We start from the raw sequence: 260,569 nt of genomic DNA on the forward strand, positions 1-260,569 counted from the left end.
ATCATAACTTTATAAAGATAAGCTTTACAAAGTCAACTCTTTTTTACGAGAAACTCTCTATCTTATAGGGCCTAAACATATGATATTTAATCATGTACATATAATATATATATATATATATATATATATATGTATATATATACATATATTATATATATATACATAATATAAACTCTGATGTCACAGAAATAATGCATAAATGTACTTTCTATATTTAGAGAGGAAGAGAGAGACAGCACAGAGTAGATGTAAGCTGTAGCTAAAGGCGTCATAACATAAGACTTGTAACCAGTCGTAAGTTTTCTCGAAGCGGTTTTGGACTAGTGGGTACAGAATTATAAAACTTGTGTGTATGTATGTGTGTATGTGTGTGTGTGTGTGTGTGTGTGTGCGTTTTATTTTTTGAAAAAGAGATGTCACCGCAACTTAGGAACACCCTGTGGTCAGCCATAGAATTTTTCGATATCTTTGTGAAATGGAGAGGAAAAGCAAAATAAAAAATATTGTTTCCGAAGTAGAAATTAATATCATAGAAACTTCGATGTAAACTCACCGTCATCCAAGCTTGTGACAAATCCTTCACAATCTGCATTTCAGAAACAGGAAGTGGACATGTTATGGTTAACGACAAGAAATGAAATTGCCCTTTTTCTCTTTCATCACATATATTCAAGAAGTCATGTAAATGCAAAGAAAAGCTTGGAAATTAATCACATTTGAAAAAAAAATGAGTCACTGATAAGGTTAGATCTGGTGGAACCGGAAGCTTCTAAATTTTCTCATTATCTTATACCCATTCTAATGTTCTTAAATGGAGGGACCGAGTGAAGCATAACAATCTATGTCTCCAACTTTCCAATAATATAACGAAACATTTCCGTCCAATGCAAAGATCGATCGGTAGAATATATTGTAATAGAATTCCATGTTTTTACACTTCATTTCCAACTCCAAATTACTATTCCAACAAACCAGTGCTTATGTCAAATATACACACGCCGAAAGAATCCTTCGTGCCAAGGCTTAAAATGGGCAGCGATTTGTGATAGGATTTACCCGCACCATAATGTTTACTCCTTGTTATGAGACAGGTGCAGCATTTATACGTTTCTACATTTCTGATTAAAAGAAGAGTGCTGCTGACCACGCTCACGAAGACTTACGAGTGGATATCCTGAGCAGGACGTCCCCGTCGCTGTCGAAGCGGTAGGAAACTCGCTCCCCCTCGAAGTACTCCCCGTACTCGAGCCACTCGCAGTACCGGTCGGTGAATGAGACGTAAATCTGGCGGCACGTGAAGCTGGACCGCTCGACGCAAATGCGGGCGCATTCCTCTTCAATATTCTCGATGTAGTCCCTGAAGCGAGTATACTCCCAGTCCAGTCCACCCGGTACGTTGGTGTTGTATTGGTTTGGGATGCGCATGAAATCGTCCAGAACAGAAGTCTCACCTGTACCAGTGCCGGAAATATTTCAGCGAAATTAACTCAGGTAGCCTACATCACATTAGATTTATCATAGTGTTCCCAAAACTCCGCAATAACCGTAAAAACAAACAAGCAAACAAACAAAAACGAATACACATAAGCAAAAAAAAAAAAGACATACACGTGAAAACAAAGAAATAAACAAAACAAAAACTCACGGATAACTAGACAAACAGACATTAAAATCATTACCCTAACAGTATACAGTTGTACGTGCGTGATATGGGCTGGTATATGTATTTATGAGTAAACGTGATGCTTTACTTTCTGAATCTTGTGTGAGACAATGATTATGATGAATTATTTGGTCTTTGTTTTTTTGGTTTTTTTTTTGGGGGGGGGGTTGTTTTATAGCAGCTCCTGTTTGTTTGTTTTCGTGGTTGGTAAGTTCTTGTTTTGTTTTTTTCTGAGGATTTTTTTTTCTTGTGTGTGTGTTTGTGTGTGTGTGTGTGTGTGTGTGTGTGTGTACTTACCCATGGTGTAAAACGAGGACACACAGAGAACCGAGGACGTCCTCGGTACGCAGACCATTCCAAACGGTCTGCTTTTGCATGCTTTTGCATACTTGTAGGGATACATGTTTGTAGGCTCTCGATATTTAAAGCATTATTATAGTAAGTCCTCGGTTGGATGGTAATGTACGAATGAGTCCTCGGTTGACAAGACTCCTGCTGACACACAGGTCCTCGGTTACGTGGTAAAATTCTTATGGGTAAAACAGGTCCTCGGTTTCCAAGATAGACACGTAAGTGCGTGTTTGTGTGTGCGTATGTGTGTGTGTGTGTGTGCGTGTGTGTGTTTTGCTTCCATACTAGGTTTCGAATACAAAATGTTAGATTTTAAAAGCACATCTTTCTTTCCATTTGTCATGGATCAGCCATCCTTTAAAATCAGAAAAGAATTTCTTATAATCTATTATTTCAAGAGCACTATTTTCAGTTTGTTATGGATAAGGCATCCCTTACAATCAGAAAAGAATTTGTTATAATCTATCATTCTCGGGGTGCCTCTGAAAAGATTAGACTTTGCTCATTTGCTGTTCATTTCAGTTTTCGCTGTTGTTGTTGTTTTATCATTTGTTTCTGTTTTGAGGGGTTGCGTTGTTGCTTGTTTGTTCAAGGGAAGGCTTACATGCTGGGATGAAGCAGAAGTTCCACTGAATGTTCCCCTCCAGGTCCGCATAAAAACACCAGGGTCTCTCTCTGTTCATCGGATTACGACAGTAGTTCTCCGTCAGGTCTGTTCGAAGAGTTAAAGGGTGTGTACAGTTCTTGTCGAGGTGAGGATTTATTTTTTAACGTTTTGCGAAATATTCAGAAACCCCTCTATGAGATGTCAAAGAGCATGCAGTTCTAAGGGGTATCAAATGTTTATTCGATGAAAATCGGTTTTAAAATGGCTGAGATATCCCAAAACAAGGTGAAACAAAGAGATCCTAATAAAGTTGTGGCATGTCGCCTTTTATTATTAGCACTTTTTTGGATATCTCAGCCATTTGAAAACCAATTTTCATCAAATAAACGTTGAATCCTTCTTAAAATTACATGCTCCTTCATATTTCATAAGAGGCTTTTCATTATCTCACTTAGGAATGTTCAAAACATGAATCCCCACCTCAACCAGTACTGTACAGTCCCTTTAAAGGAATGGTAAAAAAAAAAATTGTCGAGATGACTGGAATTCAGATTTTAAGATTTTTTGAGATAATAAGGAACTACGTTTCGTTCCAAAAGTAATTCAATGTTTACTTGCTAAAAATCGGTTTGAAATGGCTGAAATATCTAAAAACAAAGTCAAACAAAGTGGTCCTATCAAAAGGTGGTCTCACCTTTTCATACGACCTTTTTGCTTTTGGATATCTGACTCATTTCAAAACCAATTTTCATCAAATAAACTTTTTGATTCCCCTTAGAATTGTTTTAACATTATCGTGAAAAAGGTTAAAATTTGAATCCCCACTCACCCAAAACTATGTCATTCCTTCAAGAAGCAATCAATGACTAAAAAGCGGACAAGATAAATATAGACAATCAATTGATGAAAGCAAGTCAACACACGGAAGATCGATTAACATTAATTAAGGCAGCAGAAGGAAGAAAACCTTCTTTCAAGAGTAAATACGAATGTCTTTCATTTGGAAAGCGGAAAAGATAACTACTTATTTTTCTTCACAATACATCGGAATTACGTATATAGAGTGAGCGACAGCCATTAAAGGGAAAAATGAAAAAGTTTTTGAGCCTCCTAATGAACATAAAAAAAAAATGTGAGGTTTGTAAAACTTCTGCATTAGGCCTAAATGTGTTAGACCTGCGCAAATAATTACACGAACAGAGCAAATGCTTCAAGTAGACATATCTCCATCTTGCTCAATCGATCATTTATTGTGACTATTTGTTCATCATTACTTGTGAATGTGTTCTACCCGATCGAAAATCCCCAATGTATAAGAGGTAGTGTGAGAAATGCTATACATTTCCGGCGTGTTTAAACAGCTTCTGCTATATGGAGTTAGTGATTTCGATCCACGATTAATGGGTCGCTCCATTAGCTCCACTTGACATGCTAACGCGTCACCAGGACAACCGGGCTTCCTTACCGCTTTCCTCGACCCAAAATGTGTCCAGCCTGCCATCGACCGCCTGGTCCCAATTAACACATCGGAATCCATTTTGTGTGTACTGTGCGAGGCCGCGGTAGTCCGTGCCGTTTGCCCTGGGATTATAGCATCCCGCGCGTTCTGTAAGCAGACAAGTGAATCAATACTGAACAATGAAATGCTATCTCTCCACACATACGCACCTTTTAATCCACTGTCCATTATATTAATAGAATATAATTATACAATATACATAAAGTTTGATTGCAAAAATAGAACAAGCGCCATTTTCAACGTTTTTTCGTAATTAAACAAAAGTCAGAAAAGGACAAATCTTTTTACAATTTATTTGAAATCATCACGTAAATTGTAACCCTCCCCCCCCCCCCATCCCGAAAACGGATCAATCAAAACGTCCCCGTTATCATAAAGTCGCCCCCCCCCCCCACCTTGAAAGAAACATGTAGCGCCGACCCTTTTTTTTTTTTTTTTTTTGCACAATACATAGGAATTCATAGGGTGTGACCACTTTTGGCACCTCCATTTTTTGTATCCCGCAAATAACTACCGAAAAAAAAATGGAATGTGATTACCTTTTTGGTGATTGCAAGTTGTGCCATAGCACCGAAAGTCGCGCTGAGGGCTTTTCTTTTTTTCTTCTTCTTCTTTTTTTTTTTTTTTTTTTTTTTTTGCTTGTTGGCTGATGAAATCCGAGGTGGCACCAGAAATGGAAAACTGATACACACAAACACACACGCACGCACACACACACACACACACACACAACCGCTCTCACTCTCAATCTCTCTCTCTCTCTCTCTCTCTCTCTGAAAATGTGGCGCCGGCTATAGCCTTTAGAAGACTATTGTGGCTCAGCTATGCAAGAAAATTCCTATCATCCGCCATATTTAGTATGATTCATTGCGCAGACAGGATACTATAAATCGAAGATAAGTCGTAGTAATGTCATACCGTTGCAGAGCGGAACATCACAATAGCTCATGTGGCCATATTCGTTGAAGCATTGTGGTACTAGTTCGTCTCCGTATATCTCACACTGCTCCGAGACTGAGGGCGCTTCATCTGAAAAAGCAAATACGAAAACAAAACAGACATGGACACCATAAAAGGCGTTAGAGTGCACTGCATGTATGCATGTATCCAATACTGAGGACGTGAATATTGCACAATACAATGTCAGATATGAAAAAGAGTTTTCCATCTTCTGTACAACAACGCCGGAGCCTTTTAATCGTAAGTTTTATCAAAAGTGTCTCTCTGGAATGGTTAAAAAAAAAGACTGAGGAGGTCTACACAAAACGCAGACATGGCGACACGCTTGTGGGTGAGACAACCCTAACGCGACAAAAAAAAAATACCCTTGAATTCCTATCATTTTTTAAAGGAATGGATAATTTTTAGGACCGTCTCTTCGACTACCTCTACCAACAAATCTAATTCTTATTTATGTCAAATGTTATCTTCTATCGACTGAGTGTACACGTAATAAAACTTTTCTCTCACAGACGTAACATGCAAAGAGAGCTAATTACTTTCACGAGGCCAATACAGAGGAGGGAGGTAGTTGGATGGTTTGCTTGCATAAAGCAATGTTAAAGACCAGCAAAACTTAATCCGTACCAGGGGGATGCATGCAAAGTTTTGTGGCGTTTTAGTTGTGGCTCTTTTGACCGTAATTTGGCTGAGGTTTACGGTCTGCGAGTACGCCAAGTTCAAGATCAGCCAAACATGGCAGGAGTTCAGATATACAGATTAGATATGCAGCGTCGTCGAAGTCCAACGTGTGTCAGAACGTGTGACTATTTCACGGTCATGAGCAATGCACTAGCCATGAAGGTGGTATACCATTGTTGCACAATAGTTCATTTCAAAGTAACTGTTAATGTGCGCGCGCCCGAACATGAATAGAAATCTGTTAGGCTTTAACTGTGAGTCACCTTTATGGGGCGCCAAGTGTCGCATGGCCTATTTCGTCGATGAAATGTTCATTTAGTAACGAAAGTAGGAACATTTCGTCGACGAAATGACTGGTTTCGTAACGAAATAGGCCATGCAACACTTGGCGCCCCATACAACTTTGCTGTTTGGTATAATATATATAGGAACCCCCTGTCTTGTTTCTTCTTCTTCTTCTTCTTCTTCTTCTTCTTCTTCTCTCTGTCTCTCTGTCTCTCTGTCTGTCTCTCTCTCTCTCTCTCTCTCTCTCTCTCTTCTTAAGCCCTCCAAACGTCCATAATGTGATAAAACATATAAACAGATGAATAAATTCAATACAAAGTCAGGATCATGCACGATTAGAATGAATCTAAGGAGAGCAAAATCTTACCGGTCTCAGACGACGAGTCGGAAGAGGAGTAAGGATAAGACAAAAATGAATAGGACGACGAGAACGATGATTGGCATGGATAGCCACAGGTTGATCCTTCGCAGTATGTGGTCACATTGCCCAAGAATGTGGTGTTTCGGAAGTTGATGCAGTCATATTGTGCAAATGCTGAAAGAAAATCGAGAAAGTTTCAAAATCCATCTCGATATAACGACATTCATAGATTTAGCACATGCCTCTAAACAAAGCAAAACGTTAAGATTTAGTCAACGTTTAGATGATATTGTAGGGATAAGACAAGATTACCTTTACAAAACATAAAATTGATCTAAACAACACAGTAATCACAGGATCGGAATGTTTCTGGTATGGTTGTAATGTTTTTCGTAGCCTCTAAAGTGTATCCAGGCATTGCATACCATACCTGGTTTTTGTTATGCTTGTGTGTGTGTGTGTGTGTGTGTGTGTGTGTGTTCCTGGTGGAAATCAGCTCACTGATAGTATTACAGAACGAGGGTTATATCTCAAGGCATGAAATTGTCATATGCTGATAAAGTACACATACAGATGAATGTACATGTAAGGATTAAACAAAACTTCAGCACTACAAAACTTTTCAATGGCATGTTCATTCAATGAAAGAAACATTCATGTTTTATTATGTTGGGAATTTGTCTTATCTTAACGCTTTTGAATACCTTTCGTTATTTTCAAGCAGTCTAAAATTGTGTAGTCGGCGTATTAATAGACATGGACAATACATTTTAACAAATTCATATGAGTTCAAAAATGTCAAAAGATGGGTCGAAAAAGGAATTCTTTGATTGACGTTACATTGCGTACGAAAAATAACAGGTAAGCTTATTTTTGCAAACATCGAGGGAAATCACAACATATATCAGATCAGCTCAGAAAGTAAGAGGGAAAAATGATAGGACAATAAAGTCGTTCCTTGGAGCTCGAACGAAGTCAAAGTCGATTCCTGCCATGATTATATCCATTTAGATGTGTCTGTCTGTCTGTCTGTCTGTCTGTCTGTCTGTGAGTCTCTCTGCCATTCTGTCATATCTGTGTATGTATGTGTTTGCCGGTGTGATGTCGAGCGTTTGCATAAAACATTGTTAAAAGTGCTTATTAGGTCACGGCTCACTGCAATCCCGATACAGAGGGACAATAGATACTGTGAAATCGCACTCAGTCTGAAGTATTAAAAAGAGAAATATGTGTGTAATATACATATACCATGTAATGCCAGTGTCATTATCAACCCTGTTATTGAATGGTCGCGTACATGTACCGTTTGTTGCTTGCCTGACTGCACCTGAGCTATGTACCTATCTGAAATAGGACGTTACGATTTTTCTGCTTGGCAAATTTGGAAATTATGTGAAAAGAGACGAATGCGGACGAGAATATTGCTGACCAACGTTTAAAGTACGAGACAGATCACGTCTGATAATAACAATGTATCGTAATGGGCCTGTTATGGTGTATAGTGATAGTTATAATGTATAGGGGCCGCAATGGGGTGGCCGAGTCATCATCATCTTCATCATCTTTTTATTACAGAAAATTGAAATCGGCTAAGAAGTTCGATCGATGACGCTAGGTAGAGTTTGATTTGACTCTCGCCCCTCCCCATTTTTGTTTTGTTATTGTTTGTTTTTTGTGTGTTTTTTTTTTCAATTTTTACACCTTGTCCAGCCACTCTACATAAATCAAACGAATCGTTACCAATCCCGCCATTTCTGCTACCCGCGCAAAGTTCGTCCAAAATGTTCACTGATCTGTTAATTCCTTTATTTTTATCTCGTTAACAGCATAATAGGCTATTTTTTAGTAATACTTCGTGTGAAAACCTCTCTACGAAAATAGCACGTTAAAACAAAATCTCGAACTAAAAGAACAGCTATTTACGCACGGCTGAAGAAATCACGGCAAGAGAAAATGAAACTACACAAAGACGGAACAAGACAGTGTGCCTTTACGTACATCTTTTTTCAAAGAATTTAAAGGACTGAATAGTTCAAATAATTTCATAAGCCCTCACATGTTCGTGTGTTTCCTGGGTCTGAAGTTTTTCTTTACAAAACAAGACAGTGTGCCTTTACGTACATCTTTTTTTAAAGAATTTAAAGGACTGAATAGTTCAAATAATTTCATAAGCCCTTACATGTTCGTGTGTTTCCGGGGTCTGAAGTTTTACTATACAATCACGGAACATATACGAGAGGCGTGTTCGCATGCACAAGCCAGGGTAGTGATGGCATTCTGCAGTATGTCCCAAAAAAAATTACAACGGGATCCTCCGCAATGATATCTTTAAAAATAGTGAATCAATCTAAATACAAATTAAGGGTATGAAACTAAAACTCATTGCCCACATCTCACAGAAAACCCCATTCGATTTGCTTCAGTAGTCAAAGAGAAATTAGGAATTTTGTAGAGGAGTTCTGTCTATTATTCACACACAAGACATGCAAGAGCATTGAATTGCTAAAATTGGAAGAATCAGACTCATGACATGCTTTACAACAATCTACATTTCTCTGTGACCGCTTAACCAAATTGAATGTTGTTTTTTTTTTGGAAAAAAGATGTTATGTTATGATGTTATGTTTCAAGACCCTGAAGTAGCGCTTAGACAGGTCGATAATATTGGGTGTTATCATTTCGAAAATCTGATCGTAATTTTTGGGGGACATACTGCAGTATGTCCCTCCCCCCCCCCCCAAAAAAAAAAAGAAAAGAAAAATACAATCAGATTTTCGCATTGATAACACCCAATATGGTTAAATTGTGTAAATGCTACTTCAAGGTCTTAAAATATAACATTTTAGCTCTATCTTGCAACAATTCCCATTCTATTTGGTTAAGCGGTCACAGAGAAATGTGGATTGTTGTAAAGCATGTCATGAGTCTGATTCTTCCAAGTTTAGCACTTCGATGATCTTGTGTGTGAATGATAGAACTTCGAGGGAAGAGATTCCCGACATGCTCTACAAAATTCCATATTTCTCTTTGACCACTGCTGCAAATCGAATTGAGTTTTCTGTAAGATGTGGGCAATGAGTTATAGTTTCATACCCTGAATTTGTATCTAGATTGATGCAATATTTTCAAAAATATCATTGCGGAGGGCCCGTTGTATTTTTTTTTAATTGGGGGGGGGGGGGGACATACGGTATATGTACATAGGAAATGCAATATAGCAATATATTGGATAATATTGTATCTGTCCTTATACCAGAAACAAATTAAGAGAAATTTCACCATCTTGAATATAATTTGTCAAATTATCATCTTTATTTAATGCTTCATAATGCAGCAATGACGAACTTTCTTAGTGTGACAGACTGTGATATCATTATTCTCTCTTTATCTTTCACCTCGAATATATATGATCTTAATGGGCTCGTATAGTTTTGGTTGAGACCTAACTTCAGGCTTTTAACATTTTGGGGTGAGATACTGAGAAACCTCTTATGAAACATGAAAGAGCACGTAATTCCAAGAGGAATTCAAAGTTTATTTGATGAAAATTGGTTATGAAATGGCCGAGATATCCAAAACAGAGCAATACTAATAAAATGTGGGACCCACATTTTATTACGATATAGCTATGTTTTACTTTGTTTTTGGATTTCTCAGCCATTCCAAAACCGATTTCCATCAAATAAACTTTGAATTACTCTTAGAATGGCGTGCTCTGTAACATTTCATAAGTGGTTTCTTGGTATCTCGCAAAAAGTAAAAAGCCAACTCCTCAGCTCCACCAATACTGTACCATCCCTTTAAAGCCTAAGGTGACGTGTTTTTAGCCGGAAAGTCCCGAAAAAAAGAATGTTTTACTTTCATTTAAAGAATGACACAAGACATGCGGAATGCACTCTACTTTTCATAACCTGTTGCCCCTACGCCAAAGCTTTTACAATAAGAATCCGTCTTTGCAACAGGGTGGGCAGTGGACTACCTGCTTCTCGGAACGTATTAAAAGCTAATCGCTCGATGGTACTAAACAGAATAGATGGAAGATCCGGGATCACTCCGTGTTTTACAATGGACGAACCGGTGAAAGTGGAAAATTGTCTTGCAGTTACCAATCTGGGCATTCTTTCATTCTTCTTCTTCTTCTTCTTGTTCCTATCTTTCTTCTTTTTCCTTTTCTTGTTGGTTGTAGGAAACGGTCCTGCAGTTAAAGATCTGGGCATTCTTTTCTTCTTCTTCTTCTACTCATTTTCCTATTTTTCTTCTTTTCACCTTGGTTTGTAATCGGGAAGTTCTTCAGTTCGCAATTACTGAGGCAGAAGAGCGAGGGAAGACAGAGCATTCCATGATTGTATTATTGTAAGGATTTACCGTGCGTACTTCTAGGGAAAAAAAAAAACACTTTGAAGGAGGCTAAAAGGAGGGGATTTTTTTTTTTCTTGAAAACTTCTATTCGATCCTGTGATGTAGTGGTTTGGTTCGTTTTGCTCATCGTGGAAATTGGACAACATTAACTATAGGTGGTGACATCATGCATGGGGATATATCGTTTTTATTGCCGCCTGCTTTACTCGCTGTTCATTAATTCAACAATCGGCGATTGTTGTCCAAGTAAAATCTGGGTTCATTATCAGAACTGGTGCTTTGATTCTTAATATCTCACCCCTAACCAGGCTTTTAAAGTATTATTATTTCATTTCCATCTTTGCGAAGTATTTGAAGCAAGTAAACTATGTATACAAACAGAATTGAAATGGTATGATTATGATGAATTCATTGTCCTGACCTGCATCGCAAAAAAAAAATGTACAAAGGGTTCTCCTTTTAATCTGTAATGACACATAAAAAGTGTTCATCTAAGCTTCCAAGCAGTTGTCATTAACCCCGTTTTGCAGCAAATTTAATTCCATCAACGCAGCCCTTAAAGGGGTAGTACAGTATTGGTGGAGATGAGAATGGGGCTTTTAACTTTTTGCGAGATACCAAGAAAACACTTATGATATAGTACAGAGCATACCATTTTAAGGGGAATTCAAAGTTTATTTGATGAACATCGGGTTTGGAATGACTGAAACTTCCAAAAACAAAGTAAAACAAAACGATCGTAATAAAGTGTGGGTCCCACACTTTATTAGAATTGCTCTTTTTTGGATATCTCAGCCATTTCAAAACCAAATTTTATCAAATAAATGTTGAATTCCTCAAAGAATTACATGTACATGCTCTTTCATATTTCATAAGAGGTTTCTCGTTATCTCACCCAAAAATGTTAGAAACCTGAAATTAGGTCTCAACCAAAACTGTTCGATCCCTTTAACTTGTGCATAATATGAGAAAATTCCCAAAATAGTGGTTCAAAAAGTGCACTGACAAATGCCGTCTCTTGCACAGCAGCTTTCTCATTGTGCTCAGCAACAATTCCTGACCATCACCCCATAGTAGAATTAAGGGAACAGTTCTGACAACTAAAACTTATCTAAACATGCAACTGGTCAAAACTCTGAAAGTTTTTTTAAAACTTGGAATCGAATTAGGAAATCGCTGAAATCATTTTGCATTTCTAGAGATATCCGCCCTGTCATTCATTCTTTAACTCGCGCTTGATTTTCTGTAATGTCTCTTTTTTTTTTACATAATATCTCCTGCTCAACCCCCTTTCCCCCTCTGTATTCTGCAGCCTTTCCTTTTTCTCATTTAAAAATTAGTTTACACTCTTCTGAATCACAATATATCAAGAGGAGAAGCATACACATTTCTTTGCCCAATTCGAGATCGAAGTAAATATGAATTTATAAGTTTAGTGAAAGTTCAGTGAGTTTTTATTAATAGATGATGGCAAGAGTGTAATTACTTGACTATAAAATGATCCTTATTTTTCCCCTATATCATTTCTGGTCGTGTTTCGATCACCTCTAAGTTCACATCTAGCTTCAATTTCAGTGGACTCTACCATTTTTGTAGAATAGTATCTGAGCCGTAATAAGTCAGCAGTTACATTTCAAATCTATTTGGCGCCTCCCCTTACATACGCCCCAGAAAACCTAAAAATACTTTGGTGTCAGCTTGACAGAATTCCTAAACAGCACAAAACCCGGGGAGAAAATGAAACCGGATGCGAAAGGATAGTAGAAGTTGAGAAGGAGGATAAACGAAATAATTGCCATGGTTGCGTAATTACGACAGGAATGGTTAGGAAGTGAATTGTTTAAAATACAATGACGGGAATTCCATCGTTCCATCTATTGCGCATGTCACACGTCGTGCCCATTTCAAAAGCGCGGGAAAAGGAAAGATCATTACTATGCTTAATTTTAAACACATGAATCTCTTTTCATTTTGTCTCTTATTTGCAAAGTATATGATTATCTAGGCGAGAGTCTGACTATACCAACATGATTCTCGGGTTACATAAGAAAATATCAAGTAGTGTCAAGTGATGTCATCTCCTCAAAATGGCACTTGTAGTAAAAAAAAAAAAAAAAAAACACCACAACAACAAACAATCTTTTCAAAAATATATTTTGATCGATGGTACTTTACACTTCACAGGGGGCATAGCGTCTACTGGTACGATACTTTTACATTATAAATCAGTTCGAAATAGCTAAATGGACAATGAAAAAATATGCAATGTTAAGGACAAACAGCATCATTTTCAGCATTATTATTACTATTATTATTATCATTATCATTATAAAAAAAATTATTGTTATTATTATTATTATTATCATCATCATTTTATCTTTATTTTGAATATTATTATTATCATTTCGTTTTATTCATACAGTTTGGCCCCGTCAGTAATCAAGTATACTGTTTTTCAGGGGGCCCTTGCATTCATGCAAGATAACAATCACAACAAATGAAAATGAGAAAACGAGGAATGAAACTAAAAGTAACCGTTTGCAACCAGGATGAACAAAAAAAACCAACTTACTGACTTTATAACATATGGAACCCCCCCCCCCCCCCAATAATAAGTGTGAACATATCATATATATCAAAATATACGTGCCTGAAAAAAAATAACACAACCATTACAATTTTTCTATCAATATATCACTCATGCATTTAATGAATAGGGCTCTTTCTAAATTCACACACTATGGGGGCCATGCCATTACAGGATGTCGCAAAAAAACAACAACAACAAATCAAAACACAAATTGTGGGGTTGTTTTCTATGGCTTAACTGCTACTCTTTAAGCAGCCATTGGAATGATATTACCTTAAAAGTTCTGAATCAATTGGCGCATCACATCACTTTAGACAAGGTTATAAGAAATAGATTATCAAGACACTACAAATTCTCATTTGCAGAGCTCCGTGGTCATTTGGAAATAGAATCACTCTACATTTCCAGTGTAACTCATGAATACAAAAGAATGAAAATTCGACTGACCTGCAGCCACAATTTATATCGCAATAATGATGAATCTCTTCCATTCTCTATCTCTCTCCCTCTCCCTCTCTATCTCTTGTATCCCTTGTATACATACACAACAGTTGTACTCATCACCCATATACAAACACACACATACACACACACACACACACACACACACACATATATATATATATATATATATATATATATATATATATACATACATATGAAGAGTTTGTTCGCAAGTCCATTTTTGAAGATTTTCAAGTATGGTCTCTGTCATAAAATACAAAATAATAACTTTTAAATGATATATTGGTCACTACATATAAAGGTACATTTTTGAAGTTATGGTCAAAAGAGGCAAAAAAAATCTTATTATTCTCTGTATTTTTCTTGACCTTTAATCGCAAATATCTCCATTTGGCAAATATGGACTTATCGGTTTTTGCAAACAAACTCTTCATATATATATATATATATATATATATATATATACATATATAAACAAAGAAAGGGAAAAGTGACCAGAAAATAAATGAATAGTGAAAACTTTGAGCGATGAAATTTTCTTTGCTCAAGGTTTTCACTATCAAACAGTGTATATGTAATATCAGAGAGGTATTTATGTATAGATATAAGTGCGATGGTGTGTGTGTCGGTGTGAGTGTGCGAGTGTGGTGCTTCTATGTTTTCGTTATCTTTCTGTCCTTGTATATTTACAACTGGGAAAAAAATATGCGGTCGTCCCATGAGTCATGCAGCCCATGAGTTAATAACCAAGAATAAAACAGTCCCACGAGTTAGGCACTCAGTAAAACAGGGCCCCGTTTTCTCAAAAGATATAATCGATTATATTATAAATTTCCTCACCAAACAGGCTGCCGTAGACTCACCGTAGAAATCAACTATATGATCAATTATAACTCCTCATAAATCAGGGCCCAGGTCCTCTAGGCCTACACTAAGCAAATAAACCCTAGTTCTTGCTCGTGCAACGTATAGCTCGTGGGCCCATAGTGGTAGGCTACTTGGTGTCGATCTCGCAAGCCTTTAGTCTCAACTTCCTGGGCTATAACGAGTAAGATTTATGTACTGTAAAACATGATATATTCGCGGCATGAATTTTCGCGAATTGGAGCCGACGGCTTTTTTTGCGGCATGAAATTTGCCACTGGCATTCAATGCATATAGTGCAGACAAGAATTTTCGCGTGCATTTTAATTTCGCGAATCTTGGCGCTCGCGAAATTCGCGGAATTAAAATGCACGCAAACATTCCTCGTTTTACAGTAGATCGTGGGTTGTATTACTCGTGGGCAGTACATGACTCGTGGGCTGTATAACTCGTGGATGTCTAACTCGTGACATGCACACCAAAAATTCAAATGATTTCGAACTATCTTCAAATGAGGAGCAAATCGGTATGTGTTTAGGCAGACGTACGGTACATTATGATTTTGAAATGCAACAAAACACTTTGCATATCACCACAGTGAAAAAGGTTCTATATCATATCAAATGTTATCCTTACGACAAATTACATCTCTTCCGTTACGTCGTATAGCCTCTACATGACCGACGATCTGACATTTCGCGAGTTTTTCTTTTTTTCGGAAGTCTCTCACTCTGCCTCTCTCTCTCTCTCTCCCTCTCTCTCTAGCTCTTTCTCCTTTTCTCTCTCTCTCTCTCTCTCTCTCTCTCTCTCTCCTATTGCGTTAAAGCAATATTCTTCATTTCGGGAGAGGGAAATGTGTTAATGCTCTTCTGAATATTTCATTAGAAAATGTCCATTTTGCTCTCGACAACAAAGGCAAGCGAATTCCGCCGACAAACTCTACATTTAATGTACACGAGTAATTAACAACGCACACACACACACACACACACACACACACACGTACGTGCATTTTCGCATTAAGCAGCACCACCTCCCTGTTAAACCACCTCTGCTACATTTAAATCGCAATATGGATTATTACGTCCCCACTCCTCATAATGCTAAAATTTACAGATATGTGTGGATCCCATAATGTACTGTATATAATCAGGATTTTTTTCCAATGCTTTGATAATTGTTTCTTCCTATATTTCTGTAATCTGGATAGATACATGCAATCGAAATTAATACTTCCTTTTTATTTCCTAACATTATTTATAACTTACAAGTAAATACATTATATTTGTGATGTATTGTACCTGATGATTTTGTAAATTAATTAATGATAACAACATATCTATATCCGATAAATGTTTTATTTAGAAATGCAATGAGTATAATAGTCTATAAATTTTCAATAATTTCTTCTTTCTCTTTTTTTTTTTTTGATTGAGATCAATTGAGGCTAGTTATTCGGAAAAATAAAACACAAAAGCACATTACATTGACGTTTACAATGAGAGCGAGCGAGCCAGGGAAGCATCTTGTGCTTGTATTAAGATGCCTCTTCATGAAAACATTGTACTTCACAATCGCAACAAAGATATTGAGTGATTCTAGGAGAATCCAAGCAGTATGTTTCAGTTGAATTTGTATATATCTAACTTTTGTTCGGTTTTGTTTAATTTCTTCAGTTCTGCTCTGTACGATTTCTGATTTAAAGAATGAACAAATAAAACAAACATGGAAAGTTTAGTAAAAGTAAGACCAAGTCGCATCTCACAACACAAAGCGATATAAAAGAAAAATTTTCAGCTAAGTACTTCCTTAACTCTTCATCAGCCACAAAGTGCTGTCGTCGAAAAAAAAAATGAAGCAAGCTTGCAATTGAAGAAAAAAATGGCCGTCAACTCATCGAGACTGTTTCAAAAAATCCTGCTCTCAGCGGCTAGATGAAATTTTCCCTTTTGGACTTCTGAAATTACGTTAAAAATTAGCTCAAATCACAGTGCACACGTGTAAGTTACTGGCTATCGAATTAAAAACCAAAAAGAAATAATAGGTCGTTGACAATGACAATGATAACAGTAACTAATCAATATTGTTAACGGAAAATATGGTAATGTCCACATAATGCCTACGGAGCACAACTGGCACCCCTTGGTTGTAACATTGATTCTACGGTCAGTACTGGTGTCGGTGCCACCTAAGGTCACTTCTTCACATGTACTTTAGATGATAACTGTTCAATCTTTATAGCATTGATTTTGATGTCAAAGCGCCCTGGCACATAGATTATATGCAGCGTCGCTTTAATGCTATGTACGATATTTGTTTTTACCATTTCCAGTTATCATTTCAATCATTTATTTATTTTGTTCCCATGACTATGTTTATCTAAAATAAACATATTCATGAAAACAAAATGAATGAATGATTTTTATCAAATTTGTTCCAAAGGGTATGAAATCCGCAGATTTAACACTTTTGAACTTCCTCAAAATGAAAATACATTTTCCATGACATTTTGGCAGCTGTTTTTTTTTTCTCCTGACATACATAGGCCTACTATTATTTTTATAATTATATAACTTCCATATCACCCCTTACGTCTTTACCCAGTAATATTTTTACCCTCTTGCATTTTCACCTGTGCCAACTTTATTTATACTTGAAATAACCCCTTACATTTTTCACCTTGATATTTTGGTCGCTGACAATTTACACTATAGCTATTTTACCCTCTTACATGTTCACCTGTGACATTATTTAAACTTGAAATTATTACCCCTTATATTTTTCGCCTTGACATTTTTGTCGCTGACAATTTACACTAAACTCCTTTTACCCTCTTACATTTTCACCAGTGACATCATTATGAAAACTTACATATTTCACCTTGAGTTTTTGTCGCTGACAATCTACACTAAACTCTTTTGACCCTCTTACATTTTCACCTGTGACACCATTATTTACACTTTAAATTATCTCCTCTTACATTTTTCACCTTGACATTTTTGTCGCTGACAATTTACACCAAACTGGAGTCCATAATGTTGTTCATATCAAACCAAGAATTACCGGAGGGTAATGAACTATTGGAGGTAATGAGTTATTAGATGTCCAGTTATTATATTGAAGGGTAATGAGTATAACGAGAGAGAGAAAAAATGACGCACACCAGACAGATTCACATGCAATTATCTCAACATGCTGGTTGTCCAGTTAGTTGGTTGAAAATCAAAACATTCAGAAGTATTGATCTAAATATTGATTTAAATATTGATTGATTAACATGCTAACAGATTTGAAATATCAAACTTGAAAAAAAGAACAGAGGACCAGATATACAATTGATCATTAAATTTGTCTCTAAATGTTCTAAACCGGAATATTTGAAAGAAAAAAAAAATATGTATATCTCTTGAACTTAATCATATTGTTTTGTTTTGTTGGGATTAATTTGATTGCCTGTCAGTCAGAGGCATTTTCATTCATCTTAATAACGTTTCAACAAATAACCGAGCTTCACAGGCTAAGCAGCTAATGTGTGTTAAAGTGTGAAATTCAGATTAAGTCAATATCACGGATGTTTTACTGAGTTGGTGGTTCATTTGTATGCCCCCAGTACTTGTTCATATGCATATCCATACTACCACTCCTAAAAATGTAAGACATGACACACAAAAAAGCACGTATTTGTGTCAAGTGATATAATTCCAAGACCTTAAAGAGTTAAGGCAAAATCGTGGTACAATATGTATCTGATTCCGTTCTCGGTATTTACTGGGTCATTTCAAGTATCACTCAAACAGAAATAAATGTATAAAATATCGTTTTTTATTACCTGTAATGATACAGCTGATGAATATTATGATGGACGTACTGGCAGCCATGGCAGTTCCTCCTCTTCCCTTGTCCGATTTAGCTGATGAAAGTCCAAGTATGTCTTCTCCCACTATCTTATATCTTCGGGTTTTTTAAGGACATGCGGGAATGTCATTGGAGTCACCACTGTGAAGACAGAGCGAATCTCAAGAATCTCAACTTCCGCTATTAAAGGGTCGTTCAATCACCCACAGCAAATCGGCGGGGCCATGTGGTCATTGTTGCACCATACTATCGCGGGTAGCACGATCCGCCCGTCTGCTCCCGGTGGCGTCGTGGTAGCAAATGCGCCTTTTCCCCCGTCACCGAAAGGGTCTCAGTAGCGTCTCATTTAATAAACAGCTCTTCGCTATTTCGTTAACAAACTACCCGACCCAGATTCCGCATGGGCATATACAATAATAACGAATCATACAAGGTGTGATAATAACCGACCTTATCTAATGTGTTGAGCATTTAACCTTGCTCGCCTAAACTGGATATCCGTATTTTGTCGCGTGTCAGAGTGCGAAAACACAAAGATCATACGGGGTGTTAGCCTTTTCTTTCGATGACCTGCCTCTATGACGGTACACCCACTGTGACGCTCTTTGATATTGAAATGAAATGAATTGCCTTCTGTACAGGTACGGGGTGCCACTGGCTGGGCGCTGATCGCTCAAGCGTACAACTCCGGCAATGATTTGTCGTCGCCCACACAAAACAAAAGTCGAACAGGAATAATGAATAGATTAAAAAATGTCGTCACGCTTTGCTGTTCTTCCAATGTCGATCTTTACATAGAAGAGAAACAGAACGTCAGACCTGCCGAGGGAAAAATAGACAGGGCAAAAGCCATTCAATTCTTGCAAGGTATATTTTCTTTAAAAAAAATCCTGAACACAGAGAAACATAACAATCATCAGCAGCAAATATTCAGACTGTGAGGACGGATCAGGTATAACTCTACGAAAATATTTTAAATACGCGTGTTCGCGCACAGACACAGACACACAAACACACACACACACACACACACAATATTTACTAAATAGATCAATTAATACATTTATGCATCTATATATATTCATCTCGACAACTCTGAATGATTCCGTTAACGCAATTGTCATGCAGTTCTTTCTCTCTTTTTTATATGAAAATGTCAATCTAAAACTTTTTTTTTCCAAAAATGTAGCACTAGCAGAGGTCTACCCCTGCACTCAGCTTCAAAAAGAAAGAAAGTAAACACTTTTTCAAATTTATATTTTTCATTAAGTATCTGGCTAAAAATTAACGTATCATTATATACCATATGGAAGGTAATTTAATTGGCTATCAACCTTGTAGGTTGATAAAAAGGGAAACTTTACGCATGAGAGAACACTTTTGTTTTTGTTTTTTCCTCCAAGGCACAAAAGTAGAAATTGCAAAAATGAACAAGTTGTCATTCATGCGTAAATGCTCTTCCATAACAATAAGAACATAAGACAAAACCAACACAATTAGGTACATGAATTAAGTTGCAAAATAAAACAACTTTGATCTCTATATCTTTGAGGCCTAGAATATCAATAAAGGCCAACAATAAGGGAAAATGAAGAATCTTTGGTCAAATTCCAATTCAAATGAAATAAGAGAAGAAGCAATATTTTAAAAAATTGGTAGAAATTTCAATTTGTTTTCAAATTAGGAAAATTGTAAATAATATTTAGTTCTTAAATCTATCTCATGAATCCTTAAATTACTAATTAAAAAGAGTGTAATAAAGAAATTCTGTATGCAGTCATCTTTATGCCATTGCTCCCTATGTCGTTTGAAGTTTAAGCTGACATAAAATTCTTATTTCCCCCTTTAGTTTCCCACTTTGTTTTTGTTTGAGGTTATAAAGAGATAAAGAGAACGCAAACTTGCTTTTGCTATTTCATTCATGTGTCTCATTGTGTTAAACTGGTCTCTTGTTGTCATTGTTATCTTGAAGGGTAATGCCAAATGAAAGACAACATGTCAAATTTTGCAATTTTTACTTTTGTGCCTTGGAGGGCAAAAATGAATGTGTTCACTCGTGCGTAAAGTTTCCCTTTGTATTAACCTACTAGCTTGATAGCCAATTGAGTCACCTTTAATATGGTATATAATGCATTGACTTTCATCAAAATCTTCTATGAAAAATATTTGGTGTAAGGGAAGAAAAGAAGGGGAGACGACGAACAACGAACGACAGAAGCCAGATAACGCACGAACAAGTGCTCGTAGTTGCCTATTGAGTCCTTGGGTCAGATAAGCCAAAAAAAAGCATCTTAATTTCGTCTGAAATCAACCAAATTTATTCTTCAGCGTGCATTGATATAAGCAAGCTTAATACACTGTGAATAGATGAACAGAAATATTTAAGGCCTAAGGCAATGTGCCCACTCGTCATACGAGTCTTTTGTTGTGTTGTGTTGATCACGCCATAATCTACACTGTATAACAACGAACTGAACAGACAAAATATAATCTATTGAAGTTATCCTCGTCTCCCAAAACAGACTTTGATCTCAAAAATAATAGCATCTCAAAGCCTAAAACTGTGGATTCCTTACGTTTTAGTCAGGCGGAAAGTAAAACATTAAGAGACAGTAGTGTATGCAATGGACTAGGCGACAATAATTTTTAACAGCCATAGACACCATCTTTTTCTTATCTGATGAGGGTGATTTTTGCTCACCAATGCGTCAAACTTATAGTAATATTAGTTACCTCCCCCCCCCCCCCCCCCCGCCTCCCTTCCTGGATATAACAGGTATGTGAACATTGGCATCATAGCAGGTTAATATACGTGAGTATTTTGCTCTAAAGAGAAATAGCACAGAATATAATACAACTACTGACATGACAGATGTGTCTGAAAGGGGGGGCGTAAACAATCGCTCAAGGAACTTACGGGACAGAATAGACTGCCTTAGGTTTAAGCGCCCCCTGACAACCGGATATGTTCCTTAACCTCCACTCGTTTGTGACATTCTTGAGTGTTCTTAACAATACGTAATTGCAACAAATGGCTCACAAAATGTTTTTGTTTGGATGATGGAAATCCCCACCAAACATTTTGAATGTTTGAATTTCAAACGGAACAGGAAGCAATGGTGCGATTGAGGCAATTATATGTTTTACCTTCCCTCCCAGTCTATTATGTGGATATCCATCGGTCTAAAGCAACATTTACATCTTCATGTCCTTCCATTTGTAATTTCCTTTTATCTACAACCTCTCATGGGTTGTTTGAAATCAGCACAATTATCATTTCTTTAGGTTTTGTGTCTGTGTTTGCTTGTGTGCATTATAAGCACCTTCCTTTTGTTGAACAATTTTTCTGCTTCGATTGACACTCGGGAGAAAGATAGTCGTTCATCGATATAGAAATACATCAAACATATCCAGGTAAAACGTCTTCCGCCGTCAACTCCCTCACTTGTGTGTATATAGATTATATATAATCATAATTATAAATTCTGGATCCATCTTTAGGGAGACATATGTAGATAAGCAACGTCAGCAGAAAACAAATGCGATTGAATGGAATTTAATATACATGTAGCTGAAAACGTTAAGGAGGCAGAGATTGTTTCCGAAATGTGGTTTGTCTCCGTTGATGTTAATACTAAAATAATAATGAACATATCTCTCTAAAGGAGGATCCATTCATATATATGGAGAGTTTTGTCGCAAAACCAGCTAACTCCATTCTTGTTAATTTGAGGTATTTATGATTAAAGCTGCTAAAAACAAAGAAAATAATAAGAAAATTTGATAACAGTTTGCCTTGTTATGATTCATTTTATAGATGTATTGATAATGTAGCTGAATGACACCATCAAATAACATTTCACTGTCTTTCTTTTCATCTTTGTCACATTGCAAATCTAAGCGTGGCTGCTGCCTGCAAGTTCACTTTTCGGTTTTACGCATTATTGCCTATGAATATTCAGCATTTTCATCCATTTCGGATGCAGCTGCCATTCTTATGAAAACGGGATAGACTAATACAAACTCTGAAGCAAGAAAGACCAGTGCCCTGTTTTATGAAGAGTTAACATTCATTATATAGTTGATTCCAACTGTAAGTCTATGGCAGCCTATGTGGTAAAGAAATTTTAAAGCGATTTTGTCTTTTGATAAAACGGGGCTCAGGGCCCTGTTTTGTGAAGAGTTAAAATTGATTATATAGTTGATTTCAACTGTAAGTCTATGGCAGCCTGTGTGGAAACGAAATTTAAAATCGATTTCATCTTTTGATAAAACGGGGCCCAGGTCCCATAACTTGTAATCGTACACTATTCTCAGAACCTTTATGCAGTTTTCAGCAATGCGGTCATAAACCCGTCCCGTCTATACAGCAAAGCTAGGCTCTCGATACATTGTTTGTTTCACTTTGTCTTCTTTTGTTGTTGTTGTTGTTGTGGTGGTGGTGGGGTTTTTTTTTTGCCATTTTCACCCTGCCGTCGGCAATATAGTCGGATGCGGTGAGTACTCCAAAGAATAGAACCATACAACCCAAAGTCTTTAAAGCAAGCTGGAATTCCCCACGATAGCGACAAAGAGCTTTGGATTCTTTACCTGCACGTCAATTGGTAGTAAATGGGCGATAAACGGCTTATAACGTTCAGACAGTATATCTCAAACATTCTACATCCACCGGTAATCTACCTATATACCTATCACTATCTATCTATCTAGCTAGCTAGCTAGCTATATACCTATCTATACAGTATGTCAAAAAAATTACAACGGGGCCCTCCGCAATGATATCTTTAAAAAGAGTGAATCAATCTAATTACAAATTCAGGGTATGAAACTATAACTCATTGCCCGCATCTTACAGAAATCCCCATTCGATTTGCTTCTGTGGTCAAAGAGAAATACGGAATTTTGTACGGGATGTCGGGAATCTCTTCTGTCCAAATTCTGTCTATTATTCACACACAAGAGCATTGAATTGCTAAAATTGGAAGAATCAGACTCATGACATGCTTTACAACAATCCACATTTCTCTTTGACCGCTTAACCAAATTGAATGGGGTTTTCTGCAAAATAGAGCTAAGATGTTATATTTTAAGACCCTGAAGTAGCACTTAGACAGGTTGATCATATTAGGTGTTATTAATTCGAAAATCTGGTTGTAATTTTTGGGGCGACTTACTGCAGTATGTCCCCCCCCCAAAAAAAAAAAAATAATAATAATAATAATACAATTAGATTTTCGCATTGATAATGCCCAATATGATTAAATTTTTTAAATGCTACTTCAGGGTCTTAGAATATAACATTTTTGCTCTATTTTGCAGAAATCTCCATTAGATTTGGTTAAGCTGTCACAGAGAAATGTGGATTGTTGTAAAGCATGTCATGAATCGGATTCTTCCGAGTTTAGCATTTCGATGATCTTGCGTGTGAATAAAACACAGAACTTAGACAGAAGAGATTCCCGACATCCTCTACAAAATTCCATATTTCTCTTTGACCACAGAAGCAAATCGAAGGGGGTTTTCTGTAAGATGTGGGCAATGAGTTATAGTTTCATACTCTGAATTTGTATTTAGATTGATTTACCATTTTTAAAAATATCATTGCGGAGGGCCCCGTTGTAATTTTTTTTTGGGGGGACATACTGTATACCATTTATCTAGTTATCTATCTGCTTGTCCATCTTTCTATTTATTCATCTATCAACCTATTTATCTTTCTATCTAAATTATCATATCTTTCTATTTCGATCGATTTATGAGTCCACGATATTCAAACGCACGGAACATTAAAAGAAATAATAATTTCACGTATGTAAACGAAATAAAAAAATGGAAGACAGAAAAGAATGTAAATGGAATAGCCAATAACAAGGGGAACTCCTACAATCCACTTTATTAAGAAAAAAAAAAAACATGGTGGATATCATGATAACCTACACGGGAAAGTCCGGAGCCAAACATCCTAGGAGGGTGGAAGGGGGATGGCCAGTGGGTGGGGGGGGGGGGGGGGTGATGATGAGGGAAGACGTTCATGGAGTAGATAGGAAACAGAGAAGGGGTTATAACCATTTGGTGGTTAGAATGCCGTCCGTGAAAAGACTTTATTCTTCCAGAGTAGTCTATTTTTAATGGCATTTCAGACACTTGGAAGTATAATTGCTTTGACTTTATAACGTGATTTGAATGTGTCCATAATTTGTGTTGTTGTGCACTATGTGTGTTAGTCTTGTTATGCTTTGATTGTTTTCAATTTATGGAATCAAGAAAAGATTACCGGCAACAAAAACGGAAGAAAAAAATCCCTCTGTATGAATATTATCTGTCAATGAACAGCACGTTCCTTTCCAGTTTCACTTTAGTGTTTATGTTAGTGTATGGCTGTGTGCACTTCGAGCATTTTCCTTGCGTTGTGCACCATATCGTCCTCTGATTGAGAAGCCGTGTAGTTTTTTTTTTTTTTTTTTTGGTGTTTTTTTTTTTGGTGTTTTTTTTTTTTTTTTTTGGTTTGCGAAAAGAAATCATGAAACATCCCATATATCATCTCTATCAAACCTTTCTCCATCACGCTGAACACAACCCAAAAACATGATCACGTAGGAATCATTAGGCCTTTAAGACTAATCATAATTATAATTTTATACTTTCCCTTCCATTTTGATAGCACTCTGCAATTGTGATCGCCAGCATTCTAGTCAATGACCGTGGAATCATTAATTTTATATTATCATTTACGCCAATGACAGTACATTTTCAGATGGGCTGCGTATAAATTTTCAATTATTTCTGCACTTTCCCCCAATATTAATCCCCGACGGTTTCTGCTCACAAGCTGCACCACCCACGCGTTTTGTGTGAAAGGAGCTATGATATGGCTCATGTTGCTAGACTCTGGGAATCAAACCGTATCTCGTGATAGGACGTCAGGCCAGAGGAATTGATTGGGAAGTATATTGACAGAGTGCAAATACGGGACGATGTTCGAGTCAACTACTTTCGCGACAAAACAGGGTAAGGGTAAAGAGACAGGTAGTGCGACATAGAGAGGAGAAAGATTGGTGAACTAAGAGAGAGAAACATATGGGTTGAGAGAGGGAGAGATGGAGAGGGAGAGAGGGAAGGAGAGACGGGGTGAGAGAGAGGAAAGGAGAGACGGAGAGAGAGAGAGGAAAGGATAGATGGAGAATACATGAGTTAAGAAAGGAGAGAGAGAGAAACATATTTTATGGATTATTTTTGAGAGAGAAACAGGATACGAGTGAGATATAATTTCAGTAAGAGATAAACATACAGACACATTGACAGATGTAAAACGGTGAGAGAAAGATACAGAAATAGAGATAGATAAAAAGAGAGTAGCGCGGGGAGAGAAGAGAATGATAATGAGAGATCTAGGGGATAGAAGGCTAGGGAGGGAGGGGGAGATATCCCGCTTAAATGAAGCACAAAAACAAATATAACATGACATGGGACAAATAATAATATAGATGTTCAAGTATCGGACATGACATCATTCGATTAAACTGCACACCACTATGTTTCTGGTACAAGAGGGAATGGCTAGGGCTAGAGATATAAAAGAGAGTGGCGCGGGGAGAGAAGGGAATGATATTGAAGAGAGTAAGGGGGTAGAAGGCTAGGGAGAAATAGCCCGCAGAAATAAAGCACAAAAACAAATATAACATGACATGGGACAAATAATATAGATTCTCAATTATCAGACATGACATCATTCGATTAAATTGCATGCCACTATGTTTCTAGTACAAGAGGGAAGGGCAAAGAGAAGAGTAACTGAATACAAGTCATAAACATACCATCTTCTTTAAAAAAGCCCAGCAAGCACCACAGAGTGACGTTATATGATTTGCGTCACAATGACATCCAAGAAAGAATTAAAGACACATTAAAAAAATCATACGTATTGATATGCGCTGATGCAACCTGTTAGCATTAAAGAGACAACATAGTCTTGGATAAAGCCGCTTGCATGAAGCTGCACTCATGACAGACGAAATTTATCAATTCAATGTACATTAAACTTTTAATGGATCTGTTCCGGACACATCTGGAATAAAGAAAAATAGTCATACAGATAGTCAAATAGAATATTCAATGAACATTCAATGAAGATTGCATTCTGTTTGTCACCAGTCTCGAGTATCAAAGAAGAACAATCTTTTGGAATGATTCCCCAAAAATCATGACACACGAAAACTATCAATTCAATGAAAAGCTTTTTATATACTATATCATATTATAACGATGTATTGATAAACTTTCAACAATCTAAAGGGATGTTAATATAGTATTGGTTTGGGTGAGGATTCAGCTTTTAACTTTTTGCAAGATACTTAGAAACCACTTTATGATATGTAAAACAAAAAGCATACAATTCTAAGAGGAATTCAAGGTTTATTTGATGAAAATCGGTTGTGAAATGGCTGAGATATCAAAAACAAATTAAACCAAGAGAATCCCAATAAAAGGTGGGTCCCACCTTTTATTAAGATTGCTTTGATTTAGATATCTCCGCCATTCAAAACCCAGATTTCATTCAATAAACTTTGAATTCGTCTTAGAATCATATGTTCTTTCATATTTATACGAGGTTTGGAATTATCTATCAAAAAAAAAAATCATCAAAAATGGTGAAAACCTGAAGCCACATTTCAAGCAAAACTGTACCATCTCTTTAATAAATCAGTGTTTCGAATCAAATATAAAATTCACACTACCAATGTACACATAATAAATAAAACAAAAGTCATTCGCATTATGATATGCCCTATCTTAACAATTTCACTTTGGTTATACAGTGCTTAAAGACACCAGAAATCCGAACGGGAAGAGACAATACCCGTATAAGAAACAATTTGGATTCTTTCTCTCTTTTAAAAAAAAATAATAAAATAGCCTATCTGGAACGCTAAAAGTTGTCATGTTTCATCTTCGGGATTTATGCATTTGAATTAAGAGGGATTTAAATTACGATACGGTCAACTGCATGGATTCCTTGGGCTATCGTCCGTTTTCAGAATTTAATCACTGTCAAAATAAGAACATAGATGGGACATAAAGGACTGGGTAGGTCCTTTTCAGGGCCAAACACATACCCTAGAAAGAATACGTGGTGCACCGTTAAGCCTTCTACCACCCAAAGTATACAGGCTGTAGATACAGTATTTTGCCTCAGCAGAATAATCATTGTTGGCAGCCTTAAAGGTATAAATTGGTGGGTATGTAAACACTTGCTTTCAGATCAAACAATTTGCACAAAACTGACGAAGATCGAATGAATCTGGCATTTGCACAAAACTACCTAGCTTTTCTAACATAATCTAGTGCATTATAAGATAAGCATGAAAAAAGGCCAAAAAAGTGGTGATCATTATGAAGGCACCATTGCGATGCTCATGCCTTTAAATGTCACATTTTGACGAGACAGAAAAAAAAAGGAAGAACAGAAATTAATCTTGGTTGGCTCAACTTTAATTGACAAGATAAGAGACCCAACCTATGAGACACTGAACATTGGATCTTCCCTATTACTAAACCCAGTACCTTTCCCATCCCCTCGTTAGAGCAGTGCGGCATTACACCGCCCAAGCCATGATTGAATGATCACCATTGCCCCCGCTCGAATACAGGCAAGATCATGTTGACATTTAAATCGCAGCCAATGTTTGCACATGAATTTCATCTCGCCTTTCGCGCGCACTCAACGCTCGATTTGATATGATGCCCTGATAATCGATGTTTAAAATCGTGCTCACTCTGCGATAGTTGATTACTTGATTTCCATGCGAATAACATAGATACCCCCTCCTTTTCAATCTCCAACAATTACTCCCAGTAGTTGCTTTGGTTACTGATAATCACCCGTGAGAAATATTCATCATTTGCTGTTAGAGCGTACAGTACCTTCGACTCAAATCATAGCTGACAGGGGGGAAAATGGAAAATTAAAATAATAGACGCCAGAAAGGATATTCTTTTAAATTTGCACGCAAGTTCCGTGTGTGAATTATCAATAAAAAATATTTAAACGTCAATTTATTACTGCTTTAATAAAGTAACGTTACACGGAAATTCTACATTGATACGAATCACTGTGAGCTGAATAGATCTCCACGATCGATACTAAACCTGGTTTAATGTTGTGGCTCTACCTTAATACTTTCTTTTTTTAGTCGAAGTTTTAATCAGGGTTCCAATCAGACGTATAGGCGTATCTACGTTATGACATGTTATATGGACGATCTTTTTTTGTATATATGGTGGAAGCACTTGTCCTTGGAAAAAAAAAAAGAGTGATTAATTTTCGGTCGAACGGTAGAATCGTTGATATTTCGAAGGGAGCGCGGAGGCTGACTAAAGACATGGCTGAAGAGGTACACGATGAGGAAACAGCGGATGTCAGATTTTTCAATCAATTTCAGTTGATCTAATCAAAAGTTACACTCGCTTTTCAGCAAACAAAATTTGTTTCACTAAAACGTTTTCAAACTTCCATAATTTTAGACGCGCACTGGTGGTCATCGCGAACTATTATTAGCCAAGCGAAATTCATTTCAGCATGCATGCGTGAGCAAAGATTGTATCTGCACACAAACTTTACAGTTGTATTTATTCTGTAAGTGCATTGCCACTAACTGGTGTTTTCATACTGTTCGATTGCTTGGATTGTTTGGATTTTTTTTTCCAATAAAAGGACGAATCCTTCGGAACTGTAACTTTCGTTAGGTGGATAAGATACCCTCAGACCAGCCTATAACAATGAACGATTTGATTTAAATCCTATATATCATAGTTTGGAGAGTTAAAGTCTTTTAGTATATTTTTTCTCTTGTAAAAAAAAAATGAAGTTAATTGGTCAAATTCAAAGATTTCAATCAATGAGGTGATGAAATCATGTCTTCACTTCTCAATATTGATCAATTTTATGAATTACTTAATATACATTCAGCAATTTTCATTCAAAATATCACATCTGCTAGTTACAAAAACAGGTTTGGAAAATCTGTTGCGAGAAAAAGAATAGTTTCTTTGTATTCTTCTGAAAACTGGCATCTTATAAAGACGTGTTTGAAAAGCTGTGGGGATTTGTTAGCCGGTGAATTCATCATTTCCGTGTTATTTTCCATATCATGTGTTTGTCAGCAAAAGACTCTTCATCGAGGCATGTTAACTCTTTTATATACCTGTTACATGTTGGTCGCACATCTGTGCAAAAAGATGTCCACTATGCTTAGTTGATCATTATTTCGATTAACTTCCACATGAATAGACAATCGCTTGAATGATGTTTGTGTTCATATCTTACTACCATGCTGGAAAAAAAAACAACAACACAGTGTCACACAGTGTGTTCATGATGTGTTCATATAGTCAGCTATGTGAAAACACTCGAATAAACAGTGCGAAGATGGTTTCACACTGTGGTGTGGTTTTCCACAGAGTGTTCATATAGTTATGTTCTGTTTCAAACTGTGAATGATGATTGGCAATGTGTTCACAATGATAAAACGCTCGGATGTGACAACGTCATCAGATTTCACACTGTGTTCACAATAGATTATGTTCACTCTATATTTCACATCACATTGTGGGACACTGTGTTCTTTCCAGCAGGATATATCTACCATTACTCTCTCTCTTTTTTTTTACTCTCTATCTATCAACCTATCTATCTATCATAGAGTAGTTTTTGTTTGTTTGTTTATGTTTTGGTTTTTATTATTTTTGTTAAATTTCACTGACCGGATGCCAGGGCTGAACCAATCATCATTAAGCGTAAATGCAAAATAAAAACGAAAAAAGATATTGACGTAGATCGAGTATAACCCATGGCGGCCTCTTAAAGTGCATCGTTTGGATTTGTAGCATCATCATTATCTTCATCCTACCAGTGCTGTCAGGTCCAAATATGGTCAAATAGGGGTCAAGGGGGACGTCAGGGGTGCAGCAGCATCCGGTCCAAGGACAAGGTCAATGGGCAGGATTCGATCTCAAGGTCTGTTATAGTTAATCAGTGTCCATGTAACGCAATTTTCTTCTAAAACTGAAAGCCCATAAGCTGGCCATCTCCCATAATCAGCATGATCAGATGATGAATTTGCTGCTGGTTCCTGGATACGCTCTATATACCGAGAAACAGTGTGCACCATCTTTATCTGCTCCACTCCATTCCCTGCCATATCCCTGATTTACCACTTTTCATAATGATGATAATAAATTGTATTTGTACGGCGCATATGTTAAAAAAAAATAGATAGATTAAAGGGGTTGTGTAGAAATGGTTGAGATGGGGATTCAGGTTTAAACTTTTTACAAGATAACTAGAAACGTCTTATATGAAATACTACGGAGCATACAATTCTAAAAGGAATTCAAACTTTATTTTAATGAAAATCGGTAGTGAAGTGGCTGAGATATCCGAAAACAAAGTAAAGCAAACCGATCCTAATGAATGGGTACCACGTATTATAACAATCGCTTTGTTTTTGGATATCTCAGCCTTTTAAAAACTGATTTTCCTCCAATAATATTTGAATTCCTCTTCCAATTGTATGCTCCTTGATATTTCATAAAGTAATAAGTATCTCGCAAAAAAAAAAAAAAAGTAAAAAGCTGAATCCTCACCTCAACCAAAACTAGACCACCCCTTTAAAGCCTCTTTGGCAAAGGATGGAAGGAAAATAAGAAAATAGAGGAAAATAGACATGAGAGGCAAACATACCTAATCCAATGCTATAGCACACGTGGGATACTATACAACTCCAGCGGCCCCAGTCACATAATGCTCTGCGTCCGGCGTTACGTCCAAAAAAGTCATTTTTTTTCCGCGGACCCCCACGGATCCTTTGCCGTTACCAGAAATTTGTACAAAACATGCGGGCAAAAAATGCGGGCGATACGGACAGATATGACCAGATGCGAATACTTGCGTCCACTTGCGGATATTCTTACGAATTGGCACATAATAGTTCTGAACACTTGCGGAGAGTTGCGGATATTTTCGGATAGTTAGGGATAGTTACAGATTGTTATTAATGATTATTGACTATTTGGTTTTCTCTTACGATTCCTGCTAAGTCAGTGCATTATGACAGCAAGGTTATCACATTTTGGACTGTCTTACATTGTACACTGGGGAAAACTGAAATTGAATTACGTACAAGTTGTGAAAAATCGTAATCCTTTAATTTGCTTTACAATAATAAAAGATATATGAAATTTTTAACTTGAAGTTTGAATTTTGTTTGTGCAACTCAAATATGAATAAACGTCATAAATGTAAAGAATATATGTGACCGTGCATCACAAAACGAACAAAAAGTAGCACACACTGATTTTGTGTGAGGACTGAAAATAGGTGAAATGGGTCAACCGAGCCGATCTTGACTTGGCTACCCTGGGTAAATAAGGCCTTATCATTATTGTTATTATTGTTATTATTATTATTATTATTATTATTATTATTATTATTATTATTGTTATTATTATCATTATTATTATCATTATTATTATTATTATTAATTTCAGTTTAATCTGATAATCCCCTCATTGTTGTTACTCCGATGGTTTCCATCCTGTTTTTTTTTTTTTTTTTTGTCCCATTCATTGCACAACCAGCACGGCTTGATAAAGATTAAGCGCTTGAATAGACACTGTACTTCAGAGCCTCTTTTCTCAGTTTACACTTTTTCTGAGTGTGTGCATTCTTTCCACTATTTAGATAAGTTAGGAGAGTCCATTTGATTTGAGTAATACATCATTTTAAAGCTTAAAGTCTGCTCTTTCAGAATAATGCTCTCAACTAAAATTTCATGTGTGGCGACTTTTTGTGTGTTTTGTGGTACAGGGTCACATATCACTATACCACAAATAAAATACAATATAGATCGAAAAGTTAAACATTAGAGTAAGAAAATGTTACTTGCAGTCATGGAATAGACAAACTGTGGTTACGCTGTTGTTGTTCAGCGATATTCATGACTTACTGGGTTATGTTACGGAGGTATTTATGATAAAGTAATGCTTATTAAATTTACAGAGAAAAAAGACATCAAAACTTTCAAACATCGCTCCCACACCCAAATACAATATCAAGTCATCTCTTGAAGTAACGTATTTTCTGTTTGAATTTCTTGTATGCATGACATTTTGTAATGCGCAGTAGAGTATATTATTACAGTAGCTGCGCAATATAAATGTCCTTTATTATCAATATTATCATAATTATTATTATTATTATCATTATTATTATTATTATTATTACTATTACTATTATTATTATTATCATTATCACACACACAAAAAAATGTAATACACATTCGATGGAGCGTAAAGTGCATGGGTAAGACTATAGGGAAATACTAAATTCGTTCTCATTTTATATAGTTGCCCCTGTCCCACACCTTCCCCGGCCAGAAAAATGAATAAAATACTATCACCCCATCCCCTACCCAAAATATTGCTTTTTTCGAAAAATATACGTTCGAAGAGTACAAGAAAAAAGTTCAGCACCAAGAGTCAACCGATGTCATGAGTATACATGGTATATGGGTGCCACTTAAAATGACCAGTACGTGGGAGAAATCTCATAATTTGACCATGCAGTTCTGCCTCTCCACCGCTCCGACTGTGCTGTAGCATTCCTTCAGGTAAAGGCGCTGCAGCTTGGCAACAGGAGTGGTGTGCCTTCCCACGAGTCTCTGTGTTCCCATGCGAGTGGAAAACGTCAAAGGACGCAATTATCCGCAACATCCGTAGCTGTCCGTAAATATCCGTAAGCGGACGAAACTGTTGTGATACGTTAACTTGCGGTTAATTTCGGATACTTACGGTGGACGTAAGCGAACGCAAACGGACGGAAGGTAATTTTTTTTTTTGCGGATGGTCTGCGTCCAAGCCACGGGTAGTTACGTTCAATTACGGATAGTTACGTTTGGTTTCGGTTACTTGCGTAAGTTTGCGTCTGTGGCGTCCCTCTGCGAAATTTTGAACATTTCAAAATTTCGCAGGTTCAGCGACGTCATTTTGCGTTTCTTTACGGATGAGTTACGGACAGTTACGTCTACATACGTCCCTGCGGATGCCTGCGTCCACGCTGCGTCCCCCTGCGTCCCCTCATTCGTATCTATCCGCGGCGGACGTAATCCATCGTAAAGCACTGTGTGACTGGGGCATTACAGATATTTGCCTTGCCTTACAAAATAATTGCCATTTTGTGTGAAAGCGTGCTCCCCGCTCAACTTCAATTATTGGAAATTTAGTTATATGACGACATTTTTGAAATAGTATACACTATACCTAAAATGATGTCACAAAGCAATTGTGACCATGGCGCCCTGCTTTGTATGGTCACTGCCACTCAACTGATTCACAACAACTTATTCACCACTCCACTTCCCCACCTAATATTTTTACTTTTTTTTTTATTTTGAGCCAAAATTCAAAACAAATATACTCTACCTAATATTGAGTTTCTAGTTTTGACTATGGGCATCGTTGTCTCCAAAAGTGTTATTCACACGCTGCTGAATACTATACTATCTTGGCGTCACCACATGTTCATAGTTTTTAACCAGAAACTCTTAAAACAAGGAACACGTGTATGCATGTAACATAAAAGTCACTTTTTATCACGTTGTTATCAAATATATCCCCTCCCCTTCCTAAATAAAAAAATCAACAAATCAACAAATATAATGAATGAATTAAAAAGAGGCGGCGACTGGACATTTCATCTGTCTTTGTTACGGTTCCCTGCCAGTTAGTATCTTTTCGTTGTCAATGCTTTGTTTTAGCAGAACAGGTGAATCAGTGGAAATTAGATGGATGAAGGTTTGACCTTCTTTGCCTGCATGGGTGGTTCTCATTGCCGAAATGCTGCCACGGTCCACTTCAATGTGTTATAGTTTGGTGTTTTTGTTGTTATTTGGTTTGTTTTTGTTTTTGTTTTTATCAAGAGCAGAGCTTGGGACCATAAACACGATTGGAGGAATTAACTTCTTTCAGCCGTCTCATTTCGTTAGTTAGGGTTAGCTTTTGGCTGGCGCAATCACTTAGTGAAATTACCGTTAATGATGGATTCCGAGTTTCAGCCTCGATTACTGCGTACGAAACTTTCAATGCCCGGCTCTATTCACATTATATTAAGAGGTTTTAGACTTTCTACTGAACTCGTCTGTTATCATATTTGTAATAATAATGCACTGCAAAAAGTCCGGTGTTAAATAGTGAACACCGAGCTGGTATTAAATTTCGGTGCTCATTTATGGTGTTAAATTAACACCTACGGGTGTCATTTCCAAATCTTAAACTGTTTTTTTTTTTGAAGAGTTTCTTAGTAACTGCACTTCTTGTTGATTTTTAATTTAAACAAGACGATCAAGAATTTTACATTAAGATACTAGATTTTTGAAAAAATGTGAAAATAAATGTACACCAAAGTAACACCAGCTGGTGTGGTCTCTTATTGAAGCTGGACGGGTGTTAAACCATTGATATTAACACCAACAAATATCAAATCAACACCATGTGGTGTCATTTTTGAATTAACACCAGTACAGTGTCAAAATAACACCAGGTACAGTGTCAAATTAACACCACGAAGTGTCAGGTGAACACTTTTCAACACCATCCAGTGTATTTTTAACACCTGTGGGTGTGGTCCTTTATTGAAGTTTGATCGGTGTTAGATTTAACACCCGTGGTGTTAAATCTAGCACCGATGTTTTTACAGTGTGATGATAATGAAAATGATGATGATGATGATGATGATGATGATGATAGATAAATAAATGAATAAATAAATGCATTTTTTTCATGAAATTTATAAATTCATTCATTGAATTCCCCTTGTTGGACAAATTCTGTCTGAAGGATAGAGAAAAATGAAAAAGCTTTTTTTTTTCAACCTCACCCACATTTGACTTATAATCAAAAATCTGTAGGACTTCACGGGATCACATATTCTTTTGAAGCAGGGACATTTGAATGTGAACACTGTGTAAAAACCAAACCGCAATGTGAATTTCAACTTCACACTATCAAATTCGAGCGTTTTCACATACCACTATATGTAACCACACTGTGAACAGGCTCTGGGACGCTGTGTTCTTTCCAGTAGGGTACACAGGTTGATTCTGGGTAGGCGTATCGAAAGTCTGTAGGTTGGTTTTTTTTTAGATGTTTTTTTGGTTTATTTGTGTTTGGCATCTTTGAGTCTCAAGCCCAAAAGTAAAAAAAAAAAAGAAAAGAAAAAAATGTATCTGCTATTCTTTTGTTGTCATTCTGTAAATATAAAAATACGATTACAAAATATGATAAAAATACAATAAGAATAAGAAGTGCGTTAAAACGCTTCTGCAATATATAAACGTATATATAACTGATACTTATAAACTTCTCTTTCGTTTATCACGCGTAAAATCTACACTGGCAAATTCGCTGTAACGATATTCAGAATTGTTACATAAAAGAAACAACATGGCATTTAATCGTAGGGGATTTCATATAATAGCAACTGTCTCGTGTTAGGTTTGTGTTTTGTTTGTTTGTCTGCTTGCTTGTTTGTTTTTTAAATAGACCTATTCCATCATTTTTTTTTTCTTCACAGTCCAAGTAGACGTTATGGTACATGACGTTAAAGTGAAAATTGTAAAAATATGTCTCATATAGAAAATCATTTGCTTTATGCAGGCCTTCAAAACATACATTTCGTTTTTGTCTTATTTCTTTTTTCTGGCGTACTTAATGCATTAACATTTGACATTCGGCTCCAGTGACGCATAATAATGAAGACCGACCACTAGCCATGCTACAACTTCTGAACCCGCCGGTAAAGAGGTTTTTTTTTTCTGAAGTCGGCAAATTGCCATCAATCGGACAGAACGGCGACAGGTTTTGGTGACATTTGTTATTCTTTTTTTTTTTCGTCTTTCATTGATCGTAAAAGGAAGGCAACCAGTTGCTGAATTGTCGCCAAGTGACCGCCGTGTGACTATCTTAACTCTTTGCATTCAGTATTTTCCTGTTCATATATTATGTGTGTGAAAAATCTGTGCACATTATTGCCTAAATAGGACAGAAAGAGTTAACATGTGTCTCCAGTGTTTGTCGGCCTTTAAAACAAAACGACTCTGGCCAGCAACCAGTCTCCGACCAGTCTCCGCTGTTAGGACTTATGATAATCACTCATCTGGCCTGTTCACGGAAGAGAACCTCTTCTATAAACCTCAACACATGATCGCTTCACGCACAGTTTCATTCGTGCGGTTTTACCCCTTGTGTACCCAGGACAAGAATATATGTGCAGAGGTACGAAATTAAAATCTAGGTATTCTTGCAGCTATTCATCCTTAGCTTCTTAGAACCTCGTGATTCTTGTGGAAAGGAATTTATGTGAATTTCAGAATTTCGTATAGTATGCAAATAGGTCAAGATCTAATAGAAGAGAGATTCCTTCTCAAAAAACATCTCTTGTATAAACTGGAGATTCTTCCGCATGCATCCCCTAGCACACTAGAGACTGATCGCAAGAGCATGCAAAAAAAAGGAGGAGAAGAAGAAGAAGAAGAAGACAAAGAAGAAGAAGAAGAAGAAGAAGAAGAAGAAGGAAGAAGAAGAAGAAAAAGAAGAAGAAAAAGAAGAAGAAAGCACCGCGGTTGCGAAACACGACGTTTCTTGTGGTCAGGGTTTATCTCTGAGGTTAAAATGGTGCTATCTTCACACAGCATATGACAAAGCTAAAACTGGTAGGAGAAAGATAGAATTTGATTTGAAGAAAATGCATCTTAAACCGGAGACACACAGCAAAAGTGGGACAAATCCGAACTCAAGTGGGAGATTTTGCGAAAAAAATGCCGTCAAAGCAGGAAAGTCGAAGTATCTTTCGAAGAGAGGTCTAAACAAAATGGCGCCAGTCCTGGAGGGACATTATCTCTCATTTCAAAGAAAGTTTGGAACATCAGTCTTTCAGGAGGGTCTATAATCATAGTGTTCAACAATACCATTATCTTCAAGATACTATCCTTTGTGAAGTTTTCACAAAAGAAACGTAAAATGCTGAGAGTTCATCCACGCATGTTAAATCACTATACCAGCTAAATGCGAAGATGGCAACGTGCGAATATGTCGCAATGTCTAATTGTGACGAATCCTCCTACACATTCAACACCCTTACCAAAACTAAAAGCGGAATGCCATTCCATTTCCAAGCTGCCGTTAAACAGGAGACTTCAACCACATTATGGATAAAGAGTATAATGATATCCTATATAGCTATCTCTACTGAAGACGGGGATTATGGAATAGGAATATAGGGCAATTTAGAATGTCAAATGATTTTGTAAAATAATGATGCCAACAGCCACTGATGTAACTATAATGGTAGTCAGTGGTAATCATCGTCTTAAATTCTGTACTGGAAAGAATGCAGTGTCCCACAGTGTGAAACACAATATGGAGCACAGAGTGAACTCTCTTCACACTGTTAAATTCGAGCGATTTATAAACAATGTGAACACATTGTGAATCATCATTTCACAGCGTGAAACAGAACAAATGAAGAGTTTGTTTGCAAAAACCGATAAATCCATATTTGCCAAATGGAGATATTTGCAATTAAAGGTCAAGAAAAATAAAGAGAATAATATTTTTTTTTACTTCTTTTGACCATGACTTCAAAAATGTACCTTTATATGTAGTGACCGATATATCATTTAAAAGGAATTATTTTATACTTTATGACAGAGACCGTACTTCAAAATCTTCAAAAATGGACTTATCGGTTTTTGCGAACAAACTCTTCAAATACATATGATAGGCCTATATGTACATATTATACTTTGGCATATATTATGCATATTTATACATAATACATTTACATAATAATATATAATGATAATAATGTCTTATTTACCCAGGGTAGCCTCTTCAGTGTTGCCACTGCTCTACCAGAGGGCCCTGCTATTATCATTACCCTAGCGTTGCCAGGTACCCATTTATACACCTGGGTCGAGAGGGACACAGTGGGTAGAAACATCTTGTCCAAGGAAGTAAGCACTGGGCCGGATTCGAACTCGGGTCCTCCGAGCGGGAGTCGGGAGTCTTATCCACTATGCCACAGTGCCCCCACATATACATAAACATATATAAAGGCATACACATATACATATACATATACATATATATATACATATACATATATATATATACATATACATATGCATACATATGCATACATATACATATACATATACATACACATATACATACATAAATATACATATACATATAAATACATATATATACATATATACATACTGGATACTCTACTGGAAAGAAAGAAAGAAGTGTCCCATTGCATGTTAACAGTTTGTCCACATACAAGTTGTAGCTCTGTGAAAGCGTCAAATTTAACAAAGTGAAGAGATTTCACACTGTGTTTCTTAATGCGTTTCACACAGTGAGACACTGTGTTCTTTCTAGCAAGAGTATCTTTACAAAGTTATGCCAGTATAGAATTACTGCAGCTATGAGAAAAAAAAAACATTTATATATAAATATGCAAAGCAAATAAGGCTGAGGCAGGCAAGTGTCGAAATAAGTTCTGAACATCAGACATCATCCGACTGTGAAATGTGTGTGTTGGGTATTGGTTGTTTTAGGAGAGGGTTACACAAATGCCCACTTTACGTCACCTGTAAGCCTACTTCCCCAATCCCAAGCCAGATACGGATTACGGATTTACGGACAAATGGAGACAAGATGATTAAAAGAAGGAATTTGGCAAAGACGGAGGAGAGCGAAGAACTATAAAGACGAATTAGGAGAACAAAAGCAAGATAATAAAAAACAAGTGTTGAGACTATTAACCCTTGAAAACTAATCCCAAATAATATACTCGAGCAGGCGGGGAAACGCGTGTTATAACAAAATCAGCTAGTCCTCAGTGGGTTAAGGAAATGCAGATAAAAGAGAGAAAAATACACAACAAAGTAGGCAATAAATCTTGAAGAAGTTGAAAGCTACTTAAGACTGAGAAACATGCTGTAAACTTTTAATACCGATGGCAAGGCTGTGGCATGTAATAAGACCCCGGTGCACAGTACAACGTTTTGTAACACGCATTTAATAACAGTCATCATCATCAACATCATGAGGATGATAATAGATGCTATTCAACATGCTTAAGTAGCTAGGTCCACCTTTCGGTGCTAATGGAGCTTCAAGCATCACATTACATCACATCACATCACATCTGATACGGAAGTAGAGGACTGGTCCTGTAGTATTCCGGTCTCAACATAATAAAATTAAATTTACCTTCGTTGCTTTATGTGCGTTGAGGAGCTGCGCAGAGGTTTTGAATTTCTCCCCGCTCCAATGTTTATCCAACAGATTTTTTTTTTAATTATTAATTGGGGAAGCTTCAACAACACTATAGGAAGCAATCTGTTCCACTCGGCAACTACTTCTCTTGCTGAAAGACGTACTTCGCAGTTCTAACCGTGAGCGTTTGGTGAAGAGTTTGAATTTATGACCTCATGTTGATGATTGAATGGCTGGTTCGAAGAACATGTCACCAGAAATCCCAAATTTTCCATTAAGCAACTTATAAACAATAATCATATCACCTCTTCGTCTCATGTAGTAAAATGAGTGCAAATTGGGTTTTTCGAGGCGTTGTTCATATGACAAACATTTGAGTTTTGGGATCATACGCGTAGCTCTTCTCTGCACTCTTTCAACTTTGTCAGAGTCCATTTTACATCTCAAATGTCATGAAATGTTGCCATACTCCAAATAAGATCGAACCTTCTTTTGTTGACTTCCTCCAGTCCTGGAGAACTGCGTTAGATACGCAGAAGTTTAGCAATATACACTGATTGTCATGTACCAACGTGGTCAGGGGTCAAGCCAGAGACAACGGACAAGAATCAACACAATAAACAACAGCAAAGAGCAGGAGAGATGAAGAAGACAAGAACCGGTGATACAAACAAGATGAGAAGTATTTCTGTTGTCATTTGTGAGAAAGTCCTGTGTATAAAGCAAATGCGATGCGAGAACTTAATCCCTTTCCTAAACAAAGAACAAACAGACAGTCAAACAAACTAGCCCCCCCCCCCCCTCCATGTTGTTGTTGTTGTTTTGGTTTTAATGGCGTATATCACTCAAGAATGAGTATTTACTTCAAAATGTTGTTGTTGCTTTAATTTTAAGGCGTGTATCATTCAGTTATGAATATCTAAAAAAAAAAAAGAAGAATGCACTGGCCTTGATTCAACACCAAAACAAAATAATGTGGAGAGTGCACCACCAGATCGGAAAGAGATCCTTTCTTCGAGAAAAGTTAAGTGGCGCCCTTCCCAAAACCTTAAACGCAGTGGTCTAGAAGGGTGGATAGAGGGGACTGGAACTAAAGAAAGTGAAGCAGAAGAGCGAAGCGGAAATGGTGGCTGAAGACGAACAGGTAGAAAAAAAGTAGAATAGATCAGATCAAGTATATGTAAGTAGATGACAAAGATCTTGATTTAAAAAAAAATGATGAAAGACTTCCGTATAGGTCAGCAACCCATCTAATCATTTCTTTTTTTTTTATTTTCTTTTTTTGTAGTAATACCACTCTACACCACCCTATTGGCCCTTGTTAGCTTATGCATGGATGCGCGCATGCACCCACAGATTTTTGCATACATACCCAGAAGGAAGTCTTCCGGAAATTGACAGTGAAAGGGAACGGTTAGAGCTATAGCCAACTTTCCTTCGCATATGAAAGTAAACCTTAATTGCCTAAGTCGAAAGTTAGTTGAGTCGAATATTATTCCAACTCAGATAGATAAGAACGTGTGTGATTCTACATTTTTTTTTTTAAGTTCACAGTCACATGCACCTGTATGTCGAAGGGTTTTCATCGATTCTTTTTGATTCGATATTAACCCTCTCTGTTCGAGAGAGTCGTAGTGAACAGATTTCACACAAAACATATGGACAGATAATAACTGTTGCATACAGAGGGTTAATAGGTGAGATTGACTGTATAACAGGTAGATGATCCTGACGGAAAAAGAACATGATGGTGTCAGACGAAAGAAATCCAAGTGGAAAATTGCAAGAATAATTCAAATTCATAGCAACAGCAAACAAAGAAGCAAGCAAGGTCAGAGTATCCGGCCTTCCAATCACACATATTGCCTTGCCTGCCTGTAAATGGAAAGTTTGGTTGATGGAACATTGAAACGTAATCGGCAATGGAAATTACTTTGCGTCTCAGCAAAGCAAAGCAGCCTTGATCAAACCAGGCTTTGAGAACAACTGAGGTCACGGACCATGGAATTCATCTCTCGCGTGACCGAGCCCGTGGAGGCCGCACCATTATCATGTCCCAGTTCGTTTCCACCCACCATGACTATAAAAAGTGTGCTAATCATGAATAATAGTATGTTGTAAGAACTATATATAGCGACGTCATCGTATGTACAGCTTATTGGTAGAATTATGCTGTATAACTTAATTTTACCTACAAACGAAAAAAGGCAAAGGAATACTCACAACTTGACATCGATTGGCGTAATGGCTCAACAATTTAGTGTCCTTCTCACTGTACACATGCCCATAAGGAGCAGACGGGAACATGACTATATCCCCCGTGCGGTTGCAGAAGGAGGTACAATGTAGGTTTGTTTGTCCTCGCGAAAGCTGCTTGTAACAGAACCAGCTACCGCGAAAGGGTCAGTGTTGTATGGATCCAGTCAGATAGTTCCTGTCCAAACAGGCATGCACAACGAAAGAGAGAATTGAGGGAGCGCCAAAATGGGTACAGACAAAAGAACGGGGCGCCACTCGTGGCGGGTCGGTGAATAGGGAGAGGGGTGCTTTACTGGGGAGTTACACCAGTTTGAAGGGCCACCTTTACCAACAGCCGCTCCGATGCCGACACGCCAGAACAAACCTGAAAGACGCTTAAAGCACTCGAAAGTCAAGGCCCCAAATAGTTTCTGGTGTACCTTTCTGGAAGTGCTGTTATATCTTTGATTGAACAGATTTTTTTACCTTCTGTTTCCTATGGCTTACTACGTAGATGGACCCGTCAAGTACCAGATATACATGGTAGACAACATGATTTAGTTTTCATAGTATTTACAGGGGGAAGTTGCCATTTTGCTTCGGATAGTAAAGTGGAAGAAGTTACTCTGAATTGGTTAAATTCATCCGATCAAAATCAGATCAACTGATTTTTTTTGATTTTTTTTTTTTTGGGGGGGGGGGATAGTACTTACTCTTCTCAAATGTCTGGTCAAGTTACATTAATTATCAGCTATAACGTTTACAATTGAGAACCTTTTGCAATTCCTCACTAATTATGTATGACAAACACATGATTTTAAGTCTCTTGCAAACATTTCCAGATGAAAAGAAAGTTTAGAGATAAAAATAATCAATATGTAAATGTTAAGTATTGGTAAATACACAAATTGTGAATCGTAGTTTTGTTACAAATAGTTTTTAGAATAAACCGTCACCATGACGGTTTATTGAGAAATACAGTAATATCTTTTTACGAAATTGTTTTATTGTGATTTGTGTGTGTGTGTGTGTGTGTGTGTGTGTACCATGTGTGTATTTTCAAACGATGGTAGGGTGTTTTGTGATGGAACCGAACTGTATAGACATGCATCAAATGTGATAATTCAAACTTTTTTAATCACTGCCCCCAATGTTAAAAAGTGAGAATAATTGTCTATTTGTTTTGTCACGAAGAAAAGAAAAGGCTATCACCCTATCAAGCATTCAAATATGTTTATTCTGACGGCCCCGCGATGTATCATTGAAGAGAAAATGCAGCAATTCATACTTGTATCTGAGTGATTGTATTTCCGTTCTTTGTTTCATTGTGTGTTGTTTTTCCAAAGTTGAAATAAATATAAATAAAACTCATGATATTGGAGGCTACTTATTTTTGGTGGTTGTGATTACTGTGTTTTGTTCCGATATTGTGCTTCTATAAATAATTACTAGTTTAATAAGTAGTAGACCAAATGATATCAATACAACAATCCTTTCCGTTCTGACGGAGATTATAAATATCAATTCGATATTCATGCTACCATTGCAATATTCAAAATCAGCATTAACTCTGGCGTCGTAGCAGGAGGCACAAGATCAATCCACAAGCCTGCGTCCCTTTTTACCTGTCAATACAACCATGGCAACGGTTAATAATATGAAAAATAAACAGAAAGGTGTGAACATAATCTACAGGATGTCACTTAGGCGGAAAGTAATACTTTAATGGGCATTTACCATCGGATAAAAGAAAAAGTGAGAGGGTTTCAATAGAGGTGTGAAATGTCGGTCGTTTTTACCGATAAAGGAGACAATAAGATCGCAATTATTAAACACGTAATTTGTAGATTAGATATGATTCATTTTAATGGATATCATAGTACTTGTGAACCTTCTTTTCTCTTCACCTCCCCCCCCCCTCTCTCTCCTCTCTCTCTCTCTCTGTCTTTCTCTTTCCATCTATCTATCCTTCTATCTATCTATCTATCACGTTTATGTATTGTGTAAAAACAAAAATGAAAGTGTAGGAAATACATATGGTGTGTAGTAATAAAATATGAGTGTAATTATCACAATGTTTGATGATATTGCTGGAAATAAGAAATTGTAAAGTGATGCCATACAGAGAATTAATAAATCAAATTAAATCAAGTGAAATTATACCGTCCATAGACTTTACTGTAGAGCTATGTCTTTCTCAATCTAAATACCTATCTTTTTAAATTTGTGAATATTTTGTTTCATCTGTTACTTCATGCAACAGTTGTCATGGTTTGCATGATGACAAAAAAAAATATATGTATATAGACATTCGGTTGCAAAGAAACATACACACATACATACATAAATTGCTAGGAAAGTTCATGGGAAGGTCCGTATTATAGATTTGTATAATTCTTTATTCTCTCATTATTCAATCGATCAACCTCTCTCTATGATAGCTCTATAAATCTAGTCTATCTCTCTTTCTGATATATAATTATATATATATATATATATATATATATATATGTGTGTATATATATATAAAATATATATATATATTATATTATATAATAGATCGTCGCCCCACCCTATCCTCTCTCTCTCTCTCTCTCTCTCTCTCTCTTTGTCGATCTTTCTTTTTATTTCTGAGTGATATTAATCTTTGAATACTATGAATCCACCCTATTTGCCCCTAAGCACTTCAAAGTCTGTATCTCCGAGCCTTTTATTCTCACCCGAAGCTATGTGAGCCGCCGGGATGTATAACGACATAACGACGTTTCACGTGTCAGCTCTACGCGATCCACCGCGCTCTCCAAATCATTCACTTCTTAATATGTGATTGATTTTTCTTTCATCCGTTTGAATAATAATTTCTCTTCCGTTTGTGTATGTGAGAGAGAGAGAGAGAGAGAGAAAGAAAGAGAGATAGAGAAAGAAGTAAAAAGAAAAAGAAAAAGGGGATGTCATGTAAGTTCGTTCAGTTTCCCCTCGTTTGCATTCTTGTTCTAGCACTCACGCTTGACGAGCCAAAATTATCCGTACATCCAAATTGGACGTGGTCAACAATAGTCACGTTTCGAATGTCCGGTATGCCCGTTATAATCAATCTGTGTTACGATAATTGTCATCACCATAGCAACGGCTGAAAATCTTCAAAGTCCATTGGCCGTTGAATGACTGCTGTCATGGTAACGTCGATTGTGATGTGAGAGCCTAAATTTTCAAAGCACTATCAATCTTCCCGAGCAGACAGCAGACAACATAAGTCAGAGTGAGATGGGGAATCCTGGGGGGGGGGGGGGGGGGTAGTATTTGAAGGACAAGTCCACCTTCATATACATAGGGATTGAGAGAATGCAGCGATATTAATAGAACACATCAGTGAAAGTTTGAGGAAAATTGGACAATCCATTCAAAAGTTACGAATATTTTAAGTATCTGCGCAGTCACTGCTGGAAGAGAAGACTACTACAGTGTATGATGTCACATGCGTACAACTATATAAGGAAAATAAAAAGAGAATTTCACAAATTTTACTCTTTGAATAAAGTGCACATTTCTTCGACTTGCTACTGACGTATGTTAAGGGTAATATCATTCCCCCTGCCTTCTGAAAGAGAGAAGTCGAGTGTTCTTTTGTTATGCGAGAAAAATGGAAATATGTGACGGTGCACCTCAAAACGAACATAAAGTCGCACACACTGATTTCGCGTGAGGACTGAAAATAAGTGAAATGGGTCAACCTAGCCGATATTGACCTTTTCATATTTTCTGAAAGAGCAGGTCTTCTTTAACATTATGCTAAAATTTGGTATCATAAAACGGGCGGGAAAGTGTGTTTTTTTAGCAGTTTATGTCGAATGTTTTTTGGTAGAGTAGTGTGATCAGGTGTGTTTTTAGTGTCCCTTTCTTATTTCTGAAAAACCTTGTACACACTCTTCACTTTCAACTCTAATTACTTTTGAAAGGATATAGCTACTGCTTTGAAAGTTGACATTGATTATGGACAGCATGTGCTAATGAGGCATGCTTAATTTCAATTTAATCCAATAATCCCTTCATTGTTGTCACTCTGGTGGTTTACTTCCTGTTTTTTGTCCCATTCATCGCACAGCAAGCAAGGTTTGGTAAAGATTAAGAGCTTGAATAGACACTGTACTTCAGAGCCTCTTTTCTCAGTACACACTTTTCCTGAGTTTGTGCTTTCTTTCCAATATTTAGATAGGTTAGGAGAGTCCATTTGACTTGAGTTATACATCATTTTAAAGCTTAATGTCTGCTCTTTCAGAATATGGTCTTAACTAAAAATTCATGTCTGGCGACTTTTTGTTTGTTTTGAGGTGCAGGGTCACATATGTTGAATTTTCTTAATTCTGTCTTTATATCGTTGTACTCATGTGACATCACAAGCTTTAGTAGTCTTTTCGTCCAGCCGTGACTGAGCAGAAACTTCAAAAATTCATAACTTTTTAACGGATTGTCCGATTTTGCTCAAACTCTCACTGATGTGTTCTACAAATATTGCTGCATTCACCCAACCCACATGTCTATGAAGGTGAATTTGTCCTTTAAAAAGTTCATCAATAGGGTGGGAGAAAGATAGAAAAAAGGCAGATGCAGGAAAACTGGGTTACATTGCCATATGTTTGCAAGTACACATATAATTCAAATGATATAATACAAATGGAAAATGGCTTATGATTAAAAAAGAAATGAATACAGCGTTTACAAAATTAGTTGGATTGATTTGGCGTGACTTTATGTAATACACGTATTATATTTATATATATAGACATAATATGGATGTATATATGTGTATATATATATATATATATATATATATTTATTTATTTATTTGTTTATTTATTTATTTATATATATCCTGTGTGTATGAGTATACATACAAGATAGGTAGATGGAGAGAGAGAGAGAGAGAGAGAGAGAGATGTGGATATAACAAGCAACTACAAGGACTATCTACAAGTAAACATATAATTAAAATGATATAATACAAAATGAAAATAACCAATGATAAAAAAAAAATATGAAAAAACGTCTTCAAAGTTAGTTGAATTAATTGGTTTATCTTCATGTAATATATACATATATTTGTATATATCATATACATACAAACATAAGCATTATGTAAATATAATATAGATATACATTATATGTATATATACATATTTATGTATTATACATATGTGTGTTGATAGATAGATAGATAGATAGATAGATAGATAGATAGATAGATAGATAGATGGATAGGTGGTATACAGATAAAGAGAGGGGTAGATTGATATAATGAGCAACTATAAGAGGAGCACCTGACTGTGAATGATGAGGTAAGGACCTAATTTAGACGAGAGAGATGGTGACTCCTGGGGAACCAAACGATTTTCACTAAGCACCATCATCCGTTGCAGATTAAAGAATAGTTGTTTCGCTTGTAGTCTTCCAAGTTGTCAAATTGTAATTAGATTGGCTGTCCTGGTTCACCTTTTATCTTAACAAAAGGAATGATACTATCTGATTGCAATCATTACAAAAATGAAAAAGAAATAATCCAATAACGGCTAAGTGGTAACCGGATGAAGAGATTAAATGTTGACAATGTGACATTAAAAACGTAAAATCACGTTTGAGGATTTGAGCAACAGTTAGATATGCAATCGGTTATATGCATGATAGGAAGCCACTAGCTGTGTCCTTATCTACTTACGCATTTTCTGCACTCTAAGGTGAAAAAACTAATAAAAGCTTGACAGTCTACGTTTTACAGGAGTGGTACCTCAAATGGATTCATAGTCAATATTGGTTTAAAAAAAGAAAAACCGCTGTAAAGATATTAAAGACATTAACAAACACGGTTGTACACTCAAGACACAAACAAGACATACACGCTGGCATATAGGCCTATATGCCTAACATAGAATGAGAGAAAAAAAGGTAATACGTTATGCTTTTACTTATCTGGAGAGAGAATTGAGTTCCTTTCCTTTAGTCAATCTGTAAAAGTTATGATATACATATTATGTGTAAAGAAAATGGGTTTCATCGGGCTTCTCTTTGCTCAAAGTTTAATCTATCATTTGTTTCCTTTCAGTTTTTCCTCGCCTAGTTTCAATATATATCATGTACATATTATGTATATATGTATATATAATCACATGTATGTATATATATATATATATATATATATATATATATATGTATATATATATATGTATATCTATATATATTTATATATATATATATGTGTGTATATGTATATATATATTTATATATATATATATATATAATTTTGTATATATACATACACACATATAATATATATATTGTATATGAACATGTTTTTATCTATCTGAAAAAAAAAATATCAAGAAAAACAAATGGAGCATCGATTCTGTTTATCATTGGTTCAAAACGTTTCATCTATCCGTCAAGATAGGGAGATATTTGAATACATCTTTCTTTGATAAATCTCCCAAAAAAAAAATCGAAAGAGGTCCGCTATCAACACGGATGAAGAGAAAGGGAGATAGAACATATCCTTATCTGTCTGTTTTAAAGTGAGATTAATGCAATTATGATATACAACATAAATAAAGTCGTGTCTATCTAACAAATACAAAAGCATCATTCTATTGAAAGAGTTAAAAGTGACTCGTACAGCTATTTCCTCCGCTGCTTCAAGTCTGCTCTAAAGCTTCTTTCGACAAGCTGAGTGGTATCCTCCTTTGCCGCCGATCCGATTCGCAAAGATAACTCCCAACGTTGTATCACAGCTATTCATAATCCTTCTAAACTTCGAGACTGTAATACCTCTGATCGGACATGGAACACGAACACACACACACACACACACACACACACACACACACACATTCAGAATTAGAGAAATGTTCGCATACACATGATTATTAATCTTCATTTGCTCTCATAATAAATCTTCAACCCAACGCAAAAACCTGTAGAGATTGATTGTGCTGAACATTAATTATCATCTGTCCATTTGAGTTGAGCAAGTGATTTGTAATACTAACACATGAATAGAATCCGAAATTAGTGACATATCACATTTCCTGATTACACGTGTGCCGGAACAAAAGACACCCCACCGAAGTGCAGCATACGTCCTTGTAGTCAGTGATGCATTGACAATTAACACCGTTACCGATATTCGTGTCATAATCTACGTCATGTCACGTGATATATTCTTCTCCATTGCTTATTTTCTGCGCGATCTGCGAATGTGATGCCCTCACACAATGAACCTGGAAAACTGAAAAGAAATATATCAGTCCTTTGAATGTTTTATTACCTCCAAACAGATGTCTTCTTCGTGTCATGGTTCCAATTTCATTAATTTTCCCATTTTGGGAAGTCATCTAATATATTGCAAGGTAGAATCCTGCTCGAGTATGTACGCCCATGATTTTTTTTATCATGGCTACTACTAAACACTGATCAATTCAGTGCTTATTTACGTCGATGTAGGGCAATTTGTCAATCAGTTGCAAAGTAGAACCTTTTATGGTACAGGGTCGAAGGCAACGCATGTACTATAGGGTGGGACTAAACGTATCTAATAATGGAAATGAACGAGCAGTAATATTAATTAAAAAGTAAGAGATCCTGAATCTAGATGAGTTATGATAGTATAAATTTAATTGTAAATATTCAAGAGCAGAAGATATTTTAGAATGCGCTACGTTCAAGCAAAATTTAATGTTTAATGTATAAGCTGTATACCCTGTTTGGTTTAGGTTATGCTAATTCTCTGTTCATGCAACCGTAACGTCAAACAGGCCACACCGGTGGGCAGTTTCCTCTTTTCTTTTATCACACTCGTACATAATCATCGAGTAGAATATTGCAATTACTGTTGGCAATAAATTATCATAGTATTATCACACCGACTGATCAAATCCTACGCCCTATTTCCTGTTCTTATATTCCTCTTTTAATTTTGGAGAGGGGAAAGAAGGGAGCAGAAATGCGACCAACCACGGAGAGTTTGCCATTCGTAGTTCTTCGAGCTAATACTGATTTCATTTTTTTGTGGCTTGACGCATTAATTTTCCCTCTCAGCTATCGTTGATAACTGACAGCCACCACAATCTATTATTCATTGGAAATTGAGTAATTGCCTTTTTGCGTTATCGATTAACTTAAAAGATCACAGAAAAATTAGAACAGGCAGGAGAGAAAGGAGGGGTTAGTGGTTGTAGATTCTTGGTTCCGAGAGTGACTTTTCATGCAGAACACATGGTTCTCCTTATCCCTAATATCTTTACACGAACCTGGGCTAACTTGATAATCTAGTCCTGGTCTTCATCCGTGCCTTCACTTAGCAACGAATCTCTGTCTAATTCGATATCATATTCGCGAGCAGATATTCCATGCAATCATAACTCATCAGCCCACGAATTTTAAGTATAAGCGGCTGAATGTAAGGCCAAAATGATAAGATGAATAGCTGCTGCAACGGATATAGTAGTCGTCAATTTTATTATTGAAAATAATTTTTGACATTGATGTTGAGCATCACCAGCTTTTATCTTAATTACAAGTACATTATGTATTATGTATCAACATCTCTTCTCTGGTTTTATTCGTAAGTGATGATGTTGCTGATTGTTGTTCGTTTGTTGTTTTATTTTTCCATCTGACAATATGGAAAGCCCATTCCTATTATTAATTTGTAATCCTATTTTCATTATTACATGAAAGAGAGAGGGGTGTGATGTGTGTGAGAGAGAGTTAGTTCACTGGCCGTTTCAAAATTTTAATCTATTTTGGCACTCTAATCCATTACGTCTTTCGTACCTTTATTGCAGAATATCATCCATTTATACTGGCATATTGTGCTAATTATATTGACTCCGCCATCCAGGCGACTTCTCCGACCCAATGTCCGTGACTATCGTTTTGACTATCTGGCACCAGTCGCTGTAAGAAAGAAATTCACAGCGAAAAAAAAAAGCAAAAATGAATAAAAAGCGATAAATAAAAAGAGTGTTCATTAAAGTGACGAACGGCTGCTGAAATTACCCAAGAAGCACCGCTGGATGGCGCATTTCTGTAATTTGTTAAACCTAAATGACGACAGTACTTTGCTGCTATACAAGCTCATAATAGCACGTGGATCGTTAAGAGCAAGGTTTAATGAAAGCATGCAAACATCGGCAAGCATCCAACTATAACGATTAAAAGGATTGTATATTAGTCGTCATTGTAGTTGGACGTAAACAATTGTAAGCCTGTGTAATGATAGTTGTTCACTATGTGATATATTAACTAATTAACTAGGTTTTTGCAGGAGAATTGCATTGCTTGGTGATTTATCCGCACATGCGCACACATGATTTTTGGATAAGTAACAAAATAATTGATATATAATTCATCCCGGCTGACACTGATTGTGATGTTTAGACGATGACAATTTGTTGCATCGTTTACTTTTTCTTTTGTGGTTTAGAAACAAATAGCAGGCTAGACAACCAAGACAATTATAGCGTCAAACAAAACCAAACTCTTCTTATCAAGCCACCTCTTAATGTATAGTTTTATTGGGTCTATGTAGTGGAAAGTTTAATACAATCAGGTACAGACGAATGTGTTCACAATAAGCGATAATTGAAGGACAATGTCAAATGTGTGTATTTGTTTGCTTGTTTGCTTGTTCTTAATAATATGAAATGTATAAAAAAGCAAACATGGAAGTTGCTCCCCTCTGTCTGTCTGTCTGTCTGTCTGTCTGTCTCTCTTTGCATTTCTAGACTGAAATTCTCTTTTATGAAAACGAGCACCCAAAGAAAAAAATGTTACATGATTTAGAACTATAAGAAAATATGCCATCAGAATGTAAGAGAAGGTCAAAGTTAACACATTTGGAGACTGTTGTACTGACGTCAAAACTATCGCCCCCTGCTTGTATTGATAGCTATCGCTTTTTCTTTTTTGTCATGTATATGTATCTATGATTATGTCTAATCAAATTTATGTACCATTCACTCATTGGTTGATTTATTCAAGTAATTATTTGTGTAGAAGAAAAATAAAAGCATATCCATATCTTCTGAAATTCTCATAAAGTTTTTTTTTTGTCTTTCTACACAATCTGGCAAAATCTAACTTCCAAGAGTTTTATTGCAGAGAGGAGGTACATTCTGAGCATGGAGATACATTGCAGCACCGATAGTTATGGTTGCTGTCTTTAGTTCTATCAGAAAACGGGATAGATCTGATGTGAATGGAGCCTGTCGCCTTTTAGACCTTAGAGTATAGAGCGCTAATTGGGTGTCGTCTTGCGTCGTTTTCATTTTGTCTTAGTTTTCTCCTGTATTTTATTGAGTGGTCAACATCATACCGCAGCATAAGCTACAGCTGCTGATTGAGTTTACGATCAGAGACATGACGGCTTCGTCGAGAGAGGGCGCCAACATGGTTCTTGATTATGGTTCACGTGAAAAATTCCTTGTCGTGATTTGTCATCCTCTCAAGTCACTCCTCAAAAATCGTCATTATGAGCAACTAAAGCATGTAACGAGAGATGGAGAGAGAGACTGAATAAAAAAAGAGAACTACAGAAAAGGAGGAAATTGGAGAAACAGTGGGAAAGGAAAGGAGAGAAACAAAATAAAGCTACGCAAATAATTCTGAAATCAGAGGATGGGAATGTGCTCTGTTCGTGTTTTTTCCCCTTAATATCATTATCACGATCAACACTGTATCATTTTCCAGCAAAGCATCAATTCAGAATACAATATTCCAGAAGAAATATTTATTTTCTATTACAATATAGAAGAGCATAAAATCATATTCCATACAATTCTTATGCCAGTTCGAAATGCCAAAAAAAAAATGAAGAACAACGGACATGAAGGATATTTTGTATAACTTATTCTCTTTTGCAATTTACAAAGTTAAATGTTTTTAGTCTCATGTCCTGGACTTCACAACAATAACATAAGACAAGTAGAGCATTTTTTTTTTGGCACATGTCATAGCAAAGAAGTCGATATCCATTTGCATTATTTTTATCACAATGTGACCTCAGTTATATTTTAAAAAAATCTATATTTCACATATAAAGTTACACTCCGTTCTTTTAGGTCAAACTGAACCTTTTATAGACAAAGCAAAATCAACAAAAACGAACATCAGACATTCCTTGGATCATCAACCAAAATAAAGAAATTCCACATATTATGCTCACGTCGAAGGTTGACGCCGATAAATTGCGTTGAGGCAAATCAGACACACAGAATGTTAGATGTTCCCTGAGATATACTGGGACATAGAATCAGAAAGTTGAAGCAGTTTATGTGCTTACAGTTTGGTATTTTCAAGGAAGATCACGCGCAACACAGCGGAGTATAGTATCCCGTTGGTTTTCAGAATAAATGATATGCAACGAATGTTATGTTGAGGGTCGCTTATTTATATCCGCCCCAGAAGTGTCGTCACTGTTAGGGTATTGAAACAACGAAGTGATGTAATGCATGTTTATGTGTTTGCTGAAGGGAGACCTGTGACTTATTTATCATGATTATGTTATCGAAAGAAATGACGTATATTTGTACCGGTCAAATATTCTAGATGTCTCCCTGCCTCTCAGCAATGAAGAATACAGTTTGACGTGAACACACTATACTTGAATGATGTAAAATTACCCAAAACCAGGGCACAGCTTGATTAAAGTTGTCAGCCCTGACAAGTTTACAGTCTGTGACAGTCTCGTCTCTGATAATTGCAGTAAAATCCTTGGTTTTGATTGGCTGAGAAGCTCTGGTCACTGACTGTTACTACGGTGATTGTCAGAGACTGACATAGTTTGTCAGGACTGACAGTATAGGTTTTCATGAAACCAGGTCCCTGATGAAACGGTGGCCAGGTCCGCTGGAGCAGGGAGGGGGGAATAACCACCTTCCTGGCTGGAGAGTGCAACCGAGGGAAGAATAAATTTAGGAGTGCGCCAACTATCGGTGGTATCGTAACAATAGTAATTGATCCAATAAAGTGATTCCAATGCGCTTTTGAACAGTAAATCTTATGTACGATCTGTACATGAATTTCAGTTTCTGTAGTCACACTTCGAATAGTCAAATAAATTCGAACGCAAACACATAACATGAGATGAAAAGAAATGAGTATATGAATATAAGAACGACCCAAGTCCAATTTTTGGCCAAATCTAGTTTGACATGGGAATTTGTAGCTTATGCATGGACTCATCTTGTGTATAAATGATAAATCCTAATTACCCCCGGAAGTGCCTGGAATAAATAGTTAAATCTTATATGAATGTAAACATGAAGGACTTGGGTCGTTCTTACATTCATATTATAGCGCCCTCTCTCGTCCTTCTCTCATCTCTATAGCAGAATATCATGTATATGAATCAAAGAACGACCCAAGTCCATATGAATCAAAGAACGACCCAAGTCCATCACAAAAAATGGCCTCTCCACAATTAATGTAAATGTTAATTGTCATAATAATATATGTTCTAAATTGTATATACAATGTTGTCTTCCCATCACAGTTAAATAGAATATTATTGGACAAATAAAAAAAAATATGAAGTTTTTTAAGTTTACTTGAAATGGTCATCCATGGACTTGGGTCGTTCTTATATTCATACCCCCAAATGACAGATCGCACGAAAAGAAATCAAACAAGCTGAAATCGAATTTTTAAATGTATTTTTCTTAATATTATACGCTTATTGCCCAAAACCAAACATTGTGCAAAGCATCATTTTTTTCATTTACCTGCCGACGCCATAAATGTTAATCAAGTTGAACTCAAATAAAATTGTAGAGACTTCTGACTTGGGTTGTTTGACGGCGACTATGCTTCCAAATTAATAAAGGACGTGAGGAAAGGCAAATTTTAAATGATTGTAACAAACCAAACATTTTATGTTATATATATTACTATAATTTCGAAGTGACATGAAACATGAATAATATAATTCTACCCCTAAAAAGAGGGAAGAGAACCAAACTAATTCTAATAACAGGTAGATGCCGAGTAAATGACAGAATTTCATTTAATCTGCCTAAAGACAAGTTTCGTGAGGTATATTTTGGATTATTGCCGGATTTTCGGTAACAAAAAGAAAAAGAAATATTTCGTATCTACACAACACCATTATTATACCCAACACCCCGCCTCTTTGCTCAGAATCCAGCTACACAAAGCTTTTGACCATGTTATCATTAATATTATAGTACTTCCATTTTGTGGAGTTAACGATTGGACATACGAAGCTCACTTTTTTTCAGTTCCTTCTCAAAAAAGAAATAGTAATGTGCTTCATATTGTGGAGACACTTATTTGTATTGAATGCATTCAATCATTGATTCTTAGACACTCTTGATCACGATGTTCTTAGAGGTTTTTGGTGAAAAAACATCGTTATCCCAAGGAACTCATGTAACAACAAAAAAAAACTGTATATCAAGTTACAGGTTATTGATAAAATTTTGCTATGCTTTATTTAAATGGTTCAAGAGATCATCTTCATCAATGTAGCAACGACGGATGAGGCTATAACTCTAACAAATGCCATAAACTTTGAAGATATGAAAACCATCCCTAAATTGTTTGTATATATTTTTTTTCCCTCAAGAAGCTTTTAGAAAGATTTCGGGCTGATATTTCAGCAAGTAGAGGTGTTCACAAATTTGTAGGACACGTCAGTTTGTGATCTGCATTTAGCACTTATGGCTACAGCTACTTGGACGACGGGGTGGGCGTGGCTACCTGTTTTTTAGAGGGAGTAAGGCCAGCGCTCGGAAGAGCGCCGTGATTGCAAACTAATCTGTCCAATGGTGCACTGGTTCCGCTACCACGTGACTAAAGTTCTTGGTAGAGTTTGTGTTACTTGCGTTAGACAGATGCCTGCAACTCGACCCATGCGGAAAGTGTGTAGCGCATCAACGCAACTTCAGTCCCTCCTAAGCTAGCTCTGTACGCTTGCCAACCCGGATCGAAGTACGAAGTGTTTTTCTGGGCCCGACGATCGGAGCGTATCTTCTCTGCTTTATTTTTTTAGGTGAGTGAATTATACCGTGTGATATTCGCGTTTCCTTACGTCGTTAGCTTAGCATGGAATACGATTGTTATACCCGAGTGCTTTGAATCTTGTAACTTTTGGAGACCCTCAATCAGAGAATGACTGTGTATCATTTTACTCCCGGGTACGTCCGCGATGCGATGCCTGGTCGGAAAGGCGACCCCGCACGGATGCGACGGTGCGGCGGTTGCCTCGCCGCTGTTGTGGAATGTGTGGGTAAATGTTATTGGTATGCTACGTATGTCGGCAGGTCCATATGCGGGCTATTTAGATGCGAATAACGTGTTTTGGCAGCTCGCCTCGATGGTCAGCGAGCGAATAACAATAGCCTAACGGTACCGTCGCCGCCCAAGCGAAAAATCGTCCACAATAGATAGTAGACAACGAAGAAAGGTGCCACTTTGCTTCTAGTTGCAAGTAGATGAAGTATTCCCTTTGATTTTCAAGGTCTATTTGCATCTAGTGGTCGTATGTTGGAGATTGGAACGTACTCGACGATCGACTACTGTGCTGTGATGGGCATGGGGTGCATTGGGGGAGGGTCTATTACATAATTCGACACCGTTGTGGTTGTGATTGTGCCTATGTAAATTGTGTAGCACAAATACCTCAAGCCTTTTTTCTTCATGTGTTCCTCTTCCAAAGGAACGCTGTTATTATCAACCAGTACAGATTTTATTTTATTTTTAAAATCTTTGTAGATTTTTAATGACTATAAAGAAGGGTCTACCAACATTTTAGATGTTGATGAGATGTGATGCACCCCACCCAATCAAGCTACGAGGGATACCATCCATGTGCTTTATTATCTCCTACAGTTTACTGGAAATATGTTGTGCAATTTGATTTTTTTTTTTTATTCATGAAGACTCTACACACTTTTTTTTTGTATTGTAATAATGTATGACACTTGACAGTACTAGGTGATGGGCACATTCTGTCACATTATCTAGTTCTAGATTAGTGTTTCAAGTTGACTTTCACTGTTTCATTTGCCACTAAAAATAGCTGGCTATGGAAAACCAGAAACGATATCATATGACATTGAAATTAAATAACAAAGAAATTAAATCACAAAATATATTCAGAGGTAAACTATTCAATATTGTGTAGATCCATAGGTGTAGATATTTATGACCTTTGTATAGTCAACATACACAAAATGCGCACACACACATACACACACACACACACACACACACACACATGAAAAATCCTTCATATACAGATAGTGTTCTTCAAAATGTCTATATGTATAACATGTATCTGTTTGTATCTCCCCTGTCTCTCAAAACACTTAGGCATAGGCCTATAGTTATAGGCCTACATACAAGTTATAGGCCTACATACATAATACATAATATGATATAATATACATAGAATAAGAACAATAAAACAATGAATGAAATAATTACTGTAATATGACTTCTATTAAATCTGATGTATTTGGTTTCCTTTTAAATTGATTTTTTTTCTCTTCTATAGCAGAAAGTTACAGTATCCATTTCTTGCATTTAAAGGGATGGTATAGTTTTAGGTTAGATTGGGGATTCAGATTTTAGCCTTTTGCAAGATGATTATAAAAACTAACTTAGATACAGCATGCAGTTCTATGAGGAATTTAAAGTTTATTTGATAAAAATCAAATTTCTCTTAAATTGTATGCTCTTTTGAATTGGGCCCTCCACTTTTTGTGCACCATACAAAAGAATAGGATAAGGTGTTATCACTTTGCCCCCCCCCCCACTTTTTTTAACATGGAAGTAAAAAGAAATAGAGATCTTGAAGTGTGAGCATGGTAAGGTTATGTTTTTGCACTGAAGACCCCTTTTTTTTTTTGCTTGTTAGCTCATGAAACCCGGAAGTGCCCCCTCCCCCCACCACTTTTGAAAATGCTCCGCCGGCCCTGATCATAAGTCCCCTTCTACTATGTTAATAACAAGTCAATTGAATGTGTACTTCTCATTTTTAAAAAAGATAACAATTTTGTGGAATTCTCTGCATATTTCCTTGATGTCATTGTTCATCGGTGACATTTTAGAAAGAATGTTGCAGTCCTCTCATCCAGCGATGGCAGCACTAAGAATTTTCAAATTCATAACTTTTGAATCTAATGTTTGACTTTACTCAGACTTTACTGATGTGTTCTATTATTACTACATTCACTCATCTACATATTTGGTATCATTTCCCTTTTCCATCCATATATTTTGGTATGCATTTCCCTTTAAAGGGACTGTACAGTACTGGTTGAGGTAAGGATTCATGTTTTGAACATTCCTTAGTGAGATAATGAAAAGCCTCTTATGAAATTTGAAAGAGCATAATTTTAAGAAGGATTCAACGTTTATTTGATGAAAATTGGTTTTCAAATGGCTGAGATATCCAAAAAAGTGCTAATAATGAAAGGCGACATGCCCCAACTTTATTAGTATCTCTTTGTTTCACCTTGTTTTTGGATATCTCAGGCATTTCAAAACCGATTTTCATCGAATAAACTTTTGATACCCCTTTGAACTGCATGCTCTTTGACATCTCATAGAGTGGTTTCTGAATATCTCACAAAACGTTAAATCTTCACCTCGACCAGAACTGTACACACCCTTTAAGTATGAACATTTCATGGACAAGAAGGCATTGCAAAAATATATATATGTTTATCCTACTCTCCATTTGAAGAATTTGAGAGGAAAATGAGCTAACTCCATTCTTGCCAATTAGAGATATTTGTAATTCTGCCAAAAAAAAAATCCCCAGAAATAATAAGGGAACATGGGATATTTGTCATCATAACTTCTAAGACTACAGTTACTAAGAGTATTCATTGTCATGCAACCATTAAGATACCATTAAAAAGGTTTTATTTCATGCTATGTGATGTAAAATGTTTATAAATGGCATTTACCCATTTTGCCATCATACTCATTTATTCTTCTTGCCCAACACTGACATTTAGTTGCCTTAGGCAAGCAGCCAAGCAAGTATAACCCCCCCCCCCCCACCCTCTAAATTGGCAAATCCAGATACAATTTATTGTGGAATCCCTTTGCAGTTTGACTTTTCTGACTTCGTAGTTCATGCCATCCATTGGGGACATTCTGATTTTCTTTGGCTTTCATATATATTGACTAAACATCCCAAATGCACCATTAGCCTCAGAAAGATTGCCAATATGCCATTTGCCTGTGGAGCTTTTCTGTCATTGGTGCACAAAAAAAAGAAGCTAACAAGGAGATTTCATCTCTCCCTCTCTCTCTGTAACTATTTTTATCTCTCTCCTTTTGCATGAAAATCTTGCAGCAGTTATGTTTGTGGTTTACGATCAATACTGCTTTATTCTTTTTTTTTATGAGGAATATGCAATTGTTGCGCATAAATGGATTTTGACGTTGACTCCATAAAGGCCGTCTCCCAATATGGTCTGTCTGTCAGAATTGAGCTGGCTCGTAAATATGTGCGGCTTGAAGCAGTCATCATGCAAAGTCCATGCAGGGCTGCAGTGCTTGTACTGGTCAGGTCTTGATGTGCATTTTTGGAAAAAATAACCATTATGGGATAAGGTACAAAATGGCAAATCACAGCCTCAGTCAGTCATACATGTGAGCAAATGCGTGTTAATAACCGCAAACTGGAAGCATGCAAGATGACTTCTCTATTATTACAGTTGCAAGTTTTTGCGATGAGCTCTGTGTGACAGAATTGATGATTTGATTGTATATTGACTGACATGACTGACATCACATTTCCATTGGATTTTCTTCAAATTAGAAATTACATCTTCATTTATGGATTTGATAATCGTTGCTCAGATATTGCTGGACCATGTTTTTTTCAGCATGCAGACACCGATGGAGACGGACGTGGATCGCTAACTCTCTCCGATAGTGGCCACCGCCCCATTTCTTCTTACCCAAATCCCTGACGAAGCTGTACCGCTTAACCCTATGTTTTTCTCATTTTGATAGTCTATCAAAAACTGTTGACTCTCGTTGAAACGAAGTTTCCAAGGAAAGCTGAAAATTCCCAAATTTGAACAGTTTCATCGTTCTCAAGGTGCTGTATTGCAAAAATGGCGAGCCGCACTACGCGACAAACCAGCAAGGATAGAGTGCCCACTACCCAACATGCCCGGGGAGAGGTGAGCCAGCGACCCCAAGATAGCGGTAATGCCGAACCTACCGAGCCAACGCTAGCAGACATTCAGCGAAGCATAACTAGCTCATCATCAACTGTGTGTGCTAAGCTTGATGCACTCTCACAGGAGATTGGCACTATCAATAAAAAACTTTCTGAACTGGAAGACTCTACATCGATGAACTCCGCCAGGCTCGACGAACTTGAGAAAAAAAGGCTTCCAGAGGTAGAGAAAAAAACGGCGGAAGAAATCTCTAGGCTTCAGGACAGTTTGACATTGATGGAAATCTACTGTCGTCGCATGAACCTACTGTTCTACGGAATAAAGGAAACCCCCGACGAAAACGTGGAGAATCTGCTTAGAGATACCTTTGTCTACCTAGGGTTGAGCCACGACGAAGCCGCCACCATCGCCCTGGTCAATGCGCATCGACTTCCCCGACGCAATGCACCCACCCAACCCAACGAGGGCTCTCCCCAAGCCCCAGCCCCTCGCGCCATCATCGCAAAATTTGTCTACATGAAGGACAGAAATAAAGTCCTCGCTGCGTTTGATGAGCGCCAACGCCAGCGCCAGCCACGGTCAGCCAACGCCTCAGCTGCCACTGACCCACAGGAAACCCGCAGAATAACCGTTCGCACGGATCTCCCACCCGCCCTTAAAGCTACGAGAAGTTCCCTCGCGAAAATCGCGTACAACATGAGGAAGGAAAGAAATGTTTCCACCAAAATATCAGTGGCTGGTACCAGAGTGCTGCTCTACTGGAAGGAAAGAGGCACAGCAGTGTGGAACCAATACAAAGATTAAATCTTCATTCCAATCTTCGGCTAAGTCATTTACTGCGTTCGTTAGTTTTCTGCTTTTTTCCCTCTAAACATCTCCATGTGACCCAAGGATTTATCAGCACAAAACTACAGCGTTTACGGTAAGCGACGAATCCCCTATCGCAAACTCTTAGCGCAACTTATCTGGTTAGTTCACCATTCCACATTTATTTTGAAGAAGTCCACATAAAATGAACGCGCCCTTCTAAACCTCATTTACTACACAACTGAACTTTGATACTGATTTACATTGTTATCACTTTTGCGAGAAGAATGAACTTGATCTGAAAGGTGCTGATGCAACCTGTGACTCTGTATTTAAATGCTGTGTATACCAAACTAGTCGATTTTGTTACGTACGAACACCGTCTACAGTACGTTTTCCAACCAGCTTGTTAACCAAATTTAATCTGTAATTCACAACTGGTTTGGACATGAACGGACGTCGTCCATAGTATGCTTCCCAGTAAAATCGTTTCACATTATCAAAGTCCATCTGAAATATGTAATTTTAATTGATTTTGACACGAACGAACGTCGTCCTTAATAGGTCTCGCAGGTAATTCGTATTTCACACCTTAATCATACTCAGTTCGAAATACGTAGCCACACCATTACAATAAGTTTGCAACAATACTTGAGCAGTGTGTTTTATGCTGTAGCCCACTGTTGTCTTATTACCAAGGCAGTCGTTGTAACCGGATAATTGTCATTTATTTTACCCTTATCAAATTATGTTCAACGACTCGCCTAATGCTGTGAAATAATGTAATATTTGTTTTTCTACACAATTTCACGGATTGTGCATTGGTATGTACGTAAATGGCTTGACATGAATCTTGTTGCATTCAACTGCAGGTTATATTAAACCCAATATGAATGATTTTAATACATTACGTCCAACTTTATTGCTGTTGTTGTTGTTTTTTTTTCTCCAACAGCAACCAAAAAGTAATGACATTGGGTACATTGTACCACTAATATGTAATTCAGAATCTGTATCATAATGATATTTTTTTCCTTGTTTACAATAGAAAAGGGTTGACAAGAGGAAAAAAAGAAAATGTCACCTCTGCTCGTCATTCTGTTCACATGTATAGGAGGGAGGGGTGACCACAAATTGACTCTATTGGAATCGGTTAAAGAAATGTATAATTCCGTTCTCGTGTTAATGGTATTCCTGCTTCTGTTCTCAGAGGTTGAGACAGTTGCGTTTACCTTGTTTGATATAGTAAGTTTTGATCTATGCACATTATGTTCAACGTCATTTATTCCTTCTGTTTTTTATAGAAGGTATATCTATGTTGAAATGCCAAACGCAAGCTCCACAAAGATTTTTAATTTCTTTTATACGTGTGCCAAGCGTGCACTTTTAAATGCCTATGATAATAGCACAAAATGTATCGACACAATTCTTATTTGTGACCACATGAACTTGTCCCTTCTTTTTCTGGTATGCAGATACTCCAGTAGCCAGATTCACACCCCCTGTCATTATTCTACACCCAGTGAACACAAGCTGTTAACATGTTTCAAGTGTTTCTTATTTTCTGGTTGTAACCGTACAACCGACATTTTTGCTGTCAATGTCTGTACGTACGTAGCTACTCAAATGTGTCACATTTCTTCAAAGGGGAAAATATTCATTCCAGTGTCTCTCCCTGCTTTTTATACAGTTTTCTTGCTGCTTGTACTGACAAACACAGGTATTTTTCTTTGTAAATCATCCCGTGAAATCCCTACCTCAAGACAAAAATTGTACTCGTACTTCAAGCTTGGTTTACGCATAATGCTTGCTCATGTTTTGTTTACAGACATTCCTTTGCCAGCTACTCAAGCATCTTATATAACTCAGCCAGGTGAATGTCGTCTTCTCTCTAAACAGCAAGCAGCAAACAAGTTCAAAAGCAGAGTTTTGTGTCAACAAGTCTATGTAATACCCACTGTTCTGAAACTTTTTCACAATGGCTGAGTCAAATAGTGTGAATGATATGAATAATGGAATTGTTGTTATGTCTGCTTATGCACAAGACAAAGAGGATGTACCCGTACATGCCACAAATAGCGAAGAGGGTAATAACCCTGATATAATTAGTTTTTTGAACTCACAAGCTCACGAACTGATACTTGATTCTGATGTAAACGACACCAGTCCTCAAATACCACCCACAGAATACCACATTGAAGACGACATAATTTCATTATCTCATTCTAATCCAAACCAATTTTTTATTTCGCACTTTAACATAAGGAGTATAAACAAAAACTTTGATCAATTCAATACGTTCGTGAATCAAGTTAAATTTGATAGTCAGGTTATCGGAATCAGTGAAACCTGGTTAAATGAAACATCACCTTCTTCGCTATTTACCATTGATGGCTTCACTCTTTTGACAAAAAACAGGGCAGGTAAAAAAGGCGGCGGAGTTGGGCTTTACGTCACTCAGAATTTGAATTATGAACTCTTAGACGAATTCAGTTTAATGTCTGAAGCTATCGAGAGTATTTTCATTGAAATTAGGGTTCCAAATAGAAAAAGTATTGTTGTCGGTGAAATATACAGACCTCCAAATACAAGCCCCACTGAATTTATTGAATCTTTATCCGTACTTTTAGCTGATAAATATTTGGAGAATAAAAGTTGCTTTATCATGGGTGACTTCAACATAAACCTTTTAGACTGTCATACCAACTCCGCATGCCAAGATTTCCTCAATGTGATGTTATCCGAGTCCTTTTCACCTCTTATAAAGAAGCCCACTCGAATTTCAGATGTCACAGCAACTCTAATTGACAACATCTTTGTTAATAGTTCTCTTTCCAATATCACGTTTGGTGTAATAGTGTCTGATGTATCCGATCATTTTCCGATTTTCGCTGTTCTGCCCAATGTTAACATAAGTAATGCCTCTTTTTATTCGCCCAATTCTGGTTTTCGAGAAATGTCAGAAACTAATCTTAATAGACTTAGGGAGAGACTAGGATCCGTTAATTGGTCAATTGTTAATAACCAAAGCGATGCAAATCTAGCTTTTGAACACTTTTCACAAATATTATCATCCGCATTCAATTCCATTATACCCGTTAAGCCATTTACTCGTTCAAACCGTAAAAAGGTTCCAAAGAAACCATGGATTACGAAATCTCTCCTGAGGTCTATTAACCGTAAAAATGCTCTTTTCTACAAATACCGAAGTGATCCTAACAGTCGAACTCGGTCTCGGTATGTGCATTATCGCAACGTTCTAACATCATCCATACGTTTAGCCAAACGAATGTATTTTTCAAAGCAATTTATCAAGCATAAAAATGACATCAAGAGTACGTGGAAGGTGATAAATGAAGCGCTGAACACTAAAAATAACATCGAACCACCTAGGCATATTATTAATAATGATAAGTACATTGAAGATGAAGCTGATGTGGCAGAAGTATTCAATGAATACTTTGTAAGCATAGGACCTAATCTTGCCAGCAGTATTCCGCATTCAAATACTGATTTTTATTACTTTCTAAAAGACCAGAATCAGCAGTCTCTTTTTTTTGAACCTGTCATTGAAGAAGAAATCAAAGATATCGTGCAAAACTTGAACACTAAGAAAAGCTCTGGATGTGATGGAATCACCAATTTTCTCCTTAAAAACATCATTAATGAAATAGTTATACCATTAACACACATTTTTAATCTATCGTTATCTACTGGCATAGTTCCACAACAAATGAAAATAGCTAAAGTAGTACCAATTTTTAAAAAAGGACAAAAAGAATCTGTGACAAATTATCGCCCTATATCTTTGTTAACTTCATTTTCAAAACTTCTTGAAAGGTTGGTATATACGCGCACACACAAATTTCTCGAAAAGTGTGAAGTTTTCTGTAACTCCCAGTTTGGTTTTAGGAAAAACCACAGTACGACCCATGCCTTACTCACTTTTATCCATAAAGTTGCTCATGCTATAGATGATGTCTCCCACACTATTGGAGTTTTTCTTGATTTTTCGAAGGCCTTCGACACAATTGACCACGATATTTTGATTTACAAGCTACGACATTATGGTATACGTGGGAAGGCTTTGGACTGGTTTCGAGATTATTTATCAAACAGAAAACAATTTGTGAGTATAAATGGCCGTGATTCTCAGTTAAAGTTAATTTCATGTGGTGTTCCACAGGGCTCCTTACTAGGCCCACTATTGTTCATTTTGTATATTAACGATCTTCCTAGTTCCTCGCCAATTCTTTCCTTTATATGTTTTGCTGACGACTCCAATCTGTTTTTTACACACAGAGATCCTTATACTCTTGTTAACACAGTGAATAAAGAACTTAAATCTGTGCAATCTTGGATATACGCCAACAAATTGTCACTTAATATTGATAAAACTCATTGTATGCTTTTTAGCAATAGTCTTAAAACCCTTCCTTTTCATATTAAGTTTAATGAAACTGAATTAAATCAAGTCAGTAGTATAAAATTTTTAGGGCTTTTTATTGATAGTGATTTATCTTGGAAATCCCACGTTAGTTATTTAAGTAATATTCTTTCTAAAAATACGGGTGTTCTTAATAAACTTAAGAGTGTTTTTCCAAGTCAAATTCTGCTTAATCTTTATTCTACTTTGATTACTCCGTACCTTAATTATGGTATTCTTGTGTGGGGGAATGCAACTAGAAATCTTCTTGATATACTGTTCCGTATTCAAAAACGTGCCATCAGAAATATCAACCATGTCGGATATTTGTCCCACACGAATGATTTATTTTTGAAAAATAAAATACTGAAAATATCAGATCTGTTCAGTTACAACGTCGGCATATTTATGTACAAATTTTCTGCCAACGAGTTACCGGGTGTTTTTACTAGCATGTTCAGAAAAAACTATTTGATTCATAATTATCCTACCCGCCAAAGTGACGCATTTCACCTTCCACGTACTCGAACAATTTTCGCTAAAAAAACGATAATGTATACGGGCCCTAGATACTGGAATGACCTCTCCCCCGAAATAACAAGCTGCTCGTCCTTATATTCCTTTAAACGTAAATTAAAAGAGTTTTTATTGAGTGCATATTTTGCAGACACTGAACAGTCGTAATGTCTTATGTAATACTGTGGTATGTTATTGTCCAATCAAACATTTTGTCAACACGTTGCAGATTCCATTTAGGGTCTTGCCATCGGGCTCTCTGAATTCATCATTAGCAATTCCACATTCTACTTCGTTTCCCTCTCTTCCTCTTTCCCTCTACCCCTCTTTAACCTTCTATGCAGAGCTTGACGGCAGGCACCAAATGGCTTAATAGTTGTACATGTTACTTTTTGTGTCTTACTGATCATATCCTGGTGAAAGTTTTAATGCAACAATAGTTCATAGTATATATACCAAAGTAGGCTGTATAATAATGATGGCTCGGTCACAGTAAGTTCATATTAATGTATAGTTTGTTTGTTTTTCTTCTTCTTCTTTTTCTTCTTCTTTTTTATTACATAAAATTGGCAACCTTACATCATCATTCTGGTCTTATCTTCTATCCGTTCTCCGTTTCTTTTTCACAAACACTGATTACTCGGGGCTTACAGCCAAACAAGCTAGCTTTCATGTAGGTCCCGTCATACTTCTCTTTGATCAACCCCATTTCGATTTCGATTTTGACCAGTTATCATTACATGTAATTACTGTGTTATCACCATGTATATTGTTTGTTTTCTGCACATTGTTCACAAGGTAAAAGAACTTGTCTGGTTTCTGTTGTAATGTTCATAAATGAGAAGTATGAAAATAAATGAATTGAATTGAATGTACCGTTCTGCTATGGTATGATTCTACACTTCATTGATGTCAAAATTGTAATGAATATTCTAAGTGGAGATTCATTTGGTTGGGGGAGGGGGGTTATTGAATTCATGAGAGAACGTTGTTCATCACTACCTTTAATCTGTTGAGGACGAGGCCCAAGTATACTCAAGCAGACCAGTCTTTGGGAAATGTGTGTTATAGCAAAATCAGTCCGTCCTCAACGGGTTAAAAAAAAAGTTTCTGCATATGCCAAGGGTTGGAAACATGGTTGTACTCTCACATACTGATCGAGAGTACTGATGCTCAATTTGCATCATGATTGTAATCACACATCAGTAGTATCGTGATTGAAATGATGCATTTTGGCCGTATGTATCCAAATTGGAATCATGGAGGGTGAATCGAAGAGTAGTTCCAGTTGTGTTTCATATGACAGCCTGGATGTGTTTGCCAATCTCAATTCATCAAAATTAAGGAACAAAACAGTAGCGGTATGGAATCACTTCGAAATCGTGTGTTTTTTTGTTTTTTGTTTTTTTTTTGGGGGGGGGGGGGAGACAGATCTTATGGCGAACTTCCAACCACGTCCACAGAAAAACTGGGCTCCTCAATTGCTTGCACTGTAAAGTCTAACTGCACACTACTTACTGCTCAAGAGTGCAGATGATAAGAACTTGGAAAGAAGCCACACCTCCTATCCTCACTCTGAAGTTCAAAACTGCAGAATCCATGAAGCCTTCTTCGGTCGTGTGTACAGTCAATATTTCTGATTGTAATTGTAATTACCTCCGCCAAGGGAAGAGGTTATGAAAGGGAAGAGCTAAAAAGAACCCGAGCCGTACATTTTCATTACCGTACAATGGTTGGTTTGTTTGTCTGTGTGCAAAATAAATCAAAAAGTTGTGAATGGATTGGGATGAAACTTGCAGAAAAGATTGGGAATGACACAAGGAACAGATGATTAAAGTTTGGTAGTGATCCGGAAATTTTTTGTGGATTTTATGAAGGATTCAATATTTTGGCAGGTAGGGTTAATGAACTTGGGAGTTCAAGCTGCGCATTTTTGAGGTTTTCATATGCGCACTAAAGTGCGTGCTCAAGTTTCTGCTAGGGCGAGGCGCGCTGCGCAGCTGAGGGTTTATGACATAATAAAGGCTTCTATTTTGGGAAATCTGGCGATTTTTCAGTGGGTGAAAATCACTGATCTCTATGGAAGATCAAGATCGTCGGTGGAAAGTAGCTGCTTGGCAGAGGTCTGCACTCTCAGGGTGTTTTTAGCTCACCTGAGCCAAAGGCTCAAGTGAGCTATTGCGATCGCCCTTCGTCCGGCGTCCGTCGTGCGTCGTGCGTCGTCCGTCGTCCGTCGTCCGTCGTCCGTCGTCCGTCGTCCGTCATGCGTCGTGCGTAAACTTTTTACATTTTCATCTTCTTCTTGAAAACCCCAAGACCGATTTTCATCAAACTTGGCAGGTAGCATCCCTAGGGGGTTAGGAACTCAAATTGTTAAAATGGGCACCATGCCCCACCCAGGGGGCCCCCAGGGGGGCCCAAACCCCCCAAAATTAAGGAATCTGTAAAAATCTTCTTCTCTAGAACCAGAAGTGATAGAGCTAAGTTAATACTATGAGTTAGTACATTGATGACTGTAGTTTCAAGTTTGTTCATGGCAGAATCAGGGGTGCCCCCCTTGGGACCCAGGGGAGGGGGGGGGGGGGGTGGGGAAGGGTTCTAATGGGGCCTAAATTGTACATTTTCATCTTCTTCTTGAGAACTCCGTGACCCATTTTCACCAAACTTGGCAGGTAGCATCCCTAGGGGGTTAGGAACTCAATTTGTTAAAATGGGCACCATGACCCACCCAGGGGGCCCCCAGGGGGCCCAAACCCCCCCAAAATTAAGGAATCTGCAAAAATCTTCTTCTCTAGAACCAGAAGTGATAGAGCTAGGTTAATACTATGAGTTAGCACATTGATGACTGTAGTTTCAAGTTTGTTCATGGCAGAATCAGGGGTGCCCCCCTTGGGACCCGGGGGGGGGGGGGGGGGGGGGGGGGGGGTGAGGAGGGGTCCTAATGGGGCCTAAATTGTACATTTTTATCTTCTTCTTGAGAACCCCATGACCCATTTTCACCAAACTTGGCAGGTAGCATCCCTAGGGGGTTAGGAACTCAATTTGTTAAAATGGGCACCATGCCCCACCCAGGGGGCCCCCAGGGGGCCCAAACCCCCCAAAATTAAGGAATCTGTAAAAATCTTCTTCTCTAGAACCAGAAGTGATAGAGCTAAGTTAATACTATGAGTTAGTACATTGATGACTGTAGTTTCAAGTTTGTTCATGGCAGAATCAGGGGTGCCCCCCTTGGGATCCAGGGGAGGGGTGGGGGGGGGGGGGTGGGGAAGGGTTCTAATGGGGCCTAAATTGTACATTTTCATCTTCTTCTTGAGAACTCCATGACCCATTTTCACCAAACTTGGCAGGTAGCATCCCTAGGGGGTTAGGAACTCAATTTGTTAAAATGGGCACCATGACCCACCCAGGGGGCCCCCAGGGGGCCCAAACCCCCCCAAAATTAAGGAATCCGCAAAAATCTTCTTCTCTAGAACCAGAAGTGATAGAGCTAGGTTAATACTATGAGTTAGCACATTGATGACTGTAGTTTCAAGTTTGTTCATGGCAGAATCAGGGGTGCCCCCCTTGGGACCCAGGGGGGGGGGGGGGGTGAGGAGGGGTCCTAATGGGGCCTAAATTGTACATTTTTATCTTCTTCTTGAGAACCCCATGACCCATTTTCACCAAACTTGGCAGGTAGCATCCCTAGGGGGTTAGGATCTCAATTTGTTAAAATGGGCACCATGCCCCGCCCAGGGGGCCCCCAGGGGGCCCAAACCCCCCAAATGAAGGAATCTTTAAAAATCTTCTCTAGAATCAGAAGTTATAGAGCTGAGATAATACTATGAGTGAGTACATTAATGACTGTAGTTTCAAGTTTGTTCATAGGAGATCCAGGGGTGCCCCTCTTGGGGGTAGGGGGGGGGGGGTGGTTGGAAGGGTCCAAATGGGGGCCTGAATTGTACATTTTCATCTTCTTCCTGAAAACCTCATGATGGATTTTTGTCAAACTTGGCAGGTAGCATCCCTAGGTGATCAGGATCTCAATTTATCAAACTGGGCACCATGCCCCACCCAGAGGGCCCCAGGGGGCCCCAATTCCCCCAAATTAAGGAATCTTGAAAAAAATTGGGCCCTTATTGTACATTTTCATCTTCCACTTGAGAATGCCTCGTCAAAGTTTGGTGGAGCTGTGAATAATTTAGATTAGTGACTGCGTGAAAGGTGAACTTGCGATACTCAGGTGAGCGCTAGACCCGCGGGTCTCTTGTTCTAGTTGTAAGAGTGATTCAGCTTTGCGATTATGTTTCTCAACTGGTGTGAAAACGGCCTTCAATCTTAGAATAATTGTCCATAGGATTTACTGTTTGCTATCACTGAATACATGCAGGTCAAACTGAGGTCACCGTGGCTGACATACCTGACAGAGTGTGGCTCACTCAGCAGGGACATTAATCATTACACCCTGATATTACAGACTTTGTGAATGCTTCCAAAGTGAAAATGCAACTTTGTCTCCATGGGAGACTAGAAATTCTTAGGTGCCCTGACATTCACAAACCAGATCTTGTGAATATACCAGCATTGTTCACAGTTTGAAATGTCCGTGTGGTACATTTGAGGGAAAGATTCATTAAGATCATTAAAAAAAAAATACAGCATGCATGTAACATTTTCAGTTACATTTCTTGGGAAACAGAATTTTGAAAAAGTGCAATGCTCAATAAAATATTTCTTGATTATATACCGAAAGATGGGTTTTACCAGACCTTTAGATAATTATACCTGGCAGGCCTTTTTTGATAAGTTGAAACCAGAGATTGCTGTATGGAAACCTCATTGTCTTCATAGGCTTTTTTTATTATTATTTTCCAAGTGGCTCAGCCTTCATGATGTAGATTGTGTTTTAGTGTAATTAGCCATTTAGAAAGTCTAGAATTAATTGCTTCATGTTTAATAACTGGTGCAGCTCCAAACAAAGTATGTCGATCCAACACTCAAAGTGATGCCTTTCAGGGCTCAACACTAACGGTGGCCCGGTGGCCCGGGGCCACCAAAAATGAAAGTCGGGCCACCAAATTTCAAAAAAGGGCAAATTTGGTGGCCTGCCTCGGGCCACCAAAATTTTTTGAAAAGTATGTCAATAAATTCGTAACTTTTTTGCGCCAGAAATTAGCAGTTAAATTTGTTTAAAGGATGGATGAAAAGGACTGAATGAGTGCCTGAGAGTGAGTGTTGCAAGTTTGTTGTAGATATGTCCAACTTCTAATTCTTACTATCATAAAACTTAAATATTTGACTCATTAAAAAAAAGGACTTTTAATGTTTTTTATTGTGTTTTTTCGGGCCACCAAATTTTTCTCTCGGGCCACCAAAAATTTGAAATTTAGGATTTTGGTGGCCCCATCGGGCCACCAAACAAAAAAGTTAGTGTCGAGCCATGCCTTTTCTCTATATCCAGGGGTATTTTAGAAGGGAAATGTGTATATTCCATCAAAGCATCCATGCATGAAGAAACTCTTTGTTTCAACTGTTCGTGAAAATCTTTGTAGAAGTAATGATGCCATAAAACCACTGGTCTAGTTTGAGTATCAACCCATTCAAAGAAGACTTTCTCAACTAGTTTTAATTCAACAGTGCTCAGATTTTCAAATGATAAACCTTCTGAATGTACCTCAATTGTCACTTGTGTTTCTAGGGTAAACCTGTCAGGCTTGATAATGAATGATTCATTCTCGCTTGGCAAATGCCAGCATACTACTTGACACTTTTGGCAATGGAACGATTTTCCACTCTTGTAAGCCCGGCCAGACACGCTCCGCCAGTCGTGGTTTACTTGTAAAGAATCACTGCAAACAGTGCGGCCTTTTTTTAGGGGCAGAAAATTGAATTTACATGTTTGTTTGGCCACAGACTAAAGTCTTATCGAGAGGGGCTTTAGATAATGGGAATGTAGTTTTGTGGGCTCTCCTCGCCGTGCAAGCGTGCAGGGGGTTTGTGGGCAGGGCTGGAACATGCGTAGAAAAACGACAAGGGGGTGCAAAGGCATTCCTTGCAGTCTTCCGTTTTGTGACGATCCTTTATTTGATAGTTTTCCAAGGAAATGTTTTGTCAGTTTAAAGGTAGAAACCACCCTTATCAGCAAACCTGCCAAGAGTTTTAATGGAAGCCGCCATGATATTTGATGCGAATTTCAAATCAGCTTTTCATTCCAGGAAGCATCAATTTGCATATAAAAAAAATGGAAAATAAATAAATGAATAGATAAATAAATGAATAGATAAAAAGAATATTGAGTTCAACAATGTGGGCCATATCCATATTATATTAATTAGCAAAAAGTAATAGGACCTAGCTACTGCATATGAAGCAAGATATTTTCATGGCATGAAATTTTGCGAATTGGAGTTGTCAGCTTTTTTCAGGGCATGAAATTTCCACAAATTGCCACTGGCATTCAATGCATTATAGGGCCCAATGTAGACAAGAACTTTTACGTGCATTTTCATTTCACAAATCTTGGTTCTCCCAAGACTTGAGGAATTGCAGTACATGTGAAAATTTCTGGTTTTCCAGTAGATCCAAATTTGTGAAGTTCATGATACCATCTCTGAATGCTGACATGGCGTCCATAGATTAGTGAGCTTACTCAATGTACAGTGCTTATTAACTATCATTAAAGGTAGCCCTGAACTGTATGGAATGCTGAACTGTATCTACTGGGTGAACTGCCCTTTTACAATACACCTTGCAGGGGAGGACTGGGCATACAGCTTGTACAATGTATGGAGCCTATGGGGATTCACCATTCCTTGGATACATCGAAGTTAAAGGGATATGGGTGTCGTATTGGTGGAGATGAGGGTAGAGTTTTCAACCTTTTTGGGATACTAAGAAACCACTTATGAAATGTTACAGAGCATACAATTTGAAGAGAAATTCAAAGTTCATTTGATGAAAATTGGTTTTTGAAATGATGAGATATCCACAGAAACAAAGTAAAATCAAGCAATCCTAATAAGGATGGGTTCAACATTTATGGATTGTTTGCTTTAGATATCTCGGCTATTTCAAAACCAATTTTGATCAAATTAGCATGGAATTCCTATTGGAATTAATTGCTCTTTCATATTTCTCATTCTATCAAAAAAAAAGTTAGAAACCTGAAGCCAGCTCTCAACCAAAACTTTACCATTTATTTATGGAACCATTTTCTCTTTGCTGAGACCTTTTGTTAATAAATGTGAAATCCTTTGAGTGCTTCAATGCCAATCGGCACAGAAAACCCCATAATGTTATACATATAGGCCTACTGCCTTGAGACAATTGCACAGAAAGGGTTAAAGGGATGTTATAGTTTTGGTAGTTTTGGTTTAGATGGGGCTTTAGGTTTCCAACTTTTTTTGTGAGATAATGAGAGCTGGCCGCTTATGAAATATGATAGAGCATACAACGCTTGAAGAGGAATTCAAAGTTTATTTGATGAAAATTGGTTTTGAAATGGCTGATTATATTCAGAAACAAAGCGGTCCTAATAAAATATGGGACCCACCTTTTGTTAGGACCACTTTGTTTCTCTTTTTTGTACGTCGGCCATTTCAAAACTGATTTTCGTCAAATAATCTTTGAATATACCTCTTAGAATTGTATGCTCTTTAACATTAATTTTATCATAAGTGGTTTCTAATTACTGTCCTACAAAAAATTTAAAATCTGAATCCCCTATCTCAAACAAAACCAAAATAAAGTTTATGGATTTCCTGTTTCAACATTACATTGTCTCTGGAGTTGATTCTAATTGAAGTGTCATGCAGGTTTTTTACTCTACATTCTTTCCTGCCTATTATTCTGTTGTCAAAAAATATATCAGTTTCAAGCTCTGAATACAGTCCTAAATGAAGAGTTGTTTGAAAATCCTCCTGAGCAAAGATCCAACAGAAATTCTCCCCAGTATTCCATCAAATCTGGTGGTAAAAGAAATCAGCACGCACCTTCTGAATCCGCTCCTGTTTAGCTGCGATGAAAGAAAGAAAGACCCAGGGCAAATAAAGACAATAAAACGGCTGAAATCTCCAAGGACGATGGTAAATCATAGGTCAAATTGGGAGGAACTGTCTCATTTTTTTGTGTGTGTCCACTGATGAAGAAACAGAACGATTGGAAGAAAAAAATTGGGAAAAAGTTTTGCATACCGCACATTCTGGCCCGCTCCAGTTGGCAGCCATATCTGTCATCCGTTTTCTCCCTGCCCTGCTTTCCGCAAATGCTGGTAGACAAAGAATGGATACAGATCGACTCTGGGGAATGTCTCGGGGAATTGGTATTATTACGTTCCCCAAAAATTCTTTGCCACTGGAACAGTTGATGGCAAGAGACTTTTCAATTTGTCCCAGTTTGACAACATGCTTGTTTCCATGTATTTTGGGGAAAAAAGTTGTAAGTCAAAGCTCCCTAGGTGAACTCCAAAACTGATGCCTTCCACAGGTTCTGTAAAACAGCCAATATCTAGTTAGCATGTAGAGCTTGTTTAATGAATTCACTATTTCCTGTGGATAAAAGTTGGGTTGACATTCCAATCAGATGAATCTTTTCAGTCACTGTTTCCTCTGTTAGTGATCTTTTTCATCAAAGTAATGGTGGCATGTTTATATGAGTGCAAGTGTCTCACAATGGAATCATAGCCACCATGAAATAACCCTCTTTTGGTAAGTGTCACAGAAGCCAACTTGATGAAATAAATAGTTTTACTTTCCCATTCAGTACATTTGATGCTTAAAACTAAATTGTAATGGTATCAGCTAGGATGCAATATAATGCTCTTTATTTTGTGCTGTACCACTGCTTACTTGGCTGTGTATATTGTTACTGTACAATTACGCTTGTATGGAATTATATGGAATCTATCTGACAAGATTATCACAAGTCTCCAAGCCTTTGAGGGTGACCAGCTCGCCGAGCCGACTGGGCAGAGACAAGTCGTTGGATTTTGGACAGGTACTGGAGGAATATGAAGACATTAATAGCTAAACGGGGTTCAGACACGCTTGGTAGACCTTTGAATAGAGGTGTACGTGTCACAATGGTCGGGGACAGACAAAAGACAGCCAAACAGGCAAGGAACACACACATACACACAGGTACGCACACAAACGTCTTTCTTTTGCATCAGGATTGTTCCGTTCTGGTTGGGGAAACATCCTCTGAAAGAAAAGACCTGTGTTGGCCGTCCCTCTTTAGTCCTGTTTGCTGTGAGGTGATTTAAACGCTAATCAATGACCCTGAGTCATTCGCTGAGAATTTAAAGGGGAAGTCTAGTCCACTTTGGGGAAATCTAGAAAGAAAATGTATCACCAGCCAGTAAGATGATTATAAGTTCAGGTAGGAAAGGGCTTTCACACTTGCAAAGAACTGGTTTGTTGACAATGACATGCTTTAACTTATGTGTTTTGTGCAAACAAAGTTATATTTGAATGCAAACTGGTTACTTGTATCAGATTGTATAGATGAGGGGACATTTTAACCTCAACATCTGATCATTCCATAGCTCTTTAACAATAACATGTTGAGGATGGGCTGATATTGCTACAACACGCATTTCCCATAGACACTTGCCCGAGTATACTCGGGACTCGTCCTTAATGGGTTAATTGGTACGTTGAGAGTCTATACATTTTTGAAACATGATAAGAAATGAGTTCAGACAGTGAAGTCTGGAACCTCTTTGGGAAAGCGTTCAACCCTGCAGATCCTCTGCACTGTGTGCTTCAGAGATCACATCCACATTTGGCACATGAGTGAAAATGCAGATGACTGTTCTAGCAGACTGCAGTCTGCATGAATACCTGCTGCCATCTTAACCCTGTGACCCCCAAGCTATGAGCTGATTACCCATAGATTCCATACATGAGGGCCTACCTGGTTCCCTGCATGCAATAGGTTAATGATCATTGCCATGCCAGCAGATTGTAGACTGTTGCTATAGCAATGCATGGACTGTGACTAATTATGCCTCGATAATAAAAGTGCAAAAAGTAAACAAGTAGACCTATTGGGGAGAGTTTTCTCATCGTATCAAATGAAATTGAGATTGTTAATACCAATCAGGATATATGACCAATTTAATGGGGTATGGTGGCAGGAGGGTTTTTAATGTTACTAAATAGAGTTTGTCAATGATTTCTGACCAATGTTTCTAATCCTGACCAGAGTATAGAGTGCTGAGTGCTGAGTGCTCCTCACGAAGCGCTTGCTGCAAACATATTTCATACAAGAGCAGTAAAACCAAGTCCCTAGCCCGAGTTGCCAAGCTCAGCTTTCTCAATTGCATCTATAACTTTAGGTGTTTTCACATTAGCCTGATGTTTCAAAATAGCGCGCTATTTTCTGACTTAGGAAATTAACCCGATCACGAAATAGCGTGCTATCTGATAATGTGAACACAAATTGTATCGCTCTGATCGAGAAAATTTCTCAAGTCCAACTCAGGAAATATCTGAAATAACGGGATAATGCACTTGTCAATGTAATGACTCACCCCACTACCCCCGGACATGGGTGCGTCATTTCCTCGTTTGGTCCGTCAAATTTGTGACCCAGGTGTTCGTCATTTTACCAGCTTTGTCCGTCAAATTTTTGACCGAGGGGTGCGTCAAAATCCCATCATTGTCGGTCAAAATTTTGACCGAGGGGTGCGTCATGGTACGTCACTTGGCTATGGAAAATAACACGCATTATTTTGAACCGAGGGGTGGGTCATGGTACGTTACTTGCTATGGAAAACTGCACGCATTTTTGCACGCTACCGCGAGTGAAATTACAGTGAGCGCTTTCCCGCGGCAAGTGAAAATCAAAGTCGGGAAGCGTTTTGGAATAAGAGGAAAAAATGCTTGCCAGAATCTGGCAAGCAAAGAATTTAAAAGCCACCCTTTCTCCTTACATTTTCCCTCCAACAAACCCATGAAATCATGCATACTCAATCTCAAACCAGGGACTGTTCAGCGATGTAACAACTTAGTTCAATCTTTCCTGTCGAAACGGCAGCAGAAGAACTGCCTGCCGCATGCCATTTTCTGCTCGCGGGATAGCGCATTAGCCCGACCAGCTGGCCAGACGCGCGCGCGACGCTGTTAGCTAGCTGTGCGAATCTCTACGTACCGCGACTAGGCTGTAGTTATGCAGTACTCGAGCGGGAAGCGAATGCCGTGGCGTGGTGTGTACCTACTTTTGTACCTGCGTTGCAGCAGTATGCATCCACCGCACTAGCAATGGCCGCGCACACTCAGCGCATTCTGCACATCACACATGTGATTGTCATGTATGGATTGCATGCACAGAATACCTAACTATACTGTACGGAATATCGTAGCAGCAGCGTGATGTACGGTGAATGACAATACGGTGCTTACATGGTAAGGAAAACTTGCCGAAACTTTTACAAATTATGTGTACGAACCAAAAGAAAATGAAATTGCTTGAATAAAACGTATGCAAAAATCGTTTCAGTATTTACGGGGGTGCGTCATATGTACCGAGGATGTCCGTCAAAAAAGTGACCGAGGTGTGCGTCACTTTCAACGTGTTGTCCGTCATAAAAGTGACTGTGGTGTTCGTCACTTGCAGCGTTATGTCCGTCAAAAAAGTGACTGTGGTGTCCGTCAAAAACCCCGTGTGGTCAGTCAAAAAATGACCATGACGCACCCATGTCCGGGGGTAGTGGGGTGCGTCATTACATTGACAAGTGCATAACATAGCGAACTAATGTGAAATCGCCTCAAGAAATTAGCGCGATGCATCCCATCATGCCGAGCGTGTGTGACCCGAAAGCGTGTGCTGTACTGGTATACCAGACACTGTTTGCGCATGCTCAGCTGTCAAATTAGCTCGAAAAAAAATTTCGAGCTAATTCTCTTCGGGCTGATGTGAATAGGAAATGAAATAGCACGCTAATTTGCAATCGCGAAAAATATCTCGAGCTTGGATTCTTATCGGGCTGATGTGAAAACGCCTTTTGAGAGGTGGAGCCATGCAGTTTGCAATATGTTTGCCCAGAATCTTGCAAAAAGTGAACAGAAAGTCATCCCCAGCAGAAATATGCACTCAGATAGCACTGCAGCTTGACAAGTCTGGGTTCTGTGGGTAGTGTCAAAGCACTCTTTGCGTGATCTCCCAACACCAAAAATACCTCCTCATTGGAGTAAACACCATCTTTTGTGTAGATCAAAACTGTCTGACACCAGTCTTGTAATAGCTACTATGAAGGAATGGAAACTAGAAAGATATAAACACTCATACTTGTGTTCGGAGGTCATAAACTTTCATCTTTAGACCAAATCGAATCAGAACCATCCAGCTTCTACAGAATTTTTGGCCTAATTTTGAATTGGGCATCGAAATGAAACTTATGTTGTCATAGGCTGTTTTCATTTTGTGTATGCAAACTAGAATTGTTGAGGATGATTTGAAGCATAATTTCATTGATGATTCAAATTATGGTCTGGGGTGTTTTTTTAAACATATTCCAAGCATCATTGTAATTAAACAAAAGTTGTAACACTTTTGTAAATTTTTTGTAATTTTTAATTCATTTCACATTTATTTTATTTTAAATATTTATACTTATCTATTTCCAGCAATAGGGTGGATAGCCTTTTCACCATGGCTGATTTTCAAAGGGGTCCATTTCAGTTCAAACTTGTTTTGAGATAGAATTACCATTCACTGTCACATTTGAAATTCTTGCCTTTCTCCTTCTCATTACGTTGTACATAAGGATCTTTCAAAAAATCATTTTGACATTTGCTGCAACAAAAGGAGCATCCCATTCCAAACATAAATAGCAATTCTAATTCATTTGTAAGTCTCTCACAATAATATCATAACAAGAAAACATTCCTGTTGGTAAAGTTACCTCTAAGACCATTGAAACAGAATTTAGATATTAAGCAGGTGGGAGTGTTTTTGTTGCCATGGCAACCAATGACACCTCCTATGACCTGTGTATCTATCAGAAGTGGTGGTGACATCCATACAACAGATTTGTGCATCGTTGATAACGATGCAAGGACTATAAGCTCATCACCTATGAAAATTGTGGCTAGTTAAGAAGTCTGCGGGTGTTATTTGCAACTCTTTTGTAATGATATGATGCAAAAAAGTCACTAGTTTGACATTTTCTCCATTTTAACACTCATGCCAAAATCAGTGTTTGACTTGTAACACCATGATACCATTATGTTGTTGTTGTTTTTTCTCTCAAAGGAAGAATTTCATTATTTTTTACATTTTTAAAGAATGTATTTACTGTTCTGAAATTATGCTGTTCAATCTTACTCAATATGGTAGTGTCTTCTATATCTTGAATATGGAGCAGGACAATATTCCATGGACACATACATGCAATCAAACAAAAAGTTAGAAAATCAAACAGAAGTGAGGTATCAGCCAATCAGAATTGAGTTTACAGAGACTTATGTTTTATTTTCATTACTTATGTTTGATCTCAACTTTGATGCAACAGGGCCCAGATTTCCCCCAAAAGATAGCAAATGGAACTCTTTGTAAATATGCTTCACACCACTGTGAATTAAAAAGAAGAAAGAGAATAGAGATCTGTGAAGGATGTTCACTAGAATGTTTCTTTTTTTTGGCCCATGATATAAAAAGAGAGCCACTGTGATATCTAGACAGTGAGATGTGAGACTCTCGACAGTGCAATACAAATGAAATCCTTCAGCATTTAAAGGCATAATTTACCACTTGGAGATGAAACAAAAACCAAGCTTTAGTGCTTCAAAATAATTCTAAAATGTGAGTTAGGGATAGAAACACCCAGTGTTAAAATCTTAATCTTAATGATCAATGTCAAGTATTGTGAAATATACAAACTGTGAACAATAGTAGGCCCTAATAATGAGTTTCTGAACTAAACCATCTACAGTTATGGTTTATTGAGAAAAATACTTAATGTATCTCTGATATTTTAGGCTTTATTGCAACATTTTATATCATAGAATGTTTTGTGATACAAGTGACCTACACATATGCATCAGATGTGATAACTCTAACGTCTTTTAAATCACATGTTCCCAGTGGTAAACAAACCTTTAAATGTTGTGGTACAGTTTTGGCCCACCCTAGACTGTGCAGCTATGTCAAACCACACAGTGAGATGTGACCTGGGGTGTCCCTGTCAAATGTATACATGTTTTCAATGAAGGGCACTTCATTTTCCCCCCTTTTTACCTCGGCTTCAGCTCTTTTTTTAATCACTGAGCCACACAGTTGCACTTGCAGGAATGCCAGACCCTTTTTAGGCGAGTGCGGTGGATATGGTTTCAATTCGCCTCATGCGAAACTGCTCCAGAAAATCTCATTACTGCAGCCCTGTCAGTCCACAGAGATCTATCAAGCTGATTCTCTTCATTCCAAGGGGGAAAAAAAGTAGAATTGTTAGCAGCATGACATGTGTAGCAAATATGGCTTGAATTTTGAATAGGTGCCTATAAGTCAACTTTTCTATGTACAGGAGCTTTAACTCATTGTGTTTTCATGATGTAGGCCCACGTGTGCCATTTTATTCTGAGACCACAAGGCATGAGGGCTTTTTGATGTTATTCTGTTTTTCAAAGCTATGTTTCTCTCTTTAGAGTTTGTCCTGCGTTGATGCTAGGAGTCCAGTTCAGCAAAGTTGTGGAGCAAATTGCAAGATTTAAGGCCCGTTTACACGGAGCGCGGCAACGGCAACTGTCCAGTTTTTTGCTATGGTGCACCAAAAGGACCCATGTCTGGTTCTGTTACAATATCACTTCCTCGCTAATGATTTTGTTACAGAATTAATCTTCAACCGGTGATTTTGTTATTTTTGATTTTGACATACGAATAACATTTTGGGTGACTTAGTACCGAATTACTGATTTTTTTTTTTTTTTTTTTAACAGAACCAAACGTGATTCCTTTTGGCGCACCATAGCAAAAAACATAACCATTGCCATTACCGTGCACGGATGTAAACATGCCCTTATACTGAGCATTTTGTCTGACCCAAGGTATCAAACTTCCAGGCCAGGCGTCATAAAGTTACAGGACTTAACCTGTGCTTCTCTGTTCCTTCGTACAAGCTTCTCTTGCTCTTCAAAACTGTCTATACCACTATAGATGAACCACTCTGCAAGGTAACCATCTTGTAGTAAAATTATGTATCTGGGTAAAATGTGCCTTTTTACACCCTTTTCCATGTGGGTGGTGATTTTTTTTTTTTTTGGGGGGGGCAGGAGTCTTTGAGGTCATAAATTTCATTTTGCCAACTCTCAGCTAGATAGCTTTAGTTTCTGACATGAAAGGAGCTATCTGGAGTTATTTTCACATATTTGCAGTAAATATGATGATCAATATTTAGCATTTTATTAGAAATATGGGGATCTTGACAATACTGCAGTGATAATAAATTTTCAGATCAAAACAAAAATGTGTTAATGAAAAATTTACTTCAGCATGAAGGTGCACTGCACTTTGGAAGCGGTCAAAGTTTGATTCACAGAGATTAGAGGATGATTTCCCCACCCTGTCTACATCCATTACATTCATCACTATCAGAAGAAAAATTAACTCTGAGGCATAACGAATGCAGTACAACTACAGTCCTTTTATGATTTATAAGTTGACTGCAAGACTGAGTTGCCATTTGCAGGGACATTGTTGGAGAAGGTTCAGATTAAAAGATGAAATGAAAAGGATCCTGGATGAGTCATTTCTACTATTATGTGAGAAAAATACCTTGAATAAAAGCCAAATGAGGGACATAGGCCTACACTCTTTCCTAGTTAACCCTGTCACTGCATAGTATTCAGTAGTTATAGACTTTGTGCATGGCCTGCCAGGTTTCATGATTGAATGGGTTAGCTTACAATCAAACAAAAGAACATTTTCATTGTTGGCTGTGTTGACTCAGATTACCACACATTGTTTGCTTTCATGTGACCAGCTCTATTCAACCAAACTCTCTCACACTGCCTTCATCAAGGCAGTTCCCATTTTCAGGTGATACAGTGAGACCAAAACTTGGCAAAAGAGAAAAGAAACGTACATTATGATATGTTGATGCGTCACCATGAAAAAAAAAAATGTCAGAGAAAGAATTTTTTTTTCAACAGATACAGAGACTCCAACTCTCCCGTTTTCGACGGGAAATCTCCCGCCGAAAACCCATTTTTGCAAAATCTCCCGTTCTCCCACTTGAGATTTAATTTGTCCCGCCCTGGCTCTGTGTCTCCCGTTGGAAAGGATTTCTTACTTATTGCTATCGTATGTTGAAAAAAATAAGCCTTAGATAGCACAAGAGAGCATCTAGAACCCTAGGAACTTTGCGCTTCGCACACATCAACTTGGAGTCTCCCGTTTGCAAGGGGTTTCAGGCGGGAGAATCTCCAGGTCAGAATGTGTTTTGGGTTGGAGTCTCTGCGGATATGAATATGCCAGATGCTAAGCCTTAGATCGATATATAATTGTCCTACTGTAATTCATTGCTAAGAAAATATTCATTAAAAAAAATGAAATTTATAAAACTGCAAAGGTTATATTGCCAAAGCAACTTTCTTCCTTTTATGATCTCTTTATATGAGTCATGTGATGACGCACCTAAATATATAATACATTTTTGCTTGTTACAGTAGAAAATTTAATTAATGAATTGTGGTTATAAATTTTCAAATATAAATATAAATATATGAATAAGTCTGTAGTGCCAGAAGCCTTGTCATTGTACGGATGAATCTCCTGTTAAGTTCACAGTTCTGCCACCCTCAGTCAGACGCACTCTACAGCGTGTCCCAGAAAAAACGAAACCGGGTTTCCATGCATCTTTTTACTAACGAAATCATACATTTTCTCTATGAGATATACATCAATTGAAAGATAAACTCATCTTCTTTCATTTGATGTACAACTTTAAGTTCATTGTTCATGCATGACTGAGTTAGAACAATGAAAAGTGGTGCTATCAAATTTTCATTTGCACGCGCAAATGGTGACTTTAAGTGAATTTTTCAAACTTACAACCTTACGTTTTCGAAAAACAAAGTTCATAACCCAAATATTCATATTTTCTTCTTTCATATGAGACCTTACGCGTCAAATATGAATAACGCATGCTTGAGAAAAATCTGTATGGAAGCATGCTTCATTTCTACCAATTCTACGAATAAGCGAAAAAACAAGCATTCAGCTCTCCCGTCTTAGCATTAGACAATGGGCTCATCTGCACTATTGAATTCACACAAAACAACCGCAGTGCTACAGTGAATGTTGTTCGGGGGGGGGGGGGGGGGGGGGGTATTTACAGAGAAGGCTGTATGAGACGGACAGCCCTTTGTTGTCATTTATTTAGAATAAGCTATGAGACATAACTATTTATAATAATTAAAGACTAATATCGCGAGTATTCTCAGGCTGCACACAGTCCAATGGCTACGGGAAATCAACATTACAACAATGATACACATTTTGATGATACCTCAAAGTTATTAACTTTTTCATTCCTCCCTACATTTCCCTCACGCGTGGTTAGTCCTTCATCACTGACAGGGTTTTGAAGTTTTTGAAGGGGGTGCGCTTCTAACATTTCAAAGGTGCAACTGCAGGGCAGAAAGTTGTCTTTTTTTGGGGGGGGGCTCGGAAGTTTTTTTTTTTTCGGTCCGTTACTCCCACCCTACCTTCCCAAACATTCCGCTGATGAACACCCTTTGCTCTGTAGTTAGCTGCGTGGTCAGGCAAGCTCATGATCACGTCCTAATTTAGGACCCTTTTCACAACCGAATCGTCTGTAACATTCCCTTTTACCCTCTCCCTTCATGTTTTTGTGGAAATTCATTGAAGCATGAAGGCCATTGTTATCTGCCAAGTCGGGCAGGAGTCGGGAAAGCTAACTGCTCCTTTTTACCATCTATCTATCTGGGTAAAATGTAAGGATATTTTCAAATTAAGTTTTCTCTAGCAGGCGTTGATCATTTTTTACGCATGGGATATCATATGAAAGGAAAAAAAATGGATAGTAAAGCTATGACTCTATCTTTTGCAAAAGATTGCTGGAAAAGTCTGAAAAAGTCATTCAAAGTTGCCATTTGCTCGTGCAAATGACATTTTAGTAGCACCAATGTCTATTGTTCTAACTCAGTCATGCATGAATTATGAACAACGTGTTGTGAATCGAATGAAAGAAGAGAAATGTATCTTTCAATCCATGTACAACTCATAAAGCAAATATGTGATTATGATCTCAAAGAATTGCAATGAAACTCGGTTTCGTTTTTTCTGGGACACGCTGTATAGCTCTCCGATGTGTAGGGCCTGGGAAAGACATTGTTTCATTGTAGCTTGAATCCATGACTCAGGGTATCAACATTCCATTCATCCTCAGACAGTAAATATATGCACTGACGACAAGAGGGCTTGTTGTAATCATTGTATCATTTTGTAACTTTTGTTTAATCCTGTCAAAAGAAGAAAATCAACAACCAATAAATGAAGAGTTTGTTTGCAAAAACCGATAAGTCCATATTTGCCAAATGGAGATATTTGCGATTAAAAGTCAAGAAAAACAAAAAGAATAATAAGAAAATTTTTGCTTCTTGTCCATAACTTCAAAAATGTACCTTTATATGTAGTGTCCAATATATCATTTAAAAGGTATTATTTTGTACTTTATGACTGAGACCGTACTTCAAAATCTTCAAAAATGGACTTATCGGTTTTTGCAAACAAACTCTTCAAATATCCATGCATGTAAGGTAACAATTTTCTGCGGGCATTCACATCATGGATGTAAGAAACATCAAACAATGATTTTGAGTTAAAGGGGACCTCCGGATGATTTTCAGACTTTTACATTTGAACAACTATAAGTTAGTTAAACTGAGTACAGAGTTTCAGAATTTATAGTGATCGGGATGAGGAATAAGAATGTTTTCAAAATTCATAACAAATTGTAAGGAACAAGGATGATGACATGGCAGCCTCACCATAAGAATGCATGAGTTGGGGCTCAAGGAAGCAGAACAAAAGAAGAAGGCATGCATAGATTCTTTACAGGTGAACTTGTTGAGCAAGCGATATTGTAATGGAATTACACTGCTACATTTCTGAAATATGTGAGGCTCTGTTGTCATCAACACTGTTCAGTGTAATTTGTTTAAGATTTTCAGTTTACTGGTTTCTCTGCTCAAGGACTAAAATAAATTCCACGAATCTATACATGGACCTGTCGATTTATGTACTACATGATGTGAAATTATGAAAATCGTCCGGAATGCCCCTTTAACTGATTAGTAAAAGTCATGCAGATATGAAGACTTTGTTTGCAAAAACCGATAAGTCCATTTTTTGAAGATTTTGAATGATGGTTTCTGTCATAAAGTACAAAGTAATACCTTCTAAATGATATATTGGTCATTACATATAAAGATACATTTTTGAAGTTATGGTCAAAAGAAGCAAACATTTTCTTATTATTCTCCATATTTTTCTTGACCTTTAATCGCAAATATCTCCATTTGGCAAATATGGACATCGGTTTTTGCGAACAAACTCTTCATATATGGGCATGAATGACTTCCATAATTTGATAGATTTTATTGTTGGTGATGAGAAATTCCATATAATATTGAAATATTTGTCTTCAGGTTGCTTTCTTATCCAAACTTTCTGTCATTATCATGTTGTACTTTGTGATCATGTGTCTGCAAAATGAAGTACTGTAAAATATCTGTGGATGACAAGGTGCAAATTGGTCATCATTAGTTATCCTCAGCACTGCCCTAACCGGGTATAACCAACCCCGCCACCCCTTTAAAATGAAAAATAACCCTTAGTGTAATAGCTATCAGTGCTATGTCTTCAAAATTTAGCTGTCATCTCTTACAACCCTCCACCCACCCACCCCCCCCCCCCCAACCCACTTGGGACAAAAAAAAAGAACTTTAGATGTTCTTTGCTACTGGCAAAAATTTCTCTTGATGGTAACTAGGCCTTTCACATCAACCTCACCTCACCCCCCCCCCCCCCCCCCCCCCCCTCCCCCCAACCCACCCACACTCAACACATGTGTAGCACTGATACCTGTATTAAATCTCCTTCTGGCATTCAATATCCATTACTGTTTAGGTCAACGAGGGTCACAATTGAGGTCATTTGAGGTCAAGATTTGGCTCCTTTTCAAATGTCACAAAAGCCCACATTTGGCAGAAGGGAAGAAAACAGTATTATGCCCCACATTCTTCCATGTTCCGGATTTTTAGGCTATGAAATGCCAACACGAGGAGGGAAAAGAAGTATGTAAGGAGTGATTTGGAATGGAGTCTTAATGTCTCAAGAATGTGGTAATGCTTTCATCTAACTGGCTTCCATATGCCAGAAGGCACTGTCTAGCTTGTTGGCAGCAGACTTTTGACAGTCCCTTTCCCGATGCCATCTTCCAAGAATTTGTGCCGCTAGATCTTTGGCTGCTTTTATCATCTTTCCCATGTTTGAAACACGTTTCAATAACCATTTTTTGCAAAGGCCTTTCGCAGCGTTGTTTCTCGAGTTGTTGCGATTGCCATCTCTGTAGCAAGTCCTGAGGAAAACCTTGTCACTGCGCAGCTCCATTGCACAGTTTGACCCTGGGAGTGGAGATCATGTAGTTTGCTGGCTGGGTAGGTCAGAGCAATAAACACATTTCCAAATGACGAGTTTATCATCTCCACAGAAACTTGTTTCTGGCTCAAACACATTCTATTGCGATTGCACTTTTTTTTAGCATTTTAGAAAGGCATTTCGAACCCCATAATCAAGACAGCTTTGCATTTAACCATCTACCCAAATCTCCCTTAACCCGTTGAGGACGAGTCCCGAGTATACTAGGCCAAGCATCTGTGGGAAGTGCGTGTTGTAGCAAAATCAAACTGTCCTCAACGGGTTAATGTTGTTTGGAAATTTTAATTTGATACAGGAAGTGAGATTGTGATGCAACCTTTGACCCTTCATTTCTTATAATCTTGTAATTTCTGCTATTTCCCTGTTTATTTCTTATATCCAGTGGATAACTTTCTTTTATACCAAGACACACAGTTGTTCCGTTTAGACGTGACATACACATGAATTGTGGGATATCAGATTTTCCAATCTATTAACAGAGTGTGATGGCATACCTATTCATCTCCATAGAAACTGGTTCCAAACAATCTCACAAGTAGCTCATTACTATTATTTTTTTTTCTTGTATTATCATTGCTCTTGCCATTTAATACACACAGATAAAAGATATCCATGATATTTTCGTATTCAGTATGTCAAGGAGATACAATTTGTAGTGTATACGTATAGAATAAGTCAATCCACGAGTGCTTCTTCATGTTGCACAACACAAGGATCATATTTCTTTCTTTTAACAGTTGAGCTCTCCACTTCAGCAATGGATGTAACTTGAGTGGAACTGGAAAAAAAAAAAAAAAAACCTCTGATTCCGCGGTCTTGAATTTAGAGCCGAAACAACGAGGGACCGACAGGAAGTAATAAATCTCGTTTGGAATGAATTTGGGGGCGCCGACGACGACGCACAGGGAGACAACTGTTGTCGTCCAAACAAAATGAACATAGCGAGATCTAAGAAATTACACCTGACGGAAGGATGGGTAATGCGTTAGCATAAGTTATAGTGTGGCAGCTCACTAAAAGATGAACATGGTCATGTTGGATGGTTTGGTTGGTAAAAGGGTGATAAACTTTATGTGGCATTGGGAATGTGTGAAGTAGCAAAAAACATCAAATCATTTGATTTTAAGGTCTTTCTGTAATGTTTGCTGATTGGACTCCTCCATGATTTGTAACTCGAGAGTTTAGTGACAGGGAAAATGTCAGGGAAATTTTCACGATGAACTTGAATTCCTATGATCCTCATACCCGTCAGAAGTTTTAGCCAACATGGGACCTTATGGTATTCTGAATCCAAACTTTTTCTTTAGATAGACAACCATTTAGATTAGTCTTGTGTATATTCAGCAGTTATTTTTGCTTCTGATGATTTAGCAATCATTGCTTGTAATGATTTTTCTGTAAACTGGTAGACAATCACAAAAATTTCTTGAATTCTTTAATAGATCAAGAAAATTAAGTTAAGATTTTCATGCAAACAAATGAGATGCTGTCATGTTTAACATGATGTGGATTTACTTCAGTTGCTATTAATCAATCACTAGAAATGTGTTCAATTGACTGGACTCTCTTGACACTAAATGTATGGTATCAGAAAAACACAGGGCCTTTGGATGGTCTAGAAGTAGAGACTACCTCAATGTCATAGGGCCGAGACAGTGGCAGGTAGGTTTGTGACAGGAATCGCTGAATGTCAGACATTCAATGGAATCAATTGAGCTTTAACAAGGAGATCTTTCAGGTGGAATTTACCTGCTGTGCCTTTATTTATTCATTTTTTGTATCCTCGTTTGTCAGTGACCTTTAGACACAGGGTCACAATTCAAAGCCTGAGTAATGTAGCGTGGAGAAAAAGGTCAAAGGTTAGTTGATGAACTGGCAATGTGAGAAAAGAAGGGTAATGTCTGTTGACACATTGGAAGGTAGGAGAAGAATTAAAGGCTCTATTTATCATTTGCAGATGTAACAAAACCCCATAGTAGGACAGATATGTAGCAAAAATTGGTCGAAATGCTCACATCCGGCGGAAAGTATGAAATTTTGCATATAGGGGTATTTTGGGGTGCTGATTTCAAATATTGCCGGATCCAAGAGATCTGACCATGGGGTCGGCTGCCATTTTGAATTCCAATATGGCCGCCATCACAAAACAAATTCAAAGATCGCTATCTTCAGTTCTGAATGACCTGTGGCACCAAAATTTGGTACACATGAGCGTTTTGACACATTGAATTTGATGACAGATCGATTTGGAGTGTCTGACAAACATCAAATGGCCGCCATTTTGAATTCCAATATGGCCGCCTCGACGAAATATTCAAAATCCCAATCTCGATTTCTCAGTGGTGAGGGACCCTGAAATTAGGTGTAAACAAGTATTTTAACATACTGAGTTAAAATATTAACTGATGTGATGTGTCTGACAAACGCAATGCCTTCTATTTTGAATTCCAATGTGGCTACGAAGACAAACATCATGACTAACATTCATGGGCATGTCAAAAAGTGCCAGCAAAAAGGAAGCATAATGCACCTTTCACTGACGTCACAATGTAAATACAGCAGCGCGCACTCTATCAGTTACAAACGCGCGCTCAATCAGGTAGCCTAATTTACAAACCCGAGATAGAGATTTTCAACACTCCGACATGGCAAATATGTATAGAAATTCAAATTGGCTGCCGTGCAGCTTGTCAGACATAACAAATAAGTCTGTTATTGAAGTCATCATATCACAATGCTGTAATATATCAAATTCCAATGGCTAATGTCATTCAGAACTGAACATAGGGATCTTTGACGGCGGCCATATTGGAATTCAAAATGGCGGCCGACCCCGTGGCCAGATCTCTTGGATCCGGCAATTTTTGAAATCAGCGCCTCAAAATACCCCTATATGCAAAATTTCATACTTTCCGCCGGATGTGAGCATCTTTTTCACATATCTGCCCCACTACCAGCTTCAGTGCTTCAAAATAGTTCCAAAAAATGTGTTACGGATAGAAACAACCACTGTAAAAATTTTCATCGGTGTAATAACGTTATTAGAAGTATTGTTGAATACAATACAAAATGTGAACAATAGTTATGATAAAATTGTCTGAAGACGAAACAGTCTACAGTTATGGTTTATGGAGAAAAATAGTGAGATCTCCTTGAAGTTTAGGGTTTTTGCAAAATTCTTGTGTGGTACGATGTTTTTTGATACAACTGGCCTATGCAAATGCATCAAATGTGATAACTCGAATATTTTTTAAATCACTGCTCCCAATGGTAAACAATACCTTTAAGTGAAGGAAGCATGGAAAGAGAAGTTGATTCCATTAAACCTGTCAGGGCACATACTTTAGAGCAAGAAGGCAACATCTCCTATGAACTCTCCCAGGTGCCTCATTTATGACAAGAAGGCAGTAAATGCGACTTCGTTAGTCTCACCTGCATGCCTCGTTTAGGACATCGATACAAAAGTAAACTTAGATGCCTTGTTAAGGACAAGAAAACGAGAAAACAATTTCTCCAAGACTCACCTAGATGCGTCATTTAGTGAAATTTTAAGATAAGAAGGCAAGATTAGGGCTTCTCAAAATTCATTTAGATGGTGACCTGTATCTATACTTCAGAACAAACAGCACATTTTTGAAACCTTGCCAAAGCACATTTTATAATCATAAAGAAGGTATCTTGAAGAATTTTAACATGTCAACTTCTTGCCTTCATGTTTTAAATTAGGCACCATTGCAGGTTTCTATAAAGTTGCTTTCTCTTCGTCTTAACTTTTGAACTCTCACAATCGTCATTGCTATGCAAAAATGAGTTCATTTTGCTTTTTTTTTTTACCCATGTGAAGATAGAGGCTCCCCTACCGTATACATTGTTTATGAACACCATGACAAAAAACAAACAAACAAACAAACAAACAAACAAAGAGCTCAAGAATTGTTATTCCATGACACAACCGACCTCATTATGTCCACTTGCAACCAAATGGTGTTTTTTTTTTTTGTTGTTGTTGTTTTTTTTTTTTTGGGGGGGGGGGGGAGTAGGGAGCCATCAACTTAATGTGAAGGATGGCAATTGTAGTAAATTGTTGCAAAGCGATCAAGAAAGCGATAACTCTTGTGTGTGAATGGGTCTGTACAGTGAGGGATTCAGAACTGTAGGGTTGCTGTAATGGTGCTGTTTATATTGACAGAAATGCTTAGATTTAGCGTGGGACAAACAGACACTCATGATTGCCTAAAACCTGTGTCCATCCAAGGATTATACCACCTCACTTGTTCACCAATAACCACACCCTTATCTATGGAGAGAGGGAGAGAGAAGAAAGCTTTGTTTGGAAAGACACAGCATGCAAGAGTGGCCATGTTGGAGTGTTGTAAAATTTGATTTTTTTTTTTTTACATTAGCTTTATGGTGAAGAGTCAATTAAGAATATTTAGCAGCTTGGTTGCATACAAGTTTGTAACAGCATGTCTACAATTAGATATAAAAAACAGTGATCTTACGATTGAATGACATTGATTATTTTGTATTTGACACTTTGATACTGTTTCATAATCTTATTTGTCACTATATGGTAACAATAGACTTACCACTAAACCAATTACTGTGATTATATTCTTTTTAAAACTTTTGATACTGTTTCATCATCTTATTTGTCAGTACAGTAAATGTCAAGTTTGTTATTTTCCTTTTCTTTTTGATGTCACATAATGCTGTATGCTAGTAAGATTTTACTCTATGTAGCATTGTTAAACTTAGCATAATGCACATCCATTTACTTACTTGCTTACTTAATTTTACTTTTCCATTTTAGAAACTTAATCTTATACTTTGCAGAATTGCTTTGCTTTGGGGTTCTTTTGAATGATGGGAGAACTTTCTAGCCAAAATGCAACTAGTCCGAAATTGGTGTTAAACTTATGTTCTCAGTACAAGATATTTACCTCCAAAATATTCAGCTTTCAATGCTTACTGCCTTCATCAGCAAAAAGACCTGTCCTCACTGATAAGCAGGTCATAGACTTTCTGCTGATGAAAGCTGTAGCGTTGACAGCTGAAAGATTTGGGCATGAAATTATTTTGTATTGAGATCAAAAGTTTAACACCAATTTCAGATGAATTTCCAGTACAGATGAGCTTCTAAGTTCTACTCTAAAAGTGAAAGGCGTCTGGAATCAAATCAATAACATAGGAGCAAAGAAAATCACTGAGGAGCTTGAGCCAGCTCAGACAAGTGGTGTATTAGAAAATTGCAGCAGTTTTTGGAATGAAATTCCATGGCGTCCTCTTGGGGCCTCAAAGACAGCAACCTGATCATTATTATGACTGTTAGTGTCTCAGGCACCAACATCCCCCTCAAAATCTTGGCATAAATTATCATGTTTGTCATAGGGATCAGGCACCTCTATGTCATGGGATGATTAATGATAATGATGCATTCTTGATTTACGGCCAGGTGAGTCAGAAAATCGTTAACCCCCTTGCTCCTGAACCATGAAAATATGAAGATTTTACTTCTTTATATGAAAAGTGTGCACTCCTCTGACTCGTTGCAGACATCTGCTGAAGATGATATTAAGATGTGTTTACCAACTTGATTCTAGTGCAGAATTAAGGTGGCAGAGCAACTTTCAGAGAGTTTGGGCAGTTAATAAAAACACAACGCTGTATTGATTATGGGGTTGGACGTGCATTTCTAATATGCAAAAAAAAAAAAAAAGTGTGATCGCAAATGTATTTCAGTCAGAAACGCATGTCTGTAGAGTTGATGAATTATGCAAAATCATCTTGAAATGTGTTTATTAATTACTCGGACCTGCCCAAGCCAACCACAGCCAACTATACACATCTCAACCCCTTGGGTCAAACTGTGCAATGGAGCTGCACAGTGACGATTAAAGGACAAGTTCACCTTCATAGACATGTGGGTTGAGTGAATGCAGCGATATTAGTAGAGCACATCGTTGAGAGTTTGAGGAAAATCGGACAATCCGTTCAAAAGTTATGAATTTTTGAAGTTTCTGCTCACTTAAGGCTGGATGAGAATTTACTATAGCTTGTGATATCACATGAGTACAACGATATAAAGAAAGAATAAAGAAAATTCAACATATTTTCACTTTTCTCGCATAACAAAAGAACACCTGACTTCTCTCTTTCAGAAGGCAGGGGGAATAATATTACCCTTAATATATGTCAGTTGTCAAGTCGAAGAAATGTGCACTTTATTCAAAAAGTAAATTTTTGTAAAATTCTCTTTTTATTTTCTTTATATGGTGGTACGCATATGACATCATACACTTTAGTAGTCTTCTCATCCAGCAGTGACTACGCAGATACTTTAAAAATTCATAACTTTTGAACGGATTGTCCGATTTTCCCCAAACTTTCACTGATGTGTTCTACTAATATTGCTGCATTCACTCAATCCACATGTATATATATAGGTAGACTTGTCCTTTAATGGCATCCCAATCAACTCACAACAGAGTTGATAATTTTAAACAACAACACAAGAAACAGGATCTGAAAGGCGCTTGCAAACACATTTTGATTGTGGGTATTGAAATGTGTTTCAAACATTGGTAACATGATAAATGCGGCCACAGTCAGACAGTAAGACTTTTTGCAGGTGTTGTACACTTATTTGTTTCCCCTTGGGTCCATTCTCCTCCTACTGTATACAAGAAGGGTAAAGTTGATTTGAGAAGGCATTGATTAAACCTGTGATATGCAACAGTGTTAATTCTACATGCACACCATTCAACATGTTTTCAGGTAATGTTGCTCCGTAGGCCTATATTTCCAAGAACTATATTTGCATTTTCCAGCTTTCCAGCTGTATCCTGAAATCCAAAGTGAGAGGGGCTTTTGAACTTGTAATGTGAAGAGTAAACCAGTAAATCCTTCAGTCATTAACCATGTTCACAATTTGCTGTTGTTGATAGATAGACAGACATAATTCTTCCTGTTTCTATTGGAAACAGATAGGATTACTTCTCATTCACATTGCACCGGTGTATGGAAACATCTCTGAGGACCCAACATGTATGAGAAGAAGCAATGTTCATGAATATATTTGTTGCAAATTTCTGAAATTACTGAAACAGAGTTCTGTTGCATTGTGTAAAATAGGAATTCTTGCTACCTCAAGTAGCAATCATGTTGAAATCCAGTCGAAATCCTGAAAATACGCATGTAGCTTTTTCAGCATTCCGCTTCCCGTATCAGGATGTGCTGCCAGCCAGCTATGCAAAATCACCGCATTGACCGATATGCACAAACACGCTTGCTAGCAGATGCCTTACCAGAAGTGGGATTGACTGCCCACTAATTAAAGTGGAAAACTTTCTTGTCTTGTGAATTTTGAGCTTTCCAGACCTATGTAGGATATAGCGAGAATTGATTTCTGAGGTTTTATGTAATGCAGTCCTTATCCAGGAATTTCTTTTGTAATCTCCATCTTTTATTCATGCTCTGTCTCCTCTTGGAATGTTGTTCTAATTAAAATGAGAAAAGGAACATTTCCTTCTTATATTGACAAGTGGTCATTCTATTTTTATACTCTCTCCTCAGTTGGTATTCATCACCCCTTCACAATCACCAGTGAAAAGCTTTCTCTTTCTTTCACTGTCACTTTTCTGTGAGGGATAACAGAGGGTATAAAAGGGTGCATGCAAATGAAAGAGTATGCAGAGCAATGTTTATGTGTATCATTGTATATCATTGATGCACATGCAACAGACCAGTTTACTATTAAATGTTTTTAAGTTACTGTAAACGTGGAAATTTTCGCGGTACATTAATTTTCGCGGATTTCGCGCTACGCTCGGCTAGCGCGAATTCAAAAACGCGCGAATATATCTTCACAATTTTCTACGCACATTTTGAACGGGATGAATTGTGTGCGCTTCATCGATGATACTGCTACGTAGTACAATGTACAGGCATGTTTACGCTACTAGTACTGTGCGAAGAGACGATACCCTAGATTGCTGTGTACTGTAGCATGCATGTGTGCACCGCACGCATCGATGCTACAGTCCCCCGTGACTACGGTACTAGAGTCACAGCTGTACTACGTATTTGAGTGCTTGTACTCGCAGTCGAGCCGCTCGCTACGTCGCTTATCGTACGCTGGCATAGCAAGCTATGTAGCAGAGGCTTTGGATGAAAGCAGTGAATGTGTACTACAGTAAAGTAACCTGCTGCGGAGCGCGAATTTAAGAACCCGCGAATACGTTTTCGAGCCGCTCAGCACGAAAAATTAATCGCGCGAAAATATTGACGTTTACAGTATAGTTTATACCATCTCCCCCCCCCCCCCCCATCCCCTGAACAAATCAGTACCAGTTTCAAATTAAAATGTTACCATTGACTACCTTTCAATTTGTGTGCCTTAATTAGTTAATGCTGTTTCAGGTAAGCCTATTATAGTAGGGCTATTTTTGTGGTAATCAGTAAGAACTTGTGTCCAATAGATAGCCATTGAATTTAATTGCATTAATGTCTGGTCAATTTATACCGCTATTTTGCTGGAATTGCCCTATTCTGAACAGATTTGCATAGATTTGCACACCCCCCCCCCCCCATTTCCTTTGTAGCAGGTGTAAAGGAAAATGGAAGAAACTGGTGCTGTGTAAAACCTGTAAAATGGTTTCTAAATTATGTATCTAAATCTCTCTTCCCCTCCCTATCTACCTGTCTATCTTCATCTCTCTTCATCTCTCAATTCATCTCTCAATCTATCTCTGTGTATCTCTCACTTGATTCATCCATTTATCACTCTTTCTTTTGTCTTTTTCTGCTTCTGTCTATTGCAATTTTTCTCTTTATCTTTATCCATTTGTCTATACATCACTGTTTCTTTCTCTCACCCTTTCTCTTTTTATCTATCTATTTCTCTCATTTCTCTCTCTTTTCTCTCTCTCTCTCTCGCTCCAGGTTTCCTGGCCCTAAGTAAGAATGGAAGACTACGAAGCAGAGGAACGTGCAAGACGGAGGGAGGAGCGGAGAAAGAAGAGGGAGGCAGAGCGGTGAGTGGAAGAGCCCGCCAAGGGGGCAGCCATACTCTTTGATACTAGACTCTCATGAATGCTGGATCCAGGCATTGTTAGCCTTGTCGCAAGTTGTTTGCTTTCATGTGGGGTGATTTTTATATCAGCATGGTGTTAATTTGTTTCTGAATTTTGCGTCTAGATATCAAGGTAGCTTAACATGTGGAGATGATTAGGAAAATCAACTTCAGTTAAAGTACAGCTTATATGAATCAATTTTGATCAAGATAACATCAGTGATTAAAGAATACAGAGCAGTTATGAATAAGTGCTTGAATGACACTGCTTTGAAAAGTATGCATGCACAATACATTAGATAACTACAAGAAGAAAAAATATTGGGATATTCTGAATCCACGTTTGTTTGCAGTGCATAGTTTCAATGTGAATGCAATAATCTGTGTATGACACATCATTTTGAATCATTGACCCGAGTTTCGTTCAGATGGCGATCCTTAACTTCTGAGGATAAGCTTATAGTTCAGTGTGGTACGCCAAGTATTCGTCACGAAATCAGGCATTGCGTGACAAAATTATTATTTTGTTGACAAGTGTTAACATCACTTTTGTCAAGAACTGACAATTTTTTTCAACAAAATTACAGTTTCATCGACGAATTAACAATATCGTCACAATTTTTTTCTTGTTTTTTTTTGTTGTTTTTTGAAGACAAAATTGATGTCACTTGTAAACAACACAACAACAAAAAAGTCACGAAATTGTTATTTCCTGACAAAATTGTAATTTAATGACAAAAGAGACCAGGCAACATTTAATGCCCCATACTTAACTACAAGCTTATCTTCAGTGTTAGCCAATCCGTGAAGTTAAGGGTCACCGTCTGAACGTAACTTATATGGACTGAATAACACTGAAGGCATGAGAATGCTCACATGTGTTGCGTTTCCATGTGGATGGTTTGTGTATGGTGCATTTAAGGAATTTGATCATTAACAAATCGCATGAATTATTTCCATGTTTGATGATTTTTGATTTGTCGTGTTAGCATCCTTTTAAAGGATAATTTTGTGGGCAGAAAACATACACAATGACAGACTGATGCACAATCATCAATGATTCATGATCACTATACAGGGTGGCCCAGAAAGAACGGAACGCCTAAGATCTTTAATTTCAGCAATATTGTTGCAAATATGTCATTATTTTGCATACTATTGGAAAGACCATTCTTTTTCCAATAGAATGACACCAAGTTTTTTTTTTTTATTTTGGTTAATGCGTTATGATTTTAGGACCATTTTTTTGAAACCCTTGCAATTTTTAAAATGTGATCATTTTGCACTCTAAGAGAAACCGAAAACAGCGAGAATTCGGCTTGCCATAGAACCAGTAGCCATTTGTCTCATTCACAATGATAACGGACAATGACAATCACACCGTCCGCCCCACATTCCACACATTGCGAACGCTACTGGTTCCATGGCAAGCCGAATTCTCGCTGGTTTCGGTATCTCTGAGAGTGTAAAATGATCTCATTTTGAAAATTGCAAGGGTTTACAAAAATGGTCCTAAAATCATAATGCATTAACCAAAATGAAAAAAAAAAATTGGTCTCATTCTATTGGAAAAAGAATAATCTTTCCAATTGTATGCAAAATAATGACATATTTGCAACAATATTGCTGAAATAAAAGATCGTAGGTGTTCCGTTCTTTCTGGGCCACCCTGTATAATTATTATCAAATTTATGAAAAAATTTATTGAAGTAAGAGATGGTAAAAGTCAACTTCTCAAATTTTTGCTTGTAAGCAGTGAAACTTTGTCTTCATCCAGAAAGGATTCTGGAGGTGTTGTGTTTTCTACTTTTCTGTCCATCGAAGTGACTTTATATCTTGTTGGCACAATTCAACCCTTCAAAAGAAGATGTTATTGTAAAGATACTTGCCACAGCTATACATGATATCAAGATGAACAGATAAGATATTGGGCAAAATTCCACTTTTGATCAAAGGTCTGCTTAACCTGTGCTGACAGTATAATTTTCAAGCCACGAATTCTGCCAATCAAGTTCAGTGGTGTTTTGTTGTTTTTTAGGAATGATAGAAAGACAAATAATTATGGATAAAATGACAAGATAAAAGTTGGAGATCAAAAGGTTACTTTCACACTGAACATTAGCTACAACTATAATTGTCCAGTCACAACTTCAGGTAGAAAAATTTGTTGGAAACATTGTGTTTCAAAGTGGTTAACAAAGTTGAGAAATATTCATTCTCTACAATAATGGTCAAACTTCCGGGTTACTGGACAAAATCAATGGCCTTCATGTAAGATAATAAGAGAAATGGCTAGTATTGTGAAATAAAGTAAATCGTGAGTAGAAATGAAGAGTTTGTTTGCAAAAACCGATAAGTCCATATTTGCCAAATGGAGATATTTGCGATCAAAGTTCAAGAAAGATAAAGAGAATAATAAGAAAATTTTTGCTTCTTTTGACCATAACTTCAAAAATGTACCTTTATATGTAGTGACAAATATATCATTTAAAAGGTACTATTTTGTACTTTATGACAGAGACCGTACTTCAAAATCTTCAAAAATGGACTTATCGGTTTTTGCGAATAAACTCTTCAAATCATCCCAATGGATTGTGCATTCTGAAATTTAACCCCAGAGTTTATAGCATGGAGTGAATTTTATTAACACATATCTCCATTGTATTTTGTCCCCTTTTTTTGTCTCCCCATCGTTTTGTTGTCTCGTTTCCATCACCGTTTTGGTTTTCACGCACTGGAATGACCCATCGTCCGTGCATGACGTGTGTGTGTGATTGACGTGCATCCTCGCGATTGACCGACCGGCCGGTTGTCCGTGTGCAGGCTCGCGGCGGCCACCAACGGTTTTGACAGCACATACAGCAAGGACTTGGAAGATATCCGGCGGCGGAGAGAGGAGAGGCGGAAAATGAGGGAAATGTGGGTCTGAGAAACAATCAAAAATGCAATTTTCTCTCTCGCTCTGTTCCTTCTGAAACACCTCATCTTTCATGATGATTTCAATTTGCTTCATTACCATAATTTTGCTTACCTTGCATATTTTTCATGGTTTTTTTTTTCTAATCTCATCAGTGTTCAGTCAAGTCACTGTAACCTTTTGCTATTAGATTAAGATGTAATCTGAAGCTGGAAGGTTTGTTGGTGAAACTAACAGTCTGCTTTGCAGATATTTTATTTTAAGTCATTGCCACAGTCTAGAATAGTTTCTCATGTAGTTTAGAAGTCATTACTGCTGACTGTAATAATTTTCTGCTCATTGTATTTGATATTCAACACTACTGCCTATGTACTTTCCTGGTAGGGTCCTGCTTTAGAATCAGTCGTGGTGGATATTGTAAGGAAGAAATTGAGAAACGTTTCAATTATTTGAGTATTCTTATTGTCCAGTTTATTTCCATCAATATGTGTATAGAGGAGTAGTCCCTTTTCTGATGAATATGTTCAGAGTCTTTTTCTTTTTCTTATTTTGGTCATTTCAGAAATGTGTTTCTAAACTCCATAATCAAATCAACTTTACATTTATCAACTTTCCCAAACTCCATGAAAGTTGTGCCAGAAGCGAGTGGATAGATGCACCCACAAATTGCAGGGAGGCAGTTGAACTCCAGCTGCTTCATATGTTCCCAGTGTGTGTGACAGAGACTTTGCTGGATGCAGAGAGGTCCTGTCATGTATGGGTGCACACAAACAGACTCTTCCACCACCACCATCACTACAATGAGGGGTGACAGAAGACCCTCTGTTTTGGAAGAGGGGTGCATTGTGTGTCCTCTTCTTCATTCCCCATCCCTCTTTCCTTTTTAAAGGGATCGAACAGTTTTGGTTGAGGCCTAATTTCAGGTTTCTAATATGTTTTGGTGAAATACTGAGAAACCTCTATATATGAAATATGAAAGAGCATGTAATTCTATGAGGAATCAAATGTTTAATTGATGAAAATTGGTTTTGAAATGGCTGAGATATCCAAAAAAGAGCAATTCTAATAAAGTATGGGACCCAGGTACACTATATTACGATCACTTTGTTTTACTTTGTTTTTGGATGTTTCAGTCATTCCAAACCCGATTTTCATCAAATAAACTTTGAATTCCTCTTAAAATGGTATGCTCTGTACTATATCATAAATGTTTTCATGGTATCTCGCAAAAAGTTAAAAGCCCAATTCTTATCTCCACCAATACTGTACCATCCCTTTAACTCTTTATGTGCCACATTCGCACACCCGATTCAGTCGACAGTATGCCAACTTCTCATAATATTCTGCTCAAACGCACAAACCCGCCCAAACCAATCAATAAATCGCCAACAACTTTGCTCACTGCATATCCAATTCAATATAAAGCTATAAAAAGTGACATAGATGTTAAATACAGAATGTTCTCCAAAGGCATGATCGCATTGTGACCTCAGAATAATGTGGCACTCAGGGGGTTTCCGCAATGGCACATAAAGAGTTAAAGGTGAAGTAAGCTTACAAGTGACTTTTTGCATTATGTCTGAGCTTTGCCTTTGCCTTAGGGCTTTGTCAAGCTTAGTTATTCTTTTTTGTGAATTCTCCAAACTTGCATATGACACAACCAGTATGTTTTCAGAGGGTACATGTTGTAACTTGTTTTTCTGTTTTGGGGTTTTTTTGTGTGTGAAAAAAAGTGTCAAGGGTAAACTGCTTTATTCCATAGAGTATGACGTGAGAGGAAGCTTTGTTCTAATTTTTTTTTTAGCTCACCTGAGCCAAAGGCTCAAGTGAGCTATTGCAATCGCCCTTCGTCCCGCGTCCGTCGTGCGTCGTCCGTCGTGCGTAAACTTTTTACATTTTCATCTTCTTCTTGAAAACCCCAAGACCAATTTTCATCAAACTTGGCAGGTAGCATCCCTAGGGGGTTAGGAACTCAGTTTGTTAAAATGGGCACCATGCCCCACCCAGGGGCCCCCAGGGGGGCCCAAACCCCCCAAAATTAAGGAATCTGTAGAAATCTTCTTCTCTAGAACCAGAAGTGATAGAGCTCAGTTAATACTATGAGTTAGTACATTGATGACTGTAGTTTCAAGTTTGTTCATGGCAGAATCAGGGGTGCCCCCCTTGGGACCCAGGGGAGGGGGGTGGGGAGGGGTTCTAATGGGGCCTAAATTGTACATTTTCATCTTCTTCTTGAGAACCCCATGACCCATTTTCACCAAACTTGGCAGGTAGCATCCCTAGGGGGTTAGGAACTCAATTTGTTGAAATGGGCACCATGCCCCACCCAGGGGGCCCCCAGGGAGCCCAAACCCCCCAAAAGTAAGGAATCTTTACAAATCTTCTTCTCTAGAACCAGAAGTGATGGAGCTATGTTAATACTATGAGTTAGTACATTGATGACTGTAGTTTCAAGTTTGTTCATGGCAGAATCAGGGGTGCCCCCCTTGGGACCCAGGGGAGGGGGGTGAGGAGGGATCCTAATGGGGCCTAAATTGTACATTTTTATCTTCTTCTTTAGAACCCATGACCCATTTTCACCAAACTTGGCAGGTAGCATCCCTAAGGGGTTAGGATCTCAATTTGTTAAAATGGGCACCATGCCCCCACCCAGGGGGCCCCCAGGGGGACCCAAACGCCCAAAATGAAGGAATCTTTAAAAATCTTCTCTAGTATCAGAAGTTATAGAGCTAAGATAATACTATGAGTGAGTACATTAATGACTGTAGTTTCGAGTTTGTTCATAGGAGATCCAGGGGTGCCCCTCTTGGGGGCAGGGGTGGGGGTGGTTGGGAAGGTCCAAATAGGGGCCTGAATTGTACATTTTCATCTTCTTCCTGAAAACCTCATGATAGATTTTCGTCAAACTTGGCAGGTAGCATCCCTAGGGGGTCAGGATCTCAATTTATCAAAATGGGCACCATGCCCCACCCAGAGGGCCCCAGGGGGCCACAATTCCCCCAAATTAAGGAATCTTTAAAAATTTGGGCCCTTATTGTACATTTTCATCTTCTACTTGAGAATGCCTGGTCAAATTTTGGTAGAGCTGTGAATAATTTAGATTAGTGACTGCGTGAAAGCTGAACTTGCGATACTCAGGTGAGCGCTAGACCTGCGGGTCTCTTGTTTCTTTTTGCTGAGCAAAAATATGTTATAGCACATCATTCTAGTAGCTTTTATTCACACAACCAGGGTTTAATTTAATGGCTCTTTGTACTGGAAGACCAGAAATGTTCACATGCATTTTGATTTTCCAAGGGCCAAAATTCACGAAATTAAAATGCACGCGAAAGTTCTTTTACTCTAGGCCTATATGTGTGCATTGAGAGCCAGTAGCAATTTGCGAAGTTTTCATTCCACGGAAAAGACTATCAGCCCCAATTTGCAAAAATTCATGCTGCAAAAATATCTTGCTTTAAACAGTAGTTTGAGGAATGATACAGATACACACAGGCTCTCTCTCTTGCTCTCTTTGTCTCCATGCCACCCCCCCCCCCCACACCCCTTCCCCCTGGAGCCATCTATCTCTCCCTCTCACTGTTCAGAATAGTAGCAAAAGCAGATGGCGCAATCACTCATTATAAGAATTTGATTACATCATAAGAATTTTATGATAACCATCGATTAAATGTAATTACTTAAGCAATGATCTGCATTCTTTAGAAAGTTGTCTGTGGTCAAAGCCATATCAACAGCTTTTTAAAACAGACTCTATCTTATACCCTCTTTGCTAAATTATATTATGAGTGTATGGAGCAATCTCGTCCCTCGTCCATGCATAACTTCTTGGCCCATGGGAGAACTGTTCCATTGACCCCCTTGACAAATATGGCTTCCCTCCTGGCCGATCCTTCTTTATGTTTGACTAGCCTGCCTGTAATCTGCTCCGCAAGCCAGATCGCAAAGATAATCACGTCAATACCGATTGCCGATTACCCGGATTACCAGCGCGGCATGCAGTCATTATGTGAGACATTGGATGTGGAGCTGAATGCTCCCAGAATCAAACTTAAAAAATATATTGAAAAACTATCCCCTGTATGGTAAAAAAAAAAGAAAAGAAAAAAGAATACACTGGGGATATTGAGAGTAAGCTATACTTGAAAAGGATTGAACAAAATTTTCAATTTCTCATAAACTATTCAAATTACTTTAAGTTTTGATTATGCTCTAACACAGTAGTTCTAGATGATATCCTAGCCCTTATAAAGGGAGAAATGGAAAAGGGCAGAGAAAAAAAAATAATAGACCAAGTTTCAACTGTTGAGTAAAGCATTCCAACATTACAGTAATCTGTGCTGTCTTAAAAATTGGGGAAAACTTTTGAATGTGAGTTATGACATGCCTCACTGTACGAGAAAAGATTTGACATAATTTGCAACAACTAATGCTATTACTACTACTGCTGCTTCTGGTGCTGCTGCTACTTTGACTGCTATTACGCTGTTCTTGCTTCTTCTAGTAATGCGACTTTTATAACTTTACTATCACCATACAATTATTTCTTCATCTACTACTAGTACTAGTACTACCATTTCAATCCATAACTGAATACTGCTTTATTTATTCTGACTTTGTTGAATGATGTACACCGTGTTATGTTATGTATTTTGTTAGTTTTTCATTCGTTGAATTACCCAATTATTTCTGCTTGTAGATAAAACAGACTGGTTATCCAAGTGCTCTTTCTCACAAAATTCCACATTTAGAAATATGTTTCCAAAAACAAAATGCAATCCAACAAGGAAAATCAGTATTGTGATGACCCCACATTGTCATCATTAAGTTCTTCTTTTTTTTGGTCATACAACTTGGGATCATTCCACGGGGGCTTTTGTTGTACTGTTTGAAGATATTTTCAGGGGTACGGGCGTGCACAGCCCCATACTGTGAAGCATAATTGGTAACTTGAGACCAGTGGGGTGGGGTGGGGGGAGGGGAGGGGAGAGTGGAGGCTTTTCAGAGACCAGGAGATGAGGAAGCCTCGATTTGGCCGATTTGGACGATCCAGGTCACGCAGCTGCCTATCAGGTTATGATGTGAACATGCCAGCTCAGCTGTCTGACTTCTCCAGCACTGGTCTGGGGTAGCGCCAAGTGAAGTTTACAATCTCTACACAGTCTTGTGTCAGATTATTGAATGGGAGAAAATGTTGATGGGAAAGGGATATGATACAAGGAATATATTTTCACGCTCAGCTTTGTGCTGTTGTTACAATGTATCATAGCAAATTTTGCCTTCATTTAATGAAAATGCAAGGGCATTATACTATGCCTATTTTGATACAGTATATTTCAATTTCATTTGGATTATTACTATTTATATTTCTTCAACAAAACATAGAGAAAGAAATCATCTTGCGTATGTGTTTCATCAACTGGTACTAATTTGTAGTGCAAGAATTATAGGCACATTAAACATGTAGTAACTTGTGTTTAAGGGAACAATAGAAGCATATTGTGTTTACGGGAATAACAAAGATGTATTGTGTATTTGGGTTTGAGCAAAATAATTTACTGTAATATGTGGCCAACCTACAGTTAAACTGTTAGAACTTTTACATTTTGGTGAAAATGCATGTGTAGATTAGTCTTCTCAAGTGTTCAAACAATGTCTGTAGTATAACTGCTGCTAGTATCCAGCACTACATGTGTCTGAGCATTGTTATGTCAAGCTGTGAAAATACTTGAGCTTTCACATTAAGCCAGGGATGCCTGGCCTTCTTTCCAGGCTGTCAGACTTTATTCTGTTTGGAATTTTCATTGTGAATCTCAGCGGCCACGAAGACAAGAATTTATTATGTTGTTAGGCACGAAATTGAGTGAATTCCCATGGAATCTGGACATCATATCAAAGAAGATAGCAGAGTTTTTCATAAATGGAATAGATCAGAAAAGTTTAAAAGAATATGGATGCCTGTAAGAAAGACTGTGACATCCTAGCCAACTCTCAGAGCAAATATCAGCAAAGCCCAGCATTTCTCTTGGCTGCTACTCAATTTCATATCTGCTTTGTCAGTAATATTTCATAATTCATTCTCCACCTGTAAGGCAATCAATTTCATGCTAATTTGTGAGTGATATCATTGAAGAGAATTGCTTTGATTCAGCCACAAAACAGTTTTATTTCTTGCAACTGAGTGACAAATTGCCCTACATCAAGGTAAAAAAGCACTGAATTGATCAATGTTTTAGTAGGATTTATTTAGTATTTGCTATTTATGTTAGTATTTTTATTTCTTCACAAACTGGAAAATGCAATTACATGAGTGGCTAATCGAGAAGTGTCTTTTATTTCATTTTACTCTGAGCAAGATATTTTTGTGACATGAAATTTTCGTGAATTTAGCCAATTGCCTTGTTTGCAGCATGACATTTTCGTAAGTTGTTTCTAACAATCAATGCTTAGAGTGTAGACAAGAATATTCTTGTGCATTTCAATTTCCTGAATCTTAGCTCTTGTAAAATTTGAAGAATTAAGGTGCACGCAAACATTCCTCTTTTTAGCTCACCTGAGCCAAAGGCTCAAGTGAGCTATTGCGATCGCCCTTCGTCCGGCGTCCGTCGTCCGTCGTCCGTCGTCCGTCGTCCGTCGTCCGTCGTCCGTCGTCCGTAAACTTTTTACATTTTCATCTTCTTCTTGAAAACCCCAAGACCGATTTTCATCAAACTTGGCAGGTAGCATCCCTAGGGGGTTAGGAACTCAATTTGTTAAAATGGGCACCATGCCCCACCCAGGGGGCCCCCAGGGGGGCCCAAACCCCCCAAAATTAAGGAATCTGTAAAAATCTTCTTCTCTAGAACCAGAAGTGATAGAGCTAAGTTAATACTATGAGTTGGTACATTGATGACTGTAGTTTCAAGTTTGTTCATGGCAGAATCAGGGGTGCCCCCCTTGGGACCCGGGGGGGGGGGGGGGGGGGGGGGGTGGGGAGGGGTCCTAATGGGGCCTAAATTGTACATTTTCATCTTCTTCTTGAGAACCCCATGACCCATTTTCACCAAACTTGGCAGGTAGCATCCTTAGGGGGTTAGGAACTCAATTTGTTAAAATGGGCACCATGCCCTACCCAGGGGGGCCCCAGGGGGCCCAAACCCCCCAAAATGAAGGAATCTTTTAAAATCTTCTCTAGAATCAGAAGTTATAGAGCTAAGATAATACTATGAGTGATGAGTACATTAATGACTATAGTTTCAAGTTTGTTCATAGCAGATCCAGGGGTGCCCCTCTTAGGGGCGGGGGGGGGGGGGGGGGGGGGAGATTGGGAAGGTCCAAATAGGGGCCTGAATTGTTCATTTTCATCTTCTTCCTGAAAACCTCTTGATGGATTTTCGTCAAACTTGGCAGGTAGCATCCCTAGGGGTTCAGGATCTCAATTTATCAAAATGGGCACCATGCCCCCAATCCCCCCAAATTAAGGAATCTTTAAAATTTGGGCCCTTATTGTACATTTTCATCTTCTACTTGAGAATGCCTGGTCAAATTTTAGTAGAGCTGTGAATAATTTAATTTAGATTAGTGACTGCGTGAAAGGTAAACTTGCGATACTCAGGTGAGCGCTAGACCCGTGGGTCTCTTGTTATAGTAACTGTTTGGTTGTGTGCACATTTCTGATGTTTTTTGAAGAAAGGATAATTATACATTCAATTGATACATAGATCTATCTAATGACCGTTAAAAAAATTTCCTTACCTTTTTATTCCTTATCCCTCTGGGAAATTATAATTTCACATAGGATAAATTCATTTCAAATTGTGTCACTTTGTTTGATTTTAACCTGAAAGTAAGACTGAGTTTACACAATTTGCATGAAATATTTGTCAAATGTTTGCATACTTAATATGTTACGGGCCTTTTGCACAACTTGCCATTTTATAAGAAGATGATAATAATCTTACCAAGATTTTAATCAGGATACAAGAATTCTTGGTGTCATGGCAACAGAATTGTTTTTTTCAGTGGCAAGATTTAGATGGAGCAAGTTTAGCTTTTGTCAGTTGCAGTGCATATAAAACTCATGGAGGTTTGTTCATAGGATGCAATCATTCTAGCCACACCGTTGAGGAGTTGTAAGAGCAGATGCATGATGGGATAGGGGTCCGAGACCCTGGATTCCTCACGTGTCATCGAGAGGTCATTCTTTACACATGGAGTTCCCTTCTCCCCCTAATCAAGTTGCCCTCAGAAAGAGCCAGCCTTGTCTGTACGAATGTCAGTATTCTCATGTGTGTTTGTGTGTGTGTGTGTCTGTGGTGTGTGTATGAGGAGAGAGAGATATACGCAGAGTGGATAATAATACCATAGTATGTCCAACCAAGCAAAGGCTAATGGCCAGGTAGAGCACAAGCCACAGTATAATGACCAGTGGCGGATACAGGAGGGAGCACACTGGGCGCGCCCCCCCCCCCTTTTTATTTATTTTTTGTTAAAACAAAAGAAATAAAAAAGAAAAAATGGGGAGGGATGTGTGCCCCTCCCCCCCCCCCCTTTTGATTTTGTAAAGGCGCCCCCTCTTTACAGAATTCCTGGATCCGCCCCTGATGAGTATGTTATACCCTCCTCTTCCTTTCCTAGCCCACACTGTGTAAGTGGATATTTTCGCACAAGTAATTTTTTGTGCTCGGTTGGATAAGATGAGTTTTGCGTGTTCAACTACTGGAGCATATTGCAAGCAAAAATATTCACGTGCTTTTATTTTTATGCTAGTTTCTGGTTGAGCGAAATATGAGAAAATTTCAACACCACTTAAATTTCCACTTTTAAGATGTCATCCTATCATCGTCAAATTGGCAACACTGAATTTCACTGCATGTCTTGCATTGGAAGAGGAATAGATGAGTTTGTTAGATTTCATGAAATGTCCACAATATTTTAAAAAACGAGTTTACAGACATGTGCCAAATTGAGAGAGAGAAGACCAAACCTTATTCTTCTAGGAATATGTTGCCAATTTACGAACCATTTTCTACAGATGTAGTGATTAACAGGCTTTACACAATTTGGCAACCAAACAAAGGATCACATATGAACAGCAAAGGGCTAAAAATCTGTGATGTTTTCTTCAATCTACTGTGGTGTGTATGAAACTTAATATATGGTTAAATTATATTAGATAAATAGATGCAATATTATTTGGGGACTTTAAGTATTAAAGGGATCTTAAAGGGATAGTTTAACTGTAGTTGAGATTGGGCTTCAGGTTTCCACTTTTTGTGAGATGATAAAAGATTGTAAAAATAGAAAGTTCATGCAATCCCCAAAGGAATTCAAAGCTTATTCGAAGAAAATTGGTTTTGAAATGGCTGAGAAATCCAAAAACAAAGAGGTTCTAATAAAAGGTCAGACCCACCTCTTGTTAGGACCACTTTGTTTTACTTTGTTCTTTAAAATTTCAGCCATTTCAAAACAGATTTTCATCAAGAAAGTGAACCTCGTGAACACACAAGTCTTCATTGATATTGACAGGGAATACCAAAAGGTTGCATGTTACAATGTAACCTCTGAGATATCATTTTCTCAAAGAAAAAAAATCCACTTCTGCGATTGGGAGAATGTGGCATGGTCTAACTCTGTGGGGAATTGATAAGTCTTATAGGCAATTATAGAGAAAATAGTGAAAAGGTGGAAATTTTCATGTAAATTAGTTTTAGTGCTCAACCAGGATAGGTGTATTTTTGTTATTTTAATCTATGTAATTGAAATCAAAATCAGTATAAAATGTAAAAGATAATATAGAATATTTGCTTTATGTACAGTAAAAGTGGAAATTTTCATACTGTTGAAATTTTCACGCATTTCGGGCAATCAGAAACTAGTGCAAAAATAAAAGCATGCAAATATTTCTGCTTGTCATATGTTACAGTATACAAATGACGCACAGGTCTGAGTGCGTCAGTCGGAATTGTGTGCATAAGGTAACTATGGAATGCTTAACCCACGAGGCGAAGCCGAGTGGGTTTAGGCTAAATTCCATAGTTACCGCATGCACACTATATTCCGACTGACGCACGAAAAGACATGTGCGTCATTTGATTTATAGAATGGGTAATTTTCTTGTCAAAAACCCAGTTTTCTATCGTGTTACCCGATGACAAAATTACTGGATGCATTTCCTTTTGGCTTGCCGTAAAGGGCATGCATACCCTTACTTACCGTTTTTACTGGATGCATGGCCAGCCATGCATAAGTTTTTACTGGATGCATGGCCAAGCTGGGTGCGCGAACGCTTGCTTTAGTGCGCGAACCTTTGTTACAAGTACGCGTACTCTTGCTAAGTGCGCGATAACATGTTTACCACTGTGACTCAGCATATATTTCATGCGGCCAGTAAAAATGAACACATAGCTCTCGACCAATCAGATCGCAGGATTCTCGCTACCCATTCTATAATAGCTGATGTCTTGTTTCCGCTGAATTAAAATATGCGAAACTCTTCTTACCGGGCTATATGAACGCAAAAAATTAGTCGTGTGAAAATATCAACTTTTAAGATAATAGAATGTATGCATTACGTTGGTCAGCTCACATGGGCTGTACATTTTAGTTAGATCGGGGTGGTAGGGATTGGTTATGTTAGTAAGGCTACACTGTGTTGTTCTGTTCATTGCCAGAGAATAATAGGCTGTTCTGAGTTACCACTTACTCTCCAATCTGGAATGTTTCTACAATTTGTTTGTTGAGTTATTCCAAGACTTACCCCTGTTCTAAAGGTGCAAAGTTGAACCTAGCTTTCTAACCCCCTGTTCCGATGCAAGTCAGTTTATACCAAAACTCGATAAGGAAATGAGGTATAAAGAGTCATCGTATAGCCAACAGACCGTTCAGACGCTAATCTCGACCGTTCTGGAAAATGTATAGATGTGCAGTTTCTCACTGTGCATGCTGTTATTGTCATGAGTGAGAGATGTAGGGTCACCTTTCGTACACGCTCCCGTTAAGCCCCGCCCAGTTATACCATTCTATGATCGCCATACATTCAGACGCATAATAGACATGTAAAATGCTGACTCGTTATCAAGTTCTTTTTCGAAACGATGCTCTGACTGTCGTTTCGCTTTACATCATTTCGTTATACGTCGTTTCGTTAGTCAGCATTCAGATGTATAAATTCATCATAGAGCTATACTGTTTTGGCATAGCTATAGGTCCTACCATTCTAGTATAATTTTTTTGCGTCTGAACACCCTGTTACTCTCCAATCTGCAATGTTTCTATAGATTGTTTGATGGGTTTAATATTCCAAGACTGTTGACTGCTTGTGGGGAGTGCCTGAATTCTCAAACCACCAAGGTTGGTCCAGGGCTTTGCACACAAGCACCCTCGTAAATACCATATTCAAAGTATAGGAACCGCAACTTTAGCCGTCCTGTATTAGCCTTTTATCCATCCCATGGATTGATTCTTTCTTCTAATCATGCAGTATAATTCTTGATCAGCAAACATCTTTTGCAGTCTTGAAGTGAGACTAGAGCATTGGTGTGTACTTAAATGTATAATATGTCATATCCAAGTACTGTATATGCTGTATATTTGATGAGGTCATTGACAAATTTTCTGAATCGGTTGCTATTCTCGAATTTAAAAACACATGAGAATATTGATTCTGATCCTGACATGAAATTAATGTGCACACATACTTTGTACATTTTTCTGTTCTTTACTGCACTCCAGGATTGTGAATTTAACAACTTGCAAAATTGTTGAGAAGTCCCAATTCGTGAAAATTAGACTTGCTAAATATATGGCGTATGGACCCTAGGGTAATAGTCTGGTGCTCGGAGTCTTCTGATGTTCATACTATTTATTGGAGTGCATTACTTGAATGTGATGCTGACATTGAGTGACAAGGGAAAGAATTTTGCACGCAGCCTGAAAGCCAGACTAATTGTACCAGATCTCCTGATGACTTCTCGGCCTTTTCACTAAGAAAAAAAAAATCATGTGCTTTTTTCCCTTCTAACCACAAGTAAGAATGTTTTGGTAAGGGTGTGATTGCCCTGGGTTGGCCATATTTAGCAGTCCTTGGAATTTGCTTAGGAGCAGGCCAAACTCTCCTCACCTTCAGTCAGTCTTTTGTTCGACCAATTTACTATCCAGTTATTTTTAGCCTATAAAACTTATGTAAGATTATGGACCCAACCTCTACGATCTACCTAAAGTTGGTATGGGTTGTACAGAGTGATACATACATACATACATACATACATACATACAACTACCTTCATACATAATACTGCTATTATTACTATCATCACTACTACTACTACTCTACTACTGCCACTACTACTACTACTACTACTACTACCACCACCACTATTACTACTACTACTATCTACTACTTCTACTACTTTTATCATTACTGCTGCTGCTACTACTACTTCTACTACTGCTGCTACTGCTACTACTACAGTGTACTACTACCATACTTTCTACTACAGCTATTACCAAACTACTAGTAGTAATACTTCTATGGAAATAAGGATTATAATACAATTAACTTAAGCAGAAGGAAGAGGAAGAAAAGGAAAATTCAAATAATCTAGAATAAAAATCGGGAAATATAGTCAATTATCTCTGAAAAGTGCACTGAGCAAATCACAAACACACAGAAAAAAAAATACTATTTTATGATCTTGAAAGGGAACTAAATTTTGTTCATCATGAATGAAGGGAAAACTATTGTGTTGTGGTTCAATATGATAATCGACTCATAGTATAAATATCAATGTGGCATTTTGCTGAAATACTAAAATATACATTTGTGCTTTGCTACATCTGTCAAAAAGTCATTTTAAAATCACAGTGAAAACAAGGTACTATTCTAGAAGATGGATTCTGAATATTGTTCAGGGGCCTTTGATCTTGAAATTGGCAGTGCTCCTGTGACAGTATTTTGATATATCGCCCTCCGGCTGTGCTTTTTTCTTTTTCTTTTTCATGGCATGTGATTGCATGCAGCAAGGAATTTACAATCTCCAGCAAGTGACATAAAGATTGGGATCATTTATCAAGGAATTTGTGTTTTGATGGTCGCATTTTTCATTTACATTATGGCAGTGAAAATATCCTCAAATATTATGGAGTTGTTTTGAAGTGGGTCCTCTGTTGACAGTGATATATGTGTACCACATATCATAGGCTAGAATACTCTTACACTATGTCCTTTTTATTTATTGTCAGCTAACCATCAATTATCTAAGTAATCTGAACTATCTGAACAAAAAAAAAATCATCAATCCTGCAAGTATTTTCCATGTGTAATTATTAATGTTTTGATGTCTGACTTGAATGTATAACTCATCACATTATACTAAAGATGACAATAGTGAAAATTCAAATATTTTTCATAACTTTTTATTATGAAAATTCCTAAGTTTGCTAGTCTTTATCAAAGAATTCCTAGGTACACAAACACCTCAAAGGAAAAGGGAAAAAGAAAAAGTCATTTAAACCTTTCAACATTGACCTGTTGAGGATGGGCTGATTTTGCTACAACACGCATTTCCCATATAGACACTTGCCCAAGTATACTCGGGACTCATCCTTAATAGGTTAATTGAAAAGCAAAGAGAAAACAAATGAGCTCTTATTAGGTATTGTCTGAGGAAATGTTGTGGGTTAATTTTTTTTTTCATTTTGTGAGTGTTAAATTGTGATCACATTACAACCTGTACATTTCTTTAAACAAATACTCCACTCCTTAACTGAGGATCTTAGATATCTTGTTACTGATAATTCGTGAAATTGATAGATTGATCGTTTATATTGGAAACTCTGCTAACTTCAATGCTGCGTGATGTGTCCTACATACCGGTGTTAAGTGTTATAAAAGGAGCAATAATGGATGACCATGGATGCGTCTCCATTTACTCCGTGGCTGGTAATAGCATCGGGCAATGTAAATTTAGTCCTTGTTAATCCAGAGGACTTGTCAAATCCGCACAGTCACAATTACAATTCCACATCTCAATTAGATTGCCAGCGCTTGCTTAGGGCTCATTAAAGCAAGAGGCGGCGGCGAGTTGGGCTCCCCCGGCGGAGTCTGCGGTGCAGAGATGTGAAGTTCAGTAGCCCCTAGTCCGATATGTGCACGCCTGTGTACTGTTGATGCACATACCTTATATGGGTAACGGAATGCTAATTGGGATAGTGTGCTGTGGGGACTGGGTAAAGACAGTGTGAACGTGTGGCAGTTGAGCAAAGCAGGGGAAAAGGAGAGAGATAATGTTATCAGTAGTTCTTGATATGGTTGATATGTTTGCAGGGTAATAAAAAAGAAGAAGAAGAAAGAACTTTGTTAGGAGTAGGATCGACTATGTACTGTAACTACAAGTTCATTACCAGACAAAATAATTTAAAGGTCCAGTTTACCTTTGGGATTAGTGATTTCAAAAATTTTCAAGATAACACATTTGATGCATTCCGTGTAGGTCTGTTGTATCACAAAACATCCTATCATATGAAATTTTTGCAATAAAGGCTAAAATATGAGGAGATATCAGTGTTTTTCTCATAAACCATAACTGTACACGCTTTAATCTGGAAACATTTTTATTATAACTATTGTCCACATTTAGTGCATTTAACAACACTTAACTTCAATTATACAATTCAAATTTTTACAGTGGTTGTTTCTAGCCCAAACTCACATTTTAGAACTATTTTGAAGCACTAATGCTGGGTTTTTGTTTTATCTGCAAATGGTAAATTATGCCTTTAAGGAGACAGAAGTATTCACTGTTCAAGGAAACAAGATTATTCACCCTTGGAAATAGAACATAAATGCCCAGTGATAACTAGATAGACAAAATGAATACACTGAGATATATGATTTGGTATTAGTGACTACTCATGTCAGACTCAAAGAAAGGCTTACCAATATATTATTTGAAATTTTATGAGTGCATTTAGGACTATGGTCATTCCTGATAGCCAGGGGGCTTGCTTGAGACTTGGGCACCTTAGCAACAGGCAGTGCATTTAAACTGGATGCAAGATAATGAAATATATGTAGTTTGCAGAAATTAATTGGGTGGGGGGGGGGGGGTATTCATAAAATAAAATACAGTGCTATACCTGTTCGTCATTTAGTGCAGATGCTTTTATGGTAGTTTCTATAGCAGGTAAGGAATTCCTTGATTCACAGCAATGCCTTTGTGTTTTGTTGAAGTTGTGTTAAAAATGAGAAAATACATAGCTTCTAGTGTGATAACTGAGAAAAATTATTATTATTATTATTATCATTATTATTATCATTATCATTATTATTATTATTATTATTATTCCCAACAATGACCATAGTACATGTGACTTGTGTTTGCTATACTGGCCACATTTTTCTCAACAGATAAAATTATGTGTAATTGTTACATTTCTGTCAACAGGTATATCATGCTAAGATCACGATTTTGATATTTGGGGTTGAATTGGACAAATGTCAAAGGGTCACTGAACTTTCCCTAAAAAGAATATTATGTCTATGAACTTTTCCCATCAATGAATTAGAATCCCTAGTTAGCACCACTGGAACATCTCGCAAAGGTGTGGGCTAAATTTGAGTATAGGTTATCTTGAACCAGCTGGAAAGGTCAAAGGTTAAATGCCATTTAACTCTACTTCAAAACATGTTATGCCCAATAACTGAAGTCACATTACATTTGAATTTTGTGGAGGCACGGTTCAGGTTCAGATTTGGGATAGATATCATAAAGGTCAAAACTCAATAGGTCAGTGACCTTTTTGAAAAAGAAAAGGAGAAAAAATAAATATTTTATCTATTATGACTCTCTACACTGATGACTTGAGATAAGTAAAGTCATACCATGCACAGGTCAGTGACCTATAGGTACAAGACAACTAGAATGTTAAAGGGTCAATGAACTTTCCCTTCAAAAACACAGAATATGGACAAACACATTTTTAATTTATACATCTTTTAGTAGGGTATGTATGTCCCAAGTATGCAGTTGTTGGTGTTTGGGATACTCATTCTGCAGTGCCTATCAAGGCACATTACTAATTGGAATATGGCTCTCATTATCATCATTGTTATTTCATAAATTATCAATATTCAATTATGATCATTATCAATATCATCTTTATTGTAATTCTCATTATGATCAGTAGTTGTAGTGTTGTTATTATGAGTTGTGTTTATTTAATCAATCAGCAATAGTTGGAGGATAATAGATAACAGTGATAGTTATGATTATTGCCATAGATACAGCAGTGGAAGTAGGTATTCTCATTTTTGGTAGGCATTCTCATTTTTGGTAGATTAGATCATATAATCACCATCATTTTTGTCAAGCCCACCGGAGGTGTGGGGAGACTAAGGGATCGCCTGCGGCGTCTGTCCGTCCGTCATCCGTCGTCTGTCTGTAACGCTACAAAAACTTGAATAACTCTCTACTGAGGATTTCAATTTCAATCAAACTTGGAGGGAAGAGTGGTTTTACAAAGTTACACATTTTACCAAACATGAAGGGCACCTCAAGGTCAAAGGTCACAGGCAGAGGTCAATGAACTTCAGGGCCCAATGTTAAGTTTTTAGGGCGTGTTTCGTTTATGGCTCGTAACTTTTGATGTATCTGTCTGTTTATGACCAAACTTAGATGGTAGATGTCCCTTGGGAAGTTGAAGGTTACCACAAGGTCAAAGGTCACAGATAGGGGTCAACGAACTTTTAGGGCCCAATGTTAAGTTTTTATGGCACGTTTTGATTATGGCTCATAACTTTTGATCCCTTTGTCCGTTAGTGACCAAACTTGGATGGTAGATGTCCCTTGGGGCGATGAAGGTCATCACAAGGTCAAAGGTCACAGACAGGGGTCAACGAACTTTTAGGGCCCAATGTTAAGTTTTTAGGGCGCATTTCGATTGTGGCTCATAACTTTTGATCCCTTTGTCTTGTGGCCAAACTTGGATGGTAGATGTCCCTTGGGGAGGTGAAGGTCATCACAAGGTCAAAGGTCACAGAAAGGGGTCAACAAACTTTTAGGGCCCAATGTTAAGTTTTTATGGCGCGTTTCGATTGTGGCTCATAACTTTTGATCCCTAAGTCCGTTTGTGACCAAACTTGGACGGTAGATGTCCCTTGGGGAATTAAAGGTCATCACAAGGTCAAAGGTCACAGAAAGGTGTCAACAAATTTTTAGGGCCCATTGTTAGGTTTTTGGGGTGCGTTTCGATTATGGCGCATAACTTTTGATCCCTTTGTCCGTCTGTGACCAAACTTGGATGGTTAATGTCCCCTGGGGAGTTGAAGGTCACCACAAGGTCAAAGTTCATAGGCGGGTCGATGAACTTCTGGGAGTTAGAAAAATATGAATTTCTTGTACGCGAATGGGCGAGACACAATTTGGCACTTGCCTTGTTCATATCTCTTCGTCATGTTAGAAGTAAATGAGACCTCCATCTAGATCAGGCAAAAGATGAAGATGGAGGTCTCCTTCCAATTACAAGTTTTATCTGTCCCATTTTTTCTCCCAAATCAAGAGATAATTTGTGCTTGACAGATTTCTTGGCCTTCCACTATCTGGTGTGTAGGATAATACTTTCATATCTTTCATTTACCACTATGTACCAAAGCATGATTATGTGATATTATGTTTATTTGTGAAATTATGTTTATTTGTTGAATCAAAATGAAATGAATTTCTTCTGCATCATAGGGCATTGTGAATGAGGCTCTTGACACTCATACAGAGTTTGTGAGTTCAAATTCCTATCTTCGGTAAGATGTTTTTAGCTGACCGTGTCTCGCTTGACCAAGGTGTGTGAATGGTTACCTGGTGGTGCAAGGCTTGGGTAATACTGGCAGGACCCTCTGATAGAACAGGGGCAACATTGAAGAGGCTACCCTTGTTAAAGAAGGCCATATATAATTATCATTATTTTTATCATTATCATTATCATTGCTAGTAGTAGTAATAGTAGTAGTAGTAATAGTAGTAGTAGGAGTAGTAGTAGTAGTAATATGTGACCCGCTACAACAAAATGGTCCTAAAGTCGCGCACGGTCGAAGCCGTGAAAATCGAGTTTGAAGTTAGAGCATCAAAATTGGTCAAAACTTACGATTTTCTGAATTTGACATATTATTAGAGTCTGACATGTCTTCTATCATCTGTCGAAATTTTGAAGCAAAATGATGAAAGGAAAGACCAAAAAAAGGCGTTTTTCTGGGCCATGTTTTTTTGGCGTTTCAACGAAGCAGAAACTGGTTCGAACATTTGGATTGAGCGCCACACATAGGCTCCGCCCCTAACAACGACCAGAGTGATCTCATTGGTCAGTTTGCTGCTTGCCGCTAACCGAAGCGTGAAGCTCGCACACTGCCCAGTCGACTGGTGCGTGCGGGCGGGTTGCGCTATGCCTAGCTGCTTCTCCTGACATCCTGGTCACTGATTGGTCGGTGAGGAGACCGCTGACGCTGTGTTTGAATGAGCATTTCGGGGGTTGCTAGGGCCCAACTTCTATTGTCCGGAGGTGAATACTGACTTGCGTGTCTCTTGATTGTGATTGCGTCGCAAGGAGAACTTTTAGGGCGCTTTTCTCAAAACAGTAATTTCCCAGACGTCTTGACATGCTCTCTTTTAAACATCGATATCTCCGCAGCCGATTATTTTTATAAGACGTGTTATATATCAATTTAAAGCAGAAAGATCAGGAAATTGTGTCATGCAATTTTCAAATAATCGACCTCGCCCGACTTTAGGATCATTTTGTTGTAGCGGGTCACATATCATCATTATTATATCATTATCATTAACATTAGTACTTGTATTATTATGAACATTTTTAATTGTCAATATTATCATTATCATTATTATTATTATTATTATTATTATTATCATTATTATTATTATCATCATCATTATTATTATCATTATTATTATTATCATTATTATTATTATATATTGATTATCATCATTATTATTATATATTGATTATCATCATTATTATTATATATTGATTATCATTATTATTATTATTATTATTATTATTATTATTATTATTATTATTATTATTATTATTATATATTGATTATCATCATCACTATCACCATCATCATTTATCCACCCAGGGCTCAGGAGGAGGCAGAACAGAACGGCCCCAGCGAGGAGACGGAGGAGGAGCGGGCCAGGAGAGAGAGGCGGGAGAGAAGGGCCAGGGAGAGGGCTGAGAGGGATGCGGCCGATGCAGAAGAGGTAAGTCTACCGGTACCCTGCCACACTCGTTTTACTAGTCTCATGTCCAGGCCCCCAGTTGTCTTCATCTTTTTTTTTTCTCTCTCTCTTTTTTTTTTTCTTGTGGGTAATTTTGTGTATAGTTTGTAAATTTGAGGTTAACGGTGTGTGTGAAATTTAAACAATTTGTGTGGTTATTTCTTTGCATGACTTTGATGTAATAACATGGCAAAGAATTTAGTGGTTTGTTGGAGTAGAGCTCATCTTACAACAGAATACCATCCCATCGTAGCACTTTAAAAATTCTTCATTAATGTTGCCGAGACTACTACCGAAGATTTCTTTGAGGTTGTTGTGTTTGTTTTGGTCATCAGTACCGTAGTGGAACAAATTAGATTTCGTTAATGAGATCAATGTTTCAGATACTGTTTTTCAACCCTGTGACATTTCTAACAATGAGGTCATGATGTGAATTGACTTTTGAGTATATGAGGTGCTGACTAATGGATTTTGTCATTATGTGTTCAATATTTGTTTTTTAAAATTTCAGTGTTCCATGATAATGTCTCATTCTTCTCTGTACAGTTCCACCAGATCTTTTCAGTGTGTTGCCATCAAATTGTTGTTTTGTTGTTTATCAATACATATCTGCCCTATGGGCACTTTGATGATCTAATTGTGGGATGTGGGCTTCCTGAAAGCAATTTCTTGTTCATGTGTGAGATATTTTAAGAGTTTTGTCGCAAAAGGAACTAACTCCATTCTCATTAATTTGAGATATTTGTGATAAAAGCTGCTAAAAAACACTGAGAAAATGAGCAAGAAAATATTGGGTATACCTGTTCGTAACTTCAAGACTATTTTGTTATATTACAAGTGAGGTGTCACTGGAAAGGTTTTACTTCACTCTATCTGATAATGGACTTACCTTGAAATATTTTAAAATAACGTTTAACCCATTTTGTGATTAAAATCATTTGTACGCTTCTAAACCAGATTTAGACACTTGTGTCTGTTCTGTCGTAAAATCTGCTATGAGCTTATACACAACCTCATTTGATAAAGATGCAGTGAAGAATAATGTCCAGACTGAGTTGTTTATTAGATATCTCATCAAATGAAGTGAAAGTGATTAAAAAGTGTGTGTATTTTTTTAACTTCTAATAATTCTTAAATACATAACATCTTACAAACTGGGAAGGAGATAACAGGACTCGATTGTAGGACAAGAATATTGTTGCTAATAGGAAGACGTAAATTTGTTAATTGAGTAATTGAGTGATCCAGTAGCAGCTCACATGCATGAATTAAGAGAGATGAGAGGGAGGAAAGATGAGGAAAAAAGATCGAGAGGAGTAAAGAGTTGGAATTTGAGAACTGGTATCACCATGTTGAGGAGAGCAAAATAGAGAAGAGAGAAGAGAAATAGGATAAAGTGGAACAGAGAATTTAGAGATGACCAGACATGGTGTCAGTTTAAGAGCAGGAGGATGGTGATTCTGCTCCGTAGAGTTCTATGTATTCTTATGCCCTTTTGCTTCTCAAAGAGATTTAAAAAAAGTAGATGGTCTCTTTTCCAAGAGGGAGAGGTAGAAGAGAGGAAGATATGCATAATTCATTTTGCAGTGAGTGATGAGAAGAATATGCTTCTGTAGAGAGAGTACAAGAGAGAAATATAGGAGTAAAATTCATGAGAACTAGTGAGTATAAATTGCAAGATTTTTTCATCAGACCGTAGGCAAAGGTTACTTAATGCATCTGGATCTTTGTTTGAAAATACAACTATCTCTTAAAGAGACATAAAGGTATACAGAATGTGAAACTTACGTAGGGTAAACGTAGATAAAAGTGAGTCTTATATTTAATTGTGTGTATAGTCTTTGCCCAAGAAGCCGTCACCCCCACCCACCCCCCCCCCCCCCCACCCCCTCCCAACCCTGGGGGCTACCTTCAGACCTCACTGGGAGTTCTAGGCCAAACTTCTGGCCTGCCTTGGCAATGTGATGATTGGTTCATGCCAAGATCCGTCTAGTGGCTCATCAAACTTTTGGCAGCTCAGTAATGATATCATTCGAGTCTGCCCTACCCCCAAGAAGAGGGCCCAATTTGTGGATTGTTTTAAAAAACTTGGGGAAAACACACATTATACATGCATGGAAAGATTCTGTCAGTTCTCAGGGAAGGGGGAAAAAATACCGACTCACAATTTGCTCATGTTGAGTGAGGAATTGCCTTCCCCTCAGCAGTAAAGAAAAACGCCACTCAACATAGAGAGCATGTTTCTTTCAGTGTTAAGATAATAACCATCCAGTCACACTCTTCTTATTAATGCCATCTAGGAGAATCAAGCAATTGTGTAAGAGAAACAAACAAGTTAGAGTATGTGAGATTATATCCTGCAAATGTTAAAAGTGCTATGTGATGCCATATGTTTGTTGTTTGTGTTTAAGCCAGCTGTGAATCAACATGTTTTGTTATTCAAATTATTGTATTTTGTATTATTCTATATATATATATATATATATATATATATATATATATATATTTGGACTTTCTTTTCGGGCAAGTAAAATTCATGTTCAAGCAAGTTTTCTGTAATGATTTGAAAATCTGCTTGCCCGACTGGGCAAGTGGTAACAACAACAGCAAAAAAAAAAAAAAAAAGGTATGTAGCATCCTGCTAGGGAACATCCACTGCTGAAAAGGGACTTGAACCAAGGACTTCAGGAGTGATGGTCTGTAGTCTTATCTACGGGGCCACAATAGATCATTGTGTAGCAGCTGTTAACACAGATGCATTCCCTCCACTTTTTCATTCTCCATGTGCTCATGCAAGCACTCATCACTTAGACAGAGTGCCCATTTGAATTTGAATTTTCATCCATCTTAAAGAGGGACTTTCACCAAATCTGTTATGTTTATTCAGCAAACTTCACTGACACAAAGATGAATTTGGAGAGATAAAGGAAAGGCATTGTAAGAAGGATCCAGTCAGAAGTAATAAATTCTTAACATTGTGGTTAAATCCATATACTGTCATCTTGTCATTTCTTTCTTATAAGTACAAAAATTTTTGATATGTTACTGACATCGTTACAATGAATATTCTTCTCTGTGCTCCCATTACACCAGAGGAAGTTCCCACTATGTTGTTGAAAAAAAAAAATGCACCAAAATGCACCAACTTTGTTGTTTTCGAAATATTTGACATTGTCCCATGCATGCTACGTCCTAGCCATGTCCTTGCTAAGTTCATGTTGCGTCGTCGGTGTTCCCATTGAGTTTATTGTGCGAGCAGATGCGGTCCATGAGATGGGTGAAGTAGGGGAAGGTATGTGTATAGGTATAACAGCATCTCGTACTGCACTTTCCTATAAACCTACCTGGCGTATATTGCAACAAGATGGGTGCAGAGGAGGGGGAGGGGGAGGGAATGACCTATATATATCAAGATCCCCTACCCTACATTCTTGTGATCCTACCTGGTACCTAGCAACCAGACAGATGCAAGGAGGGTGGGGAGGGGATTGAATGCGTAGCTTACCTGCTGCCTAGCAACAAGATGGATGCAAGGGAGGGGTTCACGTATCAATATCTCTTACCCAACATTCTCTCCCAATCTATGTGACACACAAAGCATCAAGATGGATGCTAAGGTGGGGAGGGAAGGGGGGGGGTGGTGTTCATCAACAATTTTCTTATGATCCTACCTCGCGCCTAGCGACAGGATTGATGCAATAGAATGGGGGGTTCTAAAGTGGCATCAGAATCCCCTACCCCACTTTCGTATAACCCTAGCTGGTGCACATAGCAACAATATCAGGGCAAGGGAGGGATGAGAGGTTAACAGCATCCCTTATCTCACTTTCCCATAAACCTACCTGGTGCCTAGCAACAGGATGGATGCAGGAGGATGGGGCAGGGGTGTGTAAAGCAACATCCACCTCCCCCTCTCCACTCCTTAGTCCTGCGAAGCTACCTGGTGTCATGGTGGAAGACATGGATGCTCGGAGATGGATGCGGAGGGGGCTGGAATTGAGATGAATGAGTAAGATGAAGCTTGGCAGACAGTGCGGTAGTGAGGTACCGTAGGGGGTAGGTCTCTCCACATTACAGACTGCATTCATCCAGAAGAGTGCTCTGCACTTTTGGACCCCGTAAAGCATCACTCGTCTATTAAAGGGGGGCAGCTCTTCGGAATCTCCAGCTCTGCCCAGTGTCTACAAGCTTTCATCCACAGACATAGAATTTTGTTTAAAATCATAATTTCTGGTTTGGCATCATTTTGATCACATTTGCTGTCCTTTCCATGCTAGAGACTCCATAGGCTTTTATCATTTTAATTTAATGGAGAGGAGGCTGAAGAAAAATACCTTTAATGGGAGTACAATAGGTTGATGTTTGAAGCTTCTTGCTGTGTTTGCTGCCAGTGAACTAAGGTATTTTTGAAGGTGGGTTGGGAAGGAAGGACTGGAAATGAGCTAGGTTTGTGTATCTCAGTCCCACCTTTATACGATATGGCATTATATCTGCTTGCCACAGTTGAAAGGACTTTTAATAGATGGAGATATAAGAGATTAGCAAAGCCTTCACCATGTTACGGGAAGGAGGGGCAAAATGGGCTAAGAATTTTTAAGACAGAATATACTTGAAACATTGGCAAGCCTGGTAACTGATGATGATAGAAGAAAGGTTACCTACCGTCATGTCCACTGTGACATTTTGAATGTTTATTACTCCGGTGTGCCAAGGGTTCATTCTCAAGAGTGCATTATGTGTATCGATAAATAAACCAGCTGAGCTAGCTCTGCGGCATCTAGTGGGTCGATGGGTTTTTTTTTTTCACGCCCACATTAAGTGGCTGCCTCGGAGACGCGTTTGTCGGGGCGACTGTCACTTGATTTCACGTAATACGCACTGATGACAAGTATGTGTAACCTTTTTTACCCCTGGATGCTACAGCTGGGTGCTTTGGGTTGCAGACCTAGACAGCTTCATCTTAACCCTTTAAATACCAGCCTCACACCTCTTAACCATAAGGAAGCAACAAAAGGATCAAGGATTTCTCGAGGCTCGACACTCACTTTTTACCGTTGTGTCCCATTTGGACCACCAATACCTCGAAATTTCAAATTGCGGTGGCCCGAAAAGAAAACGTGTTTGCGGGAAATTAAGAGAACCATAACATTGATTTTTAATCCTAATAGCCTGATTGGGGCCACCAAAAAATAACCTTTTTGGAAATGTGGTGGCCCGATATCAATATTTGGTGGCCCTGGGCCACTGGCTAATATTGAGCCCTGATTGTATGGAGTTTCTCGGTCACCACAAGAGTGTAAGCTGTGCCCAAATGTAGACCTAAATTTCCCACTTGATCTGATCCCACATTATCTAATGCCCATTTGGTCTCAACCCGCATGGTCCAAGTTTGTGTAGACCAAATACTGTAAACCAGAAGCATTCACATCATGAAATGTAATTGCAACTTGGAGCCTTTATTATGGCATAAAACTCTCATGAATAGCCTCGCGTTTTCAATGCAATGTGTTGTATAGACAAAGTAGCTTAACACTTTTGCGAGCATCTTACTTTTGCAGATCTTAAGCTCCTCATGAAATTCCTGAAAGTTTCATGTGCATGAAAATTTCTGTCCTTAAAGTGGTTTTAGCAGTATTTGCTTCAGACATTCCTAGAATTTACCGTCCAACTGGTGTTAGTCCAAGTGACTATTGACCCACGTAACCATCAAAATTTTCATGTGATGTCCCACTTCACAGTTTTTCGAGGAATGGCTAAGTTTACATCGCCAGTTTGGTCAGTTTTCTCTCTTCACTAGAAAACCAAATGAAACATTCGCTTTTAAATGGACTCCTTGGTTTTGGAATCAAAGATTACTTGATATACTGGATGCATTTGGCGTGTCTTTTAGGTTTGTTGCTCATGTTCATTACGTTTGAACGTTGAACAATGTTATCAGGTTGCTTTAGTAGCCATTTTGCTTGGAACTGTAATGTATCCAGCACTTGTATGAATCCTTTGTGTGCTTTTGAGTGCTGATTGGCACAGAAAACACCATAGCATTGCACACACTGTCCAAAGACCCTGGCACAAAAAGAGTTTTAAAAGAAATTTTCAGAACTTTTGCTTCCCCTTGGGTTTTCTGCCAAGTGTCTGACACTCACCTGCCAAAATCATTGATTCTTTCAAGTCAGCAAAATATGTCCCTCACTTTTAAAGCATTGCATGCATGCAAAGGTTATGACTTAGGAGGTTTTGTACAGACAAAATCATTGAATCAAACAAAAAAAATACCAAACCTTCAAGCAATGCATACAATCAACCAACTAGGCCGGACAATGATATTTAAATTCATTTCAAAGCAGTAATACAGGGATTAGCTACTAGTAAATACTAGAGAAATACTAGAGAAATACATCAAGATGTAAATAGCATCACCATAACTCCAATGCCTTACCGATAGAAGAACCGTCAGTTGCAAAGAAGTTTTTCACACTTCAGGCATGCTAGACATATATATGTGGGATATTGGTGCATGTATAATGCTTGTAAAATTGGAGCCTTCAAGGAGACCTGTATGAAGAAAACGAATGTTTTGAGATTCAATGTGGAAATAATGCAAGAAAGAGAAAGATTTTCACAATAATCAAAGGATGCTTTTACATATGGGACAACAATCACTTTTCAAGAGGTAAACTGCACTGAAGGCGTTGTGGCAAACAAACCCTGAAATACCAAACAGAATGTTTTGAGATCCGCTGCAGAGTAAACAAATGCAAGAAAAGCAATCATCTGACTACCCCTAGCCCGGACAATAATGAAGAACACTAGACAGAGGTAATTGTTGTAGCATAAAGCTACGACAGAGTGTTTTGAATCTAGTCAAGAGAAGACTTGCGTAGATAGCTACCTTCACCTATTTTGACGGCACTCATAAAAACTGCACACCTGTATACATCAGCACTGCCTTGAAGTGGAGAACATTTCCATTTACCTGGGTCATAGTCTTTTTATTCTATTCAGGCCACAGCCTCTTCATTGTGCTGTAAATCTAGGCTTGGATATCCCCCATCAGATAGTAGAATTATACAGGTTTTTCTTCTCTCTCTCTTTCTTTCTATTCATTTATTTTTCTATTTATCTATCTGTATCTATCCATTTATATCTATATCTATATCTATATCTATATCTATATCTATATCTATATCTATATCTATATCTGTATCTGTATCTGTATCTGTATCTGTATCTGTATCTGTATCTGTATCTGTATCTGTATCTGTATCTATATCTATATTTATCCATCCATCTATCAATCCATCTCTCTATCCATTCATCTATCTGGGTATCCATATATCTATGTATCCATCTATGTATCCATCTATCTCTCCATCTATCTATCCATATATCTATACCTCTTATTTATCAGTCATTCTACCAAAAGCTTCAGCACATCCATCTCACAGTGTTTGCTTACTGAATGCTTTCAATATCCTCACCCCCCCCCCCCAAAAAAAAAAAAAAAAAATAGAAAAATCAAATTTCATGAACTGTCAAGTCTTGTCAGTCTTTAGCTCATTTCATTTCTGATATCACCCCTTTTGAAATGACTTGTCAGCAGCACTTTGGATGAAAATTGATTTCCACTTGGAAGAAATGTTTGCAAGTTTACATTCTGTGTAGAGGTAGTAGCCCTTTTCTATGCCTTCCAAATTCCATGTCATTTCAATGAAAAATTTTATATTCTTTTGATATGAAAGCTCCATGTTTTCATAGTTTAAGGTTCATTCATCTCAAGTGCAGTACAATAAAAGTTTTTTTTCTTGGCTTCCTCATCTGTGGTAGAAGAATGTTTTGTTTACAGTGAAATTATGTTGTGCCTGGACAAGGTGAAATTTAAATATTTTGTTTATATCATTGTACATATGTGACATAACAAAGTCATCCACCACTGACTGCACAGAAAGTTTAAAAATTTCATAACTTTTGAACAGACGGTCTGAGTACCTCTAACTTTCACTGATGTACATGCTACTAATTTTGCACAGCATTCACTCAATCCACACGAGTATATCGTGGTGAACTTTTCCTTTAAGAAATATTATCTTTAACTCTTCTGCTGAAGCTAGCTATCTGTCAAGCTATCTCTTTATTACTCTCTTATTGATGTCTTCCAAATTACATCCATCTACCGTGACCAGCCTTCCAGAAACATTTCAGGGCCCTATCTTTCAAGACCTACATAATTATATCAGTGCCATCTTTTCTGGAATCCACTCAGCACTTGCATCATAGCAATCTATGGATGAATTGTTTCTTAAAGGACAAAATATGTAAATGCAAATGTTCACAAGGTTACAATTGCATAAAAAGCAAAAAACAGAATCAATGCAGGATGTGGAAGATCTTGATGTAATCAAATAAATACTGTTGACAGAGATTCCTTTGCAAAATCATGCAAAACAGGTAAATGAAGTAATTAGTACAGTACAAAAATGTGTCAACAAAGTCTTAAGTGCAGCTCAGTGTATTTTAGAAAATAATACACCAATAAATCAAGAGGTTTCAAGAGTATGAAATGTTGTCTGTCTACCTTCATACTGAAGAGGCATTTTTCTATATTTTTTATATCATTATATTATATTATATTATATATATATATCTTTTTTTTGTTCTTGTAATAAGATGGGTCATACAAGCACCATTTTGACAGGGTAGAAGTTGATATGGCCCTTTAATCCCACCCGAGACTCTGTGTGTGATGCTGGGATGCCTTTCACAAATGTGAAGTTCCCCTGTACGTTGGCAAACTTTGTGTGTGTTGGGGGGGGGGGGGGGGGGGGAGTCGGAGAAATCTCATTTTGTTGCTCAGCCTTCTCTGGTAGCTCCTCCTGTAGCCCCAAATTTCTATAATGAAAAGTAGATTGGGAAATTTATGAATCACTGTAACAAGAATATAATACACAAAATTTCTGCATCATGTGGATTTTTGTTATAAATCTTTGTCTGTTCCTTGGTTCAATGCGTTTACGAAGGCAGGGAGCCTAGAGGTCTTATCCAATGTAGTGTGTTTGCCAAGGTGATTTTTGAATGAGGATTAGCCACTCCCCTTCACAAACCCTACTAAAGTGCAGTGTATGCCTTTATTTGAACATACAGTAATTCAGTTAAATGCAGTCTATTGAAGGAACTCATAGATTCAATTCTTGCCAGAGCATTTTGAATGAAAATGTATGCCAGCAATCACTAATTGAGGTACACAGGAGAATTAACACCATCAAAAAAAGAAAAGAAAACTGATGTCTCTTTTGAAACCACAGGTATATCTAAAGGAATATAGATACATAGCTCAACTATGTTGTATATATATCTTTGTTTCCCTGTCTATCCCATTCATTCCTTAGACGTCTAAAATCATTCGTTTGTAGAGTGCCTTAAGCTTATCTGTTGCGCGGTAGGGGAAATACAGTCCCTGATGTTGTCAGGTATGTAAGAAATACTTTAAAAGTGGATACAAATCCACCGGTACTTGGTTCACTGAGTGCCTTGCTCGTGAGATTTCTCCCGCAGGTATGTTAATGTTTACAAATTGATTGATGAGTGGGCTGCGTGTAACGGTAAAATGATTCCCCCAGTGCCTGCATTTGGGGATGATTTTGAACCGGGTAATTGGGTTGGCCTACCTTGCTCCCACTCCCCCTCTCTTTCCATCCCTTCATCCATCTCCCCCTTATGTATCTCTTTCTCTCTTTCTCTCCTCTCACCTTCACTGTATAACTCTTTTATCATTCATATCTTTCTCTCTCACTTTATATATTTCTCTCTCTTCTGTTTCTCTCTTTTTCCATACCTTTATCCATCTCCCCCTTAGAAAATATATATATCTCTCTCTTTCTCCCCTTTCTCGGTAACTACTATATATTCCTCTCTTCTCTCTCCATCATTGTATAACTCGTCTATCTTTCTCTCTTTTTCGCTCTCTATGTTTCTCTCTCCTCTGTCTTTTTTTCAGTTCCTTCTCTGCCTTCCTTCAGACTTTGACTATAGTTCTTTCCTTTTCTCTTTTCTTTTTTTGCTGTATTTTTCTTTCTTTCCTATACCTTTCCAATCTCTTTCTCAGTTTATCTCTTTCTTTCTATATCACTCTCCATTTCTAGTTCCTTCTTCTCATCTTCCCTTCCTTCTTTCCTTCTCTCTTGTTCTCTTTCAATCTGTGAATATTCCTTTCTTTGCCCTTCATCTATTCTTCGTTTCCCATCTCTCTCCCATATTTCCAGAATGTTTTTGTATCTTCTTTATATACCTCTTTCTTTCTCTCTCTCTCCCTTTATCTATCTTCCTATCTTATCTCTTTCTTCCTCCTCTTCATTTTTCTCCTTGACTGCTTGGCTCATCGCCTTGGAGAGTCTACCTTGATAGATTCACCTTGCCCATCCCGGTCCTGTTTGCTCCATGTTGCCACTGCAAGGGTTCCCCAATGTTTTTGCAACTGCTCATTGGAGCCATTCCTTTTCCCCTCCCTCATCCCAACCCCCCTCCCCCCCCCCCCCACCCTCCCCATCTCCTCTTCCTCCACTCACCGAAAGAAGTGTGTCAGTAGATCAGATCAAGCTGTGCCTATGTCCATCTGGATTGCTTTTAAAACATGTTCGTCCATGGCCATGTTTTCACGGATGTTAACCCCACTGATTTTTCTTTCACTGAAATCGAGATGTTACAACCCAATGAATTGCCAGCAATGTAATGAAGAGGAGTTTCCGTGACAACCCTGTGTGATCAGGTTGATTCTTTTCCTCGCCCAAACAACCATACACGGTGCATCCAAGTCTGAAATTAATTTGTGTGTGAACACTGTCACAGTATGTTTAGTACATTAATTATGTTGCCAAATTGAGTCATTATGTTGTAAAATTGCCTTATCAAAATTAGATCTCCTTCTTGTGTTCCCCAGAAAAGCTTATTATCTGGAAGCAAAAATGCATGATGAAAATAGATTGTTTTCATTTTCCTGTTAAAGTGACCCTTTGCTGAAAAAAATGACAATAATGGATCTTCTTTCCTCCCATCTTCTAACTTGTTCCTCTTCCTTCTTTCTTTTTTTTCAGTATCTTACCCCAATTCTTTTCCAACCAGCTTCATCCTTTTTAATCAAGTGTGCCTTCTATAACTGCAGAGATTCGATAAAATATTTCAAATTGTTTGAGGTGCCAAGGATAATAATCTTTGAGATGAAACAGAATGTCACTTCAAATCATTTTATTCACTTTTACTAGACAGAAATTGGTAAAGATTAAGATCATTTTCCTTTCACAAAGATAGGGCCATGTATGTTTGTCAGAGAGGTTGAAATGGTGTGAGAAGAAATGTTTTCCCAACCAGACACTGTGTGGAAGAGAGAGAGTGTGTGCTGGGGAGAGATACATGGAGTAGAAATTGGCGGTAGCTTCCAGAACAAGTCATCTCTAGTAAGAGTGGTATAGGAGAGAGAGAGCTGCCCTGGCCGCATCCCCCGTGGTATCACCAAGTAGTAGACCTGAGCTGCTTTAGTCCTTGTACGTCAAGTATGCCAGCTATGTCAGTCATTCAGTCAGGGCCACTCAGAAACAAGATTGTGTTTCTCGCTGCCGTGATGAAATATGTGCAACACTCCGGATACTGGGTGGAAGATACTGGTATATTTGTGCATTCTCGATTGTTCGCTCCCAGTCTAGCGTATGGTGATGAGTCAAGCACATGTACACAATACACAATGGTCAAGACAATGCTAGGGAAGATTTAGTGTCAGGCACAGGGATGGGGGGGGGGGGGGGTGGGGGGGGGGAGGAAGGTTCCCGACATGCATACTGAGGGATGATAAAAACTTTAAATGAATTGTCAGAAAAGAGATAAGAATAAGCAAAGAATTTCAGACAGGAAATTTCTAGGTCAATATTCAACCCATGAAAAGTTTTTCTGCAAGCACTTGTGTAAAGTATACTCAATCGCATTTGAATATTTATTGTTCACAAACTAGCATGATTATGCTTTTAATATGATGTCAATACCCAACCAAATGTAATTGATACATTTCATACATTGTGAGTGTGCTTCTCATAAGACCTCCATCATCGTGCTAAATGGCTTTTTAGTGAAAGACATAATGAAAGAGAGATCATCTTCATTAAGGAAACCGATGACGTGGTCTTAACCATCATAGTACGAGCTTGTTGGATGTGGACATCAAGACTTAGAGTGGGACATCATGTCTTCTCAATTTTCTGCATGGAAAAAAAGAAATCATCACAACTATAGCGATCTAACTTTATCAATAAATACCACCATTTAGTACCATAAGTAGCCTACCACATTTTCATCTGCACAAACTCTTCACATTTTGTGTCATGCTGAATATCTTTTACCCACTCAGAATCTGCTCTATGAGTGGCGACCGAACTATCTTTGATTGTATTATTATGTGTGTATATATGAAGCCACTGGCCGCGTCAAGCATGTGCTTACAGTAATGGTCTCCTGCATTCCTATTACTCCTAGATTTGTTTAATTTGTCTTTTGAACAGATTGTCCGTAAAATTTTATTTTCATTTAATGCGTAAAGACATTTGCTCGAAATTTGCTCGAAATCATTTTGTACTATTAAGAAAAACAGTTTTATCTATTAAATGTTAACCATCAGCCGATGTCCATTTAATTCGCTGCTCAAATATTACTCAGGAACTTTGTTCAATTGGCTCTTTGTTATATTCTTGTCCAAAAAAGGGAATGCAGAAATCAAATCAAATCAAATCAAATCAAATCATGTCATGTAGGGAGGTCCTCCTCATATAGGATTGGTGATGCTTTCATATCTACCAAAGCAAGGGCAGAACCAGGCATTGGGCATTGCAAACTAAACACTCTATGCACTTGGCTTCGGTAGCTGGTTTTAACACGCAGTGACAGAAACATATGGCAAAGGCATGGGAGTGGGGCACAAGCTCACCTAATATACCTAACCAATGACCGGTAAAACATCACCTAGATGAAAGGACTTGACTTAAAGGAAGAGATTAGCAGAGACCTCGGGGGGGGTTGACATTGATTGATGATTGATTTGCTTTAGTCCTTAAAGGAAAGTAATACTTTATTATTAATGCATTGAAAGTGTGTATCATATTACATGTATGTATGATACACACTTTCATGCATTAATTAAGAAAAATTATATGTATTTGCAGTCGCTGGCAATGTTTTCTATACCCTGCAAATGGCATAAAGTAATCTACAATCATGAACAAATGTTTCAGGATACATCAAAGCAGGTTTCATGTGTAAATAGAGGGTGTCTTGAATTCCTGAGGGCAATTCAGAAAACATGCTCCACATTTCATAACCCAAGAAGGAATTGGCCATTGAGATATTTGTGTAGAAACACACATTTTGTATCACATGCTTGGTTGTATTATGAGATACAGTTGAACCTCTCTTATCCGGCCTCCCTTTATCCGGATCTCTCTATTTATACGGACGCAATTTTGCCGTGATTTTTTTTTTTTTTTTTTTAATAATTACGGAAGGAAAGGGGGATTCCCAACTCAATCTAACAATGGCGACCTACAGTCGACTTTGCCGAGCCGTGATGACCGAATTTTGAAGCGTCGTTTCATCGACTCGTACTGTTTATTTTCAAGATCTACTTGATACATTTCTTAATGATTATAAATCTAGATAAATCATCCAAGAATTTATAAAAGAAAATGATTTCATTCTTGCAAACACGAGCCTCTATTTTGGGGTCTGTTACTGAGTGTAACAATGAAAAGGTTGCAGTATACACATTACTACATGTGGTACTACAATGGGCTACATCAGTACATGTGTATGTATATATATACATGTATAAAGCATTGAGTCTCCCGTATCCGGCCAAATCCCTTATCCGGATGAGCCGCGGTCCCGACTTGTCCGGATACGAGAGGTTCAACTGTACTTAATACTGAGGTAGCCTTCCATAAAGGTAAACTGCTGTAAACATTCCTTCACAAGTCTCTTTCAGTTTTCACCCAAAAGTGTGAGCTGAAATTGTATAGGGTTGATGGTGTCTTCACATCAAGACATTTAAAACAAAATTTGCAGCCAAAAAGCAAGCAAACAAGCAACTCTCTACCAGAGGCTCTGTTCAAAAGTCACATGATAAAAAAAAACACACAAAAATACTCAACTACTCAATGCATATGCCAAGTCTCTTTAATACGTAATTCTTTCTTGTACTTCTTTCCATGTTCTTATTCTGTAATGTTCTATTTCACAATGAAGTCAGTAATAACATATTTAGGGTAGTTCTAGTTGGAGCTGTTACAACAAGTGGATAGAAGAAAATATCTATCCTTAAATGTCAGTGCTGTATGTTTTTCTTGCCAGTGTACATAGTTCTTACACAGAAATAATCTTCTTCTTGGCCAAATTCGTCAATAACGCAGCACTTTGTTTCTGAGGGTCAGATGACATCAAAATCATCTTCATTAGTACTACGTCATAATCTATAATGCAACTGTTGTAGTTAAAGCTGAGGAATGTTTCAGTACAGGCCATAAAAATTTACATGATTGCTGTTCACTATCACAGTGTTTGAGGAATGCCGAGGTGAAAAAAAATGATTTTGGCGAGCCATTGCAAATAGGTGAAATTTTTTTCATCTCTATTTCATTATTGCTGTTGAAATTCCCAGCCAAGAATTGCTTGAAGGGGGGGGGGGGGGGCATGCAATTAGCTATAAAGTGGAATTTTTTTGTGGATATTAAGAAATGATGAATCATATAAAAATCACCTCATGTACCAGTATTCCTTAAATCTCTGTTGGAATGAATTGCTTTTACAAAGTTCGTGTGTATTTTTTGCTTTATTACAGCACCTCCACAGAATCTATTGCTGTTTGAGGGCTTCTTATAACCTTGCAAGCAATTCATGCACTATTGATTGAAGACCATTTTTCATGACCATCACCATAGCAATATTATGTCTTAAGGCTTTAAATGATTAACCCAAATGATGACAGAGAAAAGTATATGACGGAGAAAAGCCAGTAAATGGGCAAGAAAGAATTCCTGATCGATGTAAAAGAGATGCAGAATGAAGAAGTGAGAGGGTCACAGAAAGATAATGATGATGATGAAACAGCATTTGTATAGCGCCATTTATCTGTAGAAACATTCAAAGGTACCCAGCTTCCACAATGTGTCACACATCATTCACAAAGTTGCTGGAAAAGATAAGTCTTCAGAAATATAAAGTATATGGCTAGAATATAGAAGAAAGATCTTTCAGAAGGAGTAGGAACAAATGTCTACCACTGGAAAACAAAAGAGAAGAGATGAGTAAAAGAGATATATATACAGAGAAAGATAGAGATAGACAGACATTAGTAAAAGAGATATATATACAGAGAAAGATAGAGATAGACAGACATTAGTAAAAGAGATATATACAGAGAAAGATAGAGATAGACAGAGATGAGTAAAAGAGATATATACAGAGAAAGACAGAGATGAGTAAAAGAGATATATGCAGAGAAAGATAGAAATAGACAGAGATGAGTAAAAGAGATATATACAGAGAAAGATAAGAGATAGCCAGAGAAAGGGAGAGGAACTGTTCAGAGAAGATTGGGTGTGAGAAATGGTTTGAAAAGTAGCCTATAACATTAGACGTAAAGAACCACTGTACAAAAGCATTTGTAGAGCAAAGACCTCCACCAGGCAGTTTATTGCCACCCATATCATGCATGCTGAAAATCACTCAATTTTCCAATGATAGCCAAAAAAAGAAGAAAAAAAAAAATATTAAGTATCTAAGAAGTGTTTACCTCATCAGCTTCCTGCTGTGCGGCGCTTCAAGCAGCAGAGTACACATTTTCATTAGTGCACGTGTGCAAAACCTCACATGCAAGTTCATTGACCTTGTTTGCCAAAAGATTAAAAAATCTTTCGAAAATACATAAAATCGCTCGGATCACTCCCAAAATTAATCATCTGTTCCTTATGTCATTCTCAACTTTTCCTGTGAGTTTAATATTCACTTTTACAGAAGGAAGAAATTTGTGTGAAGGGGAAGGAGCAGACTGATGGGGGAAGGAGGGGGGAGTGATGGAGATGGGATGATAGACTGAAAAAAAAGAGAGAGGGATAGAACAAGAAAAGACAGAAAGAAGTAGGAGAGAGAGAGACAAATGACAGGGTGAGGTCAAAGTAGGTACCTCTGCACTAATCTCTGAAAGGTTACCGTGAAGTGTCAAAGCCTAGGACGTCTTCCTCCGTCCCCGACCCGGCCCGTCACTCCCTCAGAAAGATGAGGAGGATGCAGTGTTTGTGTAAGAAATGCCATGCATTCTTGACACCCGCTTCCGAGAAAACAAATAGGAAAAAGGAAAGAAAAATTACTCTTCCGTCTCCAGAGAATGTGAAAGTTAAGCCATGCCATGCAGACAAGGCCACTTAACTATCAAGTCGCTATGGTCTCTTCAGGCTAATTCAGCCTTGCCAATCATAATCTCATTTTGATTTTTTTGCTGAATGTTTTCTTCAACTTGATGACGGCCAGTAAAGCGAATGTTCAGTGACATATTTTTGGACCACTAGTCAAAATCTAGTACATTAGATAGAAAGCTCACATAAGCAAGAGAAGTGTGGTTATTAATAGCCATGGCCTGTTTAGGTGACTTTCAGGCCATTCCTAACCATTTGAAATCACAATGGCCTTATTAAAGAAATTAGCTCTAAGTGTCCTTGTTCTTCTTCCATTTGTACTGTACTGTGAAGTGCAATCATTGGAATTAACTTCAAATGTACATAAACATTTTCTTTGATTATCTGTTAACATGTGATATTAACACAGCCCCCTTCATTGTACTTACAGTAATGAAATAAGTCAGTATGAACATTCATTTATCTAACATTTGAGACACATCTTACATGTTGCCCATGATTATACCATATTTCCTTGTCTAGAACTTCATTAATTTGGGATATGGTGAGAGAGTTCCTGTAAGTTGTGTAATACTTTGAGGACATTTGAAAAATCTCATGTTGAAGCATCTCATGATGCTAGAGAAATTTAAATGTACCTTTAAACCATTTCTTAGACAAGTGATGTCTGTTCGTTTGAAACAAATTTGATACAGACGTGTTCTAGCAGGCAAAGTTCTGTGATCATCCATGTAGAAGAATTATTAACCCAATGAGGACGAGTCCCAAGTATACTCGGGCAGGTGTCTATTGGGAAATGTGTGTTGTAGCAAAATCAGTCCGTCTTTAACCCATTGAGGACTGTTTGATTTTGCTTCAGAACACACATTTCCCATAGATGCCTGCCCGAGTATACTCTGGACTCGTCCTCAATGGTTAATGGGTTATTGAGAAGATCAGAAGATTCTCTTCACAAAGGGTCATCTTTACATTTCTAGTTTCAAGTTTCAAGTTTCAAGTTTATTCATCTTTCTTCCTTCCTTACAATAATACATTGAATGTGTCTGACAATTAACAAGAGAATAACAAGTATACAAATATAATAGAATACACTGGTTAAATCAGAGAAAAAGAAGATGTTACACGTGTGAAGACTCCGTTGTCATCAATGTTGACATTTTGTATTACATCTTGTTCTTCATCTAGTGTGTTCTGTTGCCAGGGGAGTGTCTCTTCATAGACCTACATCATGATCTTTACACTTTGTTCACGAGTGTATATCAACAGTTTCCACATCTGTATTCATTTTGCCAAATCATGCAACTTTGTTTCCAAGCACGCTTGCTCATTCATCTTTGCTTTCTCATTTTTCTTGTGATACACATTTTTCCATCTCGTTGTTTTGAAGTGGTCTTTTATTTTTCCGTCTTAAACCTCTCCATTCCTTGCATGACTGCATCTTGATTCCTGTGTCTAGTCAACGTATGTTCCTCGTCGCCGTCGGCAACGGGAGGAGAACAACAATGACTCAGCCACAACAAAGATTGAGGTATTTTGTTACCAGGGAGAAGTGGTTCTTCTGTTATTTAGTACAGTTGGCATATTTCAGAGAAAGATTTCAGTTTTTAAAAGGATGATATTGTTTTGATTGAGATGGGTCTTCCTCTTTATATCTTTTTGGTGAGATAATGAAAAACCTCTTAAGAAATATGGGAGGGCATGCAATTCTAAGAGGAATTCAAGGTCTGTTTGAGGAAAATTGGATTAAATGGCCAAGATATTCAAAAACAAAGAAGTCTTAATAAAAGGTTGGACCAACCTTTTATTAGAACCACCTTTTTTTCAACTTTGTCATTTGATTTCGCAGCCATTTCACAACAAATTTTTATCACATTAACTTTGAATTCCCCATAGAATTGTATGCTCTTTGATATTTCATAGGAATTGTTTTAATTTACTCACAAATAGTTGAAATATGAATCCCCCATCTCACCCAAAACTATACCCATCCCTTTAAGCAGTACCAAAGATATGTTTCTTCATTGACTTGCTGGATTATGCTTTACTTCCCTTGTTGATATCTGAAGGTCCTGTTTACCTTTGGGAGCAGTGATTTAAAAAATGTTCCAAGATATCACTGTTGATGCATATGTGTAGGTCAGTTGTTGTATCACAAAACATCCTACCATATAAAGTTTTATGCAGTAAAGCTTGAAATATAAGGAGATATCACTATTTTTCTCATTAAACCATAACTGGACGGTTTAGTCTGGAAACATTTCTATTATAACTATTGTTCACATTTTGTATATTTAACAATACTTAACATCGATTATACCAGTTCAAATTTTCATGTTGGTTGTTTCTATTCCTAACTCACATTTTAGAACTGTTTTGAAGCACTAAAGCTGGGTTTTTGTTTCATCTGCAAACGGTGAATTATTCCTTTGATATACCTTATCACATATTCAGTTAGATGTTCTTAAAGATCAATAAGAATAGTATTAGTTTGTCATCTCATCTTATCTAAAAGCACTCTCCATGTGCAATTATGCATAAGCTGCAGGAATTTGATGAACCATATATTTTTTTGCAATTAATGTCATTTTATTAATCTGTATAATTATTCATTATCTGTCTCTCTTTCTATCTATCGTCTTTTGTGACCATAGATGAGAAGAGTCAAAGAAACAATCAAAGTTCAAAATCTGATATAAGAGTATGGTCTAGTATTTAGATGTCCTGTCGGGGTCATAGTGGATAACATTTTGTTTTTCTATTACTCTCTCTTTCTATCTGTCTGTCTGCCTCCCAATATCTATCTTTCTATCACTATATTTCTATATCTATCTATCTTTTTTGTCTCTCTATCATTAGGTCTCCATTTCTTTCTTTCCATCCTTCTATTATATTTCTATATCTATCTATCTATCTTTCTGTCTTCTATCATTATATCTCTATGTCTCTTTTTGTCTTTCTAGCATTATATTTCTTTATCTATCTGTCTATCTTTCCATCATTAGATTTCTATGTCTATCTTTCTGTCTTCTGTCATTATATCTCTATATCTATCAATCTGTCTTTCTAGCATTATATTTCTATATCTATCTATCTCTCTGTCTTTCTATCATTATATCTCAATATCTCTATATCTTTCTATCATACCTCTATATCTCTATATCTATCAATCTGTCTTTCTAGCATTATATTTCTATATCTATCTATCTCTCTGTCTTTCTATCATTATATCTCAATATCTCTATATCTTTCTATCATACCTCTATATCTCTATATCTCTATATCTATCTATCTCTCTATCTTTCTATCATTATATCTCTATATCTCTCTATCTCTCTATCTTTCTATCATATCTCTATTCTCTATATCTTTCTATCATATCTCTATATCTCTATATCTCTCCATCTCTCTATCTTTCTATCATTATATCTCTTTATCTCTGTCTATCTCTCTATCTTTCTATCATTATATCTATATCTATCTATCTCTCTATCTTTCTATCATTATATCTCTTTTCTCTATATCTCTCCATCTCTCTATCTTTTTATCATATCTCTATATCTCTCCATCTCTCTATCTTTCTATCATTATATCTCTATATCTCTCCATCTCTCTGTCTCTTTCAGTCTGATGGCCAGCAGTGAATAGCATATCCCTGTCCTATTTTATGTCATATCCTTTGTCCCTGGGATAGGACGTAAAACGGGAGGTCCAGTGTGTGAGAGGGTCACAACCCACGCTTGTAAAAGATCCCGCTTCATTCATTCATCGATCGCAAAGAGCAGGGTGCATAACCCCGATGAAATGTCCCCCCCCCCCCCCCCCCCCCAAGTAGGCCTACATACACTGGACCCCATAGAAGACCAGCTGCTGCAGCTGAATGTGGGCTATCCAGCCATCTTGTTAGATGGAAAATGTAAAAAAAATAAAAATAAATAAAAATGATGATCACCCTCTGTGTCTTCTTAGCATCATAGTCTCCTAATTCTGGTATGTGACATGGATGCAGACAGTTGCCATGGTAGTGAGGTGATGGTTGACACGCCCATTTTCTTGTTGTCTCTCTGATACCGTTTCCAGTCTGCCCCAGCGGAGGAGCCTCAAGAAGACACATCCCAGCAGGAGGAGGAACAGAGGCGGAGGGAGGAGGAGGAAAGGCAGCGACAAAAGGTCAGTCACTTTCACAGACAGACTAAAAGACAGACAAGGCCTACAGACAGTCATACAGCCTATACATATACAGGCAGACATACATACAGACAGTTGAAAGATGGGCAGACAAGCAGACATAGGGCCTACAGACAGATATACAGGCAGATGGACAGACACTTGAGACATACAGATCGAGACAAGGGCAGCCCGGCAGATAGACAAACAGAGTTAGACGACAGACTGATAGACAGATAGACAAACAGGAAAACAAACATATTACCATTTCAAATGTTTAATATGAGCATAAAGAATAAAAAACTTAAGAACCTACTTGTTCTCCATTCTCAAATTTCATTTTGGCATTAAACTATCCAAATAGAATTCATTATAAGGGCTTCAGTTGCCATCATATTTACAGATAGAATGCCACTCATTTTCTCAAGGGTTTCATGATATTTTTCAGGGGAATGTAGACTGGAAAGGATTTTATTTGAGCAAGTAAATTTTGTTTGTAAAATTGGTAAAGTTCGTAAATATCTTGGATTTGGGGTCATCCTACAAAACTGACACCCATGAGTCACACAGCCCATGAGTTCTACATTTAAAAAAGTTCAAAGAATCATACAGCTCACGAGTCATACAGCACATGAGTTCGACAGGAGGTAAAAACAGGCCACGAGTTTGGCAGTACAACACAGGGATTAATGCGTTGGTCTTTTGGGCCTTGTTTGCTTGGTGTCAAACTCATGGGCTGTATGACTCATGGGCTGTAAGACTCGCGGGTTGTATGACTCATGGGTGTCGGTCTCGTGACATGCATGCTTGGAATCACACGCTTGTCCTAGGATAGACTGTAAAAGAAGATGCAAAGAGCCCAAATTTCAGGAGGTAGATACTAGCGGCAGTTTTCAGATCTCTCGAAATTTTCACATCTCCACAGGAGGAAGAACAAAGGAGGCAGCAAGAGGCAGAGGAGCAACGACGTCGTGAGGAGGAGGAGGCTGCAGCGAGGGCAGAGGAAGAGAGGAGAGAGGAAGAGGTAATAAAAGATGCAAAGATGGAGATAGATACCGGAGGATATCCTCACAATGTTCAGATGGCATCCCATGCATTGCATTAACAAAGACAAGTATTGTTAATGACACAAAGCTTGTTATTACTCCAGTGTTAATACTTAGATGCGGATAGATACTAGAGGATATCCTCAGAATTTTCAGGTGGCATTCCATGCATTGCATTAACAAACACAAGTGTTGTTAATCACACAAAGCTTGTTATTACTCCAATGTAAATACACAGATGCGGATAGATACCGGAGGATATCCTCACAATGTTCATGTGGCATTCCATACCGAGCATTCTTAACAGAACATTTGACTTGGGGACAAAGACAGTATTGTTCATCACACAAAATTTTGTATTACTTTGTATTACTCCACAAATAAATAGACAGATGCAGATAATGATACTGATAATAGTAATAGTGTACACTTCTACTGTGCAACACAGTCCATCAAAGAGATGCTCATGGCACTTTCAGGCTTGAAAGTCAAGAAAAGAAAGAAAAAGATACTGGAGCATATCCTCACAATGTTCAGGGGGCATTCCATACATAGTATTTTTTGACAAAGCATTTGACAAGGAGACAAAAAGAACTGCGTATTAATCGAAGATTTGCATTACTCTAAATGTGTCTACACCATCTTACATTGATTGCTGAGTGAGTTGCAGGTGAAGATGCAGGTTCAAAGGTCATTAGTGACACAAGGTGTAGTCACATCTGTAACACATTTGATCTACATCAGTACATCTGACCACCTATCTGTTATAGTATGCTATTATCCCGATAATTGCCCTAACATCGAACAAAGAAACTTTTACACAGTAAGCCTACCTTACACCGCCCGTGTCCCCCAGGCCGTACGCACGTCCGCCCGTACGCACGTAACCAGTCACCCGCCATGACTCTTCCTCTTCCCTGTTCGCCCACCATCGCGTTTAGACGTGTTTTCGATCTCTCGTGATAACCCAACTGCATCAGCGGGATCCCCCAGCAATCAGGCAATATCTTTCCTTATTTTTGCTCCTTGATTGTTGTATCACATTTGTAGATCGTTTTTGTCATCATTTGTTACCGAGAAAGGGGCGAAATCGTGAATTTTATTTCGATCCAAACCTCCGCGGTTTTGTTTCGCGCTGCCCCATACGTTTGTATGGTGTGTGCACCGTGCCTCGCTTCTCGCCACGCACTGGCGGGTTTTTTCCCCCTTTCTCGTCTTAGCCTACCTCGGTTCGGCTTTTTGTCGTTCCTTTTATGTTTTTTCCTCCTCCCGTTCATGCCTTTATACCTTCTCGGGAGTTTTTTGGTGTTTTTTGACCTTTTTGAAGGTGTTAGAAACATCGAGGTTTCTTCGTAGGCTCTACGCCGTGAGTTAGTATCTCGTTACCGTAGTTAGCCTATGGCTGGCCGTGGGTGGCCGTCTTCGCCATGCTTGGGCTATGGCACGCCATTAGCGTCATTATTACCGATCGTTGACCTATGGCAAGCCCTTTGGCCATATTTACTCAACTTGTAGTCGTATGGCACGCCATTAGGGTCCTTATTATGGTTTGTAGACCTTATGGCTAGCCCTTTGGGACTTAATTGCACCTTGTCTTTGGGTTTTCGTCCCCAGACTCGGTTCCGTGCATGTTTCATGTGTGTCGTGCCCCCCTTAGGCCTTTATTGAGGTGGCCCACGCCTATGGCGTGCCTCTGGGGCTTCTTTTATATTTCGATTGGGTGTTTTTCTCACCCTTTTCGCACATGTTTCATGTTTGTTTACTGTCTCTTGGGTATTTTATGCTGAGCCTTCAACGATAATTTTGTCGGCCCAGCTCGGCCCAATTCCCGCCCCTTGTCTTGTACGCTTTTAAGCCTACTTTGACTTGGTTTTTGAGTCCCTTGTTTTATCATACACTTTCTTGTAAAGATACTTGTATGTTTATTCATGTCTACATTTTCTTTATGTTGTTGCTAACTGAGTCCTCTTCTCTTTTATACAGGATGACTCTTAGATGCACTTCTTGTCGCCGGGCCATTCCAGATTGGGACGCACATCCAGTTTGCGCTTTGCATCGCACGTGCACCCGATCTAGTCCCTGTCCCACGTGCTCCACTTGGTCAGACCCCTTGTGGGCCACGTTGGAGGCTTGGCTATCCTCCCACCCCCCCCCCATACTTAGGGCTCCGGCCCTGGTTCCGTCCGGGGCCGCACGGCCGACGGACTCAGAGCTTTCTGCTCGGAACCCCCTCGCGGAGGGAGTCTCTTTGCCGGTCCCTGAACCGGAGGGGCTCGGATCCGGCTCCGCCGATCCGCCCCTTGAGATTCTCGCTTCTGAGGGAAGTGATTCGGGGGAGGAGGGTGGTCGTCCTTGGCGACCTGACCGGAGTTTGGCTGGCCTCTCGTCCCCCGGCCCTAGCCGGCCCATGGTGACAGAGAGCGGTGGGGTGCCGCCACGAGCGCCTTCGCTCATGCGAGCCGCCCCCACCCCGCCTGCTCGCAGCCCTGCGGCTGCAGCGGCGTCCAGCCTCGGCCCCGCCCGTTCCCCACCACCCGGCTCTCTCAGGCCGGCGGCGGCGGGGTTCGGGAGCGGTGGTGCGCCAGCTGCGGGTCCGCCCCGGCTGCCCACCACGCGGGCCCCCTCCTCCCTCCGACTCGGCCAGCACCCCAGGGTGCATGGCCCTAGGTTGGTAACTGCCCGCGCTCCTAGCAAGCCGGCACCTACCACCACTGGGACCCTCCCCGGCCCGTCCGCTCGGGCGGCGCCGGTTGAGCCTCCCGCTCGGGACTGGCAGCTTTCGGCGGCGTCCTCGACCGGCACCCCACCGGCCGGACAGCCCTTAAGCTCGTCCCTTGGGACTCTGAAGAGGAAGAAGAAGGCTAAGAAAAGGCCTTCCACGGCCCCTTCTGCCTCTCCCTCTTCCAAGAAGTCCAAAACCTCGGGCAAAAAGAAGAAGAAGGCTCCTAAGGCTCAGCCTAGTGAAGCTGAACTCTTTGAGGTGTTCAGCCGCTTCGCAGAGAGCCGAGGCTGGTCGCTCCCCGGCCTTCCGGCCGAATCGACCGCTGCTTCTTCAGTGCCCATGGCCCCACTGCCGCCACGCGGGGAGCTCATAGCCGGCACGAGCCGTGCTCCCGCGGCACTAGGGGCTCCGCCCGGGGAGGAAACTTTCCCCTCTCAGGCAGAGAGCCTTCGACTGCATCGCCCGGCCCCGGCCGCTGTCAGTCAGGCTGCGGTAGCTACCTCTACTGGTGGTCTGCTCTTACCGCCCCCTATCCCACGCCCTGCCTCGGGCCTGACGGCCCGTTCCTTGTTGGACGATAGCGCACTGCCAGCGGAGACTTTCTCCCCAGCACTAGCGCCTCCCCCTTTCCCACCCCTCTCTGATCAACTCGGGGTACCTGCCTCAGAGTCTGACCCCTCTTCAGAGTGGGAGTCTATGTCCACCTCATCGGCGGCGCCCTCCCTGATTGGGACCGAGGCCCCGCCTGGTTTGAAACACCTCAGTGAGGAGGCGGAAGCCTTGCTCCTCCGCTACCTGAAAGAGTTTTATACGGTCCGCCCGGACCCTGCGGAGCTACAGCCCCAGGCGTCCCGACTCTTCCGGGGGGGATCGGGTACTCATCCCGGCATTCCACTCACAGCCGACTTCAAGGATGAGTACGGGCGCATCGCTCGTGAACCGTCCCCCAGGGGTGGCCCTCCTGGTTTGAGAAGAGCGTTCACTTTTCAACCGGGCGACATGGCCCGTTTTCTGTCCCCAGAGACGCTATCCCCCGAGCTGCTTGCTCTAGGCGATTACGTGGGGAAGGTCAACCCCCTACGCAGACGCTCCTTTCTTGAGGAAGACAAGAGGTGGACGCATATGTCCATCTTGGCCAGATCCACGATGCGTCTGGCAGCGTACGCGGGTGCTCTGACCAATTTGGCCGTACAAGCAGACGACCTGCGGGTCTCTCCAGAAGACAGGCAGTTGCTCGACGCACTGCTTATGTCTATCTCGGAACAACTGTGGAAACAGTCTACCCGTGCAGCCTTGTACACGACTCGTCGTCGCAGGAACCTGGCTCTAGAAGCACTGGGTTTTTCAGCTAGACAGCGGGTTCAGCTGACCGCTGACATGCCCTGCGAGGGCCCCTTTCTGTTCTCAGGTCAGTTTGCCCCTCGGATCAGGGATGAGTTAGCTAGGTGCCAACAGGCCCGTGAATTGGCCACGCAGCTCAGATCCGTCCAACCACGAGCCCCCCGACCCCGCGGGGCCGCTCGCCCCTCGGCGGGACCCCCCCGCGTAACGGTCACCTTGCCTCCCCCTAAGCCGCCCCGCCGCTCCGGCCGCGGGCGCCGCAGTCACAGGGGTAGAGACAGACAGCGAGGATCAACCCGCCCGGCCGCCAGGGGCCGCGGCGGCTTTTGACTCCTTGCCCCGAGCGCTTCAGGCCCCCCCAGCCGGGGTGGGCGGCCGCCTTCAGGCCTTCCAGCCGGCCTGGGCGGCCATTACGGACGACGCCTTCGTGCTCTCCGTTGTAGGCGGTGGCTTCTCCATCGAGCTCGCCACTCCCTTACCCGGAGGCGTCATCCGTCTTTCCCCCCCTCGCTTGCCTCCCCTCAGACACAGAGGCATGGCGGCCGAGATCGCCGCCCTCTTAGCGAAGGGGGCAGTGGAACGGATCCGCGACCACCTGCGGTTATCCCTTTCCCCTACCTTTCTGGTTCCCAAGCGCTCGGGGAGCTTTCGCCTCATTCTCAACCTCAAGAGAATAAACAGGCACATCCGTACGGAACATTTTCGAATGGAGACATTGGCGTCCATACTCCCTTGCCTCAGACCGGGAGATTGGACAGTGTCCATAGATCTCAAGGATGCTTACCTCCACGTCCCGATAGCACCAGCATCCAGGGACCTGCTGGGTTTCTCCTTCGAGGGGAACGTGTTCCGCTTCCGCGCCCTGCCTTTCGGCCTGAAACCCGCACCACGCCTATTCACCAGGCTCGTCGCGTGTGTAGCAGCCTTCCTCAGGCAACAGGGTCTGAGGATATTTTGCTACCTCGACGATTGGCTGTTAGCAGCCAGCTCCCAGACCCTGCTCTCTCACCAGTTGTCATTTCTGCTGAGAACAGTACAGTCTCTCGGGTTTCTCATAAATTGGGAGAAGTCGGAGCTCGTGCCCACACAACGCCCAACCTTCCTGGGTGCAGTGATAGACATCCCCCGTCAGCTGGCGCGCCCCAGCCCAGCTCGGGTGTCTACGATCATATCCGCCGCCCGCCGTTTCAGACGGCAGCGACGAGTCCCTGCCAGATCCTTCCTTCAGTTCCTAGGATATCTGGCGAGCCTGGTCGATGTGCTGCCGGACTGTCGACTGCACATGCGCCCCCTGCAGATCCATCTGCTCAGTCATTTCCATCCGTCTCGGGACCCCTTGACGAAAATGGTTCCCCTGCCCCCGGCCACCCGCCTGTTATTCAGGCGATGGTGTTGCCCGGAGTTTCTGAGCAGGGGCAGCCCTCTGCAGCCCCCCCATCCCTCGCTCACAGTGACTACCGATGCATCCCACAAGGGTTGGGGCGGTCACTGTCAGGGGCTCCATGCCTATGGGGACTGGTGCCTTTCGGCTACCCTCCCCCACATCAATGTGCTGGAGTTTCAAGCGGTTATCCTGAGCCTCCACCACTTCTTACCTCTACTCCAAAACCAGACTGTGTTGATCCGCACAGACAATGTCACAGTGGCGGCATACATCAACAAGCAGGGCGGCACGCATTCCCCACGCTTGAACGCCCTCGCTGCCACACTGTGGAGATGGTGCAGGCGCAGGGGGATTTTTCCCATGGCCTCGTATATACCGGGCAGGGACAACCTCATTGCGGACTTCCTGTCCCGAGGCCGGGTCCTCCCCTCCGAGTGGAGACTCGACCCGCATATCATGAGCCGACTGGTGAATCAGATGCCACCACTGGAGGTGGATCTCTTCGCCTCGGAGCTGAATGCTCAGCTACCCAGGTACTGCACGAGAGTGCAGGACCCCGCAGCCTGGCGGCTGGACGCCTTCTCCTTCCAGTGGAAGGGATTCAGAGGCTATGCGTTCCCACCCTTCCCCCTCATTCCCCGCGTCCTGCGCAAGATCAGGTGGGACCAGGCTACCATCCTCCTTATAGCCCCCTGGTGGCCAAGGAGGTCTTGGTTCCTAGAGCTCACAAACCTACTGGTGGGGAGCCCAAGGCTCCTTCCAGCTCGCCCAGATCTAATAGCGCAGCCGGTGTCGGGAGCTCTACATCCCCGACCGAGCTCTCTCCACCTGATTGCCTGGCCCTTATCAGGGAATCCGGTACTCAGGCGGGCTTGTCAGAACGAGTTGCTTCACTCGTTGCCCGCAGCCGGAGAGAATCCACCCGGGAGGCTTACAATTCCCGTTTGGCTGGATACTATTCCTGGTGCCAATCTCACGGGGTGGATCCCCGTTCAGCCCCTCTAAGAGATGTGGCGGACTTTTTGGTTTCCCTCTTTGACAGAGGCTTAACCATCTCTACCATTAGGGGGTATCGCTCCGCCATCGCGGCAGTGCATACTGGCTTCGAGGATGGGTCCACTATATCCACTGCCCCCGCCCTCTCAGGCTTACTTCGCGCCTTTTTCTTGGAACGCCCCCCGACGAGGAGATTGCTCCCTTCCTGGAGCCTTCCCCGTGTGCTAGAGGCGCTTGCCAGGTCGCCTTTCGAACCCTTGGCCGAAGCCTCCCTTAGGGATTTAACCATCAAAACGGTTTTTCTCTTGGCTATCGCATCTGGGCAGCGCCGTAGTGCGCTGCATGCTTTGTCTACCCTGCAGGGCCACATACGGTGGGAACGGGCTGGTGTGAGGCTAATCCCTAGCCCTTCGTATGTGGCCAAAAATCAGACAGCAGCCTCCAGTCCGGTTGAGATCTTCATCCAACCTCTGGCCGCTCATTCCTCTGTCGCAGAGGACAAAGTCTGGTGTCCGGTACGGGCCCTGAAATATTACTGCGCCCGTACCAAGGACCGACGCTCCGGGGATCAACTCTTTGTAGTGACTAAGGAGCCCTTCTCTGCTGCCTCTAAAGACACCATATCGAAGTGGATTGTTGCCGCTATCAAAGCGGCTGGCTCAGAGGCTCTCTCCCCGGGGGTAGCGCCTCGCGCTCATGACACTCGCGGGATCAGCGCCTCCTGGGCCTTATTCGCAGGAGTGTCGGTTGAGGAGATCCAAAGAGCAGCCTATTGGCGTTCTCCCAATTCTTTCATTTCTTTCTATCTGCGGGACGTTCCCGCTGCTGTGCCCTCCTTCTCTAGGGCTGCCCTTTTGTCAGCGGCGAAGTCCCGTTGATTACACCGCCTTACAGCCAAGCCTCCCTTGTTAGTCCGTGTCGGTCTAGCATACTATAACAGATAGGTGGTCAGATGTACTGATGTAGATCATGAGGATCAGGCGTGATCCTCTTATCTACGAGGTACATCGACCACCTATCTGTGTCCCCCCCTCCTTCCCCTCGCCTCGCGGCGCGACTTGACTGTGTGTCCCGTTTGCGGGTGACCTGGTTGTGTGGAACTGGAGGAAGAGTCATGGCGGGTGACTGGTTACGTGCGTACGGGCGGACGTGCGTACGGCCTGGGGGACACGGGCGGTGTAAGGTAGGCTTACTGTGTAAAAGTTTCTTTGTTCGATGTTAGGGCAATTATCGGGATAATAGCATACTATAACAGATAGGTGGTCGATGTACCTCGTAGATAAGAGGATCACGCCTGATCCTCATGATCTGTCTTTTCATGGAGGGATAGCCTACATCAAACAGTCCTTGGGCTAACCTTTAGTTTGAGTCAAACCTGTAGCCTTCAGTGGCTGCCGGGCCCACGATCAATTGGGCAAAATGAATTTCCATTCTTGGACAATAAAATTTGGAGTTTATATCCAAAACAATTATTATTATTATTATTATTATTATTATTATTATTATTATTATTAAGACTGCAGAGGATGGAACCATGTTTTTCTTTCCTTGACAACCCTTCAGCATATTCTAAAAACGGGTTTGGTATGACATGCATCAGTGCAGATTGGTATGAGTCATGCTCATTGCCATTAGTCACAAAGCATCCAAACTTTGATACAACGGAAATGAGAAAGAAATACCCCACGGGGCTTGATAACTCACATGTGTTGACCGAGCCTCTTTCTGCTGGACCAAAATGTTTCTGTAGGAAAATCATGTATTTTATATTCAAGAGAGATATTTTGTTATTAGATACTAATAGCAGGAGTTATGAGTGAAAAGGTTGAAGTGTTTGAAGTTGTAGGATTTGAGAAGTTTTCCAGATGTGCACAAGGTTCAAACATCTGGATCTTCACCCAGTGAAGACTAGTGCCGAGCATAGTTAGACAGGTGTCTGTACAAAATATGTGTTATAGCAAAATAAGCTTGTCATCACTGGGTTGAAACCACGAATACCATCTTTCTTTTTTAAGCAGTCCTTTTTCCATGTGGCTTACTCACCCATTTGTGATTTTCTCTCATATTAACTGATTGTAATAGCTTCTGACTGAGAAAAAACAAATGTTTGATGGATCACTGGTAATGACTAAGTGTGACCTTAATCATGTGACTTATTGCTGTTATGTTTATCCAAGAAACTCTTTGCTATCTGTGTGGTACTAATACAAACAGGCCCATTTTTTGCTCAGTAATATAGAATTATTCTGTGTTTTTTCACATTCTCTTGTATAAGCGCACTTTGATCACTCTCAGCCACTGATCAAAAACTTGACCAATGTTTTCATTTTATTATCTCAAGCAATTAATTTCCATGTGTGGTGACAAAAATCCAGGAAACAGACAGGAATTGCTTATATTTTATCTTATGCAAGATGACTGAAATTACCTCAACTCAAGTTTACCACAAAAAAAAGTGTGGGATTAAAGTTCTTTCACCCATGAAAGAACTGTAAGATGATCTTCATTTCATTTTCTGGTTATGGAAGGATTGCATTCAATTACGGTAACACTTCTAAGCAGTGAAATGGTTTAAATAGGAGGCACCTCAGGATGTGGCAGATTCTGTGGGTGATGGAGAAGAGGAACGAAGGAAGAAGGAAGAAGAAGATGAAGAAGAGAGGAGAAGGATAGAAGAGGAGGAAGAACGTAGGAGGCAAGAAGAGAAGGAGGAAGAGGAACGCAGGCGAAGGGAAGAGGAGCGTGAAGCGCGAAGAAGAGCTCGAGAGGAGGAGGAGGAGGTAAACTAAGTGGACATTGATCACCATCCCCCACCACTTCAGCCCCCGTTTGAAGGTCACATCAGGTCCAGTTTTGGGGACCATCCCATAACATCAAACTTTGGATGAGGACCAGTACATCTCACCTTTGCCTGCTTTTCAAGACTATCATCCATGACACTCAACCTGGCTTGAGGACCATCCCATAGACATCCAAAGTGGAGTCAGGATCATCCCATAAATACATCAAACCCATTTTAAATACCTTCCCATGACATGCATTCTGACTGGTTTTTGAAATCTTCCCACGATACCCTACCAGGTTTTTGCATCATTCCATGAAAGTCATCTTAAATCAAGGCCAGTATGTGACAGCTATCCTCATTTAGGGACATTTCTTCCCATAATACCTACCCCATTATTAGGACCTACCCATGACAACCAGTCAGGTTTTGAACCATCATATTGGCTTCCAACTTAGTTTGGAGACAACTTCATCACATGCAGCTTGTTTTTGGGAACAGGACTTTTCCTTGACAATTAAGCCTGATTTGTAGAACCATCTTGTGTAAGTCAACCATGTTTAAGCTCTATCCCATGACATCCAATTCACTGTTTGGACAGTTCGTTATAAGACATTCATCTCAGTTTGAAGCCCATCCCATGACAAGCCATTTCAGTCTGATGTGACAATCATCTTATGGCCCACTGTCTGAATACGAGGATATCTTTCAGACATCCAAACTGCCTTCAGGATCATTCTGTGACATTAAACCTGGTTCAAGGACAGTCCATGACCTTTGACCAGGTATGAGGATCACTCCGATGAAATCGAGCTTGGTTCGATTACCACCATCCCATGACATCCAATCTAGTGTGAGGATCACATCATGACATGAAGCTTGATTTGAGGACCAGTCAATTGCATCTTACCTGGTTTAAGAACCATCGATACACATACTGTTTGAGAATCATCCAATGAAATGCAAGCCTATTTGAGGATCATGTCAGAAGATGCCTGCCTCCTTCATCATTACACTTCCAGGTTGCTATAGCAACATGTTTCTGTCTATTGCACCATGTAATCAGTTATTGATGTCTTTGTAAGCATGTCTTCCAGGTTTGCAGTTTCTTCTCTCATTCATTATGGTATTCATTTCATACAGATTGCAGTTTGATGTATATACACGGATCAAAAGCCTACCAACCTATTTTCCTTCCAGATTGATGGATTTATCACATTTGATTTGCTGTAAGCTAGAGAAGATACAGTACTTCTTCTAAGCCCCTGTAACCTTCTTCCATATTCTTCTCCTCATAGCCTACCAGTTATAAGAATATTTTGAGAAAGAGAGAAAATGAGACACAACAATTCAATAATGTCCGTCCATCAGAGTGACCTTTGAGGATTAGCCAAATGACTGCTGGGTTGCTTGTTTTCCGTGTGATTTATGCTTGCCGTAGTTCCGGCAACAAGCCAAAGTCTGGAGGAAGCAACTGGAGGGGCCTTCTGTGCCTGTCTTGTCTGCCGTCATCTTTTATTGCCATGGTGACATGCTCTTCTCACTTGCCCATCATCCTCTCTTGAAGCAAAGTGAGGAAAATGGAATGAAGGAGATAAACTCTTAGTGAATGTGATCGTCTTTAAAGGGGAAATCAACCGTGAGAATTTGTTTGCTTGAATAGAGGCAGAAAAGTTATATGAGCAGGACTGTGAAAGTTTGATCAATGTCAGATGGAAATTAAGAAAGTTATGATTTTAGAAGTTGTGATTAATCAAACACAATTGGCAACTCTGTGATATCACATACAACTTTACTTCTTTCCATTTGCTCTAATATTTCATCTAATCAAATTTTCAGTCCTACATGCCCCTTTTGTACAATCATCTTACATATTTATTTTTCCTATACGAGCCCTACTTGCAAAATATGTATTCTGTCATCAGTAATGAAAGGAAAATGTGATTTTATGGAACTCTGGGCAGTGGGCAAATGGAAGGTGAGCTCATATGCTACATCAAAAAATTGCTAATTTTTGTTTGATTGATCATAATTTTCTCCCAAACCAAAACTCTCTTAATTTCGAGCAAAATTTGCTCAAACTTTCACTATTCCATTCCTCTCAATTTTCTGCTTCTATTAGTTCACACAAACTAATTTTCAGGATGGATTTCCATTTTATAACCATTTTCCTACAACATCCTGAAATATCCTTAGGTCTTAGGTAGGATTCATGACAGTCTTGTAGGCAATGTGTTAAAGATGACTGGGGCTTATCTCCCTGTTGAGTGTCCTCAATAAAGCTCTCTCTCTCTCTCTCTCTCTCTTTCCCCTTTTGTAGAATAGGTGTAATGTTACTTTGTTTGAGTGATGGAGAGAATTTGTGGAATCGCGATTCAGGAAAAAAAAATGAATTGAATGTTAAAGGGGAAGGCTAGTAACTGATCAGTGGGAATCAGTGGAAATGCTGGGAGATGATTGTTCCAATCCTTATAGGATTCATTCAAGAGTTCATTGTATATCTATTGTTGTGTGAAAATGATTTGCTTCAGAACGGTCTCATATTCAAGTAATGTGCAGATTAATGCTCCGTCACTGACCAGGGACGCTATTCCTGGAAGCATTAAACTGCACATTACTTGAATATGAGACCATTCTGAAGCGAATCATTTTCACACAACAATAGATATACAATGAACTCTTGAATGAATGCCATAAGGATTGGAACAATCATCTCCCAGCATTTCCACTGATTCCCACTGATCAGTTACTAGCCTTCCCCTTTAACAGAGAGAATGGAACTTGATAAGATTTCATCCAGAAGATCTTATCAGGGTAAGCAGATTGGTTAACTTTCCTGAACACAAATTTGCAATTTCAGTTCACTCTGGTATTTACAAGTTTAGATTAAAAAGAAGGGGAAAAAGGTATTCAGATTAAAACATCAAGTTCAACGTAAACTGGTTCATCTCATCACTTAAAGCAACCATTGCTGTGCCTGACAAGAAATCGCCCCAGGCTTGTAAGATTGATTTTAGATCGCTCTTTGTTTGGACCAACACAAACTGCACCTGTTTGAGGTTAGATGGGTCATTGTTGATAACCTTACTGATTGGAATCATTCCTAACTCCTTTCAATTCTGGGCCTGCTCCATCCCTGGCAAACAGGAGGAACTTTAAGGTTTGAAATTGGGTCCTTCATTTTGACATATCTGTGTCACACATCAAGTACATGATTCCTAACGCTGCAGCTGCCTCTGCGACCTTTGAACTCCAAACATTAGCAGAACTCGTTGAGGTTTTGATGAACCATGTTACACTAAAGAACATTCCATTGATAGTTCTATAAGGATTCCAATCTTGTGGGGGGAACTCTCAGGGGTTAATTTGTAAGTTATCCAATGCAATAAAAAGCATAGGTGTTTATCTAGATATCAAATAAGTCACTTGATGTGTGCCATCTATTCAAAGCATACTACATTTTGACTTGACATACCATACATGGGTCTTGGGGGGGGGGGGGGGATTTGGTTGTTTGTTTGGGGGGTTTTTTTGTTCGTTTTTTTTACCGGGAGAGGATGATAGACTTGCTTGAACAGTAGGCAACAAAGTGAGACACATGTGGGTGAGGAAAAAGTTTTCGTTTCAAACTGAATATTTGAATCTGTAGGCAGTTAGCTTGCAATGTGTCTATAGGATCCAACATGGCATGAAATCATTCTCATCGAGTAGTCCACTGCAGTGGACTGCCGATACTTGCAGTCATGCCTTTCAGATCCAGTCCACAGCATGCCCTTGGTCCAGCCATCTTCACGGGCCTTTATTGCTCTTGGCATGCGGGTGCGGAATTTTCATTGATAGCGTCCTCCGTATATACGATGGAATTCAACACTTGACAGGGAGACTTTCATGTTTATGTCCCTTGCCTGGATGAGTTGGGATGGGGTGCCATGTTTTCAGAAGTTTGAATGTCCGTTGGCCTGTATATGTCATTCTGTCCATCTGTTCCTTTTTTTTTCTTGTGCTTATGATTTTTGAAGATATGATTTGAAATATGCCAGGTGAGGTATTTACAGCGTGACATTGTAAGTCATTACAACGTTTCACAAAATACAATTCTCCCTCTCGTTTAGCTAGGCATGTTGGCTTGTTGATCTAACATGCCAGCGCCAGTTCTTACTACTTGCCCACGAGTGACAATATCAATGACAGTAACCAATGTTGTTGTAGAGGAGAAAGAAAAGTGAAGACAATGGCAAGTTCTCGAAATGTTAATTCAAGGTTACCGTGGCAAACAACATATATTCCCTAAGCAGATTTGCAGTGTATATTTTGCTGTGGAAGCTGCAGCAATAACGAAGTAAAAGTTGCAATGATATGACTAAAGTACTTTATGAAACAGGGCCCAGATGTATGCTAGTGAGATTGGTCTGCCTGAACCAAGTGCCTTCTTCTTCACGTTGGATTGATATTTGATGTTCAAATAACTCTGACAATGGACTGTCATTCAGATAAATCAATATTTGATGGTTATGTAATGATTAGCTATTAGTAAAAGGGACGGCATAGTTTTGGTTGAGATGGGGATTCGAGTTATAACTTTTTACAAGATAATCAGAAACCACTTATATGAAATATTAAAGAGCTGTACAATTCTAAAAGGAATTTAAAGTTTGTATGATAAAAATTGGTTTGGAAATAGCTGAGATATATTCAAAATCAAAGCAAATCAAAGTGGTCCTAATAAAAGGTGGGTCCCGTCTTTTAGTATGACCTCTGTGTTTTTGGATATCCCAGCCAATTCAAAACATATTTTCATCAAGTAAACTGTAAAGTCTTTTTAGAATTTAATATTTCATATAAGTGTTTGTTTTTATTTTTATTTATCTCATAAAAAGTTAAAATGTGAATCCTCATCTCAGCCAAAACTATACCATCCTTTTTAGGCATGAAGTAAAGAGAGCAAAGGTTACACATGTTTGTTCTTAGAGAAGTCAGTGAAGTGGTTTGATCATCCAGCAAAAAATATCTCTGCCCACATAGGAGCGACAGCGGCAGCTAGAGCAGGAACAAGAAGAAGAGGAGGCCAGAAGGAGGCAGGAGGAGGATGAGGAGAGAGAAGAGGAGGTAATGGGCGTGGCATCATTGGTGTCTAACATCGGTCATCTTCAGTCATACTGACTCTCCTTCCAATTTCTCATCATTTTTTTCCAGTTTCCACCAGTTGATTGCACTCAGATGTAGATGTCATCTCATCTTTGCTCTGGCTCTGGTCTTGGTCCACTAGAATAGTTTTCAGGAGCAGGCTATTAATGGTTCACTGTTTACCACTCAGTAATTGGAAAAGCTGTTTGAAATGTATAAAACAAACTGAACTGTTTAGATCAATTTGATTCAATTGAATCAAATCAAGATGGATTTAATTAGAATTGGATTGAAGTGAAATGGAATTAGTTGAATTGCGCTAAATTGAAATGAAATTAATTGAATGGAACTGAGGTGAAATGAAATTAATTGAATTGGAATGAAATGGAATTGAATTAAAATGAAATTAATTGAATTGGAATGAAATGGAATTGAATTAAAATGAAATTAATTGAATTGGAATGAAATTGGATTGAATTAGATGAAATTAATTGAATTGGAATGAAATGGAATTGAATTTAAATGAAATTAATTGAATGAAATTGAACTGAACATAACTGAATGAAATTGAATTGAATATATTGGAATGGAATGGAAGTTGATTCAACAGGTAAGCAAAGAATTGCAAATTTAAGCATCATTACAAGAAATTGAAGGAAAATGATGAATTCAGTTCAGTTCAACTGAACTGAATTGAATGAAATTGAAGTGAAGTGAATTGAATTGCACTTAACTAAAATCAACCAATGTACTTTCACAGCCTTTGCCATAATGCATTATGAGAGAAAAATGGTATATTGTGAACCATCAATGACCTGAGCCTATGTCATCACCATGATAACCTTCTGAGAACACTAGAACAGTCTCCCTGTATTCCATCTAGAGCATGTTCTTGAGGTTGATACCAGAGGCCAAATTTACTCGGTCTTGCCATCACACCTCTTCATCAAGTGAATGGTCTTTTTTTCTGTCCCGTTTTCATCTATGCATTAATCCCTTTTCCTTCCCTTATTCATATCCACAGTATGGTTACATGGATTTTTCATGTTTTTTAAGATATGTCTGGTTTTTCCATTGTTTAACCTCATCTAGGATTCAACTTTTTTCATCTGTATTCAAGAAAGTTCATCTCTCCTCATCTTTAATGTTGTATATTTGCAGTGTAGTAGCATATTAAATGTTATTGTTGATATGTCTGGTGTCTGATTTTTTCTATCACTGATGGTCCAATAGTCTCTTCTTTCATCTGGCAAATGTGTCCCTTCCTTATACGACATGCATATGCTCATAATGAAGTAGATTACATTAACAAGATTGATATATTTCATACCTTATCTTATGAATGTGAATGTAAATACGTCCTATGAAATATTTATATTTTCTTTTCTTTCTAGATGTTTTACTTGGAATATATCCTGACAAAATGTATCTTGATATACTGAAGATATCAAACAAATAGTTAGCAATGGACAGCCATACACTCTTGAAGTCTTTCATACAGAATTTCTTGACTTTAGTGCTTCAGTTAACCATTTCCACTTTACTATTTAAAGACTTTCTGCACTCAAAAGGGAAGGACTTTATGAGACCTAACTGGCCTTTGAGGCAGAATATACTAGTATGTCCCAATTGTGAATCAAGGTTGCAAATGTGAGAAATAATCATTTTTTTTTCTTTCTGAGGAATCCAGAGCAATAATTTGTGAAGCTGAGAGAAGAGATTCATTTCGTGTGTTATATATCTTCTGAGCTGCAGCTGATGTAGGAAGATGTTCAAGGAGTGCAGCTGTAAACCCCTTAGAGAGACGCAATGCTATTTAAACTTGGCGTTCCTCACACAGAGACACCCACACCTGCCTGGAATTTCTCTTGTTAATGTGTCGGCATCAGTATTGACCAATACAACCAGAATTATTGAGTGTATAGTCCTTGAGGTCTAACTAATGTCATTGTGTGACAGGAAACCAAACTTTGTATTTCCTTCCCCCTCTCATGATATAGAATTTCTCATGTTGTGTATCAGCATGTCAAAATCAATGTTAGACTGGTGCAGCCAGCATTATCATCATGTGTAGCAGGGAAGCTTTGGAAATGTCACTTCTGTACCAATCCAGCAAAGACATATCCAGTTTGTCTATGTTGCTAACTCTGTGTTACCCACCACTATGTCTGCGCATATTTTTACATTTTTATTATTTTTGTGTTAGTAGTGCCTCTGAGCCAGAAATGCCTGGGGCAATATTTTTCTTTTTTCTTCATTTTAGCCTTTGCTCTTCATTTTAGCCTTTGCTCTCAAGCCATGGCTGAAGGGCAATTTCGTTTACTCTTGCATCGTCATCGATGATTTTGTAATAAGTTGACAGACAGAAGGACGTATGTTTGAGGGAGGAATAGGAGAAAGTGGAGGGAAAGGAAGGGGCGAAACAGACAAGAGAGAGGAGAGAAAAAAAGATGGGGAATTTTGCTGCAAAAATAAATCAGCAACACCTTTTAGAGCTTGTTTTTCCTCAATATATATTTATCCTTCTGATGTTTTACTCCAAAGGCTCACTTGAAAGACTGAATACGTTGATCATGCTTTCTTTGTGGTGTAGTATGAGCAAAGGTAATGCTCACAAGATCCTTTGTTTTTTTTTTAATCAAAACAATTATATTGATATGAACTACAAAGAGATCAAATGAAAGAAATTTTAGTCTACATCGTAAAACGCTAAGAAGAAAAGTGAAAAAGATCATAATAAGAAAAGATACAGTGCTAAGCCAAAGAAACTTGATACTGGTATATGATGGGTGATGGGTTAATTTGTTCATAGTTTTGATGAAGTAAAGTTGTATCAAAATAGGCATCCTTTCCTGAACATCTAAACTTGTAAGCAATACCTTGCTTGTGAATACTTATCTTACATTTTGAAACAAATTTTTAGTCTTTGAAATTGATGACTCTAAATGTGTGACAGAAAAAACAAACAAACTTATGTTCATGTTCCATGACTTCTCAATGTTTCATCTCATCTCATCTTAATGTTTCATGTTGTCCCCTCTCATTGTTTGTCTTCGTTTCCCGTCACCATCATCATCATCTCACTAATTCATGATTCACTGGGCAGAGACGTAGGAAGGCTGAGGCCGAACAGAAGAAGAAAGAAGAGGAGGTAAAAATTGAAATCTTGCTGTCTTTTCTTGAGAGAAAAAAAAAGTGAGAATATTCATCTGATAAGATGGATATTTCAGAATTTTTCTTTCCTTCAGCATTGCTTAAAGTGCATGCATCCCTTTTGCAAACCTAAAAATTAGACACCTATTATACAATGTGGAGTTAGGTAATTCAGACTTTACATCAGAGTCTGTGATTAAACTGCATACTTCTTTATGACGGAGGGGGAAACAATACTGTAGATTTCTAGTGAATTTCTTCAGATCCTTTAAAAAAATCCAACTGTTACTATGACTACAGAAGGGGAGCATAATCTTCAGTGATGCGGGATTACTTTTTCCATTCTTTTTCTAAAAACCAAGATATATTTACAATATCATAAGAATTCGTATGAGATGTGGGAAGACATTATTCTTCAAGCATGCAAAATTTTGTGACATTTGCAAAAGGGATATATGACCTTAAAGCCCTGCGTTCAAAGTCTGCACTTGTTCACTAGAAGAAAGTCCTGAAGCAACAGGCAGAAGTTATTCATAGACATGAAATGATAGTAAGTGGTGGATTTTGCACCCATGACAGACAAAAGTCCGCTGTACAATCTTGTAATTGTGTAGCATTAAATAACAATTTTAGATTGACATCAAAGTGTACAGACAACAGGGTGAGCTTTTGTCTCTTTCTCAATCTCTCTTTTTATATCTATCTATCTATCTATATATCTATCTATCTGTCTATCTATCTCTATCAAGCTATTTCTATCTCTAGTCAATTTTTCCATCGATCTATCTATCTATCTCTATCTATCTATCTATCTCTATCTATCTATCTATCTATCTATCTCTATCTATCTATCTATCTATCTATCTATCTATCTATCTATCTCTATCTATCTATCTATCTATCTATCTATCTATCTCTATCTATATATCTATCTATCTATCTATCTATCTATCTCTATCTATCTATCTATCTATGAATATCTTTCTATATCTCTCTCTTTCTGTTTCTTTTGAGGGGTGAGATTGTTAAAGACAAGTTGGTTCTTACCAATCTGTAAGCATAATGATTTTGACTTCATTGAATGTGGATAGAATGAAACAAAAGATTAGAGCAGGATATGTTCGTGACGAAAATTAGATAGTTTTTGGATTAAGGCCTTCCATAGAAAAACAAAAAACAAAAGAAAAAGAAAAATTGTGATGGCATCAAGTGGCATACCAGAGATGTCAGTCATGGTTTGAGTAAATCTTGACAGTAAATGTGCATGTGCCCTATTGCGTTCCGTGTGAAGTTGTGTGTTGTCATTTTTTAGTTTCCCTTCATGTATTCCTTTTGAAGTTTCTTCCTTGGTTCATACATTACAGCTTTCATCTTTATTTTGAGTTTCATTTCTTCATTTCATCTTTGTCAGTTTGCTCATTTTATTTCACCGATATCTTCACAATCACAAAAGAATCAGATGGAAGTTGATTATCTTGTGAATTGCACACTCAGTGAATGTGTTTGTTTGATATCATGCATGTGATACACCACAATAGACCTACCAATGTATATTTTTCACGTCAAACATGACTTATGTGGGAGTGTATCTCACTTACAAGGGACTCCAGTGTGTTGTTCATAATCTGTACTTTGATCATTTTGCATCTTTATTCCAGAAGTCTTATTTCATTTCAGGCAGAAGGTCAAACTTGAGTTTGGAAAAATTGGCCTGAGATTTTATATGAATTCTTGATGCAGGAAGAAACAGTTAACAGTATAATATGTGACTCTGCACCTCAAAACCAAACAAAAAGTCGCCAGACATGAATTTTTAGTTAAGACCATATTCTGAAAGAGCAGACTTTAAGCTTTAAAATGATGTATAACTCAAATCAAATGGACTCTCCTAACCTATCTAAATATTGGAAAGAAAGCACAAACTCAGGAAAAGTGTGAACTGAGAAAAGAGGCTCTGAAGTACAGTGTCTATTCAAGCGCTTAATCTTTACCAAACCGTGCTGGCTGTGCGATGAATGGGACAAAAAACAGGAAGTAAACCACCAGAGTAACAACAATGAAGGGATTATCAGATTAAACTGAAATTAAATATGCCTCATTAACACATTCTGTCCATAATTAATGCCAACGTTCAAAGCAGTAGCATTATCCTTTCAAAAGTTATTAGAGTTGAAAGTGAGGAGTGTGGACAAGGTTTTTCGGAAATGAAAAAGGGATTCTAAAGACACACATAGTCACACTATTCTACCAAAAATGTTCAAGATAAACTGCTAAAAAAACACACTTTCCTGCCCGTTTTATGACACCAAATTTTAGCATAATTTAAAAGAAGACCCGCTCTTTCAGAAAATATGAAAAAGTCAAGTTCGGCTAGGTTGACCCATTTCACTTATTTTCAGTCCTCACGCAAAATCAGTGTGTGCGACTTTATGTTCGTTTGGAGGTGCACAGTCACATATGTAAATAATCATTATTTAAGAAGATTCCAGTCAGCACCATTCTATTAAGTGAGTGTTAAGTGATTTCACACAAGTGGCACAGATTAATAGTATGCTAAGGGAGAAAAGGGCTTTAATCCTGTGATTTACTGAAGGAATATTAGTGCATCTCATTGTGCCAAAATAACACTGAATGAAATGAAATAAACTCTCAAGTCACAGTTTGTTGTGTGAGCGATGTTGAATTTGATATTTCTTGAAGAATTATTGGTCAATTAGTCTTGACCAAGAAACCATTAATATTCAGCAGAGGATATAGCATTGTTTTTCATGCTTGACAACATCTTATGCAAAAAAAAAAAAAAAAATGAAAAAGTCTTGAGAGAAGAAATAGTTGAGACCTATATGTCCTCAACATGATTCCAGAACCTGTGACCAGTAATAGAAACCTGCACTAAATGTGCTGCATTGAACACCGTGTAATCACGTGAGAATCATAAGGACATTAAGTTGCCACTAAATCCTTTGTGTTCGAGGCACCTTAATACCCTTCTCATTCTCAGCCGGCGATATGAGATTACTGTGGCCCTGTAATGGAAGATGGGAGGATAAACATGCCACTATGGGAAGAGGCTTGGTCTGATGTGGGGGGGGGGGGGGGGGGGGGGAGACACATTTTTAGTGCATTTTTTTGCTTTGTTTTGATTTGTTTAACGATTGTGTGTATTTGTACTTTTGACCTGCCAGTTTTGATTTTTCTCTCTGTAAAGACTGCCCTATTCATTCCCGTCTGTATGTTCTTTATTTGTTTGTTTGTTTGTTTGTTTGTTTGTTTGTTTGTTTGTTTGTTTGTTTGTTTGTTTGGGTGCATTTCTTTGTGACTAATATTTGTCAAGAACATCATCTACAAGTTTTTGTTGACATGAAGAGTTAATCAGCAGAATTTTTCAGAGAAAATGATGATGGTTTCTTGTTTTTTTTTAGCCAGGATTTTTTTTTTATGAAGAGCATTCTTAATACACTCTCTCAGGGGCATGGCCAGAACTTTTCAGTCTCTTTTCCTTTTTCTATCAAGTTTTTAAGAAAGAATGCCTGTTGTTGTTACTATTCGTTTGTATTTTGATTGGAGTGCTGACATTCCCTGCCTGTGTAATGTTGTTGATGATGATGGCATTTTGCAAGTTAGCCAGCAACATGGTATTTACTGTTGTACATATTGGGCAAACTTGTTACATTCCTAGGAGCGGAAAAAGAGAGAAGCTGAAGAAAAGAAAAAGGAAGAAGAAAAGAAGAGAAAAGCTGAGGAGGTAAACACTGCCCTCTATTGTTGGCACTTCCACCTGCTACACCGCCCTGCACTGCATTCACGCCTTTGCATTTTGATTGGTGTTTCATATCCGTGCTCTGGAAATGCATTCACTGTTTTCCTGAACAGAATTTCTCCTAGCCAGTGCATTCTACATAGTACATCTTGTCTCTGGTCCTGATTGCTTTTTGTTTGTTTGTTTGTTTGTTTGTTTGTTTGTCTGTTTGTTTGTTTGTTTAGGTCTTGTATTTTTTTTTTTTTTTTGGTAGCATCGCTGCTTTGCAGCTGAATGTTGGTGTGGTTTTTATGTTTGTTTTGTTTGTATTTGTGTTTTGTTTTTGTTTTTCTTTTTCTTTTTGTTTTGGCTTTTGCCTGTATGCTCTCTTTTTCATCTTTGGTGAAGGATGTTTTCCTCTGCAGAATAGTTCGTGTAGATTGCCACATTCTCACTGCTCTGTTGCCGCATTCTTGCATCTCCATGTTTGAAAAATAAGCCTGTGCATTGATTTTGTTTGTTGTTGTAGGCATAGATCTATTTAGAATGCCTGCATTGCTATATAGTGTTGTGGCAATGTTGCTGCAACATACAAACTACAACACCATGCTTTCATGTCTTTGTCACAAATGGTGCTGGGGGTCTTATTCTCTCTTTTTTTTTTCTACATTGCCCTTTTATCAAGACTTGATAGGATCTTTACACTTTAGGTCCAAATTGTCACAGTGTTGCCACCATATTGCCACCATATGTCGCCACAATCTTGTGCACCCATGCTCTGAAAGGATTCAACAAGTCATTCCTGGATAAGCTTTCTGTGCTTATATGCAAACTGTGTTTGGATTGCTATAATTGCTGTCTATAGGCCCTATGTTTCCACAACTTTATATCACAGTGAAAATTGTGCTTATTATAGCTTCAAGTAAACCTTGAATTTTTTTTTTTCCTGCAAAACATGCTTTTACTGTAAAATGAGGAATGTTCGCGTGCATTTTAATTTCTCGAATTTCGCGAGCGCCAAAATTTGCGAAATTAAAATGAATGCAAAAGTTCTAACCTACACAATATGCATTGGATGCCAGTGGCAATTCATGAAAATTGCATGCTGCGAGAAAGCCTGTCAGCTCCAATTCGTGAAATTTTCATGCCTCCAATATATCATGTTTTACAGTATGCACATATCACTTTTATTGCACTTTATTCCAAGTGACCAGTCTTCTCAGTAAAATTGTATACCTGTCCAGCATAAAAGAAACAAAACAAAATGAATAACCCTTCCTCAAGGACTTTGAGAAATTAAGTGATTCATTTTGACAACCCATAATGTTCCTCAAGGCAATTTCATAATGCAGTGCTCAAGGACACGCTGAAACTAATATGACAACATCAGAAATGATTCAAAAAATTTAAGGCTGATAAGTTACACTCTGGAGTTACAATCACATTATGCGAGATAGAGAGTTTGGTTTTGAATCTGCCTAGCATCAGAAAGATAGGTTATGAATATTTGATCACAAATTTTAGCTGCTGAACTTTTCTGTCTCTCTGCATAAATTCTACTGCATTGTCTGCCATCTTGAAAATTTAATATCAGTGCAAAGATGTGTGAATATAAAGTTGTCACACTTCAACATTACAAATGAGTATGAAACGTATATAATGTTTATGTGTGTCATCTTTGTATGAGATGAATGTAGTCGGACTGAAGCATAAGCTAGGATTAACTCAATATGTAACTAACTTTACATTTTGAATACACTTCATGTTTTAAATGAGAACATACTTCAATTTACACAGGACTTTCCCTTGCATGCGCATGCATATCCAGCTGAATACACCAAGAATGCATGCATGTAGCTCTGCACCACATATTGGATAGACACACACACACACACACACTTATCAGTGATTGGTTGATTCAATGACCTCTGAACTTTAACCTAGGTCACTGAAACTGTTCATTTTCACACTTTGTCATGCTCCATTGTCGTCACTCAATCATCAAAGTAGGAAGTTCGTGTTTGATTTGCTGGAGTGGGAACGTTGGTATAGAAAGACTGGTTTTGCTTCTGGAGTATCAAACAATCCATTAATCATGTCCCTATTCTGACCTACACATGGTGTGCTGCCACCTACAGTTCATGTCTCATAAACCATGGCTTGCTGATGTGGCGCCACATTTACGACGCTATGTCTTTCACCAGAAGTATACCTTTCACAAGTAGCAATTAATCATCTTCACCCATTTGGTTTTGGCAATACAGATAGTGAGATAATGTGCAGACAAGTCCCGATATCACAATGTCTTCTCGACTGGCAGTTCTCGTTCATTGTATAGAAATATTGTTATAGCCAAACAAGAAATTATATAAAGATAAATAGATGATCATGTTGGGGACCTGAATAATTAACTTCATTTTAACAAGATTTTCATTATAATCATCTTTGCGATAACGGGAGTGCACTGTACTACTCAAAACTGTGTTTTGAACTCATTTCCTGGAATCATTAGTTTAGCACACCAAACATGTTTGTTGAGATCAGGGCACTACAACAACTATCTCTCGGGCAAGTTTCCTATCATTTTGCTTGCCCAACAGTGAATTTTAGTTACCAAGGGCTGGACATATAGCTGGATTGTATACTGAAAACACTCCTAGCATTTAGCAAATAGACTTTGTACACTAACCTTTTTTTTTTCCAGGATTCCTGCATGGTAGATGTGGCATTGTCATATTTTGTATTTTTGCTGTTCGCACGAGTTTCCTTCACCTATCCAGTGCAATAAGGTTTTTTTCTGGTGTTTGTTTGTTTGTTGTTGGGTTGTTTGTTTTTTTTTGTTCTGTTGTAGTGTAAAACAACAGTGTTTTCATCTTTGATCATGTTTGCTACTCCTTCATGCTCTCTCTGTATTTAAAGTATCTATTTATAAGGTTTTTGTCTCTGATGGCAATGCTGTTTGTTCATTTTCCTATATGTTCAGTCCTTCAATTCACTCAATGTTTCCTATCTCATGGTGAAGGAATGATTATAGTTAGTCATTTACAAGTAAAGTGTGTCATTGATGTAATATGACATTATACTTGGCAATCCCTGCATCTCTACGTGTATCATTCAACACACGTGAAATGTCTGTGCATCTTCTTTTCTTAACTGAACTATTCAGAGATGCCATCTGTTGCTATTTATGCAGTATTTTGTACTTGGTTTTGCCAAAAATACTACACTCCCCAGGCTTCTTGGAAAATATTGTTTTTTTTTCCTGCAAATTGCATTTGTATTTATATATTTATTGCAGAAAATGTAGAAACAGTGCTTTTTGTATAAATATATGCGTTTTCAGCACTCAGTAGACTGCAATGATATTTACAAGGTTGGCATTCCTGAAAGATTACCGTCACAATCATAACTATTCACGAACAAAACTGATATTATCTGATGATGTGTCAAACTGTATAATGTATTCAAGAGTGAAATAACACAATCCATTATTTGATGTCATAATGTATTCATTCATCCAGTCTTCCATGTTTTATCAGTCATGTCACTGGGACACAAACCAAGAAATACCATGACCAAAAAACTGTGAAAAATAGTACATGATTTCTACTCAATCACCAGCTTTGCTGTTAGTTTCTTCATTTTTGTAATCCAAGGATTGGTGGGCAATCTGTTTTGCAAAAGGAGGCTGGTAGATTTCATCTTCCAAATATACTTTTGATTCTTTTTTGAATATCAGCGGACACTGCAGCATTTCAAAAACCAAAGATTTTCCAGATGGCTGCAAAAATGAAAAAGTCATTTATCATAAATTACTATATCTTAAGAATTATCTTTAGTCATGGTTTTTCCTGGCAACTGTTCCAGTGATGCAAATTTCAGATAATTCTGACTATACATGTATGTGCGTGCATGTCACCTAATGACTTGTACTTAACCTCTAACCTTAGGAACGTCGTAAGAAGGAGGAGGCAGAGAAAAAGAGGAAAGAGGCGGAGGTACACACTATCGGCCTTGTATTCAAATCTTTTCATGAGCATTGGTGCTGAGCTTGATATGCTGAATGCTAGAAATATATGAATGAAATCAAAGAATGAGATAAAAGAAAAGAATGTCCTGAATGAATGAAGGAATGAATGAATGAATTAATTCATTAATTGATTAATTAATTAATGAATTAATTGATGCATGTTCAAAATATAATACGGGAATAGAATTAACAGAATGATGGTATGCACTCAATTTGGATTAAGAGATTATTTGATATCCAGTGTGGATATTTTCTGCCCGACTAGAAATTGCCTGTGGTTAGTCTCTTTATTATGTGCAGCATGAGAGATCAGTTTTCATTAGGCATGACTTTTTTTAAGAAAGGAAAGTGAATTGCTGTAGAAAGCAGAGCATGTTACTTTTAGTATGAAACTATAAGTGAAAAAAGACTCCAACAGAGCAACAAGCTTCATTAGTATGAAAATGCTTGCCACCCAGAAAAGAGCATGAATGAGAAATTCATTGAGTTCAACCTTTAGTTAGTGACATCTGAATTATCATTGGAATGATGCAAAAGAAAAAAATATATGTCAATTAATACTCAATTGATTAAAATGTTTAAATTGTATTGCCATATTTTACTTTGCATTATAGTTAGATTGACTTGTCATTCAATGACAGGGTTTGCTGACCCTTTTTGACAAGATTCTGAAATTCCAATAGATTTTTGCACAGGGCACTCAATATTTGCATGGCTAGTGGCTTTAAGCAAGTTTCATCAGATAGATCGTTCTTGAAATGATGAGCGAGCTGCCTGATGCTGAAATACACTGGATTAAACTTTTTAACCAAGCACCAGACAATTTTAGGACTAATTCTGTTTCTGTAAGTCCTGAGTTATGTATTATAGAAGCTCACAGAAGACTAACCAATATATCTCTCTGTGCACATATGAGTGCAATAACAGCATGTTTTATATTATAAATCAGTTTTGTATACAGCTAATTCTAATTGATTCTTTCTGTCTTTATTCTACTCATCATTATTGAAAATTAATTCCATTAACATTTCCTTTGCAAATCATTGCATTAAGTTGTGTTCGATTTTCAGGGAGAACAAGAAATTGAAATTATTCTATCCCATCCCATCTTCTACTTTGACATGGCAGAAAAATTTGACAGTTTTGATTCACTGTGAAAGTTTGTTTCCTGGTAATTGTCTTTTTTTTTACCTCCTTTTCATACAACCAAGCACTGTCCTAGTATGAGAGCATTTTTTATTTTTTATTTTTTGCTTTGAAAGTATGATTTGTAAATGAAATGCTTCAGGACTGTCATATTTATAGTCATTTTGATTTCATTATTATTTGAGTTTATATGTAGTAGAAATTGTGACTCTAGAAGGGTCAAGCTGAAGCAGAATGATTCATCTGTCAAAGTAACTGCAATCAACTGATTTCCTGGCAAGCTTAGTGAGATATGATAATCCTTCATAGTAGGGAGCCGATAGCAAATACATACCTGATAAATTTCCCTAATTCTGCAGGAATCTCCACTAAAATATCTCTTAATGACCCCTACAAAGAGATAAAGTCCTCCCTAATTTTGGATGTGCTCCTGCTTGAGATAAACAAATGCACAAACACCCCCCCCCCCCACCCCTTGCTCATTAAACATCTCTGATGTTGTCGTTAATATTGACAGCCCTGCTTTACCTGTCAAAGTAACTACACCAAATGTACTTCATTAGACAGCAATTAAAGTAATTATAAAACAACTAATTTAATGCTTCCCATTTTTTTTTTCAAATTAAGTGTTACCTTAAACCGTTGAGGACAGGCTAATTTTCCTACAACATGCATTTCCTATAGGCACTTGCCCGAGTATACTCGGGACACATCCTTGACGGGTTAATGTTGCCTTCTTTTCAAAAGACTATATTAAAGGGATCGTATAGTTTTGGTTGAGACCTAATTTTAGGTTTCTAACACTTTTTGGTGAGATAATGAGAAACCTCTAATGAAATATGAAAGAGCATGTAATAATATGAGGAATTCAACGTTTATTTCATGAAAATTGGTTTTGAAATGGCTGAGATATCAAAAAAAGAGCTATTCTAATAAAGTGTGGGACCCACACTTTATTACGATCACTTTGTTTTACTTTGTTTTTGAATGTTTCAGTCATTCCAAACCTGATTTTCATCAAATAAACTTTGAATTCCTCTTAAAATGGTATGTTCTGCACTTTATCATGTGTTTTCTTGGTATCTAGCAAAAAGTTAAAAGCCCAATTCTCATATCCACCATTACTGTACCATCCCTTTAATGCTCCACCCCAAAAGGGACCAGTAGCAATGGTATAAATGGCCAAAAAAAAGGAATAAAAACATTAATTTGCTGATTGCTTCTCGCATCCTGTGCTTCCTAACCCTTGCCCTGCTTTGCTTCGTAGGCCAAACAGGCTGCCCCAGCAGATGAGGGGGCTGCAGAAGAGAAAAAGCCGGCCGAAGCGGCCAAGCCCAAGCCCAAGCTGGGCGGCAAGTTGGGCAAGCTGACAGCAGGAAGGAAGAAGAATATCATGGTAAGACCCTGATTCATTTCATCAATGGGAAGTTTACAGTCACCGTGCATTGCAATAATTGCAGAGTTGCTTTGGCAACTGTTGGAAAACAACCAATCGGCATTGAGGATTTCGCATGTCGCCTTGGCAACGGCTGTCATTGCAGCTTACGATTACTGTAAGGAAGAAAAATATCATGCATGGTAAGACCCTGATTCATATCATCAATGGGAGGCTTACAGTCATCGTGCATTGCAATAATTTCAGAGTTGCAATGGCAACTGTTGGAAAACAACCGATCAGCATTGAAGATTTCACTTAGCGACTTGGCAACGGCTGTCATTGCAACTTACGGTTGCTGTAAACACCTGAATGAAATTGAATATACTTTACTGCTTACAGCAAGCAGCTCTCCCACATGTATTCAATGCTAACAGTATTATTTTGCCTATTAAAGTCATTTATCTATTTTGTCTCTTCTAATGCTGAGCTTGCAGCTACCAAACCAAATTCTTCCTTTGATTTTATGTCTGGACTCGTAAGTGGAAGATAAAAAAGTTTTTTTGCCGGCAGTCCTTCGCTCATTCAAATCCTGCCACTAATACTAGCCAACTTGTGATCATTTTGTTTTTAAAGTCAGAAACATCACATCTTACCCCATAAAGAGAGTTTCTTAGGACTTCACAACTCTAAATGACACCACAAGGTGTTAAATCATGGATATAATGGGCAAAGCTTAAAGGACAAGTTCAACTTCATAGACATGTGGATTGAGTGAATGCTGCAATATTAATAGAACACATCAGTAAGAGTTTGAGGAAAATTGGACAATCCGTTTAAAAGTCATGAATTTTTGAAGTTCCTGCTTAGTCACTGCTGGATGCGAAGACTACTACAGCTTGTGATGTCACATGAGTACAACGATATAAAGAAAGTATAAGGAAAATTACAGATGTTTTCACTTTTCTCGCATACTAAAAGAACACTTGACTTCCCTCTTTCAGAAGGCAAGGGGGAATAATATTACCCTTAACATACATCAGTGACAAGTCGGAGAAATATGCACCTTTTTCAAAATGTAACATTTTGTGAAATTCTCTGTATATTTTCCTTGTATCGTTGTATGCATGTGACATCATACACTGTAGTAGTCTTCTCATCCAGCAGTGACTATGCTGATACTTAAAAAATTCATAACTTTTAAACGGATTGTCCGATTTTCCTCAAACTTTCAATGATGTGTTCTACTAATATTGCTACATTATCTCAATCCTTCTGTTAATGAAGGTGAACTTGTCCTTCAAACTCCGATCCATTTTTGTCAACCCAATCCCCGCCTCTTCCCAACAACTCCCCATCTTCTCCACCCCAGCAAATGATGATGAAGAAAGCCCAGACCGACCTGAAGGCCGAGGCGGAGCAGAAAGCGGAGATGAGGAACAAGTATGTTGAGGAGAACGTGAAGCCACTCGACATCGACTCGCTCTCCCGCGACCGACTCCGGGCGATGTGCGAGGAGCTCTACGATCAGCTGCGGGACGCCGAGGGCAACAAATTTGACCTGGAAGTGACTATACGCAAGCAGGATCTGGAGGTAAGGTCACTTAAAGATGGGCCATCCCTTTTGCATTCCTTCCCAAATAGCACAGAATATGATATATTCCACCAGAATGACAAGGCTATTGTAAAGCTATAACATTTCTGTGATATTTGAATGTTGTTAGCCGTTAAAATTCAAATAATGCACCAAACGCTCACCGTAACGTATTCTGTGTACTAGGCACAGCTGCATACATTAATCCTCCTGTGGTTGTAATATGATACTTATACTTCGAACAAAAGATATGCATGTTAAAGCTGTCAGAAAAGAAGAATTCACTAGCTTCTCTTACTTTGTTATCGATGGGAAATAACAACACACCATTTACATGAACTACTATGTGCAGCTAAATGCATCACACAGGTCTGTAAAACTAGTAATTTTTTCGTAGTATGAAAAAATTATTCGAATCTTTTAACGGTCAATTTAACTAAACAAATAAAGACCCTCTTGAGTTCAAAATTTACAGGAGGTTTCCAAATAGTGTTTACTTTTCTTCAATACCTAAGTGTTTTCACCAATTTTTTCAAAAATCTGCATGCAAATGAGATTGGCTGTCTTTAACATCTTTAACTTGAAAATAATTGTCTTCAGTCTCACATAATCCTGTTTTTTTTTTTCATATACAAACATTTGGTAAAATAAGACAAATGGACAACAGGGTTGGGCATGTTAACTAGCAGTAGTAGTTACACTCACTGTCTTATAGTCTGAGTGGGGATAAATGTGAATCCTACTTTCATGGGAAATAACAGGGTAAATTTTCAGAGGCACTTTAACCCATTGAGGACGGACTGATTTTGCTACAACACGCATTTCCCATAGACACCTGTCCGAGTATACTCGAGACTCGTCCCCAATGGGTTAACCCATTGGGGACGGACTGATTTTGCTACAACACGCATTTCCCATAGACACCTGTCCGAGCATACTCTGGACTCGTCCTCAACAAGTTCAAGGAATGGTATAGTTTTGATTTAGATGGGGCTTCAGGTTTCCAACCTGTCTTAAAACATTACATTTGGTTGCACCTTTTACGAGGACCTCTTTGTTTTTGGAGTAATACTATGTTGTTTTTGGCACTTTGGCACGATTAAAGTGTGCAAACGTTGGACACCCTACCACAATTCTGGTACCTGTCATATTTTTATGAGTAAAATAATGAAAGACCTATGAGGTGATAACATTTCATGTTATATCTAAATTCTCATATATTTTTCTGACTATTATCAGTATTTTATGAGAGCGTGTGAAACTTTCAAACGCCATAAATTTCCATTGTATGCTCGATCTCAATGAAAATTTTACTGTTCTGTATGTTTGAGTACTTTATCTCTTGAAACACTATAATGTCATGTCGATACCAGTATGTATATTATTTCCTTGTTTCTCCCACCTGTAATATTTTCTTTTTCATTTGACATCACAGATTGAAGACATGAAAGTCAGGGCCCATGAAGCAAGAGGCAAATTGTAAGTTGGCAATTAATGTTGATATGAGAAAAGAGAACATTTTGTTAGGTCTTGCATAACATGACAACATTTGGAATTAAACAGATTTATTTTATGTGACCACTAAGGATGAAGGGAATGTATGTTACCATGGAACTGATAGCCATCCGGAGGTCTAGACCATGAGGATGATATACCTTGCCGACAAGTACAGCCACTGCAACCATGGGGCTTGAACCAGGGATCCTGTGATTGTGATTCTGTGGTTGTGTCCACTGAGCCATGACAGATTCTTATTTGTGATTTCTGTGACTTTGTGCCGGTGTTCAGTAGAAACACAGAAGACAAAAGAATTTTGGATTCTATGAAATGATTTCAGGGACAAAGAGAGAAGGAGATATACATATATATATATATATATATATATATATATATATATATATATATATATATATATGTAGATATACAGAGAGGTAAATAGATAAATAGATAGATAGATAGATAGACTGATGGATAGATAGATAGATAGATAGATAAATGAATACAGTGTAGGTACAGTGTTCAGTAGTGCCCCAGAAGACTAAGATTTGTGGATTCTATGAAATAATTTCAGAGACAAAAAGAAAGGGAGATGGAGATACCTGTATGTAGAGGTGATTAAAGATAGAGATGGGTGAGGAGAGGGGGATATAGATAGAAATAAAAAAGATAGAACGATATATATGAATAGATATAGAGAGTGGAGATAGAGATAGATAGAAAGATAGATAGATAGATAGATAGATAGATGGATGGATGGATAGATAAATAGATAGATAGGTAGATAGATAGATAGTTAAATAGATAGGTAGATGGAGGGAGATAGGTATAAAGAATTAGAGAGGGAGATAGATGGAGACAGATAAATAGATGGAGAGTTTTCAATAGTGGCCCAGAAGACAAAGATTTGTGGATTCCGTGAAATAGTTTCAGAGACAGAAAAGATAGATGGAGATAGAAATAGGTAGATAGGTAGATATATATATATATATATATATATAGATAGATAGATAGATAGATAGATAGATAGATAGATAGATAGATAGAGATAGGTAGATAGATAAATAGATTGTTAGATAGATGGATATGTAGATCTCTAGATAAATAGGTAGATTGTTCGATAGATAGATAGAGATAGGCAGATAGATAGATAGATAGATAAAGTGAGTGAGAAAGTGAGTGAGAGAGAGAGAGAGAGAGTAAGGCAAGGTAACAACAGCCAGGGAAGGAATGTTTAGTGGCTAGTCTGTCATTTTCTTCAAGCAGCCAAGGTATATTAAGTGCACCTGTAAAGGTATCGCACTTATGTGTACTTCAATTAATGGAATTACCATTGCTAAAAATAGACTGTCTAATAGTTGCGTATTGCATTAGTATTGTGTCTTGATATACTGAGGTTTTTTTTAACATGGCAGTGACAGATTAAATGTCAAAAATTTAAGCCCAAACTGTCACCATTAGATCTGAGAAGAGATTTGAAAAAGGAGCTTGATATACAGATATGTAGCGATGCAAATTCACTGATCTAAGTCTCTCAATTGTCCATTTTACCATTTGACCTTTCTTTTACTGCAGTCTGTTCTACAGGTTAATTCCCTGAGGCATGTTTGGTGAAGATAATATCTTTCAATGGTTCATGAAACAAACAAACAAACATAAGAAATCTGTAAAAGATCTATGGCGATCTTTCTCGTTAAATACTGGATGGCATTTCATTAAGCATTGAATTAAAAAAAGATCTATAGAAACAACTTGACCTCTACTGTCTTGAACAACAAAATATTTTGATTCCCCAATCTGCTTTTATTTCAAAGTAAAACCTTGATCAACAGTATTCTTTTGGTTTTGCAAAATGGCCTATTTTTTTCTTCCCCAAATTCTCAAATTTCTGTGAAGAAAATTATATCAAACACTTATATGCTGTATATATGGTGCCATGGAGTTCTGGTCATATTTGAAATGATATATTTTGTTGTTGTTTTTTCTGCAGTGAAAGACCAGAACTGAAGAAAGTACAAAGAAACGTTGACAAGCCAGCAGAAACGGTAAGATGATAAACACAAGTCACAGCTAATAGCTGCTAACTTCAGAACACCAGGGCATAGTAGACATAATACAACAGTCAAACTTGTCAATGTCAGCAAAGTAGAGGACCAAATGATGATTGACACTTAAAAGGTAGATTGTAACTTCTTGAGCAAGATTTAATTGGGATCAATAAAGTATTTTAGTTTATCTGGTTAACGACAAACAGCCAACTTCAAATGAAGCGTGTCTATTCAACATTAGTAGTTTTCATACTTAAATATTCATGCAAACCCCCAAGTGTCATATTGTAGAAGGTAGAGGCATATTGTTATAGTTCCTAGAATATTTCTTGAAACAGGAGCTTCAAATTTGCTAAAATAGGCCTACTATTCTTGAATTATAAACATAGTGCCCATAAAGGCATATATTTACAATATTAAAGGTCATGATTGTTCCAGGCCACAAGAATTAATTTTGAGTGACAAAATGAAATTAAATCAAATATCTATTGTCAGAAGACAAATTCATTTGGATCATAAAACATGTCCTTTGTAGAGCAGAAAAAGAGACACTAAAACTTTTTAAGAATCAGTAATGTTGTGTGGTACTAATACGTGTCAGATCTGTTGCAAAAATAGATACTCCCCTGGTAATGGAAAGTGAAGTGTGATCATAGCAAAATACTATCATGGCAACAAGCAGTAATCCTGAAAGCTAACTGGCTGTTATTTTTTCAGCTATGGTTATAAACAGGGACCAGTTTATGGGTGATGGGGGATGCAGAAAGTAGTGGGGGGGGGGGGGGGGGGGGCAATCACTGATGAAATTGTTGGTCATATAATTTGAATTTATCCTAAATGTCATTCTATGTATTTTTGTGCCATAGCACCAAATGTCCAGTAGACACTATGGTTGTTTAAAGTACTGCAATATTTAATTCTGACTGGAGGAGACTGTGTGCAGTCATGTTAAAATTGACACATGTGTTAAAGGTAGATAGAATATGAGATATTTTTGAGAGTTCAGAAAAATTGCACATTCTAGACATTGTAGATAACATATGTTGCTGGCCATGCATGAAAATCTGTAACAATTAGCATGGATTTCACAGCTCTCATTCAGTTTGACACACACACACACAAAAAAAAAAATAGACTGCATAGATGCACATCTCATAGCATGTTAACTCACGATATTTGCTTTGATTCTACAGGGCCATATGCATCTTGCATTGATTTTATATTAAAATTGTGAGAAAAGTGAAATTTTAACCATTTGAGCATGAGCAGATCGATGGTATACATCAAGTTTCTGTGCATGGCATAAAGCCCATTTTTTACATATTTCACAATACTAGGGTGTTGACATTAAAAGGTACTTGAAATATAAGCATGACAAGAAAATAGGCAATTCATTTCATCAAACAAATAAGTTCAGAATAAGCGGAGGAAGAGTGAGCGAAAGTCATTCACAAAATATGTATGCCATCATAATTTCAGTTGTATTGGCAGTAGTAGCTTCTAAGATTTTCATGCCTAATCATGCACTTGTACATATTTATGGTCTGTTGCTACATTACCCTAACAATGTCAGAAACCCAGGAGCTTTGAAAAATTGGGGGAAATTTTGTTGTCAAATATCAAATTCATTTCTGCAAAACAAAAGTGCTACATGTATTCCTTCTCCTGTCCAAGTTTCACAGTCCATTCAGAAAAAGAATGTTTTTAGTATGAAACTTTTTGTTTTTAAATTGTTTCATCCTGAAGCACATTGCTGCAACATGATTTTTAATTGATGTATGGAATTTTAATGTTTATTCTCTTTCATGCTTAATGATACAGGCCTATTAAAAATGATTTAAAATGCATTTGTTCAGGATTGTGAATTCATCAATACCAAAATCAGGACTTGATGTTTGGTAACTTGTATGGATTTTGTAGTAACTGATCACATTAGTTGAAACTCCATATTCTTTCTCCCAACTGAAAGATAAATGTATATGGTTTAGGTAAACTGATTTGTAATTTTCATAACGAAAGGAGCAGTTTGATGTTATTGAATAAACAAAACTTAGAGTATTTACTCTAAGTGTCTTGTTCTAGCAAGAGCAATATGAATGCTGTTAGGTAACGATTTGAAAAAGTTCAGAATAATTGATCAGTAGTTGGGTCATATAGATTATATAATTATCATCATAGATTATATGAAGATCATATAATTATTACTGTAAAACACACGATGAGATAAATTGGTCATTCGTAGATCATCTGCAGACATTTTTTTTTGTTTTTGTTTGATATGCTCCAAAATAATAATTTGCATCTTGGGATAGTATATCACAAGAAGTTGTTTCTGTTATGTCCAAAACTTTTTCTCATTTGTTGGAATACTAACATCCCATGATTTCCTTTCTATTAATTATCTTGGTATATGATAGCTTCCATGGGACAAATTATTATCATTATTTTCTTCTTTTTTTGGGAGGGGGAGAGATTGATGTGCTATAGTCCTTGTTCTTTATAGGGGTCCTCATCTAAATGGTTTGTAGTCACATGAACAGAATGTTTTATGTAGTTAATTGGACGGTATACTTGAACTACTAATAGAGGCAAGCTTTACTGAAAACAGAGCCTACATTCTTGGACATTTTTGTTTGAGGGAAAACAGGAGACATTTCATGACTTCTTAAATGTGAACAGTTCCTTGCCCACATTTTGTAGTGAGGGAGTTGTGTTGAATTTTTTTTTTTGTTCTCGACGAACCGATTTTGCATTTTTCTTGCCTGCCTACCCACAATGCACCTTGCGCTGCTCTCACCGTTCCTGCAGGATGCAAAGTTTGATTTCCGCAGTCTGATTACCGCCCTCAAGAGTGTCTGAATGATGCATTGTGTGTAGTGCACGACACGTAACTATGGCAACGTGAGTCTGGACGATTACATTTGACCGTAGAGTGTAGAATAATCTGGCTGCATAATTTTAACGTGTTTTGTGATGGAGATGATAGCAGTAGATAGTTCACTTGTTGCTTTTGTTTCGTGCTGACAAAGTGTTGTTTGAACTAACTAATCGTATCCATGGATGTGCTTACATATCACTGATATGTTTGATGTCATACATTTTGTGTGGGAATAACTTGCATCCTAGACCAACTAGTGCATTTTGGACTAATATTTCTTCCATGGGGTAGCAAATGCTTCAAACGATAAATTGCCAGAAAAAGGTCACACAACCAAAGCAATGTGAACAAAAAGAAAGGAATACAATGGCTATCTGTTTAAAAGAAGAAACTAGACTTTTCACATCCAACTTCTCTTATCCCAAGATTTTCTCTTGTCTCCTTTTTTTGTTGGTTTTCATGATTTATTTTGGTTTGTCAAATTATCATGCAATATTTTTACTGGATATTTGAATTGCCACCTTTTATGATTTTTGTTGTGAAAATTAAAGCAAGCAATATTAAGTTACTTAAACTTTTATAATTTGACATCTCCCTTTGACCGATCATATCAAGAACAATGCTTTTATGCAAACACAAGGTATTCTATTCTCCTGTACTTTTGGATAAACGTCATTACAAAAGAAAAAAGTGGCTTAGGACTTCCTCCCAACAAGATTCAAAATTTGACAGATTTATTTCTTTCCTAATCAGGAATGCAGGCAAACTTGAATATTGAGACTGTTCCACACCTTCAAAATAAGATTAATTCGTTCTCAAAGCTGTAATCCTTAAGTGCAGTATTTATTTCTTGTTGACTCTTCCGGTATCGTTAGAAATAAAATATGTTTTTTTTTGCTTCTTTCACGCCATCGTTTTTCATGCTCATACATGTGTGCCTTTCTCTCTCTTTTTTTTTTCTCTCTCTCTCTCTCTCTGTCTCTCTCTCTCTCTCTGTCTCTCTCTCTCTCTCTGTCTCTCTCTCTCTCGCTCTTTGTACATTAAGTAAAAGCATGGATCAAAATAAATTGTGTCCCTGTTTTGAACCAGTCAAAGTACATTATTACAATATGATGCATCAGAATCAAATATGCCAGATACTGGAAGTCGAAAAATTCTTTCAAATCAGTTTTTCAATTTTGCAAATCCCTTTCGATCAATCCACAGCACATCATGGTACACTTGTGATGCATCCAACCCAAAATAATATCCATTATGAATAGAAGCATTATTTATTCCTCATGCTTTGTTGGCCAACACACAATTCAAATTTCATGAATTTAAATTTAAGTGAACCGTCTTATTTGAATTCAGGATTAATTTGAAGCAATAGCTGGTATACTAATGGGATGATTCTGGATATATTAGAAGAAATTGGAGAAAAAGAAATTATATGAAGTTATTACAAACAAAAATGGGGACATGTTAAACAATATGGATGGATCTATGTTGAAAATTAAATTTAAAAAGATTACCTCTCTTGCCTGTTTGTTATATGAAAAGGCTTAGTAGTAATAGTGGTTGGAATACTTTCGTCAATGTGAAGACAAAAAAAGTTATGAGGTCGTGATATAAGGCAAAAATTATCAATGATTTTATTTTCAATTGCTGCTGTCAAACCTCCTTTTCTCTTTTTGTGTTTCCCATCATGTTGAGGCAAATTATTTTGTTTGCTGTCTGTGTAATCATGTACTCTGACAAATATTTTCCATTATTTCTGCATGGTGTCTTTTGTTTTCTCCAGTTTGCCACATTTCTATTCTATACCTCTGCATGACATATTATGATTCACTTGGTTACTCTTTGAGATACTCGCTACTGTTTTACTTGCAAAAGTTTATAGTTATGCAGTTATATAGTAATTTTATGTTGTTAACTAATTCCACATTTTATTCATGCACATTGTTAATTGATTCTTATACAATAATGATGATATTTAATGTGATAGTATTATAATTATGATTATAATTGTAATTACAAGTAGTAGTTAGTATATAGTAGTAGTAGTGTCATTATCATTATTATTATTATTATTATCATTATATTTCATTATTATTAGTATTATCATTATCATAATCATCATCATCATTATTATTATTATTATTATTATTATTATTATTATTATTATTATTATTATTATTATCATCATCATCATCATCTTCATCATCACAATCATCATTATTATTATTTTTTATGTGATGTAATGTACATAAATCAGTAAGTTTAATCTTGTCAACATCCAGGCTACCTATTCTGTGCCACATTTAACACCAATCATTCATATACTATGTATTCTTTGCATACCATCATGTATTATTTATTTCATTTGCTTCATTTTGAAATGCAATTGATGACAATTATAAGGTTGATATTTACAATCTTGAGAATTAGAATTACAGGACAATGATGATAGTGATGATGTTAATAGGGCAAAGTGATAGCAATCATTCAACCATTTGCCAAAGATTATGCAAAGAGGAATTTAAAGGGATCGTATAGTTTTGGTTGAGACCTAATTTCAGGTTTCTAACAATTTTTGGTGAGATAATGAGAAGCCTCTTCTGAAATACGAAAGAGCATGTAATTCCATGAGGAATTCAACGTTTATTTCATGAAAATTGGTTTTGAAATGGCTGAGATATCCAAAACAGAGCGATTCTAATAAAGTGTGAGACCCACATTTTATTACGATCGCTTTGTTTTACTTTGTTTTTGGATGTTTCAGTCATTCCAAACCCGATTTTCATCAAATAAACTTTGAATTCCTCTTAAAATGGTATGCTCTGTACTATTTCATAAGTAATTTCTTGGTATCTCGCAAAAAGTTAAAAACCCAATTCTCTTCTCCACCAACACTGTACTATCCCTTTAAAACCAGTCACTTCAGCTTCTGAGCTTTCCGTGCAATATTGACAGAGACAGGGTGTTCTTGTATTAATGCCTCATTGCTTCTGACAATTTAAGATGATTTATTGCAAAGTACATGTACATATATATATATATATATATATATATATATATATATATATATATACTGTGTCATCATCTTCAGTTTGTAATCATATCCTAGTTTGTTTGATGGTATATTGGATCCGCCTTTTATTTCTGCAGTAAGTACAGTAGCAGTCCCTGTCATCTAGTCCAGCTGTTTTATGTCATCTGTCCGTCACCGCGGCAACCCTCCAATCTGAAGACTGGTATCGGCCAACTTGAATCAACCAATCGGAACATCACTCGCATTCTCTGGACACAGGTGCGGATAACACATCACTGTAGCAACAGGGGAGTTTACATGGTGGCTGTAAATGTTGTAGTTTACGTTAATAGCAATGTTGTGATTGCTGCAAAAGATTCTCTTAGAAGTTTAGAATAAGAAATGTCACATTGTCATGGCAACACAGAATGTATCTGTTCTGATGCTAGTGGCTATAGGTGATGTTTAGTCATCTTTGTGAACTGATGTATTAAGGTAAAGCCCAACATTTATCATACATAAAAGGAATTCCTCATGATCGTAAGGTAGGCCCTAGTGTCCATAACTAGTATTCTGGCCTAAAGGATGGCATGTACTTGAGACAGGTTCGCAAATATCTCCGGCAAAGTCTTCAGATTAAATGTCCAATGCCTGTGATGGAAGTTTTTAGAGAGGAGTTGCTCTTTTTTGTGTGTGACAAAGATTAGAATCACATGCAGTAGGATGTCCAGGTTTACTGTGTATGACTTGTCCAAACACATTTTCTCATGATGTAGTCCCGTATGTAACGTCTCCGCAGATTTGATCTTTGCAATGTGCGATGATGGTTCTTCATCATCTCCTTCCGTGTCCATCTCTAACAGAAAGAAATAGATTTAAAAATCCATTACAAGTTTCTATAACTACCCGGTATGTCTCAACCCAGTATTATGCAATCCATAGAAACATGAATAGATGCAGACTGGTTCCGTAGCACCTGCTTTGGAGTACAACTGTGTCCCACTCTCCAACTGTTCACCTTGTTCGTGAGTGTAGAAAGGAATGTGACATGAGTGGTGTGTTATACACCACAAACAAGTATTCACACACACACACACACACACACACACACACACACACACACACACGATAATATACTGTCAATTTGCATCCATCATTCTGATGCAGTATTGTGCTTCACTAATATAAAGTCCAAGTTCATTATGTGTATTGACCTCCATTCCCAGTCCCCATAAAAAAAATCTATGTGACTGTGAAGTTGATTCAGATATAATACACTGTAACCTGTTGGGTATTGAGGAACCTTGTCCATTTGGTGCCATCTATATAGACCACTTTGAAAGTTTTGTAAATCATCTTGAGGAAATAAAGAAGCATTTCTGTACATGGGTAGAGTTATTCAAAAAGAAATACGTACAGGGGAAATGGGGCATTATATGTGTGACTTTGTTTGATGATAAATCTACTGTCTGGAATATTTTTGTGTGATGCCGATATGCCTATAGTCATGTATCGCAATCTGTTATATAATCACCACAGTACCAAGAAATGGCATGTTTAGTGATTGTACAATGTAATTATGAGACTGTCGTGAAATGATGCTTGGGATTAATTTGCTGAAAGCTGGAGAAAACGTGTATGAAAAAAGAAGGGGAAAAAAGGTCAATGCACAGCTGCATTCTCAAGCCAACTTACAATTATATACAGTGGGCTCTCATTATAAGGAATAATTATAGAACAAACTCTCACTAAAGTGAGGTAATATGTTCTTGCAACAAAATTCAAAGCTCCTTAATTTTTATTATGTTGTTTTTCAAACCCTGATATAACAAAATATTGATGCAACAATGTAATCTCTTAGGTCCCAAGAAGATTCTTATAATGAGAGTTCACTATATATGGAAGTAACAAAGCATAGTTTAGTGTGAATAGTGCCTTATTTGTTTGATACCAGATACATATCATACAGAGATTCAAGGAAAGATTAGAATAGGGTAAAGATGAATATTCATTGAAAGACTGTCCCTCCTCTGACACGTGAATATTAATTGATGTAGTCATTATCAAATTTTCTTTCATAAATTCAAGTGTTCAGAATATTCACTATATTGTATATACATGTATTTTACTATGATTATCAATCCTGTTTATATACAATTACCGCTGGTATAAATCATTGTAATCCGAAACAGTCTTTAGTTTGGCGATCACCAGGAGAAATAAAATATCTTGAAAATTAATAGCAGCTATTCTTTCTGTCTTCATCATATCATTTGATGAGGGTGTAGTGAAATTTTGGTAATCGTTTTCTAACGTTGCTTTATTTTGTGCTCAACTTACTATATTTTTTTTTCCTCATCGAGAAGAAGTTTGATAATGAGTTATAATGTAAGTTCCTGCAAGATCATTGTAATGTATGATATGATTCATGTATTGATATGGAACAAATTTATTGGAAGGTTCCATAAAATTGGTCCGTCTACACACTATGCAAGCCAAACAAAACTGACACTTATTATTATTATCATGTCATCAATTCGGAAAACTAAAAGTTCTGTGTCATTCATTGAGACTACTGTCGTTAAATTGTTAATCAGTATTCCTATTGACGGTGTTGCTATGTAATTGTACGGACTTGGCGCAAGTTGCGTGTCTGCACAGCACAGGTGCGCTATTGTATCGGCAAGGTGCTAATGTACGCAGGGTACGACGGTCGGCAACCACGGTGTACAATACGTGCCTTGTTTTCCTTCGTATTTAGGAACAGTATTTTGGGTATATGATATTACAGGCTCTTTATGCAGCAGAATAAAAAATGTTTAAAAAAAGAAAAAAAAAAGAAAAAAATTGCAAAAAGTAGATTTATGGTATGTTTCTCGCGACCTTGGCACCTATGTAGTTTTCATATGTGTATAGTATATTAGAATTATTATGTGATTTGTGGATTTGATTCTAGAAAATTCCTCATATGTAGGGAAATTTTCTATAAAAAGACATCTAGTGTGCGTTTATAAAAGATGGAATGCCATTTGACACCGCACACGAGTGGTGGAGTGGTAAATCTCAGATCATGCACGCTGGCAAGTTTCTAGTTGATGTGTCGCGGGTGTTCTGATTGGCATCGATGCATTCATGCACACGGCGAAATTTAGTCTTCCAGCCTGCACTGCGCTTTAGTCTTGACCTTGACATGCGGTCGTAAAGGTCAAAGGTCACACACACACACACACACACACACACAGAGGTCACAAGGACAGTTTAATAGTGGTCTCCTCCACTTTCCTTTCCTGTTCACCTGTCCAAGAGACGACTGCATCTGGCCGTACAAAGGCCTGAGTTGTAGGAGCCTTACTAGCACCGCACACCACACCCCTCCACTCCTCAGGGGCGGACCGTTTCTTGTCGGTCCTGACTAGATAATGGTAGCTGTTCTCTTTGGCCAACCGTCGCGACTCCGGCCAAAGCTTTCTTCCGTACATGCTGAAGAGCATCCCAAGAAGTGACAAAAGGAATTTTTCGCTGACTCTGCCTCCCCATATGTTGCAGCGAGTAATTGCTTTTTCATCTTTCGAGTACCGGTACCTATGGCCCAGTTTCCATTAGGGTGCTTCATTTTATGTTTGACTTCTACTGAATTGTTTGGGTAGGGTTTTTTCTTTTCTTTTCCTTTTGTTGATTGCCCAAGGTATATTCACCACTTATTCCAGTGGCTTATGGGCTTATGGCAAAAATCTCTTCCAGTGAACCACAATATAACATTAATTTTATCTTTTGATTTTGGCACTTTGAGGGCTTAAATCGTCAAGTGCTGCTACAGTTTGTTTTTCAGTCATGGGAGAAAGCATCGGCAAAAGAGGACAGCTACCATACACAAAAACTTATGTATGGGATTAATGATTATGTGTAGGCCCCAGCAATTTTCCAGCGATGGAAATAAGCATCAAGAAAAAAAAAACTTGTTTTAGTTCATATGGACCTTCCATAACATATATATTTAAGTTATGATAGAGATAGCAAGTATGGTGCTTTGTTTATTAATGAAAATAAAGACACATTGATTTTATGTCTTCTCAAGTCGAATTATTGTACTATATCACTTTCTTTACTGTAAATTTGTGGTGGGCTTTCTTTGATATGTTTCGCTTCCTAGGGCAATATTGTTAGCCTATAATATTTTAGTAGCCGCAAAAGGTGTGCATAAATATTTTGAGAGGTGAGGACGACCTAGTTGTAAACAAAAACTTTTTGTGTGTTTTTAGGACTGTATTTATTGAATGTACTGCATTTCTACGTATTTATTTAATAACTAGCTTCTTTTTAAACCTGACTATGCCAAATGGAAATATCTTTTTTTTCCATTGTTATGCAATATCATATAATTAGCATGTCTTTTGTCTTGTATTATATGTCATTTGTATCTTGTACCAAGATTCTGATCACATCTACTGTTGGATTTCATACACCACTTTTTAGTTTGAGATTTTAGAGATGTTTAGCTGAATTAGTGAGCAGTGAGAGGGGGAAAAAAGAGGGGAAATAAGTGATGAGTGTGTTTTTGAAGTGAGTTTAAAATTCTATATAAGAAATTGAACACGATGAAATTTTGTTTATCTTTTTCTGAATTGGACAGTACCCTAATGTATAGATAATTCAGTTATGCTCTGTAAATCAACAACCTGTGCTGTATAAAAATGTTACTCTCCATTTATTGGTCAAATGCAACTTTAAAATCCTGATGTGTCTTGGGCATTTATCCGAGGCATGTTTGTTAATATTTCTTACATCTTTTTTTCTTTTCTTACAACCTTTTTTCCAGATTTTGTGTGTCCATACCAGTCACGTTGAAAGATCCCACCCTTGATAATCTGTCTTTTCTTGTACAAGCCAGAGTCAAAGTAGATGGAAACGCCGTCTGCTTGTTTTCAATGAGTAGTAACGTGAAATCAAGTGATGTCTTGGAAGTACTCTCTTTAGTACAATTATGAAATAAATCCTTTTTCGCCATAACCTCTGTGAATCAGCCTGAGCCCAAGATTTCCTTTAATTGCTGATGTTAATGAAAAACACAGACAGCACATGCTTCTTGAATTTTATTGGATTTTTTTTTTGACAACAAATCTTAATTTCTATTTCTTAAAATAGTCCTGCAATTTGCAACACTAGTACATGTCTCTTTAGACTCAAAGAGAACCAGTTTAGTTTAACTTTTTTTCGTTTGATCGGTGAAGGAGGTCTTCAAGCAATGATTCCCTTGTAGTGAAAACTTGACAGATAAAAAGATGTGGACTGTTTCTTACAAGAAAGAAAAGAAAATGAGATCTTCATTTGAAAGAAATGGCCATATAAAAGAATTGTATTCAGTAATTGAATAAATGAATTCACAACTCCAAGGAAACTGAACTGCCTTTGTGTGAGCTCTTTGTGAAGTTAATTCGTAATTTTGATTATCGAAATGCATAAAAATATGGATTATTTTTCTCTCTAAAGATGTTTAATGTGTGAATATATATATATATGTATGCATATATTATATATATATATACATATATATATATATATATATATATGTATATATATATATATATATATATATATATATATATATATATGTATATATATATATATATATATATATATATATATATATATATATGTATGTATATATATATATATATATATATATATATATATATATATATATATATATATATATTTATATATAAAGTGTGTGTGTGTGTGTGCGGGAGTGTACATACTATTGTGTAAAAGTGGAAATTTTCGGACATTTCGCGCAACCAGAAGCTAGCACAAAAATAAAACCATGCGAATATTTTTGCATGCCATAATATGTTTCAGTAATGTCCTGGTTCTGCAGAATTAAAAGCATGCGAAATTCACCTTGCCCAGCCGAGCGGGCAAAAATAAGCAAAAATATCCACTTTTACAGTATAATATATAAAGTGTGAGGTGTTTTCACTTCTTTACCTATACACCATGTAGATTTCATGGTGTCAGCTGTAGTGTAAGAGAACAAATGAAGGCAATAACAGCTAATAACACAGCTTTCCCTGCACTCTTGCCAATTGTTCAACCTTGTCGGCCTAGGTCAATACAATCCGGTCACATGACCGGATTGGTCACAAGACCAACAACCACAGAAGCCTAAATACCAAGAGCACTGCCCTGACTGTGACCAGTAAGGCCAAAAGTCTTGTCCTATGGCCCTCATTGGTTCTTCGCTGTATACAGTGGACTCCTGTAATAACAAAGTCCTCGTTTCTTTCATTATAACGAAATTTCGTTACAAACCGAACAAGAAAACAATACTTAGAGCTGATAATGTTACGGTCTGAATTTTAACTTCATTGTAACCAGAATATCGTTAAAACCGTGTTCTTTATAACGGGAGTGCACTGTACTGAATATACTGTATATGTCAAAATCAAAATCATGCATACGAATGTTGTAGAAAGAATGGAAACATAGAGTGTATGTGTGTTTAATGATTGGTGATGTTTATGTTTATTTCAAACATTGGTATAGGAGAGGAAAGTGAGAAGAAAGAAAAGAAAAAGTAATGATGCCTTCACAATTAACTCTTTATGTGCCACGTTACCTGACTCAGTCGATGGCGTGCCAACTTCGCAAATTCTGCTTAGATGCACAGACCCGCCAAAAACAATCGATAAATTACCAAATGCAGCAGTACAATATTAAAACGTTTCTCACAATTCCATTCCTGTCACATGTTACTTGCATTTTGTGTGGTGATTGACCATCAAGGGGTGTTCCTTACTGGAATTGCTCGTAAATTTTATGTTTCTGTCACTGCTTTGTGCGCAAAAGTCATGCCTCTTTTACAATGATGTAGCTACTGGCTATTTGAAAGAAATGCAATCATAGATTTGTCGTACAATTTACGCCAAAGCAAAGCTCGACATTTTCTCTATAACTTTCCTCAGTTTACTGTATGTCCAGGGTAACAGAAACCTATAAAGGTTACAGAGATTTTAAAAACAAAACATTTTCCCAAAGCATGACTATGTTGCTATCTCAGAATAATGAGGCACACTGGGGGTTTACATCATGGCACAAAAAGGGTTAACGTGAGAAAAAGAAATTGGTCTAGAAAATCTCCACCCTCTAGTGTATTTTTTTTTCTATCATTTTGCAAGCCTATTTAAATCTTGTTCTCATTATGAATGTTTAAAAAAAAATAGTTAAATACGGATATATGTGTATATATGTTTGATATTTGATATTTACAAGAATATTTGGAAGGAAACATAGTCTTTGACAATCCTTTTCTCAGACTTGCAATGAACATCGCATCTAAGATCATCACTCATGCCATTACCCAATACCCGTGCCGTTATTCACTGAGAATGACAGACAGAATTACGCAAGGCAGTGGATTCACAGTATAACCTTTTATTCAGAGGGGAGGGGTAAATAGTTTCCATGGTAATAATGATGTCATAGACAAAGTAATAAAAACATCACACACGACGAGACACAAATTTCACACCCGATATTTCTCCTGTGTGGAAGTGCTTGAACCTGTTGTGGTACGTTTATAATAAACATGATCGTCTCTTTCACTATGACATAAAAATACACACATACTGTAGGACCCTACCAATACACCCGTGTTTTCATTTGGTCATTTCCAACAGGGGCGGATCCAGGAATTCTGTAGAGGGGAGCACAACTAATATTCCTGGTGCCACTTCCGGGTTTCATTTCACTTTTTTCTTTTCATTTCTTTTGTATTCAATGAAAAATAAAGGGGGCCTGCACCGGTTGCGCCCCCTCTGGATCCGCCACTGTAAAACACACACACACATAAATGCCATAAGAACGCAGTGCTTCATATTCATGATTTGATTATAATTATTCAATCCAGCAATACAAAAACATGCTTCCTGTGCGTTTTTCTATTGTTCTGAAACCTCTACATATAAAAATAGAATACATAATCCATTTTCATGCATAGTACAACAGGCGTATATTGCCGATGTATCACCGATATCTAGGCCTACACATAATTTTTTGTTCACGTAACCTGCCTATTTAAACGAGACTGATCATTTCACAAGCTTTTGATTGTTATGACAAAGTCCCGTCATACAATCATTTCCAAGAATCCACTTTTTGTGCATCTAAAACGGAGAAAAACAAGAAAAAGTCACACTCATTTTAGAAGTATGCAATTCCGCAATTTGCTCATATTCTGTTAAAAAGATGAATTGACTCCAGGCTGACAAAATAACTTTGTTTCACAAAAGTGTTGTTACATCAATGTCTGGTTAATACAGACAATAAATTACACAGAAAACTTTGAACTTTAAGGCAAGAAAGACTACTCTTCTATAGTGGACAATTTTATATAATGATTCTTCATTTTACTGCATCAGTGAAATGACATTGTGTACAACCATATACTCTTACCATATTATGATGTCCAAAACATAGAACTGGTATGTTGATACAACAAGCTGTGCTTGTTTAGACTTTTACATTTTGACAGAGTTGCTCAGTTTCCATTTTAGCCCTTATTTTATCTTATTTCATTTTCTTTTCTTTTTTTTCTTTTTTTTTTTGGGGGGGGGGGGGGTTGAAGGGTGACTATAGAAGAACTTGGAAATTTACAGCCAAACTTACAGCACAAGTATACACGGCCAAACTGGTAGGCAGTCACAATCATACGTGCAGGATAGGGTTAATACACCATACAGTATGGTATATGATTTTCTGTGAGATGTTAGAAGCAATCAGGGCCGATATTAAACAAAATCTGACAACTTTTCACCCAGATGCGGTAGCGAAGAAGAATGTACAAGACAATTGCAAAACATGAGCACACAAAATACACACAATAAAAAAATCACTTTTACTGAATACCAAATTTTCCTTTCTCCTGGTCGAATATACCACATGATCCATTAACTATCCTATGCACATATAATAAGCGACATTTCAGCACGACATACTCTACACCCAACATTCACATCTGACACACTTTTGTTGAAAAGTCTGCATTTTCCCTGCAGGTGGTAACACATTTCTACTTTCACTCCTCCAACACAAAGTTATTCAAATTTCTTTGGTCTTCCTTCACATGTGTATGAGGTAAAAGACAAACACAGCAAGCCAAAGATGAAGATAATTGTGCGATTGTAGGAGTACCATTAAATTACTCTGATAAGACTCAGTGTTGATTACCCATTGAAGTTAACCAATCAAGTCCTTGAGTAATTTGCTGCAGAACGTATAGTCTTTTCAGCATTGAATTGGCAACTCAGAATTTCACTACATATCTCATATTGGAGAAAAATTAGATGACCTGGCTTTACTCATTCAATATGCACAAGAGGAAAAAAAAGCCTGAAGAAATACTAGATTCAGAGTACACACAGAAATTAATCTCTAAAAATGTTTGCCAATTTCAGGATCATTTGCAAATTTAACAGTTACGAGGCTTTTGGAAATTCTGCAATCAAGACAACTACATATTACCAATGTCGGCTTAACTGAACAGGAATTCTTTAATCTATTTCAAGAAACACTAGCAAAGAATAATAAAAAGAGAAGTAAGTTAATTTCTGTAACTTGCTGGTTTCAAATAATGAACTTTTTACATCAGAAGTAGAATTCCAAGCAATCCACAGTCACAACAAAACAAAAAATATTTGCATTCAGTTTGATGATTTTCCCTGAAGACATGGCTAATTTTCACAATTTGATTTGAATATTATCAAAAATCTATTTTTAAAAAATGCACAATTTACATGAATCAGTGATCACACTTTTAAAATCACCTGAAAGAACTTAGAATTTCAAAGTAGAGGTAGAGAAAAAAAAAATTGAGCAATGGACAACAACAGAAATGCTACACACCAGTGGTACCAACTAGATCCATAACAGCTATTAAAGGCACATTCAGAATTACTGAAATTAATTTCTGGATTGTTTTCAGATAAATTAATTGAGTTGTCATCAATATTTCACATCATCATATAAGAAACATTGGCTGGAAATCAGGTGGGCCTTCTTTTCACATAAATGGAGATTATGGTGAAGTCAAAGTGAAACTTTGAATACACATGTATTCTTTTCAAGTTTCCTTCATAAAATCTAAATCCTCCCAACCACATAATTGTGCCAGGCAAAATTACACGAGAAATTTGAGCAATGGTGGATAGTTGTAAGAAGTACGACATGGACAGATCCAGGAATTTCGTAAAGGGGGAGGGGGGGGGGCACAAAAAATATTTCTGGTGCTACTTCCGGGTTTCATTCCATTTTTTGTTCTTTTTATTTCTTTTGTTTTAACAAAAATAAAGGTGGAAATTTGAGCCAAGAAAATGGGATTCCATCGGGATATATATCCCGATGGAATCCAATTTTCTTTGCTCAATTTTCCACCAATTAATAATATTCATTTCTGGTCAGTTTTTCTGTTTGCGTTTGTTAAAAAATAAAGGTGGTGTGCGCCCGGTGCGAACCCCTCTGTATCCACCAGTGGTAGGATCGCAGCAGCTGTCCACAGACTCGTGCAATAGCAATATGAACTCTGGTGTACAGAGAAGTCTACATCAGAGAATCTCTGTATATTGCCCAGTGAGTGAACTTACAGTCCACAATCTTAAAGTCCACAGAACCAGAGGACACACACACAAAAAAAAAAATGATTTTTGAATGAATTGGTCAAAATACAAAGAAGTTTTGGTCATTGATCATTTCAAAACTGCAAATATTTCCAAACAAAAATATCACTACTGAAGAGAAACATTTCTTTGTACAGTGCACTCCCTTCATAACGAACCGGTTATCACGAAATGCTCATTGCAATGAAGTAAAAATTCAGGTCAAAAGACAATACATACTTACTGTTCAGCTATAACAAAATTTCGATACAACGAAAAGAAAAAGTCAAGCTCAAGGACTTTGTTCTAATGAGAGTGCACTGTACTACATATTCATAGCTCTTACCCCACTGAGGACAAGTCCCAAGTTTACTTTGGCTGGTGTCTATGGAAAATGCATGTTATAGCAAAATCAGCCGGTCCTAAACAGGTTAATCTTTGTCAGTATGCAAGGAATGTCATATCTCCTTTCAAAAAAGAAAAGAAAAGTTTTGCATTTATATGCAAAAATGAAGAGAGATAAAAAAAAAGAGTTCATTCAAAATATTGATTTTTTTTTCTTTTTTCTGATTGAGGTTAATGAGAGTATTAAGGAATTATTACATTTTACAAATAATCAATCATTCACATCTAATGTTAATACAGCAATACCAGAATGCAAATATTTTACTTTCGTCCACAAAAAAAAAAAAAACATAAAATTGACAACGGTGACACTTTCAATGTGCAAACATGATATCAAAAATAATAAGAACTATTAAAGTCAGATAACAATTGCAAAATTCTGTTGAAATCATATTTGGTATGATGGCAGTGCACTACAATTATACATTTCTATGTAATAATGATGATAATCATGATTATCATCATCACTAACATCAATTACTGGAACTACTATTATCATCATTGCGATAATATTCATAACCATATCTAAGCCTCTATGCGCTTCAAGAAACTAATTCGGAACAAAACAAATACAGATTCACATACAGCTTCAGGGGCAGATCCAGGAATTCCGTGAAGAATATTTCTGATGCTACTTCCGGGTTTTATTTCATTTTTTCTTTTTATTTCTTCTGTTTTAACAAAGAATAAAGAGGGGGCGCGCGCCCCTCTTTGGATCTGCCACTGAGCTTTCAATTGAACCCCTAAAGACCATCCTGAACAAGTTACTTGTAAGGAATATTTCTTTCCTATTAGTCCGGAGTCTTTCTTTCCTGTTAGTCTATGCAAGCAATCGAATCTCCTATCAAACTCTTTATGTGCCACGATCGCACGTCTGACTCTGTCGATGGCGTGCCAACTTTCTGCTCAAACCCATAAACCCGCCCAAACCGATCGATAAATCGCCAAGTGCCACACATGTAGCTTGCATTGTGTGTTGACCGACTATCAAGTGGTGTTCCCTACTGGATTTCAAGTACATTTTCAGTTTCTGTCACTGTTTAGCGTGCAAAAGTCATGCCTCAAGAATAATGTAGCTACAAGTCATTTGATATAGAAGCAATCATAGATTTCTACAGAATCTGCATCAAAGAAAAGCTTGGCATTTTTTCTTCAATGTTGTTCATTACATGTCCAGGGTAACACAAATTTATACAACTTACATAGATTTGAAAAACAGGATGTCTTCCCAAAGCATGACTATGTTGCTGTCTCAGAATAATGTGGCACACAGGGGGTTTACACCAAAACACATAAAGATTTAACCCCTATATCAACTGGGGGGGGGGGGGCAAATTGACCCCCCCTTCGACATTTTGCGCCACAATTCCGCAACGCGCAAAGATTTTGCCGCGTCGTTTCACGACTTTTTTCATTGAAGTCTCCTGCATATTTGAGACCAAATTTGTGACGACCTGGTACACTGTTCTGAAGTTACGTAACATTTTGCACATGCATGTCAACCCGCAAACAGCTCAAATTCATGACATCGTGTGCAAATCCAATGCAAATTGTGTTTTTTTATCAAATTGATATAAATTAGATTGTTTCAACTTCTAATCATAGAAATTAATCAGTTTTAATAAGCTTGAAAAAGTCCCTGCAACAATTATTGGCCAAAAAACAATAGAAAATAAAAGGTCGAAAAAACATTAAAATACATAAGAAATTAACAAAACAATAAAAAACAAAAGAAATTGATTTTAATTGTGCTATCTTTTTACAAGAAAATTGTTTGATGTGTCTTGAGGAATTCTGACACAAAACTTTAGCAATCCTTCAGCCTTTTTAAAGGAGTTACAGGTGGAACTATGATTTCATGCATAAATATGCATAATTAATTTACTAAAAATAGAAAGTCAATATTTTTCTATTGTATGACCATGTAAACTTGTAGATGACATCTGGCTCTGAATGGGGGGGGGGGGGGGGGGGGATCAAATTGACCCCCCCCCCCCAAGTAAAAACTTGGGTCTCAAATAGTCCAGTTAAAATAGGGTTAAATATAAACTGGCACATAATTCTTCATGTCAGCGAAGGCAGTTCCTGAGAAAATACAAACTCAAAAAAAAAATTTGCATTGATACCCTTGTTCCTAATATTTATAATGACAATTTATTTCAATCAAAATAAAATGGCGTGGTAGGTATCCCATGATGCAAAGCGGTCATCAGAGTGCAAGGAACTCATCCCTCCTCCGTCTGTACTCGTCAAGACGCGTGATGGCGTAGCTGGGGAGGAAAGCCGGGAATATAACAATATGGCATCAGTACGCAAGAATTAAGAAATATCATTCTTGATGCCCTACACAAGCACATTGCTGAAATGTAATCACATACAGTGCACTCTTGTTATAACAAAGTCCCAAGAACCGGAAGTTTTTATGTTTTGTTTGTTTGTTTATAACGAAACTTCAATATTGCCGAACAGTGAAGTATATAAAGACACACTGATGATAATTTTTGGACGTGCATTTCTATTTTGTTGTATCAAGAATTCCGTTATGACTGTGTTTGTTATAATGGGAGTACACTGCACATACAACTGATTAAAGAGCAATCCAGGAACTTTATTCATATTCATAAGACTAGAGCTTATCAAGGCATAGCATTTGACGAAAAAGCGTTCTAGAAAACTTGTTTAAACATTATTTACCATATATTTTATGATCATAATCTGTAGAATTGCATAGAATGACACTTTCAGAAAATATGAAAAACTTAAGATCTATTTGTAAGTAGACCCATTTCACCTTTCGCGAGTCTTTAAGTAAAAATCCCATCATGCAAATTTTGTCTAGTGATGCATGGATGCGTGGTCTTATGGTGAGATTTGAGGATATCAAATGATAGTTATAATGAGTATGGATATTGTACAGAAAATGCTTATATCATGCCATCAAACAAGTTTTAAACCCTTATTCTTTCTGCAGAGATGGCCATACTTACTCCATGAAGTCAAAGTCTATGGTAGAATGGCATGCCTGAACGATGGCCCAAACTCCCCAGAAAAAGTGGGCAACCTGTCAAGATATGAGCACAAATGACAGCTTTCATTACACATGGAAGAGCAACTGGGTTCCAAAGTGAAGCATGAGAGTTGTTGTTGTTTGGATTAGTTTTGTTTTATTATGGGTGGGTGTTCTCACAAACAGTTTCAATTGGGGATATTGAAGTGTCTCATTCCAGGCAATCGGGAATACATTTCACACCAGACATATGCCCCTTTGTTCAGTATCTAAAACAAATTAAAAAGCACTCTCTTGTTTTTTAATCTTGTTTTCATATCTTAGTCTATAATGGGACCTATGCTTAACTGGCTTCCTTCTGAGTAGTTTCCACCAGATTCCTCTAGCATTATCACTTAGCCTCAAACTTTCATAGATTGACTGCCATGTTCTACATGTTCGGATCATTCTATCGTGCATTCAAGCTGGATATCACACATCATTCTACTTTTTTTTTTTAATTTGATGCACTTTTCATTAAATAATATGAAAAATAAAGTGAAATGATATGAAATGTTGTAAACATGCAATGAGGTCTAGTTGAAAAGTGTCATTGCTCAATTATCTAACTGAGGGATATTTTAACTTCAGATACCTTAACTGAAAATGGTGACAAGAGGATAAAATGGAGTGTTATACTAAGTAAGAGCAAATTTTGGGGTAGACGAAAACCCGAGAGATTATTTTTCATTTCTTTAAAAATAATCACACTGATATGGACTTCCGACAACTACAGAACCCATACGAAATGGCAACATATGAGAGAAGGGTCTAGAAGATGACCCTTACCAATGCAAACTTGTTGGCGACAGGGTACATCTGTTCCACTTCCTCATCGGTCACTACACGGTCATCCCCCAGTAGGGCTCGTCGAGCCTCGAGGTAAGCTCTCAGCCACTTGAGCTGAAAGTCCTTCTCGGGGTAGAGATTATAATCAATCTCATCAATACCTTGAGAGAGAGAATGAAAGACAAAAAAACTAGAGAAGCACTCTGAGAGCGCAGACCTACGCCAAGTACGCAGCTCATTTCCACCACTGATCTTGTTCTTCCATAGAGACATCAGTGATTTCCACCCATACGTACTGATAGCATTGTGTGCTGAAAGTCGAGCGAATTCCCCAAAAAGAAGTCTTTGTTACGTCATAAACCCTCAACCGCCAGGCCCTAGCAGAAACTAGAGCACGCACTTTAGTGCGCGCATGCAAACCTCAAATATACGCAGCCAGAACTCCCAAGTTCATTGACCCTACCTGCCAAAATAACAAAAATCCTTCATGAATTCCCCAAAAAGTCTCAGAACACTACCAAAATTTAAGCATGATCTGTTACTTGTATCATTCTAAACCTTTCCTGCGAGTTTCATCCAAATCCGTTCACTACTTTTTGAGTTATTTTGCACTTGTATGGGCAAACTAACTAACTAACTAAAACTAACAAACAAACCAACGGTAACGAAAACATAACCTCCTCCCTTGGCACAGGTAACTAGAAAGAGAGAGGGAAGATGGAGATAGAGAGATAGAAAGATAGGAGAGAGAGAGAGAGAGGGAGAGGGGGAGAGAGATAGAAAGAGAAAAGAAAGAGGGGTGCAGAAAAAGAGAAAAGTGGAAAGAAAGAGAGAGGAGAGAGATAGAAAATTAGAAACAGAGAGGGAAGATGGAGAAAGAGAGAGAAAAAGATAAATAGGAGAGAGAGGGAGATATAGAAACATAGAAGGGGGAAGAGGGAGAGAGAGATATACAAAGAAAAGTGGAGAGAGGGGAGAGAAATAGAAGGACAGAAAGACGGGAGAGAGGGAGAGATAGAAAAATAGAGAAAAGAGAGAGTGGCAGAAAAAGAGAAAGGTGGAAAGACAGAGAGAGGAGAGAGATAGAAAATTAGAAAGAGAGAGGGAACATGGGGAGAGAGAGATAGAAAGAAAGATAGGAGAGAGAGGGAGATATAGAAACATAGAGGGGGAAGAGGGAGAGAGATATATAGAAAAGTGAAGAGAGGGGGAGAGAAATACATAGATAGAAAGAGGGGAGAAAAGGAGAGATAGAAATATAGAAAGAACAAAGAGAGAAGGGCAGAAAAAGAGAAAGGTGAAAAGACAGAGAGAAGAAGGAGATAGAAAGATAGAGAGAAGAAAGACAGATAAAGAGATAGAAAGGGAGAGATATACAAAGATATTGCAAGAGAAGGAGAGAGATAGAAGGTACAAAGGGACAGGGAAAAGAATGATATAAATATAGGGGGGAGGTATGGTGATAGAGAGACAGACAGAGGTTAAGGGGAAGAATCACAGACATACTGTTAAAAGCACACATATTATGCAAAGCAGTCCAAGCTCACTTGTTTTCAATACCATAACTTATAAAATGTCATATCAGTCAATATTTGAAAAGTAAATCTTTCCACATGCTCATATGTGACCTTTTTTAGTAAAGTTTTATTATTTCCTCTTTTTTTTCTCTGCCTTGCCAAGATCCATCAGTCAACATGCTACTTTCATTCCTTCCACTTTCTTTGAACAAAATACCTTATATCATCAAGATATTGTAGTGTTTGAATGTTAAAGAATCATATGTAAACAGCTCAATCAGACCAAAAACTAGATTATCAGAATATATACTTCCGAACCAGAATATACTTCAAACAGATAACAGTGACAGTATTGAAATCCTTTGCGAAAGTAAATGCCACGGCATGGTAACCGTTGAAATTCTGATATATATTTGAATATAATTATACATGCAGCAAACTATAGCCCAATAGAGCTGCATCCTAGATCACCCTTGCCTTCATTATTCCTACTATGACTGTTCTCTGCATATACAAACTGTATGTCAATTGACAAATCATATAGACTACTTACCTACAAATTCACAAAAGTGGTTTCCAATGTCAAATGCCAGGTAATTGTACATAGAGTATTCATAGTCTATGAAGCACACAGAGGCTGTGTGAGAAACAAAATGACAAAATTACATTTGGTAATACTTCAAGCATGAGTTCAAATGTTCAACAAATAGACCAGGTTCCCCATTCATAAAACTTGTCAGTGACATGTTGTGATAGTTGTTAAAAGCTACAGAAATCCTCGCATCTGCTTGGCTAAGAGCAAATTTGTCATAGAAATGTGGCAGTTGTAACTGATAACAAGTTTTATGAAACGGGACCCAGGCCCTGAATATGTTCATATTTCATGTATATCTTGATAGCATAGGCTGCTCTGACCGACAACAGAGAGTATGGCAGCTGCTTGCTGAACATAGCAACATCTGACAAGTGAAATATAGATTTCAAGTGTTTTGATGCATTGAATGTGAATATGTGGATGATTAACTTGTCACTCAGTCCTTGTAAAAAATATCCATACATACGGATGTAATTCATGAAACTTTGTGAACTACACTCAATTTTGATATAAAAGATGACTAGATTGATACAGGACATGAAATAAAGCAGGCAAAATATGATAATCTGAATTGTTATTCTGATTCAGATTTTATAATTTGTTTTGGGGGTTTTGTTTTGTTTTGTTGTTGTTGTTTTTGCTTTTGCTTTTGTTTTTGTTTGTTTGTTTGTTTGTTTGTTTTTTGGTGGGGGGGGGGGGGGGGAATAAAAAGAAACATTTAACGTGTCCAGGCACCTGTCTTGGGTTGCCAAGGCAGCAATTCATCCAAATGTGACCCACAGCTGCACTTGTGAAATTAACAAGCTGAAAACTCAGGTGTAGCAATGTGCCTCAGTACAGCAGGAAGGCCATGGTAACACATCATGGATTAGGGGGATTAGATAATCTAGAGTCATTGCCGATTAGTTTCAAGATATCTGTGCCAATCAGCAAAGGAGGCCCTCCAGCAAGTGCACCAATTGGCAAAGAAAAAGGCACAGTAAGCATATCGATGTGAATTTCGAGTCATTCAGGTAGTACAGGTAATTATATCTGTTGGACTAGGCTTTATACTTGTGAAAATCTTTACGAGTCACTTCCTCAGATCTGGCTGGCTGGTGAGCATTTGAGTGTGACGGATGAGTGGACTATGTTTCTAATACAGCAGGTTCCATGACATTTGCACCTGCAACAATTGCTCCCACAAAATATCTGCATGCAAAGCCAAACATAGATTCTACCCGTAAACAACCCTAATCTTAATCTTCACATCAAACTACACCTAAAAGATTATCACAACCCAAACCCCGAATCCTTGAAGAAAATAAGACTGGAGCAATTGTCGCAGGAGCAAATGTCTTGTCACCATCACTGCATGCCCTTATTGTTTCAACATTGAAGAATTTTATATTTTCCATATCGCCAGGAAGTCAGAGCTGGTTGACAAGTCACGAAATTGTTCTCTCTGTGATTTCCATAAGTCTAACCCTAACAGACCAACTGGCAGTTATGTGTTCAATCACTGTGAGGGCTAAACAAAAGAAAATCCACTTGCCTTTGGTTTTGTTATAGATGATGTTCCCTAGAAGGAGGTCATTATGAGAGAAGACGACAGGGCTGTCCAGTTTGGTCACAATAGACTCTAGCATGTTTACCTCATCCACGAGCTGTTCACGGGTCATGATTCGTGTCTCAAACCTGCCATAATGGATAATGTACGACAATACAATGTAAGGTCAGTCGATAAGACATGCTTCAATAAGCTGTAAAAGCTGTTATTTTTGCGAGGGTTTAATTTTACACAAATTTCGCGAATCACAGTTGGACCACGAATTTAACAACACACAAAAATATCACCATGCGCTGAGGTAGTAGTGCACTTTTGAAGGCCTCTGTGTCAATTCGCGAAAACAACATCTCCTGTAAATGTCTGTGACCTCCTCATTGGCGAAAACATTTGTATGCAAAAGAAATAGCGTATGCAGCATTTCATTATTAGTATTAGAGTTCGAGGAGGCCTACACTTCTATCTTCACTCTGCATAGCTTGTGGTATCATGTTCCCTATTTTCATACAATGTATTATCATGAACATAAAATCGTCCTTTGACAGTTATCATCTTCATTTTGGTCACAACAGCCTCCAGTATGTTTACCCCATCCGTGAGCTGTTGGTGGGTCATGATTCGTGTCTCAAACCTGCCACAGTGGGTAAAATACAATGTAAGAACAATCAACAAGACCTGCTTTGATATCTGTAGGTATTGAAGAGGCCTGCACTTCTACACTCAATCTGTGTGGTTGGTGATGCCAAGTTCCCTCCTTATTCAAATATTAATCATTGTGATAGATAAGAGATCTTCCTTTGAAAGTCATCATTGCATTTCACATCATTTCTGTGGAGCTGCTTTTGCATCGCACAATATTGTGTTTTGTCACAAATTACAGTTTACAAGACCTCAAAAATTATAATCTCAATTACTGAAAGGGCCTTTTCTGTTATTGCAAAACATAGGAACAAAAATAAGCAAGTTTTGACAGAAAGAACGAAGGGGAGAACGAAAACGAGAGAAAAAAATTATGTAAGGACAAAACATACTAATACACAGGCAAAAAAAAGAAGAATGATATTAAACCATAATATCAAAGAGATACAAAAAAGGAAACGGAATCCAACAATTACTACACAAATAGGTAAATAAACAATACTCAGTAGTACAGAAGAACATTACTCATGACTTACAATTCTTGTTTCTTTGGATCTTCAAAACGTGCTGGGTGTAAAGAGATGAAATGCCTCATCTTGGGGAAGATTTCCGCAGCTGGGACGTCGCCCTCGCTTGGTTTGATGCAGTGCATTTTTGCCATCTCCTTTGCAACCAACCTGCATGAAATGAATCAAAAGATTCTGATCACATTCCTATTCCACCACATGTCAACAACACACTCAGGAGATCGCTGCCAGTCGCTATCACTTACTGTAAAACGAGGAATTTTCGCGTGCATTCTAATTTCGCGAATTTCGCGAGCGCCAAAATTCGCGAAATTAAAATGCACGCGAAAGTTTTTGTCTACACTACATGCATTGAACGCCAGTGGCAATTCGCGAAAATTTCATGCCACGAAAAAGGCTGTCGGCTCCAATTCGCGAAAATTTCATGCCGCGAATATATCATGTTTTACAGTAACTGTAAAACCAGAAGCATTGGCAGCATGAAACTAAAATAAATTTGCAAACTGGAGCCAAAAGCCTTTCTTGCAAGATAAAACTTGTGAATTGCCTCTGCATTGAATAAACAAAGACTCTTGTGCAAATTTCATACTTTTGTGAATCTTGGATCTTTGCAAAAAGTTTCATGCATAAACATGTCATTCATACTGGGCACTTCATTGTGTTACATTTTACATGTACAGACTGTAGAGGGGCATTAAGAGTTTATGTTAGCAATCTGTGATTTTCTACACAAATGTTCTCTCCTGTATGACAGGAATATACACAGTAAGATATAAACAACATACCAATAAACATCTACTTATACTACTTTTAATGCTACTTTGACCACATTTAGAGTTACCTCTGTAGGTAAAAAACTACCTTGTGTAAACTCTGAGAGTTATTATTTGGAGACTGGGCACTCTCAGCTTTTATATGTTTGTGGAATCAGTTACTTGTTCATATCTGTTCTTTGCAAACACTGGATTCTTTCAGAGCAAATCTGAAAAAAAAACAGTCTTTTTCAAAATAGTTTGAAATTGTATCATGTTCAATTTCTTCTTCTCCTCCTCCTCCCTTGTAATGTGTCTTGGATAGTTGTACTAGATAGATGGCACTATATATGTATTCTATAATAGTGTTATTAGATCATCACGTTGACCATTCCATATTGAAGGATGGGACACGATATCCCCCCCCCCCCCCCCCCCCCCCCATTGAGCCGCTCTTATTAACGTCCTATTCCTCATGACGATTTCACCTCTGGCGATTAAAAGTTTACAAGGCCTTTACCAGAGTCACTTCCTGCATCTACCCAGCTGACAGGAAATTCTCTCAAGGCCAAAGAGAAAGAGTCTGCCAAATGTCAGTTATAGTCCTGATATCACCTAGATGGTTTGCACTTTTCATACACTTCTCTGCACTTGACTATTAACCCGTTGAGGACGAGTCCTGAGTATACTCGGGCAAGTGTCTATGGGAAATGTATGTTGTACCAAAATCAAACCATCCTCGACGGGTTAATTGCTGTAGTACTGCATTGGCATTCAACTTGACCTCCACACACTTGCTCATACTCTTATCCGACTGAGAATAAGCTGACTTTGCTACAACTTCTATTTCCGACAGATAGGGTCTGCCTGCCAGAGTATACTAGGGACTCCTCACCAATGAGTTTAAGTGCAATTTCACTCTGTGTCTATAAAGTTGGCTTCAAATGATGAATAGAGCAAAATCAAACAAACTGAATGGTAAAATGTGACCCTGCACCTCAAAACGAACAAAAAGTCGCCAGACATGAATTTTTAGTTAAGTCCATATTCTGAAAGAGCAGACTTTAAGCTTTAAAATGATGTATAACTCAAATCAAATGGACTCTCCTAAACTATCTAAATATTGGAAAGAAAGCACAAACTCACGAAAAGTGTGAACTGAGAAAAGAGGCTCTGAAGTACAGTGTCTATTCAAGTGCTTAATCTTTACTAAACCGTGCTGGCTGTGCGATGAATGGGACAAAAAACAGGAAGTAAACCACCAGAGTAAAAACAATGAAGGAATTATCAGATTGAACTGAAATTGAGCATGCCTCATTAACACATTTTGTCCATAATCAATGCCAACTTTCAAATCAGTAGCACTATCCTTTCAAAAGTTACTAGAGTTGAAAGTGAAGAGTGTGGACAAGGTTTTTCAGAAATGAAAAAGGATTCTAAAGACACACATAACCACACTATTCTACCAAAAATGTTCGAGATAAACTGCTAAAAAAACACACTTTCCTGCCCGTTTTATGATACCAAATTTTAGCATAATGTAAAAGAAGACCCGCTCTTTCAGAAAATATGAAAAAGTCAAGTTCGGCTAGGTTGACCCATTTCACTTATTTTCGGTCCTCACGCAAAATCAGTGTGTGCGACTTTATGTTCGTTTTGAGGTGCACGGTCACAAATATTCTACAGAATAATAAAGGTGCAGAATTTCAGTTTTCACAAGCCACTGATATCAGGCAATTACATACGCTCATTAGAAGAGGTAATGCGTATCCTTTATGAATCTCTCAATATGACCTATATATCTTGCTTTCAGGCAGTATTAGTAAAAACTGTTTTAATCCCGAAAAAAAATACATCCTCTCCTATCACAGCTTCTCACGTTTTCCAATAACTTTTTTTCTGCTGATGGGATATTAATATTCCAACTAAAAGAAGACCCACAGTAAAAGTACAATACATAGTTTTCTCACGGGTATATGGTCGGGTCCCTCACGGTGTCGGGGTCCAGTGTCGCCCCGGGGACAAACTCGTAGCAGATTCCGTTCTGGAAGGAGGCGTAGAGCTTGGGGCCACATCCAGCGCGGTACAGGATGCCAAATGTTTCCTTCTCCCTCCGCCGATCGACCAGGAGTTCCGTCTTCTTGCCGTAGATTCTGGACAAGAGGATGTCGTCCTTGTTTGGGGGCACGTAGCAGCCCAGCAGTTTGTTGGATATACCTCCGGAGAACACCTGAGGGTCAGCAAGAAAATGTAACAAAATGAAAATAAATAAATAATAGTAATAATTATAATCAGAGTCAAAGCTATTTTGCATTTTCTGGCGAAGTACACTGACTTTTTATGACCACTATCATTGAATTCCGCATTCACTTCTACCCTTCTTGACAGAATTGCATTATCATTGGACTTTCTCTCACAAGTTGCAGCTGAAAATTGCTCTTTTTCAATCAAAGTTCAGTGACCTTTATTTGGCCTAATCGTTGCTGTATACAACAGTATCCATATTCCTAAATTGTGCATGTAATCTCATGCTCAAAACCAATCCCCAAAAGTTGCCACTTGCCTGATCTAGTTATCTGTAATTTGCAGAATGTAGATTATCTTTATTTTCTGTAGCTCCGACAAGCCTCTAAAACACCTCTTAGTTTATTGTGGTTATGACAATGTTTAGAGCAATGTACACATTAAGACATGAGTATACCACCAAGTTTTACATAGAATATGTTATGTAAAAGCATTCATAATACTATGACTGTAACAATTGTTTTTGGCTTCATGTTCTTTACAGATAATTTCACTCTGTCAAACGCATGCAAGACACAAAAGAATGTATCCAATGACTGTTTTTGTGCCATTATTCCGAGAAGACAATGTGGATGAGTGCTTCTGGAAAACAAGCCATTTTTCAAAGTCATGTCACATTTTTATAAAGCATTTTATGGCAGAAATCAAGCACATCAAAGTGGTAGAGAAAATTGCAAGGTTTTCTGTGATGTGATGTGATGTGATGTGATGTGATGTGATGTGATGTGATGTGATGTGATGTGATGTGATGTGATGTGATGTGATGTGATGTGATGTGATGTGATGTGATGTGATGTGATGTGATGTGATGTGATGTGCGAGGAATGGAATAACATGTAACACTTTAAACATACTGTGACATATTTCAATGAATCATTTGGTTTGTATGCCATTGTGTATTTCAGCAAACAGTGCAAAATTTTCAAACAGTCGACTTTGGGCATGCAAACGGTGGCACAAAAAGGGTTAAATGCACATAGTAAGATTTTCAAAATTTCACATCCCTTAGTTGATAAATCAACAGCTCCATAATTTTTAGATTTGTGGGATTTGTTGTGGTCCTTAAGAAGATAAATAAATGCTCTGGAAAACCCAAGCAAACCATTTACACTAATCAAAGATGATGACATAGGAGCTTCACATATTTCAGAAATGCACTTATTATTATTCCATGATGTCCAGTACCACTTCCTTAACCAATTCACCTGTGTAGAATTTATCCATCCCTTCTTCTTTTTTTCTGCTTCCTTGATACTTTACTCACGCATTGTTATGGGGAGACTGTCATGTCATCATCCTTGTTCACTGTGATTTATATAAGGAGATATCACTGTTTTTCTCATTAAAAGGTAACTGAAGACGGTTTAGTCTGTTCTAACTATTGTTGACATTTCGAATTGAACAATACTTAACATCAATTATTCTGGTTCAAATTTTTACATTAGTTGTTTCTATCGCTATTTCACATTTTAGAACTATTTTGAAGTCGTATTCATAATGCTGGGTTTCTGTGCCATCTGCAAACGGTAAATTGTGCCTTTAAACTCTACACCCAGTGTAACCAATTTACCGGTACTTTGTTCATGTATGGAAAGTCTAAAAATCATCCAGAGGTCTCCTTTACCTGTACGCAGGTAAAGGAATGATAACTTAAAATCACCTTGACTTTCAGATCTTTATCTTGCCATTCCGGTCGGACTCTCTTGGCAATCGCGACTATTTCTTCTTCCGCCCGATCCTCGTTCAGGGTGACATCCAAATGGGGAACGCTGGAATCACCCCCTGCATTCATGGTGACCTTTGACCTACAGGAGGGAATAAATGAGTGAGAGAAATTCACACACAAATAAAAACATAACAATTTAATTCCCATGAAGGTTATGTCTGATTTTATGACGGAACATTGCTAATCCTCCATCATTTTCTTATTTTCAAAACATAGATCATAACATTCCTATTTGATGATGACTGATGTTAAATAAGACTTAAGACTCAGATTCAGAGTTAAAGCTACCATTGCTTACAGTAGGGCCCTACACTCAGGGTTATTTACACGTCTGTAGCAGCCCACTAAGTGATACTTGACTCATTGAGTAAGTTGAGATGCAGGTGGGAGACAGGGTGTAATTACCTCAATACCTGACTTATCATTATATCTAACGTTAGATTCTAGACAGGTAGATCTACAGATGGGATGGAACTCTACAGCCACTAATCTAACGAATTAGATGTAGAGCCCTATTTGATTATCTGCTACAGTAGTTCATGAGGGACCCTATGACAAATGTTGAAAATGAGACCGAGACTGTTGTTGAGTGTTGTTCAAACCATTCTTGCTCTATCAACTCGCAGTCACGGAATGAAAGACGATTCACTACTAAACGTTACACTAGCGCCCGACTGTCGACAACCCTGCCACCATACAACTATTAAATAAACCACGGTTATACCACCAAGGTCCAAGGAGCGCCCCGCATCCTGCCCCGGCCCGGAGTTTAACTATAGCGCCTATACAAAACACTGATTAACCCACAACCAAACCTGCCAAATTATAGGAGTTCTTCTTCTTCTTCCATTACGATTAAAGTACATCCCTCTTACTTGTAGAGTATTGTCGTATGAGTGCAGTGAGGTGCGCACTCTGCGCAGTCACAAGAACATGTGTGGTGCAGAATACAGTGTGAGCACACACAAATTAAGACAAAAAAGAGGAGGGCAAAATAAAAGTGCAAGTAAAAACCAAATAATAAAATATCTTGCTGTTTTAACGGAGGGTGACTGACGAGAGGCCGTGCTTGAAGACCTCAATGCAATGCCACAATGGACATGGGGCTGACACCGCTTTGGGAGAGCATTCCATAGACAGACCACACTGGGAAAAAAGCTATACTGGTATGCTAAAGATTCTGCAATGGTGTTGACTGATTTGCATGGTGACCTCTTGTTCCTCCTGAGGCTGGGAATATGAAGGGTGGGGCTGCGGGGAGAGCCACAACGCCATTCATGATTCTTATAGCATGATTACATTGTTGGGGGCACGGCGTTCATTGAGTGATTGCTACTGTGTAATATACTTATGAACTTTAACAGTTATAGCATGCCCAGTTATAAATTAAGCTTAAACTTTACTTACCTTACTTGATTCTTGCAGTAGAGCGAAAGACAGCGGCAGTATTTAAATGTCTTGCTCTTGTGAAAGACTCGAGAGTGGTGGGGTTCGCAGATGATGAACTACTGCGATCTACACAGAAGCTAATGCTAACGCAGTTTTACACTGGTTTATTTACGTAGAATTCGAACTTGTCTGTGTCGTCTTGATCGTGCAGCAGCCCAGCCCAGCTAGCCAGATACGGCCTCGGCACTTCGCCCTTGCTAGCTCGCTCCGATTCCTGAAGGTCGCACGGCGTTGGCTGCATGCCAGTGTGTAGCATAGCATGCATGCGACGTAATGAATGAAACACGTAAAACAAAATGCAAGCAGCAGACAAATCAGGCGCGTTTGCTGCCCTCACCCGCCTCACCACAGCACAGACGAGCGAGTGACAGATTTGTTTGTTAGTACCGCCCACCTTTTCAAACACCCTGCTGTATATCGCTTCAACATTGTTAAATATTTCGTTCCACATATCCAGAAGTTTCTCAAAAGATGGGTTGGAAAACACCTTTCGTTATTCTAGTCCTGGCTCTCGCTTGTGGCTATTTTATTTCACGTTTGCTCTCTCCCAGCCTGCTTACTGAACCCCCCGATGCTGGTAGCGGGTGGTGGGGTCGTGGTCTGCCTGAAGTGGCGGGGAAGGAACAATACACGTCCGTTCGTCCGTTTCGCGTCAACGTGTCTGACAAAGTGTTGGCAGATCTCAAGGAGAGATTGAAAAAAACACGATTTGTCGATCGGCTTGAGGACTCGGCCTTCCATTATGGCTTCAACTCAGACTTTATGAAGCAGGTTCAGAGATACTGGCTCGAGAAATACAGGTAAAACTGGCGAGTGGTAGAGTGTGTGATAACTTATCAAAATGCTTATTAACGTTAATTAAAGTGTTTATTTATCTAACAAGACTCTCTTGAAAGATTGACACAAATCCTCAGCTCAGTCCTCAGTTCACTGTGAAGTTACTGCATACAGGAAATTACAGACATTATGTACCGGTAACCCAGGCCTCTATGTGCCATTTTATTTCATGACTAGACCTATGTGTGTTAAATTTGTGTACACACAGATCTTACAGAAGACACAAATATGCAATGATAGTTCATAGACCGTACGAGTTCACAATATCTTTGCAACACTCGGACCTCGGTGTACGCACATAATGATCATTGTGGTCTATCTGTTGGTATGTAGAACCTCCACGCTTTCTGATTCATGCATGCTCACAGTCATATATCAATGATTATAATTTTCTTCTAAGTCCTAGAGGACTTCTTTGCAAATTCCTTTCTATTAAATTTCCATAAAACTAGCAGTGCAGTTCTGCATCTTTGCAAAGCTAAGCCACTGCAAATTAACTGTGCATAATATAGAATTAAGAAAAGGACGCTTGACCTTGTAAGTCAATACTAACTGAACAAAGTTCAAGTGCAATCGCAGTCCATGATACAAAGCAAGGAGCACAGCTACGATGGAACTCTGTGTAGTCTGTGCAAACCAAAGTGAATAGTCAGGCCCTGGTCTGAGTAATCAAGTTTATTGAGCACTGTGCATCCCCCCCCCCCCCCCCCCAATCTCTCTAAAGCTTACCTCCATATGTAGTACACTAGTCAATGACTAAGCATTTTGGAGTTCCAAGACATTCAATTCAATTCAATTCAAATCAATTCAGTTCAAAATGGTTCATTGTGCAAATATGAAATAGCAATCCACCAGCTGGAAGGCTGATTCAGTTGCTTTACATCAGATTCATAAATGAAATCAAAATAACATTGATAATATAAACCTGTAGGATGAAATGATACATACTAGACCTGGGCATCAATAGTGGGACATCTGAGACTAATATGACCATTTCTTTAGACAGAAATATACTACACAGTATAACCCCCTATTGTGATATATTACTGACCCCCAAGGAAGCAAGTTGTAGAGTGTCTGGGACTAATTTTCCAAGATTCTAAAGAAAGTGGAAAATATGCAAGAGCTCTACATCTATCTTTCAAATGCTATATTATACACTCTTCTATTTTTCTTTTCTTTTCTTTTTTGTCATTTCTTACTTTATGTCATAGCTGGCGGGATGCTGAGAAAACACTAAATCAGTATGATCAGTTCTTGACCAACATAGAGGGCATTGATGTACACTTCCTCCATGTGAAGCCTAAACTAAAGCCTGGACAGAAGGCTAAGCCCCTCATCATCGTCCATGGCTGGCCTGGATCAGTCTTCGAGTTCTACAAGGTATCCATATTATTATACAGTTAATGGTTTAAGAAAGCCCTTCAGCATGCAGATGTTTTGGCAAGATTTCCTCGTGAGACAGTAACCCAAATTGAGGAGAAAAAAATATTGTATTTATAGGTATATACCCATATCTAGATACTTCACCAATTTACTCTCTCAAATTTTACAGTTATTTTTTTTTCATGCATTAAGTTTCCTTCCTAACTTTTCACTGATGAAGTTATCAGATATCTCTATGTTTGTACAGCAGCAACATAACATCCAGATGTAGACTTTCCCTTTCAGGGTTTTTTTTTTTTTTTTTTTTTTTTTGGGGGGGGGGGGGGGTTGCTTAGTTTTGTTTTTGTTTTCCTCAGGGGAAGGGGGGTGGGAATGACTGGAGAAAAGGGGAAAGCCGAGGTCAAAGTTACCTTCCTTGGGAGGAAGGGACAGGAAGGATGTGTGGATGGAACCTTTGGAAATTCATGGGTTTTGTGATCTGTTTTCTTTCTTTATATTTTTTTTTGTTCTGTGTGCTTTGTTGATTTGTTTGTTTGTTTTTCTTTTTTTAGCAAAAAAAAAAGGTGGGAGTGGGGGCTGCAGCCTTCTCCCCTGCCTGTTCCATCGCCCCTGTCTTTAAATCTTCTGAGTTAGAGTGAGAACAGGGATGATATGAAGAGTTTGTTTGCAAAAACCGATAAGTCCATTTTTGAAGATTTTGAAGTACGGTCTCTCTCATAAAGTACAAAATAATCCCTTTTAAATGATATATTGGTCACTACATATAAAGTTACATTTTTGAAGTTATGGTCAAAAGAAGCAAAAATTTTCTTATTATTCTCTTTATTTTTCTTGACCTTTAATCGCAAATATGGACTTATCGGTTTTTGCAAACAAACTCTTCATATGTACCAAACAAAGAAGCACGTTCATGCACTTTGTGACCTTTACCAGGTCCTTACAAGGTCTCATTCAAAAAACGGAAAGGATGTTGTTCACGTCCGACATAAGTTGGTGATTGCAGATAGAACATTTCGTCTAGACAGACACCATATCTTCCTAATGTTTGCACAAACACTGTTCCCTCTCTAAGGCAGCAAAGTACAGCCATGTACCAGCAGGTCTACCACAAACTCTTATCGTTAAGGGTGTAATCCATCAACACAAGAAGTGCATTCATGAGTTTAATAGTCATTTCATAAAAGTTAACCCAGGATGAAAATCCAGTTGAATCCCAATTGAAAATTCAATTGGTTTCAATTGGTTTCAAATGGTTCCCATTGAATTCAGTGGGTGTTTACTGGTTCCAGTTGGGCCCCATTGAGATTCCAGTTGATACCTATTGAGATTCCAGTTGATACCTATTGCTGTCATTAATTGCTTAACCCACAGATGCTTATCTTTTGCATTTTTTTTTTTTTTTGGGGGGGGGGGGGGGGGGTGGGCACATTATATCCCATGAAAACCTATACAGCAGCTACAAGGCTATTATGTACCGTACATAAAGTGGAGTGAAAAGCAAACTCGGTCTCGTGTTTGCTTGAATAAGCGATGGGGAAAGATGTCACATTGACAGTATATTGCTTCTACAAAAGAAAGCTATACGTATATGCACCAATTCAGGTTATCGGGACCATTCAGATCCTTTGTTCGTAGAATTAAAAACACTAAAGGTAAATGATATTAATTTTTTGCAAAATTCACTTTTTATGTTTCGTTTGTATAACGGTCTGTTGCCATCTTCTTTTTTCTCATTATTTCATTTAAACAAGGATATACATTCTTATCCCACAAGGCAATCTGATAAATTTCATCTACAAAATCCTAAAACGGTGATGGCTCTGAAATCTATCAGACACACTGGACCTGATATTTGGAACTCTCCTCCTTCAGAAATTCAAACTTTAAAGTCTATGTATTCTTTCAAGAAAGCTGTAAAGACAATGCTGCTCTCTGGATATCAGTGATCTTAAAATGTCAGTGCAATTGTATTGTGTATGAAATTCCCTCGTGGAATTATCGTTGGTCTGAATTTATTGCATAATGTTATGTAACCGACCATGACCTGTAACTGTTCACCTGTACCTCGGTGAGAAGATAGTTTGCCATGCTTTACTATTCAGTGATCCAGGTGATCTAACTTTGTGTATTAGTGAAAGCAGACAGACCTCTCCTCTCTCCTTTCTCCTATCCTATCTCTATGCAAGTCATCCCTCCCCCTATTTTCCTATATGTTATGTATTATGTACGAGGGCTGCATGCAAATCAAGCAATGCTTAAGCTGTAGCCCTTCTGCGTTATTCATTGCATCACTGTTCTGTTGGACATTGTACAGGCAATGAAGAAATGTATTGCTGTATATTCTAAAAGTAATGAAAAAACCTCATTTTGTTAGCAACTAATGTTCATGTACATATCCATTTATATGTATGGTACCATTTATGTATATAATATATGTTTGTATCTGCATGAGCAATTATATAATGCAGGAACCAATAAAATCAAATCAAATCAAAATCAAATCTGATACCAGTAATATTATCATAATCATTGATAGACCAGTCCCTAGCTCCACAGTACCATGTTACATTGGCAGTTGGGCAGGTGTTTTGTTTGATAGTTTGTTTGTTTTTTGTTTGTTTGTTTGTTTGTTTGAGTTTTTGTGTGCTTGTTTCTTTATTGTCTTATTTGTTGCTTTTTCTGTCATTTCTGTTCACAAATCATAACAAAAATAAGTAATCCCATACTCATGTAATAGCAAATATTGCATATAGAACAATACACATGGAACTTATTTTCAGGCCATTATCTTCATTAAGATGTGACACCATAGTGGCAAATACACACAGTAAACAATATAACACATTGTCTGATATTAAAAAAAAAAAAAATGTAGGCACATTAAGCATGATTTTTACTTGTGGAGTCTCAGAAAGAGGCTACATTTAGAGAACCGATTTGCACACATGTATTTACATGCAGTCATATCCCTTTTCTAGGCACATGTGTTAGGAGGTCATCACAGTCAAATTATACACTTTTTATCACATTTTTTTTTTCAGGAAACCACTGGATCTTGAACCTAGAAGTAGCGGAATTTTATTTTCTGCAATTTTTCTGTATCATAAAACGAAGAGACTGCTGCAGATATGATGTTGATTTTGAAGTGGTGTCAAGTAAAATGGGTAGTTAGATTACATGTTTGATATTAATTGATTTCATGCTGCATATTGAATTGCAAACATGGAATGAATGGTTGTATTTGCCAGATGCTACCAATGCTGACTGACCCCCTGAGCCATGGCGGGACGGCTGATGACATCTTTGAGGTTATCTGCCCAAGCATCCCAGGGTATGGCTTCTCAGAAGCCCCCCACAAACAAGGTGTGGTCTGTTGCTCGGGGATACCAACTTCTGTCCAATCAGGAAGTTAGCCAGTTTGTACAATTTGCACAGAGAGATTCAGATTGGATCAGGTTCTCACTAGTAATTTCTTAAGTTTCTCCAAGCAATACTATATTCGTTCAAGAATTGAGTGTTAATAAGGAAATTGAAATCTTGGGATTTTTATTCATTGAATGTAATTATGGCAATAGTTCATGTCTTTCAGCTGGTTTATCAGAGCATTTTTGCATCAAAACGTAAATGCTTTCAAGTTTAAATTTTTGCTATATATCACTTCAGATTTACCAAATTGCGTTAAAAGAAAATAGGTGAGTTCACTGTAATATCAAGTGAAGGAGAGACAGGACATTGTGTATAAGTTGTGGTTCTCTGTTTTGAGTTTTGAGAAAGTGCTTCCATGACAAAAGTGCACATGGAATAGAGAATGACTATGGGCCCATCACGTAAAACTCTTGTAACTCTACGATCAAGTGTAATTTCCGTAGCCTAACAAAGCCAAGAAATCACTGATTTTTTTACCACTGATTTCAGAGTTTTATCATTACTTGTAAAAGTTACTAGTTCTATGCTATGATGAACTTGTATGTTTTTTTTTTTCTATAGGGTATGGAGAAGGAATATATGCTTACATGTTTAAAGAAAACATAACCCTGGAAAGTCGTATGTCATTGTATGTGGGTGAACATGGGTCATATTTATAGATATACTTCATCTATGGCCGTGTAGATAAAAGAGCAATGAAGAGCTGATTTGAACTTCTGATTCTTCTCCAAACCAACCCAGGTTTCTCTGCATCGGAAGCGGGAAGGGTCTTCCATAAACTGATGGGCCGTCTTGGGTTTAAGAAGTATTACGTTCAAGGAGGAGATTGGGGAGGTCTCATCACACGAAATATGGCCATCATGTTCCCTGAGTATGTATCCTCAATGCTCTTAAAGTACAGTGGAAAGTCAGTATAACAAGATCCTCGGGACCAAGACAGTTTGTTCTTTATATCAGATATTTTGTTATATCAGTAGTCAATAAACAATACAAAACATAGGAAATGAATTCATTGGGACCGCAGAAATTAGTTTGTTGTGATTTTTGGTATTTTGTTCTATCAGATCTCTTTATATCGAGTTTCCACTGTAATTGATTCAGTAGAATATGGTTATAAAGGACTCTATGATATGTTTTTTGTTTTTGTACCTTGATATAAAACCTGTAATGTAAGTACAAGGTAATTATCATAGTCTCTATGTTGTCATTATAATAAGGTTCCCCTATAAGGACAAACTTTCTTGATTAAGCCACAGTTGATTTAGCCTGTGAGCATGTACATTTCTATTCATTCAAAACAAAAAAGGTACTCAAAAACTGACTAATTGATGTATAAAATGACCAGCAAAGATCCTGATTTGCATACAAAAGTCAAAACTGTACCAGCCCTTTTGATCAAGTAACTTTTAGCATGTTTACGTTTTCACTTTCGTGATGTACACCCTATAAACAAACTCTAGAGAAGCAAAATGTATTTAAGTTTCAGGCATTCATTTGACCTTGATCCATAATGGTAGCAATGAGATTTATCCCCCCCCCCCCCTCCCAGTATATACATGTTCAGTTGCTCCTGAATATTATACCTCTGCCTCAGCACACACACGCACACACAAAGACACACACAACTACAAGGAAAATTAGTGTTGGGTACCTGTATCCCAACAACAGAGTAACTAGCAGGGTCGGCGGAGCGTTTTCAAAGTGAGGGGCCCACTTCCAGGTTTCATGAGCTAACAAGCAAAAAAAAAAAAAATGCCTTCTGCGCAACTTCTGGTGCCACTTACGGGTTTCTTCAGCAGAAAGAAGAAGGGAAAAAAAATGGTCTTCAGCTAATCTTTCTCATTCCACTTCTGGGTTTCTTCAGCTGACAAGCAAAAAAAAAAAGAAAATTTAGGTTTTTGCGCAAAAACAATCTTACTGCGCTCACACTGGAAGGTCTGTATCCATTTCTTTCTAGTGTCACTTAGGCACTTCCAGGGTAAAAAAAAAAGACGGGGGGGGGGGGTCCCAAAATGATGACACCTTATGTATTCCTTTGTATGGTGCAAAAAAATTATCCCCCCCCCCCCCCCCAGTTCCACCAGCCATGACTAGTATCTAACAGAAGTTCTAAGATAGGGAGTGATGTTACATAGACCCGAAGGATTACCTCGGAAGAATTACCACAGGCCTCAAGAATGACTATGTAGATGTATTCCTCATATCCCACATGTATCCATTCTCTCATTTGTCATATTTGACAATTTGCACTTTTGAATCTTGATTTGCTTATGATTTGCATTTAAAATGCAGAATGTGGAACAGGGAAGCAAACAAACATTTAAGCGTAGCCAGACCCTAGAGTTGTGATAACTGTATTTGATGCATGACCATCTCACTTTGAGTCTTATCGTAGATGTCTGTCATTCTGGTCTCTTCCTTGCTTTGTGTTTTTGTGCTGGTCAGCCATGTTAAAGGTATCCACAACAACATGGCGACCCTGTCCAACTTTAAGGGGCTCATTTACCCCATCGTTGCTGGATTCTGGCCGTCTCTGCTAATGCCAAAGAAAGAAGACCAGGACCGATTTCTTCCGTTCAGTTCACTATTCTTCTTTGCCCTCCAGGAGAGCGGATATATGCACATCCAGGCCACCAAGCCGGACACTGCTGGTCAGTGAAGAGCACAGGAATATTTAACCTGTTGTAGACTAGTCCCAAGTAGACTTGGGCAGGTGTCTATGGGAAATGTGTGTTATGTAGCAAAATCAGCTCATCCTTGGTGGGTTAAATGTATGACCCTGCATCTCAGAACCACCTAGAAGTTGCCAGACGTGGATTTTCATGCAAATAAGGGCAAATTCTAAGAGAGCACATGCTAAGCTTTAAGATTCTGGTATAGCACCCAAAATGGACTCTCCTATTAAATCCATCTAAATAATGCAAAGCACCTATAGGCCTAGTCTATGCCCCTTCAGAAAAGTGTTCTCAACCACTGGTGATCTTTGTAATGAAGGGATGAAGAATTGGATGCATAATTCCACAGCAACTCCTGTGCAACGATTATCGCATTAATCTGAAATTTTGCACACATCAAGTATCGGCACCTGCACCAAGGTTCGACCATGCGCAAAAGCATACAGGTTTCTACATATAGCAGCCAGTTGTATTTTGGACAGCGTTATGGTCGAATTATGGGAGGCTTTCGTTACATCTTTTGGATGATAAATACTAACTTTGAGTGTAATAGCATCATCTTTCCAAAAGTTATTAGAATTGAAAGTGAAGAGTGTGTAAATGGTTTCCCATGCGCCAAATCCATATTTCCAAGAGAGTCTACATCAGACAATAAAAGCAGTGTTGAAGAAAAGGGAAAAAAAATTTAAACAACAATTTCACACTCATTTGGAGATCCCAAACCTAACAATTATTGTATAAAGGCAGAGCTGCTCTTTCAGTAATTATTTTTAAAAAATGACAAAAAATGGCTAGGTTGATTCCTTATGTGAAATAGGGTAAAATCATGACTTTTGTTATTTTGTGTTGTGATACATGGTCAAATTACGAAAGATTGGTATTTTCAATTTTATTTCGCTGTATCGTCATCACATTTACACACCTAATTAATTTATCCTTTAGTGTAAGAATAAACTGCATCTTTGTGAGTTGACTGTGAGAACACATTTTAAACATAACAGAGATTGACATACTGTATACGCCATATATTTCGCGAGTCTAAATTTTTGCTCATTGGGAATTCCCGATGATTTCGCGAGTGGTTAAATTCGCGATCGTGGAGTCCTGTACTGACCGAAGAAGTGTAGAACCTCTACATGCTTCCGTCACATTCACATTGGGATCAGATATTTTTGCATGTCTTTAATTTCACAAATGGCACCTGACTCGCGAAAAACCTCGCGAGATATTCGGCGTATTGGTACTTTTGAGAGAAACAGCATCCAAAATGAAATCCTTTGATCATCTTGATGTTTTTAGGGCAAGGCGTGAATGACTCTCCAGTCGGACTTGCCGCATACATCATGGAGAAGTTCTCAACTTGGACCAACAAAGAGTGGCAAGACCTGCCGGACGGCGGACTGACCAAAGTCTGGACGCTGGACGAGGTCTTGACCAACGTGATGATCTACTGGGTCAATGGGAACATTGCATCCTCCATGCGCCTCTACAAAGAAGAACTTGGGGGATCCTCAAAGAAATATGAATATAGGTGAGCACTTTGTTTTTAAAAGTGGGGGTTGACATATGTGCCATGACTGTGGTCCACCACTTTGGGGGTTTTGTTCGGTAGCTGTTGCCAGCTTTACTGAACCCTTTTATGTATTCATGCTCTTTAATAGCTTAAAATGTGTCTTTAGGCCTACCCTGGAAAATAAAATTTGTGTACAGCTAGAATACACAAAAAGAATAATAATGATAATAAAAAAAATTTAAAAATAAATAAAAAATCAGCCATAATTCACCTGTGATAGCCCCTGAATGTATATTTTGATAAATCACATCATATCTCTCTAACAATAAGACATTGGTACACTTCAAACTGTTACTTAAGCTTCATCAGCATCAAAGCTTGACCTACCGGTAGTTCACTTAGGTCAGGGTGGTGGTGCACCTCGATCTCTGCTTAACAGGAAAGCCATGGTAATACAATAGAGCTAATAAGATAAACTTTCGAGCACTCCAGGGCCAGATTGTCATTTTTTTCTTCTTTTTTTTAAATTCAGAATTGTTTAGAAACACTCCTAAACCAGCTGTCTATGCCCTTTATAAGTGGGAGTTTAAGATACACAAATAATCCATCCAACTATTCATCTGCCTCTTCCTCTGTAGCTATGCAAACATGGTCCCCTACGCCTATGCCGATTTTCCCCATGACCTCGCCCATGCACCTGAGTGGGCCTTGAGGGAGGCCAACCCCAACCTCGTCAGTTACACCATCATGCCCCGTGGGGGGCATTTTGCCGCCTTTGAAGAGCCACGCCTCCTAGCGGACGACATCCGGCAGTTTGTGAGGAAGGTCGAAGCACTTAAATCAGACAAATAACCAATGTCTCACTTTGGGATCAGTCAGCCAAATAAATCAAATCAGTATTTGTGACAAGTACATTCCTGAATATACGTATATTTTCTATCAACAATTTTTCAGATATATCAAGGCGAAAATTAGAGGCATTAGTGTTGATGTAACAAAATTCGATAATGATTAATTGACAGTGCTTATATAGTGCATAACACAAAGTGATAATGTCCCTGTGCGCTCAAAAATGGAAAGATTATACCAAAACATATGCTTCCAGTTCAGTGATGGTACTGAGTTCAATGTTTGCTTACACTATAAACTAATGCACTTTCAAAGCAGACTTGAATCTATTCATATCAATGATATGTCTTACTTTCTTGGGTAGATAATTCTGTAAGGTAAGGGCATTAATAGCAAATGTTCACTCTGTGTAAAATTTGAAGGTTCCTCTCTGGTTTGTAGATTTGAAGTAGCTTTCTTAAAATAGTGTGGAGCAAAGATATAGAAGCATATTCAAATGTTAGTAGCAATATCTTATATTGAATCTGATTTTTGACTGCAAGTCAGGGTAAGCTTCTTCTGTTGAAATTTGTTACAGTGTAGTAGAATAAGACTTTGTTACATACAAGTGTGTATGCCTCTATGAAGTGAATTAATGGTAACAGTTAATTGTACACACCAAATTACAATGAATTGTTTGTAGGCTATCTCAGTATATTTTGTGGTCCTGCAAATACTAACAAAATGCTACAGTAAACTTTGTGTGAACTGAAGTCCTTGGATCTGGAGTAAATGTTTTTAACTCATATGATATTCAATATCTTGTTCATGCCATAATTAAATGAATATGTACATGTGTGTCACTGTTTTAAATGCATGCTTCCATTTCGTTTTCCTGATGTTTAATTTTGTCAATATATTTTCTACACCTGCATTGGATGCATTGATTGGTCATTTTATAGAAATACTACAGTTTTATCTGTAAACAGCATGGAATTGCATCATGGCACCCATACACACAAACACAAACACAAACACAAACACAAACACAAACACAAACACGCACACACACACAGTGGCTCCATTAGCTTCAAATTGGGACTAATTTGTCACACATAGTTGGCACAGATACACCAGGTATATTATATAATGTGTAGAAATCAATGAGTATTGTTGGAGTTGTGCGCTCAACGTAGTGTGACGTATATTTGCATCGTGCTATTTTCCGAAAAGCCTGGCCACTTGATTCATACAGTCAAGTTCTTATGTACTTCAAGAGAAAGTTTACGATACTGGACTTTTCTTTTAACCCACTCAGCAACTTCAAAGAAATTTTGTGCATGAATTCATGAGATATGAATCTCATATTCTATGCAACTTCCTCAATAAATATTCCAGAGACTCGTACAGTGAACAAAATTGCCGTAAATCATTCCTTTCCAAACATCATCAACAAGCTTTGGAGTTCATGATCCCCCTCATATAGCGATTGCATCATCCAGGCTATTGTTTTATTTTCATCTATTTTTACATCTACTGGTATTTCAGTAATGCTCGATGATATTTTACAGTGTCATTTCTGTTATGTCCTGTGTAAGTTAATCATGTGTGATGTGTTGTAATTCATGTGTAAAATACTTTGTACGCTTTGAAAAAGGTGTTATAATACAAAAGCCATAATAATGAAATGTACTAAGAACAAAAATAAGTACTTTTTTCTTCCTGCCAGCATAGTAATTTAGGGGTCATGAACTTTGACCCCTGCAGAGTTTACTGTAGTCTATATGTGGTGATTTTTAAAGACCTACTGAAGAAAATTAAAGAGCATTGAAGAGATTCTAATCAAGACTGCCAAATTCAAAGGACAACTCATTTTCTATACATGTCTATCAGAATATTTTCAGATTAAAAAAATATATACAAGTATATATTATAGTATATAAGTGATGTATGATTCTGTATTGAAAGGTCAGCAGACCTAGCTACTTTATACCCTTTTATATATCAAGGGACTAATTTCATCTTGCCAATTTTTTTTTCATAAGCATGCATTTTGAATCCATCTTAACTTTACTATATGTTACAAAATCAGCAAAAAGGCCATCAGAAGAAAAATTGCAGCTGCAAAAGTAGTTCTTATTCCTTGAATGTCATTATGTGATATGAATTGAAACAGAGTGATATAATTGAGAAATATTTATTGATTGACTGCATTCAACTTGACATTTGTGACAGCCATGATGCCAAATATATGATCTGATGAATAGATTCATCTGCTCTATTTGTATATGAAATAAAGGAATAAAGAATATTATAATCATCATTTCCGTTACAATTGTTGTATATAATACATGTATGTAGTGCAATGTCAGTTTTGAAAATGATGCACTGTGTAACATAATGGCATTCAAATACACATTCAGGCGTATTATATATACCCTGTATATATATATATATATATATATATATATATATATATATGTATATATGCGTAATAGACACATACATGTGCAGAAAGAGAGAGAGAATGATAACAGAAGAAGAGATAGAAATAAGCCTACAAACACATGCATACTTTGATGAATATACATGTAGATGGATCTTAATACAATATATACAAAAATACATCTATGATTGATTGGCAATGCTTAAGTGAACTATGTTTGCTGTCTTCGATATAACCTAATCTAATTATTAGCATATTTTTTTTAAATGACAATGATAATGTGAATAACAAATGAACTTAACCAGTGGCAGATCCAGAAGAGGGCTTACGGATCTGTGCCCCCCCCCCCCCCCATTTTCGTTAAAACAAAAGAAATAAAAAGAAAAATGAAGGAGGCAGCGTGCACCCCCTTTTTATTTATTGGTAAAGGTCCCCCTCCCCCCCCCCCCCCCCCCCCCCCCCATGGAATTCCCGGATCAGCCCCTGACTATGAGAACCTAAGCGTATCAGGAAGGTGGGTTCTCTTTCCACCTCCTTAAAAGTTTTTTTTTTTCTGTTTTTTTTTTTTTTCTGTTAAAATGCGGGTCGAGGGAGCCGAGATGCACCTCTTTCCACAACACGAACTCAAAAACCTCAGCGGGTTTAGTTCGTGAAAATCGCACCACTTCGAATGATCATGCCACCCTGAAGATCGCGATATGACCCCTCCCAGGTACCCTGGGGTTCTGCGCATGCAGCTGCAGCAGGCTATGCTGGGGATCTGTTGCGCCGACTCATATCTGTACGTACGTACGCTCCTAATCCTCCACTCGCGCAAAGCGCAGTTCAGGTGCGGGCGCTCTAGCTAGCTACAGGTGTATCTATCTAACGTTAGTGTTCGCTGGTACATCTTTCGGCTACGTATCACTCAAATTTGACATTTTACGTTTTCAAATACATTGCAAGTAATTTAGGATCACCAACATTCTCAAAAGATGGGCTGGAAAACACCTATTGTCATTTTAATCCTGGCGGTCGTGTGCGGCTATTTGATTTCATTTGTGCTCTTTCCAAGCCTGCTCACTGAACCCCCCGATGTTGGCAGCGGGTGGTGGGGTCGTGGTCTGCCCGAAGTGGCGGGGAAGGAACAAGACACGTCCGTTCGTCCGTTTCGCATCAACGTGTCTGATGAAGTATTGGCAGATCTGAAGGAGCGACTGGAAAAAACACGATTTGTCGATCGGCTTGAGGACTCAGCCTTCCATTATGGCTTCAATTCAGACTTTATGAAGCAGGTGCAGAGATATTGGCTCGAGAAATACAGGTGAGAAGCATTGTGGTCGGTGGGCGTGGCCCATTCCCCAGAGTCCAGACGATCTGCTATAGCTAGGTGGGGAGCAAACCTTTTAACATTAATAACAATTCCTTTCACATGGTCCCATTCTCACTTCAAAGTCTGATCCATGGCCCCTGACAATGCTGTGCTGTTGATTACCTAATGACAATAAGAAGTCAGATATAAGATAAGAACATCCCCTCATGCTCAGGCTCAGGTAAATCTTTAAAATGAAAGAAAAAAAATGCACTTGCACACACACATGAAAGAGTGTGGATGAAACTTTGCTTGTTTTCTTTAAGGTGCTTCTCATCAAGCTTGAATTGTTTATGGGTCTGAGAACAAAAATATGAGGACTTGTTGATAATATGAATATATAATGTGAATGAAGAATCCTAACCCTACCATAGTAATATAAGTAATTTTGATAATTCATCTAACAAGTGAAATACAGAGATGCATGTTAAAATTATATAAACTTTTGCTTTATAATAATGATATTGAAAACAGATTGTTGATGCTATTGAATTAGGACCTACATATGGCAATTTTAATACAACTTCTCAGTGGTTCTAATGACATTTTGAAAATCAATTATCCAGCATCCCATCAAAACAAGCAAAGAACATGATGTGCATGCCATTATGATGTTGTCTGCCAGTTGATAGAGTATTTCAGTTGTGATACCATCTAAAGAAATGTAAAACAAAACAAGCAACCTAACAAATACTCCTCTCACATCCACTGAAAAGGTTCTGTGCCAGCACTAGCATTCTGTCTTGTTGCAGAATAAATGTCAGAAGTTCTGCCTGCGGAATGGTGCAGTGTCAACGACTCAATGATTTTCAAGTGTAACATACAATTACAATACATCTATTGATTTTAGTTGTATGTTTGTTTTTTAGATGTGCACACCTTATACTTAGTTCTTTTTATACTAGGGATTAATCATTTTGTGATATGTTGAAACAGATAAGAATCTTCATCAGGTTAAGAAAGTCTTTCATGTAAATTCACTAAACATTTTTGAATTTTTGATTCTTATTTTTGACTCTTCCCTTAGCTGGCGAGATGCTGAGAGAACGTTAAATCAGTATGACCAGTTCTTGACCAACATAGAGGGCATCGATGTACACTTCCTCCATGTGAAGCCTAAACTGAAGCCTGGACAGAAGGCTAAACCCCTCATCATTGTCCATGGCTGGCCTGGATCAGTCTACGAGTTCTACAAGGTAAAATCTTTGAAGGCTTCCGTGGCAGTTGAACATTGGTGGTAGAAGGCTTAACGGTGCACCGCATTTTCTTTCTTGGGTTTACATATGTGGCCCTGAAAAGGCCACATACATACCCACAAAGTATCCTACTTAACCGTCCACTTTCATTAGCTCACATTGTTGCCTTTGGGAGTAATATGAAGTATATGCATACAATATTGAAAAACCAGAAATTTTGGTGGGCATGAAACTTCCGCAAATTTTGCAAGGAGCCAAGATTCACAAAATGCACACAAAAGTGTTTCTCTGCGCCCAATATGCATTGAATGGCAGTGGCAATTTGCAAAAGTTTCCTATCGCGAAAAAGGCCGTTGGCTCCATTTCATAAAGGTTTCATGCCCCGAATGTATCTGTATAGTTTTACATTATCCGTGAAATGTGTTTGAATTGTGAGTAATGTATTGTTTTCTTGTGAATGGATTGCATTCAAGGCTGGATATCAGCATTTGTGATGTATGTTTTGATGATTTGTTAATTAACAATAATGTTCTTTATTTTCTGACATTTGATTTGACATACAGTACACATTTTGTGCAACCATCCCATTTTTGTCAAAGATATGACTTTTGCCTTCCAAATTTCTTTACCCTGCACATCAGTATTTTTCCCTTTTACTTTTTTCACTGCAGATGTTGACTGCCCTGAGTTATCATACCTACATCCCTACTTCCTTTTTGTTTTTCAGATTCTACCTATGCTGACGGACCCCCTGAGCCATGGTGGGACGGCTGATGACATCTTTGAGGTTATCTGCCCAAGCATCCCTGGATACGGTTTCTCTGAAGCCCCCCACAAACAAGGTGTGGTCTATTGCTCAGGGATACCAACTTCTGTCCAATCAGATTGAAGCTACAGCTGGCACCAAATCAGAAGCAGTGGAAGAGCCACTCAGCCTTATGACTGTGCCTATCAGATCCAGACAGCTTGAATGATGATAGTGAAGATGGTGGAAAAGTTATAAATAGTGATAGGATATTGTTTGTGATGATGATGATGATGATGATAATAATGATAATAAAAATAATAATAATGATAATAACAGCAACAATAGTGCTACTACTTCTACTACTACTACTAATGATAATAATTATAATAAAAATGATAACAATGGTTATGGTGATGATAATAAACTAAGATAATCAATAATTATAATGATGATTAATGATAATCTCATAATTCCATCCAAAGAACAATAAATTGAGATTTCATTGTAAACATCATTTTTCATGGAGGATATTTTCCAGCAGTTACTCTTTTTCACCTCTAATTTTTTCAGGCATATTTGGCCTTGACTGTTGTCTTTTTCTAAGGGTAAGGATGAAGGGTTTTACTTCTTCTTTTTTTCAGTCAGTGTATGTGTCTCTGTAAAGACTCCATTACTGTAAAACCAAACAATTTTGTGTGCATTTCAATTTTTTGAAAGCCAAGTTTCGCAAAATTAAAGGCAGGGGAATGTTCTAGCCTCCACTACATGCATTTAATGCCAGTGGCAGTTCAAGAAAATTTCATGCCACAAAAAAAAAGACCAGTGGCTCTAATTTGTGAAACTTTCATACCACATTTTTTTTCTTTCCAGTAACCCTTTCTGTGTCAGAGTCTTTGGAGAGTGTGTATAATGCACTTAGGTTTTCTGTGCTAGTCGGCACTTCAGTCATACAAAAGATGAAGATTGGACAATGGGGCGGTGAGTTGGCTCAGTCGGTAGCGCGTCTGCCTCACGATCACTCGGCCCGGGTTCGAACCCGAGTCTGGACTGAGCAATGTTGTGTGTAAACATACCGTCCCCTCTAGCGAGAGGCAAAACACTCTGTCCCTCGGATAGGACATAAAATGGAGGTCCCGTGTATGAGAGAGTCACAGCTCATGCACGTAAAAGATCCCGCTTCATTCATTCATCGCAAAGAGCAGGGTGTCTAACCCGGTGAAGTGGTCCCACCCCACATCCAACTGGACCCCATGGAAGACCAGCTTAGTGTAGCTGAATATGGGCTATCCAGCCATCTTCACAGATGGAAAATGAACAACAACAACAACAACAACAACAATTAGAATCCAGAAAATCTCGCTGTAATTTTCAAAATGTACTGTAAAATTAGATATATTTGTGACATGGTTTTTTTCTCAAATTGGAGCCGCCAGCCTTTTTCATGGCATGATATTTTTGTGCATTGCCAGTGGCATTCAATGCATATAATATAAATAAGAACTTTTGAGTGTATTTTAATTTTGCAAATCTTGGTTCTCGCAAAATGCACGAAATCAATGCACACAAAAAATTCTGGTTTCACAGCAGATAGTAAAACTTTAAATCATAAAGATTACCTAGAATAAACCCGACAGCGTCACAATGAAATTGATGGACACATTTTGTTTTATCCTTCTGACAGGTTTTACGGTGTCCCAGGCAGCACGGGTCTTCCACAAGCTCATGACGCGTCTCGGTTTTGAGAAGTACTACGTCCAAGGCGGAGACTGGGGAGCAGCGATTACATATAACATGGCCCTCATATTCCCTGGGTTGGTTTTCTTCAGCACAATTATCAATCTATCCTTTTTGATTGTGTTCAATTATACCTAACAGCAGAGGTACTTCAACTGGCCAGAAAACAACCATGAAAATTGACGTACTGTGCAAGTGAATATTTTTGTGCAAGTAATTCTATGCACTGGGCTAGTTAAGACAAATTTTGCATGGTTATAATTACCTGGAATTAAGACATTTCATATGGTTACGTATAACTAGCAAATGTATGCACATGCTTTTTTTTTTTTTTCGTGGTAGCGTCAGGTTGCAAGAAATGCATCAAAATATCAACGCCATGAAAATTTCCATTTTTACTTAAAGTACCCTTAAAAGAAAAATACCGGATATGTTCATATGTAAGCAGAAATTTATGTGCATTTTACACGATATAAACCTAGGACAAAAACTAATTTATCTTACATGTTGTATGACATATTAATTGTATAGATTTGATTTTGAGGTAGTTACATTGTATGGGTATAACTGCTACATGTTATGTGTAGATTTCTTCATGTTCGCTATACCTGTAGCATGCATAAATTTGCACAAGTAATATGGACCCCTTACCTTTTACCATAGTATGTACTGCCAAGGCCCTTAATTGTCGTGGCAGAGGTGAGCTCTATGAAATGCTCTCCCAATTTTTGTAGCTTTTCACAAAATTATAAAGATATGAATCGTATATTCATCTATTGAGCATGAAAAATCCCTCTTACAAAATAAGCAGTTTGATATTCCGTATATTAAGACTGATATTTTGATAATCCGAACAAGAATGTTTGTTTTGATTTGATAGATATGTAAGCTTGTAGCTGCTCAATTTAATGTGTGATAATATAATTGTACAATGAACTCCCATTATAGCCAAGCCCTCAGGACCAGCAGTTCTCTTTTGATATAACAAAGTATAACCGAACAAATAAGAGCGAATAATGTTGTGGCCTGAATTTTTACTTCTTTATAACCGGAATTTTGTTATAACTGTGTTCGTTATAACAGGAGTACACTGTACACTGAGTCCTCTGTCTGTAAATCTCTTGTTGTGTATTAAATAGAAATGTGAAAGGGATCCACACCAACATGGCAGTCACGATGAGCATGAAGAGTGTGGTCTATCCGTTTATCGCCGGCTACTTTCCGTCTCTTCTGATGCCCAATAAAGAGGAACAGGACCGCTTTTTGCCTGCCAGTCAAATGTGGTTGTTTCTACTACAGGAGACGGGATACATGCACATCCAGGCCACTAAACCAGACACTGTTGGTTGGTAGTAAAAAATAAAAAAGAAATAGAAAAAAAAAAAGAAGTAGGAAAACCTATAATAATTATGGTACTAACAATAACAATAAGGATAATAATAATGATAATGATGATGAAAGTAATGATTATAATAATAATTATAATAATAATAGTAATGATAATGATAATGATGATGATGGTAATAATAATAATAATAATGATAATGATAATGATTATAACAATTATAATGATGATAATGATAATACTACTAATGATAATAATGACAATGATATTAATAATGATAATAATAATGATAATTATAATAATAATAATAATAATAATAATGATAATTGTATTCAGTCCTTCCATGACATCATAATTTTGACCTCCAGAATTTCGCCGTCAGATCAGGTTCTTGCGGTCAGAAAAGGGTCTCAAAGCACCATCTGTCCATCGTTCCAGAGATATTTTCATGTTCTGAAACTTCATTATTCATATTTCCAGAAACTTGAGCTTTCGCAAATTGTATAATTCACTTAATTTATGAAAATTAAGCTTTTTTTCGCATGATGACTCCTTTAAAGGAGACTTCTGGATGATTTTCAAATTCTTAAATTTGAACAACTATAAATTAGTTGTACTGAGGACAAAGTGTCCGAATTTATGATAATTGGGGTGCAGAATAAGAATATTTTCAAAATTTATAACAAATTGCAATGAACAAGGATGATGACATGGCAGGTTCACCATAAGAATGTATGAGGCAGAACAAAAGAAGAAGGCATGCTTAGATTATACATAGGTGAACTCGCAAGCAAGCGGTATTGTAATGGAATTACACTGAGATTACATATCTGAAATATGTGAGGCTGCTATGTCATCATCCTTGTTCAGTGTAATTTGTTTAAAGTTTTTCAAAGTATTGTTTCTCTGCTCAAGAACTACAATAAATTCCACAAATCTATACATGGAGCTGTTGATTTATGTGCTTCATGATGTGAAATTATGAAAATCGTCTGGAATGCCCCTTTAAGCTTTGAGAATTTTATTGCTTTCCACATGTACTGATTCTGCCGTTTGTATTAGAGCTATCTTGAAAAGCAGGTTGAAATTTCTGTTGTAACATTCCAGCACTGTAAGTCCTCTTCATCAGTGTAAAGGTGTCAAGACAAGATCATTAAAAGTGTTTGTTGATTGTTCAAGTTTTTTTCTTTTCATAGCCCAAGGAATGATATGATAGGACCTTAAGAGCTAAGTGGTCTCTCAAACTACACTTGTAGAGTGATGAAAGTTTAGTTTTCTCTCAAACTCACTTGTAATGTTTTGATTGACTACAATATTTGATATATATGACAATATTTCTTCCACTCAATATTTCTGTCAATTTCACGGTTACTGCCCACAGGTCAAGGTGTTAATGATTCTCCCGTCGGTCTAGCTGCATACATCATGGAAAAATTCTCAACTTGGACGGACCCAGCGTGGCGAGACCTGCCGGACGGCGGACTGACCAAGGTCTGGACGCTGGATGAGCTCTTGACCAACGTGATGATCTACTGGGTCAATGGGAACATTGCATCCTCCATGCGCCTCTACAAAGAGGAAATCGGCGGCAACTCGAAGCAGTACGAACTCACGTGAGTACATTTGTGTTGCAAGGGTCAAAGTTAAACCATGGACATTGCCTGCAATGCCTACCGTGGCGCTTGGTTCACAGAAGTGGTCTTCTGTGCTTGCATTTTTTTCTTTTCAAATTCATTAGTTAAACTCATTGGCACAAATGAGTGATGAAGTTTCTGAGTGCACCTACTATTAAGTTGTCTAGTTTTGGCACTGAAAGTCCCCATGGACTTTCAAACCTTCCAACAATGTCTATTTTTTTACGCTCACACTGCAGTTTCTTTTTTTTCCCCTCCCTCTTTTTTTTTTTTTTTTGAGGGGGGCGGAGTCAAATTCCTTCCTCATTCCATGCATGTTTCAAATGTTTCCACCATCACATTTCCTTGTGTGAAGTGTGATATATCATCTTTCCTATCTCTTTTCTAAATGTGTGTAGCATTGATTGCACTTGTTTATATCATATAATAAGGTATATTGAGATTGTCCAATGTTGCATAAAGCCATAGCTTTATTTAAAAAATCTCTGTACAGTAAGAAACCCGACAACAAGATAAGCACATTTGTGAGAGAAAGTTGGCCTTTAAGCTGCATACCATAGAGACCTTACCTGGACAACATCAGGACAATGTCTGGAGAACAAAATTTTTCATCTTGGGCAATAAAACTGTAGGAAAGAGGGAGGGGTACCATCTTAACCCATTGAGGACGGTTTGATTTTGCTACAACACGCATTTCCCATAGACGCTTGCCCGAGTATACTCGGGACTTGTCCTCAACGGGTTAACAGACACACATACCAAAAACCTTTGAACTCTCGGTAGGTTTCCATAACAGTACACCAATCATGTGTGAAGGGGGTGTGTCCACTCTTGACAAACCCTGGATGGGATATTATACTGGCCAAGCCCAGTGTGTGTGTGTGTTCCTTATCCCGACCCCGTAGATCATTGGCTACGATCCAAACGCTTGAAAGGAGCAGTGTCAAGTATGTCATTTAGTCTGGACTATTGGGAATGCGTGTTCTGCGTATCAGTACAATGTTAACAGAAGGATTGTCAGGACATTGTCACGGTAGCATCAGGGTAATGTTGGGGTAAGTACCCTGGCTGGTTTGTGTAGAATTTGTCAAAAGTTACCGTGACAATGTCTGAGAAACTTTTTGCATGGAAAGCCTTAACAGGTAGGGTATATAAGATTTGTCGCAGTAACAGTGGTTTAAAAGGCTCTGTTCAAATGAGGCTTTGGAGAGAGTCAAAAATGAAGTTCATAAATTCAATAACATAAAAAAGTAAAAGAAGAGGAATATCTCTTGATTTTCCAAACTGTCCATTTTTCATATGTGTTTGTTTGTGTAGTTGGGTGTGAGTGTTTTGTGTATTTAGGTGTATGTAGTTGTGTGCATATGTATGTAATATGCTTTATAGACCGACACTTAACGCTGCCCATCCATTGTCTTCCTCTGGTGTTTATCTATAGGCATGCCAACATGGTTCCCTTTGGCCATGCTGTTTTCCCCCACGACCTCGGCATGGCTCCTGAGTGGTCCTTACGGGAGTACAACCCCAACCTCATCAGCTACACCTTGATGCCGCGGGGAGGCCACTTCGCTGCCTTCGAGGAGCCGCGGATGCTCGCTGACGATGTCCGACAGTTTGTGCGAAAGGTTGAGGCACTCTGAAAGAATTAAGACAGCCCATTCCCAAAGTAGTGGGGAATTGGAGTAGTTGATTATGAGATGTTTGATCGCAAGAAACTTTCTGAGACCTGTAGGGTTTGACGTGTGGGGATCAGCACATTCCCAAAGTAGTGGGGAACTGAAGTAATTATCATGAGATGTTTGATCGCCAGAAACTTTCTGGGACCTGTAGGTTTAATGTGTGTGGGATCAGGTGTAGTTTGCTAATTTTTTCTCCCTTTTTTTCTTTTAATATTTAGAAAAGAACGACTATTCACAGACAGATATAGCTCTAATCTTTGACTTACCCATTGAGGAGGAGTCCCGAGTATACTAGGGCAGGTGTCTAAGGGAAATGCGTGTTGTAGCAAAATCAAACCATCCTCAACGAGTTAAAAAGGTCTTCCTAAACTAGTTGTCTTTTCAAAGACATTGCTGTTCATGTTGCCAGTCTTATTTTCAGATGGTAGAATATCTCATTCATAATTGTGTCCATCACACATAATTATACTTTTATCATCATGTTTACAGTACTATTAGATAAACTGTTGAGCTTCTCTATACTGACCGTAAACAGGAAATTACATTCCAGACAACACCTGTGATTCAAATTATTGACCTGCCAAATCAAATGGCCAGCTCTCAATCCGTGCAAGAGATAGGCTGAGATATCCAAAAACAAAGTAAAACAAAGTGATCCTAATAAAAGGTGGATACCATCTTTTATTGGGAATGCTTTGTTTTGGAGATCTCAGCAATTTCAAAACCAATTTTCATCAAATAAACTTTGAATGCCTTTAGAGAAGTATGGTCTTTAACATTTCACAGCGTGGTTTGTAGGTATCTCACAAAAAGTTAAAAGGTGAATCCTCACCTCAACCTATAAGATACCATCCCTTTAATCTCCATCCGGAAATGAAAATGCTATCAAATCACATCATTGCCATTACTAGTATTCTCATCACTTATCATCATCATCATCATCATTATCATCATCATCATCATCGTCGTCGTCGTCATCATTATCATTGTCATCATTTCAATCACCTAATGGTAATAGTGTCAGCAGTGGCATCACTGGAATGAAATCCATTTTGTAAAGTGTGATTTTGTCTTAAATTGTTGAATCTGCCGAATATATATTTTTGGTGGAAAATTGAGTAAATAGATTATATCCATTTCTGGTTGATTTCCTTTTGTTTACATTTGAATATATTTTTGAATACATTCTCATGTATATGTAGGTTTGTGATTTGAATCATAAAGTGCAATCTGTAATTGATTTAAACTGCCAGTTCTGCCGTAGTGTTATACATTTAGGTGTAGTATGATAGAGGTTTTAGCAAATATTCACAATTGCAGAAATGCTTTAAAAGTTGCTCTTCTCTCTCTCTCTCTCTCTCTCTCTCTCTCTCTCAGCAAAATTCAAATACATGTACATTGTATTTTCAATCTTTTTGTTTGACTTGTTGTCTCATACGTGATTGTGTATGATTTGAATATCTTAGAGTATTTTCAGTCTTTAAAGTCTACAGTACGTAACAATCCAAGAAGAAAAGAATACAGTATTTGTGATTGACAATACAACCTTTCAAGCTTCAATGTGTGATAAAATTTGATCTAATTGCATTTACTAAAACAGCTGGCAGTTTTCACAGCTTGTTATGTTGACATCAGTGGTACTAAATTTAGATGTACAGTCTTCTTTATTGCAAGATTTATATATATTCATCACAATTCTTTTTTTTTTTTTATTGATAAACGAGGTAAAATGTATGTAATACAGAACCATGACATATTGATTGATCAAAAGCTTTGCGGTATGACTTATCATTGCTTTCAATTCAATTCAATTAAATTTTGATCAATAGAAACAAATTGTGTCTTCCAAATAATGAGACTTTGCATCTCAGTGGAGGAAACATTGTTTTGCCCCGATGTTGTCAAAGTTTTAAAAGGTTTGTTCCGTAAGTTCTGAACATGCAGTCAGAGTTTGATTTGGTTTGAAGAGCAGTCTAAAAGGAAAGTTCTTGTACACATTTCATCACTGTGTCATGTTTATACAAGGAAAATTAATGCTTTGTAAGTCAAAGAGAATAAGTTGTGGCTTATGCAATATTTGACTCGTGTGATGTAACAAACACACACTTTCCATTTCAAAGTCCAAAAATTTCTTTCACCTTATTCAGAATTGTGGCCTTTGACATTTTGGAGAATTGACTGATACATGTAAACATGCCACTGAATAATGGAATTGACACCTTTGCTTTATAATTATCAAGGAGAGATAATGCATTTTCTTTTGTGTGAATATTCTTCCATTACATCAAATTTGCTTTATAGGTGAAATACAGGAAATATATTTCAATGTTTTGGTACAGTCTAACCTGTCTATAATGGTTGCCAAAGGGAGACGAAAAACTGGTCATTACAGACAGGTGGCTGCTGTAGACAGGTTTATTAATCATTAACAATCTTTTTCTCTCAGAGGAAATTGTTTTTAGTGATCATATATGGCAGGTGGCTGCTGTAGACAGGTGGTCGCTAAGACAGGTTTGACTTCTTCTTCTCCCGGTAAAGTTCTGCCCTCAAATGGTCGAGGGTGAACACACTGTATCAGTATAGTGAGAAATGTTGTGGAAATGTACTTATTTGTAGATGTTTGATTAAAGAATCCCATATTAAGTTTAGTTAGTTGCATCTCTTGCTGTAAGTCTGTTTGTTACCCTTTCCATGCCAGGGACTTTGGACAGTGTATACAATACTTAAGATTTTTTGTGCCAATCATTACTCACAGGACACAAAGGGTTAAGGGGCCAATTTACAATGTACAATTTTCCTGTTGAGAATCATGTAACCGTGTAATTTGTCTCACAGTACAGAGAAATTTGTTTAAGTGCCTGATTATTGGAATTGATGTTCTTCTTACCAAATAAATGTTAATTTTTCAATAAGTTTTACACCTCTCATTGTGTGTGTGCTTGTGAATAGAAATAACTTGATAGCGAGATACGTAAGAAAGGATTTCAAGATTGGTAATTGTAACACATTAAAAATCTCTTTTGGAATGCATTTAAAGACCAAATTTAGAAATGAAATCTTCGGACAATATTGTGTGCTGAGTAAATACATGCATACACGAGGGCAAGATGAAATTGCTGTGTCATTATTTGTGCTCAAGGTACAGCGAAAAGCAAACAGAGCCTTCAACCAAATACACAAAATCTATTCTTAAATATCTTTGACATAATCTTTTTGTGAAAGAACTGGAGTCCTGCAGCCATATTTGGAAATGCCACTGAGCTTTATTCATTTCGTGTGTTTTTCCAGCGCTCTAAAGATGCATGATATGCAATGATAGCCATGCTTGCCTCATACAGTTGTACTAACAATCTTGGACCAAAAATACAGATTGTAAAAGTGAGCTCAAAGCATTGTGGAGATTTGTGGGGAGGCTGTTCAAAGCAGAAAGTAATCATGTTAGATGCAGTGACTGCCGATGCACATCCTGGGTCCCATTTCATGAAACTTAATTGTTATCAGTAAAGGGGGGGGGGGGGGGGGGGGGGGGAGTGGGGCGAGCGGATTAACAACTTTGATTTGTAGTTGTTGTTTTTTCCAATCACCAAGGTCTTGATCACCATGTGAACCAAATCAAGATCAAGACCTTTCATTCATAATAATATTGCACCTTGCTCAAGGAACTTTTTTTTTCTTTTGGATTCATGTAAATGTACTCCTGGTCATAATCTGTCATAGTAAATTGTTGGCTGTAAGCTTATATATCGTTTTGCTGATGAGCAGTTGTTTCCTGTGAACCACACTGCAATTACCAATGACTCATTAAATGCCATCATTACTGTAAATGATGGCCTATGCCTTGAGCAAGGATTGGAATAATGAAATGCAAGATAACGAAATAAGAAAATGATAACCTAATCACAAATTATTTTGACCTGCACATATTACCATAAGCGTTTAGGAAAAAAGAAAAAAGATTGTAGAATCTAGGTGTAGAGGTCACAATCAGACTCGTACGTGCAGACAATGTGGGACAAGTTCATATCTCACCAACAGCAAACAAAAGAAAGGTTGCACAACCTTTTTGTGTGTATTTCTCAGTGCATTTCATATGAAACGATTGCACGTTCATTCAGTCGCAGTCACATCGCAAGCAGACAATGGAACACAAACAGGAGGCTAGTCCTCCATTCGACCTTTGACCACGTTATTCACACAAAGCTAGCGCACAAATTTATTCTTTGGTCCTTTATAGGAAAACGACAAGCTGTTTACACTGTCAGCAAGAAGTGGGTAGACACGTGTAAAATTTGTTCGTCTTTCAAAGGAGACACACAGCCAAAGAAAAGGAATGCAAATAGCCAAACGTTTGTTGTTCTTTTATCAAGAGTAAATGATCATCTTTTATTTCATTGGTATCTCACTGGGTCAGATTTCATACACCACGTACACCCTGTACACCATCACATTTCAAAGTTAAAGAACTGTAATGGTTTGCATTGCATAGTCATAGAACTGACTCATATTGATCATTCTAAATTGTCGAATACAGACATTATTTTTTTCAAAGAGGTTTCCAGTTTAACAAGACATATCCACGCTGCAGAGTCAGAAATCTTGATCATATATAAAACCTAAAGTTTACCCCTTGTCATCTGCAGTGACATATAGTTATTACGATAAGCTCATAGCAACATCCAGTCAATGATGATAATTATGTCATTCTGACATTTTATTCGTACATAGACCTATCTTGATAGTGCCAACAAAATATTCAAGCCTGCTGTATAATTGGGTGTTGGTATTTTTTCATATATTTGGACATGATACCTTATACAGCTCAGTCAAAAAAGTTTAAAAGTGCGTGCCCCCTCTTTATTTTTTTTGTTGTTTTTTTAAATGGGGATGGGGGGGGGGGGGGGCTCGTGCATACGCCTCCTTTGACTTTGTAAAGGCTTCTCCCCTTAACGGAATTCCTGGATCCGCCCCCGTAGCGTCTTCTTCAAGTAGGGTTCATGTGTTTCTGCATACACTGCATGCATATTGCGTGCATAAAGGTGGTAGATTTTTATGTATCAATGAATGTAAAATAGTATGCAGTAAAGGCGTTGTACATGATGTATGTTTGTGTGTCTGTGTGTGTGTGCGTTTAGTGTGCAAAAGTGTGGGTAGGTGCATGCGTTCATGGATGTGTGTCAAAACAACGTGCTGTACTTGCTAACTATGAATACATCTCCAAGAAGTTATACTGTTCATTCCTCTAAAAGCAAAAAAAAAAAAATGCATTTATATTTCAAAATCACGCAAGAATATCACATTCAGGGTAAAATAACAACAACATTTCAGTTTGCCGACAAGAGTATAAATCAATTTCAGGTAGTACGCGAGAAAACTACAGTGGCAGTAAAATTTAGTCTCTAACCTCTCTCACTTTCTGAGACACTAAAATCATATCAAAAGGAGGCATTTATGATAGCATAAGTCAATAATGATAATAATAATGATAGTAATAATAATAATAATAATAATAATTATTATTATTATTATTATCGTTATTATTACTATCATTAATATCAATTATTATTATCAATATTATTATTGTTGTTATCATTATTATTACTATTATCATTCTTATTATTAATATTATTATTATCATATTGTTATTAATGATAATATCATTATTATCATTATTGTTATTATTATTATCATTATTATTACTATTATCATTATTATCATTATTAATATTATTATTATCATATCATCATTGTTATTAATGATAATATCATTATTATCATATTAAGGTGTTAAGCCTACATCAAAGCGTATAATGAGCTTCTCTATGCGCTGCAAAATTAAGATACAAAATTTAAAAAACAAATGACAAACAAGTATAACAATCAACATAATAATAGATACAATATTCAACAAAGGGACATTAAATCTTTATCTTAATCCAGGAAGACGGAACAGGTGGGTTTTACGAATGGATTTGTAATTTGCAAAATGGGGTGCACGTCGAATGTTTTGTGGGACGTTATTCCGATCATAGGTCCAAATGGTGGAAGTAGTCATCAGAGAGAGGATAGGTTTCCACATCAGTCTATAGATACCCGTTCTTGCGCAAAGGGGATGTGGTTATAGTCCTATGCAAGTGATTGGCGAGCGGTACGTGTATCATTCTGTTTAGACTATTGGTCATGCGTGTTGAAAAGGAATGTCACCGCGAGAGCGTCTTAGAACTGTTGTCGGGGTAATATCGGGGTAGTGTCGGGTATAACGTCAGGATAATGTCCGGGTATTAAAATACCGTAGCTGGCTAGGGTAAAAATTGGGGGAAAGAATTAACGCGACAACGTCCGGCAAACTGTTTACGGGGATCATTGAAAAAAAAAAAAAGATTGCCCGGACGCTGTCGAGGTAACTCTTGTTTGAAAGGCTATAATAAACAAGGGGCTTTAGACAAAAAACAAAAAATCACGTGTAAAGCGTTGCATTATCTCAAGCCAGATATTCATGTGTACAAATGAAATTGGTCAGAAATTGGTAAGGACTATAATAGACGGATTGCTACTCATAATCATCCATTCCTTAATCAAAGTTAGAGGGCTTCCACCTTCCGGACGAATTCCCGGACATCCTTCGCAAGCAGGTCGGGCACCTGGAAGGCGGGAAAGTGGCCCCCTTTGGGTAGGTAGGTGAAGTGAATGAGTCCTCGGTGGAATGGCTTCATCAGCCATGCAGCCGACCCAAAGAAATCCTGTGGAGTGACAGTTTGCCCGTAAGGGACACGAGTAGAATGCCTGCGACGGGGAGACAAATTAAGCGATAAGAGGGTGGGGGTCAATCTCTGCTCGTACCTGAGAATCTCATGGTGTCAAGACTTTATACACTGTAAAAACATCGGTGTTAGATTTAACACCATGGGTGTTAAATTCAACACCGATCAAGTGTTAATAGAGGACCACACCCAGAGGTGTAGAAAATGCACTGTGGTGGTGTTGAAAAGTGTTCACCTGGCACTTCGTGGTGTTAATTTGACACTGTACCTGGTGGTATTTTGACACTGTACTGGTGTTAATTCAAAAATGACACCACATGGTGTTGATTTGATATTTGTTGGTGTTAATATCAATGGTTTAACACCCGTCCAGCTTCAATAAGAGACCACACCAGCTGGTGTTACTGTGGTGTAAATTTATATTCACATTTTTCAAAAATCTAGTATTTTAATGTAAAATTCTTGATCGTCTTGTTTAAATTAAAAATCAACAAGAAGTGCAGTTACTAAGAAACTCTTCAAAAAACAGTTTTATATTGGAAATGACACAAGGAGGTGTTAATTTAACACCATAAATGAGCACCGAAAACTTAACACCAGCTCGGTGTTCACTATTGAACACCGGACTTTTTGCAGTGTATCTTATTTGTCAGACTATATATTCACATGGTATTACGAGGACTACACATATCTGCTTTTATCAGTCTCCTATCCAACAACAAGCCTTCTTTCAAAAAGTAGAACACTCTTTTCCATCGGTGGGATTTTTCTTCTTTTTTGTTGCCATGACAATTAGTGTGCACTGTTTCCTTCTTTTTTGTTTTTGCTGTAATATCATTCGTGCACACATTACATTGTATTCAATTGTCCTCATCAGTTGAATGAAAGTCAAATCGACACATGTGCCGCTTTGAATCATTTTTTTTTTGGGGGGGGGGGTGTTGTTTATGGAAATACACTATTGAATTGAATTGAATGGAATAGAATTGAACCCAAAAATTGGAAAAGTTTAGATGTGAAAATTATGATTTTGGTTAGGTCCTTAATGTACGCAGCAAAGTCAAAACACAGTATTAAAGTATGCGGAAACAAAATATGAATGTATAAAAAGAAACGAGGATACATATGCTTGCAAATCAAATATTGATACTAAAAAGGGCCTAATGCAGACAAATATGCGTAGGGCAAAATTTTATCAAAGAGATTTATCATAATCCATTACAACAAAAAGACATGTCTGTAAAAAAAAAATGCAGACTTACGTATTTATGTAGTTAGTGTTGAATTGTGATATGTCTTCTTTGAACATTCGCAGCGTATACCCAATACTGTTGTTGACCCAATAGATCATCACATTGGTCAAGAGTTCGTCCAGCGTCCAGTCCTTGGTCAGTCCGCCATCAGGCAGGTCGCGCCAATTTCTGTTGGTCCAGCCGGAGAATTTTTCCAGGAGGTGCGACGCCATACCCAGCGGAGAATCTTGGAGAGCCGCAGCTGCAGGGATGAAGAAAGTCCGTCACAGGATCAAGAATGAAATTCACAATGATGATAACGGTAGATGATAGGAATATCATATGTCACTTACAATCACAATAACTTACAACAGTCAGTTTGTTTGTTTGTTTGTTTGTTGGTTGGTTTGTGTTTTTGTGTTTTTGTTTAATTTTCCATCTAAGATGATGGCTGGAGAGCCGACATCTGCGCTATGATGATGATATGATGTATGTTATTTTGTAAGCACTGTGAATCAACTTGTAGTTTGTACGAGGGTTTTAAAATGTAATTTCTGTGTTCTACTCGTGTCTATTCTATTCTATATATTCTCTTCTATTCTATACAATAACCATCTTATTCTATTCTATTTTATTCTATTCTATTCTTTTCTATTCAATTCCATTTCGCTCCACTCTATTCCATTCCATTCTATTCTATTCTATTCCATTCTATTCCACTTTTTTCCATTCCATTCCGTTCCGTTTCATTTCATTCCATCCCATACTATTCTATTCTATGCATTGCATTCCATTCTATTCTATTCCATTCCATTCCATTCTATTCTATTCCATTCCATTCTATTCTATTCCATTCCATTCTTATCTATTCTATTCTATTCCATTCCATTCCATTCAATTCAATTCTATTCCATTCCATTCCATTCTATTCTATTCCATTCCATTCCATTCTATTCTATTCCATTCTATTCCATGCCGTTCCGTTTCATTCCATTCTATTCTATCTATTCCATTCCATTCCATTCCATTCTATTCCATTCCATTCAACTCAATTCTATTCCATTCCATTCTATTCCATTCTATTTAATATTGTGCTATATATGTGTGATCTCCTACAAAGAACTCTGGCAAGACAAAAGTTTCTTATTGGGTGAGGATGGCTTAAAAGTGGACGTGGCCTCACCGCTGGAGTCTGGTTTTGTTGCATGCTGGTAGAGGAAGCCCGCCTCCTCGAGGAAGAAGAGAAGACGTTCTCCGGGAGGAAGGAGCGACTTCTGCTCCCTCTCATCGGGGAGGAAGAAAGACGGCCAGAGATTGGCTACAAATGGGTAGACCAACGCCATCCCACTCACCTGGAGGACATCGTTGCTATGGAGACCTTTGACATGGCTGCAAATAGGACACAGAGGGCGTGAATCTTGCGGTGATGGTGCTTAGAATAATCTCGCTCAGTGATATATATATTTTTTTTGCTATCTGAAGTATTATGAAGATATAAAGATGAGTGAAGCATGAATATAGTTTTTAATCTTAGACTCTAACATCAACTGCAAATTTGAATAGGATATACGAGTATGTTATAGGCCTATTACATGATATATGATGTATATGTATGTATATTTATATATATATATATATATATATATATATATATATATAGAAATATATATCGCTCATATGAAGATTTTCCAATAGTTGGTTTTATATATCAATTACATGCAAAATCCACATTATGCTCTAGACAATATCTTATGCGTAATATTGAACAGCTTAATTGACCTCTGACTTTTTTTTTTATTATATATCTGAACCTCCGTTATGGTATATACTATTTTTATTCGGTCGAACCATGATCAAAAAGCAACTTCAGTGATGGACAATCAAGAAAATGCCAACCCTGTGTCTCTGGAATATGTGACTGAGAGTACAAAAACAACAAACAAAAGCAAAACTGTAAGGAATCAGTTACCTTGGAAACATAACTGCCATATTAATAGCAACAACTGCTCCCCAGTCGCCTCCTTGGAGGTAATATTCCTTGAACCCAAGACGCATCATCAACTTGTCAAACATGCGAGCTGCATCTACAGATGTAAATCCTGTCGAAAGAAAAATCAGTGATGTAATCGCATCATAAATTACAGTCTCTCAAAATGTCAAAGATATTTGATTTTTGAAGTTGTCAAATGCGTTACAGTGATATTTCACGCATCGACGTTAACAACAGTATATAGCGCATTGAAAACGTTGTCCAGCTTTAGGCCTATATGTTTCTCACTTCATTAACATATCCTTATCTCAAGAGTAAAAACAGTCGTATTAAGACACCGCAGGACAACAGTCGGGTATAACTGTTTTTACTCTTGATATCTATTTATTACACACCGATGCAGAACTTTCATAATTTGATAATATGTATGTGTATATATATATATATATATATATATATATATATATATATACATGTATATGTATATATACGATTGTATGCCTCTGGGGTAAATACACATGTAATATGACCTTTCCAGATAAGACAACAAGGCTTATAAAACATTATGTAAAAACTGTTGGTACATTAGGTTTTCTATTAGAGAGAGAGAGAGAGAGAGATATCAAAAGTTGGTTTTGATGATTGAATATACACAGTTGCTGTGTGCAAAGAAGGTTCATAAGACCCGCAGAGATATATCACGACATTCATAAATATTTCACACATGTTTGAATATGATATACAAACATAATACACATAACTGTTGCAAAACAAGTGAAACGAACAAACACATACCCTTCTTATGCGGAGGTTCTGAGAATCCAAATCCAGGAATACTAGGACATATGACTTCAAATATGTCATCAGCTGAACCTCCGTGGTTGAGTGGGTCTGACATCATTGGAATCATCTATATATGATTGTACCAATGAATAGATTATGATAGATACGTAAGAATATTTAAAGACGCGTGTTAACATAATAATCAAATGTTTCTATATCAGGTACATATTGGAATACCACATTTATAGAGATAGTAGATACACAAAAACATAAACACAAAGTGCATGCGTATTATGTTTATATACAATTATGTATTATCTTATACATGTACATAAATATATATATATATATATACATATATATATATACATATATATACATAAATACATATATATACATATATATATATATATATATATATATATATATATATAATGTTATACAGGCCTATATATACATATGTATGTGTGTGTGTGTCCAAAGTATATTTGTATGTATATTGCAAGTATACAGATATGAACGTGCATACAATAAAAATAATTCCTATTTAACTCTGTGTTGTTGGGTTTCTTCCCCCCCCCCCCCCCACCTCTCTCTCTCTCTCTCTCTCTCTCTCTCTTACTCTTTGTCCAATCCAGACAAACTGCATTTGTTTGCCCCGAGGCCTCGGACTCATTGAACTCAACTTTGCCAATTATCTGGGTCTTTGAGTGTTTTCAGAAAGACAAAAAGGTAACCTTGACTTTATCAATACAAAGTTTGAAGGTCTCATACCAGTAATCTATACTCCCTCCCCCCCCCCCACCACCACCACCCTTAAAGGGGATGGCTCGTAACTGATCAGTGGGAATTATGCTGGGGGTGATTGTTCCAAGCCTTGTGGAATTCATTTCAGAGTACATTATATACTTATTGTTGTGTGAAAATTATTTGCTTCAGAATGGTTTCATATTCAAGTAATGTGCAGTTTAATGTTTCCAGGTTAGCATGCCTGTACAGTGACGGGGCATTAAACTGCACATTACTTGAATATGAAACCATTCTGAAGCGAATAATTTTCACACAACAATATTTACTGTATAGGCCTACTGTGCTCTTAAATGAATCCCACAATGATTGGAACAATCATCCCCTAGCATTCTCACTGATTCCCATTGATCAGTATACTAGCCATCCCCTTTAAGAAAAAGAAAAAGAAAAAGAAATTTTATGGGGATACAAACTATGGGTTTTGCCAAAGGTGCTGTAAAAAACTGGGGACGGATCATAGAGATGTTGTGGTTGATGAAAATATCTTGAAAAAATCATTCCCCCCCCCCCTCCCCGACACACACACACACACACACACACACACCACGGAATATATAGATCTTGGTAAATACTTTCCTTCAAATATCATAGGATTATGTTTAGAATTAAAATAAGTGCATTAGACAAAATGTATTCAATTCCATTTAACTCAATCCAATTCTATTATTTGTCTTTCCATCAATGAAAAGAAATGCCTACATTATACATGGTGATACAGTTAAAAAGGTATAAACAAACTTCGATTAGTTAAAGAAAAATAAAGATATAAAAGAAAAGGAGATAAAGTTACCTTGTTAAATTCGTAGAAGGAACCCGGCCATCCGTGGATCATCATCATAGGCTTAGCCTTCTGTCCAGGCGCTAGTTTGGGCTTAGAGTGGATGAAATGTACATCAATGCCTTCGATGTTTGTCAGGAAGTGGTCAAACTTATTTAGTTTTTTCTCGGCATCTCCCCAGCTGAGAAAGAAAGAGCAAACAAACACAAATCATAAAAAGTGAAGCATATGAAATATGAAAGAGCCCAACTTTCCTCACATATTCATTTTCAAATTGCATGCACACACCTACATCACCTCCCTGCACACACACACACACACACACACACACACAAATACAACAGGGTCTATAATCACACATAACATTATAAAAGGTATATGTTTTATATGTATTATAACAATCATAATTATCAAATATAGACATGATAGACAAATACATGGAATGCATTTATTTTGTTCATTAGTATCACAGCTATTACCTATCAGATCACTAAAAGTATGAAATATAGTAGCACAAAAGTAGTAGTAGTAGTAGTAGTCGTCGTCGTCGTAATTATTTAGTACTTCTGCTTCCGTTTCTCATGCTACTTATCAAAATCACATTTAATATTATAGATGAGATACAATACTTACACCTGTTTTGCTAACTCGATAATTAAATGCGCCAGGACACATTCTTTTTGGAATTAGCTGTAGGTTTATTTTCCATTGTTTGAAGGTTAGACAATTAAAGGGGAAGGCTAGTAACTGATCAGTGAGAATCAGTGGAAATGCTGGGAGATGATTGTTCCAACCCTTATGGGATTCATTCTAGAGTTCATTGTATATCTATTGTTGTGTGAAGATGATTTGCTTCAGAACGGTCTCATATTCAAGTAATGTGCAGATTAATGCTCCGTCACTGACCAGGGACGCTAACCTGGAAGCATTAAACTGCACATTACTTGAATATGAGACCATTCTGAAGCAAATCATTTTCACACAACAATAGATATACAATGAACTATTGAATGAATCCCATAAGGATTGGAACAATCATCTCCCAGCATTTCCACTGATTCTCACTGATCAGTTACTAGCCTTCCCCTTTAAAATTAACGAAATGAGAATGAATTACTATCGACATAAAGATATATAAGGTGAGATATAAGGAGTGACTTTCAGTGAAGAATACAAAATACTGATACAAGAATAAAAATACCAAATTAAGTGTGCGAAGCTATATTCTTTGCTGAGGTATGTTTGTGTGTGCATAATTACCTGTACTTTTTGAGCCAATGCTGCCGCACTTGTTTCATGTAAGCCGGGTTAGAACCATAGCGAAACGTCGTTTCATATTTGGCGTCAATAAATCTTGTATTCTCCAATCGCCTATTCAGATCTGAGAGAATTTCATCAGACACGTTCAGGCGGAACGGACGCACGGACGTGTCCTGCTTGCTCCCGGAGACTTCGGGGCCAGGACCCCACCACCCGTTCCCAGCATCGGGGGTTTCGCTGATCAAATTCGGGATCAACATACGAGAGATTCCGTACCACATAAGGATGGCGAACAGGAGGATGACTGCTGGCGTTTTCCAACCCATTTTGAACTAGAAATGGACAAGTTCACCGCGAAAACAAAACAGAAGACTTATAAGCTAACGTGACAACTAACTGTGTAGTTTTGTTATGCTATTGATAAGCTACTGCGCCTGATTCACGTAGCAACAGCAGCAGCACGACTCTCTTGAATTATATATTGTAATCAGGTGGAAGGTAGGCGGGGCTTATTCTGCAACATGTGCCTTTTCTACTAACAATGTATACGAGGTGGGGCTAAAAGACTGCGTTGACTGGTTTACGCTATGATGAAAGAGTGACCGCAATATTGACCAGACGGAGTGACTCAGAAAAATAAGAACCATCTATTGGTTTATCAGCAGTGACCTTTTAGAAATTCCATTGACCAATGAGAAATATTTTGTGACCATGATGTCATATCATTCTAGTACTGCGTCTAAATGTAATACTCTTAATAGCAGCGTCTTGAAAAAAGAACAGATTTATAAAGAATGAATGGACGAACGAATGGAAACAAAGTCAGATAAATGAGCATGAATGAAAGATAAATGACCTGATGAATTAATGAATGAAAACAAAACAGTGAATACTCAAATGGATTAGTATAAATAAGCAAATAAATGAATAGATCAATCTATCAATACAATGCATGAGAAAGAGAAAGAAAAATATTCAACAGTAATTATGACTGTAAAGGTTTTTGTTTGGGGATCAAGTCTGAGTGCAAATGACAAATCATCTGATTGTCATTGTTATCATTAACCTTTTTCACTCCACTTTACCTGGGCCTCTTTCTCTATTGTAAAACGTGTTTATGTCTATTTTTGACACCCTTTGCGACTGGTCAGAATGATTATGAACGTGCAATATGTATAAAACTTGCAACACTTTGTACCTTAACAGGTTATCTTGCCCCTATCTAACAAGTAAACGCGGCATTTCAGCTTCCTAATTTGAAGTTTTGTTTAGGACCTATTAGATTTACATTAATTGGTTCGTTAAACATTAAAGGGTGTGTACAGTTCTGGTCGTGGTGAGGATTTAGCTTTTAACGTTTTGCGAGGTGTTCAGGAACCACTCTATGAGATGTCAAAGAGCATGCAGTTCTAAGGGGTATCAAAAGTTTATTCGATAAAAATCGGTTTTGAAATGGCTGAAATATCCAAAAACAAGGTGAAAGAAAGAGATCCTAATAAAGTTGTGGCATGTCGCCTTTTGTTATTAGCACTTTTTTGGATATCTCATCCATTTGAAAATCAATTTTCATCAAATAAACGTTGAATCCTTCATAAAATTACATGCTCTTTCATATTTCATAAGAGGCTTTTCATTATCTCACTTTGGAATGTTCAAAACATGAATCCCCACCTCAACCAGTACTGCTACAGTCCCTTTAAACTCATTTCCATCGCTTTATTTACTTCTTAATGTCATTTTCTGCAAGGTATGCGTTGTTTGTTTTATAATAATTATACTTTCATTCTTACAAACATTTGTACTTTACTTTAATAGCTTTAAATCCTGATCATCACAGGCACAACTGCACCTGGGAAAGTTAAGCATCAGGATGAATAGGTATACTTACCCATAGCTAGTGAACTTACGGCCTTGAGAATCCTTTGTTTCTGCATAATGCGTGTGAGTTATGTGAAAGTGATATGTCTTTTAGTGTGCGTCAATGTCTTATGTCTTGACATTGGACACGATGTGTGTGTGTGTGTGTGTGTGTGTGTGTGTCAAAACAACTTCATAACTTTGTCAATTATGTAGGAAGCACTGGTTAGTCCTCTAAAAGGTGAAAGCATTCATACTATAACACGCACACACACATGAACACTATGCACACACACACACACACACACACACACACACATACAAACTTATGAACAGGATCATAATATTCAAAATGACAAATATTTCAGCTTCTGAGAAAAAAAAAATCCATTCCAGATAGCACATGTATACATTACAGTGGCAGTCAAAACTAGTCCGCACGCGTTCTCTCACTTTCTATATAGACAAAAACTTCATTATTTTCAAAAGGAGGCAATTTTTATATCAGTAACAGTTATATCCTCTGATGAACTCTGAATACTTTCCGAATACTTCTCAATTTCATTCATTCATTCATTCATTCGTTCGTTCATTCATTCCCTAAGTCAGTCAGTCATTCATTCATTTATTTTATTTACATTCCAAGGCATAATGACACTTATAAAATTCCAATTTAAGTATAATCATGAATAGTACAATTCAGAGTGAAATTATCATAAAAGGCTCCAGGAAGAATGTTGTTACAAAATTGAAACATAAATATTACACTCTCAAGAGAAATAAATTCTCGAACTGGTAGAGTTTCATCTCAAAAGATAAAGGTTTGGTGGGGGCTAGAATTCGTTATCAGACGACTACATAAAGGTGAACCCGCAGTTGAGTGTAATACAAGCTATGCTTTTGCGGTTCCTCGATTTTTCACATCTTATTGAAAAAAGTTTTTTTATCTAGATCTTGTATGCTGACACACTTTCTAGTCATGATCCACCGTACCATTATTATATTTTGTATCTTGTTTGTTTGTCCTCTCTGTAGTCATCATTGTATTACATCACTATAAAATGAAATATGAAAATAGATGTATTTTAACTCGGTCCACTGAGTCTCGAGGGTACAATGTATTAAGACCGGTGCAGCTTCAGTAATTCAATAATAAAAAAGATACTACGTTTCTGTAATTTTCGTTGCAGAGAAGCCCCAAACAACATTGAAAATTCTACACTGCAATATAGTTCGTGAGGTGAAACAAAGGAACAAGGACAACAATTTTAGGCAATAAGGGCTTCGTGTACAACTATATAGCATTCCCGAACCAGTGTAATGTTAAGGAAAATCGGTGCAGCAGACAATGATTGCAATATTTGTCATGTTAGCCACCAAATAACCATGATATTATAACGTAACGACAGATGCTTCATCTTGCTGATGTGCTATATTACCAATAATTCATACATCGCCAATACCAAAACGGGCGCGCATATAGATAGGCAAATTGCATAATATGTTTATTGTTGTTGTTGTTGTTGTTGTTCTGTTGTTCATAAAACATCATAAAACAAAGTTCAAAATAATAAATTAACAATATACTGAGAATTAACATAGTGTATATCGAGACAGCAGATAAAGCATTTACATATGCTCAGTAAAGAAAAGTGCCTTCTTTCCTTGAATACTAAATCCAGGAATTAAGAAGAAATATGGGAAAAATAACAAAAGACAAAATTAGCAGAACATGGTATTACTAAAAAAGAAAGAAAGGACAGACTAATTTCTACTCTTGATTGCCCATTGCCCTCTTGCCCGCCACAGGGGTTGCGGGAGAGGGGGCAAGGAATAGATGTACCCCCCCCCCCCCCTCACCCCTATCTTTCCCTCATTCAGATCTAGAGGGCTTCCACCTTCCGGACGAACTCCCGCACATCCTTCGCCAGCAGCTCGGGCACCTGGAAGGCGGGAAAGTGGCCCCCTTTGGGCAGGTAGGTGAAATGAATGAGTCCAGGGTGGAACGGCTTCATCAGCCATTCAGCCGACCCGAGGAAGTCCTCGGGCGCAACGGTATGCCCGTAGGGAACGCTAGTGGAATGCCTGTGACGGGATGGCCAAGTCATAATTCAATTCAATTCATTGGTTTATACATCTCATTTTCTGATAAAACAATACAACAGTATTGAATTTTACGATACAGAACAAAAAGATAATCAATCATTTTGCATAAATATCTGTGAAAATGAAAAAAAAGAGAACTCGAATAAAGCCAAAAAAAAAAATGCCTTGTAAAGTAAGCCCCCTTATGTACGAGTATTCACAAAATAATTGATTTTTAAGGTACAAAGTGTAGACATGGACAGAAAACCAACAAAAAAAAACCATAACAAAACAAAACAAAACAAAACAAAAACATAAGACAAATTATATGATATATTGACTATGTGTGATTTGCTAGAAGGTGTTGTCAATCAAGGATGTGGGCCCACTAACAAATCTTTGGAATAACGTACCGTCGGAATATCGAACTGTATTAAACCGCCTGTTAATACAGTTCGATGTTCCGACGGTTCGTTATTCCAAAGGTTTGTTAAGCCTAAAATGAAATGAGGTTCATTATTCCGTCGATTCATTAACCCGAAAATGAAATAACGTCCGTTCATACGACGATTCGTTAATCCGAAAATGAAATAGGGTTCGTAATTCCGAAGATTCGTTGGTGGATATACGAGACTTATTTTATTTTCTATTTGATAAACTTCAAAATAACGAACCTTCGGAATGACGCCACAAATACTAAACAAACAATCTTTTGTTTTCGGCTTAACGCACATGTCGTAGGCTATATCAGGGAATTTGTAATTCTCGAATAGAACGAACCTTTAGAATAACGAAGCTTGTTTGATTTTCGGATAAACAAACATCTTTTGTACTTTATTTTCTCATAAGCATACAGAATTTAATGGTGTAAGATGCATTTTGTGCTCTTCTCGCTTCGGTTCTGCATATCAATGCATACTTTTCAAAAAGGGCAATATTTGCATTTTTTCTGAATATCTTCATGCTATTATCCAAATTCCCCCAAACGATAATCTGCATTTCTCCTTTACATGGTTGGAAAGAGCTTGCTTCCAAAAGGCGCTATATCCATCATTTTTCAATGGATTTAGCGCCTTTTGGTTGCAAGCTCTTCAATTATTCTGATCACATATATTTTGATACTCCTAGCCATCTAAGAATAGACAGGAAACAGAATACTTACGTATTTATGTAGTTACTACTGAATTGTAACACGTCCTCTTTCAACATTCGCAGCGTATTTCCAATACTGTTGTTGACCCAGTAGATCATCACATTGGTCAAGAGTTCGTCCAGTGTCCATTCCTTGGTCAGTCCGCCATCGGGCAGGTCCCGCCAATTTCTGTTGGACCATCCGGAATATTTTTCCAGGATGTACGACGCCAGCCCCATGGGAGAATCTTGGAGAGCCGCAGCTGTAGGGAATGAGGAATAAACTCACAGGAATGAAACCAGCAATAAGTGATAACCTCTGGGGGGCGTTTCATCAACGAGTTCGTCGGAGGTTTTCACCGACAAATTTGCAATCAGCCAATCAGACGCAAGGATTTCAGTAGCTTTTCAAATTTGTCGGTGAAAACCTCCGACGAACTCGTTGATGAAACACCCCCCTGATCTATCTCCAGTGGTGTTACTGCTGATTTTTTTTTTTTAATTCACTCTTCCAGGATTATCTTTGGCTACAGGACGGTCACATGGTTTAAAAGACGAGGTTCCAATGACGTCATCAAGCCATGCGCGAGGGCAAGCGCGTATGAAAGCGTTCAATCTCACGTTTATGATAGGCAGGTGGGTATCCGGTGGTATGCGGTATACGCGTATCGCGCGCTATGTAATGAGCAATGCGCTTGATAGGCCCTACACAAGTGTTAGTTTTGCTCCTCAAACAACGCGTCATTTGACGTCACGGAACCTCGTCATTAAGGCTTGAAAGTGAAGAGGACTCACCGACGGAGTCCGGTTTTGTTGCATGCTGGTAGAAGACGCCGGACTCCTCAAGGACGAAGAGGAGGCGTTCTCCCGGAGGAAGTAAGGCCTTCTGCTCCCTCTCGTCGGGGAGGAAGAAAGACGGCCAGATATTGGCTACAAATGGGTAGACCAACGCCATCCCACTCACCTGGAGGACATCGTTGTTATGGAGACCTTTGACATGGCTGTAAATATGACACAGAGGGCGTGAATCACGTAACATTTGTGATGATCTTTACAGAAAAATCGAGCTTCTTGATTTACTTTGATATTCAATACGGTATGGATACACGTATCTGTATGTATGAATGACCTTGTATATGACCTTTAACCTGTTAACCTTAACTCTGACCATGCTGCAATCAATATACATAATTATATACAGGCCCTATACTGTATGTATGTATGATTACTTTATTATGGAGACGCACGACCTTTGGGAGGCAATTTGTGTCTCCATAACGTTTTCAACGACTTCATATCCCACTCAATCGCATGCTTCACTACTGAAGCTGCTTATCTACAAAGTTTCTCCCTAACGCTTGATCCAGTATACTCATAGCATGGTCACTAGAAAATTTCCAACAGTTTTGCAAAATATTTAAGGAAAAGTAAGTAAAATCAACATCACATATCGAAAAACATTTACAGCTGTCTTAGAAAGACGACCCCTGACCTTTGATAACTGTAGAACTGGTCTACCTCAATATGGAATATTATAACTTCATTGAAATGCCATGTCATACTTTTTGTGTAGTGATAAAATGATAAATAGATGATTGCAATAAAGTAACGTCACTTCGATGATGGGTAATCAAGCAAATGTTAATCTTGGCTCTCTGGGATATGACATGTGACCACGAAGGCAAAACGGAGAAAAAAGAGAAAAAATTCAGAAACCGTGTAAAATTAGTTACCTAGGAAACATAACGGCCATGTTGATACCAATCATCATTCCCATGTCGCCTCCCTGGAGATAATACTCCTTGAACCCAAGACGCATCATCAACTTGTCAAAGATGCGAGCTGCATCTACAGATGTAAATCCTGTCAAAAAAAAAAAAAATTCATCAGAAATTAGGCGGTCTGAGGCACAGTAACTATTTCATCTATTCTAAGAAGCTGTCCAACTCGTCACCATAGTATATTTCATGGATACCTATTGCAAGAAAGATGCAATTCATCAGAAATAAAGCAGAGGGAGGCAGAGTATAAATATTTCATATATCCTAAGTGTCCAACTCGTCACCATGATATATTTCATTGATATAACCTTGGAATTATACAGCAGTACACGGGTCTATATTAAACACTTGGCAGAAGAATGTTTCACATTTCACTGATATCCTATCAATATATAAAGAAGAACATTATTGAATGACCTGCGCAGATATAAAGTTTTTGGACTTATTGGTTATCCCACAAGAGAGAGAGAGAGAGAGAGAGAGAGAGAGAGAGATATTGTCACGGATTTGTTTTCATCGTTCAAAGAAAAAATCCAGTCAAAATATAAGTTAGTCTGATAAGAGTAAAATATTACGAGTTCAACGGTATCATTTTGATCGAAATCCCCTTTAATACTTAGTATATACAGTACTATTCAAACATTCATGCCATTCACAAACATCACACATTCGTTATACAAGTCATGTTTACAAAATGTACATATTATGAAGATATACACCTCTGGAGATATCTACATGTATTATGTTTGTGCGCATAATAGACCTATTGTTTCATAGTATGAATGTGTATATAGGCCTATTCATATAACATGCAAAGTTCTTTTTCCCAGTAGAATTATACATGCAACCCGTTCAGCATACTCAGCTATTATAATATGAAATACGCATAGATATTCGTAATGTGTATATTTCTGTATGTATAGATAGACAGAAAGAGATAACACAACGTTTACAAACAGAGGGACAAAGGGATTGAGCAAAAACAAACAGAGAAACAAACCAACAAAAAACAAAAAACCGAAATGACTCAATACCAAAAGATAGAAATCTTACGAATGTGATCATGCAGGCAAACTCACTGCTATAATAATGGATTATATATAGATTATTTGGAGTCATGTAAATATATACAAACTACACTTTGATAGTTAAGTTTATGTCCAATCCTTATGCCCATATCTCATCTACAAACAAATACTATTCGTAATTTGTGCTTGCAATAGCTCATGAAGTGCCACTTTTTGCAGTAAATTTATCTTCTTCTTTTTTTCAATTTTGTCCAAAAAAAAAGAGAAAAAACGGGAATAATAGTTATTCAGAATTTAAATCTCTTCATTCAAAATTGATTGAAAATACCTTGCTTATGCGGCGGTTCCGAGAAACCATACCCTGGAATACTGGGACATATGACTTCAAATACGTCCTCAGCCGAGCCTCCGTGGTTGAGTGGGTCTGACAACATAGGGATAATCTGTGAATATATAGGAAATAAGAAAAAGAAAAAAAAACTGAAATGAATATTATATACATACATTTTATGGAGAGTAAAAAGAAATATCATGTAACCATATGTATATAATAATCCACATGTTTGCCAAGAGGAAAGCAGATGATAAATTTGTTGCTGATTAATCATTTTCACTTTATTTTGGGCGAAAAGAAAAACATTTACTGCTGTTCTCTTGACAATAAATGTGTAAACACCAGTACGTGGATTCTCCCCCCCCTCTCTCTCTCTAAAAAAAAAAAGATAATAAAAAATCATATGAATATATATATATATATACATATATAAATATATATGTATATATATACACATATATAATTATATATATATATATATATATATATATCGAGTGAAAATGTTTAATTTCACTCATATTCGAGTGACCTCAGGGATCACTCCAAACAATGTTCATTTTCACTGACATGACTGATTTTCGAGTGACATCAGAGATCATTCCAAAATCTTCGAGTGATCCCTTAAGTCACTCCAAATTAGAACGAAAATAAAACCTTTCCAGAGAAAGCTCAATATTTTGGTGCCTGACAATAAATATTCTTAAAGTTATGATTGAGATATCCTTTACTTTCTTATTTTCTTCTTGTAGTCTCTCACCTAGTTTAATCTCAGATATCTCTCTTTTTTCAATGATCCGTTACTATATTCTACTTTGCTAGCCATACATACTTTATTGCCATGCAAGGCATTCCAATGTATTCCACAATATTTTCTTGACCTTTAATCGCAAATATCTCTATTTGACAAATATGGACTTATCGGTTTTTGCAAACAAACTCTTCATATATATATACATATATATATAAAGAGTTTTATCGTAAAACGAGTTAACTCCTTGTTGAGACATTTGTGATTAAAGCTGCTAATAAACAAAGAAAATACAGAATATTTTTAATCTTTACTAGAATAGTCCTTGTTAAGCTACATGTGAGATATTACTGGAAAGGTTGAATTTTGCTCTATCTGATAAATGGACTTGGGCCGACTTTGCAATGTTTTGAAATGACGAATAGCTCATTTTGCAATAAAAATCTTCATGTTTAAACATTCATACGAGTCAATAAGTGTATCATGCTTAACCACGTATATAATTATGTACACATACATTTTGCATGTATCTTACTCCGTTGACATTTTCTTATCGCTGAGTCTAGCCCAGACAAACAACAAAATGTTTACCTATAGAGTCATTAGACTCATTGAACTCGATCTTTGCTCACTATATAGATCTTGAGTATTTCCAAACATTAAAACGAAACAAAGCACACACAAAAATTAAAAGCTTTAACTACAGACAATTTTTATATCATGACGGTTCCAGTATAAAAGAAATGTTAGGGGTTGTTTGCACAGTTGTAAAATGTTTAAGTTAATAAAGAAACAAAGGGCAAAAGTAATCAAAGCTTTGAAAACTATTTTGTGTAATATCTTCTACCATTTTACTCAACAAGGCAGATAGCGTACAAAAGCAAAAGGTGCGTGAAACTTCACATAATCATGCTTGACATGAAACTGTAATTGACAACATACACACAACGCTTATGAAAGAAGATTATACATGTGTAATCATAATATTCAAATTTATGAAATTCTTCCGTCGAGGTGTTTTCATTGCAACTGATTGACAAATTGCTCTACATCGACATAAATAAGCATAGAATTGATCAGTGTTTTAGCAAGAGCCATAATAAACAAATCATGGATGTACTTACTCGAGCAGGATGTAGGGCATTTTGTCAATCAGTTGCTATAATCATATAATATACATGAAATATACACCTGTCGGGTTCTATTCAACTTTGAGACATGTTTGCCCCCCCCCCCCACAAAAAAGAATGAAGATTTTGCAACGTATGTCAGTGATTTTTATGAAATGTGTACGTGACAAAGCATTATATATATATATATATATATATATATATATATATATATATGGTGTGTATGTGTGTGTGTTTGTGTGTGTGTGTGCGTAAGATATAGTCTCTAGTGGACTCGTTGTTTAAAGAAATGGCATATCGTTTTGGTTGAGAAGGGAATCGAGGTTTTAACTTTTTGTGAGCTAAATAGAAACCACTTAGGTGAATAGCTTACACTTCAACGAGGAATCCAAAGTTTATTTGATGAAAATCGGTTTTGAAATGGTCAAGCTATCCATAGGTAGGACCCACCTTTGGATCATGACCATTTTGCTTTGCTTTGTCTTTGGATATCTCGGCTATTACAAAACCGATATCTCTCAAATATACTTTGAATTCATGTTAGAATTGTACGCTTTTTAATATTTCATTATGGTTTCTAGTTCTCTAGTTAAAACATGAATCTCCATCTCAGCCAAAGCAAAACTAGTTATGGTACGATGTGGATAAAGAGTTCTCTAGACACATCGAAAAGTTGTATTTGATAGTTTCGACGACGGGCTGTCATCTTTCTCAAACGATGGCTAATTATCTCATGTAAATTCAACTTTAGGATGTGTGTATTATAGCGAACTCTGTATCTATATTTATCAACCATCCTTGTGACCTTATATCGCAATATGGTATGATCCCCTTTAAACGAAAGGGGTGTGTCACATTTCAACCGATACACTGAAAGCATTGCAAGGTCTGGATTCGCAGAGATAACACATTGTAGATAATGTTTCTTCTTACTAAGATTATGGAAACCGATGGAGTCAAGTGCGAGACATTGCCCTATACGAATCGTACGTGTATTCAACACCAAATGAATTGACATAAAAATCACCTTGTTAAAATCATAGAAGGAGCTCGGCCATCCGTGGATCATCATGATAGGTTTAGCCTTCTGTCCAGGCGCTAGTTTGGGCTTGGAGTGGATGAAATGTACATCAATGCCTTCGATGTTGGTCAGGAAGTGGTCAAACTTGTTTAGTTTCTTCTCGGCATCTCGCCAGCTGAGGAGTGACAAAAATACCAACACCCACACAACACACACACACAAGACGAAATATCAGAAAGCAGTGCAACACATTAAGACATGTTCAACATTACTTACATAATTTGTCTTCAAAATGCACATATAGCAAGTATACACACACACTATTATAAACCCTATGATGATATTTTTCTTTATCCGGTCCTGTATGTAGTTTTTTCATACACATGTATATTCATGTGCTTAATATCCTTATACAGAGGTATAATTGGTTTTATCAATTTCATTCTAATGAATTATCATCGTCACTACCATGGTCATAATCATAAATACAAATATCTCTTTTGCTAACCTACCAACTTTCCTCTAAATATGTCCTATACTTTTGTACGAGATGTCAATTAAAAAAGAATAATAATAAAACATGTTTTCCTGTATTCATTGTTTATAGTTTCTATTCCTTCTTTTAAAGCCATGTTGCTCACACAAGTGAGGCTATATTATGTTTCGTATTTATGTTTCAAGAAAATGGTATTCCAGATTGGCATGCTTTTTATTCATAGAACATCTTTACAAGAGAATCATATCATAGCAAAATTGCGTTATGTTAGTTAGGACCCTATATTCGTTGTTGGTATAATCTTTGTGCTTAGTTACCTGTACTTTTTGAGCCAATACTGTTGAACTTCCTTCATATAGGCCGGATTAGAACCATAGCGGAACGTCGTTTCATATTTGGCGTCAATAAACCGTGTATTCTTCAATCGCCTATTCAGATCTGAGAGAATATCATTAGACACGGTAAGGCGGAACGGACGTACGGACGTGTCCTGCTTGCTCCCGGGGACTTCGGGGCCAGGACCCCACCATCCGCTCCCAGCATCGGGGGTTTCGCTGATCAAATTCGGGTTTAATAAACAAGAGATTCCATACCAGACGAGGATCGCGACTAGGAGAATGACGGCTGGTGTTTTCCAACCCATTTTCAACAAGAAGAATAGTCAAGTTCACTTTGATTAACGCACGAAAGAAGGCTTTCAAGCTCACACGACAGCTACAATAACTTTGCGCTTCTGTTTTCCTAATGCAGCGTACTGTACAAGCACCTCACTGGCACAAGGTCATAGAGGTAACAACTATCATATTACTGCCGGAATATTTATTTCATGTATATTATCGTTCTCGTGCTGATGGGTAGGCGGGGCTTATTATTTGACAAGCCTATCCAGAATCGAGAGGCATGCCTTGACAAAAGATGGCGTAAGTCAAATTCCGCCTTATCTATCTTAATCTGGAGAAAGCGTATCAATGATCATGATATTATATGCGTATTTCTTGATACTAATGAGTGCTCAACATGCGGGAAAACTTAATTCAAGAAAAGTCTATGTGATTAGATTTTATGATTTTTTTTTTCTTGTATACGGAATATATTACAACCTTGCAGTCGCCAATATGCATCATACTAGGCTTCCTGCCATTGTTTTTATAATTTTCATCGTTATATTTTTACTGGCGTTACATGATTTACACAATGGTAAGAACCTGAAATCTAAAAAATAAAAAAAAGCAAAAAAAAAAAAACACCCTGAATTTATTATACGAATGATTTAGCAGTGACCCTTGTCATCTGTTTGAAGTTTCCTTTGACCAGGAGGTCGGGACTGATTGGTATATGACACCTCCCTGATTTGTCCAATGAGGTCACTGGAGGTGTGTATAGCAGTGGTCACTATTATGCAATATTAAATGGGTTAGTCAAATACCGGTTAGTGATTGGCTAAACGCAGTCTCGTGATGGAGGCATATTGGTTATGTTCGCCCATGGGCAGAATGTTTTTGTAATGTTCTCCCATTGGAAGACATTTTCACGTAACAAATGACAAACGATACCAAACGATTGAACAATCATATTTTTCACGCAATCGATAGGATAAATTTGCCAATTCCATACAATGTGAAAAAAAACAAAAACAAAACAGAGATGGTTAACTTTATGTTTTTGGCAAAACAAAAAGGGTAAAAAAAAATGGTGGGCGCGTGCGCCCCTTTTAAAGGACAAGTTCACCTTCATAGACATGTGGGTTGAGTGAATGCAGCAATATTTGTAGAACACATCAATGAGAGTTTGAGGAAAATCGAACAATCCGTTCAAAAGTTATGAATTTTTGAAGTTTCTGCTCAGTCACAGCTGGATGAGAAGACTACTATAGCTTGTGATGTCATATGAGTACAACTACATAAAGAAAGTATAAAGAAAATTCAAGATATTCTCACTTTTCTCACATAGTAAAAGAAAACTCGACTTCTCCCTTTCAGAAGTCAGGGGAAATAATATTACCCCTAACATAATTCAGTAACATGTCGAAGATATGAAGAGTTTGTTTGCAAAAACCGATAAGTCTATATTTGCCAAATGGAGATACACGTACTGTATTTGCGATTAAAGGTCCAGAAAAAATAAAGAGAATAATAACAAAATTTTTGCTTCTTTTGACCATAACTTCAAAAATATACCTCTATGATATAGTGACCAATATCATTTAAAAGGTATTATTTTGTACTATATGACAGAGATCGTACTTCAAAATCTTCAAAAATGGACTTATCGGTTTTTGCAAACAAACCCTTCACATGTGCACTTTATTCAAAAAGTCAAGTTTTGTGAAATTCTCGTTTTATTTTCCTTATATTGTTATTCCTGTGAATTTAAGACTTAATTTTGCGATTAAGTTGTAGACAAGAAAATAACACAACGTATACACCTGTACTATATGTAATTTTTTTTCACGTTATTTTTCTTGTTATGTGAGGTATCACTGGAAATGTTTTATTTTATTCATTTTTTTGAATGGTGGTTGCCCATTTTGCGATTAGAGTCTTCGATGGAAAAGTAATTATTTTAGAATATTGTCGATAAAAGGATTAAACACAATCTAGTGGAGGGTGTTACACATCAACACTGAACTTAATAGGGCAGGCTTCATTGTTCTTTATCACTTGTAATTATTGAAATGTACACTTGTCTATCGAGAGATGTACGTATGTAACACAAGGTTTCCATTGCGGTTTCCATTCGCTTGATTAATTTTGAGGAACCTTCCGACACAATGGCTGGATCAAGTCATTTTATCGTCTTATTTGGCATTATAGGACTTGCCCATGCGGCATATTCGGCGGCTCAACGTAAGGAATACGTCGCTTTATGGTTGATTTTGACAGAATATTATGTTCTGATAGCTCAGTTATCGAAATTTCCTACCAGTTCTAAATCTGTGGCGGACGTTTGCCTGTAGTCCGTCGTATAGAGATTTATGTTGTGTGCGCAATGCATTACAGTCAGCAGTATGACATTGACAACATCATTGTAATTTGTATGAAAATGAGTTTGTGCATGTTTGGAGGTCATTTGACAAACAGGTGCGAAAGTACAGTACACTAGCCGTATGCCGTATGAATGAAATCATTGACTGTTGTACTGTATTGTATATCCGGCGGGGATTACCGATTAGATCTAGACTCTAGACGCTCTAGACCCTCAATGGCCTCATTAATAATGTTGCATTTTTACAAGAATTGTGCCTTTTTATAAAAGTGAACAAGTTTACAACAAGCAAGCATGCATGCATGACCGTATGACCAAGGTCATGTCAGGGAATACAAAAGATTGTCTATAGTTATTAATATTACTATTATTGCTTGCACTTTGCCGTGAATATGTTGATTTAGTATTCTGAATCTGATTGTGCATCTATATGCTGGACAGTGACAGTGGTTTCGTAATTGAACAAGCCAAAAGCAAAACATTTTCTACTGTTTCTAGAACTGTCATTATTAATAGATCTATAGTGATTAGTAATTTATGGCTTCGAAATATACACATGCTGGTGGATGCATACAAATGTGTACAATACAAAAGATAGTTTTGTAATAACACAATTTCGGTTTGGTAAGAGAAATATTAGCAAAAAAAATGTTCACCAGAAGTCCACAATCTCAGGCCTTTTTACCACTGAATACCAGGTCATGAATGATACTACGATGTACAATATGCCACATAAATTTTCATTGGTAATTTTTTATACACCTAATTTCTAAACACTTTTGATCTGTTGATCTCAAAATATTCCAAAAACAATTCATCATCCCAGCAAATTGCATCAGCAAGGTTGGTTAATCTCTTGATGGACACTTTGATGTAGTGCAAGCAAATTCCAAAGATATCTGTAAAAGATTAATTTATAGCCCTTCTTCTATATTTTGGCTTTAATCCGTTAAAGACAGACTGATTTTGCTGCAACACACATTTCCCATAGACTCCTGCCTGAGTATACTCGGGACTCGTCCCCTGATCAACGGGTTAAGCATCTTCCCGACAGCAAGATTGATGTAGGCCTACGTACAGGGAATTTACTATACACACAGCACATCGATCCATATACTTTATCCATACACACAGCACATCCATACTATATCCATGTCAAGCCAGAACTCCTTGGTCAACCAATCGCTGCTTTAATATTTTAGTGACAGGCCAAGTGGGCGGAGCTTGTTTGTGCGTGCCCGACTGGCTGTACAGTTTTGTTCAATGGAGGTGGGATGGGCCTGAGAGAGTGTTTGTCTCAGGGTAGGTTGACAGAGATGGCTACCTATATTGCACCATAGACATAGCACATGCACATTGCCACATTAGCGCAGACATTCTCAGAACTACTTTTAACTACTAGTATTGATACAAATTCCATGTTCAATTTAGAACAAAATAAGAACATTATCTTCAAGAACAGACAAATTTGAATGCAAACACACACACGCACGCACACACACACACACACACACACACACATGCATGCAAATGTACTATAATACATGTATATAACTGTGAGTCGAAAAAAAATTGACTCTCGCCAGAGTTACTTTGAATTAAATGAGATGATGTACATGTAGTTGCTAGAAGAGTAGACAGTCATATATGGCATTACCAGTTTTGCATTTCTTTTCTTCAGATCGATCCTACCTGCGACTGACGGAACAAGAATTTACCAGGTTGCCAACAGATGTAAGTTTAAAGGCACAATTTACCATTTGCAGAAGAAACCAAAAACCCAGCATTGGTGCTTTAAAATAGTTCTCAAATGTGAGTTCGGGATAGAAACAACCACTGTGAAAATATGAATAGGTATAATCAATGTTAAGTATTGTTAGACACACAAAATGTGAACAATAGTTGAAATAAAAATGTTTCCACACTAAACTGTCTACAGTTATGGTTTGAGGAGAAAAATAGTGATATAATCTTCTTATATATAGTGATATAATCTTCTTATGTTTTAGGCTGAATCTTCTTATATTTTAGGCTTTTATATGGTAGGATGTTTTGTGATACAACAGACCTACAAATACGATATGCATCAAATGTGATATCTTAAACATTTTTTAAATCACTGCTCCCAGAGGTAAATTTGACCTTTAAGCTGTCACATTGGTGAACCAAATTATAAAGGTTGTCTAGCAGAGGTTGAATAGCAATTTAGAGTCTGGAACTAGCACTGTGGAGATAATGCTAGAAGTCTGGTCCGCTGTTGTTAGTTTAATGTACACATACTCTGGAAAGTGCATTTGTCCTATTTTCGAAAAGTCAAGACAATCCTGAAAATATATACCGGTACTGTAAAACATGATATATTCGCGGCATAGAATTTTCGTGAATTGGAGCCGACGGCCTCTTTGTGGCATGAAATTTTCGCAAATTGCCACAGACATGCAACTCATACAGTGTAGACAAGAACTTTCGCATGCATTTTATTTTCGAGAATCTTGGCGCTCGCGAAATTCGTGAAATTAAATGCATGCGAACATTCCTCGTTTTACAGTACATTTCTCTTTAGTAGCAGTACTTAATAATACACTGTAGTTGATGAAACTTGATTAGTGCTAATTGGTTCGAACATTTTTTGTATCTCTGTATGCCCTGTAGGTGCTCAAACATGTATCTTTTTTTTAATGATTTTCCTTGAGAAAGAAGCAGAACACAAGGCAGATGATTCAAATTAAGATCACGGGAACTTTGATACAAAAAAATGAGTACGTAATTATCAATACATCAACGTTAGTAATACACGCGTAATGTACATTTTGGTTACAGGAAACATCTGATTTTTAACACTCCTCCCCCTCTCTTGCAGATTTTTGTCCAGTGTATTGTTAGTCTGCTCATCACTTGCTACGGAGTCATCAACGTTGCAGGAAAGTTTAGAGAAATACGAGCCACAGTGGAATTAGAAACAAAGTGAGTAGAAACTTGTCATCTTACCAGACATGGTCCTTTTTATGTTGTATGTCATAACTCATTTTTGTAACATGTAGGTGCTACAGGGCTGTACACTAACCCATTTTTTCTACTGGTCATATATAATGTATTTCTGTGTGTAAATGATATATTTCCAATTTCATATTCTCATGACAATGTTTTAATGTTTTTTTACTTCCATATTCTTAAATAGCGAATTTGTATCATTCACTTGTCTGACTTTTACAAAAAGTCACGATGAATACCCACTCGAAAGATACAAGGTTATATAAATGTGTTCCACATTTCTTTCGTAGGTATTTGATGTTTTGATACAGTAGAAGGTTGAGATCCATTTTTAAGATGTATCTGTTTTTCTGCCTCCTGATTCATCCAGGTCCATGGACACACTGGGAAACCGGCCATCCTTTTTCACCTTCTCACACCGTGGACAGGTCTTGCATCGAAGTCCGGCGGGCAACCAGCATGGCTGACCGCCACAGTCCCTTTGCCATTTCTCATTGACCCATATGAAACAGGACTCTCCAATGTGAGATCCTCCACAGATGATAAACTTTTCACTCCAGCCCCAATAAAAGACTTTACGGGCTACCCAACAAATCAGTGGAGGATTGCTACCCAAGTTTGTCTATTGATACATTGTATGTCATAACCAAATTTGTGCAGACCCGTGCATGTGCTGGAGGTACATTGTACAGTGAATGTATTTTGTGTATTGAAACCAGTGCCAGGGAGACAAATGGTACTGTTACATAACTGTAAATGAATGTGAATAAATGCCAAGGGGGGGGGGGGGGGGGGGGGGCAATTGCCCTGATACTGTGTGTCCATCGAGGTGACTAAAATGCAAGGGGCTGATGGGGATTTCCCATTATCTCCTTCGTTAGAGATAGGATAGATTTCATGATGGAATTGAGTGAAATAAGAGACACCTTTGTGGTTTGGAAAGCACACAACACGCCATCCAGTGCTTCAGATTATTGTGAGCCCATTTTTTTTTTCTTTTAGCCGAGGTTGACAAAGTGCATCAGTGGCGGATCCAGAGGGGGTGCACTGGTTGCGCGCCCCCTCTTTATTATTTTTTTTAAACAAGAGAAATAAAGGAATTCCTGAATCCCCCCCCCCCCTTTTGTGAGGTGGGCACAAAAAGTACTGTACTGGCTTAAGATCTGTGTTTTGGGCTTGTTTTCTCACACTTTTGGATTGGGCGGAATGTACTAGTCATTTGTGATCCATGGTACACATGTATGTATTTGTGGGTGTTAAAAAAGGGATGAAGAATTTATAGCAAGTTGTCATTCATACACCTAGGTATTCTTTACAGGTTTGCCTCATAGCTGTCAAGCGTAGTCAACTAGCCAAACACAAGTTTTCTGCTGGGTTCTCAGTTTCATGTGAGTGGGTAGGTTTAATTGGTTGTTTATTTCTGTCTTTGTTTTTGCTTTTTTAGGGGAGGGGGAAGTGTGTACATGTCAGGTTGTCATCAGAACTGTAGAAACTGTTATTTTTAGGTACAGATATTTTCTTGGATGGGGAGGTCACAGACATTTTTGCAAACTGTTTTTGCGATTTTACGCCTAGGCTGTCGTAAGTGCACAAAGATACTACGTGTAGTATGGGTACATAGCCTAGCGTGTGGCGATATTTTTGCATGTTGGTAAATTCGCGGCCCATCAGTGATTCCTGAAATTTGCGAAAATTAAACCCTCATGAAAATAACAGCTTTTACAGTGTTATGATTAAAGTTTTTGTCTCCTTTTTTTTCCCTTTTCAGTTTTTCAGAACAGTTCAGCGTAGCTGGATTTGTTCAGACTTGAATGTTAAAAAGAGTTCAGCTAAAGTGCAATTTCAAAGTTCAGTTGGAGCTAGCAGAGCTTCATCTCAATCAAATATTGAATTGTATGTCACTCAAAGTCAGCTCAAATAAAGTTGACCTGCTTGTGTACTGTAGAAATAAATTTTTGATGGATACCACACAGTCATTATGTCTTTATCATTCATTATCGTTTAGTTATCATTTTAATTTTCATTGACAGAGAGCAAGACTAAAGTGTAAGGGGACATTGAATGAGACAATGTTCTAGTGTGTGGCAATGGAGTTCAGTGAGTCTTCTGAAATGTGGCTTGTTAGCGCACGATCACTAA

The 260,569-nt window shown here is 37.8% G+C and overlaps 7 protein-coding genes across 7 annotated transcripts; 4 read left to right on the plus strand and 3 right to left on the minus strand.

The window, feature by feature from the left end:
- The first annotated feature begins 56,093 nt into the window (after positions 1-56,093).
- LOC139710457 (uncharacterized) lies at positions 56,094-179,483 on the plus strand. Its single transcript, XM_071622374.1, has 15 exons — positions 56,094-56,199; positions 95,712-95,803; positions 98,665-98,760; positions 117,882-118,005; positions 135,916-135,994; positions 138,547-138,626; positions 148,821-148,892; positions 153,920-154,000; positions 160,854-160,916; positions 164,861-164,908; positions 167,363-167,482; positions 168,834-169,055; positions 170,491-170,534; positions 172,543-172,597; positions 178,629-179,483. The coding sequence occupies exons 2-15, from the start codon at positions 95,733-95,735 to the stop codon at positions 178,629-178,631; spliced, it is 1,158 nt and encodes a 385-aa protein (XP_071478475.1). The 5' UTR covers positions 56,094-56,199; positions 95,712-95,732; the 3' UTR covers positions 178,632-179,483.
- Positions 179,484-191,732: 12,249 nt separating this feature from the next.
- LOC139710121 (ethanolamine kinase 1-like) lies at positions 191,733-203,052 on the minus strand. Its single transcript, XM_071622058.1, has 8 exons — positions 202,921-203,052; positions 200,927-201,186; positions 198,214-198,354; positions 197,027-197,169; positions 195,451-195,534; positions 193,381-193,541; positions 192,533-192,606; positions 191,733-191,815 (listed from the first exon to the last, which is right to left on the minus strand). Exons 1-8 carry the CDS (start codon positions 203,050-203,052, stop codon positions 191,755-191,757), a joined length of 1,056 nt encoding a protein of 351 aa, XP_071478159.1. The 3' UTR covers positions 191,733-191,754.
- Positions 203,053-204,906: 1,854 nt separating this feature from the next.
- LOC139709714 (epoxide hydrolase 1-like) lies at positions 204,907-215,124 on the plus strand. The gene is made up of 7 exons (XM_071621672.1): positions 204,907-205,235; positions 206,487-206,655; positions 209,907-210,021; positions 210,826-210,955; positions 212,530-212,735; positions 214,059-214,290; positions 214,911-215,124. The coding sequence occupies exons 1-7, from the start codon at positions 204,907-204,909 to the stop codon at positions 215,122-215,124; spliced, it is 1,395 nt and encodes a 464-aa protein (XP_071477773.1).
- A 3,272-nt stretch (positions 215,125-218,396) lies between these two features.
- Positions 218,397-229,039, plus strand: LOC139710133 (epoxide hydrolase 1-like). The gene is made up of 7 exons (XM_071622069.1): positions 218,397-218,849; positions 219,925-220,093; positions 220,821-220,935; positions 222,523-222,652; positions 223,715-223,920; positions 225,302-225,533; positions 226,993-229,039. Exons 1-7 carry the CDS (start codon positions 218,521-218,523, stop codon positions 227,192-227,194), a joined length of 1,383 nt encoding a protein of 460 aa, XP_071478170.1. The 5' UTR covers positions 218,397-218,520; the 3' UTR covers positions 227,195-229,039.
- A 3,988-nt stretch (positions 229,040-233,027) lies between these two features.
- LOC139710144 (epoxide hydrolase 1-like) lies at positions 233,028-241,264 on the minus strand. The gene is made up of 7 exons (XM_071622079.1): positions 240,844-241,264; positions 239,596-239,764; positions 238,008-238,122; positions 237,192-237,321; positions 236,406-236,611; positions 235,253-235,484; positions 233,028-234,012 (listed from the first exon to the last, which is right to left on the minus strand). Exons 1-7 carry the CDS (start codon positions 241,167-241,169, stop codon positions 233,811-233,813), a joined length of 1,380 nt encoding a protein of 459 aa, XP_071478180.1. The 5' UTR covers positions 241,170-241,264; the 3' UTR covers positions 233,028-233,810.
- Positions 241,265-243,298: 2,034 nt separating this feature from the next.
- Positions 243,299-253,237, minus strand: LOC139710154 (epoxide hydrolase 1-like). Its single transcript, XM_071622088.1, has 7 exons — positions 252,772-253,237; positions 251,965-252,133; positions 249,054-249,168; positions 247,650-247,779; positions 246,712-246,917; positions 245,948-246,179; positions 243,299-244,785 (listed from the first exon to the last, which is right to left on the minus strand). The coding sequence occupies exons 1-7, from the start codon at positions 253,095-253,097 to the stop codon at positions 244,584-244,586; spliced, it is 1,380 nt and encodes a 459-aa protein (XP_071478189.1). The 5' UTR covers positions 253,098-253,237; the 3' UTR covers positions 243,299-244,583.
- Positions 253,238-255,193: 1,956 nt separating this feature from the next.
- On the plus strand, positions 255,194-259,180 carry LOC139710162 (ER membrane protein complex subunit 5-like). Its single transcript, XM_071622099.1, has 4 exons — positions 255,194-255,300; positions 257,121-257,173; positions 258,300-258,403; positions 258,801-259,180. Exons 1-4 carry the CDS (start codon positions 255,225-255,227, stop codon positions 258,895-258,897), a joined length of 330 nt encoding a protein of 109 aa, XP_071478200.1. The 5' UTR covers positions 255,194-255,224; the 3' UTR covers positions 258,898-259,180.
- The last annotated feature ends 1,389 nt before the right edge of the window (positions 259,181-260,569 follow it).

This window comes from Diadema antillarum, unplaced genomic scaffold (assembly GCF_040938485.1).
Source record: "Diadema antillarum isolate AM-2024a unplaced genomic scaffold, OU_Dant_1.0 scf00000038, whole genome shotgun sequence".
NCBI lineage: Eukaryota > Metazoa > Echinodermata > Echinoidea > Diadematoida > Diadematidae > Diadema > Diadema antillarum.

What these genes read in the sequence shown, in the direction of transcription:
- LOC139710162 (XM_071622099.1), top strand. Translation starts at nt 255,225, where the DNA reads ATGGCTGGATCAAGTCATTTTATCGTCTTATTTGGCATTATAGGACTT. An exon ending in TTACCAGGTTGCCAACAGAT is followed by an intron (nt 257,174 to 258,299) that starts GTAAGTTTAAAG and finishes CCTCTCTTGCAG; the next exon opens with ATTTTTGTCCAGTGTATTGT. An exon ending in ACAGTGGAATTAGAAACAAA is followed by an intron (nt 258,404 to 258,800) that starts GTGAGTAGAAAC and finishes TGATTCATCCAG; the next exon opens with GTCCATGGACACACTGGGAA.
- LOC139709714 (XM_071621672.1), top strand. Translation starts at nt 204,907, where the DNA reads ATGGGTTGGAAAACACCTTTCGTTATTCTAGTCCTGGCTCTCGCTTGT. An exon ending in CACCAAGCCGGACACTGCTG is followed by an intron (nt 212,736 to 214,058) that starts GTCAGTGAAGAG and finishes TGATGTTTTTAG; the next exon opens with GGCAAGGCGTGAATGACTCT. An exon ending in TCAAAGAAATATGAATATAG is followed by an intron (nt 214,291 to 214,910) that starts GTGAGCACTTTG and finishes CTTCCTCTGTAG; the next exon opens with CTATGCAAACATGGTCCCCT.
- LOC139710457 (XM_071622374.1), top strand. Translation starts at nt 95,733, where the DNA reads ATGGAAGACTACGAAGCAGAGGAACGTGCAAGACGGAGGGAGGAGCGG. An exon ending in ATGAGGAGAGAGAAGAGGAG is followed by an intron (nt 154,001 to 160,853) that starts GTAATGGGCGTG and finishes CATTCCTAGGAG; the next exon opens with CGGAAAAAGAGAGAAGCTGA. An exon ending in GAAGGAAGAAGAATATCATG is followed by an intron (nt 167,483 to 168,833) that starts GTAAGACCCTGA and finishes TCTCCACCCCAG; the next exon opens with CAAATGATGATGAAGAAAGC.
- LOC139710133 (XM_071622069.1), top strand. Translation starts at nt 218,521, where the DNA reads ATGGGCTGGAAAACACCTATTGTCATTTTAATCCTGGCGGTCGTGTGC. An exon ending in CAGTCTACGAGTTCTACAAG is followed by an intron (nt 220,094 to 220,820) that starts GTAAAATCTTTG and finishes TTTGTTTTTCAG; the next exon opens with ATTCTACCTATGCTGACGGA. An exon ending in TCGAAGCAGTACGAACTCAC is followed by an intron (nt 225,534 to 226,992) that starts GTGAGTACATTT and finishes GTTTATCTATAG; the next exon opens with GCATGCCAACATGGTTCCCT.
- LOC139710154 (XM_071622088.1), bottom strand. Translation starts at nt 253,097, where the DNA reads ATGGGTTGGAAAACACCAGCCGTCATTCTCCTAGTCGCGATCCTCGTC. An exon ending in TATTGGCTCAAAAAGTACAG is followed by an intron (nt 252,134 to 252,771) that starts GTAACTAAGCAC and finishes GTCACTCCTCAG; the next exon opens with CTGGCGAGATGCCGAGAAGA. An exon ending in AGTAGTAACTACATAAATAC is followed by an intron (nt 244,786 to 245,947) that starts GTAAGTATTCTG and finishes ATCCCGTCACAG; the next exon opens with GCATTCCACTAGCGTTCCCT.
- LOC139710144 (XM_071622079.1), bottom strand. Translation starts at nt 241,169, where the DNA reads ATGGGTTGGAAAACGCCAGCAGTCATCCTCCTGTTCGCCATCCTTATG. An exon ending in CCTTCTACGAATTTAACAAG is followed by an intron (nt 238,123 to 239,595) that starts GTAACTTTATCT and finishes AATCATATATAG; the next exon opens with ATGATTCCAATGATGTCAGA. An exon ending in AACACTAACTACATAAATAC is followed by an intron (nt 234,013 to 235,252) that starts GTAAGTCTGCAT and finishes TCCCCGTCGCAG; the next exon opens with GCATTCTACTCGTGTCCCTT.
- LOC139710121 (XM_071622058.1), bottom strand. Translation starts at nt 203,052, where the DNA reads ATGAATGCAGGGGGTGATTCCAGCGTTCCCCATTTGGATGTCACCCTG. An exon ending in TCGCCAACAAGTTTGCATTG is followed by an intron (nt 192,607 to 193,380) that starts GTAAGGGTCATC and finishes ATATCTTGACAG; the next exon opens with GTTGCCCACTTTTTCTGGGG. An exon ending in ATAGACTTTGACTTCATGGA is followed by an intron (nt 191,816 to 192,532) that starts GTAAGTATGGCC and finishes TTTCCTCCCCAG; the next exon opens with CTACGCCATCACGCGTCTTG.